Source organism: Girardinichthys multiradiatus, chromosome 10 (assembly GCF_021462225.1).
Source record: "Girardinichthys multiradiatus isolate DD_20200921_A chromosome 10, DD_fGirMul_XY1, whole genome shotgun sequence".
Classification (NCBI taxonomy): domain Eukaryota; kingdom Metazoa; phylum Chordata; class Actinopteri; order Cyprinodontiformes; family Goodeidae; genus Girardinichthys; species Girardinichthys multiradiatus.
In genome coordinates, this window is record NC_061803.1 from 28,181,388 (window position 1) to 28,425,180 (window position 243,793).

Here is a 243,793-nt window from a genome sequence, read left to right on the forward strand (position 1 = left end):
TGTAAAAGCGCTGAAACCCTAAGTTGCTTCAAATAAAGATTAAAAACTTATTTGTTTAGACTAGCCTTTGACTGTGCTATCTAAACTTTATTAGTTAAGTTTTCAGTCCAACTTTCCTTTCATTTTCTTATCCATCATTCTATTCTCTTTATTTTTAAATTACCTTTATGTTACTGTAATGTACATTGCCTATTATGTTTCTTTTTTTTTTCCTTCATGTGAAGCACTTTGAATTGTCTTGCTACTGAAATGTGCTATATAAATAAACTCGCCTTGCATAGCCTTGCCTAGCCTTGTATCCTGCCCCCCACCACACAGCGCGCCGCAATGGCAAGGCAAGGGCCCCGCACAATGCCACCCCAGCCTCCGCCCACAGGCACAACAGGACAGACACCACCAAGCACCGTGCCCACAACGGAACCCCAGATCCCCCACAAAAAAGGGACAAACTCACCCAGCAAGTGGTACCCGGCCAGTGGCAAGCACCTGGGGCCGGTGTCCCCGGGTGTGTGTATGTATTTAGGAGAAGAAAGCTTACTTTCTTCTCCTGACGGTGACTGAAATATATCTAAAGAAATATCAGATTCTTCACTGCTGTCTGTGTTGCTGGCCATTGTGGCAGCAGTGAGTTCACATGCCGGTGTTCCCCTTCTACGTCATAAAAGAGCGCAACAAAATCTCAAAGGATTAGTCTGTAAATGCCTTTTTAGTGAAATGTTTGACCATATATGTATCTTAACAACTGTTCATTTTAGTACAATGAATTTACTTTTTAAAATATTTTATCAATGTTTCCTTTCCATAAATGCAATTGGATTTATTATGAAAATTTGATGTCACAGGCACTTCTAAGGTTGCTATTTCTAAAAAGTATTTTATCTAGCAAATGAGCTTCAAAAGATGCATTTTCTAATGTGTTGAATATGACTGTATATCAATGTACCACTGTATACCATACCACTGGCTTGTTAGGGATGGACATTGTTGAATCTGTGAGACTGTTAAAGCCTGATTTGTAGGAAAAATAATAAATGCTTTAAGTAAAAAGTTTTTCTTGAGGTGACTCAACTATACTTAAAATAATATTTAGAAGTTGAAAATGTTCAATACAAGGCAAGAAGGATTGCAGTTGAAACATCATGTGCATTTGAAAAGGTGTGTGCTGTATTTAAAGGACAAAAAGACAAACAGTATCTCAGCGACATTCAGTCACCATCAGTTAAGTGAAAGTTAGGACACTGTGAGAGGAACTGGCTATGCTACTGCAGTCAGCTGGACCCAGAGACAGTGACTCTGTCCTGTCTCTCCCAATTAGCCCCACTCTGCCTCTTACTGGTCCTAATTTAATCCTTCTGCTGAGCTCAGCCTGAAGTAAACAGCTCATGTGCTCAGGCTACTTCACTACTAACCCTCACTGCCATTCACTGCCAGCAGTTGCATTAAACAGGTCCGTACACAGCTGATGTGTGTAGAACAGGGTCTCAGCAGCAATTACCTTCCCTGCTTCTCTCATATAAACACTTAGAATGGCTTTGGATCAGTAGAGAAGAGCAGTTGTCTTGCAGCTGGGAGGTTATTAGTTGGGCTGCTGATTCCACCGTGTCCCACGTGTCCTTGGGCAAGATGTTGATTTACACATCGCCTTTCAGCAAATTGATGTGGGATTGTGTGCATATGAGGGAATAGGATTTATTGTTAAAAAAGTCTGAGGCTGGCCAGCAAAAGTACCATAGTGCCTTGTAAAAGTATGCATACCTATGGAACTTTTCAGCAATGGTCAAGTTTAAAACAATGAATTTGAATGAATCATGAAGGGTGGTTAAGTGATTAATTAAATGTTTTTGAGTATTTGCTGTTCATATAGCTTTAATGGACAATTCAGAATATTGCTTGCCTCATAGCATCATTGCCTAAGTCATATTTGAACGTTTTTGGAAAACAAGAAAAAACTACATTTCAGCCAGCACACTATATTTTTATTACTGTTACAATAAGCCAAAATATGACTTAAGCAATGATGCTATGAAGCTAGCAATATTTGAAAATATCAGAAAGGTTATAAGCACGTAAGACAAAGTAGATCACTTTTTGTTCTGTATGATATACACTTAATCAATAGAAATGTGGTTGACATAGAAGCTATTTGTGAAGATCATATGTGATGCAGCCCACATAATCAGCAATGCGGAAGACAGAGAACGATCGATGAGTGAGTTTTTTTGTTGTTAAATCTTTTTTCAGCTACCGTCATGCTGCCTGCTAGTCTGCATTCTGGGTTTGTCCGTTGCTCAAGTCCCGACTATCTATCTATCTATCTATCTATCTATCTATCTATCTATCTATCTATCTATCTATCTATCTATCTATCTATCTATCTATCTATCTATCTATCTATCTATCTATCTATCTATCTATCTATCTATCTATCTATCTATCTATCTATCTATCTATCTATCTATCTATCTATCTATCTATCTATCTATCTATCCACAACCTGTTTAAAGTCAAGACACAGCATCTCAAACTGAATTAACTGTGGACCTTTACTATAACCCTCCATTGTCCTGTTGAATAACCCAATCCTGCTGAAAGTGAGCGTGAGCTAAAGGTCCCAAACTGTTGGTTAGACATTCTCCTTCAGGATTTTCTGCTAGAGAGCAGAATTTGTGCTTCCATCAATTACATGAAGTTGTTTTGGTCCAGAAGCAGCAAAACAGGCCAAGACACTCACGTCTCAATCACCATGTTTAACTTTCAATATGATGTTCTTTTCTGAAATGCTTTGTTAGTTTTATGCCAGTTGTAATGGGACCCAGAACCTCAAAAGCACTCCACTTTTCTGTCCTCAGTACACAGGATATCTGAGAGGTGGCTTTGTTTTCTTTAAGTTCACCACTGGTTTTTTAACTCTCCCAATGATGCCATTTTTCCCAGTCACTTTCTTATTGCTGAATCTAGAACACTAACCCTAACTGAGGCAAGCGAGGTCTGCATTGCTTTAGATGTTCTTAGTTCTTTTTTGACCTCCTGGGTGAGTTATTCATGCACTCTTGGAGTAATTTTGGTAGGCCGCCCACTTGTGACAAGATTCATCACTGTTCCAGGTTTTCTGCAGTTGTGGAAAACGGTTTTCACTGTGGTTCACTGGAGTCACAAAGCCTTTTCTAGGGCTTTGGTAGATTTTGTAAGCTCGTGTTGCCAAGGCAGAGATTTTAGCACAGCTCAGTTTATGCTGCTTTAGAAACAGTCGAGCAATTACAATGCCACCACAACATTATTTTAGTAGTACAAGTATTTACAAGCATGTCAGTTGCAGAGGACAGACTTCACTGAAGCTGTCAATAAATAGGATACTTAAGCTTCTTTAGGTCATTCTAAATGAAATGATTCCCTCATAAATAAAACGCTTAAAGAACTTTGAGAAAGGGTCAGAGGTCCAGAACTCAGACACAAAACAATTTGTTTATCCTTGCATGAATGTAGAAGTTCTTTGTCTCATCATATGCTGTTGATTCTATTGCTGCTGTAGAGGAAGAAAAGGCCATGTTTAAGAGTAGAGCAGACTAGAAAACAACAAGTAAGCTGATCCTGTTTTGGAGGAAAGAGGATGTGACAGAGGTGGAGGTTACAGTCTGGGTGGAATGAATGAAGCAGCCTTCTCGCTGGCTGCACATGCAGGGATCCTGCATGTGGGAGCTACTGTTGTTGCAATGACTGACAGCCGGTTTCAGGTGAACTAGAGGGAAACCAGAGACAAGGAGGAGAAGGACGGTCACAGGCTCAGGTTGACTGGGTCAGTGTTTCCACTCACACCTCACCATCCTTCAAAAAACGTTGCTGCAACAAAATACCCTATCTAAGCAGGTTGTTCAGTATTCAAGGAGGTACTGCATCTCTCCCAGGTAATAATGTGCCACTCAGTTTGTTGGAACTATTATTATTATTACTGTTATTTGTCATCAATGTGATTAATAGAATTTACATAGAAAAGGATCCCTCCATGCTGCCATGCATTATCATGCATGATCATCACAGGAATGCATTGACACATACCCTTGGGATAACTTGGCACATTTTCCTCATTTATGTGGAATTTCTGAATGTCCTTGTGCCTCTTATGTTTCAACCCCAAACAATTGTGAAAAATTGCAGAAGATTCTGCAAAAAAACCTCTGCTAAGCTCACACTATAAAGACCAAACAGCAATAAAACCACTGCTTATTAAGTTTCCTTAGTGATTATGATTAATTGATTGATTGATCAATTATTTGAATGACTGATTCATCTTTTGACTGATTAATTTACACAAGTTGGGAAAGTCTTTTGGAGCGATTTCTGAACAACTGCTGAGTCCAAGATCATCTGTTCACACAACTATACGTAAATAAAATGTATTCAGATCTGTCACCATTTTGTCAAGACATGAAAGGAAGAACCCAATTGTCTCCTTCACATGAAAGGAAATTGAGATATTCAGGATTACCCAAGGAACCACCCAGGTTCAAGCCTGTCATTACTTAGACCGTAATGAAACAGCAGTGCTGTCCATAGGTAAGCAAGTTTCTTATCACCATAGGTGACAACAAAAGACGAAAGAAGCATCTTCTTGAAAACTGACACCTTGAAGACAAAGAGCAAGCTACTGGGTCACAATGTCTGAAGGTTTGATCGCAGGCATTTAGGTGAGACTTTTAAATCTAATTATCTGTCAAGCATGGTGGTGGTGGTATCATGCTGTATCAGAATCAGAATCAGCTTTATTGCCAAGTTCGTACATACAACAAACAAGGAATTTGACTCCGGTACACTTTGCTCTCTGGGTTTCTTTTTTGTTTTTTTGTGTTGTAAGATATATTCTGCATATATCCTGATGTTCATAAATACATATATACAATATACACATATACAAAGGTGGATTTGTAACTTCAGTATGCTGTTGTTTTGTACTCTATTGAATGTTCAACAGAGAAACAGCCTGGGGGAAGAAACTGTCTCTGTGGCGGCTGGTTTTAGTAAACAGTGCTCTGTAGCGACGGCTTGAAGGTAAAACTCTAAACAGTTTATGTGCAGGGAGTGTGGGGTCTGCAGAGATTTTAGCAGCTCTTTTCCTGACTCTTGACCTGTATAAGTCCTGGATGGAGGGAAGGTCAGCCCAGATTATTCTCTCTGATTATTCGTTGCAGTCTGGACCTGTCCTGTTTTGTGGATGAGCCAAACCACACTGAGATGGAGGAAGACAGGACAGATTGAATGATGGCAGTGTAGAAGATGACCAGCAGCTCCTGTGGAAGGTTGAACTTCTTGAGTTGCCTCAGGAAGTACAGTCTCTGCTGGGCCTTCTTACGAACAGTGTCTATGCCGACACTGCCGATACAGTGTTGTTGAGGATGGTGAGGGGGGTGTATGGGGGTGGTGTTCTTCGGAGGTCCACCACCATTTCCACAGTCTTGAGTGGGATGAGTTCCAGGTAGTTCTGACAACACCAGTGTACCAGCCGATCCACCTGCTGTCTGCATGCAGACTCATCACCGTCCTGGATCAGGCCAATTACAGTGGTGTCATCTGCACACTTCAGGAGTTTCACGGACGGGTCCGATGAGGTGCAGTCATTTGTGTACAGAGAGAAGAAGAGTGGGGATAGAACACATCCCTGGGGGGCACCAGTACTTATTGATCTGGATCGGGAGAAGATGCTCCCCAGTCTCACCTGCTGCTGTCGGTCCATTAGGAAGCTGTTGATCCACTGACAGGTGGAGGCTGGGACGTTGAGCTGGGTGAGCTTCTGGTGGAGGATGTCTGGTATGATGGTGTTGAAGGCCGAGCTGAAGTCTACAAACAGGATCTTGGCGTACGTCCCTGGGTGGTCGAGGTGTTGCAGGATGAAGTGTAGACCTAAGTTAGCAGCATCATCTGCTGACCTGTTTACTCGGTAAGTAAACTGCAGGGGGTCCAGCAAGGGGCCTGTGATGTCTTTCAGGTGCTTCAACACCAGCCGCTCAAAGGATTTCATGACCACAAACGTCAGGGCTACAGGCCTGTAGTCATTTAATCCTAGGATGGTGGGTTTCTTGGGCACCGGGTTGATGGTGGATCGTTTGAGGCAGGAGGGGACCTAACATTTCTCCATTGACTTGTTGAAGATCCTTGTGAAGATCGGAGCAAGTTGATTTGCACAGGCTTTCAGGCATGATGGGGAGACGTTATCAGGTCCTCCAGCTTTCTTTGTTTTCATGCGCTGAAAGAGCCTATTTACATCTTCCTCGGAGATCTTTAGTGCAGGCAGAGGATCTGAAGGTAGGGGGTTGGTTACTTTATGGGAGGAATTTATTCCTGAATGGGATGTGGAGGAGATGATTTGAGGTGTGAACGGCTTCTTGTCATGTCTGCAGTAGAAGCCATTCAGACGGTTGGCCAGGAGACGACTCTGTTCAGGATGGGTGGGGGGGCTCCTATAGGCAGTCAGGTTTCTCAGACCAGTCCATACAGCTGAAGTATCGCCAGTAGAAAGGCTGTTCTTAAGCTTCTCACTGTAGCTTCTCTTGGCTGCTTTGATCTCCTTTGTTAGTTTGGGATGAATGATGGTGAAAAAATCCCGAGAGAGAACTGTCTGATGTTGAGAAGTTCCTCTCTGCTGTATGAGCCAACAGAATTGTGGCCCGAGACCACAGTACTGTGGCTGGAAAAACAGAAAAACACACAAAATACACAAAGAAAGAGAGAGCGAAGCTCCGAGGCTGCCATCGTCGGTGCCATCTTGGTTGAAATGTATGTCTGTTTTGCTGTAATTGGAACTGGTGAATTGCATGTAGTGAAAAAAATAATGGACGAGAACTACCTCCAGAGTCTTCAAATCAACAGCTTCAGTCCTTAAAGCTGGACACAACTGATTTTTTAAACATGACAGTGATCTCAAACACAATGGAACTGCTTTTAGGAAGGATAAAGCTACAGGAGACATGAATGAAACTATTGGAACATTACCCTACATATAAACCCTTATTTTTTTTAAGGTCTGCTGTGCAACAGCTTTTGACTAATCTTTCTGCAATTTTACTGTTCAGTCCAATAGGTGGCAATAATGTGCTTCTTAGTCTACGTTCTATCCAAAATATAATCCTCTTGTGGACATTCATAGTCCTCTTTGTTCGTTGTGTTTTTTCCCTCTTTAGGCAGTCTTTGCAGCCAATAAGCTCTGAAACTTATCCACTTGACAACTGGCCATTGTGACCAACTTCAGCCCTGGTTGGATGTTTTATGTTCTCCTGACAAGAGAAAGGGGGATAGATTTTATTTATTCACAATAAATATTGGCATCTACAACTTGCTCCAAAGGAATAAAATCAAAGACGACATATGGAGTCTAGAGAAACACCAGGCTTAATACTGTCCTCTTGGTGTCACCCACAGGCAGATCTGCTCTATGTCTTTATATAGGCTTTTCCAGACAAAAGGCAGACTATACCTCAAGTTGTTATGGCCCCTTTATTTGTTTACATTCTTGGTACATGACATCATACATACCAGCTGTGTCACATGCTTTGGTGGAGCCCAAGCAACAATTCATTGTGGTTTAACCCACAATCTGCTTTCTCTGGCAGCAACACTTGAAATGAAAAGATATTTCTTCAATGAGGACAACATAAATGCTTCCAGTGGAGTATTTCTGCAACACACCTCACAACAGTCTATTATGAAAGTCTAGAGTGTCAATATTTACTAGTATACAGTAGCTTTATATCCTACTGATAAGAACATTTATAGTGTGAGATGTTTTAAACTTACTTTAAATGTTTTAATATATTTTTTGACATAAACATCATAGTATTTATAACCTCAAGCTAGAGATTAGATAACTTTTTGAAGACCAGTACTTTTCTCATAAGCTCCTTTTCTCATGTATGACTTTAAAAAAACATTAATGCAAGAGTTAAACCATCATTAACAGAAGAAAAATGCTTGTAGGTGCACCGAAACTAATACACTTGCAGAAACCAACTATCTATCTCATTACGTTTGCAGGGAGTTGGATTGTGAGCAAATTAGTTTGTACCCTGAGGGCTGTGTCAATGGCAGCCTCAGGGGTTCTCTGAGTGTGGGTGTGTATGGGTTTTTGTTATTGCAAAGCTCTGCTTGAGTTTGCTGGAGAAGACATCACACATGTCGTCACCTCTGTGTCTCTGCCAATGTCCAAAAATAAGTGGGCACCTTTATCAACCCCCTTGTTGTTGATAAATTCATCTGGGGGTAATGTCACCAGTGTGTCAGCAGTGGTGACATTTCACATTTGTCTGCCCATGTGTCTCCACCTACCCTTCTTCATCAGCCTTACATAGCCTATAACACAGTTGTTTCCTTTCTCACCTCCCCCTCATTCTTTGTATTTATTTTGGAAGCTAATTTTAGCAAGCCCACTGCCTGCCATTTGATTAACTGGATGGCAGCGCTCCAGTTGTAAATAGATGTTCTTGTCATATGGTTGTTTTTCCCAGTTAGAAGCTGAAGCAACCGACTGGAATACCTGCAGAATACTAAACACAAGAGGTGCTGAAAGACTCAGGGTCAACACAAGTGGCACATGTACAGCTGTCAGGGTTTTCCTTTACGTATGGGACACATAGTAATAGTATTCATAATCCTCAAGCTTTTTTACATTATTTTGTTTCACTTTATATTGATTTTATGTGATAGACCAACCCAAATAATAAATAATATCCATTGCAAAAAACTGAATTTAGAGCAAATAGCTGTTCTGTGAAGCTGTCCGAAGTTTGTTCGAATCTACCAAGGCCTAAACTGAGCAACCAGACAAGGAGAACATTAATCAGACAAACAGTCAACAGGTCCACAGTAACTTTGGAGGAGCTGTAACATGATACAATGTGAATTTAATGTATTTTTATATGGCTGTTATATGGAGTTTAGATGAAAATTCAAAATGAAAGACGCACCTTAGCCGCCTCCACCTTCCAATGACTCTTCTGTGCCTCTCCCGGCCTTCCAATCAGCATCCTGTCCGTCTGATTCTCCATCCAATCACCTTCCGCGCCTTGCTTTTAAAGGACCTTCAGCTGTGTTCATCCTCGCTTGTCAGCTGAGCTCATCTACAACTCCGATGCCTCCTCGCACTGTTTGTTACAGACTCTCATAATCCTTCCTCCCCTACCGCTCGTCGGAGCGTTTGCTTCACCTCGATGGCTCATTTCTTTCTTGTCTCAGCTCTGGGCAAATGGAAAGCGCTTTAAGAACTCCTACACTTCTGCTAAGCGTCGCCGAGGTAGCCCTACCTCCTCACCGGCTCCTGCCGCTGCCTGACCCAGCCTGGTTTCTCCAGCAGTTTCTCCTTCCATCTTCATCCCTCAAACCGACCATCCTACGATTTTCCCCGGCTTCATTCATCTCGTTCATGGATTCTCTCCAGCTCTTCACGTCATCCCTTACTCACCTGCTCTGTGAGTTCGCCGCCATCTCTGCTACGCCAGCACTTCCTCTTTCCCGCTCCATCGTCGCTGCCTGCTTCTTGGCCCCTCCCACTGCCGTTCGCCCTTGCTAGCACCCGGCCTAGCTCGTCTCTAGGTGAGATGTATCACTCCACTCTCTCTTCTCTATCTTTTTCATTCTTGTGCTCTTTAAGTGTGCGGTGTTTCCCACCCCTCTTTTCATTCAGGTTGATCATTTACTCCCATGTATTCTACCATCTCGTTCAGGCTCACCTCCAAATCTGCGGAGGCAGCTCATTAATCTGGTTTATCTCACTTTACCATCTAACTTTCAGCTCTTTTATTCTAAATTAAGCAGAGTAATTATTAGAGATCAGCGCTGAGGCTCCTGTCTCGGATCATTGCCGTATGTGAAAAAGATGACAAAAAGCCCCGAAAGAAGGTCACATGTAGTTTTATATCTGGCACTCCAAAGCAATAGATGTGCCCTCCCTCAGTGTTTATCAGTAGATTACATGTCACCATCGCGGTGTCTGTCTGATAGGTTGTGCAGTAGCTGGTGTCCATTCTTAATCTAAGTTGCTGCGGCATTCTAATCAGTTGTCGGCTACTCCACTTTAAAACCCAGTGCCCAGCCACAAGTCATTCATGTCAAACCTTTTTTCTCCATTTATCTCCGTATGCGTGTCGATGAGCATTCTTATCTTATTCTTAATAAAAAAAAATAAAAAAAACATTAGAACTTATCCTTTATATCATTATGGTATGAATGGAAAAATCAGCTATGCACAATATTAATAAAGGTTATCCCTAACATTTCTTAGGATCCTCTAGTGGCACTCACGGCCGCCTCTAAGCATTCAGAGTCGCCAGCTGCTTAGTTTCACCCGAGCATAGGATAATTTAATTCCTATTCGTCCCTCATCGTCGTCCTACATTTCTACATGGCTACTCGATTTTTCATCAGCATATAAAGTCCTTCTCAGCCTAAGCTGCATCCACTCTCGCTCAATCAAGAGCCTGCTTAGTCTGGTCTGTTCTTTCCACTGACAATTTATCATCATGCAAGCCGCCTTTTGATTCCTGCGGCTTAGTCGGCCATCAGAGCGCTCTTCCTTCTTCTCTTCCTTTTTTCCAGAACTTCTGCTCGGTCACAAACTGCCGGGCTTTCGGCTCCAGTCTCCTTTCGAACTGGAACGGTATCTCCTTCTCTTCCAGCGTCGTCTTTCGCTCGGCTGACTCGTTTTAAGTTTTACGGTCCGCAGCGTCCCAGTTTAAAAGATGGTCTCTCAGCAGATGGTTCACAATCCTTTGGTTGAAAGAGCTTTGCATGTGATCATATTGTAAGATCCAAGAATATGCAGAATGTAAATACCTTTAATAACTCAATCAACATGCTGCTTTTAACCTCTTTGCCTCATTACCTTACCATAAAAGACTTATTTATCTTAAATTATTACAACCCTTTCGTCCTTGACAATATTTCCCTTAAGTGCTTTTACCCCATTTCGTCACATATATTTAAACATCTCACCTCCTTCCTATATTTCCCAGTTCCATGAAATGAAATAAAATACATAATATTTCAACTGTCTGTAACTTTACATAGTTTATGATATTGAAACTAGTAAACCTTCGTATTGCGATTAGGCGTGCATAATATTCAAAGAATATTGGCACCCTCTGCTGAAAGAAAAGTAAAAAAAAAATTTCAACCTTGTTCCCTTGTCAACCTGGCGCTAAGACATTTATTTCCTGTTTTGATATTCATAACTATCTTTTCACGTGATAATTGTGGAGTACACTTTCTCTCTGCACATTAGGTTGGCACTGCTCTGTTCAGTGGTTTACAGCACCTCCCTGGACTATGCGTTTCAACATAAGCACTAATTGTGCTACTGCCACAGCAGAAAAACAAACTCATATGAAACAATTTACAAACAGTCAATATTAGTAAGGCCATTTACATGGATGTAGCTCTGTCCGTAGGTTTTGGGGGGTTTTCTCAGGGCAATTCGTCTCTGATGTATGGTCTCCTTCCTTTCCCAATCCGAATCCCCAGCTTTCTACGAGATCATCTCATCACTATAGCCCGCTGCATCTGGGAGATTTCTGGAAGAAGCGCATCACTGCTTTATCTGATAATGCAGCAGTTGTCAATCCCTTTAGTCAAAGCCACTTGTCTTCTAAGGCATTACGCATTACCTCTGGTGCACCCTGGAAAGTTATAACTCATAACTTCATCATTCCTGCTCGTCATGTTCCAGGTTATTCTATTTAGTTCCTAGGTCTTCTGCCCATCGGCCTATTCCAATTTCTCCTAAGGTCCTAAGGTTTGATTGAATCCATCTGTTTATCCTTGCTAATATCAATCTGAATTATATTATTTATCAGGTTTAGCCTTTTCCACTTTCAAATCCTTTTCCTTCTCATGTCCCCATTTCTCACGCCAGAAGGAGCCCCATGTCTGCATCGTGGTTCCTCAAATATTTTAGGCAGGTCCTAGTTCAATGCATCATGCCCCCAGCGAGTTTTCAGGCCATTCCTTCAGAATAAGAGCAGCCACTACTGCAGCGACCCAAGGTCTCTCCTCAGCCGCTCTCCAGCAATTGGGTCATTGGTCTTCTTCATCCTTCTCTTCCTACGTTCGCCCCGATTTCCACTCTGTTCTATCTGCTCAATGTTTTATCAGCACTCAGGTAAGAGCTCCCCTCAATTCCTGGTGGTGGTTGGCCTTTATCCATCATTGGCTTTGTTCAATCATCATGTTTCTGTTTTGTAGGACTCTTCCCTTCAGCACCTGCCAGTCTTGTTTAATTTTCTCCCTCACACTAGCTCATCTGTGTTCTTTAAAAGTACTTTTCTATTTGTTTTGCCCTTCTTTAATTGGAGTCCGATTATTCCTTGTCTTCTTATGCTTTCATTTGATTACGTTTATTCTACTTCCTGCTTTCTGCCTTGGCATTCAATTTATTTCCCTACCCCTATTAATAGATCTTTATTATAACTTTATTTAATATCTTCATCTGCATTTCTTTCATGGCATTTTCAGCATTCCATAGCTTTCCGAAATTTCTTCATTTCTTCATTTAACATTTTAGAAGCATCTGTATATATTTCTATATATTCTGAATATTCTTTTTCTATATAACTTTCCACCTCTTTCCTTCCTAACTGTCTCCCTTTTTTCAGTAAGTTTAAATCAACTTCAGCCTGTCCAAAGATCCATGATGGAATAACAGGAATAACAACCACAGGACTAACTAAAATGTTATCTATTCCCACATCTTTTATTTTATTTATTATTATCCATCCAAAACTATTAACTTGTTTCTTTACTTTTTCTTGACAAGGTTGCAGCGTAACATATGGAGGATGACCTTCATTATGTCCTTTAATATTTGTCCAGTAAATTGTGGCTAATTGTTCTCTCCTGAGTGCCAGTGGCATCTCCCCCATCTCAACTTGTAGAGCTGAAACTGGAGTACTTTTCATCGCTCCGCAACAAAGTCTTTATGCCCGATATCGTATTCTATCTATTTTTTTTAATAAACTATCTGAAGCTGAATTGTATAAAATACATCCATAATCAAATATTGATGTAATTAGTCCAATATAAATACTTTTTAATGCTTTCCTATCTGCTCCCATTCTTTACCTCTCAAACATCTCATTATATTTAAAATTATTTTACTTTTTCCAACTATTTTACCAACATGTATCTTCCATGTAAGTTTTTTATCAAACCAGATACCCAAATATTTCATTTGATCTATCCTTTCTATGACATTCCCATATAATTTGAGATTTAAATTACTATTTATTTTCCTATTTGTAAAAACAACAACTTTAGATTTGGATGTTGAGAACATAAATCCCAATTCTAAAGCCCAAGCTTCTACACTATTTAAGGCCTCTTGTAATTTCATATTTACAAATTCTATATTTATTCCCCTCATCCAAATAATACCATCATCTGCAAATAATGAAACACCAAAAGATTTATCTATACTACTAAAAATATCATTAATCATTATAATAAATAGCATAGGACTTATTATACTACCTTGGGGAGTACCATTTTCAACTTGATATTTTGAACTTATTTCCCCACCTATTTTTACTCTGATACTTCTTTCAGTTGACATTTTTTTATCCATGTATATATTTTACCCCTTATACCTATGTGTTTTATTTTAATCAACAGCCCTTCTTTCCATAACATGTCATGAGCCTTTTCCACATCTAAGAAAACTGCTATTAAATTCTCCTTATTAATCTGAGCCCGTCTAATTTCATGTTCCAAACATAATGCAGGATCTATTGTACTTCTGCCTTTTCTTAATCCAAATTGATAACACGTAATCTTCTTTAGATTCTAAAAAATAAATTAATCTGTTATTTACCATTTTTTCCATAATTTTACCTATACATGATGTTAGAGCTATTGGTCTATAACTTTCAGCTGAATTAGGATCTTTGCCAGGTTTACAAATAGGTATAATGATTTGTAAAAGATCTCAGAACATTAGCAGCATGTCAGTTCTCTCTCAAAGCAACCAGGAAGAGAGCACAAACGAGGAAGTGACAACACCAACAGGACAACCTTAAAAATAAAAGCTTCTCAAACAATTTACTCCTTTGCAGTTATTTAACTCAAGTATGCACATAAATGAATTCTTCCAAGGCAAACAGCAAAGATAAATTACATACGTGCCTTAGGGGCAATACATTAGCTCATGACATTCTCAGCATTCATGTCTTCCTCCCAGGTCTGAGCGCCAAAGAAATAACCATGTAATTTCACATCATTAAAACTTTTCTAATTGCCATCCCTTTCTTTGTGAGTCTTTTCAGATTGAAATTACTGTTTAAACAAAGACGTGACCAGAGTGCCCAAATGTTGCTCCTGGGTCACATTCCCAAAAGCACTATATAGTCTCGTCAATACAGTAAACATACATATGAGGACAAGTTACAGTAACACGTCTTATTCCGTCTCAATGTCCATCAACAAGCAGTCATGTGCCTTTATATAAATAGTGACTCACATAGCATCTAGAGCCTGTTGCTGCAGCTAGCTACACATTTCAAACAACTAAAGAGCAGTAAAAACTTAAATGAGGTCCTGCGATGCCTTTGGAATCTTTCTCATACTCTCTGTGATTCTTTTTCATGCGTCAACCACCACAGTCAGTGCATGTAATAGTATAAACATGCAACACAAAAGGCATATTGGGTAGTGGGACATCCATCCATCCAATTTGTTTTACTGCAACTTAGTCTAAAACTCCTGGCTGAACAACAAAGATTTTTCATGTAAAAATATCAATACTGCAAACTGTGCATCTGAAAGCTGTGAATGGGAAAATATTTTTTAGTGTAACTATATGAGTAATTTTCTGTCTTCATCTGGAATGAAAGTACACTGAGTAAAGTCATCTGTCTTCAACTATCACCTACATTCACAATGGATTAGTCTTTAGCACCTAAAAGGTCTTCAGAAGGCTAGTGAACCTCTTTTTAGGGATTCACCTAAGAATAAATATAACCAAAGTGTTCCATTTATAATGCCATCCCTACTTCCTCATCAGAAACCCTTTACTTTGGCAGACATGACACCATCAACTTATCACATGATGAAGATGAATAGTCACAAATCCAGCTGTCTGTATCATCTGATGCCATGGAAAAAATAACCTGATCCTCCTAAACAAATGGTGGCAGGGTCAGATATTTAAAACAGTCAAGGGGTTAAATTTATGACAAAAAATTAAAACAAGGCAATAATGTTTGATAAAAGCAGGGTAGGTTTATGATTTCAGACTAATGGGATAAGCAGTGACCACCTTTCCCCAACTACTTTCTTAGCAACATATAAGTAAAGAATAGAATTCTGAAGCTAAAGATGATTTGTGAAAGTTTGGTTTAAATGTTAGCTTTATTGTTATTTTAGAAACATGTATGTATGGCTTTTGTCTAATTGACATCTGCTGAAGTCCGCGTGTTAACCAAATATTTTAGGCCCTGTCAGACCATAATACTAATTTACAGAAGCTGAAACCTGAAGCTACACAACAAGATTGTTTTTTTTAATACACTGTATAATTATATTCTCCTATAATACAGTTAATGGACAGAAGCAGGATCGTGATAGAATTTGCCAGATTTCTTCTGTTTTTTCATGTCATAGTTAAATGTTTCAGATCCTCAAAAATTGTTTAATATTAGACCAAGATAACTTGACTAAAAAATAAAAACAATTTTTAAATAAAGATAATAGTAAAAATTTAGTGAAATGTAGTGACAGTGAAAACGTTATGGCCACTATTGTTAACAGAATCAAGAAATCATTTAGTAATTGTAACAAAAAACATCATGCGCTAATCAAAAGAAACTGCACTGCATTTCTTTTAGGTTGCACTTAGGACAGAGAGAGAATTGTACCTAACATATAACAGCCAAAGCAAAATAAAATAGTGTGAGATTTAACTGACATGGATGGCAGTTTCACAGAAGTAATAATCCATGGAGACAAATACACTTGTCATATATAACAGGAGCATATTTCCATGCTCAAGCTGCATGTGTGCAACATTAAGAAGTGTGACGTTAGCACTGCACGTCACAGACTTAGGGGCTAAATTTGGCTGCTTTGAGTGGGTGTCAATGACAGTAGCAGAACCACGGCTACTCCACACATCAACGGGTCAACACTGAGAAAAAGTGGAGCAGTTTCACTCTACGTACTGAGAGGCATAAATTTGAGCATATCAAGCACTCCAAATAAAAACACAGATGTAGCCTCATTTTAAATAATAATAGAAACGTTTTCTTCATTTTGGTACATTACAACCACAAACTTCAGTGTAGAATTTACGGACTTTATCTCAAGAATATAATTTTAAAGCGGATGAAAAAGGAGGACTAGACGTGCCTAACTTTCACTATGATTTCTTAGCTAATAGGTTACAATATATCTCAGAATGGTTTAAATGCAATCCTCTAGATGAACTCTGGCCAGATGTTGAACAGAAATAATGCAATAATATTAGTTTTATTATTTTTATTTATTTATTTTAATGTATTTTATTTATTTATTATTTTTTATTATTTCATTATTTTAGACCTTCTGTTTATTAGCCCAAATATAAAATAACATGTATGCTTTAAAAGCCTCAATATCAGCCCTGCTCTGACAGCATGGTGGGAATATCTAAAAATGACAGGGTCTTCAGGAATCCCATTCAGACGCACACCCATCTGGAACAACCTTGACATGCAACAAAAAAATAATATAATAAACTTTCCAGATTGGAGGAGTAAAGGAATTGAATACCTAGAATCTATATTTGAAGGAATTCAGTTCATCCCATTTAACAGATTAATTATACAATATGGGATGGACAAGAATACATTTTTAGAATATTAAACAATTAAATACATAATAAAAAATAAATTTAGGCTCAATAACGTTGGGCTACAAACACCATCAGCCGTCAAGTGTACTAGAGTTCCTTAATCTCAACACCACCAAATTAATGTATAAAATATACAGGACACTGTGTGAAATGGATGAATCAATATCCCTTCCTATCACAAAATAGGAGGTTTATTATTTATAAGTCAACTTTGACCAAACATTATGGTATCAGATATGTTAAAGAACGTTTAAAATGATTAGTAATCCCAGTTTAAAATAAATACAATATAAAATTCTTCATAGAGTATACTATACAGGTCAACAGATGTTCAGGATGGGTTTTTCACCGTCTAATACTTGCTTACACTGCACAGGCAATATATCTGACAATTACATCCGCGCACTATGGTTACGTACACCTGCTCAGAGGTTCTGGCACCTGATATGTGAAGACTTATCAAAGTATCTGAGATGTAATATTTCACCTTCCCCCTCAGTTTGCGTGTTAGGTAACTTAGATGATGTCACCATGGAGACAAATTCAGTTCACATTGTTTTCACTGCTTTATGTATCGCTAAGAAAACTATCCTCATGAATTGTAAAAATAAAAAAGGTTTTTAGCATTAACCAGTATACAGACCTTTTGTTAGATTATATAAGTCTTGAGACAGCCTCTGCCTCCACATCAGATCAATGATCAATTTCTCTGGCTTCCTTTGATCAGCTGCATCACTTAGTGGGGGTAGGTGACCTTTGGCTTCATCCTGTGGGGCGTTCTTGCTGAAACGGGGAGTGTCTGGGTTTGGTGCATCTGGGGTGTCCCTGGGTTGGGGTTGCTGGGGGGTCTGGCGGTGGGGGCTGTGGCAATCACAGGGGTGGGGCTTTGGTGGCTCCCGGGGATGACATCTGGTGGCTGCATGCAATCTTTTTGGGGGCCTGTGCCAGCGGATAGGTTACTGGCTTGGTGGCCATGCTGCTCCTGGGTACGTCTGGGGTGGGCTCGGGGTTCCCAAGCGGGTCACCCCCAGGCTAGGGTCCTGGATGGACCTGGGGGGTCTGAGTCCTAGCGGGTATGCCACCGGGGATTTGGGCCGGTGCATGTGCTGGTGCCCGGCCCTGGCCCAGTACCTTCGGTGCATAGGTGGGTTTTATCAACAATAAAACAGTTCGAAGGCTGTGGATGCAACATGAGAAAATAAAAACAAATACATGGGGAAATAACTCCAGATAAAATAACTTTGTAAGGCACTGTAGTGAGAAACCTGCCTGAACGATGCAAATCTCTGCTTTAAAGTGTATTTCACTGAGTGTATTCAGTATGTAAGCTTAATATTTAAATGCACAACAAAGATATTTCAGTTATATTTAAAGCACTTGGACTTAGCTGGCTCTGAGAGTAGTTTTAAGCAGTCAAGTAATATTCAGACCAGAGCATCCTTAGTATTCACTGTATAAATCATGAGGATTTTGCTAATCTTCTGACCTTTCCTCAACTGATTAGTAAATTGATCATCTTGTGGGGAGTTTCCATTCCTTCATTCTCATCTGATTAAATGAGTTTATTTTATTTTGTCACCTTTAGCATGTTAATCTGACATACATCATGACTGAACTGAATGGCAGATAATTTTTCCCAACTTGATGCTGATGAATCAAAAAGTTACCTTTCTTCTTAACTCAACTTTCTCCCTCAGGTGTAAAAAAGTCTCCCTTCAAACATCTGACAAACAGATCACTCTCTCACTCCTGCAATGCCTCTTGAACAGCATGCAAGGTATTGGATACATCCTGTTTTGTCAGCTAGAAAATTAATATATTCAGTATATGTTTAGACAGCAAAGGAAAGCACCATTCATCTGGCCTGGTTGATTTGGAAGCTTCACGATTTTAAAAAAAATGATCGTCATGCTCTAAACCTTGGTACTGTTTACATCAATCTACCTCAACTACAGCAACAATCTAAACGTTTAGATTTATCTGCGTTTTTGTTCACGTAGGAGTTAAAAAGCAAAAAGAGAAATGTGCAGTCCCTTGTCAAAGTATTTATAGCACTTGAACTTTTCCACATTTTGTGGTGTCAACCAGAACTACAAACCTCAGGGTACTTTATTGAGATTTAATGTGAATTCTTTCTCGAACTGCCTTTTCCTGCAGTTACATCTGCAAAACCTCTGAAGAATGTTTTTTTGCACCCTTAGGGACTAAATCCTTTGCACCCAATATTTTTAGTAAAATAGCTCATGGTTTGTCAGACAAGATGGAAAGCATCTCTGAACATAAATTTTAAAGTTTTGCTTTTAATTTGGATTCATGTCTGAAATGTGACCGGGTCATTTAGAAGATAAATATGCTTTCATCTAAACATTCCATTGCAGCCCTGCTGGAAGGTGAAAACAGGGTTTCATCCAAGTACGTGCTGAATGTAACTTTAATTATCAGTTGCCCTGTCTTTTCTGAAGAAAAACATCTCCAGAGCATGATGCTGCCACCACTATGTTTCACCATAAGGACGGTGTGTTCAAGGTAACATGCAGTTTTACTTTTCCGCCATAACAGGATTTTCCATGAAGGGCAAACATTTTAGGTTTGGTATATTCTTGGAAGATTTGCAGCTATACCATCCTCTTTCCATATTCAGATGATTGATTGAACAGTGATCTGTAAGATGTTCAAAGACACACGGTTACACTGCATTCTATTTAGGGGTATCCCAGTAAAGGGGTCTCAAGATGAAGGCACACCACATGTTTAAGATGTTTAGTTGTAATAAATTGAAAACCAGGTGTAATTTTCTTTCTACTTTACAATTATGCACTACTTTGAGTTGGTCTGTCACATCAAAGCCCAATAAAATATGTTTAATAATAATTGATTGATCCCCGAGGGGAAATTAGACCCTCTGCATTTAACCCATCCCTTATTGGGAGCAGTAGGCTGCTGTTGTGTGGCACCCGGGGAGCATTCTGGGGCTAAGGGTCTTGCTCAGGGACCCAGAGTGGCAATCTGTGGGATACGAACCTGGCCCCTTGTGTCACCTCCGGAACACAAACTTCCTGCTCTAACCACTAGGCCACCACTCCCCTAAGTGTCTGGTTGTAATGTTACAACATGTGAAAATGCTCAAGAGGTATGAAAACATTGTCTAAGTAATGTACACATATTCTAGATATAGTCAGAAAACACTGAAACCAATTGTTGCTCTCACTTTCTGCTTTTATGTATAAAAAGAAATGTATGTTTTGTCCTTAGAGCCCACAGCTCTAAGTTGTTAATCTGACACTTATCTGGATGTCTGTATTTATGGCTACAACCAAATTAAACCAAATATATCTATTTGTGGTAAGGGCTCTGTGTTTATATACAGGGGTTGGACAATGAAACTGAAACACCTGGTTTTAGACCACAATAATTTATTAGTATGGTGTAGGGCCTCCTTTTGCAGCCAATACAGCATCAATTCGTCTTGGGAATGACATATACAAGCCCTGCACAGTGGTCAGAGGGATTTTAAGCCATTCTTCTTGCAGGATAGTGGCCAGGTCACTACGTGATACTGGTGGAGGAAAACGTTTCCTGACTCGCTCCCCCAAAACACCCCAAAGTGGCTCAATAATATTTAGATCTGGTGACTGTGCAGGCCATGGGAGATGTTCAACTTCACTTTCATGTTCATCAAACCAATCTTTCACCAGTCTTGCTGTGTGTATTGGTGCATTGTCATCCTGATACACGGCACCGCCTTCAGGATACAATGTTTGAACAATTGGATGCACATGGTCCTCAAGAATGGTTCAGTAGTCCTTGGCAGTGATGCGCCCATCTAGCACAAGTATTGGGCCAAGGGAATGCCATGATATGGCAGCCCAAACCATCACTGATCCACCCCCATGCTTCACTCTGGGCATGCAACAGTCTGGGTGGTACGCTTCTTTGGGGATTCTCCACACTGTAACTCTCCCGGATGTGGGGAAAACAGTAAAGGTGGACTCACCAGAGAACAATACATGTTTCACATTGTCCACAGCCCAAGGTTTGCGCTCCTTGCACCATTGAAACTGACGTTTGGCATTGGCATGAGTGACCAAAGGTTTGGCTATAGCAGCCCGGCCGTGTATATTGACCCTGTGGAGCTCCCGACGGACAGTTCTGGTGGAAACAGGAGAGTTGAGGTGCACATTTAATTCTGCCGTAATCTGGGCAGCCATGGTTTTATGTTTTTTGGATACAATCCGGGTTAGCACCCGAACATCCCTTTCAGACAGCTTCCTCTTGCGTCCACAGTTAATCCTGTTGGATGTGGTTCGTCCTTCTTGGTGGTATGCTGACATTACCCTGGATACCGTGGCTCTTGATACATCACAAAGACTTGCTGTCTTGGTCACAGTTGCGCCAGCAAGACGTGCACCGACAATTTGTCCTCTTTTAAACTCTGGTATGTCACCCATAACGTTGTGTGCATTTCAATATTTTGAGCAAAACTGTGCTCTTACCCTGCTAATTGAACCTTCCCACTCTGCTCTTACTGGTGCAATGTGCAATCAATGAAGACTGGCTACCAGGCTGGTCCACTTTAGCCATGAAACCTCCCACACTAAAATGACAAGTGTTTCAGTTTCATTGTCCAACCCCTGTATATCGGCATCTATTTATTGAGAACCACTGATTTGTTACTCATAATCTGTTTTATCAGGTGAACAGCACAAGTTCATCTATAGCTGATCTGGATATCAGCTGCTCCAAATCAAATATGTTTTCATTCATTAGTCCCACTTTATCGTATTTAGGAGAAACAACTTACAAACAAGTCCTTGGGGTGAAATGACTTGTAAAGGAGACCGTTTTATTTTGTGGGCTTTATAAATGAAAGCTATAATTATCACACAGTGAAATCAATATTCCCACTTCCTTTAAGGGAAAAAGGAGGAGGGGATGGTTCTTGTTTGGGTAAGCCTGGAATGAACCATGGGTCTGGGCTATGCAGGCCTGGGAAGTAAGATTTATTAAGCACCTATGTTCATAGTTGATTGGCTCTAATTGTCTCCCAGCTAAGCAAGAACCCCATTCTGCTAAATGAGCCAACAATCAAATTCTAATTTATTTATTAGCTGGCAGAGGGACAGAATCTCTTTATCACAAAGAGGAGAAAGCACAGACAGCATTTTTCGGGGTTCGGAAGATGGGAAGAACAATTTACAACTTAAGTGCCTTAAAAAATGTCCCTGACTTGAACTCTTTAGCTTTGTTGTGTAGAGCCTCTGTTAGTCAATTAGTCTTTTACAGACTGTAAATTGGTTTTGCTAAACATTCTTCTAAATGATGATTAATTAGGACAAGATTCCTTTCCAAGAAATATTCACAACAACTTTGTTTTGAAGTCAGTGAATATTTCAGAAGGGTTTGCCAGATTTTTAGATGTTGTTCAATTCTGATCTACTAAGCCCCTGATTCAGCTAAGTCCGTTTTAATTAGGATCAGAAAACCCCCTTGGCAAAGCTGATTAACTGAGCATTTGGAAGCCATTTCATCTTTTTCTTAATTCCATCAAAATTGTTTTGCCTTATCTGACTAATTTCAATGATCTGAATGGTACTAGTGGTTTACAAAATCCATTTTTATTCAGTTTGGTGTTGTCTATACAAAGCCAGTTCAAAATAAAAATAACCTTAATACACTTTTAAAAGACAAAAAGCTCTAATTTATTACCAATTCTACAATCAAATTCAAAGTCATTCAAACACAATTGTTTCCAGTTAGGGTTCAGTATTAGCCCCAAATAAGATCTGAAAAATAATTTGACAATAGTTTTAACCCCAAATAACAAGAAAACCCTGATACATCTCCAAAACATTTTTAAAAATAGCTATACATGTTCAACAAATGATGAATGTTCTACCATTGTCAAAAGCTAGAATTTATTTTAATGGACTTGTAACAATCCTTTAATTCAGTCGAGAAGTGACATTCTTTTCTTTGGAGTATTGTATTTTTTGAAAATCAAAGGAGAACATTGTCTTGAATCAAATACATTCTGCTTACAGTATTTTTCAATGTTAATATGAAAGTTCAGTTCTGAAATTAAGGTAAAAATTAATTCCAAATTTGATCAAAACCAAACCTTAATCATGTTCACCACAATCTATTAATTATTATTATTATTTTTGGTATATTGTATTCATAATCGAAACGGAATATTTGGTTGATTAAAAAAAAACTACAGTTTTGTTGAACAAAAACAACAATAAGTCATTGCTGTGTAGCTCACAGGAATGGGTGAAAAGCATTTTAGAGTATATTCTGTTTACTTTACATTCCTAGCTGAAATTGTGAAACTACAACAGAAAATAAAAAGCAGTTTTGAAGGTTATGAAGCAGCGAATGTGTCATCAAATCTGGTGAGCGCTGAAAATAGCGTCACATCTCTTGTCATGGAAACTATGAAGTCTTTTTAAGCGACTGTTCTGTCTGTAATTAATTCAGGCCTAGGGGAATAATCTTGCCTGTTTAATTGTTTAGAAAACAGGATGTCTGCAAACAGTAACAATGTAGCTGTTTTTTGGGTGTTTGGTTCAGAGAAGGTCTGAAACAAGCTCTGAAGAAGATGAGGACGTGTAAGCTAACAAGCTACCGGCTTTTTAGTCAGTTAGCTTAATAGCCTGTTAGGCCATTTTTCTTTGGTCAGCAGCTTAAGGTCCACTAAATGAATAGCATCCCACATGTTGCCTTAAACATGCCTTCTTGTAAGACTCCAGCCTTTTTTGTTGTTTTTTTTTTTTCAAAATGAGAGAATAATCAATAATGCCACAATTCAGTTCCTATGCAGGCAGATTAATATTCAAATCCAAACGCAAAGTATTCAATCCTATTGTAATAAAACATAGCAAGGTTCAGTAGCTGAGGCAGTGCCAGTTAGTAGTTTTTTACCTACATATAATACATCCTGAGCAAGCACAGGGTAACAGTGGAGAGGAACCTCTAATAAGAACAAACCTCCAGCAGAACTACCTAGTTTGAACATGTTGATGAGGCCCATGTGTATGTCACCAGTTAGTGCTTTAATTTGAAAGAACCCTGCCATTTTCTATTAAGTTGGTGACTAATTATCAATATTAAAACAACTTCCTCAGGAAACACAACTCTAAAAACTTCAAACCCACTGCCAAAATGTTTGCCACATGGTAATAAAAAAGAAGCGGCTTGACAAAGATTCCCACTATTTGAAGCATTGGCTTATTGGAGTTTTGAACTGCTACTTTTCTAAATTCCTGCAGTGGTTAGTTGTGCTGCCACAGTGCTAAACCTATTTTATAGATTAACAGAAACACCAAGTAAAGATTTGGTTTCTGCTGTGGTGTTTTTTTTTCTTCCAGATTTTGTTCTCCTCTATCACAGCTACCAGAGCTGCTGCATTTGTGGTAGCCTCTCTGCCTGCAGTGTTACTTATTGCTGCTCTGGTATCATTACTGTTGAGTTACGTTGGGACGCTGTCTGTGCTGTACTTGCCACTCTAAATCCTACAAGGATTCAAATAATTGTCAACATATTTACATCCCTGTGGTGAACCTGATATTTGTGTGTCATGAAGATACCCCTGTTGAGCTTTGACTGTTGCGTCTCCACCTGACGACGCCCAAATACCAAACAGAGCTCCTCTGTTTTATTTGAGGACAACTCCAAGGCAAAGATAATAAATTCTGCTGTATAGACCTGAAGGATATGAATACACCCTTTACAAACTGTAATATGATGCTGATAACAAACATCATAAAACCACAAATATCTAAATTCAGAACAAAAACACACTATCAACTGATTTTAAACAGTATAATTTAGAATATATTATTTATTTTAAACTAGAATCAGTGGAAACACCCTGTATTAAACCTTCAGAGGTAGTAAAGAGTCAGTCATGAATTTGTTTGTCTAAAAACCATCTTAGATCCTGGATGGACTTAGAACAAATAATGAAAAAACTGCTAATGAGGCTAAAGGGTCACTAATGGTGAGTAAATTATTTGCGATGTGGCCCTGCTGTATAATGAACTCGTCTCTCTTGACACCTTCAGAAAGATTAATCTATCTTGCATTTCACACTTGATAATTACTTACACAGTAGCAAATGGAAATAGATATAAGTGTGCCTTTTTGAAGCAGATGTCATAAGTTAGTCAATATGTGGGTGTGAGTAGGGTTTGAAGCCATAACGTACATAACCATTAGTTTAAAACTGCACAGGCTTCATGAACAACTGAGTCACATTTCTACCTTGGGTAATTACAAAATTCAATAGCCTTATCTAATGAAGTCTTTCTATTAGCACTAAGTCTAAGACTGGTTTCGGGAATTGGAAATAAATAAAACGTTTGACAGGTTCACTATCTCCATGTTCTTGTAATATGCCTGGATGTTTGCTGTTTTTGAGAAACAGAAGTTGCATACTAAATCACTTTTTGTTAGTTTGTGTTGTAACTCAAGACAAACCCTGCTGTGAAGAAGTATTTGCCCCCCAACAGCTTTCTTCCATTTTTTGTCAGGCACCAGAACCTCTGAACGGGTGTACATAACCATAGTTATGTACACCCGCTTTGTGACTCATAAATGTTTCAGATTATCAAACAAATTTTAATAACAGACAAAGATAGTCTGATTAAATGCAAAAATCTTTTTTAAAAATAATTATTTTAGTAAGGAAAAAAATATCCAAACAAACTTGACCATAAGTGGATAAAGTAATTATCCCCTAAACCCAATAATTGGTTGTGCAACCCTTGGTGGCATCAACTGCTTTCAAGCTATTGTGATAAGTGGCAGTGTGTCTTTTACATCCCTGTGGAGAAATTACACTTCACTATTTTCTGCAGAATTGTTTTGATTGAGCGTCAATGGAGAGTTTTTCAAGTCAAATGTCAAGGACTAAGGCAAATCAGATAACAATCTTGTTGTCCTCTGCTCAAAATATAAGCCACTTAAGTTCAGAGGCAACCTGTCATAAAGAGGACTGTGAGAAAATGATCACAGGAAGCTGAAGCCCTGCGAAGGTTGCTTTAAGGCTAAAGACTGGGATGCACTGTGCCACCCACATGGAAAGGACATCAATGCCATGACTGTGTGTGTGACCGACTATATAAACTTCTGTGTGGATACCACCATCCCCACCAGAATGGTAAGATGCTTTCTCAATAACAAACCCTGGATTACCAGTGACCTGAAGGACCTCCTTTACAATAAGAAAAGAGCCTTCAGAGAGGGAGACAGAGAATTATTGAGGAGTATAGAGAAGCAACTCAAAGTTAAGATAAGAGACAGCAAGGAGGTGTACAAGAAGAAGCTGGAGAGCAAGCTCCAGCAAACCAATATCAGAGATGTGTGGTCATGGATGAAGAAGATCAAAGACTACAAATAGATAGTAGTAACGATCGGACCGATGGATATCTGGACACAGCCTCCTTGTTGTGCATCTTGAAACAGCCATACCACTGGACGTCAACTGTAGTTATATTAATGGGTCGTTCTTTGAAACAAAGGGGTCCGTCAGGAGTTAGTTTTAGATAGGCTAGTTTGGCTTCACTTTATTCATGGTTTATGTTTATCTCTAGCCCTATTTTCTTTGTCCATTTTTTTGTCCTGGTTTACTTTAAAATCTTCTCTCCTGTCTCAATTCTGCATACTTTTCTCACTCACTTGTAGCTACCAATCCCACTGAGCCTAAATGGCATTAAATGTACATTCAAACCTATGGATATGCGTAGATTATGTATATTTTAAATGCATTGTCTGTTTAAAGAATAGGTGCATATATAGTATTTCCAGATATCCACAAGCTGTTATTTTTTCAGCACACAGAATGTTTAGCTTCATATGTCTATTATAATAATAAGAGGAACTATACCAGTTTTGCGATGACCCAATCAGAGAAACACTGCAAATACAGTTACATTATTCAAAATATTTATTAAACAGATGAATAATGAGAATATCTCTTTGCAGGAACCCGAGATCCGAGCATCCATCACGATAGACATTCTCAGGCAAGAACAGGTGGTCAATTGAATCTTTGAATATTTGTGAGGTAAGTATTTGAGAAGATTAGAGAAGGTTGGCTGGAGAAGGAGCTGAGGACCCAGTTAAAATCCGGTGTTGTCCTGAAAGGAGGTGAGCTTTTCCTCTGGTATTTGAGATGACTTCTGTATGGGTGGTTGGAGAAGCGGTGCTAGTGAACAGGCAAGGTGAGTATAACAATGCACAGGAAGCAGATGCTCACAGAGGTAGGCTAAATCTTCATAGGAGAATTGCAGATTTGGTATGAGCAGCCAAATCAGTGCCCTGAGATTTCTTTCTTTCAACAGATAAATCAGGTAAAACTCAGGTTTTTTACTCCTTGACCACCACCAGACAAGGAATGGGCATTCTCCACAGTTCTCTAGCAGCTGGGGATGATACACCCACACATCCATCTTAAACACCACAGAGATGTGAAAAAAGGAAAACTGGTAGTTGACAACACCAGATCACCCATAAAGAACCTTATTGATCCTGCAGAAAATTATTCACTATTTGTCAGTTTTCAGCTTTCAATACACAGATTAATAACGTTTTTAAAAATGTTTTTGAAAAAACACATCATCATCATCGCACATAATTATCATCATCATTCTTTTTTAGTCTGGTCAAAAAATGCTTGTTTTTGCTCTCTGGCTTTTATGCAATATTTACAGACTTTAGAAGTGTGCCTTACACTCACTATCACACCATTGCATATCTGATTTAAAGTTCATTGCTGTAGGAAGGACTTAAGTAAATAATGCTCGAGTATTGGCTTTCTGAGCAAATGCGTCGAAATGTGGAAAAAAATCAACTGCATGATTCTGAGACACATATGTGCCACCACTGTGGGCCGATACAAGTGCTACTCAGCAACTATCAGAAATAGCCGCTGTTGTATGGAGGACTGATTCTGACAAAATAAAAAATAAAAGCAGAAATGTATATATTTTGTTTTTCCTTTTCCTTATACATGCCTTTGTTCTTTTTACATTTCCTCGTCTCTCTTTTTCCTTTACCTTATGTATTTCTCCTTCATTATGCAAATGAGGAGGGCTGCCTTCTTCTCTCCAGCTCCTCTACTATTGGTCAATATACAGGAAGGAGGAGGATCCATGTGCAGGCCGAGGGTGTGTCCTAATTCAGGCGCTGGATCCTTCCAAGTCCGTACTTGTGGGCTGATTATGTCACAGCGCGGCGCGGAAGGTCTGTCTAATGCGGCCGACAAATGTGTCCTTCTTTTGCCCAATTTGAAGGATGGGTTGTGGGTATCCTTTGCGGTCCATCTTTTCCCATGATTCATTGTGGATCGAAGCGGTTTGGTCAAGCAGGGGCAACCATGGCGGACCACATTGGCAAAAGCTGTGAGTAAACTGTGAAAAATTACACTTTCTGTGACACAAATGAACTTTTACAATGTTTTTAGTGCGGGAATATAACTGTGTAAATGTGAAAAATCTGCTTGAATTTATCAAGACATCGCTTAATTTCAAACGTGCTCTGACGTTTCGGAGTTTTCCGATCCCGCTGTAGTAACTGCCGGCTTGCCTCGCCAGCAAGCTAGCCCGGTAGAGATCTGACCGGACTGTCGGCACTGAGCTCCCGCTGGTAGTCATAACAGTGAACTTTAAAAAACAAGTGATTTCTAACAGTTTGTGTTAGTATTATTTTAACGCATTGTGTCATTTGTTCATGTAAGTCGATTTGACATTACAGGTGATTTTAAAGTTAACCTAAATAAATGGACAATTTTATGTCATCTTACCGTATCGCTGGAGAGTGTGATTGAGAATAAATAAGCTTTTAAATATTCATTTTTGATGAAGAAATGTGCTATATGTGTTTTTTAAAGTATATTTATAATTCAGCCAGCATTATAATTTGTGATTCCAGGTACAGCTGAGAAATACACTTTCAAATGCAAGCAAATCTCAGTAAAGAAGTTACAAGTTTGAAAGAGCTTGTTTTAGGCATTTGCATAGAAATGTTTTTTTCAACCACTTATTAATCATCAGAAGTCTCGAAAAAATCTCATCTCCACAGAAAATCGGTGCAAAGCATCCGCTGAGAAACGCCTTGATATGGAGATCTCCTTGATACTGAAGCAATATTCAGCAGACGAGTGAAATCCTCCTTCAGTCCTGATTTTTTCTTAGCCACGTCATCCATGGCTCCACAGTGTATAATAAGGTTTTCTAGACATGGGCGCTTTTCTGTGATTGCAAGAATATTCTCTGAGATATCAGAGACCACGTTACTCGTACCTATCATAACTTCTGTGTTTTTCTTGTTCCAGAAGTTTTTAATCCCATCCACAGCTGTGTTGCCCACTATTAGGGTTCTTTGTCCGGTGGGGCGCTTTTTCTCTGGCAGCTTAGGAGAAGACTGTTTAGAGTGAAGGTTGTTCTCAAACCTTTTATTGTTCTCAGAAGATGGATAATTTTTCTGGTTTTCATTCTGTAGTGGAGCAAATCTGTTTTGGAGGGGAATTTCATTATTTCCAGCTGTCTCACTCCTATCAGTTGTTGTGACAGCAGCTCGCTGTCGAAGTCTCCTTTTCCCAGGGGAAACGGGGACATTTCTCTGTAATTCTGGCCATTCTAATTTATTTAATTGCTGAGATCTTCCAGTGAGTCGTCCACCTTGATTTTTTGGGCATGCGTCTAAAACATGCCAGGGGGGTCTGCCGGTAGCTTTATTCTCAGTGTTCTGATTGCCGGCTGAGTTGTTGAGCTGGCTGTCACTGTTTGGGATCCCAGGCAGAGTTGAATCATCGCTGTACCCCATATTCACCTCCACATTCACTTCTAGTCGATGGATTTTCATCTCCAAAACAGCCAATTTCTGTAAAAGTTTGTCAAAGTCCACTGTGGTGAAGGGAGGCATCTTGTGCTGATTAGCTGGCGTCAACTTGTCCTTCTTTCAAGTTCAATTATGAAAACATCCAAATCCTTTTGAAAAAAAAAAATAATAGTAATAATCCTTGGATGTCACTGGTAAAAAGTAGTTTTAGTCCAATATTTCCGTAATTTTGGCTAAGAAATATAAAGTTAGGAGTAAAATAATGCAACAAGCAGGGAGCTTAGGAGAAAAGCGTCTGAGCAGGCAGAGAGGCGGAAGTAGAAAGCACATAGTCCAGTCAGAGTTCTGTGGTCTGCTGACCAACATCTTTTGAAATTCCTTAGGTCAAAGTCCAAACAGTGGGGTGAACGTTCATTTGCTGCAGCTGGTCCAAAGCTGTGGAATTCCTTATCTTCTGAATTGCGGACCATCAAGGATTTTTCTTTGCTTAAAGCTAAGTTTAAAACATATTTGTTGGAAATGCTTTTACCACACAACAACACTGACATTTCTATTTCTTTTTAATTTTGCATGATTTTACTAATGTTGTCAAGTTGTTTGTTTTTATGTGTTTCTTTTCTAGTTTGTGTTTTTATTCTTGCACTAAAGAAAATAACTTTGGCCCAATAGTGACTGTTGTAAAGTACTATACAAATAAAATTTGATTGATTGATTGAGTTTGGCACCCCTGCCCTAGAGGTCCCAAAAGGCTTTCAGCTATAATTGAGCAAACGAGGGTATTATAATGTATTAACTCAGGGAAGATAAATCCTTTTTGGATTTTATTAGTGAAAATAAATGCTACTATGCTTCATTTCCTTTGTATTTTACAAATATTTGCTACTTTGTGTTAATCTTTTTCATAAAACTGTGTTTTTAATGTAACGTTTTACTTTGAGAAAATGTACTTCGAGAAAAGGTTCAGGGGATATAAATTTTTTAGCAATATCATGAAACCTTATTTCTGTCTAGATTTTCAAGCCAGGTATTAACCATAAACTCAGCTTTCCAAAAACGTGGTTCATCCCACTTTATTTCTGACTTGTTAGAGGGGCAAATACATTTTTATAACACTGACTTTGTTTTTGGTTATCTTCTCTATGTGGGAATCAAGAGGCTCATCATCAAGTTGCCCTTGGGTTACTGCAGTATTTCTCCTCCATCCTCTGTAGCCCTTTATAAAACATAGTGAGTAAGACTATCTTCTGTATAAATATATCAGACAAAGTCCTCCTCGTGTGCTTATTTCCAGTGCAGACTTACACACACCCTGGCACTCTCTCTCAGGACAGATGTGCTGCTTGAGCAACGCATTGTCTTTGAGCGGTTGCTAAAAAAAGCATCTCCCCCCACTCAGAAGTTACTGATAGAATTGCATAACGGCTGTGATGTCAGCACTGTTCCTCACAGGGTGACAAGTGATGCTGATGGCCATGAACACAGGGGGTGACTGAGGGCAGAAGAAAAACTCAGAGCAGCAGAAAAAGGGAGGAAGCAGAAGCCAAAGCTGCACAGAGTGAGAATGTCTAAAGTTTGATGTCACAGCGCTGTCACGCAACAGCAGAGAGGAACATCCATCTGACTGGAAACTGCACATGCTGTTCGTCCTGAATACTTTAAGTGATTGTTTAGGGGCATGTCTCCCTCCCACATGAAATACTGACTTAAAAAGAAGCACCAAATATTTCATACAGCAGTGATCAGTTTGTAAAAACTGAACTTGTCCTTGAATATTTTCACCTCTGTCCGGCACTCTGGGGTGTTACAGATCAATAGACATAAGTATGCTCCAATAATAAGGAATGACTGGCTGGGTTTTCTGGTTTTATCCAACCAAATATTAAATCTCATTATATCACTCTATGGGTCTGAATGCATCATTGGGGTGTAGGGTCTATTTTAGTTATTTTTTGCCCAAACAAAAATGCTTTTCTTCTATTGTTATGTGCCTTGCAAAGGTATTCACACATCTTAAGCATTTATAGCCAAGCATAACTGTGATTTGTGAAGGGATTTATACACATTAAATTAAGCACAGATGGACATAATTTACTAATTTGGTGGCTTCTGAGGGATGTTGGTTGCACTGGGTTTTGTTTAGGGTTATCAGAATAAAATGTGTGCTGAAAACAAACACACACCATGGTTTTTATACTCTTAATATTCAAAACGTTTTAAATTCATGAATTCGTTGTCTACCCCTTAACAATAATGTGCTAGTTTGATTTAATCTATTACATAAAAGCTCAGTAACAGACACTGAAGTTTGTGGTTGTAATGTAACAAAATATGGAAAAGGTCAAGAGGACCTTAATAAGGCAGTGTACAACATGATGAACTGAACGTTTGATATGTGGATAGTACTTTGCACAAAGAGTTGAAAAATGTCTTAGAAAGCCTATTTATTTCTCCCTATTTGGTGCCACATTTGTAAGAAAAAGACATGATTTAGTAGGACTCCTCTTGGTGTAAAGGCATAGCAGAGTTGAGAATGTGGGTTGTTTTTCCAGTGTGGGAGATGTTGCCCTACCCCATCCCCCAAAAGCTGTTTGCGAATGGCAGTGAAAATTTCAATTCAGTTCAATTCAGTTTATTTATATAGTGCCAATTCACAACACATCATCTCAAGGCACTTTACTAAGTCGATTTAATCAAATCATACAGATTCCAAGTACATTCATTCCAATTGATCCTAGTTATCTAACAATGTAGTGAAACTCACATTATTATTCAAACTGGTAGAAATGTTTTCTATCTAAGGAAACCCAGTAGATTGCATTGAGTCATTGACTTGCAGCATTCACTCCTCCTGGATGAGCATGTAGCGACAGGGAAAAGGAAAACAGGAAGAAACCTCCAGCAGAACCAGGCTCAGTGTGAGTGGCCAGCAGCCATGACCAACTTGGGGTTTGAAAGCACAGAGCATACACCCAAAAAGAACTGTGAAGCACTGATCCAGGAGTACTTTTTCTGTGAAAGAAAAGTAAAATGTTAAATGCAGTAGTAGCTCCTTTAGTGGCTTCATCTAGGAGAGAAACACAGCTAAGCTCTCAGCCAGTTTTCAAGTCAAGAGTATGAACGAGAGCACATTCAGTTAGTCATAATAAAAGCTCCGCTAATAGCTATGTCTAGGAGAGAGGCAGGGTTAAACAATGAAAGACATGGCTAAGTGTATCGTCTATAGAAGGAGAGCATGAAATTGTTGGCAACAGTAGCTCAGCCGATGCCCCCTTCTAAGGTGTTACACTTAAAGAGTCAGGTGCAGCCTCTATGAAGAGAAACAACCGAGAGGTAACATAAAGTAAAAATTTGAAACAACAGCAAAGAATTCAAAATGGGATAGTAGCAGGAGAATGTAGCAGAGTTAGAGGGTTATTTTGTCCTCCAGCAGCCTAAGCCTATGGCAGTATAACTACAGAGATCACTCTTGATAACCTAAGCCATTTTAACTATAAGCTTTCTCAAAAGGGAAAGTTTTAAGCCTAGCCTTAAAAGTAGACAGGGTGTCTGTCTCACGGACTAAAACTGCGAGGTAGTTTCACAGGAGAGGAGCCTGATAAGTTCTGCCTCCCATTCTACTTTTAGAAACTCTAGGAACCACCAGTAAACTTGCTGTCTAAGAGCTACAAGCTCTGTAAGGAACATATGGAACAATCAGATCTCTTATGTATGATGAAGCTTGATCATTAAGGGCTATATATGTGAGACGGAGAGTTTTAAATTCTATTCTGGATTTAACGGGGAGCCAATAAAGGGAAGCAAAAATAGGAGAAATATGATCTCTCTTTTTAATTTTCATCAGAACTCTTGCTGCAGCATTTTGAATCAGCTGAAGGCTTTTTACTGCATTTTGTGGAAATCCTGATAGTAAAGAATGACAATAGTCCAGCCTTGAAGTAACAAATGCATGGACTAGTTTCTCAGCATCACTCCTGGACAAGATATATATTCCAATTTTGGCAATATTCAGGAGGTGAAAGAAGGAAATCCTAGAAACTTGTTTGATGTGAAATTTAAATGACTGGGCTGGTCCTGATCAAAAATAACACGATTTTTTAATTTATTACGGATTTAATGCCATGCATTTTCCATTGACTTCGCAGTTTCAAAGACTCTGGTCCAAAGACAACAACGTCTGTCTTGTCGTAAATTAGAAGCATCAAATTTGAAGTCGTTCAAGTTTTGATGTCTTCAAGGCATGCCTGTTGTCTATCTAACTGGTTGGATTAATCAGGATTTCTGAATAAGTAAAGCTGAGTATCATGAGCATAACAGTGGAAATTTATCCCATGCTGCTTGATAATTTTACCTATTAGAAGCACATAAATAGTACTGAAAACTGGCCTAAGCACTGAACCCTCTGGTATTCCAAAAGTAACCCTAGAGTTTCAAGAATAATTATTATTTACATGAACAACATGGAATCTGTCAGTCAAATATAATTTTAACCAGCCTAGTGCAGTTCCAGCCTTTCTAACAGAATACTGTGATCGACTGTATCAAATGTAGCACTAAGATCTAGAAGGACAAGTACAGATACAAGTCCGCTATCTTAGGGCATGAGACTTTCACCAGTGCTGTTAATGACATTCACCAGTGCTGTTTCAGGCCTTTTATGGGCTCTGAAACCTGAGGGAAACTCTTCAAACAGATCTGTACTGCGCAAATGTCCACAAACTTTATTAGCAATTGATGATTGATGACTTAGATTAAGCTGATATTTTACATAACTCAGAAAGTGCAACTGGATCAAAACAGTCGAAACACAGATCAGGTTCTACAGTTACCTCCAATGCTGTCTCACTTCTTAAGGATGAAGTAATCATGTTCGGGAGGATGTGAATGATTTTACTTTTAACGTCATCAATTATGTGTATATAGAATCCCATAAAGTAATTTCTGCTGAGAACTAAGGGAATGGATGGCTTAACAGAGCTTTGAATTTGGCAACTGTACTAAAAAGAAATCGAAGATTAGTCTTATTCCCTTCTATTAATGACGGGAATTAAGCTGTTCTAGCTTGGCGAAGCCTCCTTTTATACAACAGAAGACAATTTTTCCAGATTAAAAAGGACTGCCTTGGGTGTGTAGAGAGCCATTTTCTCTCCAGTTTTCTAACATTGTGCTTAAAATATGCAACTCTGAATTAAACCAGGGTGCCAGCCTCCTATGAATAATCATCTCTTTTGCAAGGGATCTACACTGTCTGATGCAACACGCAATGAGGAAGTAACACTGTGAACAAGTATATCAATTTGTAAAAGGGAAAACAATTTAATTGCTGCTCTCCACTAAGCTTTCTGTGATAGTGTGGAAAAAACAGATTCTTTAAAAGTTGTTACAGCATTGTCTGGTAATGATCTACTATAATTAAATTTTCTTTGAAGTGTGGAGTACTCTGTTAAGTTAAACTCAAAGGTTATAAAAAATATCAGACAAGACAGGGTTATGGAGAAATACTGTTATTTCTTCACACTCAATGCCATTTGCCAGCACAAGATCCAGAGTATGAAGACAGAAGTGGGAAGATCTGCGGATGTTTTAAACAAGGCTAAGTATGTCACAGTGTGGTTTGGGGTTGGACCAAAGCGCAAACAAGAGCTCGGCAGCAGCATTTCAAAGGCAGTCATCTGCTTTATTAAAAAATGTCAAAAAACGTAACAAAAACACTGCAAGTACTAATCAGAGTTAGATCCAAACACTTACATAGATACTGCAGGAAATCATGGCATGGACGAGGGCAGAACATGTAGACGTGAACGAGTTGTAATGCAAGGAACCCACAAAACATAATGAAACAAACCAACTAATATACAGAGAGAGAACAAAGGCAGGTAATCAAAGGAACTAAGGACAGGTGAGGCAAGGAGGCAAGAAGGCAGAGGGAACAGGTGAACCTGATTCAACTAATTAACAAGACAATGAGCAGACCTAAAACAAAACTATAAACCAAGATAAATAAAACATAAGAATCAAGAATAAACATGAACTAAAGGAAACTGAGAACCTTGAGGGAACACAATGACCTAAGGCCTAAAGACTAAACAAAATAGAAACCAAAAGGGAACCCTGACTAAAACGTGCCATGACTACAAAATCAAAACAAAGTCCAAAATGTCCAAACCCTGACAAAGTAAGTCTAAGACAGCATTAAAGGCCATAATTACGCTGTCACTTTCAGTGTCAACATGAATGACCTTATAAGTATTTAACATTAAATCAGAAAAGAAGCCTGAGAACTGATCATGACATTGGGAATAAGGGCCTGGTGGATGAAACAAAACAAATAGAGGTGGTTTTAATGCTCTGCAATATGGATGAGGAAACCTGCGGGTAAAATATTCAAAAAGAATTGTAGCTATTGATTGGCCTGGGACTAATCAATAAATCAAACTGAAAAATGGTTGCTATGCCTCTTCCTCGCACAGAATTTCGAAGAATATGAAAATGTTAATAATTCTAATGAATTGACCCATTTATAATAACATAATCCTCTTGGTGTAGCCAGGTTTCTGTGAGGCAAATCAAGTCATTAACTAACAAAGTCTTTGAAGAGAAAGATCTTATGTTCAGTAACCCACATTTTATTGTTTTATTTTTCTGTTCAGTCGGAGTTGTGTTTATTTTTTTGTGATTTTCTACATACCATCACCCAGCTGGCATGAAGTCTCGACTTCACGGGCTCTGCTGGAGGACTGCGACAGGGACCTACCCTAAGTGGCTCTCTGCTGGCTAAGGTTGTTCAACATTATAGGATTATTAAAAGGTATTTTCATAACAAAGAAAAAAACACATAACACAAAATTCCTTACTTTTTGTGCTGAGATCATAGCAGTTTACTAGATTAATCCTGCAAGCACAGGAATCTGATGACAGATTCTGGACTTCAAGTCAACAACCACGTAACCAATCATAATGTAAAGCTTAAAATAATAAAGAAACAAGTGAAAAATTGGAAATGCTATTGCAACATCTGCATCCCTCTCCACCTTTCTGACCATGGTAAGCCTGGGCATTTTCTCAGCTTGATGATGTTGATTTTCTACTTTGCCACATTAGTTTGTGGTCATGGGGCTTCAGAGGACACTGTTCTTCTCTCATTAGTCTCAGATGGTTGCAGCCTTGCTTGGCTCCTTCCTTGGCTCTCCCCTAACACGACACAGCTCTATGGTTCCACCCTCACACATTACCCTGTCATGAGGAAGTGCTGGTTTGTGTCTGCATACTTGTATAAGCAAGCATTTACCGAAAAAAGACACAAAGTGGCTTTGACGTCATCAAGCTTTACGACTGATGTTTACGAATGGAGCTGCACACACCACAGTCTTGTTACTATTTTGCTTACAATAATTACCAATTGTGACACAAAACCATGTTACAGGTAGAACCATGGATGGTGACTCATAATTTGAAGCTTTAAAAGGAACAGTCACTTTCATGAAGTCATTTGTGTCCTAACAATGTTATAAAAAGAGTCACCCCTTATAGATTTCATGTTCTTTTTTCATTATTTTGTTATTCTTAAATGTTTGAGATCAAACAAATTTTGATATCAAAGATAACACAAGTTGGGGCGCGACAGGGGCGCAGGGCTAAAGCACCCCAGCGATATACATAGGTGACAGTCCTCAATGCAGCCGCCACAGATTTGAGTGTTATCTTTTTATGACGTTGCATTTCACTAAATGTAAAGCCCATGTCACTGCTGTCAAAGCTGTATCAAAGCTGCTTCCGTCAACAGGTTTGAGGTTGAAAACAAACTCCTTTTTGGCATCAGCTCCAGGCTCCTGAGGTGCTGTGCAGAACAACCATATAGCATCACGGGATACATGTTCAACATGAGCCTGAACCTGGGAAAAGTACCACAGCTATGGTACCAGTGCCTATAACATCACATCCGAAGGACTTCAGCAGCTACAGGCCAGTAACACTGACCTCGCATCTAATGAAGACTCTTGAGAGGTTGTTCCTCAACAATATTCGCAGGACAGGTATCAGTCATGAAGTTCTCTTCATGACTAATACCATTTTTACTGTGGTAACTTGTATAGCACTTTATGATTTTTGCGCTTTTTTAAAAGCACTTTACCTAGCACTTTATTTAGCACTGCACTTTAAGAAAAGATTTGCACTTAAGTAACCATTAGCACACAAGAAGTTTTAATCATTTATTAAATATTATTAAAAATAAATTAGCATATAGCCTTTTCTAGGCCCTGTACAACTGTTTCTCATTAAGAAGTGTGGTCGTTGCCTGCCAGGAGAACAAAATAGTTACTTGGAACAGCAAGGTGTACTGTTTAATTACACGTAGGCAAGTGTTTTTGTGAAGTCTGACATAGTGTGAGTATAAAGAAGTTGTTTGTTGGGTTATGTTTGCTCACCTGTCTTTTCTGTGTCATCTCCAGGGTGTTTAGACAAATGCTTCCCTGAGGGTCTGGACTCCATTTAAAGGTTCCAGGACAGGCCATGGAATAAGAGAGTGTGGGGAATTTTCTATATATGGCTTTTTTGGTGTTTTCATAATGGTGCTGAGTGGAGGTTAAAATATAAAATACTAAATTATCAGTGGTAAATGTTAGAATATATATATATTTATTTATTAAAATGTCTGATGTGTGTGTATACAAATCTACAAATGGGTGACCATTTGTACACTTGTACAAATTTGACCATTTGACTTGCTGCAGTGTTTTAGATAAGCTGAAGGGTTTTAACAGTATTTTTTGATTGGAACTTTGGTATCTTTCTGGCACTTAAAAAATTATTTACATTTTGATTTGAAGAAATGGCCATGTAATTAGAGAACATGATTGAAGAAATAATGACAGTGAGTAGTGGATTGCAGCAGGAGGAGGGAAGTATATGCCTGTGCTTGTATTGTTGAGAGCTATGGAGTTAACCTGCGGTCTAATGAGCAGGAGCTGATGTTAAAAATAAAACAATGTGCTTCTGTTCTTAAATAAAGGTGGAATTTAGACTGGAAAAAGGCAGTTATTTATTTTGGCACATAAGCCTACATCAGGATTGTTAGCTTAACATCCCCCATGCAGTGCAATCAGAATCCTTTTTATTGCTTCTTGTCAGCGAGACAGGAAGCCCATGTTGCTGTTGCTATGCTGGACATAGAGCCCAGTTGCACAGCATCCCTACAGACTCCATGAATATTCCAATGCTCATGTAAGCGGAGAACTCCAGTGCTGACGCCAAGGCGCTGATGTCATGCTCTCGGCATGATGGCCACAGCAGCAGTTGTTCCCAGCTGTGAATGTAATCATGTCCCAACAACACCCTGTCGCCCATCACCCACACCCCCACCCACACACACAATTTGGTGTTTAGCTGAAGCCTGGAGATAATTCCAAATATAGCAGGGGGGTGAGGGGGAGATGAGTGAATCATCAGGAGCAACTAAACATCTGTGTGTGTGTGTGTGTGTGTGTGTGTGTGTGTGTGTGTGTGTGTGTGTGTGTGTGTGTGTGGTTTCGCAGCACTTATATTTATCAACTGCTGTCCTTCAAGTTCAAACATTTAAGCATGGATCAGTTATGCATTGTTTGATTACAGAGTCTTGTGAAAGTATTGCTACCCTTTGATTTGACATTTTGTCACACTTCAATAAATCCTAAAAGGAATTTTGAGATAGGCCAACGCAAACTAATGCATAATTGTAAAGTATAGAACACAGATACAGTGTTTTCAAAGTGTTTTAATAAAAATTTGCAAAGTGTGCTCTGCTGTTCTGTATTACAGCTGCAAGTCTCAAGCCTGTAGCAAGTTTTTCCATCCTTACTAAAGAAAAGCAACCCCACAGTGTATTGGTGCTGCCACCGCACATTTTCACAATAGCGATGTGCAGTGTTAATTCTTTACATCTATTTAAGCACAAATAGCATGTATTATAGCATGTATAATTTTCCTTCCTATCCAATATAATGCATAATAAATGACACACATGACATAATGCAAATAAAGTCAATTTTTGCCTGGTAATCCAGCTGCCAATATATTCTGTTTTACCTCTATATTTCTATAGCCACAGCAAAATGAAAGTGCACATTTTTTCAGTTCTGGTATTAACATAGTATTAGGACATATTAAAAAACTATCTGGTCTTCACCAAGTTAAAACAGTATTTAGAAACACCAATGAGTCCATTGTTTTTTTTCTCAGAAAATAATCCCCCCAGGCCCCTGCCTAAATGAGATGCAGGCTACACCCTTGCCAGTCCGTTATACGACAATACAGGAAAAACAAAACGGACAAACAACTACACAAACACTCACACCCATCGGCAATGTATAATTGCCCCGAGAGAACCCACACATGCATGGACTGAGCATGTAGAATCCATACAAAAAAGGTCAGAGGCTAGATTCAAACCCAGGACCTCCTTGCTGCAAGGCAACAGTGCATGGATTCAATCAAGTATCCGGAATAGAAGAAGCTGAAGCTTGGTGTCATTGTACCTTCAAACAGGAGAGTGATCTCAGGTATATCTCAAAGTCCACCAAGGCGAGGTTTTGGAAAAAGATCTGGAAGATACTGGAGTGGCTGTCATAGTCCCTTGAATTGCTGCGAGATGCTGGTGTTTGGCTAGGAATCACATATGCAGCATGTTATAACTACTACGTACTAAAGATGCTTGTCATGAAGGGGTTGAAATATTTTTGAAACAGCAGTTACTATTAAAGTGGCAGTTTGAGTTTAATTTGAAGAAACCACTTGTAAGTTTAGTGTTGTTGACCTATTTAAATTATTCTTATTTGATATGTTGACTCTCTGTAGCTGATAGTTTGTAGATTTTGTCAATGGACTTACTTCGAAGTGACACTGTATTAGTTTGACAAAGGGCATCAGATCCTCTTAGTTGGTTGAACTGCTCATTTAAACTCTTAATAAATCATATTGTGTGTAATATTGGAAAGGTTAAACCTATTTTGGCCCCAGACATCCCCAGCCTCATAAAAGAACATCATGTACTGAAGCCTGTATGAGCGTGGAGCCATCGTCTGAAGGTTAGCTTAAGAGACTTTTTAAAAAATGGAAAAAGAAAGGAGATTCACATTGGCAGGCTCCCTGGAGACAGACCTTAAACCTTGAGAAAGCCTGACGAGCTACATGAAAAGGCAGTGACTCATCTAATCTTGTTCTATCATTGTGCCAATCTGTATTCATGCAGACAACTCAGCCCAGTTAGTGTACATGTGGACCCACAGTGCCTCTGCTTATGAGTTCATGTTGCTGCAGAGGCTTTCCCAGTTTCCGTAAATGTTCTTTTTTCCATTTTACTGACATATTCAGGCTTATTGAAGCCTCATCAGGTAGCTCTCCGGGTGGAGGGACACGACCTCAGCTGGTGGAGGTGAGGAGGAGGAGTGGTGTTATGGCATCAGCTTAGATGGTGTCTGACAGCCAGACTTTACAGAACATAGCTTTCTTTATCTCCTGACTTTTACGCAAATATCTTCATCACATTGCATCAAGAGTGGAATGTTCCAGTTTTTTTACCCCTGCAGAAATGGACTTTCAAATCTCTGCAGGCATGGATGAACCTACCTGGTTGATGGGTAGGTTCATCCTACCCGTCAACCAGTAATGTTTTACTGAAAAACAAATATGAAAGGTTTGGTGTGCATTTCTATTCAGCTCCCCTGACTCAATATTTTTCAGAACCACCTTTTGCTTCAGTTACAAATCTTTTAGAGCATGTCTCTGCCAGCTTTGCACATCTGGAGTCTGACATTTCTTTGCCCGCTTTTCTTTGCAAAAATAGCTCGAGCTCAGTGTCATTGGATGGAACGCATATGTGACCATACCTTTTCAGATCTTGCGACAGATTCTCAATTATATTTAGGTCTGGACTTTGATCTAAACCATTTCATTATGGTTCATATGTTTAGATGAACCTCCACCCCAGTCTCTTTTACAGTCTTAAACAGGTTTTCTTTCTAGAATCATCTTCCCTGTATTTCGATCCATCCATTTTCAGATCATTTTTGACCAACTTCGCACAGTATGATGCTGCCACCACCATGTTCAACAACCTTTTAGGTTTCTGCTTGTAAAACAAATTTGAAAGCCATGAATCAGTTTCCATCTATTTTGCAATTATGAGTCAGGTTCAACTGGAGGATTGGGCTGCATATAGCTCCAGCCATCATCCCAGCAACTCGTCCTAGTATATGTTTTCCTGCTGAAGAAAAACATCCCCACAGTATGATGACCACCATGATGGCCACATGGGATGGTGAGGGGTAGTGTTAGTTTTCCATCACACATAACATTTTGCATGTAGGCCAAAAAATATTTTGATCTCATCTGACCTGACCATCTTCTTCCACGTTTGCTTTGTCTCCATATGGCTTTGGTAAAACTGCAAAAGGACCTTCCTATGACTTTCTTTCAGATTCTCCCACCTGAGCTGTGGACATCTGCAGCTCCTCCCGAGTTACCATTAGGCCTTTTGACTTCTTCTCTGATTAAAGCTGCCCTTCCCTAGCCAGTCAGTTTAGGTGGATGGCCATGTTTTTGTAAGTCCACAGTTATGTGATACTCTTTCCATTTTCAGGTGATGGTCTGAAACGTGACCTGTGAAAAGTTTAAAGCTTGGGATGTTGTTTTATTTACTTATTTAATGATTTTTGAAGGCTGCTGGTTGCACTGGGTTTATTTTAGGAGTATGAAAATAAAGTGGGCAAAATACAAATCCATGACACTTGAGAGATTTTTGCTGAGAGTCTTCAAAATTATGTATCACTTTCCATTCGCTATAAAAATATGCACTACTTTGTGACGGTCTATCACATAAAATCCCAATAAAATGCAATGAAGTTTGTGATTGTAACAGGACAAAATGGGAAATGTGAATACGGCTCTTTATACAGGTCCTTCTCAAAATATTAGCATATTGTGATAAAGTTCATTATTTTCCATAATGTCATGATGAAAATTTAACATTCATATATTTTAGATTCATTGCACACTAACTGAAATATTTCAGGTCTTTTATTGTCTTAATACAGATGATTTTGGCATACAGCTCATGAAAACCCAAAATTCCTATCTCACAAAATTAGCATATTTCATCCGACCAATAAAAGAAAAGTGTTTTTAATACAAAAAACGTCAACCTTCAAATAATCATGTACAGTTATGCACTCAATACTTGGTCGGGAATCCTTTTGCAGAAATGACTGCTTCAATGCGGCGTGGCATGGAGGCAATCAGCCTGTGGCACTGCTGAGGTCTTATGGAGGCCCAGGATGCTTCGATAGCGGCCTTTAGCTCATCCAGAGTGTTGGGTCTTGAGTCTCTCAACGTTCTCTTTACAATATCCCACAGATTCTCTATGGGGTTCAGGTCAGGAGAGTTGGCAGGCCAATTGAGCACAGTGATACCATGGTCAGTGAACCATTTACCAGTGGTTTTGGCACTGTGAGCAGGTGCCAGGTCGTGCTGAAAAATGAAATCTTCATCTCCATAAAGCTTTTCAGCAGATGGAAGCATGAAGTGCTCCAAAATCTCCTGATAGCTAGCTGCATTGACCCTGCCCTTGATAAAACACAGTGGACCAACACCAGCAGCTGACACGGCACCCCAGACCATCACTGACTGTGGGTACTTGACACTGGACTTCTGGCATTTTGGCATTTCCTTCTCCCCAGTCTTCCTCCAGACTCTGGCACCTTGATTTCCGAATGACATGCAGAATTTGCTTTCATCCGAAAAAAGTACTTTGGACCACTGAGCAACAGTCTAGTGCTGCTTCTCTGTAGCCCAGGTCAGGTGCTTCTGCCGCTGTTTCTGGTTCAAAAGTGGCTTGACCTGGGGAATGCGGCACCTGTAGCCCATTTCCTGCACACGCCTGTGCACGGTGGCTCTGGATGTTTCTACTCCAGACTCAGTCCACTGCTTCCGCAGGTCCCCCAAGGTCTGGAATCGGCCCTTCTCCACAATCTTCCTCAAGGTCTGGTCACCTCTTCTCGTTGTGCAGTGTTTTCTGCCACACGTTTTCCTTCCCACAGACTTCCCACTGAGGTGCCTTGATACAGCACTCTGGGAACAGCCTATTTGTTCAGAAATTTCTTTCTGTGTCTTACCCTCTTGCTTGAGGGTGTCAATAGTGGCCTTCTGGACAGCAGTCAGGTCGGCAGTCTTACCCATGATTGGGGTTTTGAGTGATGAACCAGGCTGGGAGTTTTAAAGGCCTCAGGAATCTTTTGCAGGTGTTTAGAGTTAACTCGTTGATTCAGATGATTAGGTTCATAGCTCGTTTAGAGACCCTTTTAATGATATGCTAATTTTGTGAGATGGGAATTTTGGGTTTTCATGAGCTGTATGCCAAAATCATCCGTATTAAGACAATAAAAGACCTGAAATATTTCAGTTAGTGTGCAATTAATCTAAAATATATGAATGTTAAATTTTCATCATGACATTATGGAAAATAATGAACTTTATCACAATATGCTAATATTTTGAGAAGGACCTGTATATTTCTCAAGTGTTCAGATATTTTAAGGTTATTTCTCATAAGCTGCAAAGAAGCCTCCAGAAAAAATAACCTCCTTAAGCCTTTTTTAAACTTTTTGATAATAGGAAAAGACAACACAGGCAGGAATTAGAACGCCAAGACATTCAGTGCCTGCTTTGTCAAGACTTGAATCACGTATTGTTCCTTTAACAGGAAGTGTTTCCCACAGCATTCAAATCTGTTGCAGTTCCTTCCACTCAGATCTTGTGATTTTAATGAACACTGAGCAGATTAGCTGTAGAAATAGTCACTTGGTTTGCAGATCTTCTTCGGTTCCAGTTTACATAAAGCAAACAGTCAGTGCGTGTGTGTCTACTGGCGTCAGCACAGTTTGACAGATTGTTTTCTGTGTTTAGGCTGTTATGTGTGTCAATATGTCTCAGCAATTCGGAACAAATTTGAGCGTGGGAGTGTTGGCTCGTCGGCCCCTGTGTGCGAGCGTGTGTGTCTGTGTGTGTGTGGTCAAGGGAGAAATTAGAGAGCGAACACGATGTACCCAAGCACAGTTTTCCTGGCCCGTGTCCAGCTGCAGCAGACTGCTTTCAGCTGTGTTCTTTGGGGACACCTCCTATCACAATCCCTTCCCTGCTCAGTGTATCCCTGCTCTAACCCGATCCACCTATATGACCTCACCTCTCCATTCCCCACGTCTCACATGTCCTGCCACTGATACCCAACCAGGGCCCTAGACTTCCTGCCATGTCCAACTTCTTCCTCCTACCTCTGCCCTTGTGGCCAAGGCACCACTATAGTTCTCTCCTTTTTTTCAGCAGCCCATTAATGATCGGTGCACAACACCCCACCTCTTCCTCAGCTTCTGCTTCTGCTTGTATTTCATCATTCGCCACCTTTCGTTTGTCCTCTAAAAGCTTAAATAAGCTTTGTCATTTGAGGTGAACGTTGCCTCTCGTGCCATGCTTGCAGACTGGTGCTGGAGGCAGAAAGTCAAAACAAAACTAATGAAATACCCCAATACACTGAGGCTTTCCAGCGTGCCCGTGCTGTGAGAATTTATAGGGCTAATAACTGAAATCCTCTTGTTTTTAGTTTAGCAAGATGTCTCAAAAAGCATTAGATCAGAATTTTGGCTCATCCCCGTTTTTCCTCATGTCCACTCCAAAATATGTAAGAGTGTATTCACACTTGCCACTTTTGGTCCGCTTTAAACGGACCAGAGTTTGTTTCCCCCCTTGGGCCGGACCTTTTGTGCAGGTGTGAATACACTCAAGCGAACCCTGGTCCGGACCAAACAACCGGACCGAGACCCACTTTTTGAGGTGGTCTCGGTCCGCTTCCAAACGGACTCTGGTGTGGTTCACTTATGGTCTGAATACAAACCGGCCCCAATCCGAACCAACTACAAAAACCGTACGTCTCTTTGGACATAAAAAGCCACCGTAGCCGGTAGCAAAGGTGTGTGTTGTAAGGTAATCATACCTAATAAGCTGTGTGTTGCTTAGCAACGCTACTGGCTTGTTGTGGGACAAGGCACGTAGAGAACGTCGGCGTTCAGCACGCATTCTCTGACGGGGTTCCAACATTATAAATGGAACGTCTCAAAGTCTGTGTTGAATGAGCTGCTCTTCATCCTCACAATAATATTGAAGCTGTAATAACGGCATAAATATGCAGAACAGAGGTGCTGCACGCAGCACGTCTACAGCTGTTTTCCTACATTTCGGGTCTGTGCTCTGTCCCGCCCCCGTCATTTCTGACCAATAGGAACAATGATCGTCACCCGCGTGGCTTTGTTTACAAGTAATAGTTCACTTGCAAAAAGTACAATGTGAAAACAAACCGCACCAATTGAAAAAAAATAAGGTTCGCTTTTGGTCCGGACCAAACAAGCGGACCAAAGGACTTTCCTGGTGTGAATACACCCTAAGAAACATATTGTGCACCTCTGGTTTACAGCTTCTCTCAAAAGTGTACATACCCCTGTTAAAATGTCATGTTTGGATTATGTGAAATGACAAATCATTTCAAAATGTTTTATACCCTTACAGTCCATGTGAAAAACAGACTTTGAAGGAAAATAAAAAATATATAAGGTGCATATTCTGGACAACTAGAACTATGCTGAAATATCTTTTGAGTGAATTTGAACGACTGTTCTTTGTTAGAAGCTATTATCGTCACACATCTTTACAGTTTTTGCCCATTTCACTTTAAAATATTTCTCCAAATCTGTCAGACTGTGAGGACATGTCTTGTCCAAAGCCTTCTTCTGGTGACCCCATTGATTTACTATGAACTTTGGCAGTGGACTTTGGCTAGACCATTCCAAAACTTTAATTGATCTCTCATAAAATGTTTCTTCTTAAATCTTCATCTTTAACTTCAAACTTCTTAAATTCATCTACTTTAATAAAAATCTCAGTTCGAATTCAAGAAAAGTAACCCCAGAGCATGATGCTGCCACATCCATGTTTCACTGTGGGTATAGTGTTGTGTGGCTTTAAACTGTATCAGCATTTTATTTAGTGTAGGTGTTTTTTTTCTCAGCTGAATCTATGGGATATGTGCCACATATGTGGAAAAAGGTTTGAATTGATTCAGCAAACTCTCACTGCTTTACATAAAGAAGTTAGATTTGAACAGATGTGTGGACACTTTTGCAGAAAAATCCTGTGCAAAAATCCATAAAACTGCTGACTAAGGAATTAGATTGCCACACATACACTTAGAGATTTTATTTATTTTCACTAATCTGTTTAATTCCAAAGAAGCTTATGGATAACACTCCACCAGATCAGGGAGGAGGGAAGTACATTCAGTAGTAATTAGGAAACACTGTTACCAAAAGAGGAGTAGGCAGCACTTGTGAGGGAGGGGTGAAGAATGAGAGAGTGAGAGAATAGATAAGGCAAACGAGGGAAATCAGGGTTTAAGAGCTTACCTGCGCTTTAACTCAAGCAAATTATTCCAAGCCAGAAAACAAAGAAGGGTGAGGGGTCTCAGCTGACATACACACCATGTATGAATTAATGAAGTTCTTCGCCAATGCAGCAGAGAGATTTTACAATCTGGAGTCTTGAGGCTCGAGATGCTCTCTTAATTGTGTTTTGACAAAACAGAAATGTCTCATTCCTAATTTTCCAATTATAGCTGCTGCCCTGATTAAGACGAGGTGAGTTGGGTCTTTTTGGCAATTCACTAGGATATTACTTTTGGCTGAGCCCAAACTTCTTTAATATATAAATCTGGACTTTGTATCTTAAACAAACTAACTGCTTTTAGTACAAAAAATAATCTAGACAGGTTTTCAACCTTACCTTGCACTGAGACTGCTCTTATTAAAGTTTTAAAGGGCATACCTCTAAACAGTAATGTATCAAAACTGATCAGAATCTCTGGTATTTTTCTAAATTGGTTCAACTCTTTCTGTGAACAAAGATCACATGTGGAGTTCCTCAAGGCTTTGTTCTTGGACCATTTTTATTTAACATCTACATGTATCCTCTCTCTCAGATTATAGAAAACTTGATTTTAGTTTTGCTACATAAAGGCTAATTCCATTGCAATCATTGAATAAGCTTATTCAAGTGTATTACTGGGTGGTTCCCTCTGCTGCATTTGACATGGTGAATAAAACCTATTGATTTATAGACAAAACTTTCTGGCACTGTGCGAAATAGGTTCACAATTTACTTCCCAGGCCAGAATTTAACTTCCTTTGGCAAGTGCAAATCTGTATGACCAAAGCTTATGGGGTTCCTCAAAGCTCTCTTCTTGAGATATTTTATTCAATGTGTACATGCTCCTCCTTGCTTAGCTTGTAGAGTACTACATAATAACTTGCCTATCCTGATGATACGCAACTTTTTTGTCACCTCATGAGTCACTGAGTGTCTCCATAATAATAAATGAACTTGAGCCACACTCTGTAGACTCTCTCACTATACTGACCTGCATTAAACACTTCACCCACCAAAGGGTATAGGTGCAATATTAAGGACTACCTCATGCTTTACATGTGTATTTAGCACTTTGCAAAGTTAATTTTAGCTTCACTACTGTGTTTATTTCTTTTTTTTTTTTTGCTCTTTGCTGCATATATTTTTACTGATTGCTATTTATTGTTATATTTAACTTTGTGTGTTATACTTAAATATTAGGCTTCTGAGTCCGCATTTCATACATTATCATGTAAATGTGAGCTGGTATGACAATAAGAATCCTTGAATCCTTTAGTTAATGCACTTGAAATGAGCAGAAATTGTTCAGGAACATTTTTAAGGCCAGCAGCAGTGCTAACTTACATCATAAATTATGTCACCAGATTTAGACCAAGGTGGGTCAGCCCTGCTCGGCTAAAAATACGTTTTTCCTTTAGTTCAGCTATTAAGTTTACCCGGCATTAATGTGAGAGGAACGTTTATCTGAGACTATGATCTTCATACTGCTGCCTGCCTGCTAGCCACTGACCATAAGGGTGAAACATTGTTTTGTGTGTGACAAACCTGATAGATTCCTTATTGATCTTGCACACACACACACACACACACACACACACACACACACACACACACACACACACACACACACATATGCTGTGTACTTTTGCAGTGTGCCAGCATCCTGATTAAGCTTCTAAAGTAGATTGCATAATGCATGCAACAGAAGCAGGGCAGTGGAGATTTAGAACAGCAGTCTCTCTCACTGTGATGAAGGGATTGCATAAGGAAGGAGAAGGGATGGATTCAGGTCATGGTGGTTCTGGGAGCCGTCGTGACTGATTAGACCAGACACACTCTCTCGCAACACGAGCTTGGTCTATGTCTGAACAAGAGGGAAACAGGGCAGTGAAGGGTAGACTGAGAGAGACCAGCCTTCCAGCATGTCAACCCATTCCACTTGACCGCTGTTCTATTCCTGACTGGCCTGTGTGCTGCTCCAATAATAAAACATTAGGAACAAGTGGGCAAGTGGATACATATGTAACAAGCACACCCCCACTCTCCGTTTCTCTCCAGAGATAAATCTAACAATTATTACTTAGTTTGAAAAAAAGCAGAAATACATCACATTTTAGGACTCTGTGGAGTTAGGAGACCCCTCAAGGTATATTGATTAAAACCTAACATAATCTCCACTTTCTGGTCATTGCTATTAATCTAGAGGGTAGACAGAGGAGCAGGTTTTCACATCAAACGTCCATGATTTTAAATCAGCAAACACATATTTTTAGTTTACTTACCATTTTTTAATTAGGTTCACTAAATAATACATTTAATGTGAACAATATTATCATCTTAGCTATAATTTCAGACATAGCTAACATTTTCCATGTTGGGCAGAGTTACCTATTGCTATGATCAATGCATCCAATGTTGGAACATGGATCTGGGAATAACATCCAACCTACCAGGCAAGTCAGAAAAACCAGTGGGATTTCTTTCTGTCATGGTAGCAGTGACAAGGTTAACAACTATTACCAAAATTAGTTGATTCGATGTATGTCTGTGATTTATTTATTCAAGCCTTGAATACATTTGTTCACAAACATTGTACAGATTTATGTGTGTAACTGTTTTAATGAGATACAACACATTAGAAGTACAACTAAATGTTTCTTGTTGTTTTTATTTTTATGCTAATGGCAGCCATCTTGGAATTTGGGGTTGGAGTTGGTGAGAAACTTTTAACTTTCCAATTCCTTCTGACTCCATGAAGTCAGAAAGAATCAGTCAGCCTATTTGACTTGTTCTGACTTGGAGCCTGTACATTCCAACTTTTGAGGAGGCCACAAGCAGAACCCAGCAAAACAAGTCCAGGAGTACTATCTTCCTGGCCAGCTAGCCTAAAGCTGAATGGTAATGCTGTCAATGGAGTCAATAAAGTTTTTCCCAAATTATGATCGGAAAGCTAATTATAAACTATTCAAGGAGTAAAGTTGTGTTTTAAGATGACACATGCGTTGCCATAATAACAAAACAAGAAAAACAGAAAGCTCATGCAGGCAATTCTACCCATTGTTATCTATGTTGTTAAATCAACTAATGACCTGCTTGGCATAAGAACTTTTAAGAAGGGTGTTTATGTATGTAATGCCTTTGTTACCAACATTCAGCAGCACCTATTATATAATAAGCTTTTCATACCATGCATTGCAAGGTATTTATACAACTAGAACTTTTCCATGTTTTGACACTTCACAACCCCAAACTTCAATGCATTGTAATGGGATTGTATGTGACAGTGGTGTGTAAATGTGAAGTGGACTGATAATGATATGGGTTTCAAATGTTTTAAAAACAAAATTGAGAAAATTGTGTTGTGCATTTGTCTTTAGCACCCTTTGTTCTGATATTCCAAAATAAAATTAAAATAAAGAATCTGATTAGTAAAACTGAGTCCATCTGAGGATTTGATCCATTATCTGAACATAGAAAGAATATAGTACCACTCACAAACCTATCCAGACATAACTGCTCACCTGAACTCACAGACTGGGCAAGCAGAGCATGTCTCAGAGAAGCATCCGGCAGGTGCATAATAACTAGCAACTGCAGAGATCCATAGCTCAGGTGGGAGACACTATTGACAAAACAACTGACGATTGTTCACTACACAAACCTGGGTTTTATGAAAGACTGCCATAGGAAGAAATTCATTGTTGAATGAAAACAGTAAGAAGCCCTGTTTCAGTTTTCCAAAAGCCATGCAGGAGACACAGCAAAAACTATAAAAGGTGCTCTGGTCAGATGAGACCAAAATTAAACCCTTTGGCCTGCATGCAAAATGCTATGTATGGAGTTAGACTAACACTGTATATCACTGCAAGGACTGATGTTGGTAGCATTCTGTGGTGGGAATGCTTTCCTTCAGGAGAGACAGGGAAACATGTTAGAGTTGATGGAAAGATGGATGGAGCTGAGGTTCACTTTCTTGCAGGACAGAACATTAAGCAATGAGCCAGAGCTACAATGGAACAGTTCAAAGCATATTCAGATGTTAGAATGACCCAGTCAAAGTCCAGCCCCATATCTAACCGAGAATCTTTTGCAAGATGCTCACATATGCTATCCCTTCAATCTGACTGAGCCTGAGTTATTTTGTAAATAATTGGTTGAACTTTCAGTTTCCAGATGTGCAGAGCTGGTAGAGACTGACCCCAAAAGAGCTGCAGCTATAGTTGCAGCAGTACGTGGTTCTACAAATTCTTCATTGAAAGGGTGTAAAGTTAAGTGCTCACCACACTTTTAAGATTTGTATTTGTTAGAAAACAACAGAAGTGACCCTGGGCTTAGTATCTCAGTTTGCTGAGTGAGGTTGTAAAAAGCATAATCGAGCATGTGGATGTGGGACAGAAGTCTATGTTCAATTTGACCAGCTCCCATTTGTGTCTTTATTACATAATCATTTATTTGGACTATAGCTAATAAATGTTTTCACCAGAGGACAATAAAACTAATGCAGCAAAAAAAAAAAAAAAAAAACTACAGCATTTTTCCTGACCATTTCCCTGCATTGCAGGTACTAATACCTAAATAATAATAAAGAGAGTCCTCTGAAGGCTTTCCTGGTAAAGCTGCAAACACAGACAACATTCTGATGTTATACACCAGCAGCAGAGTATTTCTTTATTTCAGCATTTGTGCTAGGTGCCACAGGAATTTATGGTCTTGTGCTGCCGTCTAGTGGAATTAAAGGTCCACTGCCCTCATTGAATACATAACAGAGGTTTACCAATAGGGACTGCAGTCATCTCTATTTGTTAGTTATTACTAGGAGAGTCAAGCATGTTTTGCTAAACATTCTGATTACACAAAGTGAAACTTGAGTTCACACTAGAGAATCATTTGGTGCAGCACATAACACACCTCATAAGGGAACAAAACAGCTCACTTTAAATGGTCTCAAGGGTTTAGAGATTTAGTCAAAGCTAACTCTTATCCATGCCGGTGGCAGCCCAGTATATGAATATCATGAGGAGTCAATGACCTAACTCGGCTGCTACTCCTTATGCATGGTTTGTTTTCTGAATGCCTAACAGCCCATGTGAAGGCTTCACTTAGATGAGACTGAGCAATTACCTATTACGATCCTTAAACTTATTTTGTTTTTTCTAGAAATCTAGCAACATTGTGCACTTGTGTTTCTGCCTCTGTGCTTGCACTGGCTCAGCTGGGACTGTTGGTGAGGGGACAACCTTGGGGGCACGAGCAGGGCTACAGGGAGGGAGGATCAGTGCTTTGTGATGGGGGCATGGGTCATTTCACAGTGTGGTGGGCTCCTGGCTGGCAGCCTATGGCTCTCAGGGTCAGCGCAAGCTAGCACTAGTTCAGCATTCACATGTTAGCCATTAAAAATTGGTCATAAAATCAGCAAGGACAGACAATGTTTTATACAGTGTCATTTAATGAATATAATTTCTGTTATTCAAATGTAATTGTCAATAAATGTCTTATTAGACATTATGAGTCTTTGTTTTGGTTTTTTATATCTGCTAATTGTAAAATTAACCTAATAATTATCTGCTTAGTTATCCAGGTTTTCAGGTTTGGCGAGCCAGTCTTTGGTCGCCTTCAAGGTTATTATCATTAACGAAAACAAAATAACCAAAACTAGAAGTAAAACAACGTTTTCATAAACTGAAATAAAAATAAAAACAAGACTTAAAAAAAAAGGAAAACTAACTGAAACTGTAATTAGTGTTCACAAAACTAACTAAAATTAACTGAATTTATAGAGACAGTGTGTATAGTTTTCCTTTGTGTGTCTCAGGCATTAGTATGAAATTTAGTTTCGGGTTGTTGTTTTTCTTGCTGTGCAGCATTACGCCAGCAGATTCCAGGTAGGTAAGTCAAGTCATCCATGTTGCCATAGTCGGTCCACACCTAGCCTCATGTCAGCAAAACTCAGGAGGAGTCCAATTTGTGATTACTTTGAATATGAATATGCGTTTTAGATAAAAGCAAGTGTCTTGTAGTGGAACAAGATAAAATGTGGGAAATTCTTAAAGTGGAAAAAACCCACGGACCCTAAAGTTCACTTCAAAAGCTCGCCCAAGACCGCTAACCTAGCTTACCTTGAAAAAGTGAAGAAACATGCGCAACCCTCATCCGCAGGATTTGGTATGTCAGTTGTATTACAAAAAAGGCTAAAACTATAACTGAAACTAACAAAACTAAACTGAAACTAGCATTTACAAAAAATAAAAACTAAACTAGCAAACAAATAAATAAAACTAAAACAGAATTGAAAACCTTAAGTCAAATTAAAATTAAAATAAAAACTAATGAATACTGCAAAACGATGAAAACTTTGGTCGCCTTAACATTAGACATTAGTCATTTTAGCTAATTGTTTTGCACAAACCTGCATACTGGGTCAAATCCATAACCCAACCCAATTAAGCCCTGCTTAATCAGACTCTATTTGAGCCAGGGCTTGGTTAGATAAAGAACCAGAACTGTCTTTTAACCCTTGTGTGATGTTTGGGTCTGTGGAACCCCTTTTCAATATTTACTGAAGGAAAAATGATACAATTAATGTAAATTAATTGTAAATGTTTTTCCACTCATATCATAATTTGAATTAGGTGTTTGATTGTGAGGCATTAAAAATCACAAAATGCAACGGGTCCACCAGACCCAGAAACATTGGCTGAATAAAAACAATATGAACACCTGTTTTGAGAATGTTACAGGATCATTTGACTTACCCAAATCATTTGTATAACTATCATCATACTGAACATGTAATGTATGATATGAACAAGTAGTTTAACTCTCATTAGTCAATTCAGTGCATAGCCTGAAAGCTGTCACTGGTGGGAACAATCATGCAGTTGGCTGCCTCCTGTAAAAAATAGCACTGTGTACATCATTTACACAAAATCTCTTTTGGGACAGTAGTGGTATACACTGGTACCGGCACCCTCACAACCCTGCAAGAATGAGCAGGTATGGACAGTGGATGGATGGATAGAATTAAACAGGTTGACATTTTTTCATTCCATTGATACAAAGTAAGTCTGCTCATGATAAACACATTTAAAAAAATTATATATCATATATATATTATAATTCACCTATCCACCAAGCAGTGTTCAAACCTTTCTTCAGGGAAAGGCAGACCACTACAACGACATGGCCTGTTGTCCAAAAATGATGGATGACAAGGCTCCATCATGCAGAGCTGATCTGTCAAATCCTCCAGGAGACTGTTGGAACCTGATTGATGAGGAATATTGTTTTTCATTCATAAAGATTATGCCTCCATGCCTAACTAGTATGTTTTTGATGATCCCATACATTTGTTTTTTCAATATCACAGAACCTTCCTCCCAGCAGACTTTATAACCATCACTGCTTCCAACAAGCTCCATAAGTGTTTACATCCCTGCTGTGATTTGCAGTTTTTATACTTCTTGTACATGGTGTATTGTAGTTTTTATGCACAAAAGTTGTGTTGTACCTTTTTTTTTTTTTTTTATCCTACTGAGTTCCACATTTATTTGAATCTGAGTATGCTATTTTGAAGACTGCACAGTATTTTTTATTTTTTTTCCAATGCTGTAAGTTTGCCTTTACTGTAGTTTCTTATTCTTACTTTCAGTTTTTATATTTTTACCTTTGTGTGAATTTGCATGCATGATACACCTGAATTTCCCCACTGAGGGACAATAAAGGTTATTTCTGTTCTATTCTATTCTCAACAAATACACAGCCTCAGTATCATTAATGTAAGATTTGTTTTTTGAAAAAAAAAACATTACATTTTATTTGAGAAAGCTTGATGTTTCGCATAAATTTCAGAACACAAATGAAAGAGTTTGGGGAGATACACAAATATTGTGTTTTGCAAATGTTTCCTTTTTTGTAGTGACAAATCTTGTACATACACTGAAGCAATCTACTGTAGCAAATATCGCAGCTAAGGGAACTGAACATTTTTTTCTTATTATCAGCAATTTCAGGGTAAGTCGGTTGCAGTGAAGAGGGGCTCAGATTGCATAGAGTTGTCCAGAAAGCTCCAGAACTATAGAGAAATAAAATCAGATCAACACTGGGGATGACTTTTGGACAAAGCCCTTGTGACTAGAAGAGCAGCGAAGAAGATACTTCTGTACAAGAAAAGCATCAAGGATAGTGTGAAACTTGCAGGAAATATATCAATGGTCAGCAGAAGACTGGCGAGGAGTTATTTTATCCATTAATCTTCTGATAAGTTACATTTCACTGCTCAATGTTCATTTCTGTACTTGTTAGATTCTTATATTTTGACATGCTGTATTGTGAGAAAAGTGGTTCATAAAACAAATTGTGAATGACATCCTTGAAAAAAAAAGAAAATCTTTCTTCTTATAGTTTGCGACATCTAAAAAATAATCTGTTAAGAAAACCAGAGGTGTGCACCGACTAACGAATAACATTTCAAGAGTCACGTTTTTTTTCAGTCATGTGTTTCACATGGGACAGTTATTGCAGTCACATAGCATGTTTCTGTTTACATTAAGTGTGATAGAGAATGGAGGGAGATAAGATGAAAATCATACTGAAAGACCCCAAAGTTTGGGACCATGTCATACCCATGATGTAGCCCACACTTTACAGTAAACCGTTAGCATAGCATAATATACAAAGTCTCTACAATAACTTTGTAGATGGAACATTTCTGATTCTTGAAACAACTTTCCCTGTGGACATAATCAAACCATAATATTGGAACAGCAGATAAATCAAATAAATAAATTTATCCAACCCTTGGAAAATGCTCTCTGAGAATTAATCCAGCCACCCACACCAAACCCTGTCAGGATTCAAATAGATACTTTCTTCCAGCCGTTGGATATTGCTCTCAGAGAATAAGATGACCAAAGTGTTTCTCTGAACCAACATAGTACTGCGGGCCGATTGGACAGCTTCAAATTCTAATTGACAGTTTTCTGAGACCACTAGAGGGCAGACATCTGGAGACACGTCACCCCACAATCCACCTCCCCCTCCCTCCCTCCCTCCCTCAAGCTATATGTGAGATGGCTCTCAATATTTTAAAAGTTAACATTAAGTTAACTCCTGCTCAAAACCAAAAATTGAAAAAACAGAAAACAAATCGTCATACTGCTGGCTGATAAAAGAACCGGTTTAAAACTAAACAGTCGACTCTCAAAAGTCAAGGACGCGGATTAATTCTTTCTATCCTATCCGCTGTCGCTCCCTTAATTGGGGACCTGGTGGGTGGTATTATCAGGAGATGAGAATGATGTCACTTAGAACATCTCAAAAGATGTTTCTCATCTCACCTGGTGTTTCTCATCAGTTCAAGCATTTGACCCAGCCAGAGGCTTAAGACAGACGGCAGAGGATGAATTGGATTCTAAAATTATAGCGATTTTGAACGAAGCGGGGCTGACTTCTTATGAGAAATTTAAGAAATACGACGCTCTGCTGCAGACTCTAATCAAGGAAGGTCAGATAGAGGAGCCTCAGGTAACAGTGACTATGAGGCAAGATTGTCTGGAGGATGACATGCCCCCTGAATCCCCAGAGATTGGCTGTGCTCCTAAAATTGAACAAGCTGAATTGGATCAAACAGTGAATGAGGTTTTAAAAACCCTTCCCAAAAGAGATCGCATTAATGCAGAATACATCTTGAATAAATTATCCCAGGATAACAGAAAGTGGACCCTTAAAGGAGAATTTATTTATCATGGTGGCGTCAATAGGGGGTCTCATTTACAGAATTTACTGAAAAACCTTATGCTCCATTTCAAAAGAAAAAACCCCAAGCCTACTGGGTGGAAGCATTTCCTATTAATCCTGGATCAATTGAACATTCCTGAATCATCGATTCTTAACCCACAAGCCCGTGAACAATACGCCTCTAGTCAGAACCAGGTGGTTTGGAAGAAACCCAGGAATTGCCTTCTGTAAAGAGAAAAAAGAAAATCGTCCTATCCTATCCGATCCCCCATTTTTCTGGTACTGAACGCAGTGAACAGGAAGAGAGCAGAAAAGGGCAAAGTCTGTGTAAAAGAACGAAACTTGTTCGGTTTGATTCACGTATTGACTCCTAAACTTTAACAGTAAAAAACCATGACAATGTCATTTATTTTCAATTAATCATTTATTGAAACATTTTCAGATGTACAGTCATTTTATTACGAGATACATTCAATTCAATTCAAATCAATTAAGTTTATTTATATAGCGCCAATTCACAACACATCGTCTCAAGGCTCTTCACAAAAGTCAGGTACATTCATTCCAATTAATCCTAATCATTGAACAGTGCTGTCAGATTCTATTATTAATTCAAATTGGATAAAAAGTTTTTCTGTCTAAGGAAATCCAGCAGATTGCATCAAGTCAGTGACTTGCAGCATTCACTCCTCCTGGATGAGCATGTAGAGACAGTGGACAGTCACTGGTGTCGACTTTGCAGCAATCCCTCATACTGAGCATGCATGTAGCGACAGTGGAGAGGAAAACTCCCTTTTAACAGGAAGAAACCTCCAGCAGAACCGGGCTCAGTGTGAGCGGCCATCTGCCACGATCGACTGGGGGTTTGAGAGAACAGAGCAGAGACATAAAGAGAACAAAGAAGCGCTGATCCAGGAGTCCTTTCTATGGGAAGGAAAAGTAAATGTTAATGGATGTAGCTCCTTTAGTTGTTTCACCTAGAAAGAAAGAACAGATAAACTCTGAGCCAGTTTTCAAGGTTAGAGTCTGAAAGAGAGCACATAGAGTTAGTTAGAGTAAAAGCTCAGTCAATTGCCATGTCTAGGAGAGAGAAAGGGTTAAACACTGAAAGACACGGCCATGTGGGTCATCGGTAGAGGGTGAGCATTAAGAATTAATTCCATGTGTGGAATTAAGTGAAATCTTGATAAACCGAGCAGACATTTCAGGTTTACACAACTACATTCTAGTCTAAAAACAAGTTCATTTTGTTTCACAGAAAGCACAATATATCCAACTTTGTTCACAGCTTTTCCCTCTCCTCCAGGCTTTGCTACTTCCGTTAACACAATCTACTTTGACCCGCAATGAATCATGGGATAGAGTGGCCCACGAAGGATACACCGGACCCATCCTTCTTATCTGGGGAAAAGAAGGACGCATTTGTCGGCCCTATTTGGAGGAGCCTGCGAAGCTGTAGACTTATTTGCCTCACAATGATGTAATCGGCCAACAAATGCGTCCTTCAAAGAATGCAGTCCCTCAATTTGGACACAGCAATAGTGAATGACATCCGTGAATCAGTGAATCTGTGTTTGATTAATATGTGGCTTCAAGGACCCGGATGTGTGACACAAAAAACTGAATTTTAGAACTGAAATTGAATTTTGAACTGAAAGCAAAAGTAGTGAAACTGAATTTTCAGTTCAACAAAATACATTTTCAGAGCAAATGAATTCAGTTTCAAACCATTAAATTCAGTTTCAATTAAGTGAAATTAATTTTCAAGCAATGCATTGAATTTCAAATTACACAAATACATACTCAGTCTTAAAAATTCAGTTTCAGATGGCACAAGTTTCTTCCCATATATAACATCGCATTGACTAAAAATCGTATTTAGTAGGTAATTTATGAGACCCACAGCCACATCATTGCCAGGTAACTCCCATTGGCGTTTGTGATCTTGATGCGGAGATGAAGTAAGGTATCATTCAGATCCATATTGGGCCAAAGTCTAATAGCCGACAGAGATAAAATCTCTGTGTAGACCTTATCTTCCATAGATAGCTGGGTCATGGGAGCTGAAAATAAATCCAGGGGGCGAGGAAGGCGGCATTCAGAGATGGTAAACACCTCATCTGTAAAACTTTGTTTACATTTTTTGTTGAAACCCGCCTGTAATTCTGATATCCTTACAAGGTCTCCTTAGTTGAATTTCCTTTTTATTTTCTCACGACGTCTTGCTGGAGTAGAACCATAAAGAGCATTTGAAGCGAATGTTAGGAGGAAACTGGCATAGGGTTCATTTTGGTACTCGAATGATAGCTGTAGTTATAGCCTTTTACTAGATCCTGAAGCACATCAAGATACCTGTGCATTCTCAGCTGTGAAATATCTCCACATCCTTGTCTTCAGAGTTCGGATAAATTTTCAGAAAGGAATGAACATGTTTGGTATCTACTTTTTCATACTGCTTCTATACTTGATCATTTTGTAATACAGTTTGTACTTACAATAAATTGAATCACTTTTTCATAATACTATGCATTTCACAGACCCCTTTTCTTTTATCTCGGTGTTTATATCATATTTGCATAACGATCAGACCTTCACGTGGGATATTAGAATGCTTATGTCACTTCAAATACTCCACTTTTGTTTGGCAACTCGTTCATGTCATTTAACTTTTAAAATACAGGGGTTGGACAATGAAACTGAAACACCTGGTTTTAGACCACAATAATTTATTAATATGGTGTAGGGCCTCCTTTTGCGGCCAATACAGCATCAATTTGTCTTGGGAATGACATATACAAGTCCTGCACAGTGGTCAGAGGGATTTTAAGCCATTCTTCTTGCAGGATAGTGGCCAGGTCACTACATGATACTGGTGGAGGAAAACGTTTCCTGACTCGCTCCTCCAAAACACCCCAAAGTGGCTCAATAATATTTAGATCTGGTGACTGTGCAGGCCATGGGAGATGTTCAACTTCACTTTCATGTTCATCAAACCAATCTTTCACCAGTCTTGAAGGGTGTATTGGTGCACCGCCTTCAGGATACAATGTTTGAACCATTGGATGCACATGGTCCTCAAGAATGGTTCGGTAGTCCTTGGCAGTGATGCGCCCATCTAGCACAAGTATTGGGCCAAGGGAATGCCATGATATGGCAGCCCGAACCATCACTGATCCACCCCCATGCTTCACTCTGGGCATGCAACATTCTGGGTGGTAAGCTTCTTTGGGGCTTCTCTACACCGTAACTCTCCCGGATGTGGAGAAAACAGTAAAGGTGGACTCATCAGAGAACAATACATGTTTCACATTGTCCACAGCCCAAGATTTGCGCTCCTTGCACTATTGAAACCGACGTTTGGCATTGGCATGACTGACCAAAGGTTTGGCTATAGCAGCCCGGCCGTGTATATTGACCCTGTGGAGCTCCCGACAGACAGTTCTGGTGGAAACAGGAGAGTTGAGGTGCACATTTAATTCTGCTGTGATTTGGGCAGCCGTGGTTTTATGTTTTTTGGATACAATCCGGGTTAGCACCCGAACATCCCTTTCAGACAGCTTCCTCTTGCGTCCACAGTTAATCCTGTTGGAGGTGGTTCGTCCTTCTTGGTGGAATGCTGACATTACCCTGGATACCGTGGCTCTTGATACATCACAAAGACTTGCTGTCTTGGTCACAGATGTGCCAGCAAGACGTGCACCAACAATTTGTCCTCTTTTGAACTCTGGTACATCACCCATAATGTTGTGTGCATTTCAATATTTAGAGCAAAACTGTGCTCTTACCCTGCTAATTGAACCTTCACACTCTGCTCTTACTGGTGCAATGTGCAATCAATGAAGACTGGCTACCAGGCTGGTCCAATTTAGCCATGAAACCTCCCACACTAAAATGACAGGAGTTTCAGTTTCATTGTCCAACCCCTGTAACTAAAGCTAAACAAAATACCAAGATCCTAGTCTATTTGTATGTAGCCTCCAGAAATTATAGTTAAGGCTTATTTATGCTTGCTATCATTTGTATACTGTTAGCTAGGTGTAACATTATAGCATGTTTACTTTTTGCTTTCAGAATTGATTTGAAATTACCTGCACCTGGTAGCAGATGTGGTTTGATTATATTTTTATTTTGGTAAAAACAATATGAAATCTTGTGAAGCAGAATAGAGAAAGAAAATATGAAAGAAGATAAATGGGAATCCTTATAGGTAGAGATACTACCAGTGTACCACCTTTTAACCTGTTAATTAAAGAAAACGACATATCCATGACAGTAATACCTGCAAGTATGGATATTTTATTTTAGCTAATATGCCCGTAATTCAATAATTCAGTACACTAACATCTGCTAATTTCTTGGAAAAATGTACAATGTTTTAATTATATCAGTCTTGCTTAAATAGAAAATATGAAATAAAAACTTCTGAAAACTAACTCTGTTGTGTGTTCATAAATTTTTTCTCCTAAACTAGTTACAAAATGCAGCAACAGAAAAGTCTAAACGTTGGTTGCCCATCAGGATCGTAAACAATCCCGTCTGGTGATAACCCCATCCACGGTGCATCAGAATGGACCAGGAACCCACAGGGTTAGTGATTGAGCTCCCTTGCTCTGCACTAGAGGGTGACACGAGAGTGGATTTTCTCTCCTGTCCCATCCCGCTACCACAGAAAAATTTCTTGTCCCATCCCAATCCCAGCCCAGCATAAATTTAAAAAAATCCTGTCCCATCCCATTCCTGGTAAATTGACTCCCACTCCCATCCCGCTCCCATTTAGAACGACTCGCACTCCTGTGCCACTCCCATTTTTGTTTTCTTCATTTAGTCTTTTGGTAATTTCTTTGAAGGACCATTTAGGTCCCTGTTTTTAGCTGTAGTAAAGGCCAGTTAAAGTAAAAAGAATAATAATGAAGAAATAATAAAATATCAAACAATGCCTATCTTAGTTGAATAAACAAAATGTACCTAGTTGTATTTTACTCATTTATTAAGTGATTGTTTCCTTTGAACAATGACATTACTTTTATATTTCAAATGGCTGAAACAAAAGAAAAATGCACCTAGCAAGAGAACTGTACTCGGTGAACAAAAGTCCAAAAAGGCATTACCTTCACAATTTAGAAACTGTACCTCAATGGTTCACAGCCCTGGTCCTCAGGGACCCCTTCCCTGCTAGTTTTAGATGTGTGTCTGCTCCAGAACACCTGATACAAATTCTGACATGACCTCCTATACAGGCATCAAGAATGGAGGGTCAAACTGGACAAAATTAATACAATAAAATCATCATTAAATAAATAAATGTTGTGAATGTCCCATAAGTGAAGTAAATGTAACATGAAAGAAATGTAACATTAAATGTGCCATTAAATTAAAGATACCATTTGTTTATTTAATACATCATTAGAAACAATAAATGTACCATTATATCATGAAATGGACTATTATGCAATTAAATGTGCCACTGAATAATTAAGTATAATTTTAAAGACGACATGACGTAATTAGTTGTACACTTAATTATTTAATTATGTAATAAATAAATTGTAAATTTAATGGTACATTACATTTTTTTCTATTTCACGATGTATTTATTTAATATCTTCCCTTGAAGCCTTTCCCCTCTACTGTGGCAAAGGCTCTTAAATCTTTAGAGCACATGCAGCAATTTTGTTGGTGAGATGAGACTTGACACATGTCGGTACTTTTCGTTTGACAAATGAAGAGATGCAGGGCTGATTCAATCCAGAATTTGCCTTACAAGTGTCCCTTAATCACTGGTGAACTTGATCACGACTAAACACGTTTTACAAGCAGCAGACTGCGTGTAAACACCGCTACATTCAACTCTCCTGAAGTTCGGTAATATTTGCGACTTTCCTGTCAGCTCTATGAGTTTAATAGATAAGTCTTTACTTCTGACTTTACGTTGCAAATCCAATTTTACCACGTCCAGTTCTCCACCTGCGTTTGCTCCCTCCATTGCTGCGTTTTGAACGCAGGTGGAAAACATTGATCAGAAGCACTGTTGGCTTGTGGGTCGTGTAGTTTGTTTGACTCGCATTATAGTATAGGCTTCTTGGAAAAAAACTACACAATGGCGGCGTCAATCCAATTTTTTTAAATTAAAGTTTATAACAAAGCCTCAGTTTTACATTTACCTGTGGGATTCCCAAAAAATGTCAGCCTCTACTCTGCACTACTTCTCCACTGCTGTTGGCCCCAAGGCAAGCCGCCGTCGCATGTCAGCAGTCTGACTAGAAGGTCTCAGAAGCCTTTTAGCAAGAGTTTCAGAAGTGCTGTCATCCCTGGTGTGACAGACCTCTCTGAACCTTGTGGAGGTAACACAGCAACTTCTTAGCTGGTGCCACTCTGCACAGAAACTCTGCTCTTGTGTGCTCCTCTCAATTTTGTGTGCCATCTCCAATGTTGTCTTGAGGGATGCCATATGATGGTGCTGATGTTCTGAACAGACATACGCACAGGTGGAGGGTCCCAGCTTGTAATCACACAATCCTTGTGTGGATGTGTCCTGGGAACTGTCCTTGCTGGCAGGTGATAAGACTGCACACTTCCTTTTTGCACTGGACCAAACAGAGTCAACAAGAGGTTCTTCAATGGAGACAGCCATATTGATTAAGCGGCGCTTCCTCAGCAGTGAGTGCCTGGTATACATCCCAAATCCTTAGCGTGGAGATGACTAGCAGAGGGCCAGCAACAACTTTATAGAAAGTGCTTCTGTGAAAATAATACAAGTGTGTCATAAATAACAAATTAATGTGCAATAGCAATTGTATAGGCATACATATGTATGTAAGCAAATACGTTTTGTGCCTGTGAGAGTGTATACGGGTGTGCACTTGTGAGTTGCTTATTAGGAAAGAGTGTGCAAAACAAAACTGGATAACATGCATATTAATTTGGAGGTACATGTGCGTTTAAGCCAGTGTATGCTTCTATGTTATTGTAAATGTTTGTGTGTGTTTTGTAGTATTTATAGTAGAAGAATAAAGTCCCCTCTCGTGAGGATTGTTTCAAGGAAGAATATTTCTGAGTAGTGTTTTAATTATTTTAGCTCAGTGATCAGACCGCCCGCTCCTAAATATTGGTGGTCCGTACGGGGAGCTCTCTACAGGGAGAGGTTTGCGGTCACCCCTCCGGAGAGGAGCCAGGGTGGATGTGGTTCGGGGCCCACAGCAGGAGAAGGTTCTTGTCTCTTTTCTTGTTGAAAGGATCTCGGCCCCCCGGGCCCTCGACTGAGGGGGAATAGATAGAGACTTTGGTCTCTCTCTTTTTCTCTCTTCTAACAGTCTTCACTGTTTTCTGCATGCAGGGAGACTGTCAAAAAAACAAACATAAAGCTGGAATTGGCTGAGGCAGTATTAAAAAAGAGTAGTGCGCACCCCCGGCTGGGTCGTGGTTGCCAGGACGGACATAGGTCTATTATTTAGTGTCTGGAGGAATACTGATTCTCTCCGAGAATTAATCCTTCTTGTTTAAGAGACAGCTAATTCATATATATAAAAAACTTGTTAGAAAATGTACGTAGGAGACCTTGAGAAAAATTAGCCGGTGGATTTAAGTTGAAGTAAGAGAAGTGTGCCTCCGTGTGATGTCCGGAGGGCAAAAAAGTGCTGGAAAAGGCCACAGCTGTTGAAATTTTACATGTACATTTTTTTATTTTTTTTATTTTTTGTTATTTCCTATTTTTTCTTCTTGTTACAATATTTACATATAATATACGTCCAACACCTACCATACAGACATGTAAAATGTTGCAGACCATATATTGTTTTGTGCAAACTCTGCAAGGACGGCAGATATTACCATCATGTTTTGTATTGGAAGTTGTTATGTCCACTGATGTATTTTGTTTCCAATTATCCATATGTGCTTGGGAACTTGGACCATGATGGCCGGAAATATGGTGGGACTGCCCGTGTCCAAAGGGACTCTGATAAGATGGACATTGAGGACGTTAGAGCATCACAAAAAGGTGATGTCATTTATCCGTAACAAAGTCATATAAACAATTTTTGTTAAAGCATATTACTTGTGAAGGTCAATATTATGTGTTTTCATGTTTAAGTAAGGGTTGAACTGCCATTTCTGTTTAACAGTTTTCTCCTTGTTATGTTATATTAGGTAGGTAAGCATTTTGTATTTCTTTTTGAGGTTCCTTTGGTAAGGTAAGGTGTATTCATGAAGAATAGGCCTTGTTTGTGTGTTATTTTGGCCTGAGTTCACCCTGAAGCTATGATAATCATTTTAACCTTATGTAAATGTGTTATAACTGTTTTGACAAGAGTCATTAGTATTTTGAGGGATATATGCGGAAGATGATGTGAGAAAAAGGACTATAAGGATGTGGTTTGGAAAAATACTGGTCAGTGTTTTCTGTATGCCCAGGGACAAAACATTGGGAAGTTGCCATCCAAAGACTCTGGTGTTTCGGGGATCCCTCTTACGTTGTGCGTGGACTCAGAGACATATGGACAGCGCTTGGGGACCCTGAATCAGGACTAATGTGATGGTAGAACAATAAAGTTGCAAAAGACTGACCTAAGAGATGTGGAATTGCTCGGAGTACGGAGTCCATGTAAGGACGCAGCCAAGGACTTAATGGATGTGTTGCCATGTTATTCTATGTCATCCTATGTTATAATTTCAATGTTCTATGTAGTTAGATTTGCTGAAGGAATGTTCTAAATCATGTTAATCCATTTATACTTGCATGTTGTGATATTCAGTTCTAGAGGTATGACATGATCAATGTTCTCCGTTACAAAGGTTTTGGTAATAGGAATGACAAAGCAGGACCTGATTGGCATTAATGGTCCTTTAAATAGGTGGTAATGACACATATTAGATTCAAAACAGAGATCTCTTGTTCAGATTGGCCGAGAATGGGATTTCTCAGAGGCCTCCATACGTTTTTCCCCGCCTTTTAGGACGGGTGGGTTTTTCGACTGGTGTGCCCCAAGCCGACCTGAAGGTCCCCTTCATCAATACGTAAGTTTGTGAGTTTGACAGACATGGATGTTTTCCATAGGTGAATTAATGAGATGTGTTCCTGAAGGAGACTTTTGGGAAGAGCTACAGAGTAGCCAGATTTGGTCTAATTAGTGAATAGGTTTAGTTTAGCATAGTCTAACACAGTTAAAATAATGTGCGCATAGGAGCTCTAAATAGGATCTTACTTAATTAGTTGAACCCGAAACAAGAACAATCATTTAGAGTTGCTTATTTAATTTGTACACAAAGTAATTTCACTGCCTTTCATAATCGTTCACATTTTTCCTTTTATTCACTCATAAACATCACTCACAGGATATTTACAATATGAATATAAGATCTCTCTCAGCTGTTAATTAGATTGAAAACCTAATTAAAGGGGGGATATATGTGGAAGCGTAAAGCTCTGCTTAACTAGATCAAAAAAGTGTTATTATTGTCTTTACCATAATAAAATGAACTCTGTGATAAATTCACTCTGAGTGGAGACATGCAAGCTGTCTGTCTGGAAAAACAGATTATATTAGAGAAAAGTTCTTGGCGAGAGGAATGATTAATGGGCTTGTTATTGCAGGAAATCTTGTGATATGCTGGCCCCTGCCAGGTCAATTTGACCTGAGAGGTTGCATCCAAATAAGTGATGAAATTGTTAGTGTAAAACTGTCATGTACACCAATTTGATGTTTTCCAGATGTTTGGCTAAATGTGTATTCCCGGAAAAGTAGAGAAAAGCAATGTTGAAGGTGCCAAGAAGGTTTACGTAAATGAGTATGATGATGTCAATTGGTCAGGATGCAAAACAATACACACTAATGCTTTGTATGTGTATAAAAACCGCCCCGTAAAGACTGAGGGGAGGGTGACTTCTGGAATTTTTGATGAAGATGATTCTGTGCACTTTTTGAAGAATAAAGTCCCCTCTCGTGAGGATTGTTTCAAGGGAGAATATTTCTGAGTACTGTTTTAATTATTTTAGCTCAGTGATCAGACCGCCCGCTCCTAAAAAACAAATCTGATTCCTTTAAAGAGTAATCAAAGCAAAAGGTGGCGACTTTGAAGAACCTAGAATATAAGACATATTTTCAGTTGTTTCACACTTTTTTGTTCAGCATATAATTCCACATGTGTTAATTCATAGTTTTGATGCCTTCAATGTGAAGCTACAATATTCATAGTCATGAAAATAAAGAAAACTCTTTGAATGAGAAGGTGTGTCCAAACGTTTGGTCTGTACTGTATATATAACAAAAATATAAACGCAACACCGTTGTTTTTGCTCCCAGTTTTCATGAACTGAACTAACAGATCTAAAACGTTGTCTTTCTACACAAAATAACAATTTTTCTCAAATATTGTTCACAAATCTTTCTAAATCTGTGAAAGTGAGCACGTCTCCTTTACATTGATTATCCATCCCACCTTGCTGGTGTGGCATATCAACATGCTGATAAGACAGCATGATTATTGCACAAGTGTGCCTTAGGCTGGCCACAATAAAAGACCACTCTGAAATGTGCTGTTTTGCTTCATTGGGGGGGATCTGAAAACTATCTAGTGTGACCACCATTTGCCTCATTCAGTGCAACATATCTCCTTCATATAGAGGTGATCAGGTTGTTGATTGTGGCCTATGGAATGTTGGTCCACTCCTCTTCAATGGCTGTGCAAAGATGATGGATATTGGCAGGATATTGGAACACGCTATCCACCGATCCATGTTATCCATGTATACACCATATCGTGCTCCAAAAAGAGGTGATGGTCGTGGATGAATGGCACAACAATGGGCCTCAGTAGCTCGTCACTGTATACGCCTGCCCTTAGCGTAACCCTGCTGCCACTATGAGTCACTCGATCAGCAACGTTGACATCAGCAAACCGTTCACCCACATCGAATATGAGCATTTGCCTGCTCAAGTCAGTTACGATGATAAACTGCAGTCAGATCGAGACCCCGATGAGGATGACAACGCATGCAGATGAGCTTCCCTGAGAAGGTTTCTGACAGTTTGTGCAGAAATTCTTAAGTTGTGCAAACCGATTGTGTCAGCAGCTGTCCGGGTGGCTGGTCTCAGACGATCTTGGAGGTGAACATGTGGAGGTCCTGAGCTGGTGTGGTTACACGAGGTTTGCGATTGTGAGGCCGGCCGGATGTACTGCCAAATTCTCTGAAACACCTTTGGAGACAGCTTTTGGTAGAGGAATGAACATTCAATTCACAGGCAACAGCTCTGGTCGACGTCCCTGCAGTCACCATGGCACAATTGCACGTTCCCTCAAAACTTGCGACATCTGTGGCATTGTGCTGTGTGGTAAAACAGCACATTTCAGAGTGGTCTTTTATTGTGGTCAGCCTAAGGCACACTTGTGCAATAATCATGCTGTCTAATCAGCATGTTGTTATGCCAAAAACAGTGAGGTGGGATGGATTATCTTTGTGTATATGGACATTGTTTTAGATTTTTGAGTTCAGCACTTTTCACCACTAGTGTTTATGTCTTGCTCCACAACATTATTTTACAGTACGTTGCAGCCAGTTCTTTCCTCGGTCTGTGGGGGCTTCAGGAAGGCAGATACCCGAGAGAAATGGCATTGATTGTTTATTTTTTAAAATTAAGCGCGAACCCAGACAGAGCCATTGGTCCTGCCCAAAATGGAACCACTGAGTAGCCCAGGACAGCAGGAAATGTCCCGGTGCTCGGGACGTATGTAAATGCTAAAAAAAACTAAAGGGAACACTCAAATAACACATCCTAGATCTGAATGAATAAAATATTCTCATTGAATACTTTGCTCTGTACAAAGTTGAATGTGCTGACAATGAAACCACACAAAAATCATCAATGGAAATCAAATGTATTAACCAATGGAGGCCTGGATTTGGAGTCGCACACAAAATTAAATGGAAAAACAAACTACAGGCTGATCCAACTTTGATGTAATGTCCTTAAAACAAGTCAAAATGAGGCTCAGTATTGTGTGTGGCCTCCACGTGCCTGTATGACCTCCCTACAACGCCTGGGCATGCTCCTGATGAGACGATGGATGGTCTCCTGAGGGATATCCTTCCAGACCTGGACTAAAGCATCCGCCAACTCCTGGACAGTCTGTGGTGCAACATGACGTTGGCGGATGGAGCGAGACATGATGTCCCAGACGTGCTCAATCGGATTCAGGTCTGGGGAACAGGCGGGCCTTTCCATAGCTTCAATGTATTCATCTTGCAGGAACTGCTGACACACTCCAGCTACATGAGGTCTAGCATTGTCTTGCATTAGGAGGAACCCAGGGCCAACCGCACCAGCATATGGTCTCACAAGGGGTCTGAGGATTTCATCTCGGTACCTAATGGCAGTCAGGCTACCTCTGGCGAGCACATGGAGCGCAGTGCTGGCCTCCAAAGAAATGCCGCCCCACGCCATTACAGACCCACTGCCAATGCTGAAGGATGTTTCAGGCAGCATATCACTCTCCACGGTGTCTCCAGACTCTGTCACATCTGTCACATGTGCTCAGTGTGAACCTGCTTTCATCTGTGAAGAGCACAGGGCACCAGTGGCGAATTTGCCATTCCTGGTGTTCTCTGGCAAATGCCAAGCGTCCTGCACGGTGTTGGGCTGTGAGCACAACCCCCATTTGTGGACGTCAGGCCCTCATACCATCCTCATGGAGTCGGTTTCTAACCGTTTGTGCAGACACATGCACATTTGTGGCCTGCTGGAGGTCATTTTGCAGGGCTCTGGCAGTGCTCCTCCTGTTCCTCCTTGCACAAAGGTGGAGGTAGTGGTCCTGCTGCTGGGTTGTTGCCCTCCTATGGCCTCCTCCACGACTCCTGGTGTACTGGCCTGTCTCCTGGTAGTGCCTCCAGGCTCTGGACACTACGCTGACAGACACAGCAACCTTTTTGCCACAACTCGCATTGATGTGCCATCCTGGATGAGCTGCACTACCTGAGCCACTTGTGTGGGTTGTAGAGTCCGTCTCATGCTACACGAGTGTGAAAGCACCACCAACATTCAAAAGTTACCAAAACATCAGCCACAAAGCATAGGTACTGAGAAGTGGTCTGTGGTCCCCACCTGCAGAACCACTCCTTTATTGAGTGTGTCTTGCTAATTGCCAAAGATTTCCCCCTGTTGTCTATTCCATTTGAACAACAACATGTGAAATTGATTGTCCATCAGTGTTGCTTCCTAAGTGGACAGTTTGATTTTACAGACGTTTGATTTACTCTGAGTTATATTGTGTTGTTTACGTGTTCCCTTTATTTTTTTGAGCAGTGTGTATATATATAGCAGTGTGTATATATATATATATATATATATATATATATATATATATAATTAATTGTAATATTTTGTGAGCAGCATCTTCTAATTCTGCATATTTCTGATTCCATCTAACTGATGTGGTCCAGCCAGCCCTTTAAACTTGATGGATGATGACGTGGACAGCCGAAAGAGGCATCACAAACATCTGCAGACCACCTGTGTGATGCTTAGCTCACCATCCAGAAAAGACAAACCACAGGTCTCAGTTGCAGCGTCCCATTCAAGTCTCTGACCTTGCGAGAGTTTTAGCCACACCGCCAGACTTTCTGTTCAGAAAGACATCTGCCTTTTTGTTCTGTTGAAGAGGTTTTTCCAGGAACCGGTCACTCAGGTTGATCTTGCTGTTGCCATTGTAAATACTTGTACATAGTTTTATTTTATGTCTTTTGTGTCTTGTAATCTTGATCTGTTTGAATGTTCTGTTTTTCCACATTCTGTTTAAAATGCTATTTGTAATTTTCAAATTAAACTTTGTGTTTAGAAATTTAAATGAAGTTGATGTATTGAGTTATATTGTGTTGTTTAAGTGTTCCCTTTATTTTTCTGAGTAGTGTATGTATGTATTTATATATATATGTATATATATGTATATATGTATGTATGTATACACATACACACTATTGATACTTCTTGAAACTTCTTGAAACTCCTGCTAGCTTCTTGAAGCACACCCCTGGAATGTAGATGTAGGGTGGATTTGTCTTACACTTAAAACATGAGGCTTCTGGCTCTTCTTCATGGACCTGCTTCGCTCAACCCTAACTGTGACCTCTCCTGCCTCCTTGTTTGAAAGTGAGATTAACATTTGGGTAAACACATAACATCGCACAAACAAAAAACACTTAACATTTACATATCACTATAAGATAAGGTAAGATGAGGTATACATAGTAAAATCTTCCTTGCCAAGCTCACTATGTTACATGTATAAGAGACAGTTCAGTGAACTCTAAGCCAATTATTAACTTACTTTCGAAGGTAATTATAAACCTGAACAAATACAGCTTGAATCCTTTGTCCTTTATGGGCTCGGGCGCGTTCGAAGAGGTTTGAAGAATTCTGTAGACATCGTTTACTCTTACAGTCGGCAAATGCTGCAGTAACTGTGAAAAAAACGTCGATGCTGACTCTATTGTTGCCCACTCACCAGAAGTGATCGACGTGTCGGAAGTGCCAGAACGCAAGTCGGTGACATGTAGGGAATTGGTACAGAATGAGGGGAGGGGGAGAGGTCACGGGGGAGGTCAACCTATCAACCTGTCACTCGAGCTGTGAAAACATTTTAATTAAACTACCTACGGACAGAACAGTCTGATGATTATGAGCATCTTCAACCAGATTCAGTTCACCTGTTTCATGCCTTTCTGTCTCCTTGTTTTCACTTGTGCCATCCACTATATACTCTTCTTTTCTGTTTACTCTTTGCTGGGTAACATTGTTTTGCTCATGCCATGTCTGCTCATGTCCATGCCTGATTCTGCTACATCATACCTGGCTGTTTTCACCTTTTTTTTAAAAGATGCTATCCAAACCAACTTGGCTCCTATGTAAAAATATAATTTCCTCTATTCTTACATCATAAAATGTCTGTGATCAACAAAACTTCTTTTTTTAGTTTCATGAGCCCCACCTGGGCCTGATTAGTGTCATACTTATAGAATCAAAAAGTCCCTTAAATAGAAACTATCTGTAAACATGGAGTAAGCTAAGGTTCTCAGTAAGCATCACATCATATCCAGTTCAAGAACACTTGAGAAACAAAGTCACTGACTTCTATCAGTTACAAAGCTGCATCTTCCCAGAAGTTGCTGGTATACCAAAATCATCCAAGAGCACATTGACAATTCATCCACAAGGTCAAAAAGGAACCCAAAACAGCAACTGAATTACTGCAGACCTCACTTGCTTAAGTAAGGGTCAGTGTTCTTGTCTCAACAAAGAGAAACGACTAGACAGAACAGGCCTGGCTTACATTTCCAAAAAAACATCTTGATGATCCCCAAGACTTTTTAACACCACTGTATAAAAGACAAATTTCTAAACTGACTGAGCTGGCAGGCTTGGATTGCAGATTTAAGTAGTGGTCCCAGGAAATAATGGCTGGAAACCCCATGTGTTGCAATGTCCATCCATCCTTCTGCTATACCCACTTGTCCTTGCAGGGTCGCAGGGGACAGATGCCTATCTCCAGCTGTCTTTGGAGGAGAGGTGGGGTGCATCCTGGACAGGTCGGCAGTCTATCACAGGTAAACACAGACACATAGACACAGAGACATAAGACAAACAACCATGCACACACACACTGATGTCTAAGGGCCATTTAGAGAGATTAACCTAACAGTGATGTTTTTGGACTCATAGTACCCAGGTAGAACACACACATGCATGGGGAGAACATGCAAACTCTATGCAAAGAGTCCCCAGGCTGGTATTCAAATCCAGGACCTTCTTGCTGCAAAGAAACAGTGCGACCAACTGCTCCATTGTGCATTCTGCCCAAGAACACATCATCCATCATCATCCAAGAACAACCTCGAGAAAAATTTGATGATGATCTGTGGATTTTTCAACTTCATGTGGCAACGTGTCACGAGGCAATTTTGATAAAGTGGCTCAAAGATCAGTATATCTAAAACTTTAGCCTAAGACCATAAAACTCACCAGATTGTAACCTTACCGAGAACCTGCACTCATTTCTAAAGAGGAAGTAGAGAAGCAGAGGCCGGCAAACTTTGATCAGCTCCAGGCACTAGTAAGATAGGGTTTTCATCAGTCAGTTGATATTCAGCATGTCTGAGAGAAACAATTAAGTTATGAAGAAGGGTCCAAATTAAAAAGGTAGACTCTTTACATTAAGTTTTTGTGCTTGTTACATAAAAACCCAATGTAACTGTAGAGAAATAAAATGAATTCAAGTGGTTGTCCCAAAATGGTAACTTTTGAATGTTTTATTTTGCTTGAGAAAGGGTCTCTGCAAGTGAAGTGCTACGCTCGGACCACCTCTTCATGTTTTGCAGTAAAGTTATTTTCCCGTGCACAGGCTTGAATATCAGTTTTAGACCCACCACCACCTACCAGCTTCAAACCTTTCAGCTCCCTCTACCACAGGATGATATACTGCAGCAGCTGTAGTGAATTCATATGAGTGGCCACTGTATCTTTTCAATAGATCTTCCGAATCATATGAACATAACAGATGCAGGGTCATGAATCAAAGGTCTTAAACCACCCGTCTAGCTAATCTTTTCCACAGGTGTTCCTGTCTGATCTCTCCTGGATCCAAAACATGGAAACATTTCACAGATCTACAGACACAGAGTCTTGGTGGGCTACAGCGAGGGACAGATACAGAGTTTGAGAGACTCTAAACAAGCCAATCCTTCTTTCTGAGTCTGCCTGATTCAGCTTTACATGTGAGCTCTGAGCGTAGCTTCGGCCTTGCGTGAACTGAGTTTGTGAACGCGATGGCCCCATCGGATCAACAGCCTGAAAGAGAAAGGATGCAAAAAAAAAGAAATGCGAGCAAAAATCTGAACAGCATATCAAAGCATAACTCGTGTAACCTTTGAGTTGGTCTAGCTCAAATTAGAGAAGCTTTGAAGTCTGCAGGTGTTTGAAAAATAGAGATCACACATGTTTCAAATATGTCTCAATTTTAATTGATGATAAATTGTGCTTTTGTAGACCCTGAACCACACATCAAAGTAGTTAAAGGTGTTCTTTAATAGACATAATGTTGGATGGCAAGCTAACCGATGGTGTTTTATTTAATTATGGTGTTATTTTCTTTTAATGGTTGAACTTTTCTCCTCAGATGAACTGTTGGTTATAGCTATAAATGTTTGGCCTCAGTTCAAGTTGCTTGAAGAGACAACACTGTGCAATTAAACTGATGTGGAAATCAGTATGACCACCCCTGACTTACATGCTTTTATACCTTTGCGTGCCTCAAAACAGGTACCGTCGCAATGTGCCTGACAATAAATCTGACAATAAATCTGGAACTGTGCACCAAATTCTAGACACCATTTATCATATTCTCTAACCTTCGTCTTTTGGCCGTAGCAAGTTTGCTACTAGTCGTGAGATGAGATACACGATTCCAGGTTCATGAGATTCAGAAAAACAAATAGTGTAAAGTAGAGGTGTGCAATGTGTGGGCTAAGAGTCATTTGTAGCCCCTAGACAGTTTTTGTGCAGCCACTGACTATAACTCAAGACAGGTACATATTTGGCCCTCCAGCACAGGTGGCTGATGCTGAAGGAGACTAAAAAACTAACAAACTGAAATGTTAGGGACAACACAACGTGTTCATCTTTTAAAAATCATTTTTGCTTTGTTTTTAATGTTATAGTAAATAATACCACAAATATCAAGCAACTTTTACTAAAAAGCAGACCTGGGTGAACCCAAATCTGAATTTAATGGATTTATTAAAGTTGGTTAAATATAGCAAAATGAAAGAATGACCCAAATCCTGTTCTCTATGCTGAGAATAGACAAGAAAATAAAAATCCATCGACCCTAAGTCTGTAAAACTGTATGGCTTTCTTTTAATTAGGCAAAGCTGCAAATACCTTTTGAGTTTTGGATCTACAATGATTTACAAATCTAATTCCCTCATAAATTACTTTAATACTTTAATCATTTCACTAAAATATTGCATGTTTAATTTATTGTTGACCAGGTAAAATAAAGTCACTACATTATTTGAGTTTTAACAAATGGCTCCAAAGCATTTTCAATATGATGATTTTTGCCCTTGTGGCAAAACGTTATACCATTGGTGTAAAGGTTTCACAGAGTACTTTTACTTTTAAAGATTCCCTAATTAGTGTAGAATAATTTAGACCAGGTTTGACCAGTTTTTACGCTGCATTTCCTTATTTAATTTCAAATAGATTCCACAGCTAAAAGCGTATCCTAAATGTTTTTTGTGTCGTCACCAAAAGATTAAAGATTTCTTGAATCTTAGGCTGCATTTTAAAGAATCTCTGTGATCAATCACAGTCTTTAAGAAACAATTATCTGGTTCAGGTTTGATCACTATAGATTTATGTCATATTTTGATTTAGAGATGTATAACTGTAGCTCAGATTTCTTAAAAACATTGAAACACCCCTTTAGTGTATTAGCGGCTAACAGTTGCAGCATTCTTATAGTCCTTACAAAATCATTCACATCTTTATTTTCCCTCTTTCACATTTTCTTTTCTTTATAACAGGCACCCATGATGATTCTGCATCAAAAATGCATTAAATGTGGTTGAGTCTCTTCTAATGCTTTGGTACCTGAGTATGCAACCAGTCCGATATGCGGTCCTCGTTTATCACCTCTTTTGTTCAACCGGACAAAGAATAAAGAACTATTTCCTGTTTTCGTTAAAGTAAATGACCAAAAACAGCAGGAATTACACTAAAATCCATAGTCTTAAAAAACGATTCAATCTGTTTTTAAGCACTTACTTTATCGATAAGGGCAGTTACCATTCTTATCATTCCAACACAAAAGCAGTTTGTATTACCTCGAGATTGACGACCCTTTCCTTAAGTCTGAGATTTCTAAAGTTTTTCCAACACGTTTTGAAATATAGCTCAATTCATTGCACAGAAAAAAGAAACATTTCAGAACAAGACAAACACAGACCCAGCCTCGATCTCTAGGCACACTGCATTATGTGTATCCCTGCCCCACCTACTCCTCCTTGATAACATTTAGAATGTTGCGTACATCTACTGTATATTAGTTAAAAAGAATAAATAAATGGGAATGACGATGAGGTTCGACTTTTTGGAAGACCTTTGCTGTCTTTCCTCTCACTCCACCCCTTTCCTGTGGAAAAACTGAGAAACATAAAGGCCAAGGGGGTCGTAAAAAAATAAATGTATTTGACATTTCGAGGAGCAAGGTTGCTCACTGTAAACTAGCAAACTTCCCAAACCGCCTAACCCTTTTTCAACTACTTGATGTATCAAGAACTAAGATGAAAAAAACTAAAATTGCAACAAATGACATAAAAGACATCATACATGTGTCTATAAAAATGAATTGGATATGATTTGAAATTCATATGAAACTTTCACTTAAACTTTGTACCTCAGCTTTGTTAAAATATTGTGTTTCCTAATATTAATGGATCGATGATACTGTACTGTTATCAGTACATATAAATAAAGTGACATGCGGATGTTTCATTTATTTGATCTTGATTTGATTACTATATTCAGAAAAAAGGTATTTCCAAGTAATAAATTGTCTGGCAGCCCCAAGAACTTTTTGCAGCTGTAGCTTTGTGTTGCTGATGACTTTGTCGTTTGATCCAAATGGCTGCAGATCTAATAGTTCTCCATTTAACAGCAGCCATTAAGGAACTCTGTACTGATGTACTGCGCTGATGTCCTGCCTCCATCGCTGGATGGGAGAAACAGAATTTCATCTGGGAAGTAGAACACCCTCGTTGTAGCCCACCAAGGCCTGTTCCTAGTAACCCAGAGAAATCTGTTGGCACGGCATGAAACACATAACTCCTCTATGGGAGTGGATCTGAGGTTTACAACTCGGGCTCCTCACCCAATTAGGCCGGACCTTGCAGGCAAAGCAAAATAGGGTGAAGGTTTTTACAATGCCACTGGGGTCTTTAGAATGAATGATTCTGTTTTGAAGTTTTTTAGGGAAAGCATGGGGGGCAGAGTTGGCTGGGAATGTAGTACTCAAAGGTCTCTGTTATCAGAGGCTGTCAGAGGAGCCACCGAGGTACTCAGAGCTTAGAGACAAACACAGTGAAAATATAATTCTAATGGAGTTATTTAGCTAAATGCTGTATGCTCTGTCCAAGGAGTCAAATAGAAAATGTGTTGACACAAACTATTATACATTTTCATTTATTTAAAGAGATATTACATACAAAATCAAGAACAAAGCCTATACAGCAATAAATAGCCCCAAAACAAAAAGAAAGCCAACAAAAAGAACAAAACTAGTTGTAAGAAAAAATTCTACCAAAAAACTATATCACAACTAATTATTTTCAATCAGATAAATCAATGCTTATAATATGTTTAATAGGTGCTTTTGTTTAATACAAGGTGTATACACAAAGTTCTTATTAGGAAGTAGAGTTGTAATAGACTTCACACATACAAGGCTTTTAAATTACATGGATATAAAAAAGATCTGTTCTGAACAATATAGCCAAAGGGCTTAGTTTCTGCTGGATACAGGAGAGGGGATGAACAGCAACAAAGATAAGCTACGGTGTTGTGAAAAGCATTTGCCAACTATTTGTTTTTTTGCTTTTGTCACACTTAAATGTTTCATATCAGCAACCAAATTTTAGCATCAGTCACAGATAACTTCGATGAATACAAAATGCAGTTTTAAAATGCTGACTTCTTTTAATAAAGCCTAAATGCCAAAAGACATCCTGGTCCTATATTGATAAAGTAATTAGCCTCTAGCCTATAAAACCGCTGCAGCTGCAGCAATAAGACATTTCCAATAAACAACAGTCTTTTACATTGCTTTGAAGGAATCACTCTTATTTGCAGAAATATTTTAATTCAGCCACATTGGGGAGATTTTTCAGGCCTAAACAGCCTGTTCAAGGTTATGCCACAGAACCTCAGTCAGATTTAAGTACATACTTTGACTAGGCCACTAAAAAACTTTTTATTTTCTATTTTTTGTGCCATTCTGAGGTGGACCTCCTGATATGCTTTGGATAAATGTCCTGCTCCATAATCCAACTGTGCCAGGGCTTAAGGTCTTAACTGATGGCCAGGTTTTGTCTGTTCATGATTTTCTGGTAAAGGGCAGAATTTGTGATTTCATTACAGTAGGACATCCAGGTAATTTGTATCAGGTTTATGTCAGATGCAAGGGGACAGACATCTTCCAAGAAGTTTCACCTTTTACTCATTAGTCCACAGAATATTTTAAGTCCTGGGAAGGTTCTCCACTGCTCTGTGTTTTCTCCATTTGTGGATATCATTGAGGTTTGCTGGATTCCCTGGGGCCTGTTGTTGCTTTTTCATATCTATTTGACGATTTCATATTGTGAGACAGGTTCTATTAACGTTCAATAATGCTGACTCTAAGGGTCTAGGGCTAACCTGGTCTGGCTGGGGCTGGTGGAATTAAAATCAGCTTTCCAAAATATCTGGTCAAACGCGGGTCTTTCATGATTTAACAAAGGGGGTGATTAGTTTTAACCTAGAGCAAGTTGGTTTAGTTAGCTTTTTTCATTTAATAAATGAAGGCATAATTTTGAACTGGATTCTGTATTTGCTCAGGCTACCTTTGATATAAACAATTGTTGATCATCTGAAACATTTAAGTCTGACAAAAATAAAAGTAAAAATAAAAAAAGTCTGTAAGGGGCTTTTTCACAGCACAATAACACTAGAAACATGAAAGAAAACATGATATCTCCATCCTACATCATTTAGCAATACAGAAAGTTAAATGTACAAAATCCCTGATTAACAGGTTTTTCATAAAGAGCTCCTGAAAATAAAGCCTGAAAAAGAACCAAGCCAAGAATTGCAAGAAGTATCAATAATTAAAAAAAAAGGATAAAAGATTCAAACCTTTCAAACAGTGCCTCTGTGAGGTTAAGCTCACAACAATTTGTCACAGTATTGTCAAGTCTAAGCGATGTACAGTGAGAAGCTGATTACTACTAAGGGCTATCTGTGATTGCTTTGAGAATATCACAGGTGTTCTTAGAGATGATCTCTTTCAGTTTCCGTATACGACGAGGACTGGAAGCGCCCACATAGCTCTCAGGTTGAAGGACAGCCATGCCTTCACTGACTTCGCCCATAATGATAACCTGACCTTCTGAAGTCATGCCCGTTATGTTTGGGCATGGGCAGTTCCAGTCCATGTTGAGGAAAGTGACTTCAAGAGGTTCTTTGCCGAAGAAGTGTAAACCCATCTTTTCGTCTTTAAAGATCTCCTCCACAGTCACAAGAGCGTGGCCTGAGCCTTTCTCTTGCGTAATGTCTGTCATGCTACCCAAGACTACAAAGTCGCTCCTACAGAAGCTTGTTACCATCTTGCCTCTCGGCTGGCAAGCTTTGCAGTGGTGGTTTTTTGGGAAGGGGCACATCTTCTCGCAGACCTCCTTTGACTCAAAGTTGTTGTCATTTCCCTCGCAGCCTCCGTAGATGAAAGACTGACACTCACGCATGGTGCTGCTGTATGCCCACCGAGGCTCATATGACTTACAGCTTCCTTGCAGGACAGGCAGTTGACAAGGGCTGGACAGCTCCGGACCACAGCATTGCATGCAATCCTCGTATGTGTCAAAAACCTTTCTGGGTAGCTGGTCGTTGTTGCTGTGGCAGTGTGTGAACGGAAAGCAATTGTTGGATTTGGACTCATAGTACCAGTTGACTCTCCCCTGCTCAGTTCCACAATTCTCTGGGCTATCAAAGGGTTTTTTACATTCTTCAGGGAGGCAGCGGGTGAGGTTTTCGGGCTCTGGGGTGCTGAATACATCTGTTGACAGTACAGAGAGCGGGTGGTGGGCCTGGACTGAACCAGATGGGTTCTGAGCCATGCAAGTATAGAGGCCTGAATCTTGCAGCCGGGCATTATAGATGACCAGCTGACCAATGTTTGTGACCACCATGTTCCCCCACACATTATTGGGCCTCAAGACCACCCTCACTACTCCCAAGGGCAGCCTCTTCTCCCAAGTGATCTCAGGCCGGGGATGACCGGTGACAGCACACAGGAAGCTAGCTGTTTCACCCACATTTACAGTCTTGTGAATAGGACTGCTGACCAACACAGGTGGCTCAGGCTTCATTTGAGGTGGGATGGTGGCCTGAAGGGGAGCATTTGTAGGTCGAAGCGTAGTCACCTGGGGAAAAAAGGGGCTCGTGTTGGGCCAGGTGACATAGAAGCGACATGTGACAACTGAGAGGGTGATGCCCTTAGAGCATGCCTCTGCATCCATGAAACACTTGTTGAAGTAAGTCATGCCATCTGAGGCACAAGTGAAGTTTGGCTCCTTCTCACAGCGGTCCTGACATTTACACATGGGGTAGCCGTCCCAAATGACACACTCAGAGCCCTGCTGGGTGCACATAAAGCTGGCACAGGATGCTTCGTTGGGCTTTCCTACAGGGCCCTTCTTCCCATCTACATAACGGGCAGCAACACAACTGTGTTTCCCACAGACATTTTGGCAACACTTTTCAAAGGACTCACACTCCTGTAAGAATTAAAGAGAAAATCACTAATCAAGGATATTCGCTGCATGTGGCGGATTTTACAAGTTAGCAATAAAAAGTGCTTCACACTCTATAATGCAATCAACCAAAACAATACAGAACCTTGCAAAAGAACCCCCTCCTTGAACATTTACATCTTGTCATGTTACAAACACAAACTTTGATTAATTTATTGGGATTTTATGTGAAAGACCAAAAGAAAGAAGCACATGATTATAAAGTGGAAGTAAAACAATACTAGATTTTCTGTTTTTTTAAGAAATATAAATCTAAGGCACGGTGTGTATTCAGCTCATTAAAAAATGTATTAATTAATTACCTTCAGAACTCACCTAATTTGGTAAACAGCGTCAACCTGTGTTTAATTGAATCTGTTGAGAAGACAAGTATTAGATGTGCAGTCCAAAAATCTTGCCTTTATGAAAAGGTGGCAAGAAAAAAAAGCTATTGTTCAAAGAAAGCCAGGAAGATTCATGGGGCTAAGTACAGGGAGAAAGCCTGGTAGAGTGTGTAGACATCAGACTTGGGTGGAGGTTTACCTTCCAGCAGGACGACCCTATGTAAAGGTGGTGCTATAGTTGAGTTAGAGTGGCCCAGTCAAAGTCCAGAACTAAATGCAGCTGAGAATCTGTAGGAAGACATCCACCTAATCTAATTGAGCTTGAACTATTTTGCAAAGTAGAATCTCCAAAAAATTTGCAACAAAAATGATTCTTCACAGTATTGACTCACTAGAGTAGGAGGCACACAAACGGTTTTTGTCAATTTTATTTCCTTTTCCAATTATGTACTACTTTGTATTGGTCAATCAATAAAATCCAATTCAATTCATGTAAGGACACAAACCTTAAAAAGTTTAAGGGATACCTTTGGAAAACCCTATAAATTATTGGCAACAGTTTTTCTGCATGCAAATACTAAACTTTAATATTCATTTTACATATAGGGATAAAAATAGAAACTACCTGATCAGATTCACATTCCCGTGTGCAGGTGCTCATGGCATCCACCCATAGGTTGGGGTTCATCTCATTGGGGCAGATGCCCGCGTGCGAATAGGTGAAACGGGTCAGAACTGCGACGCTGAGTTCCATCCGCGCAGACGCGCACGCCAGGAACCAGATCCAACGTGGAAACAGCATCCACCGCATCTCTGAGCGGAGTGCAACTCTGCAAGTGGTGAAAATTAGAGACAGAGCTGCGAGTCTGTGATCCAGCTCCAAGCTTGCACTTGTTCAGAGTAATACTAGGCGAATATAAAGCGAACCTAATGTGTTTGAGCTGATGAATCAGGGTAAATTGAAGCGATCACTGGGTACACTCTTAAATCTGCAGCTATCACCGTCAGCAACACTCGCCAAGTAACTCTCAATATGACAATTAGGAATTGCTCCTGCGATGTTGGAGGCAGCTGTTTTAATAAGTCGGAGCTCCACTTCGGGCTGGGACTGAGGGGGGGGTGGGGTGAGGGGGGTGTGGTGGGGTATGGGGGGGGTGGGGGGGGGTGGCACCTGCCTGTTAAAGGGATTGCTGGTAACCCCGTTTAACCCTTCGCGGGCTCCAGCGGCGCCAGGGCGCACGGCGCGCCAAGGCGCACAGTTTAAAAAAGGGATTGTGTTGCTTTGAGAAATTTGGTTTAATGATTGTATTGGGATTAAAGCCAGATGTTCCGTTTATGCACAGTCCTAAAATGGAAATTAAAAATCTAAAGATTTGCTATATAACAGAAGTGGCATTTACGCTGTTTATTTTGTAGTAGAAGATCGTCCTATAACACAAGTAAAGTTGAGCTCAAAATTATTCGTTGCCCTGACAGATTTAGAATTCCAATCATTTCCATTCAACCAGGAAGTCCCTGGTGGAAAATGAGACAGGCATCTCTGCAGTGATAAACACTGTACAATAAGTATCAATTTTAAAAAGAAAATATTTTGGTTTTTTTTAGTTTACATTTTGATCCAAAGGTGCAAGTCAAAACGTTTTTATGCTCTATTCAATAATCAATAGAGACATCTTTATTGGAATTATAGCAATAACACCCTTGTTAAACCCCTTTTTGCATGGTTCCACGTGTATATTGATGATTTATGTGTGGTAATGAGCTCTAAAATTTGAGGCTCTAGAGTATTATTGCCATCAGCCTACTTTTTTGCCTCCCTCCACAGATTCTCTATTCGATTTAATTTAAGACTCTGGCTGGGGCGCTCCAAAACATTACTGTTACTTTCAGTATATTAATATGTCTAAATTTTAAATTCAAACTTCATGTTATAAACACGACACGCTATAAATCAAACTTAAATGTATTTTATTGAGATTTCATAGGATAGACCAACACAAAGTAGTGCATACTTGTCAAGTGGATGAAACATTATACATCATTTTCAAATCGTTTTCATACAATTGTCCCTTTTACTCTGGTACCCCAAATTAAAACCATTCCAACCAAATGCCTTCTGTAAGGATTATGATTATTGATTAATTAATATTTATTAAAAATTTGAATTAAAAATCATAATTCAGGAACATAGTTTTTTATCAACCAAAAATAATTGCTTACGAATAGAAAGAGATGTCCTCTGGTGCCGTGATTGTGGGCTCAAAGCACTTAATAATTACAATTAGTTAATTATCATTAACAATAGATAATTATGAACCAAAACCACACTAAATGTCTCTGTTTAATCAGCTGCCCTGCCGAACGGTGAGGGAACTTTGACCTTATTTTGACAGATTAATCACTCTTGCACAGAATAACAAAAACGCTTCTCTTTATATATGTGAACATTTATTGAAACCATATAGCCCTGATATAATCACCATTCTGGTCTAAAATCCTTCACCTAACTAACTCAAAGCAGTATTCTATACAAAGAGCGCAAAAATGACTACCTAACAATAATAATAAAAGAAAATATATGCTCATTGAGTGTCTATGAAGATCCAACCTGCAGGTTTATGGACAAAACGTGCCATTTGGGTTAATTTGGAAAGAAAAGCCCTCCTGGTGTGCTGATATCTCGATTTTTGCTATCAGTTGTGGGCTGTCCCCTTAGCCACTACCAGCTGATCGTCCCAAATCTCGAACAAAGGGTTATAAAACTCTGAGGCGGGAACTCGGTGGAAAAACTCCAGTAATAAAACTGGGACAAAGAAATCCCCTTAACTATGCCTCATCCTGCCCAGACCTCTAGATATTTAATATAAAAAACAACATTACTTTGACATTGATTTCTTCTCTTCACCAGCTTGAAGATGGGTCCAAGGTCTGAAGAAAACAGGGGGGGGGGGGGGGGGGGGGGGGGGGGGGGGGGGGGAACCAGAGTGACACACGTCTGTGATCAACTCAAAAACAGTAAACTTCTCATCCGTCCAAAACGGGTAAAATATGAAGAACCGTTGTAGTCGACTGAATCAACAAGGAGGAAAACTCATCTCCTTGGAAACAAACCTCTGTGGGTTTTCACCTGCGCCGGAGTGTCGGCGGGGTCTACGATCAATTATGAATCTTCTGACCTTCTTGTATCAGACAGAATTCCAGCTTTCAAGCTCTTCCGGGAATGGCTGTGTGGAGGAAAAAAGTAACTTGCCTGCGAGTTTCTGTCGCTCTAGATATGCGCCTCCGTTGCGTCGTCCCGTGAGACACGCTGGCAATGGCAGTTTAAAAGTTTGTTTCTTCGGCTTTCATAGCTCCGATGACGTCAGCTTTGAATCACTACATTGAAACATGCCGGTGAAAGCATCCCGCCGTGAGAATTGCTTTCTTCAGAAGGACAGGGAAGCTTGCCAGAGTTGATAGGAAAATGGATGGAACTACATTCACGTTATTCCTGGAATAAAAACCTGTAAGATGCTGCAAAAGTACGTGAGCTTAGGATTTTTTGCAAAGAAAAATTCTCTCTGGGTGTGCAAATCTAATAGAGACATACCGCAAAACACTTGCAGCTATAACTGAAGAAAAAGGTGGTTCTACAAAGTATTGACGCAGGAGGTGTTGAATATAAAATGTAATGTTATGCATATAACTACTGTTACTAAGGTGAGAAATGAGGTACAACGCGAGTGTGGGATATCACGCCCTGAGTGCCCTGGCTGAAGCCACCTTTAGTTACGCCTTCGAAGCAAATGATGGTTATGACGACAAGGACAGGCCCCACCTGCACTATATAACCGTCTGTCAACAGCGTAATTGCTCAGTTAGATAGCCGCTCCATACTGAGCTCAGCTGAAGATCAGGGCAGCCATGTGTTATACCTCATTCCTCTCCTTCAGGAAACAGAGCATAATGTTATGCAATGTATTTGCATAATATTACGCTCCTTTCCACACATGAGTGTGGGACATAAATAAACACCCCAAAGAGCAGCCATGAAACCTGGGTCAAGCACAGCATACTAGTGCAGCACTTCAGATCCAGCAGAAAGAACAAAGTGAGCCACAGAAGGGACTGTCACATCCAAACCATAAAACTGTACAAATCTGTGCAGCGAAGACCAGCTGGCTCCAGCACAAAAATACCCCATGGGCACCCCTCTAAATAGGGCCCAGGAGGTCGCTACGCCCCTGGTAGAGTAAGCCCCTACACCACAGGACATTGGGTGACCCCTGGCGCTGTAAGCTAGAGAAATGGCTTCTACAATCCAGTGGGAGAGTCTCTGTCTAGATCCCTGCTGGGTTGGCAATGTGACATTGGAGCAATCAAGTAAAAAGTGTTTGCAGGTTGAATTTATAGACAAAGCGTGAAGGTCCCCAACCCGCTTTGCAGTTGTCGGAGCAAGAAGCAGAGCAACTTTACACAAAATAATCTTCATATCTACTGACTCCCAAGGTTCAAATGGAGGGTCACAAAGAGCTATGAGTACCACTATGAGATCCCAGGAAGGGAAACTGGGTTTAATCACAGGTCTAGGAACCCCCTTTAAAAATCATACAGCCAGAGTATGAGCACCTGGCGTGACTCCATTAAAACCAATATGGCAGGCATAAATAGCATCCAAGTAGACTTTAATTGTGGAAGAGGAAAGGTATATATTGCTTGTGGGGCCTATCACTTCTGTTAAAAGAATGAAAGAGCATTGTGGATTTTTGAATGGTTTGAATTACAGCCATCATAAGAGGTTAAAACACCACCTTGCAGAAACAGATATAAAAATGACAATGTCATAAAAATGACAAATGTTAATTTCAAATTCCAAGCTTAATGAATTGGAAATGTGGATTTTATCCAGTAGGTGGTTTGGACTGTAATGTTTGTGCCCCAAGCAATTTTCAACTTTTTAACTCCCATTTGATACTCGGACCTTCTTCATTGGAACTGATAGTTTTACATGATATATTTTCTAAGAATTAAAGACTTTTTTGGACTTTGGAACAATTTGAATTGTACAAGAATTGTACAAATACCCAAATCAGGTAAACCAACACCCAGGTTTACATTAATAAATTTTAATTAATAAAGCACATAAATAACACAAGTAGAAATATAATTTTGTTCCCTTAACTCGGAGGTTTAATGTCCTGATCCTATCACTGTGTAGCCCTGTGGAATATAAAGGGTATTCTTGGCTACAGAATACAGTTCAGTTTGAGCACTGGTTTAGATGTAAAACACAGCTGGCACACTGCTTTCTGCAATCTTGGCTTTGAGGAAGAGTCCTTTGAGGAACCTCGTAGTAGCACTTATTCAGAAAATCAGAGGATTTATACAGCGATTTGACAGGCATTTGATGAGGAGAACATTAAGACATTTGTTAGGACACAGGACTGGGTGTGCTCACACGTTTAAGGTTCAGATTTAGGATTAGGATCCTCCTGTGATCAAAAAAGACTTTTCCATAATTTATGTTATTGTTGACCTATTGGAAGGATTCAAAGAGAGTTGGGATGTTTGGGAAGGTAACAGCAGTCTTTTTGTATATTCATATGTTCTAGGATGCAGTGATTTTTATTGGACATAAGAACAAACCTTTGGTGGATTTTGGAGGATTATAGATATCTTGTTATTGAAGAGGAGCCAAGTGGCCAAATTAAGCTGCTTCATGAAACCTTCAGCAATTTCTCTGTGGTAAAAATCTGGTTGACTTTTTCACACCCTGAATGAAAGTATCATGGCTCCTCCTGAATACAGTGTTCAACAAATGGTTGTAACCTCCTTTTCTGATAAACTAGAGTATACTTTCTCATGAAGGCTGGAAAGTGTGATCCCTTAATTACTGAAACACATCCTCCAGTTGCCTTTTTTGAATACTGGGATCACCAAGCGGGTCTGGCATTCCACGGGTGTTGTCCCGGCCTTTCACGCAACATGAAAGAAGCATATAGATCACGACAAACCCAAAAATGTCCATTGAGGGAGATGTGAATATAAGAGGTGGCTGGTGAGAGCCACCAACAATTATCTCATTACCAAAACAAACAAAGCCACTGTATATAATCATTGTCAGAAAATCTTTTTTTTTGTGACCATAGCTTCACAACAAGATTTAAAGAGTTAAATTAGCAAACATAAATGCATTTCTTTAAAAATCTGAGTTGTGAGCCGGCAGAGGTGAATTGAGGACAGTACAACTTAAAAAATCTACTCTGAAGCGCAGGAGACGTTCCCCTCAGCAGGCGTGTGTGTTGGCACAGAGTTTAATGAATGAAGCTGTTATTATAATTTGGGCTGCTTACTCCTTTCCTGTGTAAACCGCTTTGAATGGTTTCCCCCACAGTTCAGCTGAGGACAGGAGAGCTATTAGTCTGCCTTCTAGTGCAATAACTGTGGACTCACGCTGTGTCAGAGTGTATGTGGTGGGGATTGTTTGTTCTTAATGCAGACACTGATTTTTCTTAATATGTGCATGTCTATGTTGCAGTCCTCTGTGTGTGTGTGTGTGTCTATAACAACCAAAAGCCTTGTTTATCTGGGACTTGATGAGCTGGCAGAGCTGCAGGTCTCAAACCTTTAAGAGGAATTATAATTGTTGTGTTTCTTCACTAATCACAAACAACTGCTCATATTTTGCATGTATGATTACCTGTGTCAGTTTATGTACACTGCTGGTGACTGCGTGTGTTTCAGTAAGTGTGGTCTTTTTGGCGGTCACCTTCTGCAGGCCTAAAGGTCTTTTACAACTCCTGACAGAAAAAGAGGGAATCACTATGCTTAAAGGATGTTCAGTTGTTTTGGTTTGTAAAACAAACAGGAAAAAGTAAAACAAAAACAACTGATCATGGATCTGACACAAAATGATTTCATTAATACCTAAAGAACCTGGCTATTTTGACATTGTTGTAATAAACAGCTCTTTATACAGACCATTAGAAAAATTACTCCCATAAAAAAGTAGTCATGTGTTACACCTATTCTGACAGCATGAATTCTTTTGATTTCACTAATGAAAAAATATACTAAATCAGGTTTCAACATATAAGCTGATAGATCATCTTTGCAGGGTGAAACCTTGCCTTGCACACTTTGTTTATGTGTGTAATATAAGGAAGTGATCTCCTGACATTCTGAAACCACTGTAGCGTTATGTAGCCAACTTAAATCTAACACTAAGAACATTCATGCAGATGATCCTTGGATTATTAAACCATGTCTAAATGAATTACTGTATGTATTAAAGTGAAATTGTTCTGAAACCATTTTAGATGCGGGCCAACAGATGTCAAGTATTGTTTAAGTATTCTTCCTTAAAGCCTAGATTGCAGAAAATAATTTTCCTATTCTGCTAGTAAAGCAATAAACTGTTGGAATTAATGCATTCTTGGGGTTTGCCAGTAATATTTTATGCAGTTTGCTTTGGCACTCTCTTTTACTCAGAAAGGTAAACAGCAGGATTTAAATCTATCTTTCTTGACAGCTATATAATGAAAAATGACAACCTTTCGTAAATTACTGTGGTTGTGAGCTCTCAATGCTGAAGAGACATAGAACCAGCATCAAGCAGAGGGTATGACTGGAATTAAAACTAAGCCTGATCCACTCGATCAAACATTTTTGCAAACCTTTTTGTACTTTTAATACTTTAACCTTTAAAGTTCCATCAGGTCTTGTTTTGCCTTCATGTACTTGAAACCCAGCTTATCCAACAAGACCACTTTTGTTATATTACATCCCAGTTATGAATTTCAAAGAGAGAAACCGCCAAGTCATCCAGACTGTACCACAGAACCAGCAGAGCGACCTTTCCAGGCAGACAGAACAGCAGACAAAGCCGAGGGCAACAATGCCTCCAGCTGAAAGAGAAAGGGCTGACAGAACCTGAAGCAGAAATCCAAAATGGTAGATGATCAACTACAGTCCCATTAGTGATGGCCACAGTCACGTTGCCGGCAACCAGGGGTCTGTTGGTGTCATTGGCGCTGGCCACCGTCTGATTGCCCACAAACACAGTTACGGTGGTGCTAGCTACACTCTCATTGCTGGCAACCACAGTCCCGTTGGATAAAACCACAGTCCCAATGGCACCAGTCACAAAGTGCTTGCCGCCAACTACTGCCCCATTGATAGTGGCGGGCACAGTCACATTAATTGAGGCCACAGTTATTTCATTAGATGCCTCTTTATCTTTTAGCTTTCTTCGCCTGTCCAGGCCCTGAAGTCTCACGCGTCCAAATGAGGTATGAGTTTCAACCTCATTGGTTTCCAGTAGTACTGTAAAAAATTTCATGAGAACAATACACTTAAAATTTCTACCTCAGAAAAATGTAATTGCATGTAGTTTTCACAATACATACATGTTTTACATTACTCTTTGAGTAATGTAACAAAAACACTGAACTTCAATAATGTGATAGCATTTACTCACCTTCTTTAACTTGGTTTTCCGACATAGAATCCATTGACTTGACAAGCCCAAGGGTCTTTATGGAAATATGATTTGGAGAAACTCCTGTAAAAAAAGAAGATATGAAGTTAATGTGCAAAAGTTGCCTTTAAATAAAGGTTTTAAAATAATGACAATACCTCTCCATATTCCTTGAAGTTCCTCATTATCTCCTTTTGTTCCTCCAAAGCCTGTCATATGCAAGCCTGTAGAGAAAATATATTAAGATCAATAAAGTGTATGTTCAGTTGCAAAAATTATTGCATTTAGAATAGTTTTTTATGGCTAAAGGTTTTTAGATACTAAAACCAGAAACACTGAAAATATTGTCTATTGTGACACTTTCAGTCTGATGGTGTATTAAAAAGCCATTACACTATATATCAAACCTTTGGCAGGCCAACACATCAGTACCCAGACCAGTAGAAGCCAAACAGTTCCCATTGTGCAGCCACCAGTTGACCCTCAAACCTCAGCTGAGGGGAAAAACACACTTCACATCATGGTTCCTCGGCTGCTGATAATCAGTTGGCTAATTGGTTCTGTCAACAGAGAAGTAGAGCTGCACAACAACCTCCCTGTGGCAAGCAATTTATGTTGCCCATTAGATTATTTTACAGCACAAAATTAATATTGAAATAATCACAAATTATGTCATTTAAGAAGAGGAAATAAAACAAAAGGTTAAAAGATGTTTCAGGCAACTGTTGAGGCAATCAGGGCTGAAACAGAATCAAGGCAGCCAGTAAAATGACCCAATCTAATTATGGGATGGTGAATTGGTAAACATAACTTATTGTATTAATAATAATAATAATAATAATATAATAACAATAATAATTTCTGACGTAATCATAATCAATAATTTAATAATACCAGAAGTCAATATCAATTGTTTCTTTTTTATAGTGCATTTAAAAGCTACTCAGGTTATTCCAAATAAGAAAACTAAATACAAAGTAAAAACAAAATATTATTCATTTACTTAAAACAACAAAATGATCAAAGAAAACTGCTTAAAAACATAAAATAAAATCGACTATATCAAAATGCCATGCTCTATATAGAACACTAAAGTCTTAACCAGAAATGTATATAATATGTTAGTCTGAGCACTGCATACAGAGAAACCTAATCTGTAACAGGAGGTTTGGGTGCAAGTACTGGAAACCTGGTCACTTTTGACACATTCTGACTGGTCAACCAGAGTCCTGAACTGGTGTGCAGATAGAAAACCATTTAAAAGTACCAAAATGTCAGTTATAAATTCCTAACCTCTTGCTTCATTAATTTATTTACAATTTGATGAAAAAAAACTATCAATTTGTGTTTTTGCTTTCAAGCAGATGCTAAATTAAGTTTCGATTGTTAAACTAAACACCAGTTTAGTTTAGATAGTTTAAAGTTGAGCAGTTTGGGGCGGAGTCAGATGTTTGACTTGTGAAAAGGAATTGTGGAAAATATATCACCCTATATTTATACAATAGTCACTCAAAGAATACAATAAATGTTTGTTTCACAGTGGGAAAATTCAAGTGTAGCAGCAACACAGTGATAGGCAAAAGACAGGATACAGACCATTAAAAAAACAATGCTGATTGCCTGACAGCTGCAGGGGGAACACACCTAATATAACACTCATTTGTGCATTTAGGAGGCAGTGGCTGGTCACTGAAGGAGCTTTACAGAGCAGTAATGTCAGCTTGGCTACAGTTCTCCTGTCTCCTACTACCTGCACTGGACTGAAGGTATATCCCAGAACAGAGCCAGCCTCCCTTACCACCTTGTCCAACTGTTACATTTTGGTTACCGATAGGTTGCTGCTCCAGCTACTCACACCATAGAATATGATTGATGCCAAAGATGTATTGAAGAAAATGCAAAACGTCTGTACTCTGTCATCCCCATCTGATGCAGTACCACTGTTCGACCCAACGCTGGGGAGAACCTTTTTCACACCTCTGTTGAGGAATTAAGCCTAAATTAAACTGATCAAACTGGCAATTTTCTATAGCATAGAATAAAGATATATTTAGTAAACATTTAATGGCACATACACAATTAAATCAGGCACTCCAAAGTACTTGATGCTTATTTTTTAACCATTTGTCTGTTTAAATAGTAGCTAAAATATATTCTGCTGTTGTTTCATTTAACAAACAATTTTAAGTCTTTCAGTTTCTGGTATTGATACGTTACACATGTTCTGCCAACAGAAGACCCTAGGATTGGGTATCTCTGCTTTGTTGTAGATTCCAAAAACCAATATAAAACATCACCTTCCTTAGCCAAATTCAAGCCAATTCAGTATGTTTGGATTCAATAGAATACATTTTAATGTGAAAAAAAAAACATTTGTCACAGGAAAATATAACATTACTATTATTCCCGTACACACTTTAAAAACACTTGATTGTTCTCAATGAGTCTAATTGTATTATGAAAAATCTCCCGGGCAGCTGAAATCGTTACCACCCTTTAAACCAGCAAAAAACAAAACTACAGCTGCATCATGTGCTACACCCAATAAGCACAAATACACGGGGGGAGGCGTTCCTACCAAACAACAACAACAGCAGTTGTGTTTTTCACTTGAAATAAATCCATGATGCAATAATTAAACCTGCAACTATTTTCTAAAGAATATGAAAAGTGGGGGTGGGGGTCGGTGTGGCGGGCAAAAATATATCCTATTCTGTTTACACTTTAGAATGTCACAGACTTTTTTGTGAAATATATATGAGATAAAATTAGATAACAGAGAAGGTGCATATCTTCTTCTTGAGTGTCTTATCCTTCCAAGTCATTTAAAACAGGGATACAATGTTGCCATGTTTTGGGCTTTGGGGCAACTAGAGCAGTGTTTTTCAACCCTGGTCCTCTAGGCACACTAGCCTGCATGTCTTAGATGTGTCCCTGCTTCAGCACACCTGATTTCAGTTGATGGCTGATTAACAGGCTTTTACTGAACTTCAATCATCTGAATCCAGTGTATTAAAGCAGGGGAAACTTCTAAAACATGCAGGGCAGTGTGCCCTGAGGACAGGGGCTGAAAAACAATGAACTAGAGGATTAAAACTATAAATAATAATGGACCTGATATGGAGTAAAAAAAAAATATATTTATGTTTTTTAAAAAGCAATTAGTTATTTATACTTATACAAAACTTATTTATTGAAATACAGTCCAACAACCATTCAGCAGGTAAACTCAGATCAGGCTGTTCTGACATTGGTTCACAGTTCTTTCAGGTGGAAAACACAAACAGTGAAACAGATCTGTCAGAAGCTACAGATCATAACCTAACGTCAGCTTGTAACAACAACAGAACCTTTCTGCTGACATTATTTAGTTTATCTTGTACATTTCTGTGTATTTGGATTGACAGTAGTTCAGGGGTGGAGTCACAAACCAATATGGGTGTAAAAATATGTAAGAAGCTAAAACTGTTGTTCTGTTCACCCACTTTTTATAAGTTAGCAGATATGCTGATATGACTAATCTATACAATTACAGCTGCATGTTGATGTGGTCTATATGATGGTGAAGGGGTCAACAAAGCTGGCTTGAAGCTAGTTGTCTTGGATTCAAATCCTGGATTTCTCTGAGTTCCTCTCACCATTACAGAATTTGTATGTCAAGGTTAATTGACTATTTTCAATTGCCCTTAGGCGTATGTCTGTAGTTCCATCCTGACATTACTGAATCAAATCAAACTAATTAATAGACTGAAAAGGTAAGTGAGAGTATCCCATACTGTGCTAAATTGTTCAAATTCTACGAGGCAGGCTGGGACTATTTTGTTTTATTACCCTATTATAAATCTGAGTGAACCAACAATACATGTGGGGTTCCTCAAGGCTAAGTTCTTAGACCACTTTTATTTAATATCCTCATCCTTCCACTAGCTCAGATTATAGATTATGTTAATTCAATATATCTTACTACATGCTGATGATGCACAACTTTTTCAGTACCCACATGACCACAGCCTCTTACAGGCAAGAGTAATTGTGTCCTTACCTTCATTATTATTATTTATCCTGTAGCCACCTGTTATTTACACCAGTTTTCCAATAAATTCTCAATAATACAAGTAATAGGATTCAATCAAAAGATTATTGGTTATATATAATGTCTTAGAGAAATCTGGGGAGCAAAATAACATCCTAATCATATCATGTTCAAAGACATAATATTGAGAAACATTTGGCAAACTCTGAATGAAATGTTCTAAGGGAGGTTCTTGCTTTGCTACTGCTTTGCATAACTCATTTTCAGTCGAATTAGGCGCCTGTGGTAAGAATTGCCAGGGGAGATCAGAACTCCTGAACCATACTCTCCTGCCACTCCAGACAGCATTGCCCATGGGCATTACAGAAGAATATGGCAGCAGAGCTCTCTTTCATTTCAACCCATCTCCATTTTGGCATGACAGAGACCAAAACAGGGGGTGTGTACATCATCAGTTACTATAAATCAGCTTGGAGAAAATATTAAGAAATCCTAACCCGAGTTTGTCTTTTAGTGAAGCAAGACATCTTGCAGTTAGGATCTGAGATGAGCTGTTCTTAGAGCGGTTGCTTCCTGTGTGTTTTTCATTGAATCTGACTTACGGGAACGATGCAACAATTTTCGTTATTTTAGCTGTTTTATCAGAGCCAAAGTCCAGCAACACCTTTAAATTGCCTCATATTTTCGATCTGTTTCACAAATGTTGTCTATGGCAACGCAGGTAAAAGCTGTTGAGGTCATTTCAGGTGTGGGATTTGCATTTGGAGATTTGTTTTCTGAAAAACCACACCATGCAGTCCAAGGAGCCTTAAAATGGGGAGTAAAACAGGCCTTCGTCAGGCTGCAGCAGGAAAACAAGCCCTTTGGGGAGCTAGTGAGAACATTAGAGGGGTAATTCTCAGAAAAACAGGGTCAGCTTAAAAAAATGTTTACTGAGAATAACGGTGGTGGGTTACTGCAGGATTGTGAAAAGAAAAAAACTGCAAGAGGTAAGCTAAAAATTACCAAAGTGTGCAAAACCTGGATATTTGGAGACAGACGGGGATGTTCTTTTCACAAGATATTTACACTATTTTGCAGAAAATATGAATTCATCCAACTCATTGAATTCAGGTGTTCCAATCACTTCCATGTATTAAATCTAGCACCTTCTACAATCATTTGGGGTTAATGGGTCGCTCTCAGGGGCTCAGTAAATTTCAGCATGGTACCTGGATTGGTTGCCACCCATGCAATAAGTCCAGTCATGACATTTCCTTGTGACTGAAATACCACAGTTAACTCTTAGTAGATTTTATAAAAAGAGGGGTAGGCCACGTAAAATCAGAGGGAGGTCAGAGGATGCTGAGGTGTATACTGAGCTGTAATGGTCAACTTCCAGATGAGTCAACAGCTTCAGACCTCTAAACCTGGCTGAGCAACTGCATAAAAGCAATACATCACCAACTCCAACACAAACCTTCGGATGAAGTGGTTTAAAGCACGCCAACTTTGGACTAAAAGTGCTACCTGGTGTTTAATAAGCATCTCTGCACGCCTCATAGACGCGACCAGTCCCTTAATCGGCGCAACCTGGCGTTGAAAAAGGATAGTACCACCAGGTTTTTAAATGATGCCTGGTGGTTCAATCAGTTACTGCTGGTAGTTTTGTTCAGCTCTAATCCAAGACGTATAAGGCTAAATCAGACCTTCTCAACTGAACACTGATCTTCATTTTCCAAGGTTTAAGGGATAACTCATAAATCTACTCACATTACCTATATACCTACCAGGATGTTATTCATTAGGTTGCATGCACACATTCAAGAACTCAAGATGAATATTATAGTAGAATTTTGCAAATGTTTTAAAACAACCCAAATTTTATTAAAGAACATTTGCCAAAAGACTTTGGAAAACCTTAGAAAGCCCGAAGAACTGTTAAAATAGGTGACATGTAACTAAGGACTAATGTTCTGATAGCCAAAAATGCCACAATTCATAAACTGGCCTAAACCGGTTATGGTTGAGGTGCAAACACACCCTCCAGTTCTGCTACTTGTGCGACCCCTTCTCTTTTCCAATGGTTATAATCAGTCTGACGGAGAGAGGTACCCCCCATTCCTTGTGGATTTTAGAATAACGATAGCCACCAGTGGGCTCTATATGGACAAACTTAATCGGTTTATTATTTTACTTAGTACCCCTACACATATCACACATCTAAAATGGCCAAACTCTAACACTCAATAGTTTCATCTAACCTCCCCAACAACCCCGCACCATTACAAACCCTTTGTGAAGTGCCTTCAGACGACATGTGTTGTGAACTGCCGCTATATAAACAAAACTGAATTGAAATAAATAATTAAATAAATGTTTATAAATATAATAATTTAAATATAGCTGCAAGTACATGCATTAAATATGCGAACCAATGTGCTCGTTTAAATGTTTCAATAATTTATGCTTAATGGATAGTTACACGTGGAAATCAATTCAAATATTTTATTTATAAATTAAAAACATATAATTAATTATTTTAAAAAAATTATTTAATATTCCTGTTATAAAGCACATTGTGTTTAATGAACCATAGTGGAAATTCAGATTATTTCATGAAAGAATGACATCGTGGGTTCTGGGACCCATCTCCCATCTCGAGAGAGGATCAAATCTCTTCTACTCTGGAGTCACACGCTGGGGTGGGTTTGCTTGTTGCCCCCCCAGCTCAGCCGTCTCATGTTGGGGTTTACCCCAGTGGATGAGAGGGTCGCATCCCTGCGCCTCCGGGTTGGGGACAGGGCTCTGATTGTTGTTTTGGCCTATGGGACGAGCGGTAGGGCGGAGTACCCGGCCTACTTGGCGTCCCTGTCAGTGGTGCTGGATAGTGCCCATCACGGGGACTCCATCATTTTGCTGAGGGAAATGACAGTGACACCTGGATAGGGGGAAATCGGGAGGACTGACCTCCTTGATCTGAATCCGAGTGGTGTTTCATTATTGGACTTCTGTGCTAGTCACGGATTGTCCATAATGAACACCATGTTTAAGCATAAGGGTGTTCATCAGTGCACTTGGCAACGGGACACTCTAGGCAGGAGGTCGATAATCGACTTTGTTGTCGTGTCCACTGATCACCACATGGTGGTGAGTTGGATCTGCTGGAAGAGGAGAAAGCCGGACAGACTTGGCAGGACTAAGCGCATAGTGAGGATCTGCTGGGAATGTCTGGCAGAGCCCTCCCCCGGGGATGCATTCAGCTCCCACCTCCAGGAGAGCTTTGACCAGATTCCAGGGGAGGTTGGAGATGCAGAATGAGTGGACCATGTTCTCCGAATCTATTGTCGATGCTGCTGCCCGTAACTGTGGCCGTAAGGTCTGTGTTTCCTGTCGTGGCGGCAATCCCTGAACCCAGTGGTGGACACTAGAGGCTGACATTTTTTCGGGAGTCCCACGGGTCACGGGATTCCCACGAGAATCCCGCGGGACAGGAGACCACATCAGTAAAGATCACGTGATTGGGACGGTACAGGATAAAAAATGAACGGGAGCAGACGGGAGCGGGAGCTAACCAATAGGAGGGAAAATAAACTAGGATCAATTGTCCTTGGAAATGTAAAACTGAGACTTTGTTATAAACGTTAAGAAAAAAAAACTTGGATCGACGCCGCCATTGTGTAGTTTTTTTCCAAGAAGCCTATCCTATAATTTGAGTCAAACGAACTACACGACCCACAAGCCAACAGTGTTTCTGATCGATGTTTTCCACCTGCGTTCAGGATGGAGGAAGCAAACGCAGGTGGAGAACTGGACGTGGTAAAATTGGATTTGTAACGTAAAGTCAGAAATAAGGACTTATCTATTAAACTCATAGAGCTGACAGGAAAGTCGCAAATATTACCGAACTTCAGGAGAGTTGAATGCAGCGGTGTTTACACGCAGTCTGCTGCTTATAAAACGTGTTTAGTTGTAATCAAGTTCACCAGTGATTAAGGGACACTTGTAAGACAGATTCTGGATTAAATCAGTCCTGCATCTCTTCATTCATCAAACCAAAAGTACCAACATGTGTCAAGTCTCATCTGACCAACAAAATTGCTGCATGTGCACTAAAGATTTAAGAGGTAAGGTACGGAAGCCTGTGAGGGGACATGGAGAAATTTATTTATTTTGCGTCCCCACGCAATACTTTTGCGTTCGGCATTTTGGAGCAACAGCACAGATGACAAACTGCTCATAAAACAAACACTGATATGTCATTGATATGGTTTATTTGTCATATGCAGGTTAACACGCAGTAAACAATGCGATTAAATGCTTAGGATAAGAAGAACCGTTCAACTCACGATACAAACAAAAACACTAATGGCGTACAAACAAAAGTACACATCATGCAGCAGTAATAAGCAAACAAAGTGTCACAGATGTGGTTTCGTGCAGCATTATTGTTCAGTAGTTTGTTTGACAGCTTGTGGATTTTAGTCTGATTTGAAGATAATTTTATTTAAGGCTGATTTCAAAATAAAACTCAATAAATCTCAAAACGGGTGTAGTGTTTGTTTCATTTTTGCAGTTATCTGGTTTGGAAACTATCCCACAAAGTATTGCGAAATAACGCAAAGACTATTGCGTGGGGACACAAAAAAGAAAAAAATACCCCCTTGTCCCCTCGCGGGCTCTGTATAGAAATGCTTCATCAAGGGAAGATATTAAATAATTATGTTGTGAAATAGAAAAAAATTGAATGTACCATTAAATGTACAATTTATTTAATACATCATGAAATATTAAGTGTACCACTAATTACATCATGTTGTCTTTAAAATTATACTTAATTATTCAGTGGCACATTTAATTGCATAATAGTCCATTTCATGATATAATGTACATTTATTGTTTCTAATGATGTATTAGATAAATAAATGGTACCTTTAATTTAATGGCACATTTAATGTTACATTTCTTTCATGTTACATTTACTTCACTTATGAGACATTCACAACATTTATTTATTTAATGATGATTTTATTGTATTAATTTTGTCCAGTTTGACCCTCCATTCTTGATGCCTGTATAGGAGGTCATGTCAGAATTTGAATCAGGTGTTCTGGAGCAGACACACATCTAAAACTTGCAGGGAAGAGGTCCCTGAGGACCAGGGCTGTGAACCATTGAGGTACAGTTTCTAAATTATGAAGGTAATGCCTTTTTGTCCTTTTGTTCAACAAGTACAGTTCTCTTACTAGGTGCATTTTTCTTTTGTTCCAGCAACTTGAAACATAAAAGTGATGTCATTGTTTAAAGGAAACAATCACTTAATAAATAAGTAAAATACAACTAGGTACATTTTGTTTATTCAAGGCATGGTCTGTTTCCTTGTTTGATATTTTATTATTATTTCTTCATTATTATTATTTTTACTTTAACTGGCCTTTACTACAGCTAAAAACACGGACCTAACTGGTCCTTCAAAGAAAGAAATTGTCAAAAGACTAAATGAAGAAAACAAAAATGGGAGTGGCACAGGAGTGGGAGTCGTTCTGAATGGGAGCAGGATGGGAGTGGGAGTCAATTTACCAGGAGTGGGACGGGACAGGATTTTTTTCGTTATGCTGGCCTGGGATTGGGATGGGACAAGACATTTTTCTGTGGGAACGGGATGGGACAGGAGAAAATCCACTCCCATGTCACCCTCTAGTGGACACCGGCAGTAAGGGATGCTGTCAAGCTGAAGAAAGAGTCCTATCGGCTGTGGTTGGCTTGTGGGACTCCTGAGGCGGCTGACGGGTACGGTGATGCCAAGCGTTCCGTGGCCTGGGTAAAAAACCTAGGCCTGTTAGGAGTTCGGTGAGGCCATGGAGAAGAACTACTGATTGGCCTCGAAGCGATTCTGGCAAACCATCTCAGGAGGGGGAAGCAGTGCTTCATCAACACAGTTTACAGTGGGGGTGGGGGGTGGAACACTGGACCAGCTCTACACCCTCTGCAGGGTCCTCGAGGGTTCATGGGAGTTTGCCCAACCGCTCCACGTGTTTTGTGTGGACCTGGAGAAGGCATTCAACTGTGTCCCTCGTGATGCCCTGTGGGGGGTGCTCCAGGAGTAGAGTTGGGGGCCCTTTATTAGGGGCATGTTGGACTCCGGCAGGACTGCCCTTTGTCAACCGTCCTGTTCATAACTTTTATTAACAGGATTTCTAGGCGTAGCCAAGGGCCGGAGGGGGTCTGGTTTGGGGACCAGTGGATTTCGTCTCTTCTTTTTACAGATGACGTGGTCCTGCTGGCCCCCTCTAGCCAAGACCTACAGCATGCACTAGGGCGGTTCACAACCAAGTGTGAAGCGGCTGGGATGAAGATCAGCTCCTTCAAGTTCGAGGCCATGGTTCTCGACCGAAATAGGGTGTCTTGTCCTCTTCAGGTTGGAGGGGAGTTCCTGCTTTAAGTTCAAGTATCTTGGGGTCTTGTTCACAAGTGATGGGAGAAGGGAGCAGGAGATTGACAGACGGATTGGTGCGGCTTCCGCAGTAATGGGGACGCTGTGCCTGGTGAAGAAAGAGCGGAGCCGAAAAGCGAAGCTCTTGACTTACCATTCTGTCTACGTTCCTACCCTCACCTCAGGCCATGAACTTTGGGTCATGACTGAAAGAACGAGATCCCGGATACAAGCGGCTCAAATGACCCTCCTCTCGCACTCCCTTAGAGATAGGGTGAGGAGCTCGGCCATCCGGGAGAGGCTCGGAGTAGAGCCACTGCTCTTTCACATCGAGAGGAGCCAGTTGAGGTGGCTCGGGCATCTATACCGGATGCCTCCGGTACGCCTTCCTCAGTAGGAGTTCCAGGCACGTCCCACTGGGAGTAGGCCTAGGCGACCGCCCCGGGACACGCGGGAGGGACTATGTCTCTCAGCTGGCCTGGGAACACTTGGGCTCTCCCCTGAAGAGCTGGAGGAGATGTCTGGGGAGAGGGACATCTGGGTGTCCCTACTGAGTCTGCTGCCCCCGCGACCCGGTCCCGCTTGAAGCAAAGACGACGAGGAGTTTTAATTATTTACACAGTTAATTATTTGTGCATATAGACACATTGATAGTTAATCCTGGAAGAATGCGGCTGAAATTAGCTTTCTCCCTAGGGTGGCTGGACTTACCTTAGATAGGGGGAGTTTAAAGTGGAGCTGCTGCTTCTCCACGTTGAAAGGGGTCAATTGAAGTGGTTCAGGTTAGAACCACGTCCTGTCAAAATCAGAGGGCGGAGCTACTAATTGTACACCATCAGGAGCGCTATACTGTTTGAACATCAAGTGGTGCCAAGAAATGACTGTTGGCATTTATAAAACATGTAGTAGTGCCTGACTGCATTGTGTCAGCTGTAAAGTTCAGTGCACAGAGGATGGTTGTAGGGGTGTTTTTCAGGAGTTGGGCTCCACCCCTTCCTATAAAAGGAACTTCTAATGCTTCAGAATCATGAGACATCTTTGTGGAAACAGTTTGGGGTTGACCCTTCCTGTCTCAGCATTACTTCAGACCAGTGTACAAAACAAGGCCCACGAAGACATGGATGTGCATGTTTGGTGTGGAAGAACTTGCCTGGCCTACTCAGTGGAACTTTTATCTCAGATTAAAACTAACTTCATTTATGCCTTCTCCAATTCCAACACATATGTGAAAGGACTTACGCATTTAGCACGGGGCAAAGTCATACCCCATGAACTTTTCACATTTAGTCACACTACAGATTTTATATGACAGACCCGCACAAAGTAGTGCATAATTGTGATGTAGAAGGAAAAGTGTACATGGTTTTCAACACTTTTTACAAATAAAAAAATGATAAAGCCTGATGAGAGTGGTGTACTTTCATATTCAGTCCCGATAGTGGTGGCAGCATCATGCTGTGGAAAAGCTTTTCTGAAGCAGGGACATACAGGCTGCTCAGAGTTGATGGGATTAGTCTAGACCTAAAACCTGTTAATCAGTAGCAAGGGCGCGATGGGGGGACACTTGGGAAAACACGCGACTCTCGGAGGCCTTAGTCCTTGACGTAGGCCATCATGGATTCGAGATCCGGCTCATTGACCTTTGCTGCATGTCTTCCACCCCTTACCTGTCAGCTCATGGTCAAAAAATGTGAAAATAAAGGCCACTAGTGCTGCAAAAATTGGTGGCAAGACTACCGTAATTCAGATCAGACACTCTTTTCAGACATTTATTTTTCAAATTAAACAAAAATAAAAAGACATGCATTTTTTCCCTTCCATTTCACATTTATGCATTAATGTGTGCTGGTCTGTCACATAACCCCCCCCCCCAAAAAAAAGAAAAAGCTTATGCAACAAAATTTGAAAACGCTCAAAGTATGTAAGTAGGTTTACAAGATAGTGCACCACCAAACAATCAGTCATATGGTTTTCCAAAAACTATTATTCAATATATTCATAATTATAAATGAGGTGTCCAATAAATTTCCTATAATTTGATGCATGAATGAATGGAGGTTTGGCCCAGCTCTCCACCTCTAAGATCCCCGACTCTGAGCTCCATCTCGTGGATAACTGGAGTAATGCTACAGAATTACATTTTCAGATCAGCTCCCCGTGACATACCAACAATGTTAGGGTTAGTTAGTGTAAACACAATTACCAAAGCTCATTTGTTTGTATTTGACAATCTGGTAATAAAGCTACAACTCTGCACAGAGCATCAGAAACTATCATAACCCAAATGATATCGATTGTTATTTTTCAAATATATTATGCAACAGCTTCCACATGCCTCCAGTATTCTCAGTGGGTGCCAAACTGGCTGTAAAGGGATGCACTCAATAATGATTTTAATCCAGTCACTTAAATATCACTACCTACACACTGGTCTTATCTGGTAATGTCAATGCTAATATCAACTCCACGATTGCAACAAAGCAAACAGATTGACCTTGAATTGTTTTTTTTAAATAAACGCATAAAAATGTTTTACTATTTTGGTGGTACAGAATTCAAGTTTTTATAGATTTGGTTCACAGAATAATCACACATTTAATTGAGCAAACATCCCTACACAATACAAATCTCTCAAAAGTATCTTAAATAAACGTACAGTAAAAAAATAACAGGGGTTTTATCACAAAAGTGTACGTTTTTTGACTCTCATGAGGAAGGTACAGTGGCACAGTCTTCTTTGAATAGTAAAATAAAAGTTCCTCCTTTTTAGTTGACTTGCAACAGTCAGCCGAGTTAAAATATGATACATTCACTGGCTTTCTTATCCCACTGGCAGAAGGCACAAAGGAGCAGGCTTGAGTCAAGTAGCATCTGCATGTATGGCTTTTTGTTTCCTATTCATATGACAGATGGATTGTTGTAAGGGTGGCTGAAGGTTTACAGTTCATAAATAGACCTGACCTGTTTTGACGAGAACTAGAACTTCTTCCAAGTGCTATTTGACCCAAGTCTGCAAAAGAGTTCAGGCTTCATTCAAAATGAGCAGAAAGTGCCCCTAAAAACAAAGATAATCATAGCATGTAGTAAGTCCACATAAGAAGTGATGCACAGCTCGGCTCCCAGGTTTAAAGCCTAGAGTTGGGCTGTGGTGAGCTAAGCTGATTCTCAACGTCGGAACAAAGAGGCACTTCTACTGTGCCAGTCCTGCATCTTTAGCCATGCCGTAGAAGATTCCTCTTTTTGATATAAGGTTTGTGGGAGTATCAAACTCTGCTATCTGTCCCTTGTCCAACACCAGCACCCTGGAACAGGAGAGAGAATAGAACAGTTAGTGACAGTCTGCCGCTTTTAAATCTGCAGAGGTTGGAAACTTTACAAACACACCGTGAAGAGATAAAGTCAAAAGTTTTGGCAGTGACTAATAACGGGTTTGGTAGTGTGTAGGAATTTGGACACCAATGCATAATTATGCTTCTGCTTCACAAGTAGACCAACTACTTTGTGTTGGTGTATTACCTAAAATGCTTATAAAAATTGGCAAAATGTGAAAAAAGTTCAAGAGGCATGAAAACTTTACTAATGACTGCTTCGCTGCATTAGCAAAATGTTTTCTCTTTTGGCCTGTTAAAGTGGGAACTTGTAGTCACAGTGAAACACAGTAGGTTCAGTCACAGCACAGGGACAACAAGGTCATGTGTGGCACATGTTGAACATGAGGGAGCAGCTGCCACTTAAACCGAATAATAGCAGCTAGGGACAGTGATCAGGGATCATATCATCACTGATATTTGTCTTATTCCTGAGGGCTCAACCATACACACAACTCATTTCTTTTATTATCTGTCAGATGGTGGATCGTCCTGCCTGTTTCCCAAAGAGAACACAGCTATTATCGGCTCGGTTCCCAACAATTAAAGCTTAGCTCAATTCACCGAGATGGATGTTGACAGTAAAAGCCTGGAGATATAATAAAAGCAGGGTTTTTTCACAGCGTGAACACCTGACCACCATGATCAGAAGGTCATATGTTTTACACGTCTGTGTTAGCAACAGCCATTACCCAAAGCTTTAAGGGATCATTCAGACAATAAAGGCTACCATGATTAATAATTCATAATAATGTCTAAAAAAGTGTTGACATTTTCTATCAAAGCGTTCCCTTTACAGTGACGTCAGAATGCTGTAACTCAGGAACACAGGGTCATTCTGATCCGTGTCTCCACTTTGAAAACTGTAGAGACTTTCTGTGCTGCTGGGTTGAATGTTTCTTTTTCTTGGTCCAGAGCCTTGCATAAGTATTCTCACACTACATATAAACTTTAGTGTATTTTATTGGGATTTTATGTGAGCATTTGTATTCACCCGCCATCAGTCAATTCCATGTAGAACAACCTTTCACTGCACCTATAGCCGCCAGTCTTTATTTCTCTACAATATTTGTACATCAATAGCTCAAGCTCAGTTAGATTGAAATGAGAGCATGTACAAACATTAGTTGCCGGAGATTCTCCATTGGATTTAGGTCTGGACTTTGACTAGGCCATTGCCAGACAAGAATCCACTTTAATTTAGGCTGTTTCATTGTAGCTCTCACTGTATGTGAAGGGTTGTTGTCCCTGGCTCAAGTCTTTTGCACCTAACAGGTTTTCTTCTAGAACTGTCCTGTAGCTCCATCCATCCTCCAACCAACTCCGACTATCTTCCCTGTATCTGCCTTAGAAAAACTTTCCCACAGCACCATGGCTGCTTCTCTGATTAATACACTCTTTGCCCAGCCAATCCTCTGTGAGATGTTCAAAGCTTGAGATATTATTTTAAACCCTTATCCTTCTTTAGACTTCAGCTTAGACAGCTTTCTCTCTGACCTGTCTGCTGTGATCCTTGGTGATCATGATGCTGTTTGTTCAGTAATGTTCTATAACACACCTCTGATGCATTTGAGGTCAGGTGACTTCTCAAGACAATTGGTTGCACCAGGTTTTATTTAGCAGCATCAGAGCAAAGGGGGCTGAATGCAAATGCACACCAAACTTCAGATTTGTATTAGTAAAATATTTTGAAACATTTGTATTTGTTTCCTTACAATTCACAATCCTGCACTACTTTGTTTTTATTGTAAATTCTAATAAAATATATTAATGTTAATAAATGTGCTGTATACAAGTCTGCTCAGACAAACCTTAATGTCCCACAAAAGCCAATTGTGAATGTACAGTGTGTGTCTAACCTTGTGTAGTCCATAATAGTGTTGAGTCTGTGTGCGATGGTGAAGACGGTACAGTCTTCAAATTGAGTTCTGATGGTGGACTGGATGAGATCATCTGTCTCCAGGTCGATAGCAGCTGTAGCTTCATCCAGGATGAGGATCCTGGTCTTTCTCAGGAGAGCCCGAGCCAAACACACCAGCTGCCTCTGGCCCACACTGTAGAAAAAACAGATCAGTAAAACCAATCTGCACAGAGTGCATCTATTCAATAGCTCTTTTCTCCGTTGAACACACCTGAGGTTCTCTCCTCCCTCCGAACACTCCATCTCCAGTTTTGCCGGCTGGTTAGTGACAAACCTGTGAAGGTGAGAGTGTTCCAGGGCTTTCCACACCTCTTCATCAATGTACTTCTCAAACGGGTCCAGGTTCATCCGCAACGTTCCAGAGAAGAGCACGGGCTCCTGAGGAAGAGACAGATCTTTGAGAAAGCTGACAGACACACAGATGCACAGACACACTTGTTGGAGAGATGAAAAAGACAAAATCTGAAAAGAAATAAAGGTTTTATTAAAGCAGCAGAATCTGACACTGAGCAGTCTAATAAAACCCAACGTTGAGTACATTTAATCAGGGGGTAGAAATACACACTTAAAATATACCGTAACTGTTTTAAACAAAATCCCCGGAGGCACCTCTAAATCCCTTTGAATCTTAAAAAAATTTATGTTTTCTTAGATACATACTTTATTTTGTTATGTTGAACAGTGTTTCTAGGAATCAGGGATTACTAAGAATTTGGCCTTATGTTACCACTGGCCTCTAGGCTGGAAGAGGACACAAGTGTATCTTGTTAGCATGCACACAGTGAGCAGGAGGGTAAGAGAGAAAAAGAAATCTCCAAAGCTCACTGTTTGAGAACTGCAGCAAAGAGTGGTGTCTTGGAGTCATCAGGACTCCTATTAGATATCATCTCCATGCTGCTGTGGAGTTTGCTAAACTCTGCTGGGACTTTAACTGGTGAGATATGACCAGGACTGAGCTTTTTGGCAGCAAACAACCCATGTGGGTCTGACCAATGCAAAAAAAGGATGGATATATGAAAAAACACCCTGTGCACTTGCCCAAGTACAGTGGAGAATCTATCATGCTGTGGGCCTGTATCTGTTCCAGTGGACCTCTGAACCTTATTACAAAGCAATTTGAATAAAAATCTGGTGGACTCTACCAGAAAACTACCAGTTACTGATTCTTTTAGCAGTGTAACGATGGGTAAACCAACACAGACAAAATCAACCTTCTTCTATGGCCATCTCAGGCCAAAGAACATTCGAACCTCCTTTAGCATAACTGTGGGTTGAACTGAACAGAGCATACGAGGTGGAAAGGAGGTAGGGGGCATATATATTTATTTAGATTAGATTTTACTAAGAAACATTTAGTAGCTTTTGACTGGGGAGGCGTGCCATATAAATAAAGTTTACTTACTCATGTTCAAGCTTTTACGAAGGGTACCAACAGTTCTGCCTGTATCTGCACATGCAGCGCTTCCTATTCTACCAGGACAGAACCAAGCTAATTCTGTGAGTCACAAAAATATCCAGTTTTCCTCATGCATGCGCTGACTTGCACTAGCAACACAAACTGTGGTTATGTGGGCTAAAGCTCACTCTGTTAAACCCAAAGCAACCTCAGTCTGTCTATACAAAATTAGGTGTTGATGAGCAATCTGTGTGAGGCAGAGTGAGAGGGTTTATACCTGAGGAATGATGGTGAGTTTGGACCTCAGGTCATGCAGGCCTATCTCTGATATCTTCACACCGTCAATGGTGATCTCCCCTCCAGCAGCTTCCAGTAGTCTGAAGAGGCAAAGGGTCATGGAAGACTTCCCAGCTCCTGTGCGACCCACGATACCGATCTGCTCAAAAGCAATCCGAGTTGTCACAAGAACCCTTTTCTGAGCAGTAATAGGGCCAGATTAAAGATGTCTTTACAAAATTTGCCCTCACCTTCTCTCCTCCCTTGACGCTCAGCGTGATGTTCTTCAGGACGAGATCCAGACCCTCGCGGTAGCGAACGCTGTACTCCTTGAACTCCACGTTCCCCTCCATGGGCCATTCAGGAGGGGGCTTCTTGTTCTCCACCTCCCATGGGGCCTGTGAACAAGAACTCAACTTTTCTGAATGGGACACTTTCTGGCCACTTCTGCAGTCTGAGTAGCTTTTAGCAGAAGGGACATTTATTTCGCTCCTAAACAAAAGCATTTCATCACACGTATACCAGTTAGTAAACATGCCGTAAAAGTACACAGTGTACAAAATGCCTTGTTTGTGTTATGCAACAGGCAGGAGGCTTGCTGGAAGCAGGTAATGTTGCATTTCTGGATCTAGTTATGGTTTATAGGTCTTGTGCTGCTTGAGCTGACCAGCAGAGCAGCTTTATGATATGTGGCTGAGTTCCTGCTTTTTTCACTCTAGCATGGAGTGAGGGTGGGGTCGGAGTGGGTGGAGGTGGGGGTGAAGGCAGCACTGATTTAAAAGCAAACACATGCTCAGTCCTGCATGAACTTTTGTGGAACATCATAAACAAGTCTTGGTGGAAACATCCTGCACAAAAGTAGTCAACATACCTCTGTCTTGGTTTCTGAGTATTCCTTCACTCTCTCCACCGCTACTATGTTGTTCTCCAGGTCTGAAGTCATCCGGACCATCCAGTTCAGAGACATGGTCACCTGTTCAAATAATCCTGGTGTTAAAAGTCTTTCAACACCACATAGTGATATTTACTGACCACATTATGAAACACTGCACAGTGCCTTGCAGAAGTATTCATACATATTGAACATTGCACATCTACAAACTGAACGTTTTTGGCCATTCTTCTTTGCAAAATACCTTTACTTTATTCCTTCCATCTCCCAATCAACTCCAAGCAGCTAACCTCTCCCCGCTCCCCATAGCATGACACTGCCACCACCATGTTTCAACATGGAGATGCTGTGTTTACGGTGATGTCTTCCTCCACACACTTTATTCTGATTGTAGGCCAAAAACTTGTATTGTTGAAAATCTTTCGTTTAACAATCGCTTTCTTCTTGCCACTTAGACATAATCTACCAGGTTTTAAGAGTGCACAACTAACACCTGTATTTATCATGAGTCTAAATTACAGACAGGTGGGACGCTGCATATTAATTAGGTGGCTTCTGAAGGCATTTGGTTGCCCTGGATTTTATTTTGTGGTACTAAAGTAAAGGGGGCAGTATACAAATGCAAGTCACAAATTTCAGATTTGTTTTTTTAAACCTTTTTGAAAACATCTTTTCCCCTCCAATTCACAATGACACTCCACTTTGTGTTGTCGCTAAAAGTGACAAAATGTGGAAGACTTTAAGTAGAATGAAAACTTTAGCAAGACACTGTATGTTCCCCACAGACGAGCTTGTAGCATCATACGTAAAAATTCACAGCTGCAGCTCATATCCTAGCAGTCAAGTTACCTGAAGAGCGTATGACACCGACAGACCCACAAGGCCAGGGTTCAGACTGTCTTTTCCCGTCACAGCAAAGAGAGCAGCAAACAACACGATGCAGTTCCCGATGAACTCGATACGTACTCCGAGCCACCTGCATGACCACAAGGTTTCAGTTAGAGAGTAAGTAGTGGGCACTACTCTACATGTAGTCTAAGACATTATTTTCTTATTTGTTTATTGAAAATTAAACTTAAAGGAAGTCATGAAAGTACAAACTGAGGTTGAGCAGTTTCTGTTTTTAAAGCTTTCTTAAAGAAATACTACAGTACACGGTATTACTGTCAGCACAGACAGACAGCTGTTTATTTTAGTAAAATTTCAGCACAGATCAAAGTGATCTAAGCAATAGAAAAACAACCCCAGTAAGATTACAGAATCAACATGTCCTCTCTAAAGGTTGCTTTGATAGAAATCAGCCAATATTTTGCCCTCACCAGGTGTGAGGGGACACAGCAGGCTGCAGGCTCTCCAGCTGAAGACCTGATCTGAAGGTGTATGTGAGTAACACAGGGAGGAGGCGTAATATTTCCACCATTTTCTTGAATTACTTTGCGAAGACTGCTGAACTGCCCCTTGGCAGGCTGCAAACATTCCAGCTGAAGGGCTTCGTCAAAGATATGGAGCACGCACTTTATCCTTCTGTGTGACCTGCCTAATGTTTTTTTTTTATGCTATAGCTTGTTCCACTCTAAGTTCTTTAACCTCTAACAGCTGCACTCTTGGGAAGAGTTGCTATTTTTTCTTCCAGCATAACCATGACCCGAAGCACACAGCCAGGGCAACTAAGGAGCGGCTCCGTAAGAAGCATCTCAAGGTCCTGGAGTGGTCTAGTCAGTTACCAGACCTGAACCCAATTGAAAATCTTTGGAGGGAGCTGAAAGTTCATATTGCCCAGAGTCAGCCCCGAAACCTGAAGGATGTGGAGAAGATCTGTATGGAGTGGTCCAAAATCCATGCTGCAGTGTGTGCAAACCTTGTCAAGAACTACAGGAAACGTCTGATATCTGGATATGGCAAACAAAGGTCTCTGTACCAAATATTAAGTTCTGCTTTTCTGATGTATCAAATACTTATGTCATGCAATAAAATGCAAATTAATTACTTAAAATCACATAATGTGATTTTCTGGATTTTTGTTTTAGATTCCATCACTCAAAGTTGAAGAGTACATATGATAAAGGTCGAAATCTACCTGCTTTGCAAGTAGGAAAACCTGCAAAATCAGCATCAGTATCCAATACTTCTTCTTCCCACTGTTTAAGCATATAAAAGCAGCGATACATTGTTGTTTTGAGAGATTAACCTAGCGTTCTGTCATTAAACATGTTTTTATGTTATTTTAACTGACTATTGTTAGGTTAAAGCCAGAATGTATTCACACATTTATATCCTTAACATGGTGAAGTGGGTGCTTCACTGGTGCATTACACTAAATGCAATCAATCTCCTAAACAGATGATGTCAGTGTTGTGAAAATACACAACTGGAGTGACTGTAGAAGAAGGAGAAAGAAAAATGTCCACCAGACATTCATGTTACATAGAGAAAAATGTAAAACTGTTTCTAGCGAATGTACTCAAAGCAATACTATTGCTATTTACAAATACCCTAGCATACCTTTTTACTGTATTACCACCCTGACCTAGCACGGATGCCTTGTCTTTATTCAAATAGCGTGGGAAATTAGTATAGCACATTTTTAAAGACTAAATGTGACTACAACGAAGCTGGAGGCCACAAACAATCACAGAGTGAGGTCAGTGGATGCTGAGGTGCATAGTGCACAGAGTTACCAACTTTCTGCAAATACTTGCAGACCTCTAAACCTCATATGCCACATGAGGTTTAGAGGTGGTACATTGGTACATTGAAAGCTTCAGGGTGTGGGTTTCCATGTCTGAGCAGCCACTAATGTCAAGTATTGGATGTAGTGGTGCAAGCATGCCCCCCCTGGACACTGCATTGTGTCAAGTGTAAAGTTTGGTGCTGAGATGCTTATGATGTTTTATAAGGAGTTGGAATTGGGACCTTAGTTCCAGTGAAAGGAAACTGGGAACAATTTAGGGACATTCCCATCCCTGTTCCACATGACTGGGCACAAAGACAGGTCCAGAAAGAACTTCACTGGTCTGGCACATTTGTGATGAATAAGCCATGGCTGTGAGCCAGGATTTCTCATCCAACATCAGTGTCTGACCTCACAAATGCAGTTTTGGAAGAATAGTCAAATATTCCTGTTCAACACTCCAAAACCTTGTGTAAGGCCTTCCCAGAAAAGCTGAAGCTGTTATAGCTGCTGACATCATAATTATTAAGAATGAAATGTCACTTAAGTTAAAATGTGTGTGAAGGCAGATGAGCAAATAGATGTAGCTATATTGTGTAAATAAGACGTTTTTAAATAAAACTGGTATCTCACTGATGCTTCACTCTATTTTAGTGTATGTGGAAATAAACCCCCATAATTTTATATTCCTGTCAAGCTGACCTGAAGCTTCTTGGTCAAATATTTACATTTTCTATATATTAAGTGCCTCCTCCATGATATTGGTGCATATGCAGTACAAGGTAATTAGTCTTTCATAACTAAACCAGAACCAAAAGCTGCTGTTCAGCTGAGCAGAGGCAGCAGACTTACCTGTTGGACACTATACCAGGGTAGTAACTCTTTTGGTTCTCATCCACTTTTATATCATTCATTAGAACAAAGGCAGTGTGTCTGCCGTAGGCTCGGATTACGCTAGAGCCAGTGATGGTCTCAGAGAAATGGGAGTATATTGGAGAGCGGCTGACCGACTCCAGGCGCTTAAGCTGCCGCGACGTGGCAACGTAAAATCTCTACAGGCGTCGGGGGAGGAAGAGAAACAAACACGGTATTACATCCTGATGTGGTTTTACACATGCTCAGAAATGACAAAACAAATTTGCACAGAGATGAGCCCACACAAGCACACACACAAACTTACAAACACGCACGCACAAATAATAATAAAAGCAGCTTTTAAGAACAAAACACCTGCAGAGTTATTTGATATTCCAGATTTCAGATTTTTGATAAGGTGCCAATCTCCATCAGCTCACCAGCACTGACCTCAAGAATGTTGTACACTCTGCGCCACAGCATGTAAACACTTTAATTAATGCACCAGTGGGCTGCTGGATTGTAATGTTGCAACAATAACCCTAACCGAGCTTTCCACAGGGCGGCCAGCACCAGTGGAGTGTAACTGCCGGTGTTTTGTTTTTCATTACAGATGCAGCGTATTGTCTGTGAAATCACATTTATAGGCTTGTAAAGAAAATCATTTGAAAGTGTTAGAAGTGTAGAGGCCTTTAGTGCCAACAATATGTCCTCAGTTGGTTCCCAGCTCCGTTGAGGGAAGGAGGAAAAAAAGAGAGTCATGCGGCAAAGAGGAGACCATGCAGGGTAGATGTCATGAAAAAGCAGCAGGACTGAAATAACCTTGTTATTTTTGATCTTGTTCATTTGGAGGTCCAGGTAGAATCACAGCATGAACACACACAGAGCCTTCCTCTGATAAGTATTAACACTACTGCCTATTGTGTAGATATCTTTACACTGGTTTGGTTCTGAAGCCTGAAGGTTTTTACATTTTGTCATAATACAGCCACAAACTTTAATATATTGTAAAGAGATGTACTAGTAGTGTGTAATTGTGAAGTGTTCATGTTGATCCAAAGAAAGACCTGATTTATGGATTGCACACCTAATAGCTGTCCTGTCAACAGATTCTAGCACCATGCATATTTTACTTCCATTTTACAATGTTGTGGTACTTTATGTTGGTCTTGTATCAAATGAAATCCAAAATTACACACATTAAAGTTTGTGCTTGTGAAATTACAAAATGTAAAGAGGAGTATTAACACTTGAAAGGTACTCATTATCTGAAAGCAAGCCTATGAAGTAACCCTTTACCCACCCTATCCTTTATGATTGGCAATAATATTGCATCAACAAGCTCAAAAACTGTATTTATTAACCAGTGAACTGTACAAAGCCCTACCTAGTGGCTTTGTAATTAATCAAAAATAAATTTTTCATTTGAAAATTGTCATTTGCTCAATGAGAACGTGATGAGTACTATAGGGATAAATGTTCTACACTCGTATCATCATTAACGAGTCCAGGTCTTTTAGCCTTCAAAAACAATAACTTGACAGGTTGTGTCAGAAATATTTGCAGTGGAGTTACTCCACAGTATTAGAAAAAGTAGTTAGAAAAAGTGTATTACAATAAATATTTTAAGAGAAGAGGTGTAATTTCTAAAATATTTCCCAAACTGCTGACTACAAGTTATCTCTGTGTCACTGGAAAGGATAAAATTGTGAGAATAATTATAAAGAGTCAATTTATTCAAATTTTTATTTAAGGCCATAACAATTGCAGTACTGCACTAACAGCAAGCAAGTGTGGTTGATCTACCTGAAAACCCAGATTTCACTAGCTGGCTGTTGTCAATAATGGTTACAATGCAAACTATTAAAGACTTTTAAGTGCTAAAGCAATTAACTGACATGTCATTGTCTAAAAACACAAAGATAAATTGACAAAGTTATATTTAATTAGGGTTACTAAGTAACCAGGTCTTTAATTTACATCATACCAATCTTAAAACGTTAATTAAAAGTCTTACATTTAACCTACTGAACCTTGTAGAAGCCCTACAAAACATCATAACACAGGTGTTGTTTGTGAGCATAAAGTTTCTCTGGTAGGAAGATCTAATCTTATGCTATGATATTTTGTTTTTTGTGTGTCGTCTGTTAGTAAAAAACATCTAACAAGATATATATATTTTTTGTGGAGGTCTACAAATCACTTTACTGAATTAAACCCAAACCCACCTTATCCAAACGTTTAATTTATATGTTCACCAACAATAATGAGCAACAAAACAACAACAACATTTCCTGAGTGTGTTACAAATGAATGGCAGATTTTGTATCTGTATTTTACCTTTCTTTTCAGCTGCCAAATGTGCAGCATTGCTTAAATTTACTTTTTACGGCCCAACGTTTTTGTGAGAAAACTAATTCTAGATAGACATATAATAATTGGCATGACAGAGGTGTCCTTCGATGTAATCTTTTGCAGCTACATTACTTTAGTGTAGTTAAATCCTCACAAGTAAAACATGCACTGAGTATGTATAGAACAGTGGGACTTTCAGCTGCTTCCATTCACTACAACTGGATGGCTTTCTAATAATGAAATATAGTGGGCTATGCTGCTGAGAGTTATTGGCAGCAACGGGACTTAATTTTCAGACCTCTGAATAACGAATCTTGTCACAAATGTCACATTCACCACTATCAAATTACAAACAGACTGGGTTTGCCACAGAGTGGTTTACCTTCCCGGGAGGGGTGGCCTAGCCTACTGCTCACAAAGAAAATTTCTCCAGTTACAAACTTTCTTTTTGGGCAACCGCTGTGTTAAACATAGATACTCTAATTAGGTGTTTCATAACCTAATGTCATCAAAATTAATACAACTACGGTAACCTCAAATGTAACTGAAAAAGAAAAGCTGTTAAAATTATTATAAAAATGATAACCTTTAAACAACAGGCCTTTGATGTTAGGCTCAAAGATGATCAGTGAATTTATTTCTGCCTTACAAAGAAGACCTGCTTTGAACAATTTACTGTCGATGAATTAAAATTAAACTCCAAAATTTCAACTTTATCAGCTAATGGACCTGACATGTTTTGCTGCAAGTAAAATAAGATCAACTGCTGTAAACAGCCCAAGCAAAGGTTGCTGCTAACTAGAGCTCCCACTCTACCTTCGGAGCTGCTACATGTAAAGCTACTACGACTACAAACTAGCAAAACAAGTCAAATCACAGTCGCCCTAAAACACTAGAACAGTAATGATTAATGCCTCAAGCACATACAGCAGTCTACACCACACTCGCTCAACAACACTCACACCCATGCATGTTGCATTTATGAGTTAGCACACTTGTTTCCTATTTACCTGAACGCACCAATAGAACACCATTAACGGGGCTATGACTATGAGGAACATTGGGGTGAGGGCAGAGCATATGAGCAGCACATTCAGTGTGTACCAGAAAGTGCGCATCCATATGTCAATATTATCTGGGATGTGGGAGTCTATAGCATCGACGTCTTTGCTGAAGCGGTTCAGTAACCGTCCAGTTGGGGTGCTCTCGAAGAAGGCCTGCGGAGCTCGCAGGACCCCCTGCAGCATGTTGCGGTGTGTGAGCTTGGCCGCCCGCAGCATACTGTAGGCTCGGCATAACAGGCAGTTAACCAAAATGAGCACACCTGTGAGAGGGGGGGAGGAGAGGACAACACAACAACACCTGCGTTAAATGGATAAGGACCTGTTCCAATTCTCTGCCGAAACATTGATTTTCCTCAAATCAAAAGAAGCTTATTGACACCTGATAAAGCGAGAAAGAAGTTCAATTAGATTTTTATTTGGCACAGTCCTTCTGCCTTGTGAAAAGGTGGCTGTTATGTAGGTTCTTCATTTTTCTGAGACATTTTTGCCCCTGCATGAGAACCTTATGACTGAGAATATCCACTATTTCGGTAAATCAATGTTACTTGTTGATTATAAATGAACTGAGGAGTGTTGACAGAGGTTAATTGAGGCAGAAACATTTACTTTATAATCCACCCGCTTACGGGTATCTTTACAAATTACATAACTCATCCATCATTAATATGTCCAAACATCTGTAATAACATGTTTGAATTGTTAAAAAAGGAGTGGGATGCAAAAGTCATTCTTAGACTGACCTTTATTCTGCTACAGATCCATAAATTCAACCCCCCTCTTTTTGTATTAGCATAAATAAATAAAAAAACATTTTCTGCAATTCAGGTCTTTGAGGACCAGAAGGGAGTTTCTTGATTTTTTGTTGTTGTTGTTTTAATGTCTTAAAAGGAATATTTTTTTAAATTAAGGTTCTCTGGAAAAGCTAAGAGCCATCAGCATCTTTGTCTTAATCCAACAGGTGGTTCATGGAACCCACATTTGTTTAACTGAATCTGTAGACACTGTAGGTTTGCAGTCTCAACATTGTTCCTTATAGATGTATAAAGATGTATGGCAAGCACAAGCATGAGCACACCTGGCTAGAGTAACAGTCGGAAGACAGAGTAATACAGTGTTGAAATCATTAAAATGACACTTCTATGTGTCCTTGGAGAAAACGATAACAATGGTGTTGTGTCAAAGAAGCAGTGGACCAGTGAGGTTTGTTGATAAGTAGTTTAGCAGCTCCCAAGAAAGAAATTATTCTGAATTTACCTAAACTGATGCTCATTCAGACACTAAAAAAGTTATTGACTGATTATAATGTCCGAAGAGTATCCCAAACAATCTACCCCTTTAAAACCGGTCAGCTTTTACTATTGGAGCAATTTTGAAATGTGTTGTTGGTCTGAAGTGCAGGAATGGATTTTTATTATTATTATTATTATTAATGCAATGCATTTTAAATTATGAAAAACGTAACTCTGTGACACTGTGCACAACAAGCCTATATAAAAAGGTTACAGATTCATTGCTTAGAACAAAAACAAATCTTTAAAACGTGTTATCTAAAAGCTGTTATCTAAAAATCTTTCAAAAGAATGATTCAAGATGGTCTGAAAAGAGAGATATGAGAAGATGTCATACACCCTCCTTATCAACCCAACCAGATGGTCTTAGGCCATCTGAGAACTAAGGTGCTCTAAGTTTCCATGGCAATAACCTAAACATTGCGCAACATCATAGCAACAGCAAGCATATCACTGATGCAACCCTGACAACAAACCTGGACACCCTAATATTATTAATACCGGCCTACTTTACACAGGCATTACTTTAAACTGAGTTGTATCATCACTGATCCACTACCAGAGGGCAGTAGTGAGCTGTTTAAGAAAATTTCTATGACTTTAACAGTGTCTTTTCCCTTGTAGGGTTAATGAGACATGTGCATGGTGTGGGTGTGTGTGTGTGGCAGCACACTGTAGGCTGGGTAGGAAGTGTATTGGCTGCAGGAGAGAGCACAGTAAATCCAGTAGCAAAAAAGGATAAAAATTAGCAGCAGCATGAGGCGCTCATCATCGACATCACATGCTGAGGGAAACAAAAGCCATAACTGGAAGGTTAGAAAATCTGTTGCACCAAACATGCAAGCTGCGTGCCACTCCAGAAGGAGTCAGATATTTGCAAAGAGGAAGAAACAACACTTTATGGCACACAGAATAGAGAATCTCCTGCCCAAGCGTACCTGGACAAAGACGTAAATGAAAGCCAAGGGTGCAATGGCAACAGTAAAAATGGGCGTGCTGCTAATGATAACAATAATGGTGGAAAGGGAAACGAAGAAGGTGCCGAGGAACATGAGCACAGTGGACGGCAGCGCCTCGTCTATCACGTAGATGTCTTTGGAGAAGCGGTTGATGATGCGTCCTATGGGTGTGGTGTCAAAGAAAGACTGGGGTGTGTGAAGTTTGTTGATGAGAACGTTAAAGTGCAGCTTTTTGGCTGCACCGATGTTCCCCATGGCTAGAGTGAAGGAAGAGATCATGACCAGGATACCTGGGAAGGGGTTAAACCAAAGGAGAGGGAGAAGAAATAAAAGGTTTTTGTTTAATGAAGGTGTAAGGTGGACACTGGCAGTATGAAGAATTGACTTTAACTGGTCCTGCTTTCGGTGAGCATAATAAAACCTCTGCACAAAAAAAGCAAACTACCTGCAAATCAAACCAGTTCAGATTAATTTTCCAGCACAAAGAAGCTGTGTGGGTTGAAGTGGAACACAGCACCATAAACTAAAAGTGGCTAGACTCATGATTATTTATGACAAATAATGAGAAAGAACAGTTTGTCCACTGAGTATTTCCAGATGTTTAAGACGCTTTGATAAGAGTTCACTGAGATAATCAGTGTGTAATTTCTTACCTTGTGCAATGCCCAGTGCTGCGTACACCCCCACCCTCATGTCAACATTTTCCTTGGTCTGATTTGTCGAAGCGTCGTTGGTCCACTGGCTAAGCCAGATGTTCGCTCCGATAGCAGCAGCACTCTGGCATCCGTACAGCAAGCAAATGATCACCGATAGCACAAGTCCTACTGCCTTCGCATACTCCAGAAACACTTTGGTTTTTACCTGTGTAAGAGCAAGGGTTCAGTCAAATCTCAGCAACATCATTCTTTTATTAGGTAAAAAGATAAGATAGATAATTAATTTGTCTCCCGTGAGAGAAATTTGTCTTAGACAGGGGGACAAAGCTGCAAGACAACAAGGACAGACAGTACTTCAAACAATGACAATAAAAACATTAAAAACTAGTACAAAAAACATTAAACAAATTAAATGAATCAATTATTCAGCCTGTAACATATGTTTATGCGGTCTTTATTAAAAATGTGTGGACAAAACTTAACATTATTGTCTTTCATAAATTTAGCCCTATTCTTTGAATGTCATAACAATTAATGACTAGTGTTTCAGCTGCTCTCTGCTCAGCTTCCCCTTACACCGGCAGCTGTTTGGGTCACAGAGCAGCACAGAAAGGAAGGGACTGTCATAATGGATAAAAAACAATTTTTTGTGAACTTGATGGCTTATAAAAAATGTCTGTGCCTAAATATAGACAAAGATTTGATCAAACTGGCCAAGGCAGTTAAATTGCAGCCTGCTGGGGGTGAGGAAAGCTTGAAAGTTAGGGACTCCATCCAACACTGATCAGGATCACAATCTGATACTTAGCATTGGATCGGGATATCCTTAATCCAAAGCGTATTACAGATGTACCTGCAATTCATCATTCAATCAACAGGCTTTTTACACAAAAAATAAAGAAATAACACCTGAGCACAAAAATGCTATAACAATTAACTGCAACAGTTTTTTTTTTGCAAAGTTAAAGACTAGTGACTTAAAAGGGAAACTCTCAGCTTTCACTTTAAAAAATGATGAAGCTGAAAAAAAAAAGAACAGATAGAACCAGAGGGTTCTCAACTGACCCGTCCTGTTTCTGCCGTCTCTGTCTGGATGAGTTTTTCCACCTCCAGGGGTTTCTTCTTCTCCTGAGGCTCTGGATGCCTCCTCTGGCTGCAGCCGTGCCTCCTGACTGAGCGGTATCTGAAGATCTCGCTGTCTCCCGACCGAATGCTGATTTGTCTGGAAAATGACAGCGGCCAATAAATTTATCCCAGTGGACAAAGAAATGCTATTTGTTTCCAACAGGATGGGAATGCAGGTTTAGGAATATTATCTAACATGTTATATTATTTTTAATTTCTCGAACCTCATAAAACTTTTCTTGGCTTCATTGATAGTGGGTTCATTATCCACCATGTCTGTGTGGTGGTTGCTAAGGACGTCATCAGGGAATAACTCATCTTCTATTAACTCATCTGTGAAACCATTGGGACAAACACAATGAGACTGTTTGAAACTAACAAAAATAATCGTTAGTCTCAGAAGGGATTGACAGGAAGAGGAAAAAGTGTTGCTCAACCAAGGGCCTCGTCCTCCTCTATGACGTCTTCCAGAGCGTAGTTCCTGAGAAACTCTGCGAAGGCTCCATTCTGTTTGAGCAGTTCCTGATAGGAGCCCATCTCCGAGACCCTGCCTTCTACCATCACCACTATATTGTCCACCTGAGGCAGGAAGCTGATGCCGTGAGTCACCAGGATGCGAGTCTTTGATCAAACAAAGAAAATGAATCAATACCAATAAAGAAAACAAACCCAAGGACACACCTTTTATTACAACCCAAGTTTGGTAAGGCTCTTCAGCACAGTTTCCCATCAGAAAATTGACTCTTATCAGAAGCTCAACACTATATTTACAACACAATGATCCATTTACTGATAAGACCTTATGTGACTTCCTTACTGGGAAAACTATAAAATTCAACTTCCTCATCCAAAACAAGGCTGAGACACTATGGTCATTTAAGCAGCTTTGTGAGATGTGTCTGAGGACTGTGGGGATTTGAATCAGTGAGAATTTCCTCACCTTGCCTTTCAAAACACCCTCAGGACCGATAAGGTTGTCAAAGATGTGTTTGGACACATGGGCGTCCACTGCAGAGAGCGGGTCATCCAGCAGGTAGACATCTGCCTGACTGTACAGAGCTCGAGCCAAACTCACCCTCTGTCTCTGACCGCCGGAGAGGTTAATGCCCTGCAGGACAAAATTGTGTCATCATTTATCACTATGGCAACCAGGGACATTTTTATAAGGGTCCTAGAAATAAGTAAAAACAAACTCGTTTTCCCATTTAGAACCACAAACTTAAATATTTAATACGGGGATTCTATGTGACAAACCAACACCAGTTGTGCATAAATATGAAGTGCAAGGAAAATGATGGTAATTGCTATTCAGACCACCTTGCACAACCACCTTTCTCTGCAATTACATAAACTAGTCTTTTGGGCGCAATGTCTATACCAGCTTTGCATGTCTAGAGACTGAACCTTTAGCCAATTTTCTGTCCAAATACCTCAATCAGATTGGATGTTTGCAGACCTTTTTACTATGATTCTCCTCAAGAAAATCCTGTGCAACCAATTGAACTCAAGAAATTACCTAGTTAATAGGCCTTAATGGCAAAGTGACAAGGGCAAAAGCTACTGTAGAAAGCCATGAGTAGTCCCTTTTGCACAAGTTATGTAGTAAAAGCAGTAAACATGTAAAAGAAGGTTCAGATTGAATGTTTTGTGACTACATGCATTAACTTGAATAGACCATCCCTATGGGGACACATGGTGGTGGCAGCATCATGGTGTGGGGAGCATTTTTTCAGCAGAGACAAACCAGCAAATCAGAGAAGATCAAGTTAAATACAGGACAATCCTGGAAGAAAACCTATTAGAGGCCGCAAAAGACTTGTAATAGGGCTACAATGAAAGAGTCATGTGTGTCAAGTCAAAGTCCAGACCTAAATCCAATTGAGAATCTGTGGCTTGCAGCTTTAATTGCAGCAAAAGGTGGTTCTCAGGGTTGCTGAATACAAATACACACCAAATGTTTCAGAATTTATTTTTTAAAATATTTTAAATCTTTGAAAATCATGCATCTTTTTTCCTTCTACTTCACAATTACACACTGCTATGCGTTTGCCAATGACATGAACCCCCCCAAAAGTACATATGTGGTTGTTAATATCTGGTTTTCAACCTTCTCTCCGATCTCTGTCATGTCTCCCCCGGGCAGCACTTCTAGATCTGGTGTTAAGGCACAGGCATCCAGCACACGGCGGTATTTATGCTCCTTGAAGCTCCGTCCGAAAAGAATGTTGTCCCGCAGGGTGGCATTTTGTATCCAGGCCTGCTGGGGAACGTAAGCCACTGACCCCTGAGGATAAATTCAGATAACTGTTAGTTCTCCTTTTGGTGTCCAACATGTATGTAATGTTCACATTCCAGATGGGTGCAAAAACATAAATAATTTGTGATTGCTTCAAAGTTTATGTAGTGCGAGAGCACTGAGGAAAAACTCCATGCCTGGAAACTTGTCACTATGAAGCCTAAACAAAATGACAACCTGGAATAGTTGCCTCAAGGACAAGTCAGAAGATCAAAGCTTCACTGTTTTTTATCTGTCTAATTAATTTTGACCAATTTGTAATTGTCAAAAATGCTGACCCTTTAGAAAACCTTTAACTTTAGCTAAAAAAAAACTACAGATTTCTAATAGTTTTTTTTTTTATTTTGCTTTTTTTTCCCCAGATCATTAAACACATTTCAGGATCAGACAAAGAACCTCAGTAAATACAACACGTGCTTTTTTTTGATGATTTCATTTATATTAGTTATTGTGAAAATGTAACTGCCCCCATTTTTAACTCATGAATTTGTCACTAACCACACCCATTGACATCTATTAGCCTGGAAAGCGTTACAAAGGCGTTGCTAAGGTTTTGTGACTCGAGTAAACTACAGGGAGCTTTCATCCACAAATGGAGAAAACATGTAAAAGTGGGGAATTTTCCCAGCAGTGGCAGTTCTACAAAGGTTACTACAAAACACCTTTTCCAGGAGGTCACAAAATAACCCAGAACAACAACCAAGGGGCTGCAGGGTTCACTTGCCTCAGTCAAGGTCAGTGTTCATGATTCTGCAATATGAAAATGCCAGTACCAAAATGGCCTCCATGGGAGTGTTTCAAGGAAAAAACCTCTGCTGATCAGGATCTTTGGGGTCTGCAGAGATGTTAGCTGCCCTTATCCTAAACCTAGACCTGTACAGGTCCTGGATGGAGGGAAGGTCAGCCCTGGTGATTCTCTCTGTGGACCTAATTGTTTGTTCCAGTCTGGACCTGTTCTGTTTTGTGGATGAGTCAATCCAGACAGTGATGGAATAATAGAATACTTCCAAGCTACTGGGTTTCTAGGATTATCCAACAGCAATCTGTGGGAAGGTATGAAATATTTCATTGGGGGTGTAAAATGTTTAAATTAAAAATAAAATTCTTCTGGTCACATTAATCCTAAATGGTTTTTTTTCAATCAATTTACAAAATGTTAAGCTTTCCAACAGTGAGCCACTTGTTTGCAGCAAATGTTTAGAAAAGGCCTGACAGCCTTCAGCAGGGTCATCCGTAGTTTAAGAAAAGGAGCAAGCAAGGGAAAAAAAATATCCAAATGAAGTCATACCCGGACAGAAACTTCCCCTTCCACTTTCTCCATATCACCCAGCATTGCAGAGATCAGGGAGGACTTCCCACAGCCTACATGGCCCACGACAGCCACCAGGGAGCCCTGCGGCACCATCACATTGATGCTAGCAACAGACAGCAAACATGTCAGAGACAAAGGAATACAAACACAATATGTGTGAACTCATATATTTGTAGCTAAACATGGCATACTTGTTCAGAACTGGTTGATCTTCTTTGGCCCACGTGAATTTCCCACTGATTACTGAGACTGCAAACTCTGTTGAGCAACAACATGATAAAATACTTTGTTTTCAACAGTTTTTGAACTGATGACAGATGAGAAAACCTGTCATCTTACTGCTCTCTAGGTTCAGAGTCACTAGGAGAAAGGCGACGTGACTTTGCAATAGGATTTTTAAAGAACTCAAAAGAAACCCTGACAATGCCCTTTAAAACATGCAAATAGAGACAGAGCTTTATTTTACCGGAGCTGGTGTTCTTTCTGTCCACTGAGCTTGGGTCCAACTCATCATTACTCAGGAAATTTTGGATTCGCTTGAGTGAGACGCTGGCCTGAGAAGCAGGATAAACACGGACATAAAGCTGAAGAACAAACACAGGGAGGATGGGAAGACAAGTACGGAAAAAGAAATAACACCTGGACGAGGCCGCTGATCACTTGGGGCAGCATGTTCAGAGGAAATCTAAGGATGTTGAAAAGTGAAAGTGACACAAAGGCCTTCTCTGCATCCAGCACATTGTTCTCATCCACAGTGACATACACAGCAAAGGTCGTCAAGGCAACCTGGAGACACATGGGTAAAACAGCAAGACATCAAGGCCCATTATTACACCATGTTAATGCATCAATAAGCTTTATGTAAGCACATTTTTACTTGTCTCTAAATCAAGCCTTCAGGGCACAAGTTTCTACTTTCAGTCAAAGATGACATTTTTATTCAGTATTTAATTACCTATCCTTAGCCCAGATTATAGTCATACCTACACTTCAGGCTTTTATTTGCAGTAGGTTGGATTATTTTAACTGTATATTTACTGGCATCTGTAAAATACCAATCACACCACTCCTTAAATTGCTGCACTTTTGTTATAGGTTTATAAAGCACTAAATGGTCTTTTACCTAAATACAATCAGACTCGTTTGTCAAATGACACATCAGGTCAGCAAAGACCTGTCCATTCAGCATTCCCAAGGACCAGAACTAAACAAGGGGACCATCTATGATCCTTAGATTTGGAACAAACTCCCTAAAAACCTGAGATGTGCAGAAACTATTGTCTCCTTTAAGTCCGTACTGAAAACGTTAGCATCTACTGTGGCTTTTCTATAAAGGTCAAATATTTTATTAATTTTTTTTATCATGTCTATTGTGGCTATTTTCTTTCTTTCTTTCTGTAATTTTCCTTATTCTTTTATTTTCCTGTAAACCCCTTTGAATTACCTTGAGCACGAATGGTTGTGTATAAATGAACTTGTCTTACTTTACAGCCAGTAAACAGGCTTTCAGCAAATGTATCTATGCGATTAGCATTTAAGATTAGCTTAATACTATAAAGGTATCTTTCAGCTGCCATGATGGAAAGCTGCACCAGCTTCACAAATTTTAGGCCAAGCAATGATGATAATTCCTTAGATTATTTGACATGCTAAATGTCTTTTGTCTCCTTTGCAAATGTACTTCGTAAGACTGTACTGATTTAAAGTGGAAAACCCCTTTCAAGACTGAATAACTGCAATGGTCTTTGAGATTTTCATTTTTTTTCCACTGTTAACTAGTAGCTAATAGCAAAACCTTAAGTGCTTACAAGGAAAGGGGCACTGGTCCAGGCCATTGTGGAGAGCGCTCCCAGGTAGGCTGTCTTTCGAAGGACGTCAAGTTCTTTCTGCCGAATGGCCAGAACCTTATCTTTGAAGGAGTTCTCCCAGGCGTACAGCTTGAGGACTTTGATGCCGTTAAGGATCTCATTCATTAGCTTGATACGAGCGTCCTTGTGCTGCATCTGCTCCACCTGAGGATGACAAAAAGGCATTTTTTTTATTGTGGATGTCAATGATCTTGTTTTCTGTTTTGTAGTCTAATGGGGATTCACATTATACCATTTGGAATTACTGAGTAATAAAAGCATTTGGGTTTTCTGAACAGCTCACTGTCTATACCTGATAGGCTCGTGTCTTCATGGCAATGAAGGCATTAATGGGGATCAGCATGACCATGACAGCCACTCCAGCGAGCACAGATGGACCAAGGTTCTGTAAAATATTAAATAAATATTACATTTCATAGTGCATTGATTTTTACCTTGAGTAGCCTTCCTCATTGTGGCTCACAGGGAAATCTGCTATAATGTTTGTGTTATGTACCTGCCAGAGGAAAAACAGCGCCAGCATAATTTGCAGAGGAGCAGACCACAGCATGTTGAGGAACGTGGTGAGATCCATGAACCTTTGCGCATCAACAGACATCAAATTTACTATTTCTCCCACTGTAGATGAACGCTTGGCAGCATTAGTTATCACCAGGGCCTGAAGACAAATGAAGTGGCAGGGGAAAAAAACACTATATTAAAACTAATATTGTTTTAAGCAAAAAAACTATTCTTATTAAAGCTGCTGCGTTGTCCACTCTGTGAGAAAAGGACAATGTTCCTGTTGGACGTGTACCTTTCTGTAGATGGCTCCTATGAGAGCTGTCCGGACGTTCATGCCAGTGACGAAACAGTACTGAAAGTGGTGGTGGAGGATGAGGGTTTGCAGCAGAGCTGTGACGAACATGAGGAAGGCCAGCGTGTAACCCCACCAATCAGGAACATCCTTCTGTTTGGTGAAGGAGATCAACATTCTAGAAAAGGAAAATAGTTATCTGGTAGTTACCGACACCTTTAAGTTCTTGATGGTGCAGAAAACTGTTCCTTCGGATACAATAATCTGTCCCTCGTCAAAAGACTAACCTTTTGGATAGTTTGAAAAGGTTTTACCTGTAGCTTGGTAGTCAGTTTAAAAGGCCAAGACTTTATTGATGCTTAAACAGTGCCGTTTCATTTTTTCTTTTAGCGTTCTACTTCTGTGCTTTCAACAGATTGCAGACCATGTGCAGTGCTTGTCACCAAAGTTTTTTCATAGCCAACCTAAAAACTCCTAAGTACCAGCCATACTTTTACTTTTTCATCTGATTTTTCAAGGAAAAATGTGTGACATTGGAGGGGGTTGTCTGGCAGTAGAAGCAGAGAGGAGAGACAGCTGTCTGGACTGGTGAAGCTCCACAGTTTGCCTGAAGAAGTAACAGTTTTGGGCTTTATGAAGAAGTTCTTTGTCTCAGCCAAGGCAATAACAAGGACTTTAAAGCGCAAAACTGCGGACTTTTGACCACAGTGAAGTTAGTTATAGGTTGGATATTGGATATTTGTGCTCCGTGGATTCAGCGTAGACTTCCTCCCGTTTGACCCAATGCAGCCAGTCTGAGTACGGGCAGCTGCTCTCCGCCTGCTCCCTCTTCCTGCAGGTTGTGGTTTGCTTAAGGACTGTGAAAACATTTCCAAAAAAATCTGTTTCAGGGTGGTATTGTTTTGTGTGTTTTGGGGGAAATGTTTGTGCATCTGAACAGCTTATTTTATGTGTGATCAGCTGGTTAAAGTAGTTATTAAATACGGCGCTCCACCTGCATGTAATTCAGAAAGCTGACATGGTGTACTCATTTCTTTTCTTTCAGCCTTCAGGCATAGTTCATGATTTGTAAATCGGAAAATTAAATTTGACCCACTTTGGCCATTCTGGCCCAATTATTATAGGAGCTTTTGAGTTATATTAACTTTTCCGTGCACTACCTCAGCGAAAACCTTCTCATTTTTCCTGCTCCCACGGCCAATCAGTGAACATCAGTTTCTTCACGTCACATGTAGTCCCTACTCAGCACCCGTCATACCTGCTCAGAAGCAGGGACCAAAAAAGTAGGTACCTGTACGGAAAAAAACAGTGATGGAAACGCTCGCAAAGTGAGCCAAGTGTAGTGGAGCCAGGCTAAATCAAGCCAGTGGAAAAGGAGCAATAGTTGTTTGAGTTGTCTAAGCAGGTGAGATTTAAACACAGATAATATACTTAATAGTCCTGACTGGGCCCAAGAATATGTGGGTTAAAAACTATAAAAGACTAAAAGATAACTAGAAGTCATCTTGAATTTGTCTTACATAATATATTAAATACATCAGCACACAGAATTATCCACTTCCAGTATATCATGACATTTATCTTTCCCTAGCAGAGAGGTTTTTATGGTATGTACGGAGATTTACATTTGCACATCACATCTTGAAATTCTAATTAAGTCTTGTGGCAGTTTTAAACTTTCTGTCCGTGCGACACAGAACCGATATGATCAGTATTAGTTAAGAATCTAGTCACATGATAAAAGGCATGAAAGGAAATTTGTGGTCCACCTGTTGTGATATCTTATCAGACTGAAACTTGGAGATAAGGTTTTCACAGAACATTTTACTCACCAAATTTTCACCCTGGGCCATTTAAGGCTTTAAGTGGAAACCTATTTACCTATTTACTTAAAAGAAAGCAACCCTACTTTGGATAGATGCAAACACAACATGCAAAGAATGTTTTGGAAAAAACCATTAGCGTTTGCAACACTAAAACAAAGGCAGCTTTGTTTGCCAAGGCACTGCAGCACAGACAGCGTGCTAAGGGACACTCTTTACCTGAGCAGCTGAGGGTTGACGAAGGTGATGACATCCTGCAGGAGCTTAAAGACTGAGCCAATCAGGAAGTAGGGACCAAAAGCTTTGATGAGGGCACGGAGGAAGGATGGCGGATGGGGAGCTGCTTTGGACAGCAGCACCTCCACTTCCTCTGGGCTGCTTTCATTTCCCCCAGTTCCTCCTGAGACGTGGTTGGTGGTCGATGGTTGGGGCTTAGCATATACTGCCTGGCTGGTCATATTCTGTTCGCTGCTGGAGGGGTAGAAATAAAAAAAACGTTAATGGAAATGTCAAAATAGGCGTCATATGTTGATCAAGTTGCTGTGACACACATACAGTTTAGAACATGGTTACCTCAGGTAAAAGAAGTACAGGTTTAGTCTCGTCTATTCTATCATTAATCATTTTAACAATCACAGAGTTTAATCTCCCAATGCTTCATCTATCCACCAGGTTTAATACATAGACATATGTAATTCAGCTGAATTACTCATGTAAGACACAATTGAAAGTAATTGTAATCGACAACAGAAATAGCATGTCGATGCCAGCATATACTCGATCAAACGAGTTGTGATGTCAACATGGTGGCACCACTCTTCCTGCAGTCTCCCTCTTTGGCAGTAGAGGTCATCAATTTACACAGGAATGGAAACAGAAGAAGAATCATACATAAAGTCTGGCTGTTTCCTAGCTGGAGTCATTTGAGAGCTCTGGTGGCTCTCAAATGACACCATTTAGAATCACCCAGTCTTCGATTTTAGCCTAATTTAGCATTCAAGGATGGGTTGTGTGTTTGCTAAGAAATGTTTGATTCAGTGAGTTCACAAAAAAAAAATTTTTATACTTTTTTTGCAAAAAAAATCATTAACAAAAACACAAGAGTTACTATGAATTAACCTTGAAATCAAACCTATAAATGAACAACCAAATGCTGAACAACAGCAAGCAGATCAAACATATACAGGCAAAAATAAAGGTTATAATATATTATTTTATATTATATTATATTATTTTATTGTTATGACTAATTTTTTTATATTTTTCCACCACACTTGGAATTGAATCCCTCTCGCCTTTGCTCTCTGTACCTGGTCTGTATCACTACTTCCATCTACATTAATTTTTTCACATATTGGCATGATCCTAGATCTTAAGTCTGTGTTTGCATGTGATTAGCCAAAGGGGGTTGGCCATGTGGTATTTGTTATGGGCATGTGATAGTGACGCAGCGCAGGATTGTGTGCTGTTTAGCTGAAGCAGAGAAAAAAAAAATGTTTGTGCTGTGGTCGATTTTTCATGGTGTCGAAATGGAAGAGAAATACACACACATATATATATATATATATATATATATATATATGTGTGTGTGTGTGTGTACACATACGTACACATATCACTCCCTCCTTGTGTCGCCACCTTAAAGTGGTGGAGGGGTTTGAGTGCTCGAATGATCCTCGAGGCTATGTTGTCTGGGGCTTAAATGCCCCTGGTAGGGTCTCCCATGGCAAACAGAATCTAGGTGACGGATCAGACAACGAGCGGTTCAAGACACCTTCATGACCCGGCCGGGCCAAGCCCGAACGAGAGACGTGAGACCATCCCCCAATAGGCTCACCATCTGCAGGGGGAACCATGAGGGACCAGTGCAAAGAGGATTGGGCAGCGGACGAAGGTGGAGACCTCGGCAGCTCGATCTCTGGATGCTTAGGCTGGCTCTATGGACATGGAAAGGCACCTCGCTGGAGGGGGAAGGAGCCTGAGCTTGTGCGGGAGGTCGAGAGATATCAACTAGAAATAGTTGGGCTCACCTCCATGCACACCGTGGGCTCTGGAATACATCTCCTGGAGCTGGACTCTCTTCTACTCTGGAGTGGCCTACGGGGAGAGACGGTGGGCTCCTTCGGGTTGGGGACAGGTCTCTGACTGTCGTTTCAGCCTACAGGCCGAGTGGTAGTGCGGAGTACCCGGCCTTCTTGGCATCCCTGTCAGGGGCGCTGGATAATGTCCCTCCAGGGGACTCAATTATTCTGCTGGGGGACTTCAACGCCCACGTGGGAAATGACAGTGACACATAGAGAGGCATGATTGGGAGAAATGGACTCCCTGATCTGAATCCAAGCGGTGTTTCATTATTGGACTTTTGTGTTCACGGATTGTCCATAATGAACACCATGTTCAAGCATAAGGGTGTTCATCAGTGCACTTGGTACCAGGACACCCTAGGAAGGAGGTCAATGATTGACTTTGTTGTTGTGTCGTCAGACCTTCGAACGCATATTTTGGACACTCGGGTGAAGAGAGGGGCTGAGCTGTGCACTGATCACCACCTGGTGGTGACTTGGATCTGCTGGAGTAGGAGAAAGCCAGACAGATTTGGCAGGCCCAAGCGCATAGTGAGGGTCTGCTGGGAAAGTCTGGCGGAGTCCTTGGCAAGGGATGTATTAAACTCCCACCTCCGGGAGAGCTTTGACCAGATTCCAAGGGATGTTGAAGACATAGAGTATGAGTGGACCATGTCCTCCGCATCTATTGTTGATGCTGCTACCCGTAGCTGTGGCCGTAAGGACTGTGGTGCCTGTCGTGGCGGCAATTCCCAAACCCGGTGGAGGACACCGGCAGTAAGGGATGCTGTCAAGCTGAAGAAGGAGTCCTATCGGCTGTGGTTTGCTTGTGGGATTCCTGAGGCGGCTGACAGGTACCATCAGGCCAAGTGTGCCGTAGCCCGGGCTGTGGCAGAGGCAAAACTCGGGCCTGTGGGGAGTTCGGTGAGGCCATGGAGAAGGACTACCAGTTGGCCTCGAAACGATTCTGGCAAACCGTCCGGCGCCTCAGGAGGGGGAAGCAGTGCTTCGCCAACACAGTTTACAGTGTGGGTGGGGAGCTGCTGACCTCGACTGGGGACATTATCGGGCAGTGGAAGGAGTACTTTGAGGATCTCCTCAATCCCGCCGTCATGAATTCCCTGGTGGAAGCAGAAGCTGGGGACTCGGGATTGGACTCTTTCATCACCCAGGCTGAAGTCACCGAGTTAGTTAAAAAGCTCCATGGTGGCAAGGCTTCGGGGGTGGATGAGATCCACCCTGAGTACCTCAAGTCTTTGGATGTTGTGGGGGTGTCATGGTTGACGCGCCTCTTCAACATTGCCTCTGGACTGGCAATCTGTGATTGTGGCCCCCCTTCATAAGAAGGGTCACCACAGGGTGTGTTCCAACTATAGGGGGATCACACTCCTCAGGCTCCCTGGTAAGGCCTACGCCAGGGTATTGGAGAGGAGAGTCCGTCCGATAGTTGAACCTCGGCTTCAGGAGCAGTGTGGCTCTATACCCTCTGCAGGATACTCAAGGGTTCATTGGAGTTTGGCCAACCAGTCCACATGTGTTTTGTGGACCCAGAGAAGGCATTCGACTGTGTCCCTCGTGGTGCCCTGTATGGAGTCTGGGGCCCTTTATTAGGGGCCATCTGGTCTCTGTACAAGGGGAGCAGGAGTTTGGTCTGCATTGCCGGAATTCTTCCCGGTGCATGTTGGACTCCGGCAGGGCTGCCCTTTGTCACCGGTCCTGTTCATAACTTTTATAGACAGGATTTCGAGGCGCAGCCAAGGGCCAGAGGGGGTCTGGTTTGGGAACCAGTGGATTTTGTCTCTTCTTTTTGCAGATGACATGGTCCTGCTGGCCCCCTCTAGCCAAGACCTACAGCATGTGCTGGGGCGGTTCATATCGGACTGTGAAGCGGCTGGGATGGAGATCAGCTCCTCCAAGTCCAAGGCCATGGTTCTCGACCGGAGAAGGGTCACTTGTCCTCTTCAAGTTGGAGGGGAGTTCCTGCCTCAAGTGGAGGAGTTCAAGTATCTTGGGGTCTTGTTCACAAGGGAGGGGAGAATGGAGCGGGAGATCGACAGACGGATCGGTGTAGCTGCCGCAGTAATGGGGACGCTGTGCCGTTGTGGTGAAGAGAGAACTGAGCCGAAAATATACAAATATACAGTACAGACCAAACGTTTGGACACACCTTCTCATTCAAAGAGTTGTCTTTATTTTCATGACTATGAATATTGTAGATTCACACTGAAGGCATCAAAACTATGAATTAACACATGTGGAATTATATACCACACAAAAAAGTGTGAAACAACTGAAAATATGTCTTATTTTCTAGGTTCTTCAAAGTAGCCACCTTTTGCTTTGATTACTGCTCCGCACACTCTTGGCATTCTGTTGATGAGCTTCAAGAGGTAGTCACCTGAAATGGTTTTCACTTCACAGGTGTGCCCTGTCAAGTTTAATAAGTGGGATTTCAAGCCTTATAAATGGGGTTGGGACCATCAGTTGTGTTGTGCAGGAGGTGGATACAGTACACAGCTGATAGTCCTACTGAATATACTGTTAGAATTTGTATTATGGCAAGAAAAAAGCACCTAAGTAAAGAAAAACGAGTGGCCATCATTACTTTAAGAAATGAAGGTCAGTCAGTCCGAACAATTGGGAAAACTTTGAAAGTGTCCCCAAGAGCAGTCGCAAAAACCATCAAGCGCTACAAAGAAACTGGCTCACATGAGGACCGCCCCAGGAAAGGAAGACCAAGAGTCACCTCTGCTGCGGACGATAAGTTCATCCGAGTCACCAGCCTCAGAAATCACAGGTTAACAGCAGCTCAGATTAGAGAACAGGTCAATGCCACAGAGTTCTAGCAGCAGATACATCGCTAGAACAACTGTTAAGAGGAGACTGTGTGAATCAGGCCTTCATGGTAAAATAGCTGCTAGGAAACCACTGCTGAGGACAGGCAGCAAGCAGAAGAGACATGTTTGGGCTAAAGAACACAAGGAATGGACATTAGACCAGTGGAAATCTGTGCTTTGGCCTGATGAGTCCAAGTTTGAGATCTTTGGTTCCCACCACCGTGTCTTTGTGCGGCGCAGAAGAGGTGAACGGATGGACTTCTTCGGATGGCAAAAATTATAGAATTGCGCCGCTCAAGGTGGCAGCAGGTTGGAGTAGCTCTGTTACTTTTGATTCTTTTTTTTTTTTTTTTTGGGACAACTGTCCTCTCCGGTGTCAGATGCTGTGCAGCTTGGAGGATTTTTCCTACTACTTTCTATTTTTGGACATTTGTTATGATGTATTGCCATGTCAACGGGGTTGTTTCTTACAACCGGGAGCAGCTGATTAATATCTTAAAAGCTCAAATAATACTTCAACTACAACCCCAAATCCCTGATGAGTTGAAAAGGAGACACCGTGGATGCAGAGCAGGAGCTAAGAGAACAGAGAGAAGGAGGAAGTTCAAACCATCTCTTCCGTTGATTATGATGGGCAATGTGAGATCGTTGGGAAACAATTTGGATGAACTCCAAGCCCTACAAAGGACCCAGCCAAGAGTACCGGGCATGCAGTATTATGTGTTTTACTGAGACATGGCTGCAGGATCATATCCTCGACTCCAGCGTCTCTCTGCCGGGCTTTTTAACCATACAAGCAAACAGAGATTCAAAGAGGAGCGGCAAATGTAAAGGAGGTGGACTGGCAGTACTTGTGAACAACAGATGGTGTAATCCAGGACATGTAACTGTGAAGTGTCATTTCTGCAGTCCAGATATTGAACTGTTGGCAGTAAGTTTTCATCCATATTATTTACCCGGAGAGTTCACCAGTGTTAATTTGGCAACAGTTTACGTTCCACCTTCCGCTGTTGATGTGATGCCATCAGCTCAGTTGTTACTAAGCTACAGACACAAAACCCCAATGCTTTTGTGGCAATTCTGGTGATTTTAACCATGCTTCACTCTCTGCTACGCTTCCAGCGTTTCAACAGTTTGTCAGCTGCTCTACCAGAGAAAAAAAAACATTGGATTTGTTTTATGCAAATGTCAAGGACTCATACATCTCTAGAGCAAGACCTCCTCTAGGCAAATCAGATCCCAATCTTGTTTTTCTCTGCTCGAAATATAAGACCCTTGTTCAGAGGCAACCTGTAATAAAGAGGACTGTGAGAAAATGGTCACAGCTGAAGAAGCTCTGCAAGGTTGCTTTGAGGCTACAGACTGGGACGCACTGTGCCAGCCACATGAAGAGGACATCAACGCCATGACTGAGTGTGTAACCGACTATATAAACTTCTGTGTGGATAATGTCATCCCCACCAAAACCGTGAGATGCTTCCCCAATAACAAACCTTGGATCACCAGTGACCTGAAGGGCCTGCTTAACAAGACAAAAAGAGCCTTCAGAGAGGGAGACAGAATTATTGAGGAGTTTACAGAAGCAACTTAAAGTCAATATAAGAGACAGCAAGGAGGTGTACAAGAAGAAGCTGGAGAGCAAGCTCCAGTAAAACAATATCAGAGATGTGTGGACAGGGATGAAGAAGATCACAGGCTTCAAGCAGAAGGATGATCAGACCGATGGATGTCTGGACAGAGCCAATGAACTGAACACATTCTTCAATAGGTTCAGTTTAGAAACAAGCTTCGCATCCTCCTCTCCTGCTCACAGCCAAACAGACATTCCACCCTCCTTTGACCCACAGGACCCACAGCTGTCCAGTAGCACCTCAAATTTTTTATCTTCCACCTTAGCCCTAGACCCTTCTGCTTCTACATGTTTGCCTTCAACCATATCAGAACATGCTGATGCTTCCTTTGCCTCCACCTTCCACCTGTGAGTCTCAAGAAGTCAAGTGAAGATGCAACTGGAGAGACTGAATCGGAATAAGGCTGCAGGTCCAGATCATGTCAGACCTAGAGTCCTGAAGGCCTGTGCAGAGCAGCTCTGTTAGATTCTGCAGCACCTCTTCAACCTTAGCCTGGTCCAGAAGAAGGTTCCGGTGTTATGGAAGACCTCCTGTCTTGTTCCGGTACCAAATAAAACTCACCCATCAGTCCTCAATGACTATAGACCTGTTGCCCTGACATCCCACATCATGAAGGTCCTAGAGAGACTCCTGTTGGCCCACCTGAGTAAACAAACAGTAAACCATCAGGACCCCCTTCAGTTTGCTTATCACTGTGGAGTTGGAGTTGAAGATGCCATCATACACCTGCTTCAACAAACCCACTGTCATCTGGACAAAGCCAGCAGCACTGTGAGGATCATGTTCTTTGATTTCTCCAGTGCATTTAATACAATCCAACCTGATTTGCTTTGTCAGAAACTCCAGAAGACTCAGGTGGAGGCATCAACAATCTCATGGATCAAAGACTACCTGACAAACAGACCAGTTTGTGAGACTGAAGGGTTATGAGTCTAACCAGGTAGTCAGCAGCACAGGAGCACCACAGGGGACTGTACTCTCACCATTCCTTTTCACTCTGTACACCTCAGACTTCCAGTACAAGACAGACTCCTGTCATTTGCAGAAATACTCGGATGATTTTGCAGTTGTGGGGTGGATCAGAGATGGACAAGAAGCTGAGTACAGGAAGGTGGTGGACCGCTTTGTGGCATGGTGTGGAAACAATCATCTCATTTTGAACGTGACTAAAACAAAGAAGATGATTGTAGATTTTAAGAGAAACAGGAATAAGTCAAAAACTATTTCTATCATGGGAGAAGAAGTGGAGGTGGTGGAGGAGTATAAATACCTTGGTGTTCACCTGGACAACAGACTAGAGTGGAAATGCAACTGTGAAGCCGTCTACAAGAAGGGACAGAGCAGACTGTACTTCTTGAGGAAGCTTAGGTCCTTTGGTGTTTGCAGCAAGATGCTGCATATCTTCTATAAGTCTGTTGTGGAAAGTGTGATCTCTTCTGCCATCATCTGCTGGGGAAGCAGCATCAGAGCCAGGGACTTAAAAAAGCTCAACAAGCTGATAAAGAAGGCTGGCTCTGTTCTGGGGACTCCTCTGGAGATCATTGTGGAAAGAAGGATTCTTCATAAAATGAAGAACATTATGGTGAACCCTGAGCCTCCTCTTCATGAGACTGTTTTACAACAACAGAGTGTCTTCAGTCAGAGGCTTCTTCAGATGTGCTGTGAGACGGAGCGCTACAGGAGATCTTTCCTGCCCACAGCCATCAGCATCGACAACGGCTCTTTGAGGAAACCTTCATAATATGAGCTACAGCAACATTTAATTTCTCTTTGGGATTAATAAAGTATTTTTGAATTGAATTGACTCTACATGCCTGATTCCCACCGTGAAGCATGGAGGAGGAGGTGTGATGGTGTGGGGGTGCTTTGCTGGTGACACTGTTGGGGATTTATTCAAAATTGAAGGCATACTGAACCAGCATGGCTACCACAGCATCTTGCAGCGGCATGCTATTCCATCTGGTTTGCGTTTAGTTGGACCATCATTTATTTTTCAACAGGACAATGACCCCAAACACACCTCCAGGCTGTGTAAGGGCTATTTGACCAAGAAGGAGAGTGATGGGGTGCTGCGCCAGATGACCTGGCCTCCACAGTCACCGGATCTGAACCCAATCGAGATGGTTTGGGGTGAGCTGGACCGCAGAGTGAAGGCAAAAGGGCCATCAAGTTCTAAGCATCTGTGGGAACTCCTTCAAGACTGTTAACCATTTCAGGTGACTACCTCTTGAAGCTCATCAACAGAATGCCAAGAGCGTTTGGAGCAGTAATCAAAGCAAAAGGTGACTACTTTGGAGAACCTTGAATATAAGACATATTTTCAGTTGTTTCACATTTTTTGTTCAGTATATAATTCCACATGTGTTAATTCATAGTTTTGATGCCTTCAGTGTGAAGCTACAATATTCAGTCATGAAAATAAAGAAAACTCTTTGAATGAGAAGTTGTGTCCAACACTTTCACTAGGTATTACTGCCTGAGGATGAGCTGGATGCTTTGTACCAGCATGCAAGTAGCAACACTCAGCGGGACCAAAACTTGAACAAATGTCCTGTCTTATGAACTGCCTTCTTTCAACTAGTAGAGACTATTAAATCCCTCAGCAGGAGGTGAGGCAGTGAACTACGCTACAGGAAATGATTCAGCTTTTCAGGAACACAAGTATTCATGTAATCGTAACAGGTCTATCCTAACACAAGTTTATAGTGCAGAAACCCTCCATTTGTCAAATAACTGGTAACTAAAGTTTACCATTGAAATTCAGCTGAATACAAACTGGTTTGTACAGCTGCAGTGAAACAACCAAAACACCTTTGCTGTATCATTTTACAAGTTAATCTCAGTCCTTATTGTTACAGACAGGAAAGCAGTAGCACAGAAACAGCCTGTTGGAGGCCAGAGTTCAGGATACTTGTTACACCGTTTTTTTTAGTGTAATAAAGTGGTAATAAAATTCTGCTCCAGGCAACCTAAGAAAGCCAATTAGTTCAGGTAGCTGAAACCAAGTTTCTGTCTAATGACTTTATAAATGGATAAACATTCAGAACAAATAGAAGCAGCAACAACAATCAGGAACATATCAAATGATCTGCAGGGATGTTTTTAACACCCTTTTTTAACTTTGCGTTTTCTTTTTAAATCACATAAGTCAGTGTGCTGGAAGCAGATTTACGTATTAGAGGAAACCATCTCACTGCATGGGTAACATAAAGCACGTTCAAAGTTTCACATGTGCAAAAGTGGGGCACCTCAAAGAGCATGCACACAAAGAACCCCGCCCACTAAGACGACATCCTCTCTTTTCTGTGGTCTCACAAGAAAGCAAGCAAATTTTGCTTCACAATGTTCTGATTTTAATCAGTTTTAAAAGGTAAAACAGACCAAACGTACGTACCCTGCAAAAGTATTCACACTCCTTGAACTTATCCTAACCTTTTCACATTAGACCAAAAACTTTAATGTATTTTTTAGTAATTAAAGTGATGGAACAACACCAAGTAGAAAAAACTGTTCCATTCTTCTTTACAATTCAATTCAATTCAAAGATACTTTATTGATCCCCGAGGGGAAATTAGAATTCCAGTACAACCCATCCAAACATACATCATGACACAAGACAATGGGGGGACGGGTCACCGAGGCTTTGCTGCCCACTCACAGGCGCTGCCCTTGCTAGATGAGAAAAGAGGCCACATTAGGTAAGTAGAGGGGGAAAAAAAATCATATTTCACACTTTATCCTTACAGTTTGAGATTGCAAATTTGCTTAAGATTAGTCAGATTGAATGGAGAGCATCTGTGAATAGCAAATTTTTAATCCAGCTGAATTTAGGTTTGGCCTTTGGATGGGCCATTTAAACAGATAAATATTCTTTAATTTGAACCGTTCCATTGCAGATTGTATGTCCTGCTGGAAGGTGGACCTCCACCCCAGTCTTTTGTAGCCACTAAAATGTTTTATTTCCAGGGTTTTCCTGTGTTTAGCACCATCCACCTTCCAATCAACTCTGCCCAGTTTCCCTGTCCCCACTGATAAAAAGCCTTCCCACAGGATGATGCTGTCACCTCCATGTTTCTCTATGTTGTTACTGTGGTATGTTTAAAGAGTTGTACTGCCATCTCAGTGCATTTGGTTGTGGTATCCATAGAGGCCAGATTTTATAAACTTTGCTTTTTCTCTCCAATTTCTCCCTGACTTGTCTGATGTGCCCCTTGGTCTTCATGATGCTGTTGGTTTACTGATGAAAACACTTGGATCTATACTGAGATTACATTACAAACAGTTGGACTCCATTTACTAATGAGGTGACTTTTAGGGTGTATTCACACCAGGAAAGTCCTTTAGTCCGCTTGTTTGGTCCGGACCAAAAGGGAACTTTATTTTTTTCATTTGGTGTGGTTTGTTTTCACATAGTACTTTTTGCAAGTGAACTATTACTTGTAAACGAAGCCACGCGGGTGACGATCATTGTTCCCATTGGACAGAAATGACGGCGGCGGGACAGAGGACAGACCTGGAAATTTAAGAAAACAGCTGTAGACGTGCTGCGTGCAGCACCTCTGTTCTGCATATTTGTGCCGTTATTACAGCTGCAATATTATTGTGAGGGTGAAGAGCAGCTCATTCAACACAGACTTTGAGACGTTCCATTTATAAGGTTGGAACCCCGTCAGAGAATACGTGCTGAACGTCGACGTTCTCTACGTGCAACAAGCCAGTAGTGTTGCTAAGCAACACACAGCTTATCAGGTATTATTACCTTACAACACACACCTTTGCTACCGGCTACGGTGGCTTTTTATGTCCAAAGAGACGTACGGTTTTTGTAGTTGGTTCGGATCGGGGCCGGTTTGTATTCAGACCATAAGCGAACCGCACCAGAGTCCGTTTGGAAGCGGACCGAGACCACCTCAAAAAGTGGGTCTCGGTCCGGTTGTTTGGTCCGGACCAGGGTTCGCTTGAGTGTATTCACACCTGCACAAAAGGTCCGGACCAAGGGGGGAAACGAACTCTGGTCCATTTAAAGCTGACCAAAAGTGGCAAGTGTGAATACACCCTAAGGATATTTGAGTAAAGAGCAGAGAATACAAACGCTGCCACATTTTTCTGATGTGTGTAAAAATAAAAAAAATAAAACCAAGTTTTCCTTCAAGTTCATAATTATGGGCTACTTTGTGTTGGTCTATCATGAAGACCAAATAAACTTATTTAAGTTTTTAGTTTTAGCTTTACAACCTATAGAAGGTCCAAGGAGAATGGCCTCTATCATGAACGTCTCTATATAAATATCTAAAGGTAGTTTTAGGAGTAAAATACGGTAAGTCTGTAACAGACCCATTCGATTGAGCAAGTCTTTATCCAGAATTTTTTATTTTTGGCAAATAGCCTTTTTAATGAGTAACAAAGACTGAATGAAAGCACATTATGTTCTAGATATCAACACCAGTCCCTCCCCTCTGTAGCTTTATTACTCATACCTCCTGGCCTTGTCTTGCTCCTTCTCCCACTCCTTCAGAAGTTTAGGCACCATCTTCTCAGAGCTGTCGCGCTGGTTTAGAGACCATAGGTCTTTGGCTTCAAGGGGCATTTTGTACCCTTTGATGGCCAACCTGGAAGAGAGAAACAGCAGCTGAATTCAGTCTAGTACATAATGTAATTCCATATTACAAGTGTTTTCACTTGTAATCTTTTTTGCAGTAATCGACTCTAGGACCAAAATCTTAACTTCAGATTAGGTGTAAGCTGCTGACTCTAAGGTTACTAAGGTCTGAAAAAGCTGCTTTTTTAAAAGCTGCTCTATCGGCTTAGAGTGAATTCCTTCTAGTGGTGACAGAGTCCACAAGTACCCTGGTTCAAATCCCAAAACCTGCTACTCTTGGTCCCTGAGCATGACCCTAAGCCCCTGAAAGCTCCCCAGGCGCTGCCCACTGCTCCCTAAGGGATGGGTTAAATGCAGAGGATAATTTCTCCAATGTGAGATCAATAAAGTCTAAATTATTATTAATTACTATTATTTTTAATAAGATGCAAGAGAAAGTGCTGAAGCGATCTACGTTTTCTGCTACTGCATTAACCCTAGAACAACAGACCACCGCCCCTCCTCTGTCTGTTGCTGCACACTGCCAATCAGATGGCTACAACACTATTGTCTGGCTTAAAAAAGATTAATTTGGCTGTTTGGAAGTATTTCCAGTCAGACAAACTAAAAGAGCACCACCTATAACTCTGATTGGGGTAACAATGTTAAACAACTACAGATAGCTATGAATTATTATATGATCATGTTATACATTTTTGTCATACATTTTACATTATCATGTTGATACCGTGGCATTACACCATGAGAATTTCTTTTCAGCTCATGTCTACTTCAGAGTATTTTGGGCAACAACTGTTTTTACAAAAACATTTCTGTGAATTTCCCAGTCTTGTTTAATATTATCATCAGGAACCTCTACATTGGATTTCTCTGGAAACTCTTAGCATTTTCCGCATAAAAAGTATCCAATAGTAAAATTTAATAGCTACAAAAATGAGTATAGATATAGATATGAGCACCAGGAGATCCAGGCACCTAAAACACTGACAGGGAAACTGTCCTCTTTTATGTGGCTTACCAAAACAATGTTCTCCTTACCACCATGATAGACCATTAGTTTGGGCACAAACTTGTAAACCGATATACAGAAAACACCAGGTACTGTTCTTTAATACAGGAATACAGCAACGCAATCCACATATTGAAACTGGGAAGAGAAACCTTCTTCTGTAACACTGATGTCCCCACACTCAGTCCTTGGGATCGTGAAGAGACATGCAGGAGAATGAGCATGTCTGAGCAAAGGGAATCAGAATTTAGAAACTAAAGCAAACTTAGAGCTGCAGTCACTGTCAGAGAAGAAGACGTCTGAGACTGTCCAGCAAACTCCAAGATCATCATTAAAGATGAGTGGCAACAGAATTGCCACCAGTGCAGAGCTCACTCCAAATGAGGTGAGGACTTTTGAAAAATTGGCCTTGTGATAAGAAATGCAGCAAAGAAGCCACCTCTGTCCAAGAAAAACACCAGGGAAAAACTGAAATTCTGCAGGGAGTGCAAAAACGGACAGCAGAAAACTGGTCCAAACATATATTCTCTGGTGAACCCTCTAATTGGGTTGTTTGGAACACCAAAAAACAGTTAATTTGACCAGAAAGTAGAAGTTAAGAGCTACTATAAGTCCTGTGTTGTACAAACAGTGAGGCATCCTGACACAATCCATGTGTAGTTTCTTCTCATCCAAGGGACACTGCCATGAAGAAGAAGGGCAATCATAAAGTCCTCCAAGAGCAACTTTTAACAAAGCTTTATTTTACACTGTTATAGTAAAGTTTGTCTGTTTTTCTCTTTATGGTGAGTCTTCTTTAATAAACTCTCCAGTTGGTGAGTGAAAAAGTAAACAGGCAGCCAATCTGAAAGTAAATATTTCAACAGTTTGGCTCAGCAGGTTTGGATTTGCTAGTTGCTGCCCTTTGAGAGAAGGAAAAACTAATAAATAAAACTGAACTATTTTGATGCTGGTCTCAAGCAACCTTTTATTTTCTAATCCAGTTATGTTTTTCATTACTTAGAACTAAATGAAGAAGTGGGTAGTATGTGTAGGCATTTAGAAGAACAGAACCAAAGGTCTGTGACGGCAGAGAGAAGCGTCAGCCCACCTTGTGAACCACCAGAAGGTAACGGTGGACAAAAAGCCCGCTGTAGTTTCAGGGCACGGATTCTGAGGAGAAATCAAAAGATGGGCAGAAAAACAAGTCAGGCCAGTTAAATGAGGATAAAAGGCAGATACTTCTGTGAGCAGCACTTCCAACTGAATATCCTGAGCGCATGGAGCACACACAGAGTGACTTTCAGCTGCTCAAAGAACCAAACACATGTCAGCATGTAGATGTAAACGTGCTTCGTAGTGCTGCAACATGTGGGACTCACAGGATCAGTGACAACATTGGAGAAGAGAGGAGGTTTCTCATTGAAGCAGCAGAGGATGAGCTCGCAGAGAATCAGGCCAAAGTATAAGTAGAAGGTAGTAAAACGCAGCTTGTCTGGAATGTCGTCCTGAAATGCAAAAAAAGAGAAGTGAGTTCGGACAGATGTTGGAATCACAACCCACCAAATGCTGTTTACAAGATAAATGGAATAATGTTAATCATTTAGTCATAGCAATCATTAAATAATGTTTCAAGTCATTATTTTAACTGAAAATAATTTTTTACAGGCCATCATATACAATAAGAGCCATAATAATGATGACAAAAACAGTTTTTTTAAGTGTAAATGTAAATGTGCTTCAGTTAACAGTGACAAGTGGCGCTCTTTTAGTTTCCACACCATATCTGTTTGGTTTTTCATGACTGAAAATATTGGACTAATTGGTCTTTTCTGGGAAAAATGTACTAGCCAGCTGAACCAGCAGTGCGCAGCTTCAAGTGGAGGAGGAACAGCGGTGAGTTACACAGAGCCAGACAAAACTGACACTTTCTCTGGCATCTTAGTAAGAAGACCTTACAGTATGATTTAAAACCATGACAAGGGTAACCAGCCCATGAAGGTAAGCACTTAAACTGTTTAATCTCTCAAAGCAGATTTTAGAAGGCCTGATTGCTCCAACATTCAGTGTCTATTTCTATAGTAGCATGTATCAACACAAACAGGTTTCCAACCCATATGAAGAATGAGGACGAAGAAGTTTGTCCAGTCTGGGTGAAAGCCGTTATTATCCCTCTGCTATGCTGGTTTTCTACTGTAGGGTTTTCTCAGCACTGCCTTTTCCTCTTTCTTGGCTGGAATCCTGCCATTAATCAAAGCAACTAAAGTGCTGCCATAAACGCTAAGAAAGAGGTCAGATGGATGGAAGAAAACCTAAAAAGACTCAGTTTACCTTGCAGCAGGAGAATGACCCTAAAATATAGCCAGAGGGCTATGATGGGATGGTTTAGGTCAAAGCATATGTATGTGAATGGACAACTAACTTAATAACTGATGTTCACAGACGCTCTTCATCCATTCTGAATCAGATTAAGCTTTTTTTCAAAGGCAAGTGGGGCAAAATCTGTTTAGCAGGTAAAGACAAACACTTGTGTCTGCATGTGAAGTTAAAGATGGTAGTACAAACTACTGTCTTAGGGGGGCACACGTTTCAGATATTTAGTAGTAAAAGATTTTTTCCTAATGCATGTATCCTTTACTTTGTGTTGGTCTATCGCCTAGAATCCCCTCACAATATCCCACAACTTAAGTCTTTGAAGCAGTAGTATTTACAAGGTCACTGGTCCTTTTGCTCTTTTTCCTAGGAAAGGCAAAAATCTATCACACGCAAATACGGTTTGATTATATTTTGGTTTTATTTATTATTCATGTAGATCTGTGCATGCTTCTTGAACCGCAGCCTGCCTGTCTTACATCCTGCAGGTTTTGCTGTGTTTGCTGCCGATGAGTCAGTGCAGTGTGCACACTGGAAGTAAGATAAGGATGTCAAAAACAACAAGCCTACTATTCGCTCTCTGCTCTGTGCTTAGTGGTGCTCCCTGTAAAACATCTAGACAGTGTAAACTCCACAGCCACTCCTAAAAACAACACACTGGAAACAGACAGGCACCACTGACTGATCAAGTGTCCTTAAACGACTTGGAGGTCTAAGAGGTACATTATGTAAAAGACTGCAAAGACCAGAATCAAACCGATTTGACACAGTAAAAGAAGATGGAGATCTAAGGGTGGTGTTAAGGCTGTGAGGTGGTCAGACTTCACTGTGTTCTTACCTGGCCGGAGGCCTTCAGGATCTTGGAGCGGAAAGGCACGATGGCGCACAGCACAGATAGGAACCAGAAGATGAAGAGGACCCCTGAGGACTGAACCCCCTGTAACCTCTCATACTGGATCAGAAAGGTGGCCAACAGCTGAGCAACGAGAGGGACAGGAAAAAAGGAAAGGGAGAGAGGGGTGGGAAAGAACAGAGGGAGAAATGGAGTTAGATTAGTTGGAACAGAGTGACTGAGGGCATGTTAGGTGAACTGCACTCTCACTCGGGTTGATCTCCTGATTATGATCTGTTTTCTATCAAACACAGGGTCAGACACTTTTAATTCACAAATTTTCTGGATTTGTTGTAGGCCCATACAGCTCTTCTGAAGTATTCTGATATTCTGATTTATTGCTCTGTCGCTACTAAAGATACAGCAGGTCTGAAATCAAAGCAACAGAGAAACTGAAACTAGTTATGATTTTTTTTATACTGTGATGTTTAACAAACTGACAGATCATCAAGGCTGTTGTCCCACACAAGATCAAACAGGAAACTGTAAATCTTCAAGTTTAAACACCAGATTTACTAACGTTTTTGCAAAACAAGTCAGAACAGAACTTCAGATTAGTGACTACAAATCCAATCAGAACATCATGACTAGATATATATATAATATTTTGATATTGTACTAACAAAGAGCAGGTCATAAAATGGGGCTCAAAGAAAAGGAGAATGAGATGATTAGTGCTACCTAATTTATGACATTTGTTGCTTCCTAGATCAGTATATTCCCTGCAGACAGGAAGGGTGCTCATATGAATATCTGAATGTGAATCTCCTTGTATGCACAGTACCTCTCTTACCATTCCACATTTTGTGATATAACTGTAAACATCAATGAATCCTAGTGGGATTTTGTGTAAAGTGGAAGGAAAGTTATGGCTTTCAACTAATTGTACAAATAAAAATGAAAGTTACGTATGTAACTATGGCTCTAGAGCATAGAGCCGTCACTGGGCTCACCAACTGTACTTTGTGAAGAAAATGAGGCAGTCTCAGGGCTTGGGAGGACTGCGCCTCCTCCTCATCTCTAAATTGAGAGGCCAACGCGGCCAGAGACAAAACATCCTCCTCCACAGACCAATCAGGCATGGGTGGGGAAGAGAGATACTGTGGTCTCAACATGGCGCTTTGAACGCCTGAGGGGAGCCACCTGCCCAGAGGGCGGGAGGTCAGCATCATCCTGAGGGCACAACTGGGCCAACCGAGCCACCCTCAATGCACGGGGAATGAAACTACAATTCATGCAGGGGCTGCATTTGTATTCAGCCACCTTGAGTCAACATTTTGTAGCATCACCTTTAACTGCAATTACAGCTACAAGACTGGGCTATTCTAACACATGAATAAGCTTTGATCTAAGTCTTTCTATTGTAACTGGCTGTGTGCTTGGTGTCACTGTCCTGCTAGAAATTAAATCTCTGCCCCAGTCTCAAGTCTTTTGCTGCCTACATCAGATTTTCTTCTAGGATTACCTTGTATTTAGCTTCATGTATTTCCCCATCAACTCTGGCTATCTTTTAAATATCCTCTAAAGCATGATGCTGCCACAACCATGTTTCACCGTGGGAATGTTTCGATTAGTGTGATGTGCAGCATCAGCTTTCCCACCACATGTAGCATTTGAGATTTTGGTCTACTCTGACCAGAGCACCTTCTTCTTCATGTTTGCTATTTCTTCGTCACTTGTGCAAACCTTAAACAGGACATCTAATGTCTTTCTTTCAGCAATAGCTTTTTCTTGCTACTCTTCCAAAAAGGCCAGATTTGTGGAGTGCACGATTGTTATTTGTCTATTCAACAGATTCTCCCACCTGAGCTGTGAATCACTGTAGCTCCTCCACAGTTAAAATGGGCTGCGTGTTTGGGTGGATAGTCATGTCTTGGTAGGTGTAGAAATATAAATGCCTTATTATTAGTAGCTAAGACTAAGATATATTTGGGACTTTCCTGCTTATAGATTGATTATTATTAGGAGTTTTTAGTTATGATAGTTAGAAAAAACATAACAGTAGCCTCTAGTATTATACAGTCCAGTTTTTACACAATGAGTGTTTATTATTCAAGGTTAAAGCTTGCAGGTGTTTTCTGTCTGTATCGTGAGAAGCTGGCAGTGTATTAGGGAGGCATGGTACTCCTCTCCCTGAAGATTCCTGAAGACGTGTGGGAAACAATTATTTAATTAAATGATTAAATGTATCTCTGTTTCTTTGATTCTGTTGCTGGGGAGACATAACACAGACAGAATGATTGTGTATGTGTACTGCATGGCAGCGAGGGGTATATAAAGGTATTGTGGCGCACCCCCAAAAGAGACAACACAGACGTTTCCAGGTACCCGTGTAAGTGTGTGTCTCCCTCTCTGAATTCAGATTGGTTTTAATAAACTTGTGGAAACGTACAACTGATCTCTGACTGAGGATTGTCCTTTGGGTGCCAAATAAAAAGAGTCAGGGAGAGGTGAGGAGTAATGTAAGAGTTAATGGATGGCCAGTAAAGTTTTCCTAGCTCGACATAGGTTTGACAAGAAATTATACAGATTTGGATTCTATTACGAATTACGTGATTTCTGAAAGCAACAGGTAGCACAGGACTTCACTTAAAGGTATCAAAGGAAAGGGAGGGAATAGAAATGCATGTCACTTTTCAGATATGCATTTGTAAAACAAGTAAAATAAAACTGTCACTTAAATTCCCCAACTACATACATGTCAGGTTTTTAAGTGACAAAGTGGAAAATAGTTTCCAGAAGGTAGTGTATAAAAAATATAGCATTTTCAGAAACAGAGCCAATATACTGAAACAGCAGCAACACAGTGACAGATATACTGGTTGCAACACTGCACAGGACCAGCATGTTTAGTAGATCATTTGCCCAGAATTTGGTCAGATGTTACCTGCTTGATCTAAAATTATTTGACAAGTTTCTGGTCAAGCTTTTTCTGGCTTTAATTCATTAAGACTGTGTTTTCCGTAATACGGACTCTTTATTTCAGATGTGTTAGATCACGGTGCTAGATCACATGAAACATGCTTTTGCAGAGCGACTTCTTTTTATTTGCGCCCAACATGCAGCGAATTCTGTGACAGGACTGTGTTTACAGTTCCCATGAACTGAATGATGGAAGGTTGTTTGCCCTTACATTTTTACATTTTCTATAAAAACAGAAGGTTTGGAGCCCTTCCCCTCTCTTCACCCGAAGAGACCAGCTTGAATGCACAACCACAGAGGAGCTACATGAGAAATAACTCCACATAAAACTGCTTCGTTAGCACGCGACACTCTTAAGGTAAAAGTTTTGTACTTGAGTACTTGAGATGAAAATAAAATTAAAATCATATTTTTAAAAACATCTAGCTGACACAAGTTTATTAAACATGTCATTGCTACGGGTACATTGTATAGCATATGCACATTTTAACAGAGTGAGTCTTAAAAATCAAAATTACTATTAATAAAACAAAATACATTCTAGCTATAGTGATCACCAGGGACCAGAAGGACCTGCTTAATAAGAAAAACAGAGACAGCAAGGAGGTGTGCAAGAAGAAGCTGGATGGAAGCTTCAGCAAAACAATATCAGAGATGTGTGGTCAGGGATGAAGATCACAGGCTTCAAGCAGAAGGATGATCGGACCAATGGATGTTTGGACAGAGCCAATGAACTAAACATGTTGTTCAATAGGTTCACTTCAGAAACAAGCTCAGCATCCTCCTCTCCTGCTCACAGCCAAACAGACATCTGACCCCCCTTTGACCCACAGCTTTCCTGTCACACCTCAAATGTTTCCACCTCAGCCATGGACGCTTATGCTTCTACATGTTTGCCTTGAACAAAATCAGAAGATGGTGATGCTCCCTTTGCTTCCCCCTACTACCTGTGTGTCTCAAGAAGTCAGGTGAAGAGACAACTGGAAAGACTGAACTGGAATAAGGCTGCAGGTCCAAATGGTGTCAGCCCTAGAGTCCTGAAGGGCTGTGCAGAGCAGCTCTGTGGGATTCTGCAGCACTTCTTCAACCTTAGCCTGGCCCAGAAGAAGGTTCCAGGGTTGTGGAAGACCTCCTTTCTTGTTCTGGTACCAAAGAAAACTCACCCATCAGTCCTCAATGACTGATGGGTGCTCATGGGTGGCCTGTTGCCCTGACATCCCACATCATGAAGGTCCTAGAGAGACTCCTGTTTGCTCACCGGAGAAAGCAAACAACAAACCCACTGTCATCTGGACAAAGTCAGCCGCACTGTGAGGATCATGTTCTTTGATATCTCCACTGCATTTAACAGTAGTATCTACTTGTTTTATCGGTATCTACTACACACACCTCTGCCACCTTTGTGCTGGAGCCAGTAGCCATAGTATGCACACTGAAGACAATGAGGGTAGTTATGCTGCTCTTATCGTTTATCACTGTGACAGCATGCCCTCACTGTATTCTCTACACTCTGAATTTGCATATGTGACAGTAACACACGATTTATATGCTGCATACACAAGAAATGTAGTCTATCATGCTACATGTCCCTTACCATGGTCATGCCGAGCACCAGCGGGGTGATGAAATAGATGGGGGGGTGGGTGTGACCTATCCGCAGCTCGTGGAATGTGTAGAAGAGGTCTGACCAACACACGATCCAAAGGAACAAGCCAAACACCTGAAGCAAAGGAAGAGCAGAGTGAGAACAGAAAACAATGAAATGAAATACTGTAAAAACAAAAGGCAGTCAGAGATATTGCAGAACAGGAGAGAGGGTTTAACAAATCATGTTTTAGTGTGGGAAAAACCCAATGTTTTAAAGGAAGCTTACCTTTATTTTACAGATAAAAGTACATGTGAAATAAAACTAGAGCTAGTATCTGATCATTATAATAGAGAGCATGGTTCCCCTGGTCCAACAGATTGGGATTTTGAACGCGGCCATCAAGTAATATTAAGGAATTTTGATGTTGTTTTTGATCAATCAATGTCTCCCAAAGGTCAGTCAAAACAACTTGTTGGGAACAGTTTTTATAATTTAAGAAATATTTTAAACTAAGAAGGTTGGTGTCAAAACAGGAACTCGAAATGGTTAACCATGCTTTTATTGCCTCTCATCTGGACTATTGTTTTTCACATGCATGAACAAAAAATCTTTTCACTGGATTAAGATGGTCTAAAACTCTGCAGCAAGACTCATACCTGGAATAAACAGAGGAGCTCGTATCCCTTCTGCTTTAATGTTACTTGTTCATTGTATAAGCCATTTTAAAATCCGGACTTCAACTTCTAGGGCTCTGCATGGTCAAACTCCAACTAATCCCTCAGGTCATCAAACCAAAATCTTCTTGTAGACCCATGGATCAGATATAAAACTCTTTCCGGACTGTTGCATCTTGACTTCAGAAAGAGCATAACTTGGAAAGAGGCTGGACTCATTTAAGTTATTATTGTGGATAATTCCTCAATTCGTAACAAGAAGAATATAAATGCTGTTGATATTCCGGTTAGAAATCTCTATTATTTCTTTTCTTCTTCTCCTGAGTAGACAATGTGTAAACCAGCGCACTATTGCCCCTTATGTGGCTGTACTGAAAACTTTCCATCTGTGAGTGGAAGGTGGTTGTTTAGCAGACTCAAAAATGGTATGAAAATGGACATGTGCCTATCACAAGGTCCTAGTGACTTCAGATAGAGGTATGTCAAGGCCTTCTACCTTTTACCTACAGCAGCAAAACGTTTACAGATGAAACTCTACTTTGTGATCAGTGTTTCGGCTTATTGGCTGAGTAGTCCACAGCATGTGTTTCTAACTTGTTGTCTTTGTCATAGCAATAAAATCTTAACCACAATTAAATTATATTTTAGCTACTGTATAAGCAGAGCTCGTATGAGAAATCAGCAGGTGAGTGGAAGTGGACATTGTCCCTGAAGGGTGACCATGTTTTTTCAACACCATACTGAGTGTTAACCAGGTCACTCTGGCAACAACACTGTTCCATGTGGACACTGTTACTGAATGAAGGAGAATCAAAGTTAGCGTATTAGATGAGTGTTTAAAATGAAGCCAGAGGAAGCACAGAGATGTAAGAAGCTATATTCTACAGCATGCCTGGACACGCCTGCAGTTCATTCCAGGTAAACAAAGAGAGCAGGGCTTTTGGCAGATAACAAGGTGGAACAGAGTATAGCAAAGCTGCTCTATTGCTGTTTGCCATGGAACTTGCTGGATGTAGAAATGTTGGTAGCCTTTAGGAAATCTCAGCGCAAATGTAAAGATCTACGTTCATAGAAACACAAAGAGATTGCTGTTTTGGTAATGCTAAACTTGCTAATCACTAATATAAGATGCTAACTCTGTAACCCCCTTGTCTTTTTTTAAAATAAAAGCAAAACCCTATTCTACAGCGACTCCTCTCACACACACACCATGTGACACTGCCTTTACTGCCAGTATAAATAATGCTCACAGCAGGATGGCAAGAATACCTGTTTTGGGATCTGAATATGGTAAATCAGAACAAGTCAGGCATGGACTGCAGTGACTAAGTAGATATAATGACAAAAATAATGTTGAAGGGCACCTGTGAGGTCCAGAGTTAGAGATTAGACCAGCAACAACATTGCCTCATCGAGGCGGTAGATCTAGGGTCTTCGAATGAGGATTGAAAACTTTTCTTTCTTATTTCACAGAAAAAGCCAGTAAAGGGAGAAATAATATTTCTCCACCTACTCCTGGGTTGACCATGCCCTTTGCGGGTCGGCCTGTTATTATAGACCATTTTGAGACAGTGCCTCTACCTGAGTTGGCTAGGTTTGTTGGCACCGTAAGTCATTCTCCTGCTCTCTGGAGACTCTACCAGTGTGCTTGATTAAGAGTCTTTCAATGTATTGGTCCTACTGTACTTAATATGGTAAATGGTTATTTAGCTTCTGGTCAGCTACCTGTTAACTGCTCCTCTTGATCAGTACAGCTTTGCAGACCACTTTCAGTCAGGTTTTCATGAATCCCACTGAACAGAAATAGCTCTTCTTAACGTCTCTAAAAAATATTATGATGCACAGTCGGTCAGTCAGTCATTTTCTATACCGCTTCTTCCATAGTGTGTTGCGGGGAAGCTGATGCCGATTTCCAGCAGTCTATGGCCAGGTGGGGTACACCCTGGACAGGTTGCCAGTCCATCGCAGGGCAACACACAAACAACCATGCACACACACTCAGTCACACACCTAAGAGCAACTTAGAGACCAATTAACCCACGCATGGAGAACATGCAAACTCCATGCAGAAAGACCTGTGATGCTTATGTTAGCCTTGACATCTTTTGATACTGTTAAATGGGCTGCTAAATGACTGAAAGGTTTCTTTCTGAAGAAAAAACTGAAGTTTGCACCACAAAAAATAACTGGAAAGATAAAACAAATCCTTGGGCCTCTTGGTTTTTTGGCTAAATCCTCTGTTAGAAACATAGGGATAACCTTTGATTCAGGCTTTACGCTTGAAAATAATGTCAAATGTCTGGTTCGATCCTGTTTCTACCATTTGCAAAACATCGTCAAACTTAGCCCTATTGTTTCTCGTCCTGAGATGGAAATCTTAAATCTTAGCTTTTGGTTCGTCTTGTTTGGAATATTGCAATGTGCTTTACATCTGTCTTACCAAAACATCCCAAGACCGTTTGAAGTCTGTACAAAATGGTGCAAGCTGACATTTGTATGATGTTGCATTGTTACTTGTTCAGTATGCTATGATAAAATACGTTAATGAAGTTTACCAATTTGTTATTTCATTATTTAATGCCAAAATCGAGCAAGCATGTAGTTAAAACTGTGACCACATGTCAGCATTGCTCAACACATGTTGTTCATATTTGTGACAACATCCTATATGTTGGGTCTTCTTTGAAGTCCAGTAGGGAAGAACAACTTCTACTCTGCAGCTTTCAAAGAGATTTTTAAGTCAGAATAAACTACGCACTCGAACTCATCAACGGGAGCGTGCAATTCAGGGACACAAGGGTGAAAGTGCGAGTATTGGGACAGGGCCACTGTAGCAGCTTCGCGCAGGCAGCAAGGAGCCAGCGGTGTTGGTTTTTCAAAATAAAGTGAATTTTAAGGTTTCATGATATTTAAATTTCAAACTCTGATTTTGGTTAGTATAAGTGCGTAAAAAATATTAACATAACAACGCAATCCTGCAAGAAGAATGGCTTAAAATCCCTCTGACCACTGTGCAGGACTTGTATATATATATATAAGCCATTCTTCTTGCAGAATAGTGGCCAGGTCACTACGTGATACTGGTGGAGGAAAACATTTCCTGACTCGCTCCTCCAAAACACCCCAAAGTGGCTCAATAATATTTAGATCTGGTGACTGTGCAGGCCATTGGAGATGTTCAACTTCACTTTCATGTTCATCAAACCAATCTTTCACCAGTCTTGCTGTGTGTATTGATGAATTGTCATCCTGATACACAGCACCACCTTCAGGATACAATGTTTGAACCACTGGATGCACATGGTCCTCAAGAATGGTTCGGTAGTCCTTGGCAGTGACGGTGGATACAGTACACAGCTGATAATCCTACTGAATAGACTGTTAGAATTTGTATTATATATATATATATATATTTATATATATACACACAGTACAGACCAAACGTTTGGACACAACTTCTCATTCACAGAGTTGTCTTTATTTTCATGACTATGAATATTGTAGCTTCACACTGAAGGCATCAAAACTATGAATTAACACATGTGGAATTATATACTGAACACAAAAAAATGTGAAACAACTGAAAATATGTCTTATATTCTAGGTTCTTCAAAGTAGCCACCTTTTGCTTTGATTACTGCTCCGCACACTCTTGGCATTCTGTTGATGAGCTTCAAGAGGTAGTCACCTGAAATGGTTTTCACTTCACAGGTGTGCCCTGTCAGGTTTAATAAGTGGGATTTCAAGCCTTATAAATGGGGTTGGGACCATCAGTTGTGTTGTGCAGGAGGTGGATACAGTACACAGCTGATAATCCTACTGAATAGACTGTTAGAATTTGTATTACGGCAAGAAAAAAGCAGCTAAGTAAAGTAAAACGAGTGGCCATCATTACTTTAAGAAATGAAGGTCAGTTAGTCCGAACAATTGGGAAAACTTTGAAAGTGTCCCCAAGTGCAGTTGCAAAAACCATCAAGCGCTACAAAGAAACTGGCTCACATGAGGACCGCCCCAGGAAAGGAAGACCAAGAGTCAACTCTGCTGCGGACAATAAGTTCATCCAGAAATCGCAGGTTAACAGCAGCTCAGATTAGAGAACAGGTTAATGCCACACAGAGTTCTAGCAGCAGACACATCTGTAGAACAACTGTTAAGAGGAGACTGTGTGAATCAGGCCTTCATGGTAAAATAGCTGCTAGGAAACCACTGCTGAGGACAGGCAACGAGCAGAAGAGACTTGTTTGGGCTAAAGAACACAAGGAATGGACATTAGACCAGTGAAAATCTGTGCTTTGGTCTGATGAGTCCAAGTTTGAGATCTTTGGTTCCAACCACCGTGTCTTTGTGCGGCGCAGAAGAGGTGAACGGATGGACTCTACATGCCTGGTTCCCACCGTGAAGCATGGAGGAGGAGGTGTGATGGTGTGGGGGTGCTTTGCTGGTGACACTGTTGGGGATTTATTCAAAATTTAAGGCATACTGAACCAGCATGGCTACCACAGCATCTTGCAGCGGCATGCTATTCCTTCCGGTTTGCGTTTAGTTGGACCATCATTTATTTTTCAACAGGGCAATGACCCCAAATACACCTCCAGGCTGTGTAAGGGCTATTTGACCAAGAAGGAGAGTGATGGGTTGCTGCGCCAGATGACCTGGCCTCCACAGTCACCGGACCTGAAACCAATCGATATGGTTTGGGGTGAACTGGACCACAGAGTGAAGGCAAAAGGGCCAACAAGTGCTAAGCATCTCTGGGAACTCCTTTAAGACTGTTGGAAATCCATTTCAGGTGACTACCTCTTGAAGCTCATCAACAGAATGCCAAGAGTGTGCGTAGCAGTAATCAAAGCAAAAGGTGGCTATTTTGAAGAACCTAGAATATAAGACATATTTTCAGTTGTTTCACACTTTTTTGTTCAGTATATAATTCCACATGTGTTAATTCATAGTTTTGATGCCTTCAGCCTTTATTTTGCCGTGGCGGTACGCCGCAATCAATTACATGTAGCGGAAACCCTGCAGTTGTTTTCTGGATTTTGTAGATTTCATGCTTGACCGTCACTGATTGGTGATCAGCCAGTGTCACTAAATGTTTTATGCTTTTTACTGACTTAACCCTGGAGAGCAGAACCGCTGCCTTCCTGCACTTCCAGAGATACAATTCATCTTCAGGACAGTTAACCAATCACGGTGACATGCACGTGTCATATAGTAAATACTGAGCAAGTCATGGGGCCAGACTGTCTAGACAGTATCCAAACTGCATTATCCATAATTTCAGCGTCAATATTCAACAATAACCTATTATAATGTGTTACTGGCAATGTTCTAGCCAACTGAGCTATAAGGAGATAAATTACAATACAGTACGTTCTACTTACTGTTTTGAACCTGTTCAATATGGACATCATGATGTACCCTCGGCTGCTCTTCTTTAGATAGTAGACGTAGACCGGAAAGGCTGCCCACAGGAAGATGCACGGCAGCCATGCCAGAACAGAGAGCTGGAAACACTCTGAGAGGTCGGGCCGGTCTGTGTGGAACGTCTCATTGGCTACCTGTAGAGGCACACATAAATGGCTGGTTAGTGCCCACATCAACATGTCTCATTAAACCCCTGCAGAACACGTAGACCCTCTCACTGATGAGTGAAACTGTTGACAAAACCATGGAATCAGATGAAATGACTCTTGTACTCAATTGTCTGTTTTCAGATCAAGTAGAGGAAAATCATGAATGTTTAATGTATTGTAATGTGGCAAAATAAAAACAAGGTTCAAAGGTCAAGAATAGCTTTTAAGGCACAGTAGCAGCTGAGAAATCAGATTTACAGGATAAAGCACCTTTCAAGGCTGACATGCAGCCCTATAGGTATCTGTAGATATATTTTGCCCCTTTGCAGTTTCCTACACAACCTTTTCGGGTAAGAAATGGAGCTGTCTGCTACGAGATGTTTTGTGCTCACTTGTGATTTGATTATGTTGAAGTCAACCATCTGACTGATCCCATAGTTTTCGCTAGAGGTTGTAGAAATCATGCTCGCTGTAAAAAAAAGGCTTTCAATGCTGACAGTTAGATCAGGTCCAAATCAGGTCCAGCAGAAAATGTGTAAAATAGTTTATAGCTATTTATTATCAAGCAGCCGTGACAAAGTGGTTATAATGCTCAATCGAAGCATACACATTCCAAGACACAGCCAAAGATGGAAGATCATGCAGCTCCAACTGCTTTCCATACATCACCACACCCAGCTGCTGAAACCATGTGTTTGTTGGGTATGCATGTTTAATAGCACTTTGAAATGAGGGGATGGCCTGCTGCAGGACCCCAGTCGTGAGGGTCCCCCACTACATCAGATAGTCTAAGCATATTTACCTCTTTTGACAAAAGCTATTCACTGCACAAAAACATTTTTTAATGTTTCAGCCACTCAGAATTCCAGAACTTCAAATGAAATCAAGTGCTAAGTTAAGGTAGACCCAGTTAAACTAAAGGTGTTTCAAGCTTGTTGAGTCTAATAATTGTATAAACAGATGAGATGCTAAAATAGGAAAACGTATCAACGAAAGATCCTTTTTTCATCCTAAGACCCGAAAATGATTGTTCCTATTGTAGTTGTCAGTGTAGCTTCTCTTTTATTTATTGGCATTTTAGTCTTTACACCCTTGGCAGTGTAATTCCACACTTAATCTGGCTTTAGCTCACATAACTCAATCCTATAGGAGCTTCCACATCTACTCCAGATCTTACAATTGCTTTATATATTTCATTTGCGACTTTTAAGAAAGGTAGAACAGGTTAGACATACATCTGTGGTCTGATTGTGATTTCTAACAAATGGGTCAGAGTAAAGTTATGTGCAGACTAGGGTTGTGTGGTAACACCAAACAACGTTCAATGCCAATCCTAAGGTAGCGGCATTATTTTTCTAAACAGTGACTCCTTGTTACCACAATCACTCTGCCGTGATGTTGCTACGACTCATTTATGGCAATTATGGCCCTGTATGAAGACTTTGATTTGATTTGGAAAATTTTTTCTATTACAAATTTAAAAATGCATTTTGTATTTATTAAAAAAACAAACAGAAGACTTCTCCAAACAAGCAAATACATTTTCACAGCACTGTAAATCAGCAGGGCAAAATAACATTCTTGCTACCTTTACTCCTATTCTCATTTTTGGGGGGGAAAGGAGAAGAGAGAATTTTTAAGAGGGTACATTTTTTTTCACAGCACTGCGTCCGACATCTTAAGAGTCAAAAAACGCTAACCTAAACATAAAGCTCTTTGCCCATATTTAGATGAAGCTCTAGGAATTTAAAAACCTTAGAGCTACACTTTATGAATTGTAACAGTGATTCAGCATTAAGGCATTTTGCTCCTCTAAGTGTGTAGACGTTACACAACTTTTACACTAACAGCTCAACGTGAGATAATCCATAATGTAAAAAACCTTTAAGCAATGAAGTTGTGACTCATTGTTTAAAGGAGTTGGAACAAAAGTAAACCAGAAGGAAACCAGAAACCATCCGGAGGGGAAAGGTAACGTAAACATATTTCATACTGCAGTGAGACAAAACCCGAACACTGCTTCCCTGGACAAACACATCTGAAGGCCCACCCACAGGCAGAACCAAGATAAACACAGCTGCCAAACTCCTCCTCTACACAACCACTCCTATCAGTGGGAACACAACGACTAAGTGAGCAGAAGCATACAGCGTGGAGCGGAGAGAAGTGATAGAAATGTCTGTGTCTACCTCAGTGATCCACGAGTCCTTTGACTCAAAAGCATATTTGGCACGTTTCAGTTTTAGGTACAGAAGTAGACAAATTCAACTCTAATAATGGTACAAGTCTTAAGTCTTCTGCGTCCCCTGCATGGCTCGTGGGAAACAGCAAACAGGACCTCTTAAGGCTTTCTTTCGACGGTGGATTTGTTCTTGCTCGTTTTTAATAAAGGTTGTGCAGGTCTCACAGTCGCATATATATATATATATATATATATATATATATATATATATATATATATATATATATAAAAACTTTCAAGTGTTGATAGTGAATTTTTACAACTCTACAAATTGCCATTTTTCTTCTCTTTGCTTAGCCAAGCTGCAGCCACCAACCTTGACTGTAGGCTAATACCAGTCAGACAGACAATGCACTCATGCAAGGCTCTACCAGCTAATCCTTTTAAAATGACTTATACAACATGCTTGAACAGCATAAACTCGGCGAAACACCAAAGGTAATTCCTAACACAGGTTTTCAGTTCAACCTGAGAGTGAATAGGGGCGCGGTGCTGGTGATGTAGGGGTTAAGGGCCCGACCCATGTAAAGAGGCTACAGTCCTCGAAGCGGTCGTCCCGTGTTCGAATCCCAGACCAGGGGACCTTCGCCGAATGTCTTCCCCCTCTTTCTCTATTTCCTGTCTCCCTACTATCAGAAAATAAAAATAAAAATACAGGCCTCTAGTGCTGCAGAAAAAAAAAATAAATAAAATAGAAGAAAGCAGTAAGCAGTAAAGTTGAAGACAAAGAAAATGGTTGATTTTCACCATAAGGTTATTATAGCAGTCCAGTTTCCAGTCCAGGTGTTTGCACGGTAAAGACACACTTGCAAGACACGGCGGCCTCCGAACGTACCAGCAAGTTTCAAAACAATGGCATGCACATACAATTCAGAACACATTAGACTCTAAATGGTGACTCTAATCGCACTAAAACCTCCTCTACCCTGCGCAGACTATTTCTAAGAAATAAATAAAAATAAAGGAAGGGTTTTACTTGTTGTTGTCTCCTCTCAGTAGAGGGAGAGAGAAGGAAGGGGAAGGGGAAGGTTGGAAGTTAACGTGCGTCCACAGTTAACTTCAGGAAGAGCGGTCAATCTTCGTCCTCTGGCCTCCTTGGCGAAAGGGGAAAATATGATCTGACCGTCAGGGGTCGACTGGACAAAGCAAAGTGGCGATCCGTATCCTTGAAACTCTGTGGTTTTTTTGTTACGTGTTAAGCTCACGTCTTCGATCGGCAAAGTGAAATTTCTGGCCTTCTTATTCCAGAAACCTCTTTTTATGAATTTTTCGTTGGCCATGCAAAGGAGAATGAATGAAATCCACTTGGGACTCTTTTCCAGAATGATGCGCTTCAGTTGCTGGTCCGGTCTCCAGAGTGAAAAGCAGCTTCTTTCAAATGTTCGCCTTCCTATATTGCCTCCTGTGACGTCAGACTTGGGACAGCCCCGTCATATCAGCTGCAGTGGCCGCTGGGTTTTGTAGGACAGACTATCCTGCGGTACAAAATAGCCGAAGACATTGGAAAGGCATAGTGGCGTCCAGCAACGTGCAAATGGTCCAATATTCAGCAAACAAGTGGTCCAACACAGTTCCAAAGTACCCATAAAACAACAATACAAGTTGTTAAAATGCCTTTTTTTTAAATAGATGTAACATGATGGGGACCTAGGCATCCCTCCTCATTACGTTTTTCACATCATAAACAGTAAAAGTGAAAAGAGTCAGCTGATTTCTTTACTCCTTAAACATATACAATTTTCACAAAACAAGTATGCAAACATTTTTATGAATTAGAAACAAATTCTGAATGTCAAAATTTACAAAAAATCATGTAGCCAAAATAAATTCAGATTACCTAAAACTGTCTCGCTGATGGGACTGTTTTTTTACTCAGTTACTGCTACTGGTGCACTGCACTTGTTTTATTCATGCCCAGAACATCCATGCAGCATTTATATTATCATCAGTAACCTTTTTATCAGAAAAAAGGTACAAGTGCAGGGGGTTAGCTCGATATGGTATATGGTGTGAATGTACCCAGCTTTATATATCTTTGCTGAACACTGCTGTCATAAAACAGAGAGATGAGGTGTAGATGGCGTTCTCTGCATGAAGTGTACCAGATTTTCATGGTATGGTAACCTTGAGTTAAAACACCGCGGTATTACACTACTGACACAAAATAACTTTAAAAATGTATAACATGCTCTAATTGCTTTAATTTTTGATCCATCCTTTCAGGTATGGGATAAAACCTAAAAAGAAATCCCTCATTTAATGTCTCTAGCTCTTCCAGGGGGATCCCAAGGTTCTCCAACAACCAATTAAATGTTTAGTCCTTCCATCAAGTTCTAGGTCTCCTCACAGATAAATGTCACCAAAAAAAAACCAGAGTCATCCAAACCATCCACCTAACTCGCCTAAATGTTCAGGAGCAGCAGCATTGCTCCAAACTAGCCTGAATAATGGTGATCTTCCCCTTTTCTTAAAAACAGGGTCAAGCCATCATCATTGTTCATATTGTGGCCATTGTTGCAGGTTAAAGGTTAGAGAGATCATTATAAATGCAGAACTTTATTCTTCAGTTCAGCTCTTTATGAACTACAACAGACCAGAACAACGCCCTCATGAATGCAGATGCTGCCTAAATCTGTTTATCCACCACCCACTCCATCCTGCCATCATTGATAAACAACATACCCAACCATTTAGACTCCTCTTCTTTAGGCAGAAACCCAGATCCGACCCACAGAAAGCAATTCCGATTCTAATCAGTAAAAAATGCCTTAATTAGCCAGAAAGCTTCACATCTAAACAAAACATCCATTTTTAATTCTGGTTTTTATTAGGGCACATATCTGTAGGAATTATTAAACCCTAAACCTCTGTTTGCATTGTTTGCACAACAAATCCCGCTTTATATGATTATCTTCCTACTTCACTCCTTCCTCCAGATCAGCCTGAGCAGCAGGAGTGAAGCGTAAATGTGAAATTTAAAACTGTGGTAACAATCCACACCAAGGAGGAGGCAGAGTGAAAATATGATTAATGGCTGATCACAGAAAGAGCTCAAACACACACCCAACAGAGCAAGATCAGTTTTAAAATTAATGCATGTACATACCACAAAGAGATTTAGTTTCTGCTGTACGTTGTTCACTTTCTATGTGAACCTCAAGCTGAGAAAACATCATTTTGGACACCGGATATTTTAGCATATTTAATGTAAGAGAGAATTAGTTGTAGCCTGTGAGCTGAAACAGCGATGCTGCCGTTGCATAAACACGCTCCCTTTTTTTAAATATCAGCTGCAAAGGCAGATTTCTACCACAGCTTATCAAAGTTGGGCTTACGAATACTGGGAGGGTTTTCGTACTCGCTCAAGCATTTGTGGAAAGTTTAACCAAAAACATCGAGTTAAAGAGCTGAAATTCAAGAACTAAACATGAAAAGAGAACTAAGGTCCAGATTACAGGGAAATGTGTATAAAGAGTTTTCAGAAAAAAATAAGGGTAATATAATAACAAAAGCTATATTTACTGATAATCATCAAAAGGGGAAGCTGCTCTTGGCACATTATGGTATAAACACAAACTGTTCAGGCATCTCTCGGTTTAAAAGGCAGCTGTAAGTTCACAAAAGACATAAAACCTTATCTTTCACTATTAAAGAGATGAAACTGCAAGGTGCAACAGCCAGTCGCACCTTATCATTCTTCCTCCTGTTGCTACAGGATGAAGAAGACACAACTCAACTATTGCTATAGTTATTTCCTCCCCAGTGAGTCTTTATTCCTCCTAGAGAGAGTTGCACAGCCCAGAAGGATCAACAGACTGAAATGTGTGTTACATATTGCCACAACACATTTCAGTGAAGGGGTGTGAATTAGCTGGTTACTAAACAACTATGCTAGCAACCCAATTGTCCATAAAATAAAGAGAAAACCCTCTGCAGTTATTTCTAAATGTTGTGGGGCAGCGGCATTAGTCAAACAAATCTAATCAACTTTGCATGTACTTGTGTAGGAAATTCAATTTTTGCTTCTTTGTTTGGATGTTGCTGTTTGAATCCAAGTCAACACCTTCCCTCATAGTGCCTTTGTCACAGATGAACCACCCAGAAATGCATCATGTTTGTCTAAGACTTTTTCAGGACTGCCAGTGTTGCTTTTTCACCCAATTAAATAAAGACAGTCAAACAACATGATTTAGGCTAAAATATCTCAAAAAGTAACATATGACATGTAAATGGTAAAATGGTAAATGGCCTTACTTGTATAGTGCTTTATCAAGTCCCCAGAAACCCCAAAGTGCTTCACACTACATTCAGTCATCCACCCATTCATACACACATTCACACACTGACAGCGGTAAGCTACATTGTAGCTACAGCTGCCCTGGGGCACACTGACAGCAGTGACACCGACATGTATGAGCCGATGTAAAGAACATCAAGAACATCAGTCTAGAAAATGGCTATAAAGCTATTTCTAAGGCATAGGGACTTCAATGAACCACAGTTAGAGCCATTATCCTCAAATGGAGATACGGGGAACAGCGGTAAACCTTCCCAGGAGTGGCTGACCTACCAAAATTACTCCAAGAGCACATTAAAGACTAATCCAGGAAGTCACAGAACAAAAAAAAAGAACAAAAAAAAACCTTCAAAGCTCTGCAGACCTCAGTGATCATGGTTCAACAATACAAAGACTGGAAAAATGGAATCCACAATAAAAAGGTTTTGTAGTGGCCTAGTTAGTCCAGACTTAAATCAGACTGAGACGCTATGGCATGACCTCAAAAGGGTTGTTCTTGCTTAAATGTGACTGAAATAAATTTATTCTGCAGAGATGAGTGGGCCAAAATTCCTCCACAGAGAGGTAAAAGACCCACTGCCAGTTATTGCACAGGCTTGATTGTAGGGGCTGCTGCCAAAGAATAACGTGACCAGTTTATTTCTAAGTTATAAGCATAGAAACATCAAAAGTTTGGGTGGTTGTCAGTTTCTCACAGATACAATGTTACAAATAGACTAAACAATAAACAATTTTTAAAAGCAAATTTCTCCACTGGTATTACCACACGCCCAATATGGTACTTGCTAAAGTTAATCGTTTTTGGGAACAATGTAGCAATACTCAACAAAGATCTGGTTTCTAAACAGGCAAAATGTGCTCGTTTAGAAATGTAACATGCAGGTTATATATACAGTAAAAACAGTCCAAAGAAAGGAGTACCAAGTATTTCACATTCTGCTCCTGTTGTAGCCAAACATTCCTAACTTTGCTAATGTAACTACAAAATTTTACATTTAAACACTCCTAAAGCACAACATTAACAACAGACGCCGGAAAGGAATACGTTCCCTGACAGAACAGTCAGGGTTTGTTTTAAATATGTGCTTGGCTAGCACACAAACAGCCATTCATTTGAAAGATAAAAAGCAATTTCCTCTTCAAAATTTGCTAGTTGGATAGCACAATGATCTGTTTACATTTCCAATGTCAGCTTACATATCATGAACACTGTACACAGCAATAACCAGCTCCAATATTAGCATTCATTTATATGATTTAGTTTTTAATTAAGGATGTCGAAATCCAATCCTAGGTTTTGGCTAGAGGTTCTTATCAGGTCTTTTTAAAATAACCGGTATCTCTAGATTTTGAAACCTCAGACACTTCCCTGGTAAGTCATGAGGGCACCTTTTGCAAAGGCAGTTTTTTTTTATTCCTGCATTATAAAATAAAAGCACATGGCGCTGATTTTAATGAGGTATTGAATTATGACTTGGCATCTTCACATGCCTTCTCTTAACTCTCCTGGATCAGCCTCTGGGAGAAATAAATCCCTATCAGGTCATCACAAATTCTGATGCACTATATTTAAGTGAAAATACTGCTGGTTTTCAATCACAGTAGTCAAGAAGCTTGAGCTGAAAAAATGTCAACAAACAACATAAATACAAACTAATGAGTTTGATGATTGGGACAGATATCTGTCAGAGACAAAGACTGTCGCAAACATAGTTTTGTCTGAAGATACGTACTGACCTATCAGTAAACTCAGAGGGCTAATATAGACAATAATGTAACTGTTTGCGCCAGCGCCGAATTGCTGGAAACCCATTTTATTTGCAGTGAACTCCCCCTATGGATTTTATGCTGAATAATAATAAACGTCAACATTACAGAGAATACTGGAGGGAGAGAGGGTTTGTGGTACAGCGGTTCTGATTCATTCAGAAAATAAATCTAATTTGAAGAGAGTCAAACAAATGGTCTGGAACAGGTCTTGGTTGGAAAACATTATCCGAGTTCATACTGATATAGTTTCTAGACATTTGGTTTTACTCAAGCATCACCTAAGGCTAAACATCCTTACATTGGAAGGATTTACAGGTCCTTCTCGAAATATTAGCATATTGTGATAAAGTTCATTATTGTAAATTTGTTTCCTGAAATGTGTGTTTTCTTAAATATACATTTTTCTTCTGAAATGTAATTTATTTTCTGAAATTTAAATTTGTTTTGAGATTTGTAAAAATGTTTCAGATATTGTAATGCTGGTTTGCACCTCCTGGCCACCGTATACTATTATTATTTACTGTTGTATATTAAAAAACATAACTAGTTGGGATTTGTCTTGTCAAGCAACTGCCAAATTTAGTATAGACTGTTTATAACAATATAACACATTCAACAAATATAAATTCAAGTTAGTGACATTATTGTGATATAAACTCACCGGCCACTTTATTAGGCACACCTGTCCAACTACTCGTTAACACAAATTTCTAATCAGCCAATCACATGGCAGCAACTCAATGCATTTAGGCATGTAGACATGGTCAAGACGATCTGCTGCAGTTCAAACTGAGCATCAGAATGGGGAAGAAAGGTGATTTAAGTGACTTTGAACGTGACATAGTTGTTGGTGCCAGATGGGCTGGTCTGAGTATTTCAGAAACTGCTGATCTACTGGGATTTTCACGCACTACCATGTCTAGGGTTTACAGAGATTGGTCAGAAAAAGAGAAAATATCCAGTGAGCGGCGGTTCTGTGGGCACAGATGCCTTGTTGATGCCAGAGGTCAGAGGAGAATGGCCAGACTGGTTCGAGCTGATAGAAAGGCAACAGAAACTCAAATTACCACCCGTTACAACCAAGGGATGCAGAAGACCTTCTCTGAAGGCATAACACGTTGAACCTTGAGGCGGATGGGCTACAGCAGCAGAAGACCACACCGGGTGCCACTCCTGTCAGCTAAGAACAGGAAACTGAGGCTACAATTCGCACAGGCTCACCAAAATTGGACAATAGAAGATTGGAAAAACGTTGCCTGGTCTGATGAGTCTCGATTTCTGCTGCAACATTCGGATGGTAGGGTCAGAATTTGGCATCAACAACATGAAAGCATGGATCCATCCTGTCTTGTATCAACGGTTCAGGCTAGTGGTGGTGGTGTAATGGTGTGGGGGTAATTTTCTTGGCACACTTTGGGCCCCTTAGTACCAACTGAGCATCATGTCAACGTCACAGCCTACCTGAGTATTGTTGCTGACTATGTCCATCCCTTTATGAACACAGTGTACCCATCTTCTGATGGTTACTTCCAGCAGGACAACACGCCATGTCATAAAGCACGAATCATCTCAGACTGGTTTCTTGAACATGACTTTGAGTTCACTGTACTCAAATGGCCTCCACAGTCACCAGATCTCAATTCAATAGAGCACCTTTGGGATGTGGTGGAACCAGAGATTTGCATCATGGATGTGCAGCCGACAAATCTTCAGCATCTTTATGATGCTGTCATGTCAATATGGACCAAACTCTCTGAGGAATGTTTCCAGTACCTTGTTGAATATATGCCACGAAGGATTAAGGCAGTTCTGAAGGCAAAAGGGGGTCCAACCCGGTACTAGCAAGGTGTACCTAAGAAAGTGGCCGGCGAGTGTAATTGTGCATAGTAGTAGTCAAACAGCTTTTTGTGTCTTAGGTTTACTTAGGTTACTTCAGCAAAACCGACAGAGAGGACATCTTTATCATCTTGGAGGGCAGGTCTGTCAGTTGCTCTGCATGTTTTCAGATTTTTATCAAGTGGCAAAGCCAGCCTGCCAGACTGGAGCAGCCATTTATCGAAAAAACAAAATCTCTCATTGCTAGTCAGTGCTATTAAGATAAAGTCTACTACAATACTGAATGCATGGAGGCACATTTTAAGAACCTCGTTAGATACAAAATTATATTGGAGAAGTCTTTATATCCATTTAGTAGAGTAAGAGTTGATTGAAAATACAAAGACAGATGGAACATTTCTGCAAAGGTCAGCAAAACACAGAGTCGGAACACTGATCAGGAAACAGAAAGAGAGACTTCTGACACTGCTTCCTGCCTGGTTACTCAGGCTTTTCTAACATTGGATAAGTACAACACTACACACAAAGCCAGGCACACACACATATAAATATCAACTAGTGTCCAAAGATTGAGGAGATTTCAATTCTGCGTCACAAATGGTTTCCTAAAAGATCCTCTTTAATGAACTACTCATGAGAAACACTATTATGCAGTTGCTTTGCCAGATTCAGGTCAGCTGGTTTAGTCTGAAAGGACAGCCATTACAAACAATACAGGTCCTTCTCAAAATATTGGCATATTGTGATAAAGTTCATTATTTTCCATAATGTCATGATGAAAATTTAACATTCATATATTTTAGATTCATTGCACACTAACTGAAATGTTTCAGGTCTTTTATTGTCTTAATACAGATGATTTTGGCATACAGCTCATGAAAACCCAAAATTCCTATCTCACAAAATTAGCATATCATAAAAAGGGTCTCTAAACGAGCTATGAACCTAATCATCTGAATCAACGAGTTAACTCTAAACACCTGCAAAAGATTCCTGAGGCCTTTAAAACTCCCAGCCTGGTTCATCACTCAAAACCCCAATCATGGGTAAGACTGCCGACCTGACTGCTGTTCAGAAGGCCACTATTGACACCCTCAAGCAAGAGGGTAAGACACAGAAAGAAATTTCTGAACGAATAGGCTGTTCCCAGAGTGCTGTATCAAGGCACCTCAGTGGGAAGTCTGTGGGAAGGAAAAAGTGTGGCAGAAAACGCTGCACAACGAGAAGAGGTGACCGGACCCTGAGGAAGATTGTGGAGAAGGGCCGATTCCAGACCTTGGGGGACCTGCGGAAGCAGTGGACTGAGTCTGGAGTAGAAACATCCAGAGCCACCGTGCACAGGCGTGTGCAGGAAATAGGCTACAGGTGCCGCATTCCCCAGGTCAAGCCACTTTTGAACCAGAAACAGCGGCAGAAGCACCTGACCTGGGCTACAGAGAAGCAGCACTGGACTGTTGCTCAATGGTCCAAAGTACTTTTTTCAGATGAAAGCAAATTCTGCATGTCATTCGGAAATCAAGGTGCCAGAGTCTGGAGGAAGACTGGGGAGAAGGAAATGCCAAAATGCCAGAAGTCCAGTGTCAAGTACCCACAGTCAGTGATGGTCTGGGGTGCCGTGTCAGCTGCTGGTGTTGGTCCACTGTGTTTTATCAAGGGCAGGGTCAATGCAGCTAGCTATCAGGAGATTTTGGAGCACTTCATGCTTCCATCTGCTGAAAAGCTTTATGGAGATGAAGATTTCATTTTTCAGCACGACCTGGCACCTGCTCACAGTGCCAAAACCAGTGGTAAATGGTTTACTGACCATGGTTTCACTGTGCTCAATTGGCCTGCCAACTCTCCTGACCTGAACCCCATAGAGAATCTGTGGGATATTGTGAAGAGAACGTTGAGAGACTCAAGAGCCAACACTCTGGATGAGCTAAAGGCCGCTATCGAAGCATCCTGGGCCTCCATAAGACCTCAGCAGTGCCACAGGCTGATTGCCTCCATGCCACGCCGCATTGAAGCAGTCATTTCTGCCAAAGGATTCCCGACCAAGTATTGAGTGCATAACTGTACATGATTATTGGAAGGTTGACGTTTTTGTATTAAAAACACTTTTCTTTTATTGGTCGGATTAAATATGCTAATTTTGTGAGATAGGAATTTTGGGTTTTCATGAGCTGTATGCCAAAATCATCTGTATTAAGACAATAAAAGACCTGACATATTTCAGTTAGTGTGCAATGAATCTAAAATATATGAATGTTACATTTTCATCATGACATTATGGAAAATAATGAACTTTATCACAATATGCTAATATTTTGAGAAGGACCTGTATAATGCAATTAGCACAGATATCAATGCAGATGGGGGAAAATCCATATTAACCTTTATATTTTTATTGCTTATTGATCCGCCATGTTCTCACGTGGTGACTAGAACCGGTCGTTATATTGAGATTCTGGACCAGTATCTGTCAGATCAGGCTTTCAAAAAACTCACGTTTCTAATGTCCAAGAAATTTCTGCTTTAGTGCTTTAGAGTTATACAGTAACACGATCAAGTCAATTATGCTTTCAATTTATATAAAAAATTATGTTTCCTTTCTTTCTTTTCTAAGACATTTGAGCAGCTGAGAAGCCACAATCCCTCTCATCTTTCTGCCTGCCTGCTTCGTATCTTAATGGAAAGCTAAAAAAATGTTACATAGCTGTTACATAGCTACAAAATTAACATTTTTTAGCTATGTTACAGGTAAAAAAATGAGATTTTCCTTAATTTTTCAAGTTTCTAATTGCTATTTTATTAAAGCCCTCTTCATGATCGAGAGCTACCTAGCTCTCAGTTCATACTCTTTTTAGCTCATCTGAAGAAGTTTGCTCCAATCAGACATGTGCAGTTAACTCCCCTAACTGTATTTCTGAAATATAAGCATCGCTGTTGTTTTTCCTTCTTCTGCCCTTGATCTGTTCCGTCTTTCTCTTTACCTTTACAGCACTTTGAGTGCCTTGTTGCTGAAAACGCTATATAAATAAACGTGATTTGACTTGACTTGCTGTGCGTTTGGCACCACTCTCAGGCTGGTCTTATTTTTGTTCCTGTCGGTGCACGCAACCCACACAATCTCAAAAATCTTGGCTGCATGCAGAGGTCCGCAGAAACCCCTAGAGGGTGGATACAGTTGCCAGAATTCAGGTCACACGGGCTTTGCAGTCAAGAGGACAATAGAGCAGACTGGGAGATATGAAATAGGCCTTTCATGGTGGACATTTATTGTAAGAGGGGGGTCCTGTTTTCCATGTTAACTAGGGCACTTTTACACCTTGAGATGTGCATTTTTGTAATGATGCACCAGCTCATAAAACTAGATTATAGGCGGTACCAGAACAAGAAGACACCTTTTTTTTATATTTTAACGATATTTTTACAGCCCCCCAAAATGCCTCCTTTTCAAGTTAAAGTTTCACAAATCACAAACTGTGTTTTAAGGAATCTCTAATCACTAAATATTCCAGTCCAGATTTCACAAGTCCATATTTTGACAAATAATATGCTTGTATAATCCTGAAGTAGCCCTTATGCCACAATATCATTAGTTTGTGTTTTTCCAAATAAAATAAAAATATTTCATAAATCTTAGTGCATGTAAAAGTCCAGTTAAGGTTGATAAACCTAAATACTGTAAATTGTTAAATAGCTCTTTAGCGTGGCACCAACAGGAAGCTCAGAAGTGTATGCTAACATTAGCCTTAGTAGCACCTACGGTTAGCCAGTCATGGTATTCTCACTAAGCTAACAAATAGAGATGCAAAATACATTGTAATTGTATCGTTATCACAATGACAGCGTGGATAATATGCATGTTGCGAAGAACTGCCTGGAATACAATCGGTGTTAGCTAGTTATGCAAGTACCATCCACTCAGACTTTTTTCCTGTAATCACCTTCACTTCTGGGCCGCAAAATAAGAGCTCAAATTTGTTTCGCCAGATGAAGTATTTGTAGATTTAAAGTGGTAGATTTAAATTTTGTAAATTTAAAGTGACAGAACAAGCAACTTCTTCAGTACAGCTAGCTAGTACAGCTAGAAACCACCAATCAGGCTTGAAATCTAGGTGTAGTGATGGACTCAGACCTGAACCTTCAGAGGCACATAAAGACAGTAACAAGGTTGGCCTTCTATCACCTAAAGAACATCTCCAGGATTAAAGGACTAATGTCTCAGCAGGACCTTGAAAAACTACTTCATGCGTTCATCTTTAGTAGAATTGATTACTGCAACGGTGTCTTCACAGGTCTGCCTAAAAAGTCGATCAGACAGCTGCAGTTGATCCAGAACGCTGCTGCCCGCGTCCTCACTAGAACTAAGAAAGTAGAGCACATCACCCCGGTTCTAAAGTCCCTACACTGGCTCCCTGTAGCTCAGAGAATAGACTTTAAAATACTTCTGTTAGTCTATAAATCACTGAATGGCTTAGCCCCAAAATACATTACAGACTTGTCAGTGTATCAACCACCCAGACCTCTCAGGTCTTCTGGCTCAAATCTACTCTGCATACCCAGAACCAGAACCAAACATGGAGAAGCAGCTTTTAGTTCTTATGCTCCACTAATCTGGAATAAACTCCCAAAAAACTGTAAAAGCACCGAAACACTAAGTTGCTTTAAATCAATATTAAAAACTTATTTGTTCTAATAATGTGCTATCGAAACATTATTAGATTGTTTTCAGTCCAACTTCCCTTTCATTTTCTTATGAATTATTTTATCATTATTTTTCCATTTTTTATCTTTTGTATTATCACCTTATCATTTAAATTATTCATTTTTATTTCTTTAATTATTCATGTTCGTTTATTATTTAATAACCTTTATGCCACTGTAATGTACTTTTCCTATTATGTCTTTTTCTTTTTTTCGTGTACAGCACTTTGAATTGTCTTGCTACTGAAATGTGCTATATAAATAAACTTGCCTTGAAAAAGATTCCTATTATAGTTCTTAGAGGAACGATTAGTAGGCCAGAGCTTTAAAACAACTGGAAGTAAAGAGGTGTTCAATTAATTGATATATTAGTCATATGGCAACAGAAACCAAAATCTTCTAAATAAGAAACAAACCTCCAATGCTTTTAAGTCACATTTTGCAAAAAACACCCAACTCAAACCTCTTCTCTGGTCTCCTCTAAAATTAATTTGATTTATTACAACAATATAATTTCCCTTTATAACAGCTTTAGGAAATTCAAACTAAGTTGTTTAAACTTTTTAATTTTAATTAAGGTTTTAATTAACATTAAAATTAAATGCTTGTATCTGAATAAAGCTAGTCCTTAATGGACCTTACAATTAATAGAGGATAGAATTTAGTCACTTAAAGAAGATCCACTGAGCAACTTGGGATATAAAAATGATTTTATTTTTATCTAAGAAATTACACAAGAAACAAATCCCACACCCATGATTACAGTTAAACATAAAATTGTTTCTGAGAACCGAACATATTCCTTCAAATTTAGAAATGCAGGGCGTCACACTGGTGGTGTAGAGGTTAAGTGTGCGACCACGTGCAGAGGCCATAGTGCTTGATGCGGCAGGGTTCGAGTCCTGGACCCGGTGACCTTTGCCAAATGTCTCCCCCTCTCTTTGCCCTCTTTCCTGCCTTTAGTCCCAAAAAAACAATTTTTTGAAATACAGAAAATACCCATTTCACGACTTTCACTTTCAGGTTTTATGTCAGGTTAGCAGTCTTAGAGTCAAACAGAGACATTTCAGGGATTTCCCTGCAAAACCATGAACGGTAGTGATACAATATTTCTAAATAAACAAAAGACAGATCCTGGAAACGTTCGGCAACTGTAGGGAATTTTCTCACCAACATGTCACAAATACTCCTTGTGTTACAACAGCTTCCTCTTTGCAGTTTCAATTCGGCTTCAGCTTTAGCTGAGACCATAGAGTGACGCTTCCTCTCAGCTGTATTCCAAGCTGGTGCTGACAGTCTGAATTGTTGGTATATAATGCTGCTGATAAACTGGCTTTGGATGAGCCAGTTAATGTGTGCATTAGATGCCGTGCACTCTGTCTATGGAAGTAAAATAGTCTCATTAGAATCAGACATTTTTTAGACATTGAATTTATAACACTGAATTTTTATCCTGTGCAATTATGTACGTGAATTTTTTTTTGTACTTAAAATTTGCCAGCAAAAATTCACCTGCAAGAATTCACCTGAAAAGTTCACTAGCAAACATTCGCCTGAAAAAATCTGCCTGCAAAAATTCGCCTGCAAATGTGTTGACCTTCTGGTGACTCAAGCCAGAGCAATCAGCACTCGATCAAGTCGAGCGTCTTTTAGCCAATCAGATTACGCTTATTTGATCACGTGACACACCATTGCCTTGGGCAGCGGCGAGTCTCTTTAACAGGTTGCTGGATAGTGGCTTAATGAAGATCAGTGCTGAGATTTTTCTGCCAAAAATATATTATTACAAAACGGCAGGTAATTAACACCCATTTGAGATGTGGTATTTTTTTTCATCTAATGGAACTGAATGAAATGTTTGACTGACCCAATGACAGCTAGTGCCCCAACCCTGTCCGCAGGTGCTCTTGTTTTGAAGTGACCAGAAGAAGCGGCAACACATTTGCAGGCGAATTTCTGCAGGTGAATTTTTTCAGGCAAATTCTTGCAGGTGAATTTTTGCTGGCAAATTGTAAGTACATAAAAAAATTCACATACATAATTGCACAGGATAAAAATTCAGTGTTATAATTTCAATGTCTAAAAAATGTCTGATTCTAATGAGACTATTTTACTTCCATATCTGTCTGCTTAATGTATGAACATATAAAAGATTTTTACAGTGCCTTGCAAAAGGTTTCATGCTCCTTTAGGATTTTCACATTACATTGTGTCACATTTGACCTAAACAGCTAAATGAATCTTTTTGGGATTTTATGTGATAGCGTAATCCAAAGTAGTGTATAATTAAGTGGAAGGAAAGGGAAGCATACTTCTTAAGATATTTTACTCATTCTTCTGGACCTTTCACAGCAATTACAACCGGAGGACTTTTGGGGTATTCCCCTACAAACTCTGCACATCATTTCGGCCATTCTTCATCACAAAATAGCTCAAGATCACCTAGATGGGATGGAGAGCATCTGCAAACATTAACTTTCACATCTTGCATCAGATTCTCCTTTGGATTTAGTTATGGACTTTGACTCAGCCATTCTAAAACATGAAAAGGCATTCTCCCTGTTATGGTTTATCCCTTACAAGGCTTGTGGAAAACTGCTAACTTGAGTTCTTCTGACTTTCTCATAACAATGGCTTTCTTCTTGACAGATTTGTTGAGTGCTCAACTAACAAGTGCCCTGTCCATAGATTCTGCTATCTAAGCTGTAGAACTCTGCAGTTGCCCCTGGGTAACCAATGGCACCTAGGATGCATATCTGATTAGTTCTCACCTTGCCTGGCCTATCATTACTCTTTTTTCCAATTTTGAATGATGCACTAATAAGTAATCCGTTAGATGCCTGAAGCATGATCGTGGGTAAGGGAGCTGGTTGCGGTAAACACTTGGTTTGTAACAATTGTGAAGAAAAGAAAGAATGTGGAACTCCCAGAGAAAGATTAGTTTTTTTGGACAGGTATTTTGTTGCAGGAATAGATGGTAATCTTTAGAAACTTTAGGGTGAACTCAATCAACAATGCTATTCCGTCTGCTTGCAGTGTCAAGGTATTTCTTCAGGAACCTGCCTGATGGGTTCCCATCTTTGTTGTACATGACCATATCATCAGACTGTTAAAGGCACCCAACAAGGAGAGGCATGGTTTGTGTTTGGCCATCTCTTGGCCAGCCCCCCTTACAGAACTTGTTTAGGTTGGGCTTGAGTTATGCGCGCACCTAACTAATGCGAAGGTTTTCTGGGTATGTCTGAACTAAGTGGGGATGGGCTGTCTCTGGCAGACTTTGGAAACTCAAAGCAACAGAATTTTAACTCTAGCTGAGCTACATAATGTGACAGGCCCCAAACGTACAACATGAAGTATGACAAAAGAGAAAGGTCTCTGTGGGACAGATTTCAAAAGCTGTTTGTCTTGACAGTACACAGAGGACCTTACTAAACTAGAATTAGGCCAAAAACATTTTCATACCTCTGACAAATTTATATCATTCAACCAAAAATTTTGTTTTAACTCTGAAAAAAAAAAAACTAACAAGTTTGGGTGGTTTTATTCAAATCTTATCCTAAAAACATTTCAAATGTTATTTTTCAAACCCTTCTTAATAATCTGCGAAAACAATGTGTTTAGGCATTACAAAGCTCCAAGTGATGAGCTCCAAGGCCTGTTTGCCTTCTCCCTAACCTTTAGCTCCCTCCACAGACTCAATCAGATTTAATCGGGACTGTGGCTGTGAAGCTCCAAAACATTCATATTACTTCCATTCAAAAGAAACATGTTAGTGGAATAAATAAATCTTGGTGTTAACATCACGATATGGTGAAACTGAGGTAGCTTTATTCAAGATAAAACAAATCATCTGGGAGTCTCATGCTGGCCCTGGCGTAGCAGGTTGTCCTAATATAAAACCTGTTTGAGCAGTCAAATTGGACTTTAAGCTGCTGCTTAGACGTCTTAAACAGAACAACACTGTAAATAGGGCAATTGATGAAGCCTAAGTATTAACTCTGACCTGCACTCAGCAGGCACTGCTGAAAGCTGGGGGATTACAGAGGCCTCCTGCTTGTTTGAAGTGGACGTGAATAGCAGAACCTACTTTAAACTACCTGTCATGGCCTCACAAAACAGCCACGTCTTCCGGTGAGATCGACCCAGAGGCAAATCAGCCAGACACTTAAGTACATAGTAATGTGTTCACGGTGAAGGTCTCTTCAATTTCGTGCAAAGTCCTCAGCTTTAGATACATGTATCAAGGCTGCACAGAAGACAGAGGAAAAGAACAACATAGGCAGATATTGCTCAGGCAGAGCTGATTGAAACCTTTACAATAGATGTTTGAGTTCACATCAAAACTTTCATGATTTAAATAACAAGCATGTTGCAACATGCAGACAAACCACAATAACCATAGCAAAAGAGAAGTCTTCGTTTGTCAGAAGCTGACAAAGCTGCAGTTTACTTTTGTGTGAAACGGATGCATTCAAACAGCATGAGTTTTCATTTGAATTATGCTGATAAAAGGATATTACCCCCTGACCTTTCTTACTATATTAGGTGCATTGCTTAAACAGTGAAGAATCAACAACAAGTGGGACACAAGCGTGAAGTGGAATGAAGTCAAACTTTTTTAACAAATAAACAACTGAAAAGTGGGGCGTGCAATATTATTCGACCCCCTTGCGTTAATACTTTGTAGCGCCACCCTTTGCTGCAATTACAGCTGCAAGTTGCTTGGGGGATGTCTATCAGTTTTGCACATCGAGAGACTGAAATTCTTGCCCATTCTTCCTTGCAAAGCAGCTCGAGCTCAGTGAGGTTGGATGGAGAGCATTCTTGAACAGCAGTCTTCAGCTCTTTCCACAGATTCTTGATTGGATTCAGGTCTGGACTTTGACTTGGCCATTCCAACACCTGGATACATTTATTTGTGAACCATTCCATTGTAGATTTGGCTTTATGTTTTGGATCATTGCCTTGTTGGAAGATAAATCTCCGTCCCAGTCTCAGGTCTCTTGCAGACTCCAACAGGTTTTCTTCCAGAATGGTCCTGTATTTGACCCCATTCATCTTCCCATCAATTTTGACCATCTTCCCAAGTATTTATGCCCCTTAAGCTTTTTTATGTGTGTTTCAACCACAAACTTCAATGTTTCTATTTTGATTTTATGTGACAGACACCAATTAGACACAATTATGAAGTGGGATGAACATTACACATTTGAAAAGTGTGGCAAGTGTTTGTATTCTGCCTTACTGAGTCAATTCTTAATAAAAACCACCTTTAGCTGCAGATACAGTCTTTTTGGGGTATGTCTCTACCAGCTTTGTCCATCTTGATACTGATATTTCGCCCTGTTTTATTCCAAAATAACCTCAGTCTGATTGGAGAGTGTTTTTAAACAGCAGTTTTCAAGTCTCGCAACAAGTTATCAATTGGGTTCAGCCCTAGACTTTGACTGGGCCATTCTAACAGATTAATATGCTTTGATCTAAACCGTTCCCCTGTAGTTGTGGCCTTGGTGTCGTTCACGCTTTCATCCATCTTCCCCTCTCTTCTGACCAGCCTCCCTGTTCCTGCAGTAGAAAAGCATCCCCACAGCATGATTCTGCCACCACCTTTTTTCTAGCTTGGGGTAACACCAATGCATTTTTAGTGATTTATTTGCTATGTTGTGGTCTATCACATGAAATCCAAATAAAATGCACTGACAAAATGCAAACACTAAAGCAATTTAAAGGTTAGGTTGTTGGACCATTTGTTTGCTACTATACCTCCCAGTGTCATCTGCTACTATATACCCCAGTATCATCTGCTACTACAACTCCCAGCAGAAATTGCAGCTAATAAGATTGAAAATCAGAACTCTGATGTCACAGTGGGCTATATGAGGACACGGGAGATGCTCCACCAATGTTTTTTCTCCCACTGGAAACCGAGGCACGGTTACCACGCAATGGAGGTGCATCATTCTGGATAAGAAACTCACACGTGGGTTTTCATTCATTCTCCTCACTGGCCAACCTAATGAGAAGCTCAACGAGCTGAAATGCTTGCCAGGATAGGAAGACCAACAAGTTTTACTTTACTGATCAATGGCGTGGATTTAACACGCAACCCAAGAAAAACCCACGGAAGTTTTCCCAGGAGATGAAATTTTCCTCTTTGTTTTTGCTCCAGTTGACGTACGTCATATTTTTCCCTTTTGCCAAATTTACGGGCGTGTAACAAACTCCCCCCTCTCCTCCTGCTCCAGAGAAGACGACACAAACTAATCCCGTTTTGTTTTATTTCTATCAGAAATAGCTCAAGCAGGACAGAGTAGGATTTTAGAGTGATTTAGAATCGCCACTTATAGTCCAATGTGTTCTAAGTTGTATGTGCATGCATTGTCTTATTGAAACTTTGATTGCAGTTGGACTCTGAAAGCCGCCACGCTTTGAAGCTGTGTGTCTCACTTTGTTTGAAGACCTGAGCGCAGACTCGGGTAAACTTAAAAGTTGGACTGTTAGATGTTCTCAGAAGCCCTGAAGCTGCAGCTAGAACCTCATGGTGGAACGCTCACTGTTCCATTGTCTTCACTTTTAGTGTTTTTCCACTGGTTTCCGCCTAAAAGTTTTATGACCCTTTGTGTTACACTGAGCTCCAACTTTGGGGGTTTTATGACTGCGGATTGGTGGAGGCCGCTCCAAAAGCTTCGCCCAGTACCATATTTTCTCTTTTTTTCGACATAACTGCTGGTTACTTTCACACACACTCAATGCTGTTTTATCTTGTTTAGTTAGTTATTTTAACCCTTTTGTGTAGAATTTTTGCATGCTTGATTAGGTGAAGATTATTTAATCAGAATAGCGAGGTGTATCAGGGCTGTTGATTTAATAAATGTTCATGTAGATAAAGAGAAAGCATTTGTGTTTATTTTGAGCAAGAGTGATTTATCTGTCAAAATAAGGTCAAAGTTCCCCCACCTTCGGTGAAGCGGTTGATTAATCAGTGACATCTTGTAATAATTATCAATTATTACTGAGAATTTAATAATTGTAATTATCAAGGGCATTGAGCCATAATCACAACACCAGAGGACATCTCTGATTTCAATTCGTAAGTAATTTTTTTTCTTAAGAAATTTATTTTTTTCAAATTATGATTTTAAATTATAATTCTTGATTAATATTAATCAATCAATAATCATAATTCTTACAAGGTTGAAACTGTTTTAGAACTGCGTTTACTTTGTTTTCTGCATTTTGACTCTCTCTTGAATCAGTTCCAAAAACAACACAGAAACTTGAACATAATGAGCTTCAAAAAGCAGCTTGCAAATATTCTGGTTTTATCCTACAGACAGGAATCTGTTCTCTTCGCCATCTCCATCCCACCATTTGCCTGTTTTCTACCATTTCCCATAAAACAACGTCCTGTTATATGACACCGCTGAACCTTTGACATCTAATTCAGATACAGGGTCAAATCTTGAAACACAGAGGACATTAGAGGTTTAGACTGTGGTTATGACAAAAGCATAAAGAATAAGGCTACATTGGTACCTTGAAGTCATAAACCCACTTAGATTGTAAAATAAAGAGCATTTGGGGTGAGGCGCGATAGCGAGACAGCGAAGCTTGCCAAATGTTACTTTAAATGCAAAAAGAGAGCATCTATAAACTACACTTACATACAGAAAAGGAGACGCCAACTGCATGCGAGAACAATGGTACGTACAATGTTTTCATTTGCATATGTTCAGCATCCGCGAATGAAATGGAAACTAGTAGGCATGTTTATTGTTGGGTTTTTTTCAAACATATAAAAGATTATACAATACATTCTTTGTCTTCACTGCCGTATTGGTTGCTTGTTTTTCCTGGGGCTACGACCCGTACACGGGTGACATTACAGTTCACACAGAAGAACAAGGTATTCTGTTTTGCCCAAGTTGAACCAGAGTTTGTGCTCTGGAACCTCTTTTCGTTGGTGGAAACACGCGTTACCAGTTTGAAATCACGTTCGGAAACCGGAACAAGAACAGGAACGGGTTCCGAACCGGGTTGATGGAATAGGGGTAAAGATGCGCCACATGGGGCCATTGAAAATCTCGGGGTGGCACACCAAAATCACAACCAATGACCATCTTTAAAAAATGCTGTGATATTATACTATTACTATGTAATAGGAACAACAACAACAAACCTATCATGAATCATTTGCCTTTTTTTGTTTTTACAAATTTATATTTCAGACTGACTACAAATGAGCTTTTAAAGTTTCACATGTACATACATGTAGCAGGTCCTAACATTAAGAAAATTAAAGAAGAGAGTCTCTGATGGGCTCCAATATTTATTTATCCCTTTCAGAGCATCCAGGGTCATCCTTGCATCTCCAGAATACTTTCCAGCACTGAAAAGTACAAACTAAACATAAACGGATGCTCATACAGTGTTTGATAAACAAGGCTCTAAACATTACTGAATGCAATAACATTATTATACCTTCTGTTATAAAAAGCAAAATAAAGGCAAATAAACCAGACCCCACCCTTGGAAATCTAGCTTCGATTTCCCAGGGTGCAAAACCTCTGCAAACATAACATGTAAATGGTGAGTCTCTCATGTGGAAAGCAACCAGCTGGAATCAGCATGAGGGCTAAAAATACCACATGTGCAAGGTCTAAATATACATATACACGGTTTGCATCTGTTTTAAAGTGAACATATTAGACCCAGCAACATACCTGACAGACAGCACCGGACATTTATCAAACGGAAGAGGCCAAACAACTTCTAAACTGGATTGGGACCTGTTGCAGCCTTCTACAGTGCATGACAAACTCTGCCTTAGATTACTGGGCTCACACTCCTCACCGTGTTATCCATGTTACCGGGCCGACAGCTCAAACGCCAATAATTTAAAGAGCAACTTCAGTCACTACACTATAGGTAAATTAAAACATTGTACAAGCAGGGAAAACCATCATTTTAGTTGCATTCGCTAGTAATCAGAAAAGGCAGGTGCATTTGCTGATGCGTGGACAACTCAGCTTCAGTCGTTAAACCAACAGTTTACCACATCTGTGGGGCCCACTGGGGTGGTCAATGTTATTGGGAGGGGGGGTCATGGCCCCCCTGAAGGCACCACTGGCTCATAGCAATTGCACAATGTATTCAGGGGTGGTAAACAACTTGGTATCTGCCTAGGTTCTAAATGCCAAAAAAAAACAACAAATTAAATCATTCTTCATCCTTCAACAAGATCGTGGTTTCAAACATTACACTTAAGGCCCTGTCATTGATATTCACACTAAAAGAGCCGTAAGCCTGTATTGGTGACTGTAGTTTCCAGTCTATTGGGTTGATGTGACCTGCTTAGACACTGCAGCTCACTTTGCTTCAGAGACCTGAGCAAAAGGCAGCAGAAAATATCAACATCTAACAAAGACCGGTCATATAAAAAAAAACATCCTGATCTGACCGATTGCAGTAAGGTAGAAAATAATCATTGCAAACTATTGTAGAGTATGGTATACTAGGAAAATGTGACTGCAATTCATTTCATTGGTCTATCCTTGGACTGTTTCTATGTTTTTATAACAAACATTACTCCAGGACTAGAGTCCTCGAGTGCCAGTGTTCTGCAACTTTTGATACATCCCTGCTCCAACACACCTGAATCAAAAGGCAGTTTTACCTCTTTGGTATGTCAGCCAGCTTTGAAAGGCCTGGTCAATAACCATTCCTTTGATTCAGGTGTGGTGAAGCAGGACAGTGGCCCACGAGGACTGAAGTTGTAGACCCCTGCTCCAAGCTAAAAAATAAATTTACTGTAAATACAAGTGAGCCCGTCTTCTACATGCTGAAGAACAAGGTTAGGAGAGCATCACCAAAGATATTCAGCACATGTATAAATTGCACACTACAAGTTGTGATTGCATGCAAGTGATATATAACAAAGAATTAAGCATGCATGCTTTACTGTAGAGCTGTACAACATACAAAATCACAACCATCAATTCAATATCCTTTTGGGCAAGATTGCAACTGCAAAGAAATGCTTGGATAGAATATTTGGTAGGCTATTATATCTTATAAGACATGAATTAACGATCCACCAACAAACAATACTTGGCCACATTGGTAGGCTTTCATTGCCCTTGATGTCCAAATATGATGCAGATTTTAATGGCCGAAACGCAACGAAAGTGTAGGAGAAATAATGATGATGATGATGATCACGAAAAACAAAAAAGAGGGAAGAAAACCTGGGTTAATCTATCGACATCGTTAAACAACAAAAATTGCATTTACATGTTAACGTGCAACCCTATTGTAATACATTATCAATACATCGTTATTGGGACAATTATTGTTGCACCAAACGAAGAAACCATGTATGTGTGTTAAAGAACTATGGTCTGGGGTGTGCACTTTAACGGGAGAGGATTCAAAGAAAAATGTAACTTTTTCCCAAAGTGATGGAGCGTACTGTAATGACAGCACAGAACTGTGTTCCCAACAAGTAGATTAACTGTCCTCGACAAGATTTTCTGCTTTAGTCATTTCCTCCATAACGCAGTTATCTTTGTGCTATCGCTTAGATAACCCTGACCAGGCTACCAGACTTACGTTTACACGCCGCAAAAAATGGGCTGAGCGCTGTAAACATAAACCATATGTAACAACTTTGAGTGAGCACTTCATTAGCTTCAACAAATGTTGCTACTCTACCGTAAAGGTGAAAACGAAAGCAGCTAAATCTACTCGCCACTGGAAGCGTGGTAACACGGTAACGGCTATTAGGAGGGGTATTTAAAGGCAGTTACTTCAGCTTCCCGGGGAGACACCGAAACCTTTCAGGTAACAAAGGGAAATGAACGCAGTAGTGGTATTCAGTTGCATACGACAGTGGTAATACGAAATGCACTCACCCAGAACGGGAGCTTTGCTCCGCACAGCCGCTCCATCTTCCTTCTGACGGGAGACCGGGTACCACCGGAGTAGCTCTGTACCCTGTCGGTCTGCACGGAAAGGTCGAGCCCTGCCTGCGGAGCCGCTTTCCTTTATCCCCTCTTCACGCGGCAAAGCGCTCGCAAGCCGTCCCCCGGACAGGTATGCGTCGCTGACGGAGGGGCCCCTGGTTTCCTATTTGTGTGTGCGAGCCGTCCTGTCACAGGAAACTGTCGGCTCCTTCCGCTCCGAAGGGAAAGAAGTCATTCGCTTCCAGCCAAGAATGATTTCTACAGGAGGAGGCTGTTTTGTCGTGATGAGAAGCAGGCGTCCGTTTACCACCAGGCACCACCCCTTCATACCAAGTCTCCACGCCCCCTCATGTTCGCCTTACTAACGCACTAACACAACGCGCGCCTGGAGTTTGTTGCTGAGCCATGACTCGACAAAAACTAAAATTTGAGGACAAATATTTATGTTCTTTTTTTTCTCTAAATTAGTAAAACAACAGTTGTCAGTTACAAGTCCTCAGAAAGATGAATATTGTACGCCTAAAGGTTCAAAGGTGACAATCAGCAATGCAAACAAGAAGAGCCATAAAGAAATAGAGCACTCTGCAACAGATGGTGCTGGCCCCTCTGAGCAACGACAGTAACATCCAGCTGGCTGTGTGAGATTAAATAAAAAGAAGACGACGCAGAAGCAGGTGTGGTTACAAATATGAGTAATTCTGTTTTACAGCTAGTAACTAGTTGGTCTTTCATTTTTAAAAGTTGGAAAAATTAACAGGAATACCCCCTAAAGTTGGAATTATGAATGTAAACTTCTGAGATTACTCACCAATACCGGTTTCAAATCCAATATGACTGCCATACCACTAAAATATAGTGATAGTATTTTTATGGAATTGTTTTTCATGTTCATATTTATATAAACATATATGTGTTTATTTTTATAACCATGAACTGGTTAACTAATGTATTTGCTCTCAGAAGTCAGAATTTGCAAGTTCCAAGTTGAAAAATCAACAACCCCTAGAGTTAGAATTTTGAACTGAAAAGTCAAAAGCTGGTGCCTATCCCCAGCAGTCAACGGGCGGGAGGCGGGAGATGGGGTACACCCTGGACAGGTCGCCAGTCCATCGCTGGGCAACACACAAACAACCATTCACACACCTATGGAGACCAATTAATCTAACCGGCATGTCTTTGGACTGTGGGAGGAAGCCGGAGTACCAGGTGAGAAACCACACATGCACAGGGAGAACGTGCAAACTCCATCCAGCAAGAACAGAAATGGACTATATATATACAGTCCTGTGCAAGTTTTAGGCAGGTATGAAAAAATGCTATAAACAAAGAATGCTTTCAGAAATATAAATGATGAATGTTTATTTTTATCAATTTACAAAATGCTAAGTGATCGAACCCAAACATACAGCTAAAGTCATTAAGAACTACCTTCAGCGTAAAGAAGAACAAGAATTACTGGAAGTGATCTTAACATCATCCAGTGTGTCTGGGATTACATGAAGTGACAGAAGGATGTGAGAAAGCCTACAACTACAGAAGATCTGTGGTTAGTTCTCCAAGATGTTTGGAACAACCTACCCGCCGATTATATTTATAAAATGCTGCATTCTCTGTAAAAACTGCCTCACCCACTGGGTTCACACACCTAAGACCTTTTGTACGATGCTCTGTGTTTTTCAGAGGAGACTACCTGACAGCTCTTTTCAGCTAAGAATCGTAATCTTTGTTCACAGTCTAATGAAAAAGACACACACCCACACATTAGGCCCCATCTATTTAGAAGCTATCTACACCTTAAAACCTGCATGTCTGAAAAGACTCATTTTGAAAGGCATGTTAAAGCTTCCTAATTTACCTCTCAAAGCCATTGTCCATGGAATTTCTGGTGTCACTGGGTTAGCCTTACTAACATTTCTAGAAACAATTGTTATTTACCAAATTTCAGATTCTTTTTTAGTTTTGTCTTTGATCTTTAAGCAAATTGTAATTTCTCACACACTTTCTTTACAATAATTCTACAGTTGATTGAGCTTTGCATATATTGACTGAGATTTTTATTCATGCCCAGCTATTGTAAGGTCCCACCATGGCATTTCAGTGTTCATGATGTCTTGACTATGACCTGGCCCTTGCGGCACCGGGATTCTTTTCTATCTTAGCCATTCTGTTGTAGATTCGCTGCAGTGTTTAGGATGACTGTCTAGTTGATGACACAGTTCTCATACAGCTTTAGCTGGTGGATAGGTGGCCTCCCATTTGACTCTAGTAAACTTTGATTTAAACAGGAGTTTATTTTCCACTCAGTGACTGCAACGGGCCCGAGTCCTGTGTCTATAAAGCAAGCCCAGATCATCAGCCCTCCACCACCATGCTTGAGAGTTTATGCAAGGTTTGTGTGCTACCATGTGGTGTTTTTCTTTTCTCCTAATATGGTGCTGTGCATTACAGTCAAACATCTCTATGAGGGTCTGTCCAAAGAACACTGTTTCAGAACGCTTTTTTATTCTAATGCAATTTCAATAACCAAAGTCATATTCTTTTTACAGAGAAAATCTTTCAACACAAGATATACTCCACATTTACTCTCTTTGCCTTTACCTATTTAAAATGTTAACTGAGGCCTTTCACTGGATGTACATTCCTGGAAACATTTGCAACTGATCAAATGTCTTCTACTTGTTAATATTTAATCTGCCTGTGAAACGGTGTGCTTCAGATTGTTGGAATATGGCAGCCAATAACGCCAGGGTAAATGTCTCTGATTAATGTGTAAGTTACCTTCTACATGTTTTGTACATTGCTTAGCCATCCACTTTGGGTGAATGGGTATATGCCCCTATTGTTGGAAGAAGAGCAGAGTAGCACCAACAATGCGCAAATGCACGTCAGAACTGGACCAGTTGCATTTGCTCAATGCTGGCAGAGGTCAGGTCATACTTTAGGCAGTGTTTTGCTGGGAAACCTTTGATCCTACCATTCACGTGGGTGTCGCTTTTGACAGGTACCACCTAACAGAGCATTGTTGCAGACAATGAAATGTGCTTTATCATAAAGTAAAAATTGTTCTTGTATAGGTTAAGGAACTCAACAAGGAGTTTTGGGTATTGACTTGGCCTCGAAACTCCCCAATCTCAATCCACTCAAGCATCTCAGGGATGGGCTGGACAAACAAACCCAATATATGGAGGCCCCATCTCACAACTTACAGGACCTTAAGGATCTGCTGACATCCTACCGCAGTTCACCTTCAGGGATCTAGTGAACTCCATGTCTCGACAAGTCAGGGCTGTTTTGGCAGTAAAGGAGGAGACCTAGACTCCATTATGCAGGTTGTCAAACTTTTAATGCTTGATCAGTGTAGGTCCTATTAAAGTCCTGCCACCAGTTGGCAACAACAAATTAACATCTGAGCTCTGGTTTGTACTGTGTCTGTGATTAAGAACAGGTCAGCTGACAGCCTTGCCTAAGCCAGAATGAGATAATTTTAGACGGGTAGAAAAGTATTGCATATTTACTGGTTAAAAGCATGATTCATACTGCATTCAGTCTCCTTTCGTTTTCCCTTCTTCCCCCTCCAGTACTACTATTTCTGGATTTTATTTTAGATTTCCTCCTTAGAACAGGGTGTAGATCATATTCCTGCTGTAGAAGGCTAAAAGGGACAAACATAAAAAGTTGGAATTTGAAATATAAACAATAAATAATTAAATTGATCTATGCATTTTAAAGGTCCCAATGGAGGAGTTACTCAGTTACTTACTCAGTTAAGTAATTATATGGGGAAATCCAGTTACAATCTGAATGCTGGCGAAAGACCAGGAATTTGGCTATTTGGATTCGCCTTTGAGAAGCACCAGCGAGACTCTCAAGGCTGACGGAAAATTAAGAGTCAGCCTAACCCAAATAATTAGTGTTTTTCTGAATCTGGCTCCCCTGCACGGCCTTGATGGCTGGCTATCTTCAACTTCTCCTGGAAGTTATGTAAACATGTTGCTTCTTTGTGCTGAGGTTTTTTGCAATCTCAAACTGTATCCTGCTAAGGATAAAGTGTGAAATAGGATTTTTTCCCTCTACTTACCTAATGTGGCCTCTTTTCTCATCTAACAAGGACAGCGCCTGTGAGTGGGCAGCAAAGCCTCGGTGACCCGTCCCCCCCTTGTCTTGTGTCATGATGTATGTTTGGATGGGTTGTACTGGAATTCTAATTTCCTCTCGGGGATCAATAAAGTATCTTTGAATTGAATTGAATCAAATAAATGATAAAATCACATATAAATATTTTGATATATATTTTTGATATATATTATATATAAAATATTATATATATTTTACATATATATATATATATTTATATATAGGGTTAGGGTTAGGGTTAACCGTAACCCTAACCCTAACCCTAACCCTATATATATACATCATAAAATTATCTTGTCAGCTACTGTGTCTAGCTAAATAAACATCTTATTGGTTAACCTGTAAAGCTGGAGGCCAATCATGTTTTCTATAGCAGTTTTAGCCCAGCTGAGTTATTTTGATTATAAGGCTGAGAGATCAAATAAATTCACGATGTGCTGCAGCACCTAACATTGAAATGAAAGAATTATTAAATAATTACAAAAAGTTGTAAATTTTAAAATAAAAAGATAATGATTTCCACATTTATTTGAGATAAAAGATAGTTAAAGTTATTTGACGCAAGTATCTCCAGTTTTATTGAACATTTTATATGTGTGAATATTAATTAGCAACGTTTTAATTCAATGAATTGCTGGGTGGTACCAAATTGTATTTTAGTGTACTGCTGGTGTGACATATTCAGATTTAAGCTACAAATGCTATGTGCTGAAACTTCCTTTAGCAGTCTTTGAAGGCTTGGCAAGTTGAGCCTCTGCTTATATGATGGGTGAATATAGATATAGATTATATGATTAATGTAAACAATACCTTCTGTGTCCACACAGAAAGCATGAGTCTTCTAGGAATTCCTGACATATTAACTGCGTAACACGCCCTAAAGGACAGATTTATGTCTCATGTTGCTTTCTAGCATGTCCTGTCAGTGGTTCTGAAGTAATCTTACCTTGCATGTAATATGCAGCTGTTACCAGTTTGGTTTTTAGAGAACGAGGAACAACAAAAAAGAAAAAGCAGAACCAAAATGTGCTTTGCAATGCAATCAGCATGTGACTCCACCAGATTAAAGTGAGGGTCTGTTTTAACTGCAGTGATTTCAGAACTCCCCAGGGGCAAGAACTGCCTCCTATCAGTCATAAGGGATCACAAGTAAAAACATGAGTCACACCGGGATCAATGACTGAAACTGTCTTTATCTAAAAACTCATTCAGACATCATTTCACCAATTGGAGAGTTTTTGAGCATGAACATGTTGATCTGATTTAAATCTGCACTTTGGCTTGCGAACTTTTTTTTTGTGAGAGATTCAGAGGTGGACATACTAGTGGCCTTTAGATCATTAGAAAAGAGTTTCTCAACCCTGGTCCTCAGGGACCACCTTTCCTGCACGTTTTAGATCTTTCCTTTCTGCCATACACCTTAAACTTAAATAAACTGGTGACTAACAGGCTTCTGTAGCACTTGATAGCATCCTGAGAAAGTAATGCAGTCATTTGGTTCAGATGTGCTGGAGCAGAGAGACATCTAAAACATGAAGGACTGTGGGCCATGAGGATCAGGGTTGAAAAACAATGCATTTTTTCAATTCAATTCAATTCAAAGATACTTTATTGATCCCCGAGGGGAAATTAGAATTCCAGTACAACCCATCCAAACATACATCATGACACAAGACAAGGGGGGGACTGGTCACCGAGGCTTTGCTGCCCACTCACAGGCGCTGCCCTTGCTAGATGAGAAAAGAGGCCACATTAGGTAAGTAAAGGGAAAAAAAAAATATTTCACACTTTATCCTTAGCAGGATACAGTTTGAGATTGCAAAAAACCTCAGCACAAAGAAGCAACAAGTTGACAAAACAACATCATGCCGGGAACGGTGAAGGTGGTGTGAGGGGGTGCATATGTTTATCTTGAGCATGTGTGTGTGTGCTTGTGAGTGTGTGCAAGTAAGTCCATGAAGCACTGTCACAGAGGCCATTGTCCTTGATGGTACGTTGGAAGGTTCATCAACCGGCCACAAAGTTCTGAGCAGGTCCACAGATGTTCTCAGGGAAGGGAGGGGGCAGAGGGAGCAGATCGTCATGTTTACATAACTTCCAGGAGACGTTGAAGATAGCCAGCCATCAAGGCCGTGCAGGGGAGTCAGATTCAGAAAAACACTAATTATTTGGGTTAGGCTGACTCTTAATTTTCCGTCAGCCTTGAGAGTCTCGCTGGTGCTTCTCAAAGGCGAATCCAAATAGTCAAATTCCTGGTCTTTCGCCAGATCCGAGCGAACAACTTTCTCCAAGATTTATCCCATTTCACCCCTGAGTCCAGGAACCGCAACCTGCCTGCGATCCTAAGAATCACATCCAGTCTGCGATTCAGCTCTCGTAACATCTCAGTCTGAGTGTTGATCGCTCTGAAGATCCCATCACACATGCCAGGCAGCCTTACAATGGCCAGAACAGCTGCTGACACTCTCCGAATTTCTCGATATGCCAGGTAACCGCTGACTCCAAAAAGCAGAAATCTTGATATCAAACATCCAATTATATACACATCTTCCACATCCTCGACTGACATTATCGACAGACACACAATCCTCCACTTCTGCCAGGAGTCCATCGTGTATCCAGAGAAAAACGTCCAGTCCGGACCAGTTGGGCTCTCCTTCACCCTGTCTGGGATCATCGAGATGTTTTTGACAATGTGGGATGAACCTTTATGATCTTTTTGGTCTTTGAAACTCTCCTGTGGAGACCATTTTTGCCCAGTATCTTTCTTATTGTCGAATCATTATTACTGACCTTAACGGATGCAAGTAAGGGATGTAGTTAGATGTTTTTCTGGGTTGTCTTGTGACTTCCTGGATGAGGCGTCAGTATGCTGTTGGAGTAATGATGGTAGACTGTCCTCTCCTGGCAAGGCTCCCCACTGTTCCATGTGGTTATGGCTCTCCCAAAGCATCAGAAATCCCTTGCCCTTGGAATATGTTTGAAAATATCAATCTTTAGACACTTTGCTCTCTTTGTGTTTTAAACTGTGTTTTTGAAACTGCTTTGAATGAAAGTTGTATAAATTTTATTTAGCTTTTAATTGGTGTTTGAATTTAGTTGCTATGGTTTTAAATCCTTAACATCTAGCTAATGTTCATGCAGCATTAGGTTCAGTAATTGCTTTGTGTCTTTCTCTTCTACTCCTCTAACAAGGTCTTTACCTGAAACCGTTTTAGTTTAGGTTTATGCCGCCATCTTGACCAGATGCTGTGTCTCGATGTGACTTTCCTTGGCTTAAAGAAGTAATAAAATTTCACCTTTCTCGTATAGTTTATACATATACAATAACTACCTCTTTTCACTATATCTTTATTTTTAGATTTTACATTTGCAAATTTTCAATGATACAAAATATACAAAAATTATTCTCTATATATTTTTACACACTGAGTGCCTTTGGGAGACACTATCAGGGTACATATGCATCTCAATAATTCAGAATTTTATCATTGAGGCATTTATATTAGTAATTTAATTAAAAAAGAAAAACTCACACATTTTACATAGATTAATTTCACACAGATTCACGGTTTAGAGGTGTTTGGGTTTTGGTTTCTGTTTTTATTTTGATGATTTTCTTCCGTTCGCATTTAATGCTTTTCTCTGACTTCATTTTGCTAGTTATTTCAGGTCATGTCATATTTATTAATGCTTTTGTCATTAGTTTCCTAGCTTATTCTTTTGTGCTTTTATGTTTTTCTCTTAGATCACTGTCATTCCCCCATGTTTTGTTGTTTGTTTGCATCTCTGAACAGCTCATCCATGTGTCCCATTCTCAGCCACAGCCACTATGCAATCTAACTCATTCCATCCACTTGTACCTGCTCATCACACTCATACCACTCACCTGTTATGTAAGCTCCTGTTGGTCATTATCTTGCTGCTAGATTGTTCTGTTTGTTTAATTGTCATATCTGTTTCCATGATGATTATGACTTAAAGCTAATAAAAACTCAAAAAACTCTGTTTCTCTAACAATTAGACAGAAGCAAAATTATTTTTAAAGTATAAATGTTAGCCTTCATGTACTGTATATTTTATGCACTCAACTAGATTGAGATTCCTTTTGCATGAATTACTGCATTATTGTGGTGTGGCATGGAGGCAATCAGCCTGTGGTTCTGTGGTGTAATGGAAGCCCATTGGAAGCACAGTGATATTATAGTCATTAAAGCAGTTTATCATACTTTTGAGACTGAGCAGGGGCAAAGTCCTGCTGGAAAATGAAATCAGCATCGCCATAAAGTCAGCAGAGGGAAGTCACATTAATATTTGTTGTCGGAACAAAGTGCAGGTAAGAGCTGGGCAGCCACATGTTGAATGATCTTCAGCTTTATTCAGAGGTATCCAAAACGTAACATATATCACTGTAGGAGGAGTTAACCAGAGTCAAAGTCCAAAACTTACATCTCCGAGCTCTGCAGGAACATGGAACACATGGCAGTCAAGGATAGAGACCCGAGTTGAGAGACGAGGAACCAGCAATCAACACATGAACCAGACTAACTAATATACTAAGGGAATACAAAGGGCAGTTAATCAAAGGAAGAGGGAACAGGTGAGACAAGGAGGCAGGGAGACAGAAGGAATAGGTGAAACTAATGCAGAGACTAAACATGGGCGAAGGGATTAATTAATAAAAAGACACAAACCAAAAAGTCCAAAATGTCACACCGTGTCAGCAGGAAGCTCTAACACTTTCTGGTAGATGACTGTGCTGACTTTGAACCAGATAAAACACATCATCCCAACAGGAACAGATGATATGGCTCCCTGAATCATCACTCAGTGTGGAAACTTCACAGTGGACCCAAACAGCTGGGTTTATGTCTCTTTCCACTTATCCTCCTGACTCTGTGATGTTGATTTCCAAATTAGATGCAAAACTGACTTACATCTGAAAAGAAGACTTTGGACCACTAAGCAATAGTCTAGTTCTTTTTACTCTTTAGCCCAGGACATTATATTCCATATTATTATTATTATTATTATTATTATTATAGTATAATATTCCAATTTTCTGAAAAACCTATTGAAATGCTCTTGTAATGGGTGTGAAATAAGACGTGTCATTCTGTGTAATTGAACTGTACAGATTTTTAGAATTTGAGTGCTGAGAAGTCTGAAGAGCTTTGACGGGTCTTAAGGACTCCTTAGAGAAATGTCTGTCTAGCCCTTTTGTCCTTTGTCTTTGCAACTCTGTTTTAAGCAGTATTCAAAACATCCGCTTGTAAATACAGCTGAAAATCCATTGTAGAGTACTGTCCTTGCTGCATGAAGAACACATCCCCTTAGCCTCTCCCACATCCCACCCCTGTCTCATAGAGTAACAAAAAGTCAAACAAAAGAAGGGTACCTCAAGCAGCTGTTGAGCCACATTAACTCATTCAACTTTAGATAAGGAGCCCTGAGATACTGAGCTTCTCAGTTGAGCTTTGAGTTCAAAACCAAAACACGAGGTATCATGACACTAATTTACTGCCTCTGAAGCGAGTAATTACTGAATGAATTTTCAGAAGGTCTTAATATGTGCAGAGTTTCACTTCAGATGAAATTATGTTTTTGTCGGGTTTTATTTTTCCACCAACCTAAAGCACTTACAGCCAGCTTTGTTGCTAGAGAGTTTTCACTGTAGGAGCACCCAAAAATGAGGCTTTGTTGAATTCCCCAGGCAACATGCAGCCCCTTTCCTTGCTTATCAGAGGATCTGATTACGAATCCTTAAGCCCTTCTGTTCCCTTTCTGCTTTCTTAAAACAGTTAACCTTGACCTGCAGGAAGGTTCTTCTTTGCCTGCAAACACATCGATTTCTGTTTCACACTGCTGAAGGAAGCTAGCTGAAAATGGTGGAGCTAGCCGGCCTGGGATGGAAGTTTCAAGTTGTAGTTACAACACAGGAGCTGTCACAGGTCCTCAAGTATCAGCAGTATTATGTTACATGCAATCTGGCCTCAGAGTGACTCCACCCACTCCTGTGTAAGCTCATTAAACTCACCATACAATCCAAGAGGGATTTCCCCGACTAACAGGCTGCTCTTAGATTTTGGATCACACAAAAACAGAAAGTGCTAACATTTATCAACATATGGGTACAAAAAAACACAGGATGTACAATGTTTTAAAAAGTATTCATTCCCTTGGATTTGTTCACATTTGTTGTGTTTCACAAACTTGTGTGGCATGGATTTGTATTCAGACAACCCTCAACCACCAGTCAATACTTTGTTGAGCAAACTTTTGCTGCTGTTACACCTGCTACTTTCTACCAGCTTTGTACATCTAGAGACATCCAGACAATTTTCAAATTGTGCCACAGATTTAGGTGTGGACTTTGGCGAGATCATTCTAACATTTGTATACATTTTCATAACCTGAAACATTCCACTGTATCTCTGGCTATATTTTTCTTTCTTGATTATTGCACCCCTTGCCCGTTCAGTTTAGGTGGGCTTCCCAGTCTTGGTAAGTGAGATGTTCATAGTTTAATCAAAGTCGAGTCAAGGTAGGCATTTATACTGAGATTAAATTACACACAGGTGGACCCATAGACTGCTGCCTATCTCCAGCAGTCTATGGGTGAGAGGCGGAATAAACCCTGGATATGTCGCCAGTCCATCGCAGGGCAACACAGACACACATAGGACAAACAACCACGCACACACTCATTCACGTCTAAGGTCAATTTAGATTAAGGTTTCTCGAAATTAAGGGCAATTTAGAGAAACCAATTAACCTTACAGTCAGGTTTTTGGACTGTGGAAGTAAACCGGAGTACCCAGAGTGAACCCACACATGCACATGGTGAATCTGCAAACCCTTGCATGTTCACCTGGCCGGGAGTCGGACCCAGGACCTTCTTGCTAGGCAAGGCAACAGTGCTACCAGCTGCACCACCTTGCAGGCCAAAGTAAGAATTAATTGTGATTAATTACAAGTGATTTTATTAAGGTGCACTGGAGGATAAGGGGTAGTGTACAAATGCACGACACACATTTTATTTGCAGTTAAACATTAAACAACTTTAATTTTGCTTTAAACTAATTTGTCTTGGCCAATCACATAAAATACCAATAAAATACCTTGTCTGTGTAGTTTATTTATAAGTTTAGGGTTTTATCCTGACAAAATGTGAAAAAGTTTAAAGGTAATGAATGTTTTTGCAAGGTACTGTGCAAGTATATTAAAGAGAGATTGGAAAATATTTGCATGTCTCCCTCTACAGTGTATAACGCCACTGAACCATTTAAGGAATCTGAAGAATGTTCAGGCTGGAACACTGACTGTACTGCATCTAAAACCACAATTCATGATTAATTGAATAAACCATTTCACATGGATTAATTTGGGAAACATTAGTCAGGTAGAACATTACAGAGGGGTACTTAACAGATGCATTTTGTTTTTTAAGAATCAAGGCCAAAAACCATGTTCCTCTTTGTCAGCTAATTCAAAAGCTAGGAGTGGGGTCGGATCAGAGATTCTTCTGTAAAGTCCAGCCAAGATTTTTAGAGAAAACTATGCTGCCTTCAAGACCACGTACTGAAATCAAATATCCCATGTCTGAACTGCTCAACTGTTTTATTAGCAGAGCGCGCCACCTGGTGGTTACACAGCAATGACGGTGACACACATTCTTCATTATTCCTGTGAGCTTAAAACAAAAACAGATTTTAACATTTGTAGCGGCGCAGTAAATATTATCAGCACTTCCCGTGATATTAGCATCAGGCAGGAATTCAATATTTTAGTATTAGACTTTTTTCAAGGTGGTTCACAGTTAGTTCGTTAAATCAACTCTTTTTTTTTTTTTTTTTTGGTGATTTTAACTGGCTACAAATAGGCCGGATTACTGCCTGATCTGAGGACTCATGGAGTAGGCTAAAAGCCTCAAAAAGCAACACACATTTCCTTAAGAAATTCAAGAACAGATGAGAAACAAAGTCACTGAAATATTTCACCACATTAACAACTCATGCAGGTCACAAAATAACCCAGAACATCTAAAGCACTTCAGGACTCACTCAGTTCATGTCAGTGATCATGAAACAACAATAAGGAAGAGACTGTGGAAAAAATAGCATCCATGGGAGAGTTCAAAGGCAAAAACCAGTGCTGATCAAAAAGAACACGAAGGCTGGTTTCACATTTGCCTAACAACATCTTGACGATCGCTAAAACTTTCTGGGAAATATTCTGTGGGCTGATGAGACAAAACTAGAACGTTTTGGAAGGTGTACGTCCCATTATACATAGAGTAAGACTGATAAAGTCTTTTGTAAAAAGAACGTAATACCAACAGTCAGACATGGTGGTGACAGTGTGATGGTCTTAGGGTGCTTTGGTACTTCAGGACCTAAGCACTTCACTGTAACTGATAAAATTATGAATTATTCTCTCCAGCACAAAGTCCTGAAGGAGAATGTCCAACCATCCGTTTGTGAATTTAAGCTCAAGTGCACTTACAGCAGTACACCTGCAAGTCCACCTCCAAATGGTTCCAAAAAAACAAAAAACTGAAGATTTTTGGTGACCTAACAACTAAACTAACAAGTCCAACTAATTGAAATCGGATTGTGATGCCGTGACCTAACATTAAACTGTCTGTTCATGCCTGGAATCTCTCTGATGTGGCTTAATTAAAACAATTCTGCAAAGATGTATAAGTCAAAATTCTTCCAAGCCATAGGAGTCGGATGTGGCTTCCTGTGATGAGTCATTGTCTTGCAAGCATAAGGTTGTGGGTATGATTCTCAGTTCCTGTCCCATCAGAGGCTGATGTCCCCTTGAATATATTCATAACAGTGACTTAAAGCAGTTAAACTGGTAAATCTACTTGACCATTAAGATGTTGTATTTTGAAAGTTGGTGTGTGCGGTGGGTCCAGCTGCTCAGTGGGACACATCTGTAGTTCGGCTCCCTTATCAGTTTGGATCTGCGCCGCCTCGTCCAGTGCTGACGAGTAAGTCTGTTCTGAAACCAGCGAGGTGGAATCTGCCCTCTCAGATTCACTGCGGCGGTTATGTTGTTAAACCTCCCCCTGGACTGAGCAGCTCCAACAGCTGGCTGAGAGGCGGGGAAACATCTGCATCAGCGCCTGTTCCGGAGCGCAGCAGCTGGATGGCTCTGCGCTGCGGCTCTTCTGGAGGGAACATCCCAGAAATGAAGTGCGGCAGCTCCGGTGGGACATGCCGAGAAGCAATAACAGAATAACATCTGACTGCAGGAGTTTTTTAGCTGAGTAGGAATCACCAAAAAAACTACAACAACAAACAAATAACTTCCTGACGGGAATGAAAGAGATGAGAAATTCCACTGAGGAGTTGCACTCTCTCCCTCCAAGACCACCGAGTTTCTCCAAAGCTCCAACAAAGAGACGGTTTGTCAGGCTGGGAAGGAAGAACAGTGATGGTTCTCAGTGAGTATGACCCACTTGGAAACATGCAGCTGTTACGCCAGGGCAGAGAGAGTTAGGAAAGATTATAACGTATTCTCTGGTTCTTTTGTGCTTTTAAAGACTCGAACGCGTTTATTACCTTCAGTTAAATCCTCAAATAACTGGAGAAAATTACAAATCTTAATATTAAATAATTTCTTGAAGAAATACAGAGCCTACATTGTACAATATTGTCCCTATAGTATTGTCCCTATAGTACGTAGAAGTTGAGAATATTTCTAAAACGTGTTCTCTTTGTTAAAGCACATTTTAATTCAGTTTCATTATTCAGTCTTTGATACAAGTCTATCAGCATCCCAGATTTTTTACTTGACATTGACTGCCCACTGCGCCCTCCAAAAGTTCTCCAGACCTATCGGATTTTGAGGACATCTCTTGTCCACAGTCCTTCCTAGGTGAGCCCACAGGTTTTCTGTCAGGTTTAGTTCTGAACTTTAATATTCCACTCATAAATGATTTCCTTTGTTAATCTGGATGTCGGTTTGGACTCATTGTGATGCTATATCAACACAGAAAGTGGTTCTCCTGACACAAAATCTACCTTCTTCCATGGGCATCACAGCTCCAGGCCTAAGATCTCTGGGCTGAAGAGAGGACCCGGGATTGTTGGTAATCCAGACAGATTGTGCTGAGATCCCTTTCTGGATTCTACCACCTTGTAAGATGTTTTACGGAGTAGACGAGGTGCTGTCCTATTGACAATAGGTTGATGCTGTAGAAGGGGTAGTAAAGTAGAAGTGGTACCAATAATTTTGACACCGACAATTTTGTTAAAAACATCATTGTTTTCTCTTTATGATGAATGTACTATATTTAAAGGTTGGACTGCTACTGCAATGAAAGCTAAATTCATATTATGTTTTTTTACACATCTGTATCAGGGGTGCCAATAAATGTGGCCTGCGCTCTGCCACACAGTATTTCAGGCAGTAATGTGGCTGATATGCTGTGAATGGATTTGCTCAAACATGCCGCAAAACCAAACTCTTTCTCAAACGATTTTATCACAAACATAAAAATGTAAACATACCAACTCCGGCCCCCTGAGGACATTTTTTGGGAACTTTGCAGAGAGAACCTGTGGGGGGATGTTTTAAATGTTTTATCTGAAGGTTTATAAATAGCGTTGAAATGATTCAGGTGGGTGGCAAAAATAGTTTTCTCTCAAAGTCAGTGCTGAGGTCGTTGCATCTTGACATTGTGTTGACATTGTGCTCCAGACCAACAAACTGCCAAAACACTCAGCCCCTCCACGCATTATTACCCATTACCCGTTAGTCAAGTGCATTTGATTTCTAGCGTCAGACTCTTACTTTCGGTCTTCTGTTCAAAAGAAGTGCTTGATTTTCAGATGCTGACTGCATTTTATCTCATTTTTTGGTAAATAAAAATCACCTATTTGGACTGCATCTACTTAAAACCTACCTGGATAGATGCCCTGATTTGTATAACATTAGACTTGAAAGAATTTGTGTTTCTTTGTACTGTTTGTCAACATGGATCAATTTAGAATCAAAAGTACAACTATAGCTCTTATGCTCCTCTCAATAAAGATGAATGATATATTAAAGTCTCTATTCACATAAAATCACTCTCTAATGCCTGTAACCAGAGACTTTCACCGGCACCAATGGAAGAATCAGAATTAGAAGCTGTGAAATCCTAGTCTGGGGACTGTGGGGTAACTGCAGAAAACCTTTGAACTATAAGAAGCTTAGAGTCTTGGTCAGGGGTGAACAACACTTCATTGTTTCAGTTATGCACAAAGAGAGCTGAGCACAGGCATGCTGGAGGAAACAATGGTTGGCTAGAGAAACATATGTTCTCTGTGTTTAAGAAAAATATGTTAAAAGTTCTTCTCTTTTGGTTTGCTTTTTGTATAATTTGTTAAACTCTTGCTGGCTTGCTCCAGTGTTCCTCCATCTTTGTTCAGTTTCATCTCTTCTGCTTCTTCCTCCAGGTCAGGATTATCCACTGGCAGTTCCTCCACCTGCAGGTTGGCCGAGGGCGCAGCCGTCAGACAGCTGAGTAAGAGTAGCATCCGTCACCAAACCAACCGCCTCTCCGGGGTCTTCCATCGCAGCCCCGTCCCTAACTCTGGCTCCATGGCGCTGACAGCTGGTCTCCGGGCATCACGGTCTGTCCAAGTCAGGAAGGGAAGCAGTAGGTCACATTGATTGTATTTTGTACCTAAATGTTTGTTCTGAGATTCTGATGCCAGCATTCTCACTTAGGAAGATGTAGTAGTTTGCAAAAGTATTCATGCCTCTTGAACCTTTCATATTTTGTCATGTAACAGACATGTTACAGACTTTGATTTGTTTTATTAAGATTTTTTGTTACAGAACAATACAAAAAGGTCATAATTTAGAAAAAAAAACAATCTAAAATATTTTGAGTGCATATGTATTCATCCCCCTTTATTCTGATACCCTTAAATTAAATCATATGCAACCAATTGGACTAATGAGGAGTCCCCTGATTAATATGGGTGTACCTTAATCTCAGTATAAATGCAACTGTTCTATGAAGGCCTGAGAGGTTTGTTAGTGAAAAATAGGGAACAAACAGCAACTGACTGGCTGTGCAAGGAGAGCATTAATCAAAGAAGCAGCCAAGGGGCTCAAGGTAACTCTGGGGGAGATGCAGAGATCCAAAGATTAGGTAAAATAATCTCTTGACAGGACAATTGTCAGTTGTGGACCTTACAAATCCGGAGATTATGGAGGGGTAGCAAGAAACTACCCCTCCATGTTGTTGAAAGAAAGCCAGGAGACATCCTTTTTCCAGTCACTTTGTAGGTTCTCTGCAGAGAATCACAAAACAGATGTGGAAGAAGGAGCTCTAGTCAGTTGTGAACAAAACTGAACTGCCTGCAAATTATTATGTGTGGTGGAAAACTAACACAGTACCTCACCCTGAACACATCATCCCCACGGCAACATATGGTGGCGGTATCATTATGCTGTGAAGATGCTTTTCTTCAGCAGGGACAGTGAAGCTGGCTCAGAGGTGATTGAAAGAAGGATAGAGCTAAATACAGACCAATCCTGAAAGAAAATTTGTTAGAGGCTGCAAAAGATCTAAGACTGGGGAGGAGGTTCACCTTCCAGCAGGTCAGCGACCCTAAACATGGAGCAAGAGCTACAACGGAATGGTTTCGGTCAGGGGTGGCCAACTCCAGTCCTCAATAACTGGCATCCTGCTCCAACACAGTTGAATTAATGGTGTGTTAAGGTGTGTTAAAACAGGCAGATATCTAAAAGTTGTGTGCAGGGCACCAGCGCTGGAGAACTGGAGTTTGACACCCCTGGTTCAGATCATAGCATATTCTTGTGTAAGAATGACCCAGTCAAAGCCCAGACCTAAACCCAATTGAAAAACCAGGACTTGAAATTTGATGTTCAAAAACATTCTTCATCCAGTCGGACTGAGCTTGAACTAATTTGCAAAGCATAATGGTAGAAATTGATACACAGGGATCAAATACAAACTTTTTGTAACATCACAAAATGTGAAAAAGGACAAGGGGTATAAATACTTTTGCTCTGCATAAATACCCCAAAACTACTGAGAGCAGTCAGTCGTTCAGAACATCTAAACTTCAACTTTTTTCTACATTGACTAAATAAAAGCATCCATCTAAACTGTATAAAACTAAAGTGCTTTACCTCTGTCAACAACACTTCCTACATCATCTTGTCTTTCTACAATCTCTTGTTTTGTTGCATACCCACCACATACAATCACATGTGGCCTCAACTTGTAAATAGCATCAACCGAACAGTCTTTTCATCTGTACTTTCATCCGTACTTTTTAACCACATCTCAGACCGAGTGATAAATCTTCTTTCCTCCCCTATGGTCACAACCGCAGTGGTCTATGCAGAAGTCCTGCCAGAGGATGACCCCTGCGAGCTGTCTAATCAGATAACCGCACCGGGAATCCTGAAGATCTTTGGGAATGAAATCTGTGAAGGTGCTCACTATAAAAGCGTCCTGGCCACCATGCACTCCAGCGCCAAGGAGCTCGTCAAGGAGGCCCTGGATCGGTGAGAACATGTGCTGTGTGCTCAGCAGGTCTGTTCACCATATGTGAATCTTGTGTTTCTGCTCAGTGTGAGTTACGTCTCTCCACATAATCCCTCTGCTGAAGCACATCAACACTCTGAAAAAACATAAAAGCGAGAAAAAGAATTCCCACACAATCATATGACCTCCGCTCAGCATTAAGCTGTTCTGTTGTTGTGAACGTGTGGGTTGATTCGGAGTTGGGGATGTTTTTCTTTTAATAAACATATTCAGATAAGCTTTGAATTAATTCTACAGACAGAGTTTATTTAATGGGCTGGTTTGCTGTGACAAACCCGTTGTTTAGTGACAAATTTTCATTTGGGTTGAAGTGCGACCAGGTGTTGAAGCATAATTTCACTCCGCTTTATCCCTTCCAAAACCTGTTGTGATGTTTTTGGGATCCTTGTTCTGTTGGAACACCAAAGCGTGTCCAAGTTTTAACCATCTAACTGTTGATTTAAGGGGGGATTCCACCCATTCTGGACAATACACCGGTACCACTGGCACTGCTTGCCAAGTTTCACTCACCTGACCCAAACTGTCACCGTTAAGTGAGAGAAAATGGTTTGCAATGTTTAGTGTCACTGCCCATAGTGAGCCCACATGGACAATCAGAAAGTCTTTTGCAGTAAAGCTTTTTGAAGAGAGGAGACCCAGAGTGAGTTGACTGGCGACAATTAAAAGAAGTGTGTTTAGAGGAGTCACTGTGAGGTTTTCAAACCTAAGAAAACTGCATGGTGGTGGCAGCATCATGCTCAGGGGCAATTTCACTGCCAGTGGTTCTGGTAATATGGAGAAAGCGGATGGAATAATGAAGATGGAAGACCCCCTCTAAATTATTCAACACTTCTAAACAGTTAGATGTTTGAAACTTGGACACAGTTGGGTGTTTCAACAGAACAAAGATCCCAACCAGACATCCAAACGGGTTTTGGGATGGTCAAATCAGGCTAACATGAAGATTCTCGAGTGGCCCCGAAGTCAAGCATATGAATATGTATATACTGTTTTTGAGTCCGTGCTTGTCATTTTTCATCTAATTGTTATTTTGTTCAATTAAATAAAGTTGTATGACACACGTTCTCACTAACCTGGAAAAATAGCGTGTCAAATGCATCATTAAAAGGCCAGAAAGAGGATAACATTTGTGTCCATGATGCGTGTACTGCACTGTACACCTGAAAAGTTAATATGAGTAAATTTGTCAAAAGTTCATTGCTTTATTCAACAAGTCATTTACATTTAGTTTAACCAATCCATTAAGAAGAAAAAGCAGAACAGAAAACATGTTATGTATATTTCATAGTTTTAAGGTTGTTAAAGGTCAGCATGTTCAAGAATATTAAAAAGAAAGTCAGCCTAACCAATACTTTTGTCTTAAATAATTGAAGAGCAGTGCAGACAGTGTGTACGTATGTGCACAAAGAAGTTGAGTTAGCAATTCTGAAAGCTCTAATCCAAACCACATACTTGTGTGAAACACAGCCAGTGATGGCCCAGACTCTGAGGCAGCCTTTGTCTGTCAGTCTTAGGTTTCATTCAGAAGCAGAACAGAATGATTAATGGTAGCAGAACTCAGCCTTTAAAGGCAAGATAGATGAATGATCCTGTACCAAAGCGAAAGCTGGCACTGTAGCAACAACATTCAGTACTCAGTTAACATGAAGCATAATGGTATACCCTTCAGGAAGTTCATGTGTCTGATGTTTTAGTGTTTAGTAGAGCTGCCTGAAACATTGTAATAAAAAAATTGAAAGTTGGATTGATTAATGTTATATTTATATAAATATATTACATTAATATCTGTGCTAACCGTAAAAAGCAATTAACAATAGAAAGGCAAAAATGTTTAGCAAGGTAGGAAGCTCAAAGGCAAAACACAGCTAATAAGGGAAAGCATTGAATTAATTGTACTTATTTTCTACAACATAATGATAGTTTTTGTCCTAGCTCCGACTACGCATTCGAACAGACTCCTCACAGAAGTAGCAGTCACTGCTCCACAAAAAGCCATTGTACTTAGTTGTGCTCTCTTTTTTGTTACCTTTCTTCATCTTGTTATGATGTGGTCATAATAATGTCGACTCCCATTGCTCATCAACTTAATAATAACACAGACATGCATCACACATCAATTATTACTTTTGTAAACATTGCTCTGCTGTGTGATGTCTACATTCTCCTTGATGGTGGTGTCATTTAACTAGTACTTTAAACGACCACGCAATAAAAATCAGATTTCAGCAAAAAAATAGGAACTGAACATCAAGACCTGCAGTGTGAACATAGCCTTGGCCATGGTTTCCAACTAGAAAAAGGTGTATTGCTTCCTCCAAATTGGGCCTCAGTCTCTGCCTGAAAAGGAGGAGGTTTAAGAATCTTGGTTTCTAGTTCACAAGTGTTGGTAGGATGGGGCAGGAGATGGATAGATGGATTTGGACCTCAAAAACCATAATGGGGGGATTGCTGGCATCTGTTGCGGTGAAGAAAGAGCTGAGCCAAACTGCAACGCTCTGAATTTCCATTTCCATGTTACGTTCCAACTTTCACTTCATGAGATATGGATCATGACTGAAAGAAAGAGATCCTCTATAGAGTGGCCAGGCTCAACCTTGGGGTGGACGGGTGGGTTGGAGTACAGCCACTACCCCTCTGAAAGGAATCAGCTGTGATGGTTCTTGGATCTCCCTTTGGGCACGTCCTATTGGGAGGGGTCCCCTGGGCAGACCCAGAACATTCTGGAGGGACCAACTATCTCTCCAAAAGTCTATTTTACCACTGAATCTTTGCAATATATTTAGGCATGATATGGATGAAGGTCAGCTGTTGGCTTATACACCAAAGGATATAATTAACACATATACTGGCTGGACACTTTATTAGGTACACTTTGCTAGCACCAGCTTGCACCCCCTTTGCCTTCAGAAATGTCTTAAATCTCAGATTCAACAATGTGAAACATTCCTTACAGGTTTGGGTCTATGTTGACTTGCCTGCATGACATAGTTGCTGTAGACCTGTGGGTGGCAGATCCATGCAGCTAATCTGTCATTCACTCTGTTGGACAGAGCTCTGGTGACACCAGAGGCCACTGGAGTACAGTGAACTTGCTGTCTTGTTTAAGATGCCAGCTTGAGATGATTTGAGGGTGTAGACCTTAAAATATAAACTGGATACTATTGGGCCCAAAGTGTGGCATAAAAATATTCCCCTCACTGTTACTCCACCACTATCTGCCTGAACAGCTGATACGAGGCAGGATGGATCTATCTTATATGCTGTTTACACTGTGTTCTGGTCCTACCATCTAAATATCGCGCCTTAAATCAAGAATCAATTAAGACTCAGTGGAACAGGCAACATTTCCCCAATCTGTCACTGTTGAGTTTTGGTGAGCCTGTACGAAGTTTAGGCTCAGTTGCCTGATCTTAGCTGGAAGACAGTGTGGCACCACACCAGGGTGGTCTTCTAATTCTGTAACCCATCTGCTTCAAAGTCTGACATGTTGTACACTCAGTGATGGTTTTCTTTTTACCTTAGTTGGTTGTGGTCATCAGTTACTGGTCAACCTTGGTTATTTGAGTGATTAGTCCCCTTTTATTCTCTTAAACCAGCCGGCCCATTCTCCTCTCACCTCAGACATCATTTAAGGTTTTTTTCACACAATTGCTGCTGTTTGGATATTTTCATTTTTGACGGACCATTCACTGTAAACCTTAAAGTAGGTTGTTGTGAAAATCCCGGCAAATCCGCAATTTCTGAATCACTTTATTCCTCTATTCTGATGCTTGATTTGTACTAATATCACTTTGCCATATCTAGACCCCTAAATACATTGAATTACTGCCTTCCCTGATTGGCCATTTCAATTAAGCAATTGAGGATTTATACCTAAGAAAATGGCAAGTGCATTTTCTACAATTATACACCTGTACAAGATGTAATTTGACTTTCAATGGTTGTCCATCTCAGTGTTAGCCACGTTAGGTCAATACTGAGCAAGTTCTGAATAAAGTTACCCTTCAACAAACACATCTCGTGTTTGGGTTGTTACATTTTCCCGTGAAGCAATTTTCGAAAGTGCTAGGCTAACGCTAGCATGTTTTATGTCTGTTTTGCTCTTTGCTTTGATTATTGTAACATTTAATTACTTGCATTTCACCTGCTTCCTGCTCTCTTTTCTCACTCCCTTTGGCACACTAATTTGAGTGCACCGCAGAGCTGGTCACATGACACAGACACATGACAGATAAGTCCAACAGTCTCTATTTCACTGGAAATGTTAGTGTAAATACTAAAAAAAAAGGCTTCTATTGTTAGGATAAATACAGTTTTGCAAGCGGTGCACAAGAATAAGCTACAGTCATTAAAAATCACTTATGTGTCTTGTTGAGGGTTCAACTGATAAAATCACAGGCTGTGGACCAACAACAGGTATCGGCAGATTATTTTTTTTTAGGGACTCTGTCAGTGATTATTTAAAAATACACCTCTTGGATGCCTGTGATACTGGTAACTAGTAACAAAAGTAGTCTACATGCATGGATAGGAGGTAAACTCTGGTTTGTTGGTTAAATTCCTTTGTCAAGCTCCAGTTTTCTCTGGCTTTCTAATGTAGGCGTTGTTGCTTTCCAATCATGGGAAATGTGTGTAATCTTATCACTCCTGTGAGAAATTTTATGGGAAATTTTATGTGAAATTATTACACATAAGGCAAAACATGTCAAACCTTTATTTCTTATCATTTTGAGGATTGTGACTTAGAGATAATAAAACCCCCAAATTTAGTGTCTCGGAAAATTTGAATATTGCGAAAAGGTTATAAAATATTCATCAAAAGTTGAGTGGTAGGAAAAAATGTGGCAGTAAAAGTTTGTGGCTGTGAAATGTTGCATTTTTACCTTAAAAATGACCTGCTGTGTTGTTTTTAATTCAGGTTCTTTTTGTCTGATAGTAAAATTTGTTTGATGATCTAAATTATATACGTGTAAAACAAAAAGTCAAAACATCAAAACATCAAATCTGCAAGAGGGCCAAATGCCTTTCCACCCCAATGAATGTGTTTTGGTTTGAACTCTTTATCTCCAGGGCTTGTGAGGAGGGTGATGATTTTAAAATAGTTATTTCCAGTTGTATTTATTTGATCTAGGTATGGCCTAAGGAAGGAAGAGTCTGAGTCCTACGTGCTCTGTGACACCATCGGCTCTATTGACAATCATCAGTGGAGGACAGAAGGGTTCAGAGTTGTGGGTGACCACGAGAAACCTCTTCTCCTGCAGGCCCTATGGAAACCCAGAGAAGGTTTGGCGAGACGTTTCGAAATTCAGAGGAAAAGTTCAATAGAGGAGAAGACATCCAAAGAGAAGGACACCATCACTGCTGGTAATTTTAGCCTTAGGAATAATTACTTCAATACCCCACTATACCACATCCTAATTCAGGGTGTCTACCAGTCATCATGTCCCTGAATATGAGGCTTTTTAAATAAAGCACTGTTAGTGTTAAAGCCAGTTCTCACAGTAAAATATATGGTTTTCCAGAGAAAACCAGCCAAGGCTCACAGACTATTTTTCATTTTTTCATTCAGTCATGTAACATTCTGTCACATGAGTGGATTTCTTTCTTTTTGACAATAAATTTTTTAAAGTTACTGCCTAATGCATTTTGCAGAGACAGCAGTTTAATGGTCCTTCTTTCAGCGACACACCCTCTCAGTAATGCTTTATTGTTAGTAACAAAACCAAATAAAACCTTTACATATCAAAACACTAGATCCACAGATATGCATGAGGCGTGACAGGACTAAAAAACACCCATAACTTTCCACAGATGGTACCGAAAAAGTGCTGGGAGGATTATTTTCTTGTCAGTGTTACATGTGTCATTTCTGATGGAGCCCCCAGCTGTGGTTTACACAACTGTGGTTGCATCTAAGTGTGTGTCCTGTTATGTGTTTTGCCTTTATGAACTGCGTAGCATGTGATGACGCTCTGTCAGTGTCAGCTTGTGGACCCCTGCTGCAGAGTTAAGCTTTTTTTCTTTATTTCCATGAGCACTGTCTCTTTTTCCACTGAGGTCTGCTTCCTGAGTGGGGCTTCTACTTGTTGACTCTGGCAGGAACTTTCACACGCCTCACCTTGATGCAGGAAAATATGGGCATTGCTCTATCATCACATTCCATCACCCCTTTGCCTGCTGGGTGTATAAATGCAGCTCAATGTGCTCATTGTTTAAACACCTTTTCCAGCAGTCTTATATGTTTACTTATGCCCCCATTAGGTATCAATGCCCAGGCCCGAAAGCTGCAGAAAAGTCGATCCAGGGTTACCTCCACCCTTGTGAAGAGGACTATGGGTCGGAGTCAGAAGCTCTGGAGGAGCAAAAGTGAGATGGATCTCTTGGATGGTGAGGCTGAAAGTGACACAGAACATGATGCACGTACCAAGGATCTTCCTGAGAGCCTCAGTCACTCCTCAGTTCACAACCACGAGTCCCCCAAAACAAGCCCCGAACAGATTGGCATTCACAGTGTGGTGGCTCCCTCTGAGGGGGACGGCAGGTCGGGGTCTAAAACAGAGGCGCTCTGTCTGTCGAGGCAGAGGGGTGAGCGGGAAGGAGAGGAGTCAGAGAGGGAGGAGACAGAGAGCAGCGACGATAACACCACACAGTACTCCATTCACCCTCCTCATGACTGCCCATACCTGCTGCTGCTACAGGGCTGGAGCCTAACACAGGTACATGTCCAATCACAGTTCTGTCACAATGTAGTGTGGGGGTGTAGTCAGAATCATACTGATAGGTACAGCGGATTGAGGTATTCTAGCAAGCAATAAGGAAAAAAAATGACTTGAAACTCTAAAAGTAAATTCTAAAGTAACCACTATTCACGGAACAAAAATATCAACAATACTACGACTAAAATACTACTTTAAAAAGACATGGAGTACAATGACAGACTGTATTCAGCAAATGTTTTAATGGTGACTCAAAGACTGGGGGAACACACACTGAGGGATGACAAACTTAATGAGTCCAACTAAACGCCTCTGGTGAGGATGACCATTGAATGCAGAAACAAGCATGCAAGATGGTGACTGTATTGCACCAATTTGTTGTTTACTAGAGTAAGAAGAAGAAGAAACCCGGAGCCTAAAGCTAACTGCTATTTTAAAAGAGGTCAGAACCACAACAGACTTTCTCAGTTTCAAAAATCTCTTAGCAGTTTATGCAAACATAATTTCATTAATTTTTCAACCATCCTAATGTTTGCAAGCCTGTGATTATTTACACAGGAAGTGGAGGTGGGAGGTGGTGCCCCACCAGGAATCTTCTTGTGTGAAACATAGACTCAGAGCATTACAAGTATTTCTTTTCATAGTTCCTACCTATTATGAAGGTAAGGCAGTGTAAAAATCAGTAATATACAGTAGTTTCCACTTAAATGTCTATTATATTTTTACTTTATAAACTATTTTACTAATATCACATAGTTACTCTTACGGTGGCCGGGAAGTGCAAACCAACATTACAAAATCCGAAACACTATAACAAAGCCTGAGACAAATTTACATTTGAGAAAACAAATTTACATTTGAGAAAACAAATTTATGTTTCAGAAAACAAATTTACATTTCAGAAAACAAATTTACATTTCAGAAACACTCCAACAACAAACGAAACAATTTTACAAATGACAAAATCTTACGGAAAGGGAATGTACCAATGCTGACCCGGAAGTGGTAACGGGAGCACTCAGGGTGATCCAAGATGGAGATCCAAGATGGACGGCAATTGACTGCCGTTTTGCTCGTTTTGTGGCACACATATGAGTAGATTATCTCGGTTTTGTTTTTCGTGTGCCTCTAAGATGCTCCCACGCTGGCTGCTGCAGTTTTTGCCGAAGCAAATGCTTCTTATTGCCAAATGGGTTGTCTATTACGAATCAGAAAAAGGCGGACCCAAGATTCAGCCAGACACAGTACTGAAAGTTTAAAAGGTTTATTCAGCCACAGGAAAACATCACACAGGTAACACTCCTCACAGCTTCCGGGAATCACTGAGGCAGAAAGAGGGATTAGTGACTTGTAGTTTCTCCAGATATTGCAGGGATCAGAAAAGTCACTAACCTGCTTTTGTCTTGAGTAGAACTTGAAACCCAGAGGGGAAACCTCAGTGGGTGGCAGGCAGTGATCTCCACAGCACAGGTAATATGTGACTCCAGGCTGAATAATCCAAGGGCTAGGCTGGCTCAGTAATCCGAGAACAAGTCGGGGCTCCACGAAGGGCTTGACCTGAGAAACGTGGAACATGGGGTGAATCCTCATGGAGTTGGGTAATCTCAGTTGTACAGTGACAAGGTTGATGATCTTGGAGATTGGGAAAGGTCCAACAAATCGGGGTGCCAATTTCCAGGATTCTACCCTTAATGGTATGTCCTTGGCGGAGAGCCAAACGTTCTGCCCCACCTGGTACTTAGGGGCAGGGGTCCGTCTCTGGTTGGCCGTTCTTGACTGAATCAGTGGCATTCTGATCATCGACCTCCTGGCCTTTCTCCATATTCTTTGGCACCTTAGGGCATCGTTCCTGCTCCTGACCTCATTCTCTGCAGTTTTCTTACCCTTCTCCAGTTCATGAATTGTCTTTCCTGTTTCACTAATATGCTCAGTCAAATCACTTATTTCCTGTTGCAGGTTCTTGTTTTCCCTCTTCAGGGTCTCCAGGTGGCCCAGAGCTTCTTCATAGGGGTTTTTCATTTTGAACATCTGTGTTCAAAGCACGCGCCTCCTTCAGAGCTCCTTCCAGCTTGACCTGACTCTCTTCATACTTCTGCTTCCACTCTGCAAGAACCTTGTCAAAGTTCCTCTGCTTCTTGTCCAGGTTTGCAGCCAGAGCATTAGCTCTCTCCACGTCAATCATCAAGACCTCCACTTCACCCTGTCGCCTCTGTTTGGTCTTCTCCAGAGAGGCACATTTCACATTCACGGCCTCGATGGACTCTTCCGCATCCTGAAGACGCTGGGCAAGCTTTTTCTTGGCCTCCTCAAGCTCCTCAGTGCGCTGAATGGCATCAGTTTCATACATGGTTCTCCACTGAGCCACCTCACTGTTAGCCTTGGACATAGCACGCTGCAGCTCAGCTTTGGCCTCCTGCTCCTCCTCATACTGCTCTCTGAGCAGATCACAGTCATGACGAGCCGAATGAACAGCATGAGCCAGAGTGTTCTTGGCCTTAATCTTATTAAATACTTCCTTTAGATCATGGTATTCTTGGATAAATCCGGATAGGTCTCCTCAACCTCATTTTCCACAATGACCTCTGTAGCAGCAGACAAAAGGCAGTCAGCGGAACATGACTCAGACCAACCCAGAACTTCTTTTCTCTTCCAGTCAATGTGAGGGTTGTGTTTCTGCAACCAGGAGGCCCCTAGGACAACAGGAAGTTCAGGTGAATTTATGATCATGAAGGTTACATTCTCTTGATGATTACCTCCAACTGTTAAGGTAATCTCCTCCGTCCTGAGGTGTGAATTGTTCATGCTGTGACCATCCAATGCTGGCACTTTACATGTGTCAGCTGATGGAATGAGCTTTATGTTGTTCTTATTGGCGAATGCTTCATCCATGAATTCAGTGTCTGCTCCTGAATCAATAAACACGGCCCCCTGGAAAGACATGGAAGAGGTTCGAAAATTAGCAGGAAACAAGAAGGAGGAGGCAGTTAGCTGACTTTGGCTCAGTAGAAAACTCCCTTCCTCTGCTGAGCCTGTCCTTTTTAATGGACACCTGAGTGCTAAATGTCCCTTCTCTCCACAATAAAAACAGAGCTTGAATCTTCTCCGATGATCCTTCTCTTCAGGGGTAATCTTGGTTCTGCCCAACTGCATGGGCTCACAATCCTCATTTTCCTCAGTGAGAGGTGACCGACTCCTTCTCTCATGCCAGAGTGCAGGACCCTGAGTTAATGATGAGCGACCCTCCTCATGTCGCTTCCCCCTCCCTCTCTCTGCCAGCCAAATGTCAATGCGAGCAGCCAGGTCCTCGAGTTGTTTCAGGGAAGAGGGGTAGTCACGGGTTGCTAACTCATCCTTGATGTCTGCGTTTAGTCCTTGCATAAATGCATCCATCTGTGCTGCCTCATTCCAACGGCTATCTGCCGCCAACAAATGAAAGTCAATTATATATTACGAGACAGACTGATCACCCTGTTTGAGGGACAGTAAGCCTCTTGCGACTTGGAAGAACAGGGTTAAAAACTCGAATGAGTTCCTTGGAAAAAGTTTCATAAAGATCGCAAGATGCAGACCTGTTCTGCCATTCAACAGTCCCCCACTGCTTCGCTCTTCCTGCCAGCAGAGATATAACAAAAGCCACCTTAGAACGTTCAGTGGGAAAGGATGACGGCTGAAGCTCAAAATGAATTTCACACTGACTTAGGAAAGCTCGACACTGGTCTGGGTCTCCCCTGAACATCTCAGGCGGAGATAGGCGTGGCTCCTTTTGTGACGGTGGCGGCTCGGAGACAAGATTGCCAGAACGTAATGTGGAAATTATTTCCTCCAACCCGGAACCCAACCAGGAAAGGGTCTCATCAACGTGGGTGTGCCACTGTTGTGCTGGCGATGAGTCCATTTTTGGCCAGAATTTTGTGCTATGAATCAGAAAACGGCTGACCCAAGATTCAGCCAGACACAGTACTGAAAGTTTAAAAGGTTTAATTCAGCCACAGGAAAACGTCACACAGGTAACACTCCTCACAGCGTCCGGGAATCACTGAGGCAGAAAGAGGGATTAGTGACTTGTAGTCTCTCCAGATATTGCAGGGATCAGAAAAGTCACTAACCTGCTTTTGTCTTGAGTAGAACTTGAAACCCAGAGGGGAAACCTCAGTGGGTGGCAGGCGGTGATCTCCACAGCACAGGTAATATGTGACTCCAGGCTGAATAATCCAAGGGCTAGGCTGGCACAGTAATCCGAGGACAGAAACAGGGTCAATGATCGAAACAAGACACGTCAGGCAAGGGACAGGCAGAGGCATATACCAGATGCAGGAAACAAGGTTGACAACCAAAATCCAAACAGTCTGACAGGGAGCAGGCAGAGAGGCAAAAATCCGAAAGGCAAGGCAAGGTCAAGAACAATGATCAGACAGGAAGGAACGCTGGATATCTACTCACACGAATGGCTTTCAAAAATCTGGCACCGTCTGCTTGTCAGAGTCGGTATGTATCAGGGAAGACACTGGTGCTTGGCATGCCACAGATTGCACTGCATTGCAGCAGCCACCAGGTGCATCTAATCTGCTGATTGCAGCCAGGGAGACAGGGTAGAGCAGACGTGTCAGAATTATAACATTGTCATTGTAGTTAATAGCTATTGACTGTTATTCAGTAATTATTTTCAAGTGATGATGTCATTATTAGTTATTATTTAATAAACCGTGTTAGATCCATAATATAAGGTGGCTGTATTTACATGAGATGGAAACTATGTGATAAATAATATTTTGTGTATGTATAACATGCTGAAAGGATGACGAAGAGACATTTCACAAACAGTTGGTTTATTATAGATCATGAATGGTTACTGTGAATTGCTACTCACAGAAAATAAAATGAACTATTTAAAAACACGCTGGCACTCTGTAGAGTCCCTGGCCACGAGGGTGCCACAGGTTTCCACAAGGATGCCAGAGGGTGTCAGATCAGCTGTAAAAGTCTCCAGGATGCTGCCATGGCGGCTGCCTCTGTTTTACTGTGGTCAAGCCAGCTGCCTCCACTTCGAAAATGACGGTCAAGTCAGCCCTCACGCGGTTTTGTTGTACGCGAAAAACATTCATGAATCATGGCAGTGGCGCTTGCTGAGATCTTAGTAAAAGCAATATTTTTTAAATGAACTGACTAGTGATTGATGTCATTGTTGCTGTTATTTATGTTAGATATTTAAAAGTCCACCCGCGAATATATAGATATGACATTTTAGTTTTTGTAACAATTTCATGTGGTAATTTGCGTGTTCATTATTTGTGAATGTCCATTTATATTCCCTAAGCTTCCATGCTTATTAAAACAAAATAGTTTCCAGTGACCCGTCTCACTTCACGTTGAAAGAACACATCCAGGTGTCACTCATTAAATTTCACCCTCATCTGATGTGGAATTTCAAAATTAAAGGCCTTAAAAATAAGTAATTTTATGTTTATTTTCCCTAAGTTTCAGTGTTTATTGGAACACAATGGTGTGTTTCCAATGATTACTCTCCATTCAGGATGACAAGAGAACACTTCCAGATTCCACTCATTGAATTCCATCCAGATCTGATGTGGAATTTTAAAATTAAAGCCTGTCAATTTTAGACATTTACAAAGTTGTCGAACATATTTATGATATCGTGTTTTACTGTCCGATCATTTGTGATCTCTTAGCACTTGAAATATGTTTTAAGGATGACTATATACAACTGCCACACCTATTGAAGTTTAGTATCTAAACAACTGAAGGAGTAGTTCCGAAACCTGAGCATACGGCACTTGATTGCTGTCCATCTTGGATCACCATGAGCGCTCCCGTTATCACTTAAGGGCCAGAGGTTGGTACATTCCCTTTCCGTTAGATTTTGTCATTTGTAAATGTGTTTTTGGGTTTGTAGTGTTTTCTGGAGTGTAAATTTGTTTCCTGAAATGTGTGTTTTCTTAAATATACATTTTTCTTCTGAAATTTAAATTTGTTTTGAGATTTGTAAAAATGTTTCAGATATTGTAATGTTGGTTTGCACCTCCTGGCCACCGTATACTATTTTTATTTACTGTTGTATATTAAAAAGAAAAACTAGTTGGGATTTTTCTTGTCAAGCAACTGCCAAATTTAGTATAGACTGTTTATAACAATATAACACATTCAACAAATATAAATTCAAGTTAGTGACATTATTGTGATATAAACTCACCGGCCACTTTATTAGGTACACCTGTCCAACTACTCGTTAACGCTCATTTATAATCAGCCAATCACATGGCAGCAACTCAATGCATTCAGGCATGTAGACATGGTCAAGACGATCTGCTGCAGTTCAAACTGAGCATCAGAATGGGGAAGAAAGGTGATTTAAGTGACTTTGAACGTGGCATGGTTGTTGGTGCCAGACGGGCTGGTCTGAGTATTTCAGAAACTGCTGATCTACTGGGATTTTCACGCACTACTATGTCTAGGGTTTACAGAGATTGGTCAGAAAAAGAGAAAATATCCAGTGAGCGGCGGTTCTGTGGGCACAGATGCCTTGTTGATGCCATAGGTCAGAGGAGAATGGCCAGACTGGTTCGAGCTGATAGAAAGGCAACAGAAACTCAAATAACCACCCGTTACAACCAAGGGACGCAGAAGACCTTCTCTGAAGGCATAACACGTTGAACCTTGAGGCGGATGGGCTACAGCAGCAGAAGACCACACCGGGTGCCACTCCTGTCAGCTAAGAACAGGAAACTGAGGCTACAATTCGCACAGGCTCACCAAAATTGGACAATAGAAGATTGGAAAAATGTTGCCTGGTCTGATGAGTCTCAATTTCTGCTGCAACATTCGGATGGTAGGGTCAGAATTTGGCATCTACAACATGAAAGCATGGATCCATCCTGTCTTGTATCAACGGTTCAGGCTAGTGGTGGTGGTGTAATGGTGTGGTGGATATTTTCTTGGCACACTTTGGGCCCCTTAGTACCAATTGAACATTGTGTCAATGCCACAGCCTACCTGAGTATTGTTGCTGACCATGTCCATCCCTTTATGAACACAGTGTACCCATCTTCTGATGGTTACTTCCAGCAGGACAACACGCCATGTCATAAAGCACGAATCATCTCAGACTGGTTTCTTGAACATGACTTTGAGTTCACTGTACTCAAATGGCCTCCACAGTCACCAGATCTCAATTCAATAGAGCACCTTTGGGATGTGGTGGAACCAGAGATTTGCATCATGGATGTGCAGCCGACAAATCTTCAGCATCTTTATGATGCTATCATGTCAATATGGACCAAACTCTCTGATGAATGTTTCCAGTACCTTGTTGAATATATGCCATGAAGGATTAAGGCAGTTCTGAAGGCAAAAGGGGGTCCAACCCGGTACTAGCAAGGTGTACCTAAGAAAGTGGCCGGCGAGTGTAATTGTGCATAGTAGTAGTCAAACAGCTTTTTGTGTCTTAGGTTTACTTAGGTTACTTCAGCGAAACCGACAGAGAGGACATCTTTATCATCTTGGAGGGCAGGTCTGTCAGTTGCTCTGCATGTTTTCAGATTTTTATCAAGTGGCAAAGCCAGCCTGCCAGACTGGAGCAGCCATTTATCGAAAAAACAAAATCTCTCATTGCTAGTCAGTGCTATTAAGATAAAGTCTACTACAATACTGAATGCATGGAGGCACATTTTAAGAACCTCGTTAGATACAAAATTATATTGGAGAAGTCTTTATATCCATTTAGTAGAGTAAGAGTTGATTGAAAATACAAAGACAGATGGAACATTTCTGCAAAGGTCAGCAAAACACAGAGTCGGAACACTGATCAGGAAACAGAAAGAGAGACTTCTGACACTGCTTCCTGCCTGGTTACTCAGGCTTTTCTAACATTGGATAAGTACAACACTACACACAAAGCCAGGCACACACACATATAAATATCAACTAGTGTCCAAAGATTGAGGAGATTTCAATTCTGCGTCACAAATGGTTTCCTAAAAGATCCTCTTTAATGAACTACTCATGAGAAACACTATTATGCAGTTGCTTTGCCAGATTCAGGTCAGCTGGTTTAGTCTGAAAGGACAGCCATTACAAACAATACACAATAATCTCATTTTAATCATTGTACACAACTCTCACTTCCATATTAAAAACAAACATTATGAATTCAGAATTAGCAGAAATATCCCAGGTTAAAACACATTTTGCAGTTTAGCACCTGTTAGAAAACACCAAACAAACTCTACTCTCTGGGTTGAATTTGGTGTATGGCTGTTATATACATTTGAATGAATAAGACTAAGAAAGCTAAATAAATTCAAAACCCAAGATGGGTGATTTCCTTTTGCTAAGAGAAAGTGCCCTTCGAACTATCACTCCTGTTCTTGGTCACAATGTATATAAAACCTTAAAGCAGATTAATCTTTTGATGCAGCAGCATAATCTCTTCCGGATTTTTTAAAAATCCAACCTTTAATTTTTTTAATGGCTAATAAATCCCATGTGAAAAAACAACTGGCAAAGTTATTTGTAAAGGACCACTCATACACAGTGTAATTTTAAAGGAAACAAAGGAACAGACATAAGAAACATTAGAAGCACAAAATACATCCAAAGACCAAGATCAAAAAATATAAACGAAGCATCACCTAAAACTAAAGACATTTTATTTTGGAATTTAAAACTAATAAAAAGCTAAAACATGAAAGACATGAACTGATAAAATGATCATCACCTTTATGGGAAAGTACACAGTAAACAGTAGTGATTTTACTCTTGATTTAAAGGAAAACCAAGACAGAGTTTTTTGATTTATCGCTGTTAAGAAATATGAGTTTATAATTTATCATTTTTTTATACACACGTGGACAAAATTGTTGTTACCCCTCGGTTAATGAAAGAAAAACCCACAATGGTCACAGAAATAACTTGAATCTGACAAAGGTAATAATGAATAAAAATTCTCTGAAAATGAACAAATAAAAGTCAGACATTGCTTTTCAAACATGCTTCAACAGAATTATTAAAAAAAATAAACTCATGAAACAGGCCCGGACAAAAATGGTGGTTCCCCTAACTTAATATTTTGTTGCACAACTTTTTAAAGGCAATCACTGCAATCAAACGATTCCTATAACTGTCAGTGAGACTTCTGCACCTCTCAGCAGGTATTTTGTCCCAGTCCTCATGAGCAAACTGCTCCAGTTGTCTCAGGTTTGAAGGATGCCTTTTCCAGACGGCATGTTTAAGCTCCTTCCAAAGATGCTCAAAAGAATTTAGGTCAGGGTTCATAGAGGCCACTTTAGAATAGTCCAATCTTTTCCTGTTAGCCATTCTTGGGTGTTTTTAGCTGTGTGTTTTGGGTCATCATCCTGTTGCAAGGCCCATGACCTGCGACTGAGACATAGACTGAACATAGAGCTAATGTGCCTTGCCAAAAAGTTCAATTTTTGTCTCATCTGTCCATAGGACATTCTCTCAGAAGCTTTGTGGCTTATCAACATGTAGTTTGGCAAATTCCAGTCTGGCTTTTTTCGGCTTGAGCAGGAAAATTGCAAGGGCCTATTGTAATCGTAGGGTTTCTCATTCTTTCTTTCTTTCTTCTTTTTTCCATTGCGTCTTTGCGAGGCAATTTGGGGACTTTTCCATGCACGAAAACTCACCAGATTTTACCCAAAATTGTCCCCTGCGTGAAATTCTTGTTCCTTAATGTCGTTGTCAGTGGGCATGGCCAAACGGCTCTACAGCGCCCCCTAAAGTGAGATAGGCCGAACCGTAAGTCGTAGAGATCTGAAATTTGGCACACAGGTAGAGCTCCTCAAACCAAGAAAAAAAGTCTCTTGGGGGTATGCCCTAAAACACACAGGAAGTCAGCCATTTTGGGTCAAAAGCCAATTTTTGCCCGTTTTTCACTTTTACTCACCTCGAACTTTAACGAACTCCTCCTAGGGATTTTGAGCTATCGGCTTCATATTTGGTCAATATGCAGTTAAGGCATGGGGATTAAAAGTTATTAAAATCGTGAGTTTTCGGGCATGTTTAGGGGGCATGGCCGGGGCACGAAAACGGCGTTTGCGCCCAAAGTGAAAAATGCAATAACTTTCCCAAAGAAACGCCAAATCACACCAAAGTTGGCATGAAGGAGGACCTTTGGGTTCCCAAAGATTCTATGGGGTCATATGCCGACATCATCAAAGCCACGCCCCCTGGGAACAGGAAGTCACTTTTTTTACTTGGAAAGGTGGCTATCTGCCTGTCTACATACAATCCGCTTCAAACTGTGTCAGGTGACTGATAACTAGTGGGTCTAACTTAATTTGGAGCACAGTGACTTTTCATAAAAGGACGTGGCCGTGGTGGCGCGGTGAAGTTGGACGTCACGCCATGGCCATACGTTGGCTCTAATTTTCAAATGCATCATCTGATCTGCACCAAATTCAATATGATTGATCCTAGTCCAGTCCCAACAGAGATCTGATGACATATTTGGTGGGCGTGGCCAAATTCGTCCACAGCGCCCCCTAGAAAATAAAAATAAAAAACCAGCCCCAAGCCATGCTTTGACTGGGGAATCTGAAATTTGGTACACATATGTAACTTGTCAGGACCTACAAAAAAGGCTCTTGGAGCATTGGTCTAAACCCAACAGGAAGTCAGCCATTTTGGATTGAAGTTGCCATTTTGACCCTGTTTTGGGCGTTTCTAGCCCGCATATCTGAGCAAACTCCTCCTACAGCTTTTGACTTGGAGACTTGAAAATCACTCAGTATACTTTTAAGGCACTGGGGATCAAAAGTTATCAAAAGGTTTTTGATACATGAAAGCATGTGGGCGTGGCCACGCCTCAAAATATGACTTCTCGCCATAAAAGACTAAATTGATATAGCTCCTACAAGGAAAATCAGACACATGAAACTTTCTGGGATTGATCCAGATGACACCCTGATCAATATTCAATGGTCAAATGCTGACATCATCGAAGCCCCGTCCCCTGAGAACAGGGAGTGTCATGTTTCACTTAGTGTGGACCATATTTGATCTCCTTCATCTAATCAACATGAAACTGTCTCCAATGACAGATAACATGATGGTCTAACTTAGTCTCTAGTACTGACAGGTTTGGCTGGAGGGTGTGGCCGTGGCGGCGTGGCGAAGTCTGACGTCACGCTATGGCCATACATTTGCCTCTAAATTACACATGCATCGTCCTATTTGCTCCAAACTGAATATGGTTGATCTTTGTCAGCCCCTAAACAACTCTATTGGATTACATTGGAATTTGGATCAATGGCTCCCCCTAGGATATTTCAACTGCTCTATCTCCCTCATACATCATCGGATCCACTTGAAATGTAGTATGCATGATTGTGAGTTAATGATAGACATGTTGACATGGTCAATTGATGACAACAATTTAGCTCTGCCCACTAATAAACAAATGAGTGTAGCTTCCATATGGAAGGTCCAATTGACTCCAAACTGAATATGGTTGATCTCTGTCAGCCCACAAACAGCTCTATTGGAATATATTGGAATTTGGATCAACAGCGCCCCCTACGACATTTCAAGTGCTCTATCTCCCTCATACATTATCGGATCCACTTCAAATATAGTATACATCATCAGGGATCAATGCTGAACATGTTGCCACAGTCAGTTTAAGAAATCATTTCAGGGCCACCCACTAATAAACAAGTGAGTGCAGCTTTCATCAGGAGGGTGAGATTTCAGCTCCATTTTTAATGCTTCTCACCAGAGCAGTACTTGGCTTCACCGAAGATTGTATGACAGCCTGCATACACTGCCACCTACTGTTGATGTGCACAACTGAGCGGCGCAATCGTCGGTGGCATGGAGTAGGTGGCTGCACAGGCCGAGTTGCGCGGAGGTGCGAGGGCCTTCAAGGCTGCTTGCAGCTTTAATTATGATTTGTTTTCAACAATGGTGTTCTCCTTGGTCATCTCCCATTAAGTCCACTTTGCCTCAAACAACATCGGATGGCGTGATCCGACACTGATGTTGCTTGAGCTTGAAATTCACCTTTTATCTCTTTAGAAGTTTTTCTGGGCTCTTTTGTTACCGTTTGTATTATCTGTCTCTATGTTTTGTCATCAATTTTCCTCCTGTGGCCACGTCCAGGGAGGTTGGCTACAGTCCCATGGAGCTTAAATTTCTGAATAATATGTGCAACTGTAGTCACAGGAACATGAAGCTGCTTGGAGATGGTCTTATAACCTTTACCTTTAACATGCTTGTCTATAATTTACTTTCTAATCTCCTGAGAAAACTCTTTCCTTCGCTTCCTCTGGTCCATGTTGAGTGTGGTAAACACCATGTCACCAAACAGCACAGTGACTACCTGTGGCCCTATATATAGGCTCACTGACTGATTACAAGAATGTCAGACACCTGTGATGCTAATTAATGGACACATCTTGATTTAACATGTCCCTTTGGTCACATTATTTTCAGGGGTACCTTCATTTTGTCCAGGTCTGTTTCATGAGTTTATTTTTTTTAATAATTCAGTTGAAGCATGTTTGAAAAGCAATGTCTGACTTTCATTTGTTTATTTTCATAGAAATTTTATTCATTATTACCTTTGTCAGATTCAAGTTATGTCTGTGACCATTGTGGGTTTTTCTTTCATTAACCGAGGGGTAACAACAATTTTGTCCACGTGTGTATGTCTTGCCGTTTTCAGTTCATTTCTCTGTGTAATTTTTGCTAGAAAGGTGTTGCCATATTAGTTCATTCCTTTGTGTTTAGTTTCCTAATTTATTATTTATTTCTTTTAGATTAGTGTTAGTCATTTTCTCCTTGGTTTGCAATTTTTGTGTCTAGTTCGACCTCCTTTGTGTTAATTATTCACTTTCCCCCAGTCTGACTGTTTGCTCTTCTCTACAGCTGTTTCATTAAATGACCTGCATTGGATGTCATTCTCCACTCTTCCCTCAGAATTTAAACTCACTGGGTTTCATTGTTATTTGCTGGTTCCTCCCGTCATTCTGCCATGCTCCAGGCGTTTCCAGGGCAGCTGAGAGACATAGTCCCTCCAGCATGTCCTTGGCCGTCCCCTCGGCCTCCTCTCGGTGGGACGTGCATCCAGTATAGATGCCCGAGCCACCTCAACTGGCTCCTCTCAATCTCCTCCCGGATGGCCGAGCTCCTCACCTAATTTCTATGGGAGTGCCCGGCCACCATATGGAGGAAGCTCATTTCAGCCCCCTGTATCTGGTATCTTGTTCTTTCGGTCATGACCCAAAGTTCATAGCCATAGGTGGGGGTAGGAAAATAGACTGACCGGTAAATCGAGAGCTTTGCTTTTTGGCTCAGCTCCCTCTTCACCACAGCAGACTGGCACAGCATCCCCATTACTGCGGCAGCCGCACCGATCCGTCTGTCGATCTCCCGCTCCATTCTCAACCCCAAGATACTTAAACTCCTTCACTTGATGCTGGAACTCCCCTCCAACCTGAAGAGGGCAAGCCACCCTTTTCCGGTCTAGAACCATGGCCTCAAACCTGGAGGAGCTAATCTTCATCCCAGCCACTTCACACTCTGCAGCGAACCACCCCAGTGCATGCTGTAGGTCTTGGCTAGAGGGGGCCAACAGGACCACATCTTTTACAAAAAGAAGAGATGAAATCCACTGGTCCCCAGACCAGACCCCCTCTGGTCCTTGGCTGTTCATAATTTCTATGGACAGGATTTCCGGTGACAAACAGCAGCCATGTCAGAGTCCAAAATGCACCGGGAACCGGTACGACTTAGTGCCGGCAATGCAGACCAAACTCCTGCCCCATTTGTACAGAGAACGGATGGGCCCGAATAAAGGGCCCCCAATTCTGTACTCCTGGAGCACCCCCCACAGGGCACCATGAGAGACACAGTTGAATGCCTTCTCCAGGTCCACAAAATACATGTGGATATGTTGGGCAAACTTCCATGAACCCTCAAGTACCCTGTAGAGGGTATAGAGCTGGTCCAGTGTTCCACGGCCGGGACGAAAACCACACTGCTCCTCCTGAAGCTGAGGTTCGGCTATCGGCCGGACTCTCCTGTCCAATCTGCTGACGTAGGCCTTACCAGGGAGGCTGAAGAGTGTGATCTCCCTATAGTCACCCTTCTTATGAAGGGGGACCACTACCCCAGTCTGCCAGTCCAGAGGCACTGTCCCCGACCGCCATGCAATGTTGAAGAGGCGTGTCAACCATGACAGCCCCACAACATCCAGAGACTTGAGGTAGTCAGGACAGATCTCATCCACCCCTGAAGCCCTGCCACCGTGGAGCTTCTTAACTACCTCAGTGATTTCAGCCTGGGGGAGGAAAGAGGCTAATCACGAGTCCCCAGCCTCTGCTTCCACCAGGGAATGCATGACAGCAGGATTGAGGAGATCCTCGAAGTACTCCTTTCACCACCCAATAATGTCCCCAGTCGAGGTCAGCAGCTCCCCACCCCCTATATAAACAGTGTTGGCGAAGCACTGCTTTCCCCTCCTGAGGCGCCAGACGGTTTGCCAGAATCGCTTCGAGGTGAACCAGTAGTCCTTCTCCATGGCCTCACCGAACTCCTCCCAGGCCTGAGTTTTTGGCTCTGCCACAGCCCGGGCCACGGCACGCTTGGCCTCATGGTACCCGTCAACCGCCTCGGGAACCCCACAAGCCAACCACAGCCGATAGGACTCCTTCTTCAGCTTGACAGCATCCCTTACTGCCGGTGTCCACCACCGAGTTCTGGGATTGCCGCTGCGACATGCACCGCAGACCTTACAGCCACAGCTACGGGCAGCAGCATCGACAATAGATGCATAAAACATGGTCCACTCAGACTCCATGTCTCCAACCTACCCCGGAATCTGCTCAAAGCTCTCCCGCAGGTGGGAGTTGAATACATCCAAGGCCGAGGGCTCCGCCAGATGTTCCCAGCAGACCCTCACTATACATTTGGGCCTGCCAAGTCTGTCCGGCTTTCTCCTCTTCCAGCGGATACAACTCACCACCAGGTGGTGATCAGTGGACAGCTCAGCCTCTCTCTTCACCCGAGTGTCCAAAACATGCAGCCAAAGGTCTGAGGACACGACAACAAAGTCAATCATCGACCTCCTGTCAGGGTGTCATGGTGCCAAGTGCATTGATGAACACCCTTATGCTTGAACATGATGTTCATTATGGGCAATCTGTGACAAGCAGAAACAAATGTTTGCCACACATTTTTTCCATTTGTGGATAACAGCTCTCACTGCAGTTCACTGGAGTCCAAAATCTTTTTTTCCAGAATGATAGATGTCAATTACTTGATTTCTTGTCTAACATGTGATGCATGCTTTAAAGTTACATGCCTCTTGTTAAAGTAACCAGTGAAGTACAGCTCTGCACTGCTAAACATTTCTCGATAGGGGATGCCTTGATTTTTATTGTGAATCTGATCATTTCCTTTTAGCCACAGATGAAAGTCTTTGCTTAATAAATAAACCTCGGCTACATGTGCTGGAGGATATAATTCATTTCAGTTGTGTCAAACCTGCTTTCAGTTTGTTTTACTGCCACCAAATGGCCATAGATGTCCAGTTGAATAATCTATAAGCAAACAAGTACAAAGCACCACCTACAGGAGTGGTTCTTCAGAGAAGATGTTGCATGGAAATACACAAACTGTTGTAAATAACTGCTGTAAATCTCTCCTCTCAGGACTTTGTCATCTACTTGCTAGCGGCCCCGCACATTCTTATTGGCCAGCAAAGGGATTATGAAGACAAGTCACATGTTGACATCCTCCTCTTTGCTGATGATATCCTTCCAAACCACTGCTTCTTTAACCGCCACAGCGTTGGCGGTCCCATCATGCTCTCGCCTTGCAAAAATGCTGCTGTTACGAGGAATGGTGAAGCTGTGAAAGATGATGTGCTGCTGAGCTCCAGTGATGTTATCGGGCTGGGAAAGCATTACCTTTTCCTTTTCAGGGATCCCTTAGCTTCAGTGCGAAAGGTAAGATTGTGCCTGACAAAGAGGACTGACAGAATTCTGTAGTCTGCTGTAGAACCAAAAAGGACACAACTCTGCACATTCATATTTTCTTTTTTTTTTTCCAACTGCAGGAAGTAAGTGGTGCTTCTCCTGAACCCATATTGTCTGTTGTTCCATGGATACTCTGTCTCAGCCCTCCTGCAGCACCAACCATACACAGTACAGCAATGATCCACTGCATTCCAAACTGCACAGACCTCTGGGGCTTGACCTGCAAGCAGTCTCAGAACAAAGTCCCTCCATTTCTAACATCACCCAGAGGCCACATTCTGACTTTGAACTATAATGCTGAGCATGAAGATCGCATTGTCAAGGAGATCTTTGCTATAGAAGTTGGCAGCAGCATTGATGGAGCCCCTCTGACAGTTTCCTTTCTGCTGAGCCTGTGTCTTCAGTACGCATCAGCCCATCTTCATAATTCAGATCTCCGCAGACTCCTGCTGCTGAGTGCGAGTCACGTCCAAAGTGCCATGTGGGTGAGTTGTGGTTAAGCAGGCAGAGTGAGTAAAAGTTCTAATCTTTAGAAATCAACTAAGACACGATAATTTTTATATATATGTATATATCGCTTCCCCCAACATTTACACACAGAGAAGAGTCAAGTCAACCATGACCCATACATGTTAACCTCAAGTGCCACAGGATGTTTATTTTTTTAAATTTCTTTATGAAATCTTGAATAAGGTTTTTACTTCATTTACACATGGCATAGCTGTCGCACATCGTTGCTCCAGTGTCATTTCAACTTTATTGTTTATATAGTTTTTACGCATTTTCCTAACCATTTCATCATCTTGACCATATTTTGTTGTTTTGAATTTTTTCTGGTTGTTTCATCTTTCATTTTAAAACAGTGTTATATTATTATTATAAAATTATAAAAATACAATTATAAATTTGATCATAAGTCATAACGCTAGACAAAGCCAACTCTATGGTCAGTTGCTGCAGCTGTACAGGTTTTGTTTTCAGGGGGGCTTAGCATTAGCACTCGCTCTCGTCTGGTGATTGTAAGGTTTTAAACTTTGCGTGCTCCAGTAGGTGGCACTGGTTCAGGTGTTAAAACAGATTGCTTGTAAGCTCAGACTTTGTCGGAACATGTGCTCAACATAATTTACAGTGCACATTCCTTTGTTTTTTATCCAACTTTAAATAGCTAATATACCTCCACAAGACTAAACTGTTTGGCCCTTCTTGTCAGCGGTGTCATTCACTGTTTCTTCTGTCCTTTCTTCTTTTGGGATACTCATTTAATTATCTTTTTTCCATTAATGTCCTACCTGTTAGCTGACATAGGAGGCTACAGCTGCACAAACATTAGTATCTGGTAGCTACTGTGCTGTCTGCGTCAACCTACCTTTGTGCCGCTCTATTATAGTAACATAATTGGTTCAGCGTTCTGTTCCAGCCACACGATTGGTCTAGCGCAGAGCAACTCTTATTATCATTGGCTCTTTATCTTATTTGTATATGTATTTATATCAACCCTTCCTCATATGTCTATTTAGGAAAAATTATTTTGAGCTATTTATTGCTATTGTCTGATCATGCAGCTCTAGGTGGGATATTAAAAAAAATACTACATCAGTTTTGTTTTCTCCAAGTGACACTATTACTGTGCAGATGGAGAACAAGGGACATTAGTTTTACTGTCTTGCCATGAATTCTCATCTTATTTAGGCCTGGACTTTGACTAGGCCATTCTATTACATAAATATTCTTTGATCTAAACCTTTCCATCATAGCTCTTGCTATATGTTTTGTATGAAGTCTTTTGCCACTCCTGACAGGTTTTCTTCCAGGCTGCCCCTGTATTTAGCTCCATCCATCTTCCCATCATCCCTGCCAACTTCTCTGTCTGTGCCAAAAAAAAGCAACCCCAGAACGTGATATTGCCACCTCCATGTTTCATGGTGGGGATGAAGTGGTCAGGATCAGGGTGATGTGCAGTGTTAGTTAAATTCTGGTCTCATTTGAGCAAAGCACCTTGAACACCACATGTTTGCTATGTCCCCTGCATGGATTTAGACAAACTGCAAACAGGACCTCTTAAGGCTTTTTTTCAACAATGGTGTTTTTCTTGCTACTTTTCTATCTAGGCCAGATTTGCAGATTTGTAAATAATACCTGTCCTGTCAATAGATTCTCCTTCCTGAGCTGTGGATCTCTACAGCTCCTCTGATTAATGCTCTACTTGCTCAGCCTTTTAATTTAAGGGATCAGCCAAGTCTTAGTAACTTTGTAATTGTGCAATGCTTTTCCATAGTTAGATGATGGATTGGTAGAGAACTTCAAGACATGAAAATGATTTAATAAATCTGGATAAAACCTGCTATGATTTAAAAAGACTCACTGCAGGTTATCTCTTCTTCTCATGCAGGAGTGGACCTCTAAGATAGCTGCTGTTTATCCTGGAGTGTAAGCTCTATTTTTCTTTTTCAATTTTTGTTTGTTTCTTTTTTTTACAATTTTATCGAGGGCACTTCAGATGTTTGCTTTCATCTCGTAGTAAGGGTTTGAATCCCAAAGACCTCGACGTACCCAGCCTGAATGAGGTGATTTCAGGATTGCGCCCCCTGGTGGTGTGGATGGCCAACAGCCTTGAGCTGCTGCAGTTCATTCAACATCAGCTGCCACTTATTCTGGAGTGGAGAAACCGCAAGGAGAAGGGATGGGGGGTGGAAGAAGACTGGGAAGATGCTGAAAGCAAGGAAGTAGAGAACTTAGGTTGGTGGCTTTGCTGATGCAGTGATAATGTATTAGCCAGTTTGCAATTTTTCTGTATATTAAACTCAAATATGACAATTCTTGGATATAGATCAATTTATGAACATGCTTTTACAGCGATGCTGGAGCTCCATCTGTCCCATGTTCGTTCAGCCAGCGAGGAGACAATGGCTGTTCTGGAAGAAGTCATCTTGCTGGCCTTTCAGCAGTGTGTCTACTACATCACTAAGGTAACAGCAGATAGCACAATAATTTGATACCGCAATCCTGTGAAATTTGCTGTCTTGCATTGAAGTCTGGACAGCTGGATATTTTGGGAACATTTTGGCCAGAGCAGTAGATTCTGACAGCACCCTCCTGTCCGATCACTAATGACTTAAATATGTAGCTCGAGACATTGATATAATTAGAAATGGGCAGAGAATAAAGAGCCTGTTCAGTAACCTTTGCAGCTTTTTAACAGACTGAGGGATTACATTGTAAAACTATACTGGGTGCATTGTGACATAGTAGAGAAAAAGCATACCAAGGGCTTTTGTGCATGTTTGTGCTTGTGTATAAAGTGATGATGAAGAATGGATGCCATATATACTGCATGAGCCATTGCTCTTTCACATAAAGAATTTCTAAACTGAAATAAAAGGTTTGGATGGAAACTAAATAAAGTAATTCGGAATTGTGTTTTTCTTACTGTTCTTGAAAAGTAAGTTTACCAAAAAACCCACATTTAGACATCCACAGCTCAGGTAGGAGGACAACTATTACTTGTGTACTCCACAGGTCTGCATTTATGGAAGAAGGGCAAGAAAGAGCCATTATTGACAGGAATCCTTAAAACATCCCATATGCCACAAGCCATGTAGATGAGTCAGATGAGACAAAAATGTAACTTTTTTGCCAGCATGCTAAATGCTATAAGTGCTGATAAACAACATCTGCTTAGAACCCTGAATATAGCATTCCCACTTTAAAACATGGTTGAAGCGGCATCATGCTGTGGGGATGTAAAAAAAAAAACAACTGGTCAGAGTTAATAGGGACAAGCATGGTGCTAATACAGGTCCTTCTCAATAAATTAGCATATTGTGATAAAGTTCATTATTTTCTATAATGTCATGATGAAAATTTAACATTCATATATTTTAGATTCATTGCACACTAACTGAAATATTTCAGGTCTTTTATTGTCTTAATACGGATGATTTTGGCATACAGCTCATGAAAACCCAAAATTCTTATCTCACAAAATTAGCATATCATTAAAAGGGTCTCTAAACAAGCTATGAACCTAATCATCTGAATCAACGAGTTAACTCTAAACACTTGCAAAAGATTCCTGAGGCCTTTAAAACTCCCAGCCTGGTTCATCACTCAAAACCCCAATCATGGGTAAGACTGCAGACCTGACTGCTGTCCAGAAGGCCACTATTGACACCCTCAAGCAAGAGGGTAAGACACAGAAAGACATTTCTGAACGAATAGGCTGTTCCCAGAGTGCTGTATCAAGGCACCTCAGTGGGAAGTCTGTGGGAAGGAAAAAGTGTGGCAGAAAACGCTGCACAACGAGAAGAGGTGACCGGACCCTGAGGAAGATTGTGGAGAAGGGCCGATTCCAGACCTTGGGGGACCTGCGGAAGCAGTGGACTGAGTCTGGAGTAGAAACATCCAGAGCCACTGTGCACAGGCGTGTGCAGGAAATGGGCTACAGGTGCCGCATTCCCCAGACCTGGGCTACAGAGAAGCAGCACTGGACTGTTGCTCAGTGGTCCAAAGTACTTTTTTCGGATGAAAGCAAATTCTGCATGTCATTCGGAAATCAATGTGCCAGAGTCTGGAGGAAGACTGGGGAGAAGGAAATGCCAAAATGCCAGAAGTCCAGTGTCAAGTACCCACAGTCAGTGATGGTCTGGGGTGCCGTGTCAGCTGCTGGTGTTGGTCCACTGTGTTTTATCAAGGGCAGGGTCAATGCAGCTAGCTATCAGGAGATTTTGGAGCACTTCATGCTTCCATCTGCTGAAAAGCTTTATGGAGATGAAGATTTCATTTTTCAGCACGACCTGTCATCTGCTCACAGTGCCAAAACCACTGGTAAATGGTTTACTGACCATGGTATCACTGTGCTCAATTGGCCTGCCAACTCTCCTGACCTGAACCCCAAAGAGAATCTGTGGGATATTGTGAAGAGAACGTTGAGAGACTCAAGACCCAACACTCTGGATGAGCTAAAGGCCGCTATCGAAGCATCCTGGGCCTCCATAAGACCTCAGCAGTGCCACAGGCTGATTGCCTCCATGCCACGCCGCATTGAAGCAGTCATTTCTGCCAAAGGATTCCCGACCAAGTATTGAGTGCATAACTGTACATGATTATTTGAAGGTTGACGTTGTTTGTATTAAAAACACTCTTCTTTTATTGGTCGGATGAAATATGCTAATTTTGTGAGATAGGAATTTTGGGTTTTCATGAGCTGTATGCCAAAATCATCCGTATTAAGACAATAAAAGACCTGAAATATTTCAGTTAGTGTGCAATGAATCTAAAATATATGAATGTTAAATTTTCATCATTACATTATAGAAAATAATGAACTTTATCACAATATGCTAATTTTTTGAGAAGGACCTGTACAGGGCCATCCAGGAAGATAACCCCTTAAAGGCTGCAAAAGACTTGCAAAAGTAAGACAATGACCCCGTAAATAAGGTCAGAGCTACAATGGAATGGTTTGGATTAAGACACATTTATGTGTTAGAATGCCCAAGTCAAAGTCCAGACCTAAATCCAACAAAGAATCTGTGGCAAGACTTTAAAATTGCTAAATAAAGATGCTCTACATCCAGTCTGATTGGGCTTGAGCAATTTTACAAAGCATTTTGGGTAAAAATCTCCACAAATGAACTAACTAGCAGGACTATTTGTAAAGAAAACTATAAAACCATGTGTTTCTTTTTTTTTCAAATTCTTAGTGAACTATCAAATAAAGTCCCCAAAAGAATGCAGAAATTTCCAACGGGTGTGAATACTTTTGCAAGATATTGAACCAATGCCTTTGCACTTTGGTCACACTGCTTTTAATAAGGTTCCAACCAAACTAAGCCCATGCAAAGCCAGTTTTATACAGCTCAGAAACAGTTGTTATACCATGTAACAAACTAACAGTGCGAAATTGCTTATAGTTGGAAAGTAACTGTTTTGGGTTTAATCTGAACAGATGGGAATACAACACTGCAATTGTAAACGAGGATGCTGTGTTTGGAGCCACAAGAGTGGGCACAGTTTTTAAGAACATTTGATATTTGTGCTGTTTTTCACCTAGGTTCTGGCACCAAGCCACAAAACGTCTTACCAAACTGAGACAAAACGGATTAGTTACACTTCCGCAAGACAGCCAGCCATTCAGACTGCTGTGTGGGCTGGGTTTTGTGGTTCTGTTGGAAATAATAAATCTGCCTATTAAATCAAACTGTGATCAACCCTAACCTACAGGATAAAATGGAGCTATTGGATGTAAAAACAATCAGGCTGGTGTCAAAAACCCAAAGACCTTTATCAAAAGGCAGCTAGGTTAGCCGTTTTCTCAGATTTATCACTTGCTATGCTGGGATAGGTGAAAGGTATACACTGGTGGAGTGATTTCAATTTATTGTAACTGATCATGGATAACTATATGTCCCAAAATATCTGAACTAAAGGCAAACTGTCAGTCTTTTCTCTCCACAGTGTTGTTTTAATGAGTTTATATTTCTCTTTGTTAGTGTTCCTTAAAAAAGAGAAAAGTGTACGTGAACACTACAGAATCCAGCTCTGCTCTTTTGCACTGAAGCAGTACCACACCCATGGAAGCGTGTCCAGGAAAGTTTCAGACAAGTTTCCAGTGGAGCTGCGTAGGCGTGGGTCAACATGCTGTCCAGAAAATACTATTGAACACATTCCCCTATTTCAGTTAACAGAATGACATCTAAAAACGGTCTTTACTATTACCCCACCACAAATCAGAGGCTGATTGGTTGGGACCAGTAGTAAATTATCCTTCTTCCGATGTCCTGGTTACTCCAGAATCAGCAGTTGAAGAACCATGCGTGATGACATGCTGAGACTGAAGCCAAATCAAAGACAGCATTAGCGGTTTGCCCTGATGTTAGCAGCAGCCAAGTCAAGGCCTCACATGTTGTGCCAGCTGGAACTCAGATCTGTGTCTGATGCATCAGGTTACAGCCTCCTATATAATGTGGTTTCACAGGCAGGAAGACACTAAGAATGTTGAGTCTTCGGAGAGGAAACTATAGGAATTCGTCGACAAATGCCGTCCTGTAAGTTTGACTCAGCACATTATTGTTGAGTGCAGTGGCTGTGGTTATCTGACTACCTGCTCCTATACATGTGAACACCATTGTTTCTCTCAGGAAAGTTCGCCAAATGAACTAAATGATTTCAAGATGTGGTTTTGTCATAGCAACCATCTAAAATATGGTTAGTAAAAATGTTTGTTTAAAAAAAATCCATTACAGGGCTTTGCAAAAGTATTCACTTACATTAAACTCTTGATTTTGTTTAGTTAAAACCACAAAAACATCAATACATTTTATTGGGATTTTATATGGTAGACCTAACAGAAGGACAATAATGCATGTTTTCAACACTTTTTACAAATAATTCTGAAAAGTTTGGTTTCAGTTTGTACTTTTGTGTCAGGATCTGTGCTTTGTGTGTCTGTTGGTGCTTTTATTGTGCTCAGCCCCTAGATGGCGTGGAATCTGGAGGAGAGGTCACAGGTGTTCGCTATTCCCCTGATTATTCTGCAGAGGACTATTTAAGGAGGAGGCTGCCAGCAACTCACTGCCAGAGTGTTTCCCTTAGTGGTACTACTCAGTCACGTTACCTTTGCCTTTGACCTTGCCTTGTACACCAAGTAACTTTGTCTTTGTATCCTGCAGGTTTCCTGAATCTGATTTTGCCTTGCATTGAATCCTGCCTGGATAAACCATCTTCTGGAAGGAAGCAATCCAGTTCCATGAACAAAGACTCAAGTCTCTCATGACTTCGTTGGATCACGTCGGCTGGCAGCCTCCTCATTCCTGCGTACCTCGGACCTCCATCTGCGAACCCTGTCCACCCTCCTCCCTCCATTGCACCTCGTGGATTACAAACCCTCCTGGCTTACCATATCCACCAACTTCAGTCTCACCGGCAAACAACCACTTGGTTTCTCCACTCCCCCTCTGGCGGATCCCTCCACCATTCTTTGTAAGACAGATTTATTATTTTCATGAGTTCAGCCCCAGAGTTATCCCTGCTTACCTGGTTCATTACCCTGGTTTCAGTTCCCTGCATTATTCACCCAGTTGTAAATAAACACTTTACCGAACAATACCGTCTCCTGAATTGCTTTCTGCATGTGGGTCAAATCCTTTAAACTTAATATGACATTTTGTAGAACCACCCAGTGTTGCAGTCATTGGGGTTTGGCTCAACCAGCTTTACACATGAAATTTCTGTCCATTTTTCTATCCAAAACATCTCAAGCTAAGTCATATTGGATGAGAACATCTACAAACAGCGATTTTAAGTTTTGTCACAGATTCTCATTTGGATTTAGATTTGGGCTTTGATTGGACCATTGTAAAACATGACTTAGTTTTGATCTAAACCATATTATAGTCCAGCTGGGAGGTAAATCATCGCTCTGGTCTCTAGTATTTTACTGCCTCTGAAGGGTCTTCACTCAGTATTGCCCTGTCATTTGCTGTATTCATCTTCCCGTCAATTCTGATCAGCTTCTCTGTCCCTGTTGAAGACAAGCATCCTTTCAAATTAGATTTTTTGAGTTGTTTCATTTTAACCTATTCAACTAAACATGCTTATTTTTTTAAGCCAGCTTTTACTGGTTAAACTGTATTGTTGATTAATCTTATTAATCAAGATTTACTAAAAACAATATTACCAGCAACTCTGTTTGCATTACTGTTGTGATTTCTCAAACATTTGTTTTCTGTTAAACAAATCTCCTGGGATTTAAACTGACAACAAAATTCAGAAATATTCCTAATACATGAAAACTACAAGAATATTTTCTTGCTTGACTGAAACAAACATAAATAGGTTGAGGCTGCATTCACCATGTGAGCCTATTGTACTTAAAGATAGTTGGATTTGGGGGTGAAGTAAATTCATACTGGTAGTGTCTTTAAAGCTTGAGTTAAAAAAAATGTGTGAGCAAAAATCTTAAAAACACTGAACTCCATACCTTACCCACCATCATGTCCTTTCAGTACCACATTCACAGATTTTATGATAAAGGGATTTTTGACACCTTTGAAGTGTTTTCACCAAAACGTTTTGGAGTTTGACAAAAACAGTATAAAATGAAAGCTTGCCTTTTCTTCTATGTCCCAATACAAAGAGCTTTTAGACTCTGTTCCTCTAAAATATTCCGTGATTATTATTTACAAGGAAAATTGTATTGGGATGAAACACAACAGGCGCCACCGGTATGCAAGTATTTCAGCTCAAAAGACATTTTGATGAATAAAAACACACTATAAGCAGGCTTGTGGGCAGACTGTGTTTATTTGTCCGCCACAGTGAATACACACATAAGCAGACAATGCTGTGTTTTTTAATATTTGCCTTCAGACTAATGCATGCCATGCATGGAGGTGGTCATCTCTAAAACAGTGCCGCTGAGAATATAGTTCTCTCTGGCTTGTCTGCATTAGTGACATTTTCCAGGATTATTTTGTCAAATGCTCTGTCGTTTCCATTGTCTTCTGCAGCCCAGTCCTTTATGGTGTTTTGTTAATTTTGGGTTCACCCTGGCTGCAAGAACCTTGCAGTAATTGTAAAGGGGGCTGCTCACATTGGTTCCCTTCAATGCTCTTCACTCAGCAGCTCTCTTTGCAGCACAATGCTAAGAAACCCACATTCAAAGCCACATTCAGCTGTTTAGGAATGAGGATCTATGGCTGGCCCTAAGATCAGATACTTTGTGGGCATAGGAGTGAGATCCTAGGGTCTGTGTACAATTGGCCTGAACAAAGCTGCGGTTGTTTGGCCCCACTCTGAACAACAGGAAAACCTTTGGATGAAAAAGTGAAAATGTTAGAAATTCCATTGTTCTTTATATGTGGAACTACTTGTGCCAAAGTAAACCTGTATCAGCTATGTTTTAGTGTGAGATTTAGACATGCGGAAGTTATATGGGTGGTCTGAAATTTGACCTGAAGGGTTACATGTTTTAGTTTCTCCCAGCAATTGAATCACCTACCACGATGTTAACGTTTCCAGTCTCTAATTGACCCACAGGAATTGTCAATGGTGTCCAGATCTGCATGGATACATGAGTCACATCAAGTTTCTTTTCCATCCAACTAGTTCCTGTATCCAGTCCTGCCGAGCATTCTGGACTGCAATCCTTTCAAGGAGAGTCCCGGATACTGTAGTCAGAGCCTGGGTGGCGGTGGAATACACATCCCTGTGGAGATCAGGCAGGTAGTGGAGGTTCTGAATGAAAGCTGGAGGCTGCTTTTAGACTGCCAGGTCCACCCAGAGGTTTCCTCTCAGCTCGTTGGCTACCTCTTCTACTTCATAAACGCTTCACTCTTCAACTCACTTATGGAGAGAGGTACTTATATCAACACATAAAAACAGAGACAATACGTTAAGAACAGTGTAGAGTGCTTTGCAAAAGTATTAATACCCCTTGAACTTTTTCATATTTTCTCATGTTACAACCACAAATTATGTATTTTATTGGGACTTTTTGTGAAAGACCAACTAAAAGTAGTACATAATTGTAAATCGCAGCCTCTAACAGGCTTTTTCTCAGTTTTGGCTTGTATTTGTTCCATCTATATTCCCATCAACTTTGACCAGCTTCCCTTCCATGGAAAAGAAAAGCATCCCCACAGCATGATGCTGCTGCTGCAATATTTCATGTTTTCCTACTCAAGCTGTGGATCTCCTCAGCTCCTCCAGAGTTACCATGGGCCTCTTGGTAGGTCTGCAGTTGTTTCATATGTTGCTTTTCATGTGGGATTTGCCATTTGGTCCAGTGCTAACCACTGTTAGGAATACAAGCCAAAAACAATTTATTGTATGCATTCGTGCACTAAATTAACATGTTCACAAACATATATTCTACAACCAGATGTGCAAATGCAAAGTTTATACTTGAAAAATGTTACTAATTCTATAGGTGCAGGAGCCATAATGAATATAATGCAGACCTGATCCAACTTTGGTGACCTTTCCAGTTGTGTTATTTAATCAGGACTCAAACTGTCTGACAAAAAAGTACATAGTCCAAAGAGACCGCACAGATGCTCTTTCAGATTATGGATTGAACAGTGCTCAATGAGACATTCAGAGTTTAGGATATCATTTTATAACCCTATCCAACCTGCTTTAAATGTGCTTGGTCTCCATAAATTATACACAGGTGGACTCTATTTACTTATTAAGTGATTTCTGAAAGTACTTGGAGGCAGATGATTTACTTATGGGTATCAAAGCAAAGATGGCTGAATACAAAAGAACATCTCTCACTGGAGTTTTATTTAGAACAAAATTTAAAAAGCTTCACCTACATTTTTTTCCTTTTGCTTCAAAATAAAATGCTACTTTGTTTTACTGAAATAGAAGTGTAATTAAAACACTAAAATTTGAGGTTGCAACATGATAAAATGTGGTTAAATTCAAGGGTCAATCATAGTTTTGCAAGATACTGTACAGACATCACAAATGAAAGAAATTCCTTTCGGATTCCTTTCAAAAAACAAAGTAAAGTGTGAGTTTGTCACAGGAAGCTAGCATATTAACCTTCAAAGCTAAATATTTAGTTTGAGTAAACAGAGAATTTTGGAGGTATTTTCTGTAACAATAATTATGTAGGACCAATACTGTAAAGCAGAATGTATTAAACAAATCTTGCCAAAATAACTATCTATTATAAAAGCAAAATAAACTAATAAAGAACAGCATATATAACAAGTGGTTAAAAGCTAAAGGACTAGCCGTTAGCTATAGCCTGCAGAGAAACTAATTTATCCAAACTGAAAAAGATCAGATAATTGTTACTTTGGGTAAGATCCTAATTGTTATTAACCAATCCATGATGCCTTACTTTCAATGACCTGTAAGCTTAATGAATGCTTAATGAATGCTAATAAATTGAAAACATATTTAACATAATATAAAACAACTGGTTCGATGTTCCAGTTGTACTTTATTCTTCTTCTTGAACATACGCCCACCAAAATTGAGCACTGATGTCAGGGCCATAGTGTTTCTGTTTACCAATGACCATTCCCGGGCTTCTATGAAAACTCTAAAAGAGATTTTTTTAATGTCCCTAATCAGCTATTTCTTCATGTGCACCTAGGCTCAGAACCAGGCTTCTACCAGTGGTCCAGAGGTGTGCGAATGCGAGCCAATCTTGACCTGGTCCTGGACTGGGCCCACGTAGCAGGACTTGGAGAACTGGCCTTGGAGCACACACAAACTCTCTCGTCAGCTATCAGCCTGCTGGCTACACCAAGAAAAAATTTACTGCAGGTACAAAAAAACCACCCAGCTAAATTGTCTCCTGACAGGGCAGGCAGAAAGAATGATGGGATGTATGAAGACTGGGAGGAGGGAAATGATACCCTAACAAATTTTGCTTGTCATTTGGCAAAACATATTGTGATTTGAGATACTGTCTGATGAAGCTCTTATCAATCTTTTTTTCAAATACAGCTTTCTGACATTCTCAGACTAAATAAGGATTGTTGAAGGTTTTGGACCACAATAGAGGATGGGTCAGGACTTTTGAATGATGTTCTGTTAAAAGGTTATGAGCAGTGATTATCTTACCTGCTCTAGATTAGCATCTTCATTTACCTTAACTGTCTTTTTTACTTTAACTGGTTTACTTGAACCCCATTTTATAAACCTTTAAACCCTCGTAACATTTGCATTGTATGGTTAAGGTTCTCACAGAGTCGGGCGCACTTGACTTCGCATACAGGAGGCGGACTCAATGCATACGTCCACCGGACGTGTTTTTTATGATCATATATGTGTATGCAGTGTTACAGAATAAACTGCAAAAAAAGTATCCACATTAAACTGTTTTATATGTGACACACTGCTCCGAGCCACCAGTCGCTGCCACTGACAGGTGTACTCTCCACCTATCTATCTATCTATCTATCTATCTATCTATCTATCTATCTATCTATCTATCTATCTATCTATCTATCTATCTATCTATCTATCTATCTATCTATCTATCTATCTATCTATCTATCTATCTATCTATCTATCTATCTATCTATCTATCTATCTATCTATCTATCTATCTATCTATCTATCTATCTATCTATCTATCTATCTATCTATCTATCTATCTATCTATCTATCTATCTATCTATCTATCTATCTATCTATCTATCTATCTATCTATCTATCTATCTATCTATCTATCTATCTATCTATCTATCTATCTATCTATCTATCTATCTATCTATCTATCTATCTATCTATCTATCTATCTATCTATCTATCTATCTATCTATCTATCTATCTATCTTGGATGCCATTATCTTTGACTTGTTAGTAAAATTTAAAGAGGCAAGAGCAGTAGCTGTGTTTTATGTAGGAGGACAATCCTCCATTAAGTCCTAAGAGTGAAACCATGTTTTTATTTTCATGGTCACAACAAAGATATAGTTTCTTGGAAATGTATAGAAAAATGTTTTTCTTTGTTGTGTGTGCATGTGTAGACGCCATGGGCAGCCTTGCGCTCTGAGTACCCCGCCCTGAGTCCGGCCCAGCTGAACCACCTGCTGAGTTTGTACAGCCCCGTCTCATCCTGTGCACAAAGATGGGCTCCATCAGCACAGGATCAAGCAGGAGCTCACATAACAGGTGATAAGTCCTTCTACTTTGAAAGAGGATCAACTGTCATTCTTAAAGGCAATGTTTAACAGTAATGTTTTGTTTTCTATTTTGCAATTTGCCACACTTCCCTTAGCTGATGTCCTGGAAAGTTTTGACACCCATCATCCGCTGGAGCTTCCCAACGAAGGTTATCAGCTTCAGCTCAGAAGACCAGTGACAGACCCAGCTCTAAGGGAACAGCTGCACAAACTCAAGGAATTTATTACCACACTGTCTGACTCCCGGATTAATGCTACAGATGCTAGGAACCACCAGGTCACAAAATAGTGATTTACCCTTTTTTATTTTTATGTACCTTTTGATATGAGCAAATGCGTGCATGGGTGTCTGTCCTGTTTGTCTATGTTGGTTCTCTGACCATCAATTACTGGGTGAGACACTAGCCCTCAGAATGATTTTCTTGCTATGTAGATGTCTAATATATGTAAATAATAATGGGAAGTGAATAGCCTTTGAAGCTCTTTGATTCTTAAAGCTCGGAATTTCACTTAAGCTGCTGTCAGCTTCCTTTGTTGGCATATATGTTGGCATACTGAAATGTGTGTTAAGTGGGTCTAAACACGAGGAAATTGTCACTTCTTTGAATGCTTTTAATGCACTGCCATTTTGTGTAAAGCATGTGTAATTGAATGAAAGATGTAGAAGTCAGTGTTCTACAGTGCCAGGACAGGGCTCACTGTTTTTGTTGTGATGTCACTGTCTGTTTTTTTCACATTTAAGGATGAACAGACCATCTTGGGATAAACATTTTAAACTCCAAGAGTGTCACCATATGGTCAAATAATTATTAGTTGAATTAATCAGAAAGTAGGTCAGGCTGCTGTCAGTTGGAGCAGCTCAAAGCATTCAACATGTGGAGGTGAGATACTCTTCTTCAGTGCAGATGGATTGTCTGCATAGCATAGTATGAGGTTAAGTAATGCTAATATTGGGTCATTGCTGTCATTGGGTCAATTTGCTTTGTACTTAGTTACATAGTACTAACACTGGCTGATATTCATAGTATATGTGTTGTCTAATTAATGCCTTGTCAGGTGAAGAGCTGAATTAAAATAAAATTGTATAATATTTTTTCCTGTCTACTTTTCCTGTCTGTTTTCCTTTTATTCATATACTTTTAATATTGATTTACAGTGCTGTTATTATAAGTTACAATGCTCAAAAGACGTTTTTTTCACCTTTTGACCTGTGGCCTTTACCTTTTTATGCAAAGCTAAAACTTTACTATTTTATCAAAGCTGCTGTCATACTAAACCCAGCTGTTCTATAGGTTGGAGCTGTTCAGATGGAAGCTGCTCAAGATGACAAGGACAACCTTCAAAGGGCCAGTTTAGAAGCCTGGAATTCATCACCAGATGACCTGATTTTACCTCAGGTGTTATCTCCATCCTCCTCCTGTCAGAATGAGCTCAGCACCAGTGATGCACATATGGTAGCTAAAAAGCTAACACATCTGGAGCTGACAGAGACCAGTGAGTTGAAGAGGTCAGCTCTGGACCCTCCGTGTCTGTTCACCCCATCTAAAACACCACAGAAAATAGAGCTGATGGAGGCTGACAGTGGAACAGTCCCCCCACCCTCCCATGTGGACAGTGAAGGTGCAGTAATCCTTTTTTTAAATTCATGTTCTTCTGCTATGTTTTGATAAATGGAACTGAACATGCTTTTAAATTTCGCCTCAGGTGGCTTAGTATCTGAATGTCTGGCTGCACTGAATACAGACCATTTAAAATCAGACTGCAGCAGTGTGAAAGGACTTGTGGAGCTAAAAGAGGAGGAAGAGGAGGCTGAAGAAGAGGAAGCAGATCACAATGATGAGGTTTTCAGTTTGGAGCTGGAGCGAGATGAAAGGGGACTTGGCCTTGTTCTGGTAGACACAAGGGTCAGTAAAGTTAATAAATTAAGTAAACAAGTAACCAGTTCATTATACGACAACATGTAGGTATTGGCTAACATGAGATTCTAATTTTTCATGCTATTACAGTATTAGTCCAAATAGAAATGTTATGATTAGGGTATCCCAGTTATTTTTACCAGTGCTGCCAACTTAGCCACTTTGTCAGTGTTGGCTGTATACATAGCTCTGGTTTAAACCTACAGTCATATTCTATAACTTAGAACAATATTGAAAAGTTCATTTATTTCAGTAACACAATTATCTAAGTGAAACACATTATATAGATAATTTACATACAAACTGATATTTTCAAGCCTTTATTTCTGCCTGATGAGTTTAAGCTTACAGCGAAGAAATGTGGGCTTAACAAAAAGTTTGTTTAATACCTGCTTAAAGGTTATTTTCCAGAGTACTTTATTCTGACAAACGAGCCTCATCTGAGGCATGTTTTGATTTATTGAATATGTCTGTTTGAATTTTAGACCTATACAGTTTGTCTACGTAGGTTTAGACCAAGCAAAACCACCAGGTTGAAAAGTGGTTCAAAAAGAATTCATAAGGTCCACAAAAAAGTCTGTAAATCATGGCAGAAACCCAATGGTCTAAAACTATATGCCACTTTTCCAGTCTTATTGACCACTCAAAGCACTTTATACTACAGCCATGTTCACAAACATTGACACATTCATTGAGATGCAGATTTGTAGGCAACCTGGGGTTAGTGCCTTGTCCAGGGACACATTGGGGTACTAGGGGAAGCTGGAATTAAACCCACAACTTTTCTCTTCCAACTCAAAGACAGCTGGATTGGATTCAGTATGAACTAATGTTCTCCTTTTGTAGTTGTGATATGTCAGTAATAATATCTAACTACACTCTTATACAGCAGCAGCTGGGTCACTTTTGCAGGCCCTAAGCCTGGATAAAAGAGGATGATTGAAATTGCGAAAAAAAGAATCAATAGAAGAAAGTTCAATTGCAGCTCTAAACATGTCAAGGGTAATTTATTTTACCAATTTTGTCTCTCCCACTACATTCCCTCACTTCTTTCCACTTTAAGAACATCCAATAGCTTGTTCCTTAGAGTTGAATTGGCAACAGTAAATTTTACCCTTTTTTATGAAGTGTAACACAGCCAAAAAACAGAAAAGAGGCTGTTGCAGCTCTGTCTGTCTGTCATGTGACCTGCTCTATCTGCTGTGCTTGGATTAACACAGTAGGCACTGAGTGTAGGAAAGCTACAGGGGTTGGACAATGAAACTGAAACACCTGGTTTTAGACCACAATAATTTATTAGTATGGTGTAGGGCCTCTTTTTGCGGCCAATACAGCGTTGATTCGTCTTGGGAATGACATATACAAGTCCTGCACAGTGGTCAGAGGGATTTTAAGCCATTCTTCTTGCAGGATAGTGGCCAGGTCACTGCGTGATACTGGTGGAGGAAAACGTTTCCTGACTCGCTCCTCCAAAACACCCCAAAGTGGCTCAATAATATTTAGATCTGGTGACTGTGCAGGCCATGGGAGATGTTCAACTTCACTTTCATGTTCATCAAACCAATCTTTCACCAGTCTTGCTGTGTGTATTGGTGCATTGTCATCCTGATACACGGCACCGCCTTCAGGATACAATGTTTGAACCATTGGATGCACATGGTCCTCAAGAATGGTTCGGTAGTCCTTGGCAGTGACGCGCCCATCTAGCACAAGTATTGGGCCAAGGGAATGCCATGATATGGCACCCCAAACCATCACCCATAATGTTGTGTGCATTTCAATATTTTGAGCAGAACTGTGCTCTTACCCTGCTAATTGAACCTTCACACTCTGCTCTTACTGGTGCAATGTGCAATCAATGAAGACTGGCTACCAGGCTGGTCCAATTTAGCTATGAAACCTCCCACACTAAAATGACAGGTGTTTCAGTTTCATTGTCCTACCCCTGTATGCAGAGCACAGCTGAAACACTACTCATAACATTTTATGATCTCACTTTATAAGGCTGATCTACTTTTTCTATGATTAGTCTGCACTATTTCACTAAAATTGCACTGAAAAATGTGGCGAGTGGGACCATCAACGAGTCATATTCAAACATTCAGCAAATTACTTAGCGTGGAAATATGGCTAGCAGCAGCAACACGTGAGTTTAATGAAGTTTCTCCTGTGTGAGTTTAGTAGACTTTTCTAAATAATACCTGGTTTTATCCTTTCCCATTTCTGCCTGCAACAAAAACACATCAGGGGAGGACATGTTTGATTGTTTCGGCAGGCCCGACACATCCCTAGTTTTTAAAACTTTCTGCAATTGACACAAAGGAAATATTTGTTACATAATGCTACAAATACTTTAAAAAAAGGGTTCATGGGAGTTTGCCCAACTGGTCCACATGTGTTTTGTGGACCTGGAGAAAGCATTTGACTGTGTCCCTCTTGATGCCCTGTGGGGTGTGCTCCAGGAGTATGGAATCGGAGGCCATTTACTAGGGGCCATCCGGTCCCTGTACAAGCAGAGCAGGAGTTTGGTTCGCATTGCCGGCACTAAATCGGACCTGTTCACGGTGCATGTTGGACTCCAGCAGGGCTGCTGGCTTTGTCACCGGTCCTGTTCATAACTTTTATGGACAGGATTTCTAGGCGCAGCCAAGGGCCGGAGGGGGTCTGGTTTGGGGACCAGAGGATTTCGTCTCTTCTTTTTGCAGATGATGTGGTCCTGCTGGCCCCCTCTAGCCAAGACCTACAGCATGCACTGGGGCGGTTTGCAGCCGAGTGTGAAGCAGCTGGGATGAAGATCAGCTCCTCCAAGTCCAAGTCCATGGTTCTCGACCGGAAAAGGGTGGCTTGTCCTCTTCAGGTTGGAGGGGAGTTCCTGCCTCAAGTGGAGGAGTTTAAGTATCTTGGGGTCTTGTTCACGAGTGAGGGAAGAATGGAGCGGGAGATCAACAGATGGATCGGTGCGGCTGCCACAGTAATGGGGGCGCTGTGTCGGTCCGTTGTGGTGAAGAGAGAGCTGAGCCGAAAAGCGAAGCTCTCCATTTACCGGTCGGTCTACGTTCCTACCCTCACCTATGGCCATGAACTTTGGGTCATGACCGAAAGAACGAGATCCCGGATACAAGCGGCTGAAATGAGCTTCCTCCGTAGGGTGGCCGGGCACTCCCTTAGAGATAGGGTGAGGGGCTCGGTGTAGAGCCGCTGCTCCTCCACATCGAGAGGAGCCAGTTGAGGTGGCTAGGGCATCTATACCGGATGCCTCCTGGACGCCTTCCTCGGGAGGTGCTCCATGCACTTCTCACCGGGAGGATGCCCAGGGGACGGCCCAGGACACGCTGGAGGGACTATGTCTCTCGGCTGGCCAGGGAACGCCTTGGGCTCCCCCCCGGAGGAGCTGGAGGAGGTGTCTGGAGAGAGGGACGTCTGGGCGTCTCTACTGAGTCTGCTGCCCCCACGACCCAGTCCCGGATAAAGCGGAGACGACGAGTACGAGTACTTAAAAAAAATACCTAAAAGCAACAATTATCACCTCAAACTGTGGGATTGCTCTTTCTCTACTGATTGTTTTTCTACCAATTGTTACAGGCAGTTTTATTTGTAATGTGAACTGTGGTTTAAAATGAGAACTGTACTGAATTTTGTGCATCTCAAGTGAAAGTAAAAACTATCGAGTATAACGTTTTTTTGCTTGGACATGGTATTGAGTTTGAAATGAGTTTATTTTACCAGCAGACATGCTAACTTTTGCAGCTCATTTGGAAAGGTTTTTTTAAAAACAATTATTTGACCTTCAATCAGTTTATCATTCAACAAAACACGATTTACCGCTATAACAAAATATTAAAATACACTTAAATTATGGTAAACGGCACAATAAAGCACTCTTATTAATAAAGGGAACTAAAACCAACTTTTTAACAGCTGTAACTGCATAGCAAGCAGTACATCTTTATAATTTGTTTAAATTGTTTGATAGCACATTTTAGCATTCAAACAACATTCAGACTGGAGTTTTATGAAGCTTTGAGAGAAAAAAATTCATTTTTACCAGTAATTTAAAAATATTTTTCAGTCATGTAAAACCACAGAAAACTGAAAACATTCCTGGGAATTTGAACAAAGATTAAATATTTTATAAATTGTTTTTACACCATAGTTTGTCTTGGTTTTGTCAACCACACAGTCCTGTTTCCTGTCACTGCTGCGGTTAGGATACTGACTGCTCATAAGTTGTATGTTGAATGTTGTGTTGCTGATAGACATTCGACATTCAGGCAAAAAGTTTTAAGTGTGAAATCCTTGTCAGTCAGAGCCTGATTCTCAGTTATCATGTTCCCGTCCAGAACACATCCATGAAGGTGAAGGGCATCTTTATCCGTGCAGTTGTTCCAGACACTCCCGCAGCCAAGTGTAAGAAGCTGGAGCCTGGAGACAGGATCCTGGCTGTCAATGGAGTCAGTCTGCTTGGACTGGATTATGAGAGGTAGGAACATTATCCAGTTTAACAAAACACTTCATATTTCAGACTAAAATCCGGATGAACAACCTGATTTACATTACATGTTCTTCGCCTCTTTGCCTCTGTTAGTGGAAAGGAGCTGATCCAGTCATCAGGCGCCAGACTGAGGTTTCTGCTGGCAAGATCACACTTTATGGCTGCAGCCTTACAGACTAAATGCTGACTCTGCAGTTTTTAAGGGACTACTGAACCACCATCAGATCTACATGAGACTGTGAGAGCTTGTTGAAAAATTTAGGACTTGGACAGAAATGCACTAGTATGAGCTTTTGTTTTGGATGTTCAATGTAAACTAGCAGCTTTTGTGATAGAAATTATTGTTTATTAATTGTTGTCTTTAGGCGATACTGTTTTTACTAAATAAGGATTTATCTTTTTTTGGAGTAGAAAAAGCTCTCACTAAAAATTTTAAAATAGAAGAAAAATCCAACCTTTAATTTGAGTGCACTTCCCACAGGAGACAAACAAATATCCACAATAAGAAATCATTGTTTATTTCAAAACACTTGTTGCCACACATATACACAGCTCTTGTGTCAATACTTTGTACAACCCCTTTTTGCAAGTAAGACAGCACTTAGTTTTCATCTATGACATTTCACAGGGTTGGAGCATACAGAGAGAGGGATCTCTAACCATACATCCTTACATAATCTCTCTGAATCATCCAGAGTACTGATCCCTCTGTTATGCTCTTTTCTTTTCAGCTCAGCCCAAATGTTTTCTTTCGAACCCTTCTAAACACTTTTGTGTTGTAAGTCAACAGAGTATATTCCCTAAAGTCTCGGGGATGATTAAGATAATTTTTGGCAAATGTGAGACATGCCTTTATGTTCTATTTGGTCAGCCGAGGGTTTTCTTTTGCAACTCCACCATGGATGCCACTGTAGCCCAGTCTCTATCTTTTTGTTGAATCATGAACTCTACCTTTACTGAGGCAAGTGAGGACTTCAGTGCTTTAGATGTTGTTCTGGGTTCTTTGATGACCTCATGGATGAGATGTTGATGGAGTAATTTTGGTAGGCTGAAAACTTATAGGAAAGGTTCTCACTGTACCATTGGACCACAGGACATTATATTTTTACATGTAATGGCATAGATAGACTTTTTCCTTTAATAAATTCAGTCATCCAGGGGCTATACCCACTTGTCATTACCTCAGTGCTATCTCCAGTGGTCATTGGCCAAAAGGCAGGGTACACCCTGGACAGGCTGGTTTATTACAGGACAACACAGAGACACACAGGACAAACAACCAGGCACACACATGCTCATACGTAAGGGAAATTTAAAGAGACCAGTTAACCAACAGTTATGTTTTTCAACTGTTGGAGGAAGCTGGAGTACCTGGAGAGACCCAACGCATGCACGTGAAGAACATGAAAACACCATACATAAAGACCAAAGGCTGGGATTCAAACCCAGGACCTTCTTGCAGAGAGGCAACAGCGCTACCAACTGCACCACCATAAAGCCCTATATAAAATAAAAATAAAAACATCATTTGAAAATTGTTGGTGTTGTACAACCGCAAACCTGTGCAGGAATTAAACATATAACACTGTGCAAGTTTGATGTTATAAACCCACGATTGTATCTCCGGTCACACTGGACATTGGAAGATAGCAGCCTTCACTGGGTCATCAGTCGATGCTTCTGTCGCACTGAAGAACCACAGACCACTGAATCAAACTGGCCAGCAGAGATTTCCTTACAATTCTTTATCATTCATTGATTCATTGATTCATTGATTCATTCATTCATCTTCTATACAGCTTGAATGAATGAACAATTCTTTATTAGATAGATAATCATACAGTCATAAACATCGGATTAAAATGATTTCTGTTAAAATCGCTGTAGATTTGACTAAACTCCAAACATTTGCCATTGTTATGTGGGGACAGAAAACACTTTTTTCCAGGCATGTCTCCCACAGAACTGGTTGCCATGTAGATGGTGACCAATGACGGTAACGTAGACCCAAGGTGCCAATATTTGCTTCAGTTCTCTGAAAGTGAACTTTGGAGATGTTTTTATCCTCCTTACTGTCGTCCTTACTATAAAACAAAATGTGCATCATCGTGAGGCCTTGTGTTTCTAAGTCTTTTACTTTAAACATTTTAATCAGGTATTTTTAATTTGGTAATCGTCAACAGATATTGTTCCTCTTTACATACATAAGGAGCAGCAACAGAGCAGATCACCGCACCCTCCCCTGGTTTTTGACTTCATCTAGTGGCTGTAATTAACAATGTAGCATGAAGGGCCAAACAAACTTGCATTTGTTTTCATTTGAGACTGTGGTTGGATGTTATCTCAATCAGCAGTTATTCACACAGCTGTAATCCATGTATTTTATGCAGCTTTTGATTTTTGAGAAACTGGTCAAAGCTGGAATGAAAAATTCTTAATTAAAACACTTATTTAAAAACAAATTGTGTTTTGTCAGCCTTTATCCTACAGCCTATATGAATGTTGATTTCATAAAATGTAAAAGTTTTTGTTTTCACAAACAGAATAAATGTTTCACAAGTAATACACTTTGTTTTGTATTACAGATTTGTGTAGAATGATTTCCGGTTTAATTTATTTTCCATTTTGAGCTAATCAAAGGTAGGATAGATTTCTCAAAAGCAGGAATGGATCCTTCTGTCAAGCTACAATCAGGACACCAACTTCCATCATCGAAGAAAAAAAAAAAAACACAGGACGCAGGAAGATGTGTCAGTCAGTCAGTCATTTTCTACCGCTTATTCCATAGTGGGTCGCGGGGAATCTGGTGCCTATCTCCAACAGTCTATGGGCGAGAGGTGGGGTACGCCCTGGACAGGTCGCCAATCCATCGCAGGGCAACACACAAACAACCATGCACACACTCATTCATACACCTAAGGGCAATTTAGAGAGACCAATTAACCTAACAAGCATGTCTTTGGACTGTGGGAGGAAGCCGGAGTACCCGGTGAGAACCCACGCATGCACGGGGAGAACATGCAAACACCATGCAGAAAGACCCCCGGACGGGAATCGAACCCAGGACCTTCTTGCTGCAAGGCAACAGTGCTACCAACTGCGCCACCGTGCAGGAAGATGTGTTTCATTTCAAGTCTTTATTTGTTGTTTTCCATAGCAATGATAAGAACAAACTACAAAGTGGTATAAATCATGACCCTAAGTGTTAAAAAAGCTCTTCATTGTTTTAATTATTTAAACACATAAAAACGTTTATTGCTTCAGACCTGATGCAGACCTGTCTTGTGTGCCAGGGCTCAGCCCAACAGACCCCCTGGCCCAATTTAACAATGTCTATGGACCATGTAGAAATTATCAGCATAATTTTAATATGTTACTATTGCTTAATTCACCTGGGGAAATATGTTCAGTGAAGTGTGATCAAGTAGGTAAACAGTTCAATACAGCCGTCTTTAAGGAATTTTTTACACTAGAGGTGTTTTACATTTAGATGTTTGACATGCTGTCATAGTGTTTCAAACAGGTTTGACCCAGATGCAGAAAGCAATTCAGGAGACAGAGTTTTAACGGTGAGAAGTTTATTAACAGTGTGTTGAAATGTGCAGGAGACTGGAACCGGGACACCAACTGTAAAATAAACAAAACCATAA

General features: G+C 40.5%; 4 protein-coding genes across 10 annotated transcripts; 1 reads left to right on the forward strand and 3 right to left on the reverse strand.

The window, feature by feature from the left end:
* Nucleotides 1-77,222: 77,222 nt before the first annotated feature.
* Nucleotides 77,223-81,725, reverse strand: wfikkn2b (WAP, follistatin/kazal, immunoglobulin, kunitz and netrin domain containing 2b). The gene is made up of 2 exons (XM_047377701.1): nt 81,486-81,725; nt 77,223-80,501 (listed from the first exon to the last, which is right to left on the reverse strand). Exons 1-2 carry the CDS (start codon nt 81,669-81,671, stop codon nt 78,957-78,959), a joined length of 1,731 nt encoding a protein of 576 aa, XP_047233657.1. The 5' UTR covers nt 81,672-81,725; the 3' UTR covers nt 77,223-78,956.
* A 5,239-nt stretch (nt 81,726-86,964) lies between these two features.
* LOC124875650 lies at nt 86,965-89,830 on the reverse strand. The gene is made up of 4 exons (XM_047377924.1): nt 89,726-89,830; nt 89,477-89,542; nt 89,319-89,402; nt 86,965-89,164 (listed from the first exon to the last, which is right to left on the reverse strand). Exons 1-4 carry the CDS (start codon nt 89,778-89,780, stop codon nt 88,614-88,616), a joined length of 756 nt encoding a protein of 251 aa, XP_047233880.1. The 5' UTR covers nt 89,781-89,830; the 3' UTR covers nt 86,965-88,613.
* Nucleotides 89,831-102,252: 12,422 nt separating this feature from the next.
* Nucleotides 102,253-179,952, reverse strand: abcc3 (ATP-binding cassette, sub-family C (CFTR/MRP), member 3). Of its 7 annotated transcripts, none has more exons than XM_047378052.1 (31): nt 179,576-179,905; nt 153,634-153,810; nt 147,585-147,710; nt 143,015-143,152; nt 141,186-141,311; nt 140,915-140,976; nt 138,694-138,825; nt 126,905-127,153; nt 124,863-125,040; nt 124,563-124,724; nt 124,359-124,451; nt 124,007-124,210; nt 122,838-122,984; nt 122,665-122,752; nt 122,390-122,456; nt 122,175-122,301; nt 120,698-120,874; nt 119,531-119,698; nt 119,028-119,211; nt 118,815-118,923; nt 118,531-118,687; nt 117,463-117,670; nt 116,789-117,099; nt 111,140-111,339; nt 108,466-108,592; nt 107,596-107,697; nt 106,976-107,122; nt 106,726-106,884; nt 105,264-105,430; nt 104,991-105,185; nt 102,253-103,065 (listed from the first exon to the last, which is right to left on the reverse strand). In XM_047378052.1, exons 1-31 carry the CDS (start codon nt 179,609-179,611, stop codon nt 102,954-102,956), a joined length of 4,635 nt encoding a protein of 1,544 aa, XP_047234008.1. In that variant the 5' UTR covers nt 179,612-179,905; the 3' UTR covers nt 102,253-102,953. The 7 variants fall into 7 exon arrangements, with proteins under 7 accessions (XP_047234008.1, XP_047234007.1, XP_047234005.1 ...); XM_047378051.1 differs by having other exon boundaries at nt 126,905-127,156; nt 179,576-179,903; XM_047378049.1 differs by lacking the exon at nt 116,789-117,099 and adding an exon at nt 114,508-114,821 and having other exon boundaries at nt 179,576-179,896.
* Nucleotides 179,953-190,586: 10,634 nt separating this feature from the next.
* Nucleotides 190,587-242,710, forward strand: si:ch211-176g6.2 (ras-associating and dilute domain-containing protein). Its single transcript, XM_047378181.1, has 18 exons — nt 190,587-193,217; nt 195,217-195,419; nt 197,134-197,308; nt 202,480-202,712; nt 203,610-204,064; nt 219,754-220,050; nt 220,161-220,565; nt 222,470-222,507; nt 222,599-222,816; nt 222,934-223,046; nt 230,188-230,437; nt 232,196-232,368; nt 233,580-233,724; nt 233,831-234,012; nt 235,028-235,355; nt 235,440-235,639; nt 239,992-240,131; nt 240,237-242,710. The coding sequence occupies exons 1-18, from the start codon at nt 193,093-193,095 to the stop codon at nt 240,328-240,330; spliced, it is 3,774 nt and encodes a 1,257-aa protein (XP_047234137.1). The 5' UTR covers nt 190,587-193,092; the 3' UTR covers nt 240,331-242,710.
* The last annotated feature ends 1,083 nt before the right edge of the window (nt 242,711-243,793 follow it).

Excerpts from the sequence above, each read along its gene's own strand:
- wfikkn2b (XM_047377701.1), bottom strand. The coding sequence starts at position 81,671 with ATGCGGTGGATGCTGTTTCCACGTTGGATCTGGTTCCTGGCGTGCGCG. Across the intron at positions 80,502-81,485 it reads GGGAATGTGAATCTGATCAG|GAGTGTGAGTCCTTTGAAAA; the intron begins GTAGTTTCTATT and ends TAATTCTTACAG.
- LOC124875650 (XM_047377924.1), bottom strand. The coding sequence starts at position 89,780 with ATGGGAACTGTTTGGCTTCTACTGGTCTGGGTACTGATGTGTTGGCCT. Across the intron at positions 89,403-89,476 it reads ACTTCAAGGAATATGGAGAG|GAGTTTCTCCAAATCATATT; the intron begins GTATTGTCATTA and ends CTTTTTTTACAG. Across the intron at positions 89,165-89,318 it reads GGAAAACCAAGTTAAAGAAG|TACTACTGGAAACCAATGAG; the intron begins GTGAGTAAATGC and ends AATTTTTTACAG.
- abcc3 (XM_047378048.1), bottom strand. The coding sequence starts at position 179,611 with ATGGAGCGGCTGTGCGGAGCAAAGCTCCCGTTCTGG. Across the intron at positions 122,302-122,389 it reads GATCAACCAGTTCTGAACAA|CATCAATGTGATGGTGCCGC; the intron begins GTATGCCATGTT and ends GTCTGTTGCTAG. Across the intron at positions 119,212-119,530 it reads AGGGTGTTTTGAAAGGCAAG|ACTCGCATCCTGGTGACTCA; the intron begins GTGAGGAAATTC and ends GTTTGATCAAAG.
- si:ch211-176g6.2 (XM_047378181.1), top strand. The coding sequence starts at position 193,093 with ATGAAAGAGATGAGAAATTCCACTGAGGAGTTGCACTCTCTCCCTCCA. Across the intron at positions 195,420-197,133 it reads CCAAGTCAGGAAGGGAAGCA|TGGTCTATGCAGAAGTCCTG; the intron begins GTAGGTCACATT and ends TCACAACCGCAG. Across the intron at positions 204,065-219,753 it reads AGGGCTGGAGCCTAACACAG|GACTTTGTCATCTACTTGCT; the intron begins GTACATGTCCAA and ends CTCTCCTCTCAG.